At 42.7% G+C, this 276,859-nt stretch overlaps 6 protein-coding genes across 24 annotated transcripts; 3 read left to right on the forward strand and 3 right to left on the reverse strand.

The window, feature by feature from the left end:
• Positions 1–9,139: 9,139 nt before the first annotated feature.
• On the reverse strand, positions 9,140–23,094 carry LOC131506813 (serine protease 52-like). The gene is made up of 5 exons (XM_058720819.1): positions 22,321–23,094; positions 15,411–15,606; positions 14,353–14,606; positions 12,885–13,027; positions 9,140–9,466 (listed from the first exon to the last, which is right to left on the reverse strand). Exons 1-5 carry the CDS (start codon positions 22,400–22,402, stop codon positions 9,194–9,196), a joined length of 948 nt encoding a protein of 315 aa, XP_058576802.1. The 5' UTR covers positions 22,403–23,094; the 3' UTR covers positions 9,140–9,193.
• A 1,976-nt stretch (positions 23,095–25,070) lies between these two features.
• PRSS51 (serine protease 51) lies at positions 25,071–85,077 on the reverse strand. 11 transcript variants are annotated; one of them, XR_009259152.1, is made up of 8 exons: positions 84,953–85,074; positions 65,329–65,533; positions 56,196–56,388; positions 55,306–55,565; positions 54,177–54,319; positions 26,620–26,666; positions 25,977–26,098; positions 25,079–25,870 (listed from the first exon to the last, which is right to left on the reverse strand). XR_009259152.1 is itself a non-coding variant. In XM_058720810.1 (6 exons), the coding sequence occupies exons 2-6, from the start codon at positions 65,510–65,512 to the stop codon at positions 53,701–53,703; spliced, it is 1,077 nt and encodes a 358-aa protein (XP_058576793.1). In that variant the 5' UTR covers positions 65,513–65,531; positions 84,953–85,074; the 3' UTR covers positions 53,695–53,700. The 11 variants fall into 11 exon arrangements, 7 of the variants coding, with proteins under 7 accessions (XP_058576793.1, XP_058576795.1, XP_058576792.1 ...); XR_009259151.1 differs by having other exon boundaries at positions 25,080–25,870; positions 26,565–26,666; positions 84,953–85,073; XR_009259155.1 differs by lacking the exon at positions 54,177–54,319 and having other exon boundaries at positions 25,071–25,870; positions 84,953–85,077.
• On the forward strand, positions 82,900–100,074 carry PRSS55 (serine protease 55). 3 transcript variants are annotated; one of them, XM_058720816.1, is made up of 5 exons: positions 82,900–83,041; positions 87,122–87,314; positions 88,623–88,873; positions 90,273–90,415; positions 99,725–100,074. In XM_058720816.1, the coding sequence occupies exons 1-5, from the start codon at positions 82,963–82,965 to the stop codon at positions 100,025–100,027; spliced, it is 969 nt and encodes a 322-aa protein (XP_058576799.1). In that variant the 5' UTR covers positions 82,900–82,962; the 3' UTR covers positions 100,028–100,074. The 3 variants fall into 3 exon arrangements, with proteins under 3 accessions (XP_058576799.1, XP_058576801.1, XP_058576800.1); XM_058720818.1 differs by having other exon boundaries at positions 83,024–83,136; XM_058720817.1 differs by lacking the exon at positions 82,900–83,041 and adding an exon at positions 85,191–85,353.
• A 29,783-nt stretch (positions 100,075–129,857) lies between these two features.
• On the forward strand, positions 129,858–170,568 carry LOC131507970 (uncharacterized). Its single transcript, XM_058723303.1, has 4 exons — positions 129,858–130,144; positions 130,923–131,102; positions 131,588–131,720; positions 170,246–170,568. The coding sequence occupies exons 1-4, from the start codon at positions 130,016–130,018 to the stop codon at positions 170,566–170,568; spliced, it is 765 nt and encodes a 254-aa protein (XP_058579286.1). The 5' UTR covers positions 129,858–130,015.
• Positions 170,569–184,185: 13,617 nt separating this feature from the next.
• Positions 184,186–232,925, reverse strand: RP1L1 (RP1 like 1). Of its 5 annotated transcripts, none has more exons than XM_058720825.1 (5): positions 232,825–232,915; positions 200,546–200,661; positions 197,200–197,827; positions 191,396–191,537; positions 184,186–189,851 (listed from the first exon to the last, which is right to left on the reverse strand). In XM_058720825.1, exons 3-5 carry the CDS (start codon positions 197,806–197,808, stop codon positions 184,696–184,698), a joined length of 5,907 nt encoding a protein of 1,968 aa, XP_058576808.1. In that variant the 5' UTR covers positions 197,809–197,827; positions 200,546–200,661; positions 232,825–232,915; the 3' UTR covers positions 184,186–184,695. The 5 variants fall into 5 exon arrangements, with proteins under 5 accessions (XP_058576808.1, XP_058576807.1, XP_058576805.1 ...); XM_058720824.1 differs by lacking the exon at positions 232,825–232,915 and adding an exon at positions 232,595–232,813; XM_058720822.1 differs by lacking the exon at positions 200,546–200,661 and having other exon boundaries at positions 232,825–232,925.
• A 15,244-nt stretch (positions 232,926–248,169) lies between these two features.
• C3H8orf74 (chromosome 3 C8orf74 homolog) lies at positions 248,170–275,340 on the forward strand. 3 transcript variants are annotated; one of them, XM_058720827.1, is made up of 4 exons: positions 248,170–248,273; positions 249,803–249,995; positions 272,039–272,442; positions 274,969–275,340. In XM_058720827.1, exons 1-4 carry the CDS (start codon positions 248,226–248,228, stop codon positions 275,200–275,202), a joined length of 879 nt encoding a protein of 292 aa, XP_058576810.1. In that variant the 5' UTR covers positions 248,170–248,225; the 3' UTR covers positions 275,203–275,340. The 3 variants fall into 3 exon arrangements, with proteins under 3 accessions (XP_058576810.1, XP_058576811.1, XP_058576812.1); XM_058720828.1 differs by lacking the exon at positions 248,170–248,273 and adding an exon at positions 248,442–248,538; XM_058720829.1 differs by lacking the exon at positions 248,170–248,273 and having other exon boundaries at positions 249,911–249,995; positions 272,022–272,442.
• The last annotated feature ends 1,519 nt before the right edge of the window (positions 275,341–276,859 follow it).

Here is a 276,859-nt window from a genome sequence, read left to right on the forward strand (position 1 = left end):
CAGCATATGGCTTTGCTCCAATTGGAAAAGGCAGAAGTCAAGGCCAGCATTCAGGTGGAAAGGGTATGTCAGCTTGGAATATGTTATGCTTTTTAAGATAGCTTTGAGGTGGTTCAGAGGACCAATCCAGAATATGCTGATGTTTTTAATTTCACTGGAGGAAAATGCACAAGAACTTTCTAGAAAGGCAGAGATAGAAGGGTCCTTCTTTCCTCTGGCAGATGAGGCAACTTCATACTTGAGTAAAAACAGAAGGCAGGTACAGAGGCTGGAGTAGGTGAGAGTAGGTGAGTATTCCATGGAGTTCAAGAAAAAGTGATTGATGCAAAACTAGAGGAGAAACTAATTTTCTCAGGAAGGAAAGCTGGAAGAGCTTTCATGTAGAACTGAGGGCCTAGACTCTGCCCTCAAGTCATACGTGAGGTTTCTCCTTTTAGGCATGCAAGCTTGCCCCAAAGTTATCACCAAACTCAGCAGAACGAGTATGTGTTGGACACACAGAGGGACACTAGAAGTGCACGTGTACAGAGGGAAGACCAGGAAGGACACAGCTAGAAGATGGTCATGGAGAAGCCAGGGAGAGGGGCCTTACAAGAAACTAAACCTGCCAACACCTTGATCTTGGACTTCCAGCCACCAGAATTGTGAGAAAATAAATTTCTGTTGGGTAAGCGACCCTGTCTGTGGTATTTTGTTATGGTGGCCCTAGATAACTAGTAAAATCCCTAATAATTTTCAGATATGAGAAGACATAACCCTTCTCCTTTGTTTTCATGTCTTTGCAATTGCTCTTTCTGCCTTAGATACATCCCTTGTCCATCTGGGAAACTGTGTATCTTTTGTGTCTTCTGTGAATCTCTAGTGGACCATATTAGGGAATTAGTTGTCCTCTGTGCACTCAAAGCACCTTAAACAATACATTTTTGGAACATTCATCAAGGTGAGTTAAAAATACTTATTTACATCAGTATTTCCCTGATTAAACTATACACTTCTTGAAAATAGAGATCATCTTTAATTGAAATTCAAATGCACAGAAATATAATAATCAAAATCCTTTGTTCATAAGCATGTTTTGCTGGTTCATGTATGCTTTTAAAAAATAGGTGCTTTTTAATTTTAAATAATTCGATAAGCAATATTAACCTTGCTATATATTGAATGTTTGCATCCCTCAAAAATTCATATATTGAAACCTAATCCCCAGTGTGATGGTTTTGGAGGCGAGGCCTTTGGGAAGTGATTAGGTCATTAAGATGGAGCCCTCACGAATGGGATTAGCGTCTTCATAAGAGACCACAGAGAGCTTTTCCACCCCTTCCATCATGTGAGGACACATCAAGAAGACGGCTACCTATGAACCAGTAAGCAGGGTCTCACTGGACACGAAATCTGCCAGCAGATTTATCTTGCACTTCCCAGCCTCCAGAACTGTGAGCAATAAATGTTGGTTGTTAAAGCCACCCAATCTATGGTATTTCTATTAAAGCAGCCTGAACTAATTATGACAAATCTATTACCTAAGCCCAAACTAGAATGTAATATCTAACTGCATCATCATTATCATCACCATCTTCAACCCCCACCCCCTGATAAACATCATCCTGGTTCCTATATTCATGATTCCCTTACCCTTGATATCTTCTTAATATGATTTAGTTACCACACACACACATGTGTAAATATATATGTGTGTGTATATATATATATATATATATAGTAATTATCTATATCTTGATATCTTTTTAATACATAGTATATATCTTTTTAATATATAGTATATATTAATATATAGTAATTACCTATATCTTGATACCTTTTAATATGATTTAGTTACCACACACACGTAAATATATATATATATATATATATATATATATATATATATATACACATATATATAGTAATTATCTATATCTATCCATCTGTCTTATATTCTGAACAAAAAGATGTATCTAGTGTATGTACTGTGTGTGTGTGTAGTGATATAATTACTACACACACATACACACTACATATATCTATATATCTATATCTATCTATCTGTCTATCTATAGAGAGAAGGAATATATGCCTATTTAGATGTGCTTATAATAAAATGAGTATTATGCTGTATGTATTTTTTGATATATATTATTATAATCCATTTTACATTCCAAAAATTCATCTATATAGTTGCATATAGCTGATTATCATGTAATTGTGTGAACATGCATCAATTTATTCATCTAGTACTCAATTATTGGACTTTTGTTTTTGTTTAGATTTGTGCTAATCTGAATTGTCCTATACACTTTATTGTATATGTTGTCAACATGTAAATGTTTACATGTGTGTAAGTTTCTGCAATGCCTCTCACCCTCCAGATGGCCACATTCTAATTCTCAGAAACTGTGTATACATTAGGTTACACAGCAAAGTGGAATTAAGTTTGTAGATGGAATTAAGGTTGCTAATCAGCTGACCTTGAGATGAGATTATTTGGATTAACTAAGTGGGGCCACTGTCATCCTAAGGGTCTTTATTAGTGGAAGTTCGAGGCAGAAGAGAGAACCAGAGAGATGACAGCTTGAGAGATGACAGCCCATTGTTTCTGACTTTGAGGATGGAGGAAGGGAGCCATGAGCCAAGGGTACAGAAGGCTTCTAGAAGCTGGAAAAAGCTATTTAACTGTCAGGGGCATTATGTAGGAACACATAAATTTTGTGGATGATGTTGACACTATATGTGTGGAAAAATATGTGCTGGCTCAGAAATGAAGACTTTGATCTCTGGAGGTATTATTACAAAGAGGGGGAGCCTCCTGAAAATCATGAACATGAATATCTACCACAACTTGGCAGAATTCAATCCCAGAGTCAGGTCCTCTTGCAAAAGAAAGCAATGGCATTCCCAAATATGACTGTTCAAGGTTCCAGCTCCTTTTCTCCACCCTTCACAAGCAAAGGAATGACTAAATAGAGAACATAAATTATTAATACCCACCCCTGTAGGTAAGGAGGAAAGATCATAATAGTTATTAAGAAAAATAAGTAGGCAAAGATATCCCATATTTTTTTTGTTTTAAGACTGAAAGGCTGATCTGGCTAGAACTAACCTGAATTCAAAGATAAACAACAAAACAAAAACACAGAAACAACAACAAAATAACATGAGTAAAATATAGCATTATAGCTAGCTAGATGATAGATTGAATGGTGGATGGAATGGATATAGATATAAATATGTGTAAAACATGAAACAACAAATAAAACAAAAATTTGTGTTGGATGTGCTCTAGGAAATAGAAAATGTACCTTTATTTTATCATCTTTACTCAAAGAAATTAAAGTTGACACTATAATACATGAGTTCAAAAAAGAAAAAGAAAAGGAAACCATTAGAGATATACAAAGTGAGAGAATAGAATAGAAATGATGAAATTAAAACCAAACTAAAATCAGCAAAACAAAAAACTAGTATCTTATGAATGAAAGTGAGGGCTAATACAAGGTAAGCATGTAGATGCAGATGAATTCATTGAGAAAACAGGATGAACCCTCTCAAAATATGGAGAATTTACATCTTGCATATGAATAATCAGTATACCTGAAGTAATGCAAAGGAAAAAAATGGAACTGAAAAAAATTTCAAATCTATAATAAAAGAAATGAAAACAATGACTGACATGACTGCTTTATTTAATGCAGGCCCCTTTTAAATACAGGTTTTATTCTTTCTCATTGCCATATGGCCTTTTGTAGCAACGTGGATGGAACTGGAGAGTGTGATGCTAAGTGAAATAAGCCATACAGAGAAAAACAGATACCATATGGTTTCACTCTTATGTGGATCCTGAGAAACGTAACAGAAACCCATGGGGGAGGGGAAGGGAAAAAAAAAAAAAAAGAGGTTAGAGTGGGAGAGAGCCAAAGCATAAGAGACTGTTAAAAACTGAGAACAAACTGAGGGTTGATGGGGGGTGGGAGGGAGGGCAGGGTGGGTGATGGGTATTGAGGAGGGCACCTTTTGGGATGAGCACTGGGTGTTGTATGGAAACCAATTTGACAGTAAATTTCATATATTAAAAAATAAATAAATAAATAAATAAATAAATAAATAAATAAATAAATATAAAAATAAATACAGGTTTTAATGAACCAACCAAGCTAACTATTACAGCCACTTCCAGCTGTTAAGACTAGTTTATTGAATCCAGAATTTGTGGTGAGTTAACAATATTGAAAAATTTGGTCCAATCTCGTGCTTCATCCATTCCTTCCTGTTTTAGCACCCTTAGATTTTATTTCAACAGTATTTTGCAGGTTTATTCTGATACGTTAGCAAAATTCCACCACCCTTTTGTTGTTTAATGTCCCCCCAGATCCAATGTTTGTACTATTTCTTGTGGGATACTATGAAACTAAACTGTATTTAGAAACCTGGAGTTCGGAGGCACCTGAGTAGCTCAGTTAGTTGAGTGTCCGACTTTGGCTCAGGTCATGATCTCGGTTCTTGAGTTTGATTCCCACATTGGGCTTGCTGCTGTCAGCGCAGAGCCTGCTTTGGATCCTCTGTTCCCCTCTCTCTAACCCTCCCCCACTTGTGCTCTCTCTCTCTCCCTCTCAAAAAATAAACATTAAAAAAAAAAAAAAACCTGGAGTTTGTGAGTGTTGGTGGGTTGAGCCTTGAGGCAAATTCGCATTCCTTGTAAGGAAACTGCCTCATGTGAGGTCCTTATAGTTCTTTCAATCTGGAAAGGGTTTTTCTGCTGGCAAGTGAGACTCAGTGGGGTACGTGAGGTCAAAGTACTCAGATACTGTATTAATCAGCCTTTTTATTGAACACTCACACACTGAACCATAATCTTTCTGTCCCAATCACCTCAGAGCCAGACATCAGGAAATTAAAGGCAATCCCTACACCCCAGAGCTTGTTGAAATCATCCAAATTAGCCAATCCCAAACCTGCTTAGCTCACTTAGCCTGCTTCTCTCATTCCTTCTGGCAAAAGCCCCAATAAAGTCTCTTGCCCACATTCTCCCTTTGTTCCTTCTGCATCTTCACCAGTCTTGTTGTTTCCCCGTGTGATCCCCCCTCTTCTTCCAAACTGTAACAAACTATCTTTTCAGTGACAGTCTTTCTGTTGACTTCCATATGTGAATAATGATGCTAATACCTCCATTTAAAAATAGATGCATGTAGGGGCACCTGGGTGGCTCAGTCAGTTAAGCATCCAACTTCGGCTCAGATTATGATCTCACCTTAATGAGTTCAAGCCCCACGTCAGGCTCTGTGCTGACATCTCAGAGCCTAGAGCCTGCTTTGGATTCTCTGTCTCCCTCTCCCTCTGCCCCTCTCTCACTCATGCTGTCTCTTCCTCTCAAAAATAAATAAACATTAAAAAAAATTTTAAATAAAATAAAAATAGATGCATGTAAAAACACCCAAATATTCCCCATTTCAAATTTTCAGGTTTCCCCTCTTTCCCCAGTCCTACCTTTTATATGAGAGACCTATAGAGGCTATAAATTCAATTTATACTGTATGTATGCAACCAATGGTACATTATGTATTATGTACCATTAGATTGGGGGTCTAAATTTTGACTACACTGGCTCTGCAGTTACAAGAGGGAAGATACTTTTTGAATAGCAGACATAGATACTCTCTGGTTGTTTGACCACGGCTTAAGCCAAAAACCTAAAACCCTGAGTTTACTAATTTCTTTAAGCTTTATTCTAAGCAGTTAGCCTCCCTCTCCGCCCCTCCCACCTCACAGCCTACCCCGTAGTCCTTGTGTTTCTCATTCTATTATAATGGTCAATTGCAACAACCATTTGATCTTCCAAAAGCTTGCTTTCAATAGTTACTTCATTCTAAGGTACTATAGGTGATAATTAACTTAGAACATGCTACAGACTACCTGTATCCCATTTTCAAGTGGTAATAAAGCTATCAAGATCAGATATCAAATAAAATCCAAATTAGACATCTAATCCTTCTACTACTCAGGAGAGCAAAACACAAAACAGAAAAATTTCATAAATGGACCCACACTTATATTTTATGGTCAGCTGATTTAGACCAAGACACTAAAGCTGTTCAACTGGGGGGAAGGAAGAGCTTTTCAACTTAACTGGCTATATATATGGAAGAAATTCATCTTGATCCATATCACATCACACATGGAAATTATTTCAAGATGGATCACAGACCTAAACATTAAAGCTAAATAAATAAATCTAAATAAATAAGAAATAAAATTATATATCTCTAAAAAGGGCACATACTCAGTATAAAAGCAACTCCAATAACTCAATAATAAAAAGACAATCCAAATTAAAAATGGGAAAAATACTTTAATAGGCATTTCGCAAAAAGAGTTACACAAATGGTTAGTAAGCATATGAAAACATTTTCAACCCCACTAGGGGGAAATGAGATACCACTTCACACCCACAGAATAGAGAAATTAAAAAGACTGATAATACCAAATGTTGGCAAAGATGTGGAGCCACTAGAATTCTCATCTGTTGCTTGGATTGCAGGGTGGACAGTATTAAAATAACTGTGATATTTACCTGGTAATTTCTCATAAAGTTAAATATACACCTATTCTATGACCCAGAAATTTTACATCTTGTTTACCCAACAGAAATGAAAACATATACACAGAAATATTTGTTACAAGACCCTTGTAGTAGTATTTTCTTTATAATAGCCCCTAATTATAAGCAACTCATGTGTCCATCAAAATGGAATGCATAAATAAATTGCAGTACGGAACACTACAGTAATAAGGGGAGAGCTACAGATACATGCAACAACATAAATGAACCTCAAAAATATGTTAAAGTAAGGAAAACAGGCACAAAAAAGTATATAACATGGTGTTCCATTTTTTAAAAAGTTCTATGACAGGAAAAACTAATACACACTGAAAGAACTGAAAGAAACCAGAATGGTGTTTGATCCTGGTGGAAGGGAAAGAGGGTGGGAGTAAGTTGGGATTGGTAGGGGAAGGCCTTGGAGTGGTCTTTCTACGGTGGTGGAAATGCTCTATACCTTTATAGGGGTGTGGATTACATGGCTATAAGCATTATTAAAAACTCATCAAACTATAAAGTTAAGGTCAGGGGCGCCTGGGTGGCTCAGTCGGTTAAGCGTCCGACTTCGGCTCAGGTCATGATCTCGCGGTCCGTGAGTTCGAGCCCCGCGTCGGGCTCTGTGCTGACCACTCAGAGCCTGGAGCCTGCTTCCGATTCTGTGTCTCCCTCTCTGTCTGCCCCTCCCCCGTTCATGCTCTGTCTCTGTCCCAAAAATAAATAAATGTTAAAAAAAAATTTTTTTTTTTTTTAAAGTTAAGGTCAGGGCATGTCTCTCTATGTAAATTATACCTCAGTTTGAAGAAAAAAATTACTAGTTTGAACTCTTATTTCTTCCTTACGGAATTGGCAAAAATTGGAAAGTTTGACAACCTGCTTTGCAATGGAGGCTAAGCAGCCCCCTTCCCGCACACACTCCCTTTCATAGGATCCTGGCTGAGAGGCCAGGCTGTTTCAACTTCTCTGTCAGCCGCTGCCCTGAGCTGAGGGCACAACACTGTGACCTCTCAGTCTCTCCTAGCCTCTACCTTCTGAACTTGAAGGCCAAATTGCTGTTACTTCTTTCACGAAAAAGAGGAAATTATTTGTAAACCTACCTTTCTCAGGAGCAGTAACCCATCTACTTGTAGTCGTATTTCCCTGCTTACCAACAGCCAAAAGTTTGGGGTAACACTGCAGTTTTGGCAAAACAGCTGAATATCGATTCTCTCTGCCCTCATCCACTGAAATGCTTCTTCACCCCCCTCTCTCTAGATTCAGATGGTGGCCAAGCTGTCCTGTTCTCATGCAGCCAATGAAAGTCAGCAGAGAGAAACTTTTTTCATACTTTCTTTTCTTCCCTTTCAGAATGCATATGCAGAAAATATTTCTCCTTTTTGTTTTATTTTGTTGTTATTCATAGCTCAAGGAATTCTACTTAAGGCAAACTCATATAAAAACACCCATCTTTTTGAGTATATTTTTCCCTTTCTCTTCAAAAATGTGCTGAGTTGCCTTAGAAAAGAATGCTACTTATTATGTCTTGCTTGGTTGGAAAAATTATGCTCATGACTGATTGCTAGAAGTATGGTCCGCCCACTCTTCCAGATGGTACAAAATGTCATCTTGGACTAAGTCAAACTTTCAGACAACTGTTTACTAGAATGGTAATTCCTTTGGTTCTGTGCTACCCCAGTATATTTATCATTCCCCCCCCCCCCGCCCTTTTTTGCGCTTCAGGTTGAGTTTCTAATGTTTGCATTCAAAAGTGTCTTGACTACTACAACTCATTTAGCTATGTGTATCTTTACCACCGCTCTTTAGGACATTTCTACTTCAATGATTTCCTGATCCTCAATCATAGCATTGTTGCACATGATCTCTGAGAGCTCAAAGCAGTATTTACTGAGGCTCTGGACCAGGTGGTAGGTATGGAGGTGACAGGATCTTTCTGAAGACCAAATCTGTAGATCTCAGGGATTAGCTACAAATGAAAGGAGAGAAAAGAGTTGGAATGTTCCTTATTTCTAGAGCAAAAAAAAAAAAATGGGGAGCTGTCTATTCCTTTTGGAAAATGAAAGAATCTGTGGAAGGATACCTGTTTGTAGGAGAGAGAAGAATAGAATTTATGTTTCAGAGACCCTTGGCATGCCCCTTTCCATGCAAAGGTGCTGCATCCAAACTTCTGAAGAGGCCTCAAGCTGAAATTGGTAAACTGCCTCCAAGTTCCAGGGGAATAATAGGCCATGTAGTAGATCCCAGGTACACTGTAAGCACTCCTATAGGTATATGACTATTTCAGGAACAACTAATAGTATGAGAACCCTCTGGACCCCACCCTTGACCTTACTCCACAAACTGAGGACACTTGTTTTTTTTTAATTTTTTTTATTTTAGGGTTATGTATTTATTTGGAAAGAGAGAGAGAGAGCATGAGTGGGGTAGAGGCAGAGAGAGGGAAGACAGAGAATCCCAAGCAGGTTCCATGCTATCAGCACAGAGCCCAATGCAGGGCTCAAACTCACAAAATGTGAGATCATGACCTGAGCCAAAATCAAGAGTCAGACGCTTAAGAAACTGAGCCACCCAAGTGCCCTGAGGATACTTGGTTTTGAGGCAATACAGTGTTTAATCATGGGGTAGTAGAAGTATCACAAAATACAGTAACAAGATGGCCCAAGGTGAGAGAAGCAAACTGTACCCGGAGTCTGGCTCATGCACATAGGGCTTTCCTGACATCGCGGTCTCTGTGTCAATCCATGACAGATAATTAGACACCTTCGTGTACACTCCAGGCAGTTTCTTCCGGCCACAGCCCACTCCCCAGCTGACAATGCCTAGTTGGTACCATATGCTTTGGTGGTTGTTTTTCTGGCAAACCAGAGGACTCCCACTGTCACCCTATGAGAGAAAAGTTGTTTGGGAGTGGAAGGGACAGTAGCGAATAACTTCTATAGCCTATTGAGGTGTGGGCAACTGGCATAAGGCAAAAAGCAATTATGGTCTTTTGACAAGGGAACAGTTTACACTATCCAGCCACATGACTATGCTTCCCAGCTGCATGACTGTCAAAGTTGCAAACAATTTGATCAAAAGCAATGGTAATGAATGACAATTTTATTTACAAAAATCAGTATCCATCATCATCATTATCATCTAGTCATATGGGTTCATTTTGATGTACCAAGAACTGGTTTTCTAATCCATTTTGCCTCTAAGCACTTTTGTTGTTTTTCAGAATTCTTCTTTACTTTACATCTATTTTCAGCCAACCCATTTTGGTTTTTCTGTATTGTTCATAATAGCAAAAAGTAAAAAACAAACACAAAAGTCTATTGTGCCTCATAATAGATCATTGGTTGAAGACAGCAGGCAAGCAAACTGATATATATAAAACACATATGATATAAAATGTGGTTCAAAGCATTACATTTTAAACAATTTACAAATTTTAAAATGTCACAAAAAAGATTGCCAAATAAGCACAAGTAAGGGGAACAGACATCATTGACATGAAACTTGAAGAATACATAATCTTTCAATGCCTTCAAATCTTTGGGCCCATTTTTTAAATTTAAACTTTTATTGTTTAAATATAGTTGACATACAATGTCATATTAGTTTCAGGTGCACACCATAGTGATTCGATGATTATATGTGTTACACAATGCCGTGATAAGTGTAGTTACCCTCTGTCACCATTTAACGTTATTGCAGCACTATTCACTATATTCCCTATGCTATACTTTCCATCTCTGTGACTTATTAAATTCTACTGAAAATTATGTATCTTCATCTAAAAAATTAGAAATCTCAGGTATGGAAGAAGAACATGAAGAATAGTCATAATTATACAAATAAATAAATTTATATATAAACACACACGTATGATTGTGTATAAAAAGAATATTTCAGGAGGTGCCTGGGTGGCTGAGTCAGTTAAACATCCAACTTTGGCTCAGATCATGTTTCATGGTTCATGAGTTCAAGCCTTGTGTCAGGCTCTGTGCTGACAGCTCAGAGTGTAGCTCCTACTTTGGATTCTGTGTCTCCCTCTCTCTCTGTCCCTTCCCACTTGCACTCTCCCTCTCTCTCTCTCTTTCTCTAAAAAATAAATTAACATTGAAACATATAAAAAATAATATTTCAGGAAAGAAGGCAACACTGTAAAAATGGTTTCTCTGGAGAGTACACAGGAGAACAAGTTTAAGATGTAAACTTCCTCTTCACTGTACTTCCAATTTGTACAATTCCAAATGAGTTAAATAAACATTTCTCATTCCAGCCATACAGAGGCAACCCCTTAGTCAAATATAATTTTCCACATCCTTGAATATGCAAATATGAATACATCATTATTGTTTTACAGAAGTAGGTTTGGGTGGTACATATTGTTTCACAGCTTACAAAGATTTATTTTTGAAAATGTTAAGTGACACCCCAAATGTTGAAAAGAAGCACCATTCAACAATATGCCAAAAGTCCAAATCCAAAACAAAACAAAAAACGATATGGGTTTATTTGATTTTTTAAACCAGATTGTTATCATGAACAAATTGCTGTGCCCATCAACTTACTTTGAACCAAACTGTTCTTTACCAAATTCCTTGAAGTCATTGCTAAGTCCCATGACCTATCGCTAAAATAAAGAATTATAATCCCTTCTGTGGATATGAGGGGATCTATGTGAAAGATGTCAGGCAGAACAGCAATACAGTTAAGATTGTAAATTTCTGGAGCCAAACAGATCTTGGTTGAAACTCCAGGGAGAAAATTTAGCTGAGGGAATGTGAAAATTTTCTTCAGCATTTTAAGGCTCAGTTTTTATGCTGGTGATAATAGCTATCTTTCCTGCAATACAGCTGTATGTATGCGAGGAAATGACAGCTGTGAAGCCCTGTGCACCATGATATATGGCAACCCTGTACTCAATGGTAGCTCCTTGCATTTCTGTGGCCATTGAACCAGCCAAATCTGTGCATGACCAGGCTGGGCTGCTAGATTTGGTGTCCTGTTTCCACTGGAACCCAAAAGATGGCTTCAATCTCAGAAGATAGTGTGCCTTCATTAGAATTCTGAGTCTGACATTTAACTTGTTCCTGTGTCCTCTGCAAGGCTGTCAGCTTCCTGATCCTCAGTTTCCCCATCTGAAATAGGCCTGCCTCCTAGGGCTAGTTTGCAACCCTTTCGTGTATTTGTGGAAGTGGTTAATGTGCTACTAAGCACTGAACATGCATAAGAGATGGTGATGGAGAGGGTGCCTGGGTAGTTCAGTAGGTTAAGTGTCCAACTTCGGCTCAGGTGATGACTTTGGCTCAGGTGATGACTTCGGCTCAGGTCATGATCTCACGGTTCATGGGTTCGAGCCCCGCATCGGGCTCTGTGCTGACAGCTTGGAGCCTGGCTGGACCTTGCTTTGGATTTTGTGTCTCCCTCTTGCTACACTCCTCCCCCACTCACACTGTGTCTCTCTCTCTCTCAAAAATAAAGATTAAAAAAATTTAAAGAGATGGTGATGAAGAAAATTATATTTATAACATTTAGTATGACCATCTTCTGCTCTGCATCATTTTAAGTGCTTTTGTGCATTGACTCACTTAAGTTTCACACTAGTCCTAAAAGGTAGAAACTCTTAATATTCCATTTTGCAGATGAATAAATCTGAAAAAGCACAGGCACAGAGGGAAGTCACAAGCAATAAGTAGAGGAGCTGAGAGGGGGGAACTAGGGGACCCTCCACCCCTAATCACTATCCCACAGAGTCTCCCTTTGGTTACAGAGCATCTGTACAGGGCTGAATAGCATCCCTCCCAAATTTATGTCCATATGGAACGTCAGAATGTGAGCTTATTTGGAAATAGGGCTTTTGCAAATGTAATTAGTTAAATTAAGACGAAGTTCTACTGGATTATGGTGGGTCCTAATCCGACAACTGAAATCCTTATAAGAAAACAAGAGATACACATACAAGGGAGAAGTCCATGTGAAGATGGGGGTAGTAACTGGAATGATGCACCTGCAAGCTAAGGAATGCCCCTGATTGCCGGAAACTACCAGAAGCAAGAAGAGGCAAAGAAGTATCCTTCCCTAGAGCCTCCAGGGGGAATATGACTCTACCAATGCCTTGATTTTGGAACTCCAGCTTCCAAAACTGTGAGACAGTATATTTCTATTGTTTGAATCCACCCTGTTTGTGGTAATTTGTTATGGTAGCTTTAGGAAACTCATCCAGAAGAGGAAGAGGGGAGCCAATTATCCTGAAAATATTGGCCAGCCCTCTGTAGCGACCCTTCTCCAAGCAAGGGACAAGCTCCATTACCTGGCAGGCGTCCTTCCCACCTTGAGGGCTCCCAGCACACAGCATGTTCCTGGTGAGTATAGGCACCTTATGGGAGCATGTTTCCCATTTGACCAGCTTGATGTTGACTTTTTGCAGCTGTGAAGTCATATCTTGCATAGGAACTGACACAAAGAAGAAGCAGATGGGGAAAGGACCCTGAGCTCAAAGTGGTCCCTTTGGGTTGAGGTCAAACAGCCACCCACCATCATGTCTTTTCAGCTCAATGGCAAAGGAGCTACTGTGTGACCCAGAGAACTACCCAGATATGGAATTAGTGAGGAGAGAATTGAGAGGCATTCAGGAGACTCTCAAGCCTATCTTCTCTGAATCTAGAGCTCCTCACAGCTGGGTCTTTATTGGGTCTCAGACTGAGTGCACTCTTCTGCAGAAAGTGCCAACTCCAGGTACAGTCCTAAAAAGGTATTTCATTTAAATCCATAAGCACGTAAAGAGGACCCATTATGAAAAATTCTGTCCAGGGGTCTATGGATCATAAAGATGGATTTGAATCATGTCAGGGCCTTCAACATGGAAGAGATGATGAACCTAACACCTAGAATGTTCACACCCTGAAGATGAGGACATTTCCCTTTTTGTATATTGCTGAATTCCCAGAGCCTAGAACACTGCCTGGGTCATAGAAGAGGTTCAATGAATATGTGCTGAATAAAGCATGAAGAACTCTAAGAAGGTGGCCTTTTTTGAATTTCATGGAAAGCTTCCAAGGGTAATTCCCAATGAGGAATTCTAAAACAGCTCCAAGCTTTTGGACCATGTGGGAATCAGTGTACTGCCATCTGTGTGCCTACTTAGAAGAATGGCACTAAGATTTTTCTTCTGTTCTTTTGATTTTGGACACATTTACCAAGAATAATGACAAAAGGGCACCATTTTATGAGTTGGCAGGGCAAAGTGGTGGGAGTAGGTTACAGATTAACTCTATAAGAACAAATTTATATTCAGTTTATCCCCTTCTTCTTGGCCTGGATCTGTGGTTTTCAAATATTTGGGCCAGCAAGCACTTTTCATAGGGGAGCAGAACTGACACCATCAACCAGAACAGAGTTGCTCTGCTGACATTAGTGTGGACTTCTTGCAGCCTAGTCAATTTTGCCACCCCTTTGCCCATTAACATGTTCCTCAAAATTCTCCCAAGTCATCCTTGGATTCTGAACACTTCTCCCTGGGTTATTACTGAGGCCCTGTTTAGGGTTTGTGGTCTATAATATGGACATAAAACTTGGTATAGGAGCCCAGGAAGGCCAAGGAAAGATGATTCACATGTTGACGGAGGAGAAGGTTCATCATGGGTTCTTAAATGAGAAACTGAAGTTTCCAAATCCACCAGACAGACTTCCCAGAGCTAGAAGAGCCTCCAGAGTTTTCTTTCTCATTGCCTACATCAACAGAGTGCCACCTCCCATTGGGTTGGGCTATAGTAACTCACTGGTAATGCCCCATCCAGTCACCCAGCAGTTTCTCCATTTCTGTATGTCATTAACCTCTGACAGGCAGATGGGTACTTCCTTGACACCCAATTTAAATGGAGATTTGAGTAAGAGCAAAGCAATGTCATTATCCAAGAACCAGCTGTCAAAATAAGGGTGAATAATTGACTTGTCCACTTTCATCCTTGTCAAGTTCTTGGTATCAATGTTTCTTTCACCATGTATAATCTCCAAGCCAGATTTTATCTCAAAACAAAAGAAGGAGAAAAAAAGGTAAGTTATGGAAGGGCAAAAAAAGGTGAGGCTTAAAAGAAAATAATTCCACCAATGCAAGGCTGTGATCCTGAGAGCTGGAGGGGTGGAGGCAGCCGGAGCCATGTACTTGGGCCCTGACCAGGCAAAAGAAGACTGACTTGAGCTCCATTCTTGCACTGTTGCCAACCAGCTTTTGACTTGATGGCTTCTTGGGCAACTTCACTTGTAGATTTTATTAACAAATATCTGGAAGTCATACTATGCACAAGTAATTGAGGAACTTGATCTTTATTTGCAAGAAGGGGTAAACTAGCTATTGACAAACATCTGGGAAATTTATCAAACATATTGATGTATAGACTTAAGGTAAGACAGCGTCTCAGGAGCTTCTGTCATGCAAACAGGCCTGGGGCCCTGCCCTTGGGGACCAATCCTTTCTAGGATTCTCTGACTCTGTGGTTATTGTTAGCCTACTTTCTCCCAAGTGGCATAAAATGCTTAGGAAAGTACTTTCCAGAGTTTTGGATCAGAACAACGTGCACTTGACAAGATGCTAGGAAGTCCAAGGAACATCTGTTCTGCCATTTGAGTCTCACACAATAAAGTGTAGAATATCCTAGGAGGAAATCAGTGTCTATCCCACCTGAAAAGTGTGATATTCAACCACACAGGCATATATTTAGCCTCCTGGTATTTTGTTCTGTAACTGACAAACCTGGATGGAGGTTCCAGGAGAATAATGAGCATGTAAGGACAAGTATTCTACAACATTGGTTAAAAAAAATCTGTTGGCAATACTTACTTATTTCTGTTTATGAAGCAATGGGCTGCAGTTAAAATCCACCACTCGCTGAGGATTGATCCTCCACAAAGATGTCTCCCTTGGTAAAGAATCCTCACCTGCCATGGAAAATCTATTATGTCTGCAGATACGCCACCTGTGATTTCCAAAATTTCTGACTTCTCAGGTTTGGTACTTGTTCTTTGGCCACATGTCCCTAAAAGCAGAAAGAAGGAAGAGGGACAAGAGATCTAGGGCCCGTCAAAGTTGGTTGGTTTGGAAGAAATGTGAGTACAATGGCCCCTTCTTCTTGCCTCCCCAACACACAGTTAGCAATGGCTTAGCCAAGTTAACATCAGATGGGAGAGTCATCAAACAAAAATTATGTCTCTTATGCCTACCAAAGGCATTGCAATTATAATAATGTGCTTATGGGAAGCAATGGCTGTTTCCTTCATTGTAGCGTTGATTTTTGGAAGGGTCTCCCTCTGAGGGCTTGTGAGGAGGGAGACACAATCACAGACCTTGGGCCTGAATCTTGCTATTGCATCTCAGTAACGAAGCCCAGACAGAAACATTCGTTTATTCAAACTTAGGCCTCAGCATCCTCTGAAAAATAGGGCATTGGTGTGGTATCTTGGCATAGACCATAAAATCCTTCTCCTCAGCTCTAGACTCATATTTTCATGGCTTCTATACCTCGATGACATGGACACCAGAAATTCTACAGGCAAAGGGAAACTGATTAGCCCTTCCCTTCCTAACTGATTGCTCTCCTGCATTTCTTACTGTGATTAGTGGCACCATTTTCACGTGCTTTTAATTCTAAGGATTCCAACTGAACCTAGAAAGGAATAAAAATTTTGGCATTTCCTATGTGATAGGATTGTTTTGACATCATTTGGTGTTTTTCAAATGTCATTTGAGTAATGAGAAAAGTAAATATAAAATCTAAACTGTTGAGCACTTACTATTTGCCAGGCACCATTCTATTTTGCCTGAAACAATTTAATTTAACACGAACTCCATGAGATAACTGAAATTATTCTTGCCCCATTTTAAAGGTGAGACAATAAAGGCAAGTGTAAGGGTTAGCACATCTGGCCAAGACCCAACAGCTAATATATAACTGAGCTAAGATTTGAACCGAGGCACTCTGGCTCCAAAGTCTGTTTTCATTACTATTAGGCAAACTGCCTTCAAAGTATTAACCATGCTTATGCATGGGAGAAAAGACAGTGACATTCAAAAATTTCCCCAGACAAGTATAATATGAAAGGTTATTCACATTATGAATTTAAAACCATCTCCACACCACACATCACTACCATCCATATGTTACCATCACCAAACATCACCATAACCATACAACCCTGCCACAATACAACCCTGCCACCATACAACCCCACCACTACATATCCCCATCACATGTCCCCACATCACAGGTCACCACACCACACAACCCCACCACCACACAACCTGGCCATCACACAGCATACCATACAACCCCACCACCACATGTCCCCTGTCCCTCTCTTCATACTGCTCATTACCACTACATTTTACCACAACCAGTGCACATCACCACTGTTGCCAATCACCACCACTGCCACTGCTTATCTCTGCCTTTGGGTTCCTCTCCTCCAACTTTCCTGGCCCTTCAGCTCCCCAGAAGAGCCCTGCTCCTTCCTATCTCAGGCTTTTCTCAATGCCTCTGCCAGAAAGACAGGCTACTCTCTCATCTGTCTTGCTCCTCTTTGCCTATTTAATTCCTGTGTGTCCCTCACATTTTAACTCAGTTATAATGTCCTTTTAGAAATCTTTCTTGCCTTTCAAGATTACATAAACTACCCTCAGTATAGCTTTCTTTTCTGACACTCTCCCTTCCACACAGAACACTAACAACAGAAATAAAACATTTGTGAAACTTTCATCTAGATCTAAAGCCTAATTATCTATTCTTCTTGCTCGCAGCTTTCATGGTATGTCTATATTTCAACAAAACCTATGCTCAATTATTCAAGAATATTATTTGGCTAAAATAATGGTATGTAGTTTGATGATTGCTAAGGTGAACATCAAACAGGTTGAGACACTATTTCTAAAGCATTGATCTTCAATTCTGTATGCACCTGCAAGGGAAGCTTTCTGGAGTACATGGAGAGAAGGTTTTACCTGGAGAGCTAAGTCTGATTGGTGGACAATAACTACCAATCTGCAGTACTCTATGTAAAACAAGTCTAAAGGTGCAGCTAAGCTCAATGGAAAAGAGGTCTATGACCTATCAATAGTTTTTGCTGAAGGTCTGAGAGCGTTGGATTGGCAGTAGGATACCAAACCAGGCTAGCATTAATAGATACCTTTAAAATTTATGGCTCGGAGCCTGGAGCCTGTTTCCGATTCTGTGTCTCCCTCTCTCTCTGCCCCTCCCCCGTTCATGCTCTGTCTCTCTCTGTCCCAAAAATAAATAAAAAACATTGAAAAAAAAAATTTTAAAAGGGGCGCCTGGGTGGCGCAGTCGGTTAAGCGTCCGACTTCAGCCAGGTCACGATCTCGCGGTCTGTGAGTTCGAGCCCCGCGTCAGGCTCTGGGCTGGTGGCTCGGAGCCTGGAGCCTGTTTCCGATTCTGTGTCTCCCTCTCTCTCTGCCCCTCCCCCGTTCATGCTCTGTCTCTCTCTGTCCCAAAAATAAATAAAAAACATTGAAAAAAAATTTTAAATTTAAATGGGCAAAAAATCATCTTAAACTTGGGGGAGAAAGTGCACAAAAATGCATGGCGTGAAACTGAGAAAGAACCAATATTAAAGATTACAGAATTGAGATTGAAAATTATCTGGCTAGGGGCGCCTGGGTGGCTCAGTCGGTTAAGCGTCCGACTTCGGCTCAGGTCATGATCTCACGGTCCGTGGGTTCGAGCCCCGCGTCGGGCTCTGTGCTGACAGCTCAGAGCCTGGAGCCTGTTTCAGATTCTGTGTCTCCCTCTCTCTGACCCTCCCCCGTTCATGCTCTCTCTCTGTCTCAAAAATAAATAAACGTAAAAAAAAAAAAAAAAAAAAAAAAAAAAAAAAAAAAAGAAAATTATCTGGCTAGATCTGAATACTGGACATGAACCATCAATATCAAACTCAATGAAGAATAGATATAAAGAAAGTATTACAAACCCAAATAGAAAAAGAATAGATCCAAATCTCTAGATTGTGAAGGGAGACTTGGCTTGGAAGTTTTCATAAGAACATATCAACCATAAGATGCTGACAACATGATACAACTGCTAAGCTCTGTATCTCATAGATGATAGCATTTGGATGGTTGTTAGTCTGGGGCCACAAGGTGCAAGAATGACATTAACAAATGGAGTATATACAGAGGTGTGTGGCCAACATATTGAGAAGCCTTAGAAGGAACATAAAAAGAAAGAAGACTCAGATGGGCCTTCAGACTCTTGCAGGGTTTTCTTAAAGATGAGGCATTAGACTTGTTCAGATGCAGCATCAGTGGGTGGAAACAACAGGGTGGTTTAAAAAATCTTACAGAAGTAGAAAAATTCCTCCATATTGTTATATTCTACTTTGTTGGTAATTATGCAGATTTGAGGCTGACAAGGACCATCTGAGACCTGTGGATGTGAAATTCAGGAGAGCCCCTGGGAGCCCAATTGCATATTCTTTGTATTGGATATTTGTAAATTCTTTAATATAAAAATGAACTTTGTGGAATTTCTCTATAGTGAAACAGGCTACCTGTAGACTGTACTTGTTGTGATGAGCACTGAGTGTTGTATGGAAATGTTGAATTACTATATTTTTTGTACACCTGAAACTAATATTACATTGTATGTTAAGTAACTGGAATTTAAATAAAAACTTAAAAAAATAAAATGAGAAGATTCAATAAAATTATCTCTAGGATTCTTTCCAGTTCTAAAACACTGTACTTTTATAGTTCAAAATGGTGACAGGGAAATACTTTTACTTGAATTACATTAGGTAAAAATGTCATTTTTACTTAAATTCTTCTAAACCATACATTTTAGCCATCTTATTCTTAATTTTTCCTTAATATATTATTTCAGTTACATTTTAAATGCTTTATTGATATTGATGTCAGGCTGACATTGGTCATGCAAACTGAAATATCAGTGTAATTACATGATAAGTCTCAGGCAAATGCAGAAATTTTCCCATATTTTCATATGCTAATGGCTCAACTTTGTTGAAAATTACCTAGAATTCAGACTGACTTGGAAAATAGGAGACCTGTGGTTGTGAATTTTAGGAAAGTCCCTGGGATCCCAAGTAATTGATATTTTTTGTTGTTGATAAAGAACTAAATGAATTTTGGGGTCTGTCAGCACCACAGAGCAAAATTCCTGGTGGGGGTGTTCAGAAATATATCCTTGCAAGTCCCACCTGAATGAAATCACTTTAGATCCTAGATTTTTCCCACATGACTGGTTGATCCAGACCCAGAGATGTGACCAAACAGACTAAGATAAGAAAGTTTCATTTTAGCTTTTTACTCCAGTGTTTTCTCTCTGCCTGTACTATCAGGGTATCTCAAAAATAGTCTTTCTCCCTAAAGATTCCATTGATATGTTGTTGACTATGAGAGAAAGAGAATTACTGGAGAGACAGAACTCGTCAGCATAAAGCACTGTGTTCTTAGCATGAAAAGTTCCTGGCTCTGTCCAAGCTGGCAGACCACCTGGTGCAGAGGGATGGAGGTAGGGTTTTGGAGTCAGAAGTTCTGAGCTGGCTTCATTGTTTGCTGGCTGTGTGACTTACAGCTACTGATTTAACATCTCTAAGCTTCAATGTTCTCATCTTTAATACAAAGGTAAGTATTAACATAGCCTGCTGCTGTGTTAATGTAACATTTCATGTAACATTGATTTAGAGGGATGGCATTTGGCGTCATTCCACTCTGGGTCAAGGAGAAAGAGTTCTGAATTTTGCCCAAGATGCTTAATCAAATCTGGGGTCACCTCTTTTGCTGAATCCTCCTGTCCTTCCAAAACCCAAGGCTTAATCTTCAAACCACTTATCTTTTTTTGCACTTTAGCTAGAGTATCTTCTCCCAGCCATAACTTCAAATATCATCTTTATCCAGAATATCTCACATTTGACCCCTCAGACCTCTCCACTGAGCCCTCAACTCTTTTAACCAACTGTCCTACTCAATGTCTCATAAGAATATCTAAGAGACATCTTAAACTTGATGTGGCCCAAACTGAAATACTGACTTACCTCACCCCTGTCCAAATCTGCTTTCCCATAAGCCATCCACAGTTCAGTAAAAAGTACCTATATGCATCCATTTGCTTAGATGAGAATATCATCTAGCAGCTATCCTTGACCTCTTCTCTGTCTTCTGACATCCAATGCATCAGCCAGTCCATTCAGGACTACCAAAAGATATCCAGAAACCAATCATTTCCCTTCATGCCTGCCACTATAAACCAATCCAGGCCATCATCCCCTCATGCTCACTAACCCAAGGCCTGCCCCTGCACACTCTATCCTCTGCAGCAGACAGTGTCTCTTCCTTAAGTACCTCTCATTTCTAACTTTCCTGTATAGACTCTCTGATGACTTCCCATTGTAACCAGAATAAAATCCAAAGTCCTTACTCTGCCTTTATGAGGCTTAGCATGATCTGGGCCCCACCAACCCCTCTGAACCCATCTCTCTTCAGTGCCCCCTTCCCATTCACTTTGCCCCAGTTACACGGGTCTGTGTGCCTTCAAAACATACCGAGTTCATTCACTGCACAGGGCCTTTGCACTTACTGTTACATCTGCTTGGAAATATGTCTCCTTCTCATCAGATGGGTCTTGACCCAAATCTTATCATCTCAGGAAGGCTTTCTGTGACCACTAGAACAATCTCAACAACCACCAGAGGCCTTCCATCATATAAGCCTATTTTCATGCTTCATACCATTTAGCAGGAACTAAAATTAACTTACTTATTTACTCATTTTATATGTTTAATATGTCCTTCTCCACACTACATAGTAAAACTGCAAGAAGGAAGGAAACAAGTATGTCATTCTCTGTTATAAACTGAGCTCCTGGGGACACCTGGGTGGCTCAGGCAGTTAAGTGTCCAACTTCGGCTCAGGTCATGATCTCACTGTCTGTGAGTTCAAGCCCCATGTCAGGCTCTGTGCTGACAGCTCGGAGCCTGGAGCCTGTTTCAGATTCTGTGTCTCCCTCTCTCTTCCCCTTCCCCACTCATGCTCTCTCTCTCTCTGTCAAAAATAAACATTAAAAAAATTAAACTGAACTCCTAAAACAACTCCTGGCACATGGTAGAGGTTTAATGTTTGTCAGCCAACAACTGAACAGAACACAAGTCTCCAGAAATTCTGAGGACCCAGAGAGATGAATCCATAGTAGCTATTAATACACTGCCTTTGCTATAGTTATATCATGGTACTGTTTTGCATTAGGCAAGTTAGGCTCCACATGATGCTTTAGAATGCTTTCAAAGAGAAAGCAACCTGACTTGTGGTCTTAAAGGTGCAGGATTTGGCTAGCTGGTATCTCCAGCTTGATGGCTGGTTACCCCTCTCAAAGGGTTTTCTTACATTAACCATTCACTATGGAAAACTCTGGGACCTAATGTAGACATAAAATATGCACACGCGTGCGCGCACACACACACACACTCACCAGGCTCCTCCACATGTAACTTTAAAGTTGAAGGTGTTCTGGGAGCAATGATCTGAAAGTCTGGTCCAGGTGCCCCCTGCACCTAAGGGGCTTATTAAAAGTGCAGTTCCCTGGATCCCACCCAGAATTGTGGAACCAGCATCCTAGAACTTGACCTTTCGAACAAGTTGCCCAGGTGATTCTCTTGCCCCTACCCCCACCAAAGTGTAAGGGTCCTGGTGAGGCACAGACACAAGAACACCATGAGAAACCTACATGCTGGGGAGCTGTGTGCCCGGGGAAGCAGCAGGTTGACCAGCAGCAGAAGTACTGCTCTTCCATCCCTCCATCCTGTCATCAGCACTGGTCTTTACTCAAGCCAATGGAAAGCCTTCAAGTGATACTGTGCCAATTCAGTTCAGAGGGATTGAGTCTGGGCTTTGCTCTGTGTGCCTGCTATCTGACAGCCCAACCTGACCATTGAGGTCACAATTGAGCACCAGGTAGAACAGTCATGGTCCAGACAAGGCAACCAAGTGGCATCATGCATCCAGGACCTGATGATTTCTGTGAGTCACTTCTCTGGGATGTGGAGGTCAGTGTGGAACTGGGGGCCAGAGGCAGGATAGTGGGAGAACTTCACACCAGTTGGGCTCCTGCAAGTTGAGGCATCTCAGATTCTCTCAGATCCACTAATGCATCAGGACAGGAGAGCTAAAGGCACTCCCCAGGAGAAAGGATTCAAGGCTTCTGGTCCAAACAGCCCAGATGATACAGCAGAGCAACGATAACTAAAGGACTCCTAAAGAAGAGAGCTCACATTACCAGTGGGACCTTAGGGGAGCTACTGAACTTTGAGCCTCAGATTACTCCTCTGAAAAATGGAGATAATAATGCATTGTTATATTGTTGGGAGGATTAATGAGATAATGTGTGTATCCTGGCACTGGGCTTGGCAAACACCAAGCCCATGGTTTTAATTCTCTACTAATTTCATCTCTACTAATGTCATCTCTACTAATTGCATCTCTACTGGCTTCCAGCAAAGGGAGGAACATTAACCAGCAGAGTCTATAAGCAAGACATGCATAAAGTACAGATCCATGCATAGATCAGCTGCAGGGTGGTTTTTGTTGATGCAGTCTATTCATTTGTTCAGTAGGTTAGCTAGCACTTTATGGGACACGTTCCACATGCCAGGTTTAGAGGATGATGCAAAAATGCACATTATTTGTTCTGTCTCGTAGAAGCACATGCCCAACTGGGAGAGACCTGTGACCAAAGACAACAACACAGTGGAGTTAAGTGTATCACCGTGAGCTATGGAGGGGCACCCAACCCAGTCTGGGAGGAGCATGTGTATGTGGTGGGCGGGAGAAAGAGGTTATTAGGGAAGATTCTCTAGACGAAATAGGCTCTGTCTGGGCCAAGTCAATCTACAAAGAGAAACGATTTTAGAGAAGGGCAGAGAGGCATTTGTTATGGATAGAATGGTGTCCTTCAAAAATTCTTCTTTTGAAGTCCTAAACCTTAGTACCTCAGATTGTGCCTTTATTTGGAAATAGGGTCTTGCAGATACACTTAGTTAAGATGATGTCTTCCTGGAGCAGGGTTGGCCCCTAATGCAATATGACTGGTGTCCTTATGAAAAGGAAAAATTTGGATACAGAGAGAGAGAGAGAGAGAGAGAGAGAGAGAGAGAGAGGAAGGGAGGGAGGGAGGGAGAATGCCACATGAAGATTGGATTTAGACTGCCACAATTCAAGGAACTACTGCCTCCAAGGGAGTATGGCCTCCTGATACCCTGATTTTGGACTTCTGGCCTCTAGAGCTCCAGAACAATTTCTGTTGTTCTAAACCACCCAGTTTGTGGTACTTTTTTATGGCAGTCCTAGGAAAGTAATGATGGCATTCTACATGGGCAGAAAACATTTGCAAACATATGAAGGTGTGTGGGACCTATAGGAACTTTTAAGTCAAAACATATATAATTGCTGTTTTTCTAGCTCCAAAATATTGGCAATTTCAAAAGGTCCAAACTAAAATATTGAGTTGGAATAATGTACAAGTTTAAGCAGGAGACAGAGGTTAATTTATTGAACAAAGCTCAAATCTGAATCAACAGCCACTGAATAATTCTCATGAGTGATCACCATGGATGTGACAGGTATGTGGGGGACAGCATTATTCCTAAAGACCTGCAAGGCAGCGATAGAGATAAACATTTTCCAAAATTCTATACATAATGGATTTTCATTTCAGGGGAAGTGACTATGGGGACTGTTCTTTTCCTAGCTGTTTTGAGGCTTTAAAATTTATCTTTAAAACTCTTGGAAATATCCTGTCAGAATAAGCAAAAGGCAGATGAAATATTAAGAAGTTAGTTCATGTTATTGTGTATAGACTTTTCACACAACAAGCATTTCCGATACTTCTCATAGCTGTAAGCAAAGCATCAGAATTCACCCACTTAGCTCATATTTTTCTATGCCAAGAAGGGGGCTGAAATGGGGAAGCTTCCTCATTGCTGTGCTTTGGAAAACAGCGTGAAGTTGAGTTTCACTAAGGCTGTAAATGCATACTTTGGGGGCACTGGAAAGCATGTGTTCATATGAGGTGCAAGAGAGCAGAGATAAAGAATTTCCAGTGTCACTCACAATCCTGCCTAGCTTAACCACAATGCTTCCATGGCTGGCCCCAGAGTCCAGAATGGGAAACACAGCATATGCATTATCTTCATTCGGACCCTAAAGAACCCCCAAATCTCCCAGCACATCAATGAATGAATTCACACTTTTATCAAAACACCTTTGTATGAAGACATGCGTCCACACTAAAATCTCACAATGTTTATAGTGACTTTATTCATAATTGCTAAAAACTGGTAACAACCTACATGGTCCATCATTGGGTGAATGGATAAACAGTGGTACATCCAGACAAAAGCACTACTCATCAACCATGGCGGAACAAATATAGATACATGCAGCAACACGAATCTCAAATACATTATGCTAAGTGGAAAAGCAACTGCATTCGGTATGATGCCATTTAGATGGCATTCTAAAAAGACAAACAACAGGCACAAAGAATACATCAGTTGTTGCCAGGAGCTGAGGTTTGGGGAAGAGGATGGGTTCCCAGGAGCACGGGGAACATTTGGGGGGCGGGTAGGAAGTTTCTATGTCTGCATTGTGGTAATGATTACACAGACATTTGTATTTGTCAGGATTCTTAATTTAAAAATTTTTTTAGTGTTTATTTATTTTGAGAGAGAGACAGGGTGAAAGTAGGGTAGGGACAGAGAGAGAGGGAGACACTGAATCTGAAGCAGGCTCCAAGCTCTGAGCTGTCAGCATGTCAGATCATGACCTGAGCCGAAGTCTGATGTTTAACTGACTGAGCCACCCAGGCACCCAGGATTCTTCATTTTTTTTAAGTTTTATTTCTTTATTTTGTGAGAGAAAGAGAGAGAGAGAGTCTGGGAAGGGCAGAGAGGGAGAGAATCTCAAGCAGGTTCTGTGCTGTCAGTGCAGAGCCCGATGTTGGGCTCGAACTCATGAACCACGAGATCTTGACCTGAGCTGAAATCAAGAGTCGCACACTCAGCCTACTGAGCCACCTAGGTGCCCCTGTATTTGTCAGGATTCTTAATACCATACACCTTAAAAAAGTGAAATTACTAAATAAATATAAATTATACTTTTAAATCAGACTTTTAAAAATGACTTTATACTTTGTACACTTCGAAAAGCCACTGATGTGAACCACAAAAGACTTGCCCAGTTTGTTGAAAGCGTTTCTGCTGTGATCTCAAGGGCCAGCCCTGTGGGGGGAAATGATTTTTGTTAATACTGTATTAGTCTGTTCAGGCTGCCATAACAAAATGCCACAGACTGGGTGGCTTATGCAACAGAAATCTATTTTCTCACAGTTTTAGAGGCTAGAAGTCTGAGATCAAGGTGCCAGATTATTCTGTTCCTGGTGAGGGCCCTCTTCCTGGCTTGCACATGGCCAACTTCTCACAGTGTCCTCAGCTGGCATTCCTCAGTGACTGTTTATGGAGAGAGGGAGAGATTCAGAGAGAGAAAAGGGAGAGAGCAGGAGCACATATTCCAGTGTCTCTTCTCATAAAAACACTAATACTGGGGCACCTGGGGTGCTCAGTTGGTTGAGCATTGACTTTGGCTGTCATGATCTCATGGTTCATGAGCTCGAGACCTGCATCAGGCTCACTGCTGTCAGTGCAGAGCCTGCTTCATATCCTCTGCTCTCCTCCTCTCTCATACTCTCTCAAAAGCAAACATTTTAAAAAACACTAATCGTACCACATCAAGGCTCCACTCTTATTACCTCATTTAACCTTAATCAGTTCTTTACTATTACTTGTAATTACTAGCCTTACTTAGTGGGACCCATCATCAAATAACAGCCACACTGGAGGCCAGGGTTCCAGCATATAAATTCTGAGCCCATAACACAGAGCAGACAGGACTCCAGTGCCCCCAAGGCCACAGTACCCATTGGGGTTCTTGCTCAGGTACTGCTGGTGGTAATCCTCCCAGTAGTTTGTACCTCCTGGATATCAGTAGTGATCAGCCATAGCCATGCTCTGAAAGAACCTGTAGAGAGAAAGACACCATGAGGACCGGATGCCAGGCAGAGAGGGTCCCAAGGAGGGATGGGAGGCTGGGCTGTGAGGGAGGCAGGCACATGTGGCTTGGGGTGTGCAGTGGGTCCTTGCAAGCCTGTAACCTGTGGCTTCCCAGCTGGGTTATTCTGGGCACGCTCTCACTGGCCTGTGCCTCAGGTGACTGGGGTTTGAAATCTGGTTTCCTGACTCTAATTTGTGCACTCTACCCATCCCACCACTGCTGCCCCTGGTACATGCTAGGAGCCCTGGTTTGGAACCTGTGGGTCTATGTGAAAGGGACCCCAGTGCTTCTCAGAGTAAACAGCAGGGACATGGGGCTCTCTGGCTGCCTTGGGAAGAATGGGCATCCCTGAGGGCGGTAAAGCAGGGCTGCGGTTGGAGGGGATGAAAGGGCAGGGGCAGGATGAGGCGGGGAGGGCTACAGCCCAACTCAGTGCTGTCCCCTCTGCTGCCAGTTCTGAACAGGCCCCCTGCCCACTCACAACTGGAAGGAGGAACACTGACTCGCTGTGGTTCTAGGGAGCATGGACTCTGTCAGGATGCCTTGGAGAGCACAGGCTTATGTGGGTCTCCAGACCCAGGAACCTGGGAGTGAGGTCAGGGGAGGACATGGCCTGAGGGCCTGTGTCGGCTCGTCACCATCCTCTGTGACCTACTTTAAGGCCTGGTGGCATCTGCTGCCAGGGGAAGAAACAGACACATAAACACAAGTGGGGGAGGAGAGCAGAGCTATTTGGGGCAGGAGACAGATTAAGAAATAGACATTGTTCCCCATGGATCTTAGCCTGTTTCCTTTCCCTTTTGGATTTCAGCTGTGCCCTGATTCTTTCTTGTTACAGGCTTCTTGGAGCATCTGGGCACAAGGTTAAAGAGACTCGACCCTGTTACGCTGACTCCCATTTTGGACAAAGGTGCACGGTGGGTCCTCAGACTTGTTTTTCCACGAGGAAAACTGCCTGTTTGCTGATAGCTCATTGGTATTTTGGAGGTTAAGTCCTTACATCTGTCAAAAAGGGTGGGTGAAGTCTTTGTGTTCTGCATCATTCCACTGCCAGACTTTCCACTGAGCATTGTAATAACTTTCTGAATTTCCTTCCAGCCCTCTGTTGGCTCTAAAACCACAGGCCAGCTATTAAGGGAGATAATCCTGAGCATATCAGTTAGGAAGAGTCCTAGAAGGAAACAGAACTCCACTCAGAAGGTTCAAATGAAGGTACTTAGTGTAGGAACTAAGAAAGAGTTATGGGCATCTTAAAGGACCCACATGTAGAAGGCGTTCAAGAGACAGGTAACAGCAGTGAGTCACAGGGGCAAGGAGAGAAGGTATACTTACTGGAATCCAGTGAGAACAGCAGGTGTGGAGGAGGGGCACAGAGCAGGAACTGAGTCAAGGAGGGTCTCTGCCACTGGCAACACAATATCTCAATGGGAAGGGAGAGGGAGGAAATACCCCTAACCCTCTCACTTCCTGCCAGTATCTCCCATTGCTGAGGGCAAGCCAAGTGACTTTTACTATCCCAAGTGACTCAGTGCCTAGAAATCAGCCTACCAGGACCCAGGGAAGGACAGTCATTAGATCTGCAGTAGGGAAATGGGGTACAAATGGAAAATAACTATACAGAGTCATCTAGTGCTTTATCCCAGAAAGCAGAATCGAAAGCTATAAGGGCATTCTTATTTTAGGGCTCATAAAGATATCAAGCTGCTCATTAAGCTTTTTCATGTATAATATACTGTGCTCAGGACTTTGCCAGTGTTATATTATCTCATTGAACACTCATAGCAATTGTCTAAGGGAATTACTCTTCTTGCTTTCCACATTCAGTAGAGGATATGCCAGATATTGCATATTGATATTTAGCATCATCTCTGCCTTTCTAAACTCTCCCAAAAATTATAGAGGCTGAAACCTTGGGGTTACATGTCTGAGAACTCCAGCAGCTTTCAAATTTGGATCCTTAGCCAAATTTCAGGAGGCAGAAAACAGGGAGAAACCATAATTTTCTCATAGCAGCTGCGTACAGGCATGCAGATTTTAGCAGACGATAGTTGTGAGGTTTTTGCCATCATCTTTGGGTATCCTCCTGAAAATTGTCACTCTAATGCTGAAGAGAATAGTAAGATCATTGATTTGGGGGAACAGTAATTTCCCATGATTTTTGAAGTTTGCTAAGCTCTGGAAAGCAAGCAACTGTTTTTCCTAATGTTTGCACTCAAGCCCTTTTAATTGTTCTATAAACATCTATGTCTATGTCCTAAATCCCTTTCTGCTTGAGATAGTCTTTTCTGTTTTCCTCATAGAATCTTGACAGATGCAGCATTTGGTACTCGAAGTGGTTCCAGGAAGTTCAGCTACAAAGATGGAAATCCAAGATGCATTGTCAAGGCCTGGTTTGATTTGAATGCAATAATGACCTCGTCACTAGCAGAAAATGGGATTCAGGAAGTCCATGGTATGCAATGTCAGAACAGTTTCTCAAGTCATTACTTGTCATTCCTGGAATCAGTTACCTATTCAAAGAGACCAAGTGAATTTTGTGATAGAATGCTCTGGTGGAAGAGAGAAGTGCAAGGGTTAGTGTAATGGAATCCAATGGATGGCTTACAGAAAAAAAAAAATTGCCCTAAAAGAATCTCTTATCTATTGTATCAAAAATATGATCCAGAGTAAGTCCTGTAGGTGGCAGAATTACAATACAACTTGAATTCACAACTTTTTTAGATGCTCATGTGAAAAGTGATTAATTGGTAAAGAAGATGACCACAAAATTTGCCATGGGATATTTGGATGCATAAAGATAAATCAGTGTACTTTAAAACCCCAAATCCCACTGAGCATGCCTTTCTATCAGAGGCAGCACCTCCACGCCCTTCTGGGAAGGCCTTTTGAAGCTGGTAATGACTTAGCTGAAATAATTCTTTGTCCATGTAATGCTGATTCTCTACAACCCACTCCTACCACTTTTGATCAGAACCAAAAGTAGAATCATCCCAGTAGACTTTACAGGGGATAAGTTCAAATCTGACCCAGAACATAGTATGCACTAAAAGAACTATGGGCTCCTGGGTGGCTCAGTCGGTGGTGACTTCAGTTCAGGACATGGTCTCATGGTTCATGAGTTCAAGCCCCACGTCAGGTTCTGTGCTAACAGTTCAGAACCTGGAGCCTGTTTCTGTCTCCCTCTCTCTCTGCCAATCCCCTGCTCACATTCTGTCTCTCTCTCTCAAAATATTAAAAAAAAAACTGCAACATTCTGCTAATGTATATCTGTAGAAACCTGAGGATTATATGTGAGAATGGATTCTAAAGAGATTAGGAGAGGGATAAAGTAAAATGTGATTGGATCAAATTTACCAGTCTAGATGAACTTGAGAGAAATTCTATATTCAAATGAGTTAGCTGAAGCAGCTGGAATGGCTCTGGCTGTTTGGTTGGAAAACTAAAACCTTGGACAAATAATGGCCTGTATGAAGTGGATAATCCTTTGCAGAATATAAAAGAAAAAAATTGAAAGCCTTGGATAGGAATATCAGAATGGATTTATTAAGTGTGACCTGATTAGCCATCCTCTAACTCTATCCCTTATATGAGTCCTGAGGATTCTGTGTTTAATTAGGCATTGAAAAATAATTCCCATGAGAAGCATCAGCATCTTCATAATACCTTGTTGTGACCATCATCTGCAGGCTGAAGATGCTGTGACACATGAACCATCTGGGGAAGATTGACTACACTTGGCCCCTTCTTCTGTGGAATAGGCAGTGATTTTTTATCATAGTAATAGAAATTTATTTTTGTATTTGGATGTACCCACCTTGACCACATATTTCTGCCACCCCATCACACATGACTTACTAAATGCTTAGTTATTCAGCATATGGTTTTCCATTTGGCATAACTTCTGACCAACTGGTTATAATGCAACAGAAGCGATGCCTGTGAGATTCACTGATCTTAACATGAATCCCACCACCCAGAAGCAGCATGCCTGCCAGAGCAGCAGAATGGCTTACTGAAGTTTCCACAAGTGAGCCTGCTGAGATCTAACAACGTATGAGGTTGGAGTGCTCTTTTACAAGGTATAGTATATATTAAAAACTAGTTTCAACAGATTACACCAGTTCTCCTATGGCTAGAAAACACAAGTGTGTAAATCAAAGGATAAAAATGGGCCTGACTCCAATCACTAGCCACCTAATGATCCATTCAAAAAATGTACTTTGTTTCACACAACGTTGAGCTTTGAAGGCTTAGAAACCTTAGTTCTCAAAGGAGGAGTGCTTCTGCTTCCAGGGGACACAGTGGATCTATTGACCTGTGAATTGAGACTGCTACCTGGCTGTGTGGGGCTCTCCATGTCATTGAACCAAGAGACAAACAAAGAAAGAGTTAATGTGTAGACTGAAATGATCGACCCCGACTATCAAGAGAAGAACTTTATTGCAAGTAGAGTTTAGACAAGGAGGAGTCTGTGAAATCCTTCAGAGATGCTCTTAGAATTTCATTATCCAAAAGGAGAAATGGAAAACTATAGCAACTCAATACCGGCAAAACCACCAAGAGCTCAGAAATGAAAATTTGGGTTACACCACCAAGCAAAGAACTACTATCAGCTGAGCTTCATTCAAGTTGGATGAAGGAATTCACACATACTGGCTATGGCCCAGGTTGTATACTCAAGAACTGTAGTAGCTGCCTAGATTTTCATATTTGTATATGCCTATTTCCCTTTTTTCGTTCCTTTTCCAGGTGTTGGTGATCATTAAATTTATTATTTAGTCTTTAGAAACAAGATTGGGATGGCCAAGGAGGTGCACCATTCAGATCTGCTTTGAGAGAAAGTGGTGCAGGGAGTGTAGTTGATAACAGCTCTCAGCTGCTACTCCTTTGAATCCATCATGGCAGTCAGGATGAGAACACCCTTCTTTTGGGCTGCACCCAGGCAATGGCTGAGAGTGACATGCAGAGGATACTAGATCAGGTCCATTACTACTACTCAATGTGGCAATCTTTGCTCAAGATCTCCCATCAATTTTATCAAGACTTTCTCAAACCTGCAAGGGGGTTTGAAGACATCCTGCCTACTGTCACTTCCTCGCTTTTTATTCTTCCTAGGTACTTTCCCCAATAAATCCCTTTCACATATAATTCTGCATTAGCATCTGCTTCTTGGCAGATCCAAAGTGACACAAAGACATAAGTGGGAATTTCTAAAGGAGAAATGATTATCACCCAGAGATGGATGACGTGATTTATGAGATTTTGCTTCCCACTTTGGGGAAAAGGATCAGATTGCTTTTGTTTATATGAAGCATATTTGTATTATGCTTAGCAAAAGACTGCTATTGTTTTTATTCTTATTTTCTAGAATTTTTAACATAGTAGAAGGTTGCATGTGTATGCTGAGAAACCAAAGTGGTGTGGGTTTACTAGATATAGTGTCTAGTAGCATTTGAAATTCAGTTCCCTAAAGCCTAAATCTCCATTTTTCTGTGTCATGAGATCTGGAAGCCTATGAATTGCTATTCCCGGCTCCCTTGCACTGACAGTTTCGATGTGATTCAAGGTCCAATGAGGTATACTTGCTAATACTTGAGATGCAGAAGGAAGGCAGTTGCAGTGGCAGCTGAAACTGGACTCCAGTAGAGTCTAGTTTTTACCGTGGCCTAACTCTTCATTCCCTCCTTGTCTTTAGCCTCAGAGCTACAAGACAGCTGGGCAGGTGAAAGAGGAAGCTGTTTTCTGCTTCTTCCCAATTACTGGCTGCAGCACCAGCCTCTTGGTCTCAGGTCAGAGCCACAAAGATGTGGCCTGAAAAGTAGCAAGAGACCCATGACTTCTTTTAAAATTTTTTTCCAACGTTTTTTATTTATTTTTGGGACAGAGAGAGACAGACAGAGCATGAACGGGGGAGGGGCAGAGAGAGAGGGAGACACAGAATCGGAAACAGGCTCCAGGCTCTGAGCCATCAGCCCAGAGCCCGACGCGGGGCTCGAACTCACGGACCGCGAGATCGTGACCGGGCTGAAGTTGGACGCTTAACCGACTGCGCCACCCAGGCGCCCCAAGAGACCCATGACTTCTGCTTATAAAATCATGGGATGATTGGAGAAACAACCCCATAACTAAACCTGCTTTCGTAGTGAGTTTCTATCTGCTACCTTTACCCCACACTGTTTTATTCTCTTATCCTTATTTTCTGTTTAACCATCTCTCATAAGTACTAGTTTTACCATTCCATATGCATTTTGCTTTCAAAATGAGAAGAGATTATAAACACTTCAAATGTCCTTCTTTTCTCCTTTTCATTTACTTTTATAAATTATGGTAAGGTATTTAAGACAAAAATGGGACAAATAATAATAAAATAAACATCATGTATACTTCACACTTCAAGAACAAAAACACTGTGAACCCACTTGAAGGTCTCCGTGGGTCTCTCCATCTCCTCCAGTCATAGTAAATGGCCTGAACTGTGTATTTATATTTCCCTTGAATTTATAATCTTTCTATATCTGAATATATACTAAGCAATTGTCATGTCTTGCATATTTCAAAAACGTATAGAAAGGGTTATCATAGTTAGTATATTCTGCACCTTGCTTTTGCCTGTGATTGTGAACTATGTTGATCAGTTTAACTCTAGTTCCTGTATGTTATCACCTAAATGGTATTCTGTTGTATGGCTATACTAAAACTTAGTTATTTGTGCCTCTGATGATGAGCATTTATGTTTTTCTCTAATTTTTTATTACACACTGTGATGCTGTAGATATACCTACATAAATACCTTCTAAGTTTTAAATTATATGTTTTTAAATATTAAAAAATATTAGTGAAGATCTATTAATGATAAACCATTTTTAAAATCTGTTTTACATTAATGATTTTGGTTGTCAACAATTTAAATACTTTTTGGTGTCAACAATTTAAATATGGTGGTTATTTTCTCTCAGCACATTGGTGATTCCATTATCTTTAGGCTTCCATTGTTGCTGTTGAGAAGTCTACCGATTTGCTGTATTTTTATAAGTACATTTTCTCTTGTCTGTGCTGATTTTAAGATTTTCTCTCTCTCTGTTATTTTGCCATTTCACTAAAATGTGTTTGTCTATAAATTCTGCTGCAGGTTTGAGCTTTCCTGAATTGGTGGATTAATTTCTTTCATCAATTACAGAAAATTCTTGGTCATTTGATTCATCAACTATTTCCCTTTCTCCATCTTTTCTATTCTCTCCTTCTGAAAACTTCAGTAGCCATATGTTAGAGCCTTTCAATTTACCCTCCTTGTTTTGTAACTTTTTTCTCACATTTCTCATGTGTTGTTTTGTTTTTTTAGCATTCCACATAATTTCTTTAGATCCATCTACTGGTTTACTGATTCTATTTCTTTTTTCTTTTTACTTTTTTTAAAGTCTGTTTATTTTAAGAGAACGAGCGAGACAGCACAAGTGGGGAAGTGGGGAAGGAGGAGAGAGAGAATCCCAAGCAGGTTCCGCACCACCAGTGCAGAGCCCAGTGTAGGGCTTGACCTCTCAAACCATGAGATCATGACCTGAGCCAAAGTCAGATGCTTAACCAATAAGGTGCCCCAACTGATTCTACTTATTTCCATAAATTCTATTTGATTCTTTTTTGATTTTGCCTGGCCATTTTTTGTAGTATTTTGTTTGTAGTCTCAAGTTTTCAGTTCCTTCCTTTTTGTAATGTAATTATTTATATTCATTATCTAATAACTTAAATATCTGAAGGCTTTAGGTATACAATCTTCTGTTTTTCCTGCTCTTTCTCATGGTGGCTTGTTTCCTACATGAGTTCAGCAACTTTGCATTTTGAACTCATGACTGGCTAAACTTAATCTGTGGGCATCTGTAAGGAACTCTGATTAGAGCTGCCAGTTTAGGGGGAAAAAACAAGATACCTAGTTAAGTTTGATTTTCAGATAAACAACTAATACTTTTGTGTGTATTTCTCAGATATGTCATGCTGCATACTGAAACATTTTTTCATGGTTTATCTGAAATTCAAATTTAACTTTGTGACATGCATCTTATCTGGCAGCCCTACCTATGCTGAACATACAAGTCTCTAGAGGAGAGTCGTTCTTCTTTCTGAGAGATTTCCTGGGATACACACAACTGGGACCACTTTAATTTTTCACTTTGGTATTTTCTGGGCTACGTACAAAGTTAACTTGGAGCTGTAACACACTTATGAGGATAGGGTCATGTTTACCATTTCTCTGATAACCCTTCCCCATCTGTTACTGAAGCTAAAACAAAGAACAATCTTTTGCCAGAGGAGTCTTTTTGTTTTCCTAGCCTACACTTTCCCTGAGCTTATAAGTGTCCATTCTTTAAGTGTCCCTGTAAGTGTCCTTTCTTTGCAAATGGTTCTCAGTTCATACAACTTACCTTCCAAAAGCTCAAGTCTTTATCCCCCACAGGACCATTAAAATTCAAGAGTCTAGATTTATGCAACCTGTTCATATAATGTAATTCTCTAGACCTCTTGTTGGCCTTTAATTCTGGATAACAACTCTGGACTCCTTCTGTTTTGTGTTTGACTTCCTAAACTTTTCCTTACTTTCTTATGGGATCGGTATGCACTTTGAAGGATGTTTGTTGAATTTTAGCCTTCATTTTTAGATGTTTGCTAAAAAGAAATTTTTTCAAATTTTCTTGTAGCCCTTATCACCTCAAAAATGTTTCTTTTTTATTTCCTTTAACAAATGTGAGAAAGATGCCAAAAAATGAAATTGATCTGAGAGTCAGGAAACATGAATTTTAGTCCTGCATTTACTAATGATGTTTAACAAAACTTTGCCTTTGTTTTTGAGACAGAGACAGAGCACAAGTGGGGGAGGGGCAGAAATAGAGAGAATGAGACTCAGAATCCAAACCAGGCTCCAGGCTCTGAGCTGTCAGCACAGGCTCTGAGCTGTCAGCACAGAGCCTGACGCAGGACTTGAACTCACAAGCTGTGAGATCATGACCTGAGCCACAGTTGGATGCTTAACTGACTGAGCCACCCAGGCACCACAAGCCTTGCCTTCTTTGGAGCTCAGTTTCCTTAAATGTAAAAGGAAGGTTAGGATTGATTTCCATCAGTGTTTTTCAAATGGTGATTCACATTTCACATCCTATTATTGAGTCATGGTATCAATTTAGTGGGGGGTAACTAGCATATAGGAAAGATATGTAACATTTCATGAAACTTTAGCTTCAGGTGTGTGTGTGTGTGTGTGTGTGTGCACGCGTGTGTGTGCACACATACACGCATGTGTGTGTTCTAGGCCACGATACTCCATACTGTGGGTTACTCAGGATACCATCATAGGCATTGATTCCCTGTATTGATTAGAATCTCCACTGCAGTGAATACTCTCTAGTGCGCATTTATGTGAAGCACAAAGGTTTCTCCTCAGGTCCATCCACCTCCTTTTTAGACCTAGACCTTTTTAGACCTAGACCTTTTTACCTTAGGTATTTCAATCTTGCCTTTTCCAAGCCCTTGACCAGCAAGCTAAGCTGTTCACCACTGCCCAAGAGGCCTTACTTAACACTATCTATTTCTCCATACAAAGGAGATGACCAAGTGTACTATTCAAAGCTCTGCCCACAGGGTTATTTCCCCTCCTTGTCACGTCAAGGCCAGCCCTGAGCAGGTCTGTATTGCAGCCTAAGTCCATCTTCAGGGCCCTCTGTGGAATGAGGACTGAGGGTTTTTCCTCTGTCATCATCTGGCATAGGGCTTCTTATTAAGTCAATATATAAGTTGAGAGAGCAGTTTTGTTGCAACAGAGGTAGGTGACATAAAGACACAGTAACCTGTTCATGTTACTTAGACTTATTTGAGCTCAATCCTGAAGTTTCATCAGAAGATGGAGTGTTTCTGGTCTGCCAAACCATGTGAATTGGTAGGTTATGATAGGCAGTTCTTGTCTCATACTTACTTGGTGTCCAAGGCTGGTGCTCACTCTCTACTAGGACTCCGTAGCACAGCAGGAATTGTTTTACAAATTCTCTGCTGCAAGAGGCAAATTGCTTCAGATCCATAACAGTCTACAATTCTCCTGTTCTGGCTTGACAGAGACTCCCTACAATGTCCATATCTACCGTAGTAACATGAGCACACACAGATACTAGACTGGGGTAGGGAACTTATAGTGGAAAAGTATTAGAATACATACAATCCCCTGAACCCTCATTACTTTAGGCTGGACACAGTAAATAGTATGGTTAGTGTTCCAGGAGAGAGGAGTTCCATGACCATAATTATCTACATTTTTACAGAATGGGGGAAAGCAAGGAACATCTCTGGGATTATGTAACATTGGAAGCTTCATGGGTTGAAAAATGACCTTGTTTGAAAAGAGGAGTTTTAGGAGTTTAGTAGCCCATTAAAGAGTTAGCTACTTCCTCATTGAGCTAACTCAGACCTGCTAACCCAGGTCTCTGTTGAGCTCCCCAAAACAGGAAGAAAATGAGCCTTCAGGGCCATTCAAAATTGGATCCAGGGCCATTGGATCTATTGGCCATATGACCAAAGTGACTGGTCAGTTTGTACTGCATCTTGAACTCAATGCAATATCTTCCTTTGCTTTGAGCCCCACAATCAACTGAAAACCTTTTGAGGCACTGATAAATGGGTTGGATCATTATTTTCAACTATATTATATGCTATCTACAAAGTCTAAGGAGGACCCACCAACTGCTGGTGATAGGAGCAGTGATAGGAGGTGTACAGTGCAATAGGTTGTCCCTTCTCTTAGAGTGGATTCCCCGAGGATGTCCAGATCATTGGACCCCTAAAAGCTTTACCAATCTATCAGGCCACTGAATCTTTATCTTTCATCCTCTGGAGTGATATGTGTCATCTGGGCATTCAAAGTACTTTCTACTTCCTATTTCCTAGGTCTGATAAGCAAGATGACATCAATATAGTAGGTTAATGTGATACTTTATTTGTGACAGAGAGCAAGACAATTAACATGGTCTTGGGCCAAGACAGTGGATGTGAGCTACTATACTTCTGGACCTGGAGTCAATGCAAACCAATTTTAATCTTCCTTCTCAGAGGAAATGGCAAAGAAGGCATTTTCCAGATCAATAACTGCATACTATGTACAATGTAATAACGATGCCACATGACGCATAACAGCTCAATTGGAGCTGCCAATTGATAAAATGTATGGCAGTACATCATTGTCTGCCATGATTCATCTGGATTTCTGCAGAGACCATATCTGTGAACTGAAAGGCACTGTTATTGGCAATTCCACCTAGGATGCAGTACTACTTCTCGTTAACTACCGTAGTGGACATTGTGATGTGATGCTCAAATTCCCCCTTCAAGAATCTCTTTGACTTATTTCCTCGACTGTCAAGTCTCTTTGGGAATTGCTGTGGCTGAACAGAGCCTCTTCACCCAAGGTCATGATTATTTTCCAAAGGAACCCCACATTGAATGACTGATCAATGCAGGGCATATACAATTCCAGCTTCCTCACCTGGAAAACTGTGGAAGGTGATCCCAGCTTCAGAGGACCTCATGGAGTTGCTGAAGCCTTCACTGAAATTGTATTACAGCCCAAGTTTTCCTTTATCTGTTCCTGCTTCCTTCCTTCTGCTGGTGTTTATCTTGAATGCACTCCCTAATAAATCTCTTGCATAGTCTCATAGTCTGTGTCCTAGGGAGCCCAAACTATGGCAACTATCTTGATCAATAGGGGTATTATCAGGTTTTTTTTAAACTATAAATAAAGGTTCCAGAGAATGAATAGAAGGATTCTGCTGGCTATTAAGTATAACCACTTTTGTTTGCACCCAGAAACCAGGAAAATGAATCTATTGGTTGGGGTCCATAAATCTGTTATACCCACTTTGACTCAGACTTGGCCAGGACTATAACAGGGAGGCCATAATGACATTTTGGGTCCCTAGTAACAGTATCATCTCCGATGACTTATCCAACAGTCTTTGAAAGATCTGAGTATTCTTCTTTCCCCCAGAGTATTCACTTTCCCCCTGGTAAGTGAAAAAGGTATTGACACAGGAAGGGATGAAGGACAGGGCCAATAATTCAGTCTGACACAACAAGCATGAGAGTGTATAAAAGAACTAAGGGTAGGAGGGAAATTATTTTATACTGAGTGGGCAGGGAGGTTCTCTCTGAAGAAGTGAAGTTTGAAATGAGACCTGGCTAATAAGTAGGAGTTAGCATAGGGAAGACTGGTGTAAAGAATGCTTCAGGCAAAGGACAAGCTTGTGGAAAGGCTCTGGAGGAGAAAAAGAACATAGCCCATTAAAAGAATGAAAAGATCAGTGTGGTCAAGCCTGGTAAACGAAATGGAGACAGCAGTGGAGATATGGGATTTGTGGGCTACACCAGGAATATTCAGAGTTACTGTCAAAAAGTTTGAGTTAAAAAAAGGTTTAGGATATCATAAGCCTTTGAGAAATGTGTATAAAATAAAACATTTGGGCAAATGTCTGTTATCCAATTTATTTATTTATTTATTTATTTTTTAATATATGAAATTTACTGTCAAATTGGTTTCCATACAACACCCAGTGCTCATCCCAAAAGGTGCCCTCCTCAATACCCATCACCCACCCTGCCCTCCCTCCCACCCCCCATCAACCCTCAGTTTGTTCTCAGTTTTTAACAGTCTCTTATGCTTTGGCTCTCTCCCACTCTAACCTCTTTTTTTTTTTTTTTCCCTTCCCCTCCCCCATGGGTTTCTGTTACGTTTCTCAGGATCCACATAAGAGTGAAACCATATGGTATCTGTCTTTCTCTGTATGGCTTATTTCACTTAGCATCACACTCTCCAGTTCCATCCACGTTGCTACAAAAGGCCATATTTCATTTTTTCTCATTGCCACGTAGTATTCCATTGTGTATATAAACCACAATTTCTTTATCCATTCATCAGTTGATGGACATTTAGGCTCTTTCCATAATTTGGCTATTGTTGAGAGTGCTGCTATAAACATTGGGGTACAAGTGCCCCTATGCATCAGTACTCCTGTATCCCTTGGATAAATCCAATTTAAATAAAGATCCATTACTTCAACTTAAGAGCTCCCCTATTTAATGACATAATAAAGTATGAATAAGCCTCTCTTAGAGAAGCTACAGCTTCTACAAAACCCTAATATTTCCTTTTGGGTCATCTTCTTAAATATCATTCCCCAAATAATGTCCATTTTCATATTCCACCTATCCTGAAAGCAACACATACTTCAGGAAAGTCTCTCTCCTTCCTGGCCTTTAATACATGATACCTGTGCCTCTCTTAGTATACAGAAGACTTCATACTGCAAAATGATTTATTCACATACATGTAGCACAACCATTCTTACATGAGATTTAGAACTGTCTACTTATCTCCCATTACAAAAGAAGATTTAAAGTTACCCAGGAGTAAACCCTGAGCACAGTCTGAAGTTCTTTCCAGAAAATATCCCCACCCTCATCCCATCAAATGCCATAGATAAGGAAAGTAAAGTTTTTCCAGAAAGTACCTTCACCCCCATCCTATCAATGATGAGGGTGGGCATAGATGAGGAAAGACTGAAGCAAAGAAGCTAAGAAGAAAGTATGTTCATCCCTACATTTTGACTCCATTAAAGCAATAAACAGATTGTTCTCAAATATCAGCTACTGTGAATACTGCTAAATGATAGCGCATGATTTTGTATTTTTGTCTCTTTAAAAGATAACTATTTAAAGAGAATTAGAAACCATTCTGTCTCTCTCTCTCTCTCCCTCCCTCTCTGGTTTATAACATAAATAAGCAAATTGTATGACAACAATAGTATAGGGGTTAAAGGTGAGGGGAAGAAGTGTACTATTATAAGGATTTTTATACTAAATATGAATTGTTATATTATATAACAGTAGTCTGCCATAAGTTAAAGATGGATACTGTAAGCCAGGGTAGCAAATTTTTCTTTAAAGAGCAGATAGTAAATAGTTTAGACTTGTGGGCCATATAGTACTTACCACAAATGCCCCACTTTCACTGTTTTAGCTTGAAAGGAGCCATATGCAATGTAAATGAATGGGTGTGGATGCCTTCCAGTAATAGTTGATTTACAGAAACAGACCCACAGGCCATAGTTTGCCAACTCCTACTATAAACATTAAATCAGTCACTAAAATAAAATTTTAAAAAAAGAGTTCTAGCTAGTGATCAAAGAAAGATAATACAATGGGATCATAATAAATACTTAATTAACTCAAAAGAAGCATTTTAAAAAGGACAAAGAAAGGAAAAACAAATTGTGCAAATAGAAAACACATAGCAAGATGCTAGACTTAAACCAATCATATCATTATTCACATTAAATATAAATGGTTTAAATACATCAATTAAAATGTAAATGTGGCCAAATTTGGGTAAAACAGTGACACCCAACTATATCCTGTTTACAATTAAGTCACTTCAAATATAAAGACAGAAAATGATTAAAAGTAAAAGAATGGGAAAAGTTATACCATTCTAAAACTAGTCAAAATACAGATAGAGTGGCTATATTACTATTAGAGAAAGTAGATTTTAGAGCAAAGAATTTAGCCAGAGTAAAAGTTATTTCATAATTAAAAAGTGACCAATTAAGAGGGAATAACAGTCATAAACCCTGTGCATCTAACAACTTTAAGAGACCCAAGACAAAAACTGATAGAATTGCAAGAAGAAATAGAAAATTTTAGTCACAGATTGCAATACTCCTGTCTCAATAATTGGTAAATTATGTAGACAGAAGAAAAATTTCTATATGAAAGGCATTAACTATATGATCAACCAACTTGGTCAGTTGGCCAGTGACAAAATACATTTTCCCCCCAATCACCCCAGAGCATTTGTCAACATAGACTATATTCTGGATTATAAAAATAGTATCAATGAATTTTAAATAATTGAAGTTATACAAAATGTATGTGCTATGACCACAGTGGAATTAAATTAGAAATCAATAACACAATAATATCTGGAAAATAGCCCAATACTTAGAAACCACATAACACACTTCTACATAACTCACAAGTCAAAGAATAAACCAAAAGAAAAAATAGAATGCATTTTGAACTGACTGAAAATGAAACTACAACATACTAAAATTTGGGGAAACATGCTAAAACATTATTTAGGGGAAACCTATAGTACTAAATCTTTATATTAGAGAGTGACAAAAGTCTCAAACCAGTGAACTCAGCTTCCAATTTATAAAATTAGAAATAAGCAAGTGAAAATCCATAAAAGTAAAAACTAGTAAATAATAAATATGATATCAAAAATGAAATAGAAAAATAGTAGAGAAAATGAGTAAACCAAAGCCTGATTCTGTGAGATCAATAAAATTGATATACCTATAGTCAGACTGATCAGGAAAAAAGAGAGAGAGACAGATGGCACAAATCACCAACATCTTATGTTAAAAGGACATATGTTAAAAGGAAAATAAAGGTCATACAGATATTTAAAAGATAACATTATGAAAACACTTTATGCCAAGAAATTTGACAACTTAGATGGAAATAGACAAATTCTTTGAAAAATACAAATTACCAAACTGCCAAAACTCACTCAAGAATAAATATATAATCTGAATAGCTCTATATCTATTAAAGAAATGAAATTTGTGCTTAAAAATCTTACAACAAAGAAACTGCCAAGTCCAGATGACCCCACTGGTGAAGTCTACAAAACATTTATGGAAGAAATAATACCAATTCAATACAAACTCTACTAGAAAGTTGAAAAGGGGGGATTATTTCCCAACTCGTTCTATATGAGGGTCAGCACTACCCTGGTATCAAAATTAGACAATTACAAGAAAACTTCAGATCAATATCCCTCACCAGCATAGATGTAAAAATCTTAAGCAAGATTTTAGTTAATTGAATCCAACAATATATAAAAAGGAAAATAAACACAGTCAATTGGAGTTTAGCCTAGGAATGCAAAGTTAGTTTAACATTCAAATTCAACCTTTGAAACTACACAACTCTGATTAAAGAAATCAAAGAAACATAAAATATATAAGATGAAGAGATATCCCCTATATGTGGATAGCAAGATTCAATAGTGTCAAAATTTCAGTTCTTCCCAACTTAATCTATAGATTCAACACAATTCAAATCAAAATCCAAGGAAGTTCTTTTGTAAATATTGACAATCTGTTTCTAAAATTTAATTGGAAAGGCAATACACAAAGTTGAAAAATGGAGACTACTGGACTTAAGACTTACTGCAAAGCTACAGTAATCAGCACAGTGTAGTATTGACAGAAGAGTAGACAAATAGACCAATGGAACAGAAATAGATCTGTGCAAATACAGTCAACTAGTATTGAAAAAGGAGCAAACAGAATTTAATGAAGAAAAGAGAGTCTTTTCAACAAATGTTGCTGGAAACACTGGACATTCAAAAAATACAAAAATATCAAAAATACCAAAAAACTGAATCTAGACACAGACTTTATGCCTCTCACAAAAATTATCTCAAAATGGATCATAAGCATCAATGTAAAATGCAAAATTTTAACATTCTTAGAAGATAAAATATAAGAAATCCTAGGTGACCTTGGGTTCAGTGATTACATTTAAGGTACACCAAAAGCATGATCTGTGAGAAAAAATATTGATTAAAATGGACTTGAGTAAGATTAAAAACTAATGCAAAAGACACTGTTAAGAGAATGAAACAACTCACAGCCTGGGGGAGGGAAAGTAGACATCTTTGCAAAACAAACATCTGATAAAAGACAGATAGCCAAAATATACAAAGTACACTTAAAACTCAACAATAATAGGAGGAGCCAAGATGGCAGAACAGCTTGGAAGTTTTTTGTGTGTCTTCTGTACATTAAATAGAGCCAGACCAACATTAAACCATCCTGCATACCTAGAACACTGATTGGAGGATTACACAACAATCTGTGCAACCTGAACCACAGAATTCAGCAGGTACATGGCGCAGAGAGGTGAATTTGGGGAGAGAGAAGCCGGGGCAGGCAAGGAGCCACTTTTGTGGGTGGAGAGGAGGGAGACCAGGGGAAGAATACAGAAAAAGCACCCCTACCCAAAAGCAGCTGGAGAGAAAGTAGAAAATTCAAAACAGCCACAGGGACTAAACTAAAAAGGGAGAAAGGAGAAAGAGAGGGTTGAAATTCCATTAAGATTATAAACAAAGGGAGCACAAAGGCTGCAACTCCACAGCTCAAAATCTGGCGGTGCTCTGGTGGGAAGGGTGAATCCCCAGGAACAGAGTGGGGTCTGGGAGTTTCTCGGGCCACACAGGGAAAAGCGGTTCCACTGCTGGAAGGACATTTGGTAGAGACTGTTGAAGCTACCTGGTCCCAGCAGACCCCAGAGAACATCCAGACTGGTGCTGGAACAAAGTCATTAAGGGTGAAGCCTGGTGTCAGATGTGTGTTGTGATTTCCCATAATCCCTGAAACGCTGCTGCTACACTGTCTCATGAACTTCTTCCAGGGCAGGCTGGCACCTGGCCACAGTCTCAGGGCACTTGCAGCAGCAAGGTCCCGCAAGCTTTCCTGGGTGCAGCCAACACTTGGCCATTGTTCATTTGGCCATTGCTCGGTGAGACCCTCCCACAGAGGGGTAGAACAGGTCAAAGCCACAGTCCTTTGGAAGTAAGGGGCCAGGGAAGGCAGCCGCATATGAGACAAAACTCAAGAGAGAAGTATTGCCTGGGGCTTGGTCATGGAGAGTGTAAAAGGGGGGAGTGGAAGAGAGCTAAAGACAGAGGAAAGGTACGCGATTGCTATCCAGAACAGACTGGGTACATGGGTGACATCATTTTCACCACTCCCACACATGCGCATATGCACCTGTGAGCCTCACAACAATCCACCCCAGTAGGCTAGCAGTGCCATCTAGTAAAGAACAAAGCCGTTGCACTGAGCCCTGCCCAACTGGGCCAACCTCGCTCTTCATGAAGACAAGTCTCACCACCTACTTAGTTTACGGACTATAAAGCACTTCATAGTCTGACTTCAAGGGGAAAACGAAGGAATTTCAGTCCTATTTCAATCTGTTAGCAGGCCCATCTATTCGATTTTCTTTTTTTTTCTCTTTTTCACTTCTTTTCTTGAATACACAGAATAAAAATTCATTTTTATTTTAAATAAATAATTTTATTTATTTATTTATTTACTAAATAAATTCAGTAAATAAATTTTACTTTAGTAAAATTTTAGTAAATTTTAGTAAACTTTAGTAAATTTTACTTTAGTAAAAAAATTTTACTAAATTTATTTATTTATTTATTTATTTATTTACAATTTTTTTACTGTATTTTTTACTTTTGTGTAAATTTTTTCAAATTCTATTTTACGTCCATCATTTTATTTTAGTCTACTACAGTGTATTCACTTTTCAAATTTTCAAACGATTTCCTTTTTTTCTTTTTTCTTTTTCTTTTTTTCTCTTTTTAGTTTCTTTTCTTTTTCTTGAATATAGAAAAAGAAAAAATTCATTTTTATTTTCAATTTCTATTAAAAATATTTTTCTTTAATTTTTTGATACTATATTCTTTACTTTTGTGTAAATTTTTTCAAATTCTATTTTACTCCCGTCATCTCATTTTAGTATACTTCAGTGTACATTGTTTTCAAAGTCTCAAACGATTTCCTTTTTTTTCATCCACTCCCTTTTTTTCTCTAATCTGTCAAGCCACTTTCAACACCCACACCAAAACACATGTAGGATCTAGCATCATTTATTCAATTTGTGTGTGTGTGTTTAATTTTTTAATTTTAATATTTTTCTAATTTAAATTTTTTTATTTTAATTTTTCTACCTCATTAATTCCTTTTCTCTGTACAAAATGGCAAAATGAAGGAATTCACCCCAAAAGAAAGAGCATGAAGAAACGACAGCCAGAGATTTAACCAACATAGATACAAGCAAGATGTCTGAACCAGAATTTAGAATCACAAGAATAGGACTACTAGCTGGAGTTGAAAATAGATTAGAATCGCTTTCTGCAGAGATAAAAGAAGTAAAAAATAGCCAGAATGAAGTTAAAAATGCTATAACTGGGGCGCCTGGGGGGCTCAGTCGGTTAGACATCCGACTTCGGCCCAGGTCACGATCTCACGGTCCGTGGGTTCGATCCCTGCATTGGGCTCTGGGCTGATGGCTCAGAGCCTGGAGTCTGCTTCTGATTCTGTGTCTCCCTCTCTCTTTGCCCTCCCCCCCGTTCATGCTCTGTCTCTCTCTGTCTCAAAAATAAATAAACGTTAAAAAAAAATTTTTTTAAATGCTATAACTGAGCTGCAAACACGGATGGATGCTGTGGTGGCAAGGATGGCTGAGGCAGAACAGAGAATCAGCCATAGGACAAACTTATAGAGAATAATGAAGCAGAAAAAAAGAGGGAGATTAAGGCAAAAGAGCACGATTTAAGAATTAAAGAAATCAGTTCCTCATTAAAAAGGAACAACATCAGAATCAGAGGGGTCCCAGAAGAGGAAGAGACAGAAATAGGCGTAGAAGGTTATGTGAGCAAATCGTAGCGGGAAATGTTCCTAACCTGGGGAAAGACACAAACATCAAAATCCAGGAAGCATAAAGGACCCCCATTAGATTCAACAAAACCCAACCATCAACAAGGCATATCATAGTCAAATTCACAAAATACTCAGGCAAGGAGAGAATCATGAAAGCAAAAAGGGAAAAAAAGTCCCTAACCTACAAGGGAAGACAGATCAGGTTTGCAGCAGACCTATCCACAGAAACTTGGCAGGCCAGAAAGGAGTGGCAGGAGTGTGCTGAATCAGAAAAATATGCAGCCAAGAATTCTTTATCCAGCAAGGATGTCATTCAAAATAGAAGGAGAGATAAAAAGTTTCCCAGACGAACAAAAATTAAAGGAGTTTGTGACCACTAAACCATCCCAACAAGAAATTTTAAGGGGGACTCTCTAAGGGGAGAAAAGATGAAAAAAAGATATATGTATATAGAAATACATACATACATACATACCAAAAGAAACAAAGATTAGAAAGGACCAGATAACACCACCAAATATTCCAACTCTACAAGCATAATACTGGCAATAAGTTCATATCTTTCAGTACTCACTCTGAACATCAGTGGACTCAATGCTCCACTCAAAAGACATAGGGTAACACAATGGATAATAAACAAGACCCATCTATATGCTGTTTACAAGACACCCACTTTAGACCTAACGACACCTTCAGATCAAAAATAAGGGGACGGAAAACCATCTACCATGCTAATGGTCAACAAAAGAAAGCCAGAGTAGCCATCCTTATATCAGACAATCTAGACTTTAAAATAATGACTGTATCAAGAGATGCAGAAAGGCATTATATGATAATCAAGGGGTATAGCCACCAAGAAGACCTAACAATTGTAAACATTTATGCACCAAATGTGAAAGCACCCAAATATATAATAAATCAACTAGTCACAAACATAAAGAAACTCATCGATAGTAACACCATAATAGTAGGAGACTTCAACACCCCACTCACAGCAATGGACAGATCATCTAATCAAAAAATCAACAAGGAAACAATGGCTTGGAATGACACACTGGACCAGATGGACTTACAGATATATTCAGAATATTTCACCCTAAGGCAGCAGCAGAATATACATTCTTCTCCAGTGAACACAGGATGTTCTCCAGAATAGACCATATACTGAGACACAAAACAGCCCTAAGTAAGTACAAGAAGATCAAGGTCATACCATGCATATTTTCAGACCACAACACTATGAAACTCGAAATAAACCACAAGAAAAAATTTGGAGAGGTAAAAAATACTTGGAGACTGAAGAACATCCTATTAAAGAATGAATGGGGTAACCAAGCAGTTAAAGAGGAAATTAAAAAGTATATGGAAACCAATGAAAATGATAACACAGCCAAAACCTCTGGGACACAGCAAAGGTGGGCATAAGAGGAAAGTATATAGCAATCTAGGCCTTCCTAAAGAAGGAAGAAAGATCTCAGATACACAACCTAACCTTATGCCTTAAGGAGGTAGAAAAAGAACAGCAAATAAAACCCAAACCAGGAGAAGACAGGAAACAATAAAGATTAGAGCAGAAATTAATGCTATTGAAACAAACGAAAAAAAAAAAAATGTAGACCAGATCAATGAAACCAGAAGCTGGTCCTTTGAAAGAATTAACAAAGTTGATAAACCACTAGCCAGTTTGATCAAAAAGAAAAAAGAAAGTACCAACAAAAATAAAATCAAGAATGAAAGAGGAAAGATCACAACCAACACAGCAGAAATAAAAACAATAATAAGAGAATGTTATGAGCAATTATATGCCAGCAAAATGGGCAATCTGGAAGAAACAAAAATTCCTAGATACATATACACTACCAAAACTGAAACAGGAAGAAATAGAAAATTTGAACAGACCCATAACCAGTAAGGAAATTGAATTCATAATCAAAAATCTGCCAAACAACAAGAGTCCAGGGCCAGATGGCTTTCCAGGGGAATTCTACCTAACATTTAAGGAAGAGGTAACACCTATTCTCTTGAAGCTGTTCCAGAAAATAGAAATGGAAGGAAAACTTCCAAACTATTTCTATGAAGCCAGCACATTACCTTGGCTCCAAAACCAGACAGAGATTCCACTACAAAGGAGAACTATAGACCAATTTCCTTAATGAACATGGATGCAAAAATCCTCAACAAGATACTAGCCAACCAGATCCAACAATACATTAAAAAAATTATTCACCACAACCAAGCAGGATTTATACCTGGGATGCAGATCTGGTTCAATAGCTGCAAAACAATTAACGTGATTCATCACATCAATAATAGAAAGGACAAGAACCATATGATCCTCTCCAAAGATTCAGAGAAAGCATTTGACAAAATAAAGCATTGTTTCTTGATAAAGACCCTCAAGAAAGTAGGGGTAGAAGGAGCATACCTCGAGATCAGAAAAGCCATATATGAATGACCCAATGAGAATATCATCCTCAATGGGGAAAAACTGAGAGCTTTCCCCCTAAGGTCAGGAACAAGACAGGGATGTCTACCCTCACCACTGTTATTCAACATAGTATTGGAAGTTTTAGCCTCTGCAACCAGACAACACAAAGAAATAAAAGGCATCCAAATTGGCCAGGAGGAGGTCAAACTTTCACTCTTCGCAGATGACATGATACTCTATATGGAAAACCCAAAAGATGCCACCAAAAAACTGCTAGAATTGATTCATGAATTCAGCAAAGTTGCAGGATATAAAATTAATGCACAGAAATCGGTTGCATTCCTATACACCAACAATGAAGCGACAGAAAGAGAAATCAAGGAATCGATCCCAGTTACAGTTGCACAAGAAAATCATAAAATACCTAGGAATAAATCTAACCAAAGAGGTGAAAAATCTATACACTGAAAACTATAGAAAGCTTATGAAAGAAACTGAAGAAGACACAAAAAAAATGGAAAAAGATTCCATGCTCCTGGATAGGAAGAACAAATATTGTTTAAATGTTGGTACTACCCAAAGCAATCTATGTATTCAATGCCATCCCTATCAAAATAACACAAGCATTCTTCACAGAGCTAGAACAAATAATCTTAAAACTGGTATGGAACCAGAAAAGACCCCAAATAACCAAAGCAATCTTGAAAAAGAAAACGAAAGCGGGAGGCATCACAATCCCAGACATCAAGCTATACTACAAAGCTGTAATCATCAAGACAGTATGGTACTGGCACAAGAACAGACACTCAGATCAATGGAACAGAATAGAAAACCCAGGAATGAACCCATAAACGTATGGACAACTAATCTTTGACAAAGCAGGAAAGAATATCCAATGGAATAAAGACAGTCTCTTCAGCAAGTGGTGCTGGGGAAACTGGACAGCAACACGCAGAAGAATGAACCTGGACCATTTTCTTACACCATACACAAGAATAAACTCAAAATGGATGAAAGACCTCAATGTAAGACAGGAAGCCATCAAAATCCTCAAGGAGAAAGCAGGCAAAAACCTCTTTGATCTTGCCCTCAGCAACTTCTTACTCAATACGTGTCCGGAAGCAAGGGAAACAAAAGCAAAAATGAACTGCTGGGACCTCACCAAAATAAAAAGCTTCTGCACAGTGAAGGAAACAATCAGCAAAACTAAAAGGCAACCGACAGAATGGGAGAAGATATTTGCAAACGACATATCAAATAATGGGTCTGTATCCAAAATCTATAAAGATCTTATCAAACTCAACACCCAAAAAACAAATAATCCAGTGAAGAAATGGACAAAAGACATGAATAGACACTTCTCCAAGGAAGACATCCAGATGGCCAACCAACACATGAAAAAATGCTCAACATCACTCATCATCAGGGAAATACAAATCAAAACCACCATGAGATATCACCTTACACCTGTCAGAATGGCTAACATTAAGAACTCAAGCAGCAACAGATGTTGGGGAGGATGCGGAGAAAGAGGATCTCTTTTGCATTGTTGGTGGGAATGCAAGCTGGTGCAGCCAGTCTGGAAAACAGTATGGAGGTTCCTCAAAAAAACTAAAAATAGAACTACCCTACCACCAGCAATTGCACTCCTAGGCATTTATCCACGGGATACAAGTGTGCTGTTTTGAAGGGGCACATGCACCCCCCTGTTTATAGCAGCACTATCAACAATAGCCAAAGTATGGAAAGAGCCCAAATGTCCATCGATGTATGAATGGATAAAGAAGATGTGATATATATATATACAATGGAGTATTACTTGGCAATCAAAAAGAATGAAATCTTGCCATTTGCAACTATGTGGATGGAACTGGAGGGTATTATGCTAAGTGAAATTAGTCAGAGAAAGACAAATATCATATGACTTCACTCATATGAGGACTTTAAGAGACAAAACAGATGAACATAAGGGAAGGGAAACAAAAATAATATAAAAATAGGGAGGGGGACAAAACAGAAGAGATTTATAAATATGGAGAACAAACTGAGGGTCACGGGAGGGGTTGTAGGAGGCGGATGGGCTAAATGGGTAAGGGGCACTAAGGAATCTACTCCTGAAATCATTGTTGCTCTATATGCTAACTAATTTGGATGTAAATTTTAAAAAATTAAAAATAAAATAAAATAAATGTTTTTGAAGAATTGAGGTGCCTGGGTGGCTCAATAAATTGAGCATCTGACTCTTGACTTCTGCTCAGGTGATAGTCCCAGGATCATGGGATTGAGCCCTGTGTTGGGCTCTGCACTGAGCATGGAACCTGCTTGCTTAAGACTCTCTCTCTCTCTCTCTCTCTCTCTCTCTCTCTCTCTCTCTCTCCCTCCTTCCCTCCCTCCCTCTCTCTCTCTCTCTCTCTCTCTGTCTCTCTTCCCCTCTCCCCTTCCCACGCATACTCTCTCTCTAAAATAAAAAATAATAATAAAAATAAAATAAAAACAAAAATTTCAAAAGAATGACTCAGAGAACTTCTTAATGAATATGCCCTGAACCTTACCCCTAGAGCTCCTAATTTTGTAAACCTGAGATAAAGTCCAGGAATCTGCATTTTTACCAGACATCCAGGTTAATTCTAGTGGGTATCTGAAACACTGTCCTAATATATAAGCAGCAAAATTAAGAGTAACCTCATAGATGCAAACCCCAAGGACCTTCCAGGGAAAGCATAATAGCCTGAGAAGACTAGAAACAGAACAGGGAAGTATCTCTCAATGGCATGACAGAGAAGATCTCACAAGTCCTTCCATCTGTAGGATAAATGGCATCAAGAAGTGTGGTGTTTTAGTATTATAAGAGCATTTCAGATTCCTTCTTTTTTATCATTTAATATTTGGTGTGAGTTACATTTTGTTGAACTGCAAAGAGAACTAGCCTATATTATGTTTTTCTCAGCAGCTCTAAGAGATGACACTTTATCAATGTGATGATTTCATCTGTCAACTTGGGTACCTTATAGTATCTAGTTGTTTGGTAAAGCACAAGTCTAGATGTTGATGTGGAGGTTTTTGGTTTTTTAAAGATATGATTAACATTGAAATCAGTAGACTTTGAGTAAAACAGATTACCTTACATAATGTGGATGGGACTCATCTAATCAGTTAAGAGAAAATACTTAGGTCCCCTGAGGAGAAAGGAATTATTCCTCCAGACTTTCCTCAGACTCCTGACTACAGCATCAATCTTTCCCTGGGCCTCCAGTCTTCTGGTCTCCCATACAGAGTTCAGACTTACCAGCCCCCATAATTGCATGTGCCAATTTCTATTCTATTCTATTCTATTCTATTCTATTCTATTCTATTCTATTCTATTCTATTCTATTCTTTTCTATTCTATTCTATTCTATTCTATTCTATTCTATTCTATTCTATTCACTTATTTGAGAGAGAGAGAGAGAGAGAGAACGAGCAGGGGAGAGGGGCAGGGGAGGAGGAAGAGAGGAGAGAGTCAGAGAGAGAGAGACAGACAGAGTGAGATAGAGAATCTTAAGTAGGCTCCACATGTAGCACAGAGCCTGATGTGGGCTCAATCCCACTACACTGGGATACTGACCTGAGCTATAATCAAGGGATGGATGCCCAACCAACTGAGCCAAACAGGTGTCCCCCAATATCTTTCTTTTTCTTTAATGTTTATTTATTTTTTAGAGAGAGAGAGGCAGAGTGCGAGGGGGAAGGGGCAGAGAGAGAGGGAGACACAGACTCTGTGCTGACAGAGCCTGAAGCGGGGCTTGAAATCACAAGTGGTACCCAGGGCTCGAACTCACATGCCTGAGATCATGACCTGAGCCGAAGTCACATGCTTAACCAACTGAGCCACCCAGGCGCTCTCCCCCCACCCAATTTCTTAAATAAAACTCTAGTTTTCTCCCTCCCCTGCCCTACACACAATTTTTTTCTATTTTTCTGGAGAACTCTTAGTAAAATAATAATATCCCATGAAACTAATCACTATGAGACCCTTTAAAATATTCATAAATTTGGATGTGGCCATATGATTGTGACTCATACACATTTGAACACATGAACTTTACATCATTTACATCCTTATACCTTTCCAGTGCCTGATACACGTTCAGTATTCACAAGGTATCTGAATGAACTAATGTGTTTCTCTTTATGGACTCCAGTGGGACTGCATGTGGTTGATTGTCTTCTTTGCATCTGCTAATTCTGATCATGTCTATGCCAGGTAGACTTAACCAAGGAAGGACCTAGAAAAGACCCTATTACTCGTCCCTGATTTCACTTTATAGCCCTGATCTTTAAACATTGTCTCACAATTTTCTAAAAACAAATTCTTATACTTTGTATTATAATCTGGCCACACAAGCTATTCTGTTTTCTCTGAATTTCTTGCCTTGAATTTTTATCCTTTCTCATTTTATGAGTAATGACTTTGGCTACTCAAGAGTGGCCCTTATTCAGTTATCCATGTCTATGGAAAGGGATGATTTTGCTGATTCCTCCAAGCCACTTCATTATGCTAACTTTTTATTTGGATATATTAAGGGGAGGGAAAGAAAGGTGTGGTCTTTAAGTCCCAAGTCATAATCATCCCACTTTCAACTCCAAACAGGACAAGAAACCCCTGAACATTACCATAGACCTTCCTTCATAAATGGCCCAGTAGATGAAAGCATTTGTACCTCAGATGGGGAGCTCTCTGTGTTGGGGGTCTATGTAAAGCACTGAGCTGACAGAATTAAAGCTGGTCATTAGCTAGGTTATATTGTGTTCCATAAGAGAAGTAAAAGAAGTTACTTAACAACACAAAATGTTGGGGTGATGAAAGACCTCTTTTTAGTGTTGTATTTTGTCTTTATTCATTAGATATGTGATATTTGGGAGAGCTGAATGTCTAACTTCCAGGGTCTAGCATAGAAGCTAACTCATAGTCTATGCTCCATTGATGCTTATGTAAAGATGGGAGGGAAGAAAGGAGGAGGAGAAGTGAGGGTGGGTCTAAAGCTTAGTGATTTGATTTATCACCAGTAAATATGGTCACAAGCAACATTTGAGAACCCAAACCCAACAGTAAGGGATACTGTGGAACATGAGGCAGGGAGCTTCTCCAGGCTCCTGAGATGGTGTAGGCTTTTCTCTCCTTTTCTGTCTCTTCCTGGATCCATGGAATAAATTGAGCCACAGACACAAACATACCAGGCCTCCCCCTGAAGCCAGATCTTATGCCCCAACTGAAGACACCCACTTGGAAGAGCCTCTGGGTTCCATGGATAGTACAGACCATAGGTGCCCCACTGTCTCCCTGAGAATGAGAGAATGAACAAAGTACAGTCTGCAAGGAATCAACAGTAGCTCTAGCAAGAGGGCAGGATAAGAGGGTCCTAGTGGCATGGGTTAGGGGCTTCACTCCTGGGCTTTCTCCTGAGAACCTAGAAAGTGGAGGGGCATATGGAGGATGGGGCTGAGGCAGGGGCCAAGTACCTGGCAATTGCCTTTGGTGCCTGGTTCCTTCCAAGCACAAACCATGTTCCTGGAGAGCTGATCTACCCTCTTGCTGCATTCTCTCCAGCTAATCTGCAGCACTCTCATCTTCTGCAGGTACATGTTTAAGTTGTCATGTTGGTCTGGGAAATGAGGAAGCTAGTGTGAGAATGAGTGCCAAATCAACCACTGAAGGTGACAAGCCTACGAATGATCAGGGTTGAAGTCATGGAATGATGCAAACACTTAGCAAATCACAATGTAGAAAGGCCTTAAAGGTGACCTAATGGAATGCTCCACTCAATCCAATAAGTGAATTCTTCATTTATGCTTATATTTATTCCTTTTGGGAAACTCATTTCCTCTGGAACAGCCTACTAACCCCCCTAGCACCAGCTCCTGCCATAAAAACATAGGATGAGTTTTCTCCATGCCCCCCCATCTCCCCACAGCCATGTTTGGTCCTTGTGCAGAGATTCAGAATAGCCCAGTTTCTTAGTGTTGTCCAATGTCTCTGCCAGGCCAGTGGAGGAACCAGGAAAATGACACACCTGTAAGAGCCAACTTGTGGAAGGTAAACAACTAATTCTAGAGGAACTTCTGGTATTCCCCCCATCCTACTCCCACCCTCCCAGAGTTTCTCCCTGTTTGGCCAGCCTTGTGACCTGGGAAAGGAGTGGAGTCATTGATGACAAAGATTGGTTGGGGAATCACTGGCTCAGTTATCTCAGGATGATGGTCAACATGGACTTCATCAAATGATAAACATATGGGGAAGTTCACATTGTAAAATAGTCCATGGAGGAAGAATCCAAACTGGTTTTCTAAAGGCCTCTGGGCTCCAAAAAATGATAACTCTCATGTTTTGAGATTCTTCTATATGCCAGGCTTTCATTAGGGACCTTACAAGTACAATTGTATCTAATTTAATCCACATAATGGATGTGAGGGTGACATTGCTGTCATTATACAGATGAGAAAAGGTAAAGGTGAGTAAGGTGAAGGAGCTAGCTAGCTCAAGATCGCAAAGTTAGAGTAGTGAGGCCAAAATCTTCCAGAGCAACATGCTTTCTAGCCCAGGGAAACCTAAATGTAAGCTTTCTATGGATTTTTAAGGGAAGGCGCATACCATATTCATAAGCTGTCACCCACTCTGCCATCCAACATCTGTCCCAGATCCTTTCCTTCTTCTGCAGGCAGATGGGCATTTTGAAGTTAGTGAATTTTACTGGTGTGGCAAGCAGGAGCAGGGAGAGATCACTGTCAAGGTGGGGTGGTTTATAATCTTTGTGAATAATTATCTTCTGCACTTGCTTTCTCTCCAAGCGGACGTCGCTGAATATTCTGGTTCCCATGACCACAGTAACATTTCCCAATGCTATTTCTAACCTAAAAAATGAATATAATAACTCCAAATTATAATAATAATTACACTGTATTTCACACTTGTAGACAAATTTATCAACAGTACAATTTACAACTGAATACTGAAAAATCCAAAGCAGTGGATGTGCAGTGGCCTAGAGAGTGGCTAGAGACAAGAGTGGCAGGAGTCAGCAGCCCAGACTCTGAGCTAGTGAATAATCAGCCCAGGGAAATTTCCTGGCTCAAGGAAATGGAATGAATAGATAGATAATAGAATGTGAATTCCTTGACAACAAAGAGTTTGACTGTCTTGTTTACCACTATATCACCAACACTTGGAATAGCACAATGGTAGGTGTTCATGTGTGTGTGTACAATGAACAAATACAGTGTATTGTCTACACATGTGGCAGGCAGAAGGGAAGACTTGTACTTATTTTCCATTACTGGGTGCATAGCTACAACTAGAAGTCAACCTTTGGATATGTCTCACTTAGAAGGAGAAAGTGGGTGTAGAGAAGATACTTTCTGGTACAAAGCCAATGGGAACAAACTGAGTTCATAAGCCTTGTGCACTAACCCGTTAAGCTACCCGGCCCAGACAAAAGGTAGAGAAGATTTGATGTAAATTAAGACAACGCTTCAGAAACTTACAGGGTTCTTGGGAAGCAATGTGCAGCTGTCAAAACCCACCACTGATGTATGATTGAGCCTCCACAGAGGTGTTTCCGTGAGATCTGGATACTCACTTGCCATGGGAACTCACCTTCCTGGACTTCAAACAATTCATGGAATCGTAACAATGATGAGTTTGAAAAGGCAGGTCGGTGGCCACATTGAACTTTGTCTGAGAGAGAAATGGAAGAGCCATTTGTACATAATGAGCACTGAGAAATCCTTTCTATCTAATATTCCCAGCATCTTCCTAGCTTAGACTAGTGCTAAAGTTGAGTGAAATAAGTGAGCAGGCACAGAGGGGACAGGTCTCAGAAAACACTAACAAAACACACCTCCAATGTCTGTCCCTCACATTCAAAAATAGCCGTGAGACCTGGAGAAGTCAGGGTGGAGATTCATTAGAGCTGTTAAGGGGTTGAGGTGACAATATGAAATGGCTAAAGATACGCAGGATCCATTCAGGAGATTGCAACCATGCAGAATTGGAAAAAGAAGAGTTAATATCAAGAATTTTAAACTATGACAGAGGAATAACTACAAAGGGCCAAGAGGACTCCAAGAATACCATAAAGTTAGGGGAGAGTGAAAGGACTCAACTTGGCAGGGGAGCTCCTCCCCAAGGTTGGGGCTCAGAAATCACTAGAGAATGTGTGTTTGCAGCCCAAGGGAAAATAGAAGTTTTTAAGTCCCTATTGCTATTAAAGCAGGAAACACCCCTCTGAAGTACAGCTGGAGTGAGGCTGGAACGTCCCTTCTAGTAACAAGTAGACAAGAGCAGGTGGGAACTTAGATGTCAAGAGACTGTTCATCAGCCAGGGGTGTCAATGTCTATGTTGGAATTGCTGCTGTGAGGGGGTGTAGGAGATTGGAAGGATTGGGGGAGCTGATCAAAGAAAAAGATATGACCACAAGGTGGCAGTAGCACACACATGCTTTATTTGAACAGTTTTGCATGCAGTAGAAGCCCATTAACAGCCTGAGACCATCCAGAGGCTAAGGTATGAGAGCTACCATCCAGAAGGGGAGGAGAACAAGGGAACTCCCAGGTGAAAGAGATCAGAGAAGGAGCTTAACATCTAGGTAATATTGCTCAGCGGCACAAATGGGAGTCTCTGAGTCAGAGAGCAATGAAGGGCAGCAGTGGTGTGGGGTGTTTATAATCACAGGCTTTATCATATCTGTGACTAGCAGATATTGGATGCAGTTTCATGGGGTATGCAAGACAGGCAGGCTCTAAACATCTAAACTGCTTAGTTATGTTGAAAATAAATGCATGTGTAAAAAATTAAGTTTGGGACCAGCAGGCTTTGAGCTAATGGGTATCAGCTTGATATGAAGAAATAAACAATCTATGGTCTAGTAGACAAAAGCTATTTTGGGGGCCATTGATATAACAGCAGATCACTAAACAGGGGACAGGGTCAAGCTTATAGAAGGACTCATGGCAGGAGCCAAGCACTATTGGATGTCCTCTCCCTCCAACAGTCATATTGTAGGAGCAAGGAAAAGCAAACAGAAGCATGCCAGACAGAACCAGGAAAAATCGCCTTCCTTCTGCAGTATCTTTCTAGTACTTTCTACTGAGGATAATTTTTGTTTTACAGGTTAATTAAGATATAACTGACATATAACAGTGTGTAAGTTTAAGATGAACAGTGTGCTGATTTGATACATTTATATATTGCAAAATGATTACCACCATAGCGTTAACATCTCCACCACGTCCCATTATTACCATTTCTTTTTTGTAGTCAGAACATTTAAGAACTCCCCTCTCAGCAACTTCCAAGTATATAATACAGTATTATTAACTATAATCACCATGTTATACATTATGTCCCCAGAATTTATTCATCTTCTAACTGGAAATATGTATCCTTTGACCAACCTTTCCCCATTTCTCTCACCCTAGGCCACTGGTAACTACAATTCTACTCTGTTTCTATGAGCTTGTTTTTTCCAGATTCCATATATAAGTGAGATCATAAAGTATTTGCCCTCCTCTATCTGAATTATTTCACTCAGCATAATGCCTCAGGGTCCATTCATATTGTTGCAAATGGCAGTATTTCCTTATTTCTCATGCCTGAATAATTATCCATTCATCCATTGAAAGACACTTAAGTTGTTTCCATAATTTAGATATTGTGAATAATGCTGAAATGAACATCAAAATACAGACATCTCTTTGAGATCCTGTTTTAATTTCCTTTGGATATATACCCAGAAGTGGGATTGCTGGATCATACAGCACCTCTATTTACAATTTTTAAAGAAAACTCCATTCTGTTTTCCATAGTGGCTGCATTAATTTACATTCCTTCCAACAGTGCACAAGGGTTCCCTTTTTTCTACATCCTTGCGAATACTTGTTATCTCTTGTCTTTTTGATAAAAGCTATTCTAGCAGGTGTGAGGTGATATCTAATTGTGGTTTTGATTTGCATTCTCCTGATGATTAGTAATGTCAATGTATCTATTCATGTTTCATGTGTCTAGTTAACCATTTGTATGTCTTCTTTGGGAAAATGTCTGTTCAGTCCCTCTCTCCATTTTTTAAACAAAAAAATTTGGCTATTAAATTATATATTTATATTCTTTATATATTTTGGATATTAAGCCCTTACTGGGTATTTGATTTGCAAACATTTTCTCCCATTCAGTAGGTTGTCTTTTAGTTTGTTGACTTTTTCTTTTGCTGAAGCATTTTAGTTTGCTATAGTTCCTCTTATTAATGTTTCCTTTTATTGCTTGTGTTTTGAGGGTCACAACCAAAAAATTTTTGTGAAGACCAACGTCACAGAACTTTTCCCCTTTGTTTTCTTATAAGAGTTTTATTGATGTTTAAGTCTTTAATCCATTTCAAGGGAATTTTGGTGTGTGGTATAAGGTATTCATTCATGTAATCATCTAGTTTTCCCAGAACCATTTATTTAAGAGACTGTTTTTCCCCACTGAGTATTCTTGGCTCCGTGTCAAATATTAGTTGACTATGTATGTGAGAGTTTATTTTTGGGCTGTCATTTTTTTCCCACTGGTCTTTTTGTCTGATTTTATTCACTATAGCTTTGTGTGATGTCTCCAAGTTTATTCTTTCTCAGAATTGCTTTAGCTATTCAGGGTCTTTGGTGATTCCATACAAATTTTAAGATTTTTCCTATTTCTGAGAAAAATGTTGGAATTTTGATAGAGATTACATTGCTTCCATAGATGATTTTGAGTAGTATGGAAATTTTAACAATATTAATTCTGATCCATAAAAATGGGCTATTTTTCCATTTGTTTGTGTCTTCAATTTTTTTCATCAAAGCCATAGTTTTCAGCATAGAGATAATTCACCTTTTTGGTTAAATATATTCCTATTTTTGATGCTACTGTGAATGGGATTATTTTATTTCATTCTCAGATATATTATTGTTTGTCTATGGAAATGCAACTGATTTCTGTGTGTTGATCTTGTATCCTGAAAGTTTACTGAATTCATTGATTGTTTTTTTGGTGGAATATATGTATTTTCTATATATAAGACTACATCATCTGCAAACAAGACAATTTTACTTTTTCCTTTTTAGTTTGCAAGCCTTTTGTTTTATTTTATTGCCTGATTTTTCTGGCTAGAACTTCCAGTGCCTTGTTGAGTAAGTGAGAATGGGTACCTTTGTCTTGTTCCTGGTCTTAAGAGGAAAAGCTTTCAATTTTTCTCCATACTCCATTGAGTATAATATTAGCAGTGGGTTTGTCATATATGGCCTTTATCATGTGGAAGAATGTTCCTTCCATACCCAATATGTTGAGCATTTGTATAATGAAATGATCATGTGTTTTGTCAAATGCTATTTCTGCATCTATTGAGATTTTTATCTTTCATTCAATTAATGTGGTGCATCACATGTATTGATTTGTGAACCTTGCTTTCATCCCAGGGATAAGTACCACTTGATCATGGTGTATCCTTTTAATGTGGTATTGATTTTGGTTTGCTAATATTTTGTTGAAAATTTGTATATCTAAATTCATTAGGGATATTGGTCAGAAGTTTTTTTTTTCTCTTATATCATCCTTATCTGGCTTTGGTATTAGAATACACTGGCCTTGTGAAATCAGTTTGGGAATATAATGAAATAATACAACTAGAGTTTTAAATAATTTTTTTCAGATGAAATTTAACTGAGGTAAAAATGGCCCTCATAAATTAAATAAAAAGTATTATGTCCCTGTGTCTAGTGAGTTCAGCTGATGTAACTTAAGCAAAGCCATGTCCCATACTTGAGGACCTTGTTGGGTGCTTATTCCCCAATAAGTACCTCTGAAAGTCACTTCTTGTTTTTCATGTTAGTTGTAGAGGCCACCAAATACATGACCTAAATATGTGTGTAAAATTCATACTTAAATTTGTAATTTTATGCTAAAACTTTATATTATTAAGATTCTAGATTCTATTGTGTGTTAATAACCACTGGGAATGGATTAAAATTATCTAAAAATTCCTTACAGAGTTGTTGAAACATCTAAATGTGATTCAATGTAAAATTCAAACTAAAGTATTTTCATCAAAACATGTCAGTATGCTTTATAAGTTCTTATTGAAATCCAGAAAATATTTAAAAAATAGAAACCTACTACTCTCGTATTAAAGTTTTTTTTTAATTTTATTTTTTATTTCGTATGGAAGTTTTAACAGTCAACTGTTTTAAGATGTATGTTCTGTTAATTCCAAATATTATTTAGGTTACATTTTATGGTATTCTTAATTGGCTTTTAAATATTAGCTTACTAAGGGTGCTTGGGTGGCTCAGTTGGTTAAATGTCTGACTCTTGATTTTAACCCAGGTCATGATCCCAGGGTCATGGGATCGAGCCCTACGTCAGGCTGTGCACTGAACGTGGAGTCTGCTTAAGATTCTCTCTCTCTCTCTCTCTCTCTCTCTCTCTCTCTCTCTCTCTCCCTCCTTTGAGAGGGAGACACAGAATCTGAAGCAGTCTCCAAGACCTGAGCTGTCAGCACAGAATCTAACATGGGGCTCGAACTCAGGAGCCACAATATCATGACCTGAGCCAAAGATCATGACTGAGCCACCCAGGTGCCCTGATACATTGCATTTCCATTTTTATTTGTTTTGAGATTTTAAATTTTCTCTTTTGATTTCTTCTTTAACCCATTGGTTGTTCAGAAGTGCACTGTTTAGTTTCCACATATTTGTAGATTTTCCATCTTTCCTTTTCTTCATTTCTAACTTCATTCCATTGTGGTCAGAAAAGGTAGTTGATATTATTTCAATGTTCTTAAAACTTCTAAGATTTTTTTTGTGTTTTATCATATAATCTATGCTATAGAAGGTCCCCTGTGCACTCCGGAAAAATATGTGTTCTGCTGATGTTTGATAAAACATTCTATATATGTCTATTAAGTTTATTTGTTCTGGATTATGATTCACTTCCAATGTTTTCTTTTGATTTTGTCTGGGTGTCCTATCCATTGTTGACAGTAGGATGTTAAATTCTCCTATTGTTAATTACATGTCTATTTCTCTCTTTGTATCCATTAGCATTTGTTTAATATATTCCAGTGCTGCAATGGTGGGTGCATGTATATTTACTATTGCTATATTTCTTGATGTATTGACTTTTTATTTTTATTTATTTTTATTTCTTTATTCTTCTTTTTTCTTAATTAAATATAATTCATTGTCAAATTGGTTTCCATACAGCACCCAGTGCTCATCCCAACAAGTGCCCTCCTTAATGCCCATCACACACTTTCCCCTCTCCCCCACTCCCATCAACCCTCAGTTTGTTCTCAGTATTTAAGAGTCTCTTATGGTTTGCCTCCCTCCCTCTCTGTAACTTTTTCCCCCTTCCCCTCCCCCATGGTCTCTGTTAAGTTTCTCAAGATTCATATACGAGTGAAAACATATGGTATCTGTCTTTCTCTGCCTGACTTATAATTTTTAATCATTATATAATACCCTTCTTTATCTCTTGTTATCTCTTTTGGCCTAAGGTATATTTTGTCTAATGCAAGTATGGCTACCTTCACTTTTCTTTTGTTTTCCACTTGCATGAAATCTCTTTTTCCATCCCTTTACTTTGAGTCTAGGTGTGTCTTTAGAGATAAAATGAGTTTCCTGTAGGCAGCATATAGTTAAGTCTTCTTTTTTTTTTAAATCCATCCAGACATTCTGTGCCTTTCCATTAATTAATTTAATTCATTTCATATTTAGAGTGACTGTTGACATGTAAAGACATACTACTGCCATCATATCATTTGCCTTTTGGTTGTTTTGTATCTCCATTGTATCTTTTCCCCTGTTTCTGTCTATCTTTGTAAAGTGGTGGTGGTTTTCCCTGGGGATTTGGTCAGTCTCCCCTTTTTTTATGTTTTGTGGCTCTACTCTAGGTTTTTAGTTTGTGGTTACTATGTGGCTTACATAAAACACTTCATATAAAAAATGTTGATAGCACCTAATCTTCATTTGGCTATAAAAGTTCTACCTTCTTACCCCTTTAATTTTATATTTTTAATGTCACAATTTACCTTTTCTTATTCTGTGAATTCATTGAGAAATTATAGTAGCTATAGTTATTTTTAATGCTCTTTTCCTTTAGCCTTTATGATATAATTAACACTGCATTCTAATATAGAGTGCCAGTTTCCTAATTCTGACTGTTTGTTTTTCACCTTTGCTAGAGTATTGTATACTTTCATTTGCTTTTATGTCACTGATTAGCATTTTTGGTTTTTTCATTTCATCCTGGAGGACTCTTTTCAGCATTTCTTACAAGACAGATCTAGTGATGGTGTACTCTCTCAGCTTTTGTTTGTCTGACAAAGGCTTTATTTCTCTTTCATATCTGAGGGATACCTTGCTGGATAAAGTATTCCTGGCTGGCAAGTTTTATCTTTCAACACTTTGAACATGTTGTTCCACTCTCTCCTGGCCTGTAGATTTTCTGCTGAGAAATCTGAAGATAGATGAATGAGGGTTCCTTTGTAGGTTACTTTCTTTTAAAAAAAAATCTTGAACTCTACCTTGTTTGTACATAAAATTTGAAACTAAATGGGTTGCATATCTAAATGTAAAATATGAATAATAAGCTTCTAGAAAATAACATAGGAAAATATCTTTATCAACTTGGGATGAGGAAAACGTTAATTTAAGACAAAATCATATAAATGCTGGAATAATGGCAGCTAACAAATTTTCAGTATTTACAAGGTGCCTGGCACTGTCCTCAGAACTTTATGCATATTTAACCCTCACAGTAACCTTAATATTACCATTTTACAGATGGAGAAATGAATACAAAGATATTTAGTAATTCATTCTGAGATGACATAGCAAGTATGTGGAGGAAATGTAATTAGTTGCAGACAATCTAACTTCAGAGCTCACATTATTCTACAGGTCTGATTGTGTTTATAATCTGGGATGAGAAGATCTTTCTAGCACATCAAATAAAAGCTAAGAACCATAAGTAAAAATATTGATGAACTTTTACATAAATTTAAAACTTTTAAATTTTGTCCAAAATAGAGTTTGAAGAGTGTTGAAGAATTAGGAGAAAATGTTTTGCAGCACACATAAGAGACATAGGGCTAATGTCATTAAATTTTTTTTTTTTAAAGTTCCTACAAACCAGTTTACAACACCCATTCAAGTAGGAAAAATGAGAAAACTATAGGAACCGGTAATTCTCAAAAGAATAAATCAAAAATGTTACAAATAAGGAAAATGTTACAAATACAATGTTTACAAATGTAAAGGGTGGTCTTGTGACCAGATACATTTCAGAAATACCAGATTAAATAAAATTGTTCTATTTTCTTTACAGTGAGATTTCTCATAACTTTTACTTTGTGAGTATCCACTGTGACTCTACAGAAAAAGTAATGAAGAGAACATTTCTAAATCTTGTCTAACCATAAGCTTCTAATAGGACAAGGGGTCTACAGAACATACTTGAAAATGCTGCATTCGTTCACTTGTTCTTATAATAGTCCTATAACTTTTCCCACTTTATGAGATTACATAATCTAATATGGGTTGTCTAAATTAATAAGGTCTTTATTCCACTTATTCCACTTATTCCATAGTGGTCCCAGCACTATGCTGGGCTCAGAAAGGTGCTTAATACATTTACAAAGAGGGGAGTGGGGACTGGAGAAGCAGAGGCAATTGCTAATGTTACTCCAAGTCTCCTATATTTCCAGATCCTGGGGGATCATTTTAAATGGCATTATTCACTCAGCCCAAAATATCTACTTTGATTAATCAGTTGTGATCTCCTCACTTCCTGAGCCATTTGCTCTAACTCAACCTTCCCTCAGAATTCTACATTAACTCTACAGGAACCAGGTAAGAGGTTGCAGGCCTCTCTCCATCCTCTGCTCTGTTAGCCTGGCACAGACCTGACTCTTCTTGCGCATGCCCCTTGAGTGCCATGAGCAGTGGAATTAGAAGCTGGAGCATCTTCTTTTCATTCCAGTCCAGAATTGCTCAACCTATGCCTCTAGCCAAAGCTGATAAAGTGCCAGCTGCAACTGTTTCAGTTGGGGCCATCACAAATACATGGCCAAGCTGGTCCTGGGTGACATCATAGTAAGCCTGGGGTTAGAGAGGAAACAGGGGATGCAGGAAAGCCTGGCTTAATGAATCTGTGTGACCAATCCTTCCCTGTATTCCCTGTGCAGTGGGGAATAAAGAGATACCATGTTAGGCAAACTTTAATCTGCACACTCCCTTCCCACTTTTGGCTCTGAGCCTCTTGAGGAGCCACGTAGTCTACCATTTGCTTTGACATCAAAACTTCCTTAGGTAAGTTTTCATATGTTTTATCTCAAAGCCCGCTCTGACTTTTTAGAATATTTAACTGTCTTGTGACATTAATGGGGAGAGTGGTGGAGTGAAAGTATGTCATATAGTCACATATGCATGAAAAGATTACTCTGAGTATAACACAGAGATTGTTTTAGAGAGGATGAAACTAGAAAAGAGAATAAAATTTAAGAAGGGTTCCAGAAATGCAGATGAAAGATGGTGGTGGCCTAAAATAGAAAAGAGGGTGGGTGTATTAGCATGCCAAAGTTACCATAACAAAATATCACATACTGGGTGGCTTAAACAGCAGAAATTTCTCAGTTCTGGAGGCTGGGAAGTCCCAGGTCAAGTTTGTCAGCAGGATTGGTTTCCTTCTGAGGGCGATAATGGAAGAATCTGTTCCAGGCATCTCCCCTTGGTGTGCAGATGGCCACCCTCTTGCTGCCTCTTCACATGGTCTTCTCTCTGTGGACATGTCCTCCTGGTATCTCTCCCTCTTTTTGAAAAAAATTTATTTTAATTCCAGTGTAGTTAACATACAGTGTTAGATTAGTTTCAGGTGTACTATATAGCAATTCAACACTTTTAGACATGATCCAGTGCTCATCACAAGTACACTCCTTAATCCCCATCACCTCTTTCAACTATCCCCCACCTATGTCCCCACTGGTAACCATCTTCCTCTGTTTATAAGAACACAAGTCATATTGGATTAGACCTAATTTTAACTTAATCATCTCTTTAAAAACCTTACCTCCAAATATGGTTACATTCTGAGGTGCTGGGGGCTGGGACGTCAACATACAAATTTTAAGAGGGACACAGTTCAGCCTGTAACAGTGGAGTTACCAAGAAACAGATGCAATTGAGAGATACTAAAGAGGTTGAATATAAAAGTAATGTGATCGATGAGCTATACAGGATGAACAGGCAGGTACAAGTACAGATTTGAAAATTAGGGGTAGAAGTGTCAGTTGGAAAGTCATCCATTTATTGAAATCACCGGAATGAATGAGATTGTCCACTCAGAAGGTGTGGAGAGAAATGCAAAGAGGGCCTAGGTCTGAGCCTGGAAGAACTGCCCACATTTACCATCATACAGAGGAAGCAGAGCTGGAAAAGGAGACTGGCAATTGTCCGAAGTACTATAGGAAAATAAGAAGAGGGTGTTTACTGTGCAAAATAGGACTAGAATGTTCCAAAGAGGAGCAATGCCTCCTGATTAAAGATAACCCTTCCACGTGTCCTCTGAACCTCGCCATCCTCCCACATCCTTAGGAATCTGATATTATCAACTATATACTCCCTTCCTTGTCCTCATGCTCCTTTTCTCTTCCACATCTTTCTCATCCCCATTGAAATGTGTTCAAGTCATTTCCACCTTAAAACCTTCTAAATAAACTACAGTCTCAAAATGCTCTCCCTCTACTCTGACTTACTCTATAGCTACCACACTATCTCTTCCCAGGTACAACAGTCTTTGTAAAGAATTTAAAGAATGACTATATGAGAGGTTAAATAAGGAAGTGCCAACTGCCTAAAGTAGCTGTTGTCTACAAGTAAAATAAGAACTCCTATTTTCCTTTATTCTCACAACAGTTCTGATAACAGATGTATGGGTTTTTCCACATCAAGCACTTCTCCAGTTTTTAGTGGATATTGAATGGGTGTTCTACAGTTGAACTCAATTCTGACAACTAACTACCTGGAGTTAGTGCAGACCCCACAGGTTAAGGGCCAGTCCCACAACACTGCATCCACTTCAGATGCCAATCACAAATCTAGGTTGTCACTTACACTTCTGACTGACCCTCTATATATAAATCAGGAGTTCCTACGACCCCCCACCTCAGTTTCAATAATTTGCTAGAATAGCTCACAGAACTCAGTAAAGTGCTTTACTCACTATTACTAATTTATTATAAAGAATACAACTCAGGAATAACTGAATGGAAAAGATACATAGAACAAGGTATGGGAAGGGACATGGAGTTTTCAGGCCCTCTCTAGGTATGCCCCTGTTCCAGCACCATCATATGTTCACCAACCCAGATGTTCTCTGAGCTCCTTCAGTTAAGGTTTTTATGTAGGCATGATTGACTAAATCACTGGCCACTGGTGATTAATTCAATCTCCAGCTCTGGGGCTGTAAGTTCTAACCTTCTAATCAGGAGATCTTCTAATCAGGAGATCAGTTCTCTATCCTAAGGGGTTTTTCAAGTCACCATATTAACATAAACTCAGGTGTGGTTGAAAAAGGCTTGTTATGGATAAAAAAAGAGACACTCCTTTCTTCTTTATCACCCGAGAGCTACTTTAGGGGCCACGACGAGAACCACATATTAAAACAAAGATGTTTCTATTGTTCTTAGACTTAATAAATTACAAAGATTTTAAGGGTTCTGGCCAGGGACCCAGATGAAGACCACAACATATATTTCTTATGATATTACAAGATTACAACAATATTCCTCAGTTACCTACAAGAATCCCCAGTTACCTACAAGTCTCCCTAGCTACCTAGAAGGCTTTCCAATTATGTACAAGTCTTGCTCCCTCATTCCTTAAGGTCTCTTCTGTCACCTTGTCAGTTAGACCTCCCCAAACACTCTGTTAAAAACACCTGCTACCTTCCCAATCTGCACTCCCTATACTCTTTCCCTGCTTTATTTTCCTATAGTACTTATGATCATCTGATAGAGTCTATATCTTCAGGATTTATTTAATTTCTTTCTCTTCCACTAGACTATAACCTTAGTGAGGGCAAGGGCTTCTCATTTTGTATTTCCTCCTACATCCCTAGTTGTTAGAGAATTGCTTGGTACATATTAGACAATAAATAGTTGGAATGAATGAATGAATGAATGCCCTGAGAACAAAGGCTGGCCTCCCACTCAAGGTAGTTTGACATGGGAATGGTGTGCTTTTCCCTGATGAGTTGTATTATCTTGAACAAGTCAAAGTTTTTTTTCTCTCTCCTCATGGGTTTTTCCAGAGGATGAGCCAAAATAATGTGAAAATTAACTATGGTTATATGTCTAAAAGCACAATGTGGAGTAGTAATGGACTTGGAGCTGGGAAGAACTGGGTTTGGATCCTGGCATATTTAGAGTAATTAGTCAGCATTATTCAGGTAAACAGAACCAATAGGCTATTATATATCAAACATGTAATGATTTATTATTATAAGGAATTGGCTCATGCAATCATGTAGGATAAGAAGTCCCATTATCTGCCATCTGCAAACTGGAGACCCAAGAAAGCCATTGATGTAGTATGAAGCCAGAGAGCCAGAAGGCCAATGGTGTAGTTCTAGTCCAAGTCCAAATGCCTGAGAAACAAGAAAAATGGTGATGTAAGTTCTACTCCAACTCTAAAAGCCTGAGATCCAGAGGGTTAATTGTGTAAGTCGGAGGGCCGAAGGCTGATGTCACAGCTCACATAATCAAGCAGAGAGAAAAATTTCCCCTCTTCCACCTTTTTGTTCTATTCAGGCCTTCAAGTGATTGGAAAATGTCTGCCCACATTGGGAAGGGCCATCTTCTTTATTCTATGGACAAATTCAAATGCTAATCTCATCTGAAAACACCCTCACAGACACACTCAGAAATAATGTTTAACTAAATATCTGGGCACTCCATGATCCAATCAAGTTAACACATAAAATTAACCCCTAGATCCAGTAACTTGTGATCTGGTCTGGTTCCTTAACTTGTCCTAGGTTGCTTTCTTCACTGTGAAATGAGGAAAGGAGATAACTTGGTCTAGTTTACAGAGTTGTTCTCCAGATTAAATGTGATGGGAAATGCAAAACCTTGACATGCAGGAAGCCATCAGAACCAGCCAGTGCCTTATCCTTCCACAACGCCAGGTACCTCACTCAGAATCCAAGAGGGTTAGATGTAAAGATGACCTCAGAGACTGTATACCTAGGACAATGATCATGATCTTCCCCTGACCAAAAATGCAAAGTTGGTGATTAACTTGTAAACTGGACTCCAGAACACTACTGCATCATCACAGCAAGTATCTTTGGGATGCATTACAATGCAGTTGTGGACTGCATGTGTGTATCCCCCTCCAAATTCATTTGTTGAGACCTAACTCCAATGTGACAGGATTTGGAAGTGGGCCTTTGAAAGATAATTAGGTCATGAGGGTGGAGTCCTCATGAATTGGATTAGTGTCCTTATAAGAGACAGGGAGAGATCTCTCACTTGCCATGTGATGACCCACTGAAAAGGCAGCTGTTTGAAAACCATGAAGAGAGCCCTAAGAACCAACCATACTGGCACCCTGAGTTTGGATTTCCAACTTCCAGAACTATGAGATATAAATATCTGTTGATTAAGTCACTCAGTCTAGGGCACATGTAGGCCTTGAATAACATGGATTTTTAACTGCACAAGTCCACTTACACATATTTTTTCCAATAAATTCTGTGGAAAAATTTTTGGAGATTTGCAAAAATTTGGAAAAACAGACAAATTGCATAGCCTAGAAATATCAAAAAAATTTAAAATTTTGGTGTGCCACAAATGCACAAAATACATGTATATACTAGATTATTTTCTCATTTACTGCTATAAAATACACACATATTTCTTAAAAAAGGTTAAAATTTGTCAAAGCATAGGCACACAAAAATTATAGACCATACATGGAACAATTCACAGTCAAATAAGAAATAAAAAGTAAACATAAAAATGCAGTATTAAATCATAACTGCATAAAATTAACCATACTGTATACTGTACTACTGTAATAATTTCATAACCATCTCCCATTGCTATTGCAGTGAGCTCCAGTGTTGGGAGTATCCACTTAAAATGCTGTGATGCCAAGCTGTTGTCTTTCCAGTAAACTGTATATTGCAGTAAAAAGTGATCTCTCATGGTTCTTGTGTATTTTTCATTATGTTTAGTGCAATACTGTAAACCTTGAGTAACACTATACACCCATATGAAGTGTTACTAGTGATACTGATAGTGATCCCAAGAAGCAGAAAAAAAGTCATGACATTACAAGAAAAAGTTTCTTTCAAATGTATCATACGCTGACATGTGCAGCTGTGGTTGCCCGCCATTTCCAAGATAAATGAATCCAGCATAAGGACGTTTGTAACAAAAAGAAAAGGAAATCCATGAAGACATCACTGCAGCTATGCCAGCAGGTGCAAAAACCTTGAACTTTTGCAAAGTGCCTTTTTACCTCATATTAAAAATGCAGCTTTCATATGGGTGCAAGATTACTATAAGAAAGGCATGCCTCTAGCCTCTAATATGATTTCAGGAAAAGCAATGTCATTATATAACAACAAAGCAAAAGGAAGGCGAAGGATCTAAACTGGTGAATTTAATGCCAACAAAGGATAGTTTGATAATTTTAAAAAGAGGTTTAGATTAAAAAATGTCAAGATAACAGGAGAGCAGCTTCTGCTGACCAAGAAGCAGCAGATTAGTTCCTAGATGGCATTAAGAAAAGGACACCTACCAGAAGAAGCCAAGATGGCAGAACAGCATGGAAGTTTTTTGTGTGTCTCGCATCCATGTAATACAGCCAGACCAACACTAAACCATCCTGCACACCTATTGGAGGATTGGAGGATTAACACAACAATCTGCACAACCTGAACCACAGAATTCACCAGGTATGCGGTGCTGACAAGTGAACTTGGGGAGTGAGAAGCTGCGGGAAGGGAGGTGCTTCTGCGGGTGGAAAGAGGATGGAGACCAGGGGGAGAACACAGGAAAAGCACCCCTCCCCAAAAGCAGCTGGAGAGAACGTAATAAATTGGAAATAGCCTCAGGGACTAAACTAAAAAGGGAGAAAGGAGAAAGGAGAGGGTTGGAATTCCATTAAGACTGTAAACAAGGGAAGTGCAAAGGCTGCAACTCCACAGCTAGATACCTGGCAGTGCTCTGGTGGGAAGGGTGAATCACCAGGAACAGAGTGGGGTCTGGGAGGTTCTCGGGCCACATGGGGAAAAGCGGTTCCACTGCTGGATGGACATTTGGTAGAGACTATTGAAGCCACCTGGTCCCAGAAGACCCCAGAAAACGGCTACAATTGCTGGTGCTGGAAAAGGGTCGTTAAGGGTGAAGCCTGGTTCCAGCTGTGTACTGTGATTTTCCATAATCCCTGAAATGCTGCTGCTACACAATCTCTTGAACTTTTTCTGGGGCAGGATGGCACCTGACACAGTCTCGGGGCACTGGCAGCAGAAGGCTCCAGCAAGCGTTTGTGGGTACAGCCAATGTTTGGCCATTGCTCATTCAGCCATTGCTCGGTGAGACCCTTCCACAGAGGGGCGGAACGGGTCAAAGCCACAGTCTTTCAGAAGTAAGGGCCCAGGGAAGGCAGCCGCATCTGAGACAAAACTTGGGAGACAGGTATTGCCTGGGGCTTGGTCATGGAGAGTGAAAAAGGGGGGAGTGGACGAGAGCTGAAGACAGAGGATGGGTGCGCAATTGCTGATCCAGAACAGACTGGGTACATGGGTGACATCATTTTCACCACTCCCACGCATGCGCATACGCACCTGCAAGCCTCACAACAATCCACCCCAGTAGGCTAGCATCGCCATCTAGTAAAGAACAGAGCCATTGCACTGAGCCCCGCCCAACTGGGCCAACCTCGCTCTTCAAGAACACAAGTCTCACCTCCTACTTAGTTTACAGACTATAAAGCACTTCATAGTCTGTCTTCTAGGGGAAAACGAAGTAATTTCACTCCTGTTTCAATCTGTTAGCAAGTCCATCTATTCGATTTTCTTTTTTTTTCCTCTTTTTTACTTCTTTTCTTTTTCTTGAATACACAAAAAGAAAAAATTCATTTTATTTTCAATTTTTATTAAAAATATTTTTCTTTAATTTTTTTACTATATTTTTTACTTTTGTGTAAATTTTTTCCAATTCTATTTTACTTCCATCGTTTTATTTTAGTCTACTACAGTGTATTCACTTTTTCAAATTCTCAAATGATTTTTTTTTCTTTTTTTTCTCTTTTTTGTCTCTTTTCTTGAATATAGAAAAAGAAAAAATTCATTTTTATTTTCAATTTCTAGTAAAATATTTTTAATTTTTTTCTACTATATTCTTTACTTTTGTGTAATTTTTTTCAAATTCTATTTTACGTCCATCATTTTATTTTAGTCTACTTCAGTGTATTCACCTTTTCAAATTTTCAAAAAATCGCCTTTTTATTTTTTCTTTTTTTCCTCTTTTTTGTTTCTCTTCCTTTTCTTGAATATAGAAACAAAAAATTCATTTTATTCTCAATTTCTGATAAAAATATTTTTCTTTAATTTTTTGATACTATATTCTTTATTTTTGTGTAAATTTTTTCAAATTCTACTTTACTCCCATCATCTCATTTTAGTATACTTCAGTGTATTCACTTTTTCAAAGTCTCAAACAATATCCTTTTTTCATCCCCTCCCTTTTTTTCTCTAATCTGTCAAGCCATTTTCAACACCCACACCAAAACACCTAGGATCCAGCATCATTTATTCGATTTATGTGTGTGTGTGTGTGTGTTTAATTTTTTAATTTTAATATTTTTTAATTTTAAATTTTTTATTTTAATTTTTCTACCTCATTAATACCTTTTTTCTGCTCAAAATGACAAAATGAAGGAATTCACCCCAAAAGAAAGAGCATGAAGAAACGACAGCCAGGGATTTAACCAACACAGATACAAGCATGATATCTGAACCAAAATTTAGAATCGCGAGAATAAGAATACTAGCTGGCGTTGAAAATAGGTTAGAATCCCTTTCTGCAGAGATAAAAGAAGTGAAAAATAGCCAGAATGAAATTAAAAAATGCTATAACTGAGCTGCAATCATGGATGGATGCCGCGGTGTCAAGGAAGGCTGAGGCAGAACAGAGATTCAACGATATAGAGAACAAACTTATAGAGAATAATGAAGCAGAAAAAAGAGGGAGATTAAGGCAAAAGAGCACTATTTAAGAATTAGAGAAATCAGTGACTCATTAAAAAGGGAAAACATCAGAATCATAGGGGTCCCAGAAGAGGAGGAGACAGAAATAGGCATAGAAGGCTTATGTGAGCAAATCATAGTGGGAAACTTTCCTAACCTGGGGAGAGACATAAACATTAGAATCCAGGAAGCACGGAGGACCCCCATTAGATTTATCAAAACCCGACCATCAACAAGGCATATCATAGTCAAATTCACAAAATACTCAGACAAGGAGAGAATCGTGAAAGCAACAAGGGAAAAAAGGCCCTAACCTACAAGGGAAGACAGATCAGGTTTGCAGCAGACCTATCCACAGAAACTTGGCAGGCCAGAAAGGAGTAGCAGGATATATTCAGTGTGCTGGATCAGAAAAATATGCAGCCAAGAATTCTTTATCCAGCAGGATATCATTCAAAATAGAAGGAGAGATAAAAAGTTTTCCAGACGAACAAAAATTAAAGGAGTTTGTGACCACTAAACCATCCCTACAAGAAATTTTAAGGAGGACTCTCTGAGGGGAGAAAAGATTGAAAATTATATATATATATATATATATATATATATATATATATATGCAACAAGGATTAGAAAGGACAAGAGAACACCACCAGAAACTCCAACTCTACAAGCATCATAATGGCAATAAATTCATATCTTTCAGTACTCACTCAAAACGTCAATGGACTCAATGCTCCACTCAAAAGATATAGGGTAACAGAATGGGTAAGAAAATAAGATCAAGGGGTCTATCCACCAAGAACACCTAACAATTGTAAACATTTATGTGCCAAATGTGAAAACACCCAAATATATAAATCAACTAATCACAAACATAAAGAAACTCATTGATAGTAATACCATAATAGTAGGAGACTTCAACACCCACTCACAGCAATGGACAGATCATCTAATCAAAAAATCAACAAGGAAACAATGGCTTGGAATGACACACTGGACCAGATGGACTTACAGATATATTCAGAATATTCCATCCTAGAGCAGTAGAATATATATTCTTCTCCAGTGCACCTGGAACGTTCTCCAGAATAAACCATATACTGGGACACAAAACAGCCCTAAATAAGTACAAAAAGATCGAGATCGCACCATGCATATTTTCAGACCACGACACTATGAAACTCGAAATCAACCACAAGAAAAATTTTGGAGAGGTAAAAATACTTGGAGATTGAAGAACATCCTACTAAAGAATGAATGGGGTAACCAAGCAGTTAAAGAGGAAATTAAAAAGTATATGGAAGTCAATGAGAATTATAACATCACAACCCAAAACCTTGGGGACGCAGCAAAGGCGGTCATAAGAGGAAAATATATAGCAATCCAGGCCTTCCTAAAGAAGGAAGAAAATTCTCGGACACACAACCTAACCTCACACCTTAGGGAAGTGGTAAAAGAACAGCAAATAAAACCCCAAACCAGTAGAAGACAGGAAATAATAAAGATTAGAGCAGAAATTAATGCTATCGAAACCAAAAAAAAAAACCAGTAGAACAGATCAATGAAACCAGAAGCTGGTTCTTTGAAAGAATTAACAAAATTGATAAACCACTAGCCAGTTTGATAAAAAGAGAAAGGAAAGACCAACATAAATAAAATCAAGAATGAAAGAGGAGAGATCACAACCAAAAAGCAGAAATAAAAACAATAATAAGAGAATATTATGAGCAATTATATGCCAATAAAATGGGCAATATGGAAGAAATGAACAAATTCCTAGATACATATACACTACCAAAACTGAAACAGGAAGAAATAGAAAATTTGAACAGACCCATAACCAGTAAGGAAATCGAATTCGTAATCAAAAATCTGCCAAAAAACAAGAGTCCAGGGCCAGATGGCTTTCCAGGGGAATGCTACCTAACATTTAAGGAAGAGGTAACACCTATTCTCTTGAAGCTGTTCCAAAAAATAGAAATGGAAGGAAAACTTCCAAACTCTTTCTATGATTCCAAAACCAGGCAGAGATCACACTACAAAGGAGAACTATAGACCAATTTCCCTGATGAACATGAATGCAAAAATCCTCAACAAGATATTAGCCAACCGGATCCAACAATACATTAAAAAAATTATTCACCACGACCAAGCAGGATTTATACCTGGGATACGGGGCTGGTTCAATATCTGCAAACAATTAACATGATTCATCACATCAATAAAAGAAAGGAAAAGAACCATATGATCCTCTCCAAAGATGCAGAGAAAGCATTTGACAAAATACAGCATTGTTTCTTGATAAAGACCCTCAAGAAAGTAGGGGTAGAAGGAGCATACCTCAAGATCAGAAAAGTCATATGTGAACGACCCAATGTTAATATCATCCTCAATGGGGAAAAACTAAGAGCTTTCCCCCTAAGATCAGGAACAAGACAGGGATGTCCACTCTCGCCACTGTTATTCAACATAATATTGGAAGTCTTTAGACTCTGCAGTCAGACAACACTAAGAAATAAAAAGCATCCAAATTGGCCAGGAGGAGGTCAAACTTTCACTCTTTGCAGATGACATGATACTCTATATGGAAAACCCAAAAGATACCACCAAAAAACTGCTAGAATTGATTCATGAATTCAGCAAAGTTGCAGGATATAAAATCAATGCACAGAAATCGGTTGCATTCCTATACACCAACAATAAAGCGACAGAAAGAGAAATCAAGGAATCGATCCCAGTTACAGTTGCACAAAAAACCATAAAATACCTAGGAATAAATCTAACCAAAGAGGTAAAAAATCTATACAGTGAAAACTATAGAAAGCTTATGAAAGAAACTGAAGAAGACACAAAAAAAAATGGAAAAGGATTCCATGCTCCTGGATAGGAAGAACAAATATTGTTAAAATGTTGATACTACCCAAAGCAATCTACGTATTCAATGCCATCTCTATCAAAATAACACCAGTGTTCTTCACAAAGCTAGAACAAATAATCCTAAAAATTGTATGGAACAAGAAAAGCCCCAAATAGCCAAAGCAATCTTGAAAAAGAAAACCAAAGCAGGAGGCATCACAATCCCAGACATCAAGCTATACTACAAAGCTGTAATCATCAAGACAGTATGGTACTGGCACAAGAACAGACACTCAGATCAATGGAACAGAATAGAAAACCCAGAAATGGACCCACAAACGTATGGACAACTAATCTTTGACAAAGCAGGAAAGAATATCCAATGGAATAAAGACAGTCTCTTCAGCAAGTGGTGCTGGGAAAACTGGACAGCGACATACAGAAGAATGAACCTGGACCACTTTCTTACACCATACACAAAAATAAACTCAAAATGGATGAAAGACCTCAATGTAAGACAGGAAGCCATCAAAATCCTCAAGGAGAAAGCAGGCAAAAATCTCTTTGATCTTGCCCTCAGCAACTTCTTACTCAACATGTCTCTAGAGGCAAGGGAAACAAAAGCAAAAATGAACTACTGGGATCTCATCAAAATAAAAAGCTTCTGCACAGCGAAGGAAACAATCAGCAAAACTAAAAGGCAACCGACAGAATGGGAGAAGATATTTGCAAACGACATATCAGATAACAGGTCTGTATCCAAAATCTACAAAAAACCTATAAAATTCAACACCCAAAAAACAAATAATCCAGGGAAGAAATGGGCAAAAGACATGAATAGACACTTCTCCAAAGAAGACATCCAGATAGCCAACCAACACATGAAAAAATGCTCAACATCACTCATCATCAGGCAAATACAAATCAAAATCACAATGAGATACCACCTTATACCTTCAGAATGGCTAACATGAATAACTCAGGCAACAACAGATGTTGGTGAGGATGCAGAGAAAGAGGATCTCTTTTGCATTGTTGGTGGGAAGGCAAGCTGGTGCAGCCAGTCTGGAAAACAGTATGGAGTTTCCTCAAAAAACTAAAAATAGAACTACCTTACCACCAGCAATTGCACTCCTAGGCATTTATCCACGGGATACTGGTGTGCTGTTCTGAAGGGGCACATGCACTCCCGTGTTTATAGCAGCACTATCAACAATAGCCAAAGTGTGGAAAGAGCCCAAGTGTCCATCGATGGATGTATGGATAAAGAAGATGTGGTATATATATATATATATATATATATATATATATATATATATATATTAGAGTATTACTCGGCAATCAAAAAGAATGAAATCTTGCCATTTGCAACTACGTGGATGGAACTGGAGGGTATTATGCTAAGTGAAATTAGAGAAAGACAAATATCATATGACTTCACTCATACGAGGATTTTAAGAGACAAAACAGATGAACGTAAGGGAAGGGAAACAAAAATGATATAAAAACAGGGAGGGGAACAAAACAAAAGAGACTCATAAATATGGAGAACAAACAGGGTTACGGGAGGGGTTTTGGGAGGAGGGATGGGCTAAATGGGTAAGGGGCATTAAGGAATCTACTCCTGACATCATTGTTGCACTAAATGCTAATTAATTTGGATGTAAATTTTAAAAAATAAAACATAAAATAAAAAAAAAGGACACCCACCTGAACAGATTTTTTCATGCGGATGAAATTGCCCCATTCGGGGAGTTGGGGGAGCCACAAAGGACATTTATTACTATGGAGGAAGAGCAAGCACCAGTATTTAAGGCAGGGAGGATAGGCTAGCTCTACTGTTTTATGTCAACGTTGGGTTTATAATCAGGACTGCTATTATCTATATAAGTTGCTAACCCTGAGTCTTGCAGGGAAAAGATGAACACCAGCTTCCAGTTTTTTGGTTGTATAACAAGAAGGACTAGACAACAAAAACCTTTTTTCTGGATTGGTTCCATCGATGCTTTGTTCTTGAGGACAGAAAATACCTTGCCAGTAAGGGACTGCCTTTTAAAGTTCTTTTGAGATTGGAAATGCTCCTAACCATACAGAGGCCCATGAGCTCAACACCAAAGGCCTAGAAGTGATTTTATCATCAAACACATCTGTATTTTAGCCCCTAGATCAGGAGGTCATAAGGATCTTTAAGGCTCATTACACATGGTACTCTGTGTAAATGATTATCAAAGAAAGAGAATCCTGATAGAACATGAAGGTCTGACGGAATTACACCATTGAAGATGCTATCATTGTTATAGGAAAAGCCATGAAATCCATCAAGCCTAAAACAATAAATTCCTGCTGGAGAAAACTGTCCACATGTTGTGCATGACTTTACAGGATTTACAGCACAACCAATCAAGGAAATCATGGAAGAGATTGTGGATATGGAAAAAAAAAGTGAGGCGTGAAGGGTTTTAAGATACGGGTCTTGGAGAAATTCAAGAGCTAATTGACACCACACTAGAGGAATCAACAGAAGACAACTTGATGGAGATGGGTGCTTCTGAACCAGTGCCAGATGATGAGGAAGATGTAGAAGAAGCAGAGCTAGACAATCTGGCAGAAGCATTCTTATTATTGAAGACTGCTTTTGACTCTTTTTCAACATGGACCCCTCCTAGGCACAGCCACTGAAACTAAAGCAAGTGGTGGAAAAAAAGTATTGGTACAATATAGAAACATTTTCAGAGGGGGAAAAATAGCAAAAAAGTCAGACAGAAATTATGTTGTATTTCCATAAAGTTATACCAAGTGTGCCTGTGTCTCCTGTCTCCCTTCCACCTCCTCCACCTCTCCTGCCTCTATCGCCCCCGGGGACAGCAAGACCAAACCCTCCTCCTTTTCCTCCTCAGCCTATTCAATATGAAAAACAATGAGGATGAAGACCTCTATGATGATCCACTTCCACTTAATGAATAGTAAATAATCATCATGCCATATAGTTAATAAACCTTCAGTGGTGTGTGTGTGTGTTTGTGTGTGTGTGTGTGTGTGTGTGTGAAAATCTAATAACTGTAAGGCAAAATCTGTACAAGACATTTTGTTTTGTTCATCATCATTGCCTAAGTATTCATTGTCTAGAACATTGTGTGCAATACTTGTATGGAAGTGTATAGCCTCTCCTACATAGGCATAAGGTGAGTGATATTTAATATAGATTAATCATGTGTTAACTTTGTTACTGTTTTAAAACTTTGCTTCAAAAAATTACATTTCTGTACAGTATTCCTCTCTCATAATTGGAGAAACTGCATATCATCACAGGTAAGTGGTTTTTAAAAAACTGTAACAATGTTACTAATACTGCATTATGAACATTACTATAATACTACTTGCCATAAAAAAATTTAAAACAATTCACTCATTAGTGTATAAGCAAGGCTACCATGATACAACCATATCAATTATACTAGGCTACAAAGCAATCATATTGCTGCTTCAATGCATGGATCATTATACCTTTAAAGAAATATGAATTTATTTTTCACCTTATATTTTCATTTTTGATGTCTAGTGTTAGTAATATTTATAATATTTACAATGTTTTATATCATATAAGACAGTGTTGATGTAGGCACTGACAAATAATTCATCTTGTAAACAGATGATGTAAACTTACAATATTAATAAATATAGTACTGCACTGTCAACATATATTCTCTTCCTTATGACTTTCTTAGTAAGATTTTTTTTCTCTAGCTTACTTTATTATAAGAATACAGTATATAATATACATAACATACAAAATATGTGTTAATCAACTGTTTATGTTATTGGTCAGGCTTTCAGTGGACAGGACATTATTAGTAGTTAAGTTTTTAAAGAGTCAAAGTTATATGGGGATTTTTGGCTGCAAGGCAGGTCTGTGTCCCTAACCCCGTATTGTTCAAGCGTCAACTGTATTTGTTATAGCAGCCAGAAGTGACTAAGACACATTGTGACCGTAGCCCGATCCTGTCAAACCTAATAGATAGGTCCTCTTATACCCTGTGTAGAAATAAGGAAAACTCTGAGAGGAGAAAGAACTTGCCCAAGACCCTTTATAGAAGTGGAGGAGGCAGGATTTGAAGCTAATTATGTCTGACTTCTGAAATCACTTTCTTTCTTTAATATGAAATTTATTGTCAAACTGGTTTCCATACAACACCCAGTGCTCATCCCAACAGGTGAGCTCCTCAATGCCCATCACCCACGTTCCTCTCCCTCCCACCCCCCATCAACCCTTGCAGGGCCTCTTTCCTTGGGGGTCCCCTTGCCTCCTCTCCCTCCCACCCCCCATCAACCCTTCCCGGCCTCTTTCCTTGGGGGTCCCCTTGCCTCCTCCAGGAAAGCCCATGGGTGGGTCCCCTGTGCAATCCATACTGCACAAACTGTACACACTCCAGAGCCTAAGTTGTTGGTCAACCACTGTCTCATTTCCAGAACTCCCAGGTGGAGTCATACTCTAGCCTCAGCTTCCCAGGGACTCCAGGAAGCTCTCTATCTTAGTCTTAATTGACATTTCTCAATGTGGTTCAGGATGATTCACACTGGAATCATCTGGAAGCAACTGTTAAAATGCTTAGATCTGGCTCCCCACCACTTCCCAATCCACTGGATTAGCATCTGAAGGAAGAAACATGGAAATCAACATTGGAGTTACCAGATAAAATACAGAACTCCAGATACATTAGGATTTCAGACAAACGATTTTTTTTTTAGTGCATGTATGCCCCAAACATTGCATGGGGTACATATACTAGAAATACATTCTTTACCTGAAATTCAAAATTAGGGCACCTGGGTGACTCAGATGGTTAAGCATCTGACTTCAGCTCAGGTCATGAGCTGCGGTTTGTGAGTTCGAGCTCTGCATCGGGCTCTGTGCTGACAGCTCAGAGCTTGGAGAGTGCTTCAGATTCTGTGTCTTCCTCTCTCTCTACCCCCCCCCCCGCTCATGCTCTGTCTCTCTCTGTCTTTCTCAAAAATAAACAAAAAAAACCCAATCAAACAAACAAAATTAAGTGGGCATCCCGTATTTTTATTTGATGAATCTTACAACCCTAATCTGCACTGAATGAGCTCCCCAGGCTGCACATCAAAGTCAGTGATCTATTGGCCAGGACTGAGGTAAATAAAGTTACTATGATAATGCCACCCTGGGAACCTCTGAAGCATCAACCAGGCAGTAGTCCCATAAGTAACCTATGTCACCATGTGCCATCTTTTCTCTTTGGACTTCTATAGATTCCTTATAGAGCACTGAGGTTTCTCTCCACATCTGGGCCCCCATGTTTGCCTAATTCAGGGGGAGGTATTTCAATTGTAGTCTATAGGAATGGTACCCACTGGAGATGTGGCTGTGTACAGTGGCTCTGTCCCCTCCTGTTCCCCTCCATCAGTTCAGGCATTTTGTAATCTCCTGTTATAGTGAAAAGGCTTGACAAAAGAGAAAAAATGCTGGGCAGTGAATGAGTATTTCACAAGAAACAGGGCCCAAGTCATATTAACAGGAAAGATATAGACCCAGAAGGAAATGGATCTTCCTAGAGGTGAGCTGTGCTTGTGTCCAGATATTTTTGTAGAAAATGAGCAGCAGTTTAGGGGATGTGCCCATCATCCTTGCCTCCCCACAAGTAGAGATTAGCAGTAAGGGTCCGGGTTCCTCCCCTCTACATCCACATCCCCAGAACCTGAACAAAGGGGAAAACCACCAGCATTCAGTAGTGGTGTGAGTAGCAGGGCCAGGGGAGGAAGAAAGCTGAGTCTAAAGAAAGAGCAGAGGGAAAGCAGGAGCTTCCCAGTGAGTAGGGCCCAGTGACCCGGTATGCTTTGGTACCTTTACCCATATGCAAGTAAAAGAAAAAAAAAAAAGTTAGCCCTTCATCAGGCCTCCTCTGTTTGAAGAGGCAGATTATCATAAAGAACAGATGGGGAATGCACCATCCCATGGCCACAAAACAGGCCCTGGCCCCACCCTCAGAAAGGACACCTAGATGCTGAGGAGCAGCTACCTGCAAGGGTAGGACAAGAGGAGGAGTGAGTGACTTGTCCTGGAATTTCTCCCCTCAGGAAGTAGCTGGAGCCACATTCTTGGTATAGTAAAGAGGGGCCACCACCCAAGTCACGTGATCTTATTTTGGGCTTTATAACTTTACTGGTGGACCCTATCATTCCTTTTTTTGGAAGTAAGAACACCAAGGGAGCAGGCTAGACAGAGTAGACATCATGGTCTGGAAAATGACCTGTGGTCACTTTGGGAACTGAAATTAGTAAGATTCACTTCCTAACACTGGGCCTGGCCAGTGGCCAGAAAGGCAGTACTGAGGATGGTTAGGTAAAGTCCCAAATAAGTGTGCTGAAAGTTCAGGGGGAAAATAGTAAGGTCTAAATCCCATGACTGAGGTGTTGACATAAGGAGAAGCCATGGACCAGGAATTTACACCTCAGATCTGACCTTTCCATCTTTAGAAATGGACAGGGGCATATCTGGAGATTTGGAGGCCATGCATAATCAACCCAGAAAGTGGTGGGAGCAAGGATTGTCACCGGCTGGGCTGGGCATGAGGGGACGCCAGAGCCTCTGAACCCAGCATGGGAGGGTCACACCTGCAGCTTCAGATCAGAGGCCTGAGCAGAAAACCTTAAGGGCAAATGTACTGGGTAGAGCATTAGTGCTGGGAGAGGCCTCTTGGCCTCCTGGAACTTCTGCCCAATCTATAGATCCAGCCTGGCAACCCCTTGCTGATGTCTTATACACAGATTCACAGAGAACCCTTTACATGACCAGCTTTGTGGAATAGGCATTTGAGCCTTTAAAAAGGGTGGGGGTGACAGAGACAAAAGCAAGGTGCCTACCAAGGACTCAGTGAGGGACAGGTCCTGCCCAGATCAGCAGGAAGGGAAGCTTAGACAAGAAGGCTTCAAGGATGAGGTCCTTCTGTGCAACCACCTTGAAAACAAAATGGCAGGAGGAGAAGGCTGCATGACCTGAGTTCTCAAACTCACAGACCATTGTGACATCACCAGCCAGGGACTGGCTATAATAAGGGAGGATCTGTCAGCATCATTTCCCTCAGCCCTGGCCTCCATCACCTCCTATGCCAACATCAAAGTCAAGGGCCATGCTTCTGTTATCAATTCTGCTGCTCATGTCCCAAGCCAAGGGCGTACATCTCGGTATGTGGACCCCTCTCCCAGTGGTCAGAGTAGCTCTCCCAGGTGGGGCTGGGCATGACAATTGCCCTGCTCACATCACTTTCATCCAGTCAATGGTGAGCATTAAGGGCTGAGGTACAGATCTGGTTAGCAAGTTCATTGATTAGCTAATTGGCCACTAAGAAGTTGGCCCAAAAGAGCACAACAGCAGTTCCTTCAGGTTTTCCCACAAACCCTTCCTGAAAATACTTCCCTTTTTTCTCTTCTCTTCCTCAGCCCAAATTTCAACCTGTCTGACCTTAAGTTTCAGTTTTGAAATCCTAGAATTTATCCCTGAATGAGTAATGGAGTACCTAGAAGCAAATGCCCAGAATGAGCTGAACATCAGACCTCTAAATCAGAGGAAGAAGAGTGTGGGGGTTGGGAGTATTACAGAGCTCCCATGAACTGCAGATGCAGAGCAGAAGCATAGCTAGGCACACTCACATGTGTGCAGGCGGGCAGGAGGCCAGGGTCTTCTGTTATCAGTAGGCAGTTCCCTCATGGGTTTTCTCTCCAAGGGTGGCTGAGGTTGGAAGGAAGGGTTACTTAGCTGCCTTTATGGGTCACGTAATTCTCCATGTTTAATTTACACACCCCCACAGTGGGGTCTCCACTCTCATCCCCATGCATGTGCTAGGAACTCTGAGCCTTACAAAGGTTGAAGATTTGTCCCAAGTCACACAGTGGGGAAGTGAAAGAGCTGGGATTTGCACCCATCTGACTCCAAGGCTTACATTTCCCTCTCTGCACACTACCCCATGAAATGAACACAGCCTATTCACCTGGCCTCCCTCGTTCTAGCCTGGGGTTGACTGAAATATGATTGGGGGATGGTGCATGGTGTTGGGAGAGAATCAACAGAATGCACCCTTCTGCCAGTGTGTTCAGTTGCAGCTGATTCTCACCCATTTCACCACTGTCTCCATCACAGCTTAGGGGTTTTGTGCTCTGGTATTAATCTACAAGTCCATACGATTCTACACTGGTGATATTGGTTGTTCTCAGGACAAAGATGGAGAATGGAGCCCAGCTGCCAGCCTTGTGGAGACTTTGGTACAAGAAGATAGGAGAAATTCTGACAGCTAATGTGGCTTGAGGATTTACTCTATGCCAATCACTGTTTTGGGCACTTTAACACCCATTATCTCATTTAATCTGTGCATCTGGGTTGTTTTTTTTTTTTTTAGTTTATTTATTTTGAGAGAGACAGAGACAGTACAAGCAAGGGAGGGGCAGAAAGAGGGAGAGAGAAAGAATCCCAAGACTCCACACTGTAAGCACAAAGCCCCACATGGGGCTCAAACTCACAAACTGTGAAGTCATTGCCTGAGCTGAAACTGAGTCAGATGCTTAACCGACTGAGCCACCAGGGACCCCTGTGTATCTGTTTTATAGGGTAGGTCCACTTTAGGAATGAAGAAAGGGAGTATAAGCAATGTTTTTTAGTTGCCTACAAATCATTCAATCAGTAAACAACAGAGTAACCATTTGGATCTTGGGCTGTGGGATCCCAGGGTCTACCTCTTAGCAAATGCCATATTCTGCTTTTCAGAGATGTCACACAATTGGCACCCATAGAAGTCATCCATCATTCAATCAAACCTGAAGTTCATAGTCAGTCTTAGTACTGTGACACATTTCTTCCTACATGCATAAGGCCAGCTTGTTCACATGATTGAAACCATAAGTTTGTATATGATTTTTTTATCCTGACTTTCCCCCATAACATTGTCTCATGACTCACATCATTTAAAGCTCTTCATAAGCATATTTTCATGGCTGAATGGATATGCCCTACTTAGTCATAACCTTGAGGATGTCTTCAATCTCTTGCCATTATAGAGATCACTGTAGTGAACATCTTTATACTTCTGCATTCCAGATTCTTACCTTAGGTTAAGTTCCTAGCAGTGCAGCCACTGAGTTAGAGGATCATTCACCATTGCTGAGTGTCTCCTGCCTGCCAGCTGTAGTTCCACTAGCAACAAGACCTCCATGTCTCATTCCCTAGATGCTTCTTATGTTCTGATGTCATAATCAGGCAAAGAGGGATGAATAATGTCTGACTTAACACAATGATAAAGCAATGAAGGAACATAATGCAGGGTAGGAGATAAAGAAGGGCCAGGACAGGAGGGGCTGGGAAGACCTGTCCAAAGAAGTGATTCTTGAACAAAGGCCTGAACAAAGTGAGCCATGCAACCATAGGAGAGAAGAATACTCCAAAGAATGGCACTGAGTAGTGCTAACAGAACCAAGCCTGAAGGCAGACTCTCTAGGTTCAAAACTGAGTATGGCCATGATTAGCTGTGTCACATTGGGCAAATTAAACTCTCTGTCCCTCAGCTGTCTCAACCGTAAAATGAGGATGGTAATAATAGTACCTACCTCATAGTATTGTTATGAAAATTAAGTAAATTGGTCTTTGTAGAGTGTAACTGTGTGTGACATATGGTAAGCACTCTATGTGTGTTTAGCAAATAAAAGAGAAAGTACAGATTCAAAAGTTCCACAAAGAGGGGTGCCTGGGTGGCTCAGTCGGTTGAGTGTCTGACTTCGGCTCGGGTCATAATCTCACAGTTTGTGGGTTTGAGTCCTGCATTGGGCTCTGTGCTGACAGCTTGCTCAGAGCCTGGAGACGGCTTTGGATTCTTGTCTCCTTCTGTCTGCCCCTCCCCTACTCACACTCTGTCTCTCTCTGTCTCTCAAAAATAAATAAATGTAAAAAAAAATTAAAAAACAAAGTTCTGCAAAGAGCCTTAATAGATTCCTGACAGCTGAAGTTTCTTGACACATATTGCTAAATTTTCACTCTAGCTTTTTTTTTTAAAAACAAAACAAAACAAAACAAAACAGACCACTACAGGTCACTCCAACCTACACTACAAAATCCTCAAAATGTTCATTGAGTGAAAATTTGGGAAAGTGGCATCAAGAAAGAGACAAGAGGAGAGCTTAGGCTCCTTAGAGTCAAACTCATTCCTTGTTCCAGAACACAAGGTGGAACTTCAAGTCAACAAATATAAATGGAGTATCTCCTCCTCCTGGGGCAAGGAGCTGGACACATATTCTCTCCAGAGGTGAATTCTCTTCTCTGCACAAGCAGTCACAGCCTTTGCTCTCAGCTTGCTGGGGCATGGAGCTGCTTTGCCTGGAACACAAATGTTCTAACCTACCACAGCTCAGGGCTTGCAGTAGGTCCCAGCCCTTTCTGGGCCACCTTTCTGGTTTCCTGCATGTATGTTTCCTGTGGCTGCTGAAACAAACCACCACAAACCTAGTGGTTTAAACAACATGCATGTTTCATCTTACAGTTCTGTAGGATAGAACTCCAGCACAGTTCTCACCAGGTGAAGATCAAGCTGTCACCAGGACTTTGTTCCTAATCTGAGGCTTTAGGGGAGATTTTTGCTTGCTTCAGCTTCTAGAGGTCATCTGTATTCCTTGGCTTGTGGACCCTCCATCTTCAAAGCCAACAACGTTGCATCTCTGCATGCTTTTCTTCCACAGTCACATCTCTCTCTTGCTTCCTTCCACCATGTTAAGGACCCTTGTAACTGCATTGGGCCCCCTACCATTATCCATAAATAACCACCTTATTTTAAGGTCAGCAGATTAGCAACTTTAATTCCATCTCCCAAATCCCCTTTGCCCTGGAAGGTAACATAGTCACAAGTTCCAGGGTGTGGTCCATTAAGACATGGACATCAACGGTGGCGGGGAGGGCATTATTCTGCCTACCACTCCAGGGATGGCTCTGGGCCAAGTATTTTACTCTGATTTCTCTTGGACTAGAGCAGAAATAAGCTCAGTGAGTTGACTTGCCTGAGATCACAATGCTGTAAGAGGGGACAGAGCCAACACTTCTGACCCAAGTTCCAGACTTTGTTTAACAAAATAAACCATCTGTTGGCTTACTCATCTTCCTAGAGATGCTTCACAGGGCCAGCCTCAGTTTCCTCATCTCTAGAATGGGTATAGTGATAGCTACTTATAAGCCTCTATGGAAACTGACCAAATGTTGCATCTTTTCCCTTTTTGTCTCTTTCATTCAACCAGGATGTGGTAAAAGACCCATTTTTGAGGAAGGAACTCAGTATTCCAGAATCATAGGGGGGATGGAGGCTGAGGTGGGTGAGTTCCCATGGCAGGTGAGTATTCAGGCAAGAAACGAACATTTCTGTGGTGGCGCAATCATCAACGAGTGGTGGATTGTCACTGCTGCTCACTGCTTATTTTATGAAGAGCTATCGTGAGTATCAAGAGCCCATTGCTTCTGACAATGTTCACCCCCAGGACACACCCACACTCAACAAGACTCAATTTCTTAAGGAAATCCTAGACCTGGTCAGTCTTGAATCAGACAGGAGTGACTACCACCCATGGAAGATAAGACAGTGAACCTGAGGCTGGCATCTGCTGTGCCCTCCTCATGGTCACCTAGGACTAATAACTATGGTTTCCCTGAGGTCACACACTGTCCTTTTCAGGAAAATTTGTGGTTTGGTGGAATCAAAAGGCTTGGTCCATTCACCTCTTCTAGGACATTTAAGTCCTTCTAGGAAGAAATCCTCCTAATTCTGGAAGCATGAGATCCTGGGCTGACACCCTATTTACTTATGCCTTGTGGAGTTTTCTCTGCACTCCAGGAGACTGGCTGTAAATCTAGTGTAATCATGATTCTGTTACTTGCTAAGAAACTACCTGCATTAACTTATTCATTCAGACACCAACCCTGAAAAAGGTAGATGAATAACCTCATTTTAACTCATTCAATCTTACAACAGCCCTCTGAGGCAGGTAGAATGAACAACATTATTTTACAGAGAGGGAAACAAATCCAATAAGGCTAAGTGACTCACCGAAGATACACATAGAGTAAACAGAAATAGGATTTGAATTCTGGCTCCAGAGCTTATGCTTTCTGCTATATCTGCTACACTACCCCAAGAAAGTTTGAAGATACACAGGAAGATTGACTTTTAAAAGTTAATAAAAAACAGGGGAAAGTTTCACCATGGCATAACCAAGGAAACTTGTTGCATATGCTTCCATAATATACTTAAGGTTGGTTATTGGGAAGTTTCTGGCCATTCTGCTTGGAGGGAAGTCCTTAATTATTATTGAATATTCTTTCTGCTTAACCAATGGTAGGTCTAGATTAAATTCTGTGCTGGGTCTGTTAAGTTGCTGGTAGACAAATCAATGTAATAACACCTTACCTATCTGAAGCATGTTTGATCTATGCCAAGTGGCCTTTTCTGTATCTTTGGAGTCTCCAGAGCTAAGAACTTTGTCTGTAGCATTAGGCAGGAGTATCTCATTCACATCTCTAGGACTGTGCTGGAGCAGCAATGTGGCTGTGGTCTGCCACCCTTGCTGTTTCACTTCCCTCTACCTTTTTCAAATTCTCACATCTTCTGAACAACAGCCCCAAGAGGACAAGTCCTAGTGGCCCCTAGAGCCATATGGGATTAGGTTGTTTGGGCATAGCAAATTCTTTGTACCTTGTGACTTCTCTTCTCCTCCCACCTCCCCCTGTCTGGTTCTGTGCCACCAGTCCAATGGACTTGAGTGTTGTGTTGGGAACAAATGACTTAAGAAGCCCATCCTTGGAAATAAAGAGGGTTACCAGCATAATTCTTCACAAGGACTTTCAAAGAGCCAACATGGACAATGACATCGCCTTGCTGCTGTTGGCCTCGCCCATCACTTTCAGCGGTTTGAAAGGGCCCATCTGCCTTCCCAGGAAGCTCAGCCCCTCCATGTGGCACAAATGCTGGGTGGCAGGATGGGGTCAGACCAACACTGGTACGTGACTGCTCAGCATTTCTTGAGAGTTTCTGGGGGAAAAGCCATATCATTGGCATCTGAGGATGGGACAGTAAATCAAAAGATATGGGCAGGAGCATGAAAGGAGAGAGGGCCAAGGAAGGAGGGAGGAGACAAGGACTTGGATTGGAGCAAATCCCTGCATACCTGAGGTTCATAGATGCCAAATATCAGCTCTTCCTAGTGCCAAGGAAGCATCTCCTCAAAGCCCCAAGCTGAGATGTTAGGTCCAAGCCAAACCCTGGGTGTGGTCATATTCAGCCAGCACAGAGCAGACTTGTTTGTTTGTTTAACTGAATTTAAGCTCTCCGGTTTGCCAGGGGCCCCTACACTTTTTATTCACTCACATCTCCCTTGATTCACACATTGATGTTTCTCACCTGGTTCCTATGGGCATTTAAGATGCCTGCCCTGGCCCAGACTTTTGATGGTCCTGGAGTGTTGCCCAACCATTCTTAGAAATGAATCTGTTGTTACTTGTTACATTGTTACTTGGCCAAAATAGGAGAAACTGTACCAGGGTAGAAAGGGATTATGAAAGCCTCATTGGATTATCCCCAAAGAAAATAGGTAAGGGAAGGTATGAGAACAGTACAGCATAGTCTCAGGCCTGAACAAGACTCTAGGTCCATAAGGAGCTTTGCAACCAGCTGGGGTCTGGAAGATGGTAAGTATTTCAGGAGTTTGGTAACTATAGAACAATTAGAGTAGTACTGTTTCTGGGCTCTGGGCACTACTGGAGAGTTAGAAGTGAGGAGGTTGCAGATGAGTACCTTTAAGACTAAAACTAGTCAATAAGGAGAATAATTTGGAAATCTGTGTGGTCTGGGTTAATGAGATAGACGTCCAGACAAGTTCCTGAAAGCTGGCAGTCCAAAGAGGGCCTTGGCAAATCCTCTATAAAGAATCTTAACCAACCTACCCCTCATCTGGAGGACTTGAAAGCGTTTTCACTGGGAGTGCAAACCCACTTTCAGCAGCCCTGTGTTGGGGAAGTGCCATACTCACATATTAAAAAAGTAGCAATAGGTACACATGCTGAAGAGGCAGGATTATGCTAAAAAATGATCAATAGCCAGTTCCAAGAAGTCAAGTCTGTAAGGCTGGTTGGAGTCAAGCAGAAAGCCTGCTTAGAAGCAGGAATATGATGTTGAATAAGAGGAATAATTCAAGTAGATAGAGAATTGTTTAGAAAAGCCTGGGGTGGCAGAGTGAGTGAACTGCATGGGATTACTGGAAGGAAGTGGAGAATGGAGGATGTGGTGGAAGGTGGACAAGTGGCTGGTGGGACACGGGGAGGCACAGGGTGATCTAGTTGCATTATCAGCACTGGGATGCTGTCTAATGAGTTTTCTAATGTGCCTTCTCTGTGGGCTAGATGACAAAAACTCTATGAAAACTGATCTGATGAAAGTGCCAATGATCATCATGGATTGGAAGAAATGTTCAAAGGCATTTCCGAGACTTACCAAGAATATGCTGTGTGCTGGATATGAGAATGAGAGCTTTGATGCTTGCCAGGTAATTAGGAGGTAACCCCACCCTCATCCTATAGGGTCCTGTCATCTCAGGACTGCCAATGGAGGGGTATCCTTTCCTCACTGAGAATAGACAATAAGAGTCTGGACAATGTGTAGGAATCAGGGCTCAGCCAGGGCAATGCGGGCATGGACTGTGGAGTACTTTTTGCCAGGTCTTTGGAATATTAGTGCATACCCATGATTCAGTACGCAGCAACACTGCATAAATATTTCTGCTCTTCTACAGATATACTACATAAATAGGACTCCAAGATTTTTCCATTTCTTGGACTTCTTAAAAAACAGAATTTGAGATTCAAATAAGGAACTATTGTATTTTCATTAATTTAGCAACTACTGTTGTGCACATTAAGCCCTGGGGAATCTATCCATAAATGAGATATAGTTTCTCACCTAAAGGAACCCATAATCTCCTGGGAAGGAAGCTGAGTAAACGTATAATATTTAGGATGATACATGTGGGTGTCAATGAACTAAAAGCTGATGACTTAGCTTTAATAAAATGAACACAACAATGTAAAAAGAAAAATATTTTTGATTCATGCTAGAAAAAATAGAGAAAAACTCAGAAATTAGTTTTTTTATGGCTCTAAGGATGAATGATGGGTTTTGTCTTTAAAGCTTAAGGATGCTCTCTTTGTCTTGGGAGATGCTTTCTTCATAATCACCTTGATGAGCCCACTTACTCCTACTAATTTGCTAGGCAATGGATCTGGTCACTGGTGTAAAACTATGAATGCAGATGTTAAATATTCTATGGAGTAATGAAAATCTGTCTCATGGAAGGGGAGAGTATTTATCTACAGAATTATCTATTATTGTTTAACCCTGGTAGGCTCTGAGATAGGGCCTTAGGAGGGAGTTGCTTGGATAGGGTTGAAGAAATCAAGGGAGAAGAGAATGGAGAAGGGGCTCTGAGGTAAGAAAGAATGGCCTCCAGCAGCAATGATGCCGAGTTTATTTTTTATTTTTTAAATGATTATTTATTTACTTTGAGAGAGATAGAGAGAGCAAATGGGGGAGGGGCAGACAGAGAGGGAGACAAAATCCCAAGTAGGCTCCACACTGTCAACACAGAGCCTGATACAGGGCTCAAACTCACGAATGAGATCATGACTGGAGCTGAAATCTGGAGTCAGATGCTTAACTGACTGAACCGCTCAGGTGCCCCAATGATGCCGAGTTTAGGAGTCTCCCATGTGGTGAATACTGTGAGGACCAAAAGGAGGGACAAAATCCATGTCACATTAACCTTGTGTTTTCTTCACATTCTGGACAATTTAAAACATTTTAAAACAAACAAACAAACAAACAAACAAAAAGAATTGGAACTTGTGGTTCCAGACAAGATGGAGTAGACACATTTACCCCAATCTCTCCCACTTAGTACAGCAAAAGTACTGGACATTATATTGTAAAACAAAAATAAAGACTGAAAGGTAGAGATGGACTGACTAGATATCCCAATGCTTAAGGAATGACACAACAGTGTGTTCCTTGGGTTTTCTTTTTGCCTCTTATATATCCCACACTGGATGCTAGACAAACCTGCAACCCAGAATACCAATGATCACAGATGAAACTAACAAAACAAGAAAGACTCCCTCTCTTTGGACCAGGAGACAAGCAACCTAGCAAGACAGAAACATTTTTGACAATAAATATTAAACATAGTATTCCAACAACAACAACAACAAAAAAAAAAAAAAACAGGAAAAAAACTGATAGCCCCTCTACCCCATCAACCAAGGTCAAGTGGACAACCTCGACTTCCTCCCTTCCCCTGCCCTCCACGGTGGTTACAGAGGAAGCTAAGTGGAGCTTAGCTTTAACTATCATCTAGTAGTAACAAACCACCCTCTTCCTCTCTTGATGTCAGTGGAGGCCACCTGAGGAACTTGAGCTTCCACCACACCCAGGTGTGCCACCCAGGTATAACTGGACACTGCTGCTCCTCCCCTGGCTGTGATCGCTGGTCTGCTGGGCTTCCACTCCAATCCAATGGCAAAGAGTTGCTATTTCCCTTCCTCTGCTCCCAATCTCAAAGAGCCCTGTTAAAACTGAATATTTAAATGAGAACCAGAGTGTTATAACCTAATACTCAAGGCAGGATCTGTCATCACTAGAATAGAGAGTTGGATTTAATCTATTGATAAACCTGGGATAAGGAAAATAAAGAAATAAAGAAAAATAAAGCCAAAAGTCTGAGTAAAAAATCTTTTTAAAATTGAGAACCATTAATTCCTAGAATAAGTTCAATTAAAATGTAACTCAAAGTGTATTATGCACTAAAACTATAGTTTTATAGTAAAAGTATAAACATTTTTAGAAATATAACACAGGAAATCTTTAAGACATAGAGTGACTTCAAAAACAATTCATAAAAGGAAAAACTGATAAACTGGACCTCATCAAAATTAAATATTTTTTCTCTGTGAAAGACCCTATTAAGAGTTTTACCAAATCCAAGTTCAGCTGCCCTGTCACTTGAAAGGCCATAACTCAAGAGACGAGTTTTTGATTGGGAAGAAATTTGAGCTTTATCCAGCAACCCAGGGGGAAGGTGGACTCTTGACCAAAAGCCAAGTCTAAGGTTTCTACCTGGCCCAGGGATTTTTGAAGGGTTTGAGGGTAGTTAATCAGCAAAGGGAGTGCAGTGGCTGGCAACGTTTCTTGATCATGTGCAGACTCAATGATGCCAGCTATAGATGTTATCTCAGTGCTTGGAGGTTGTGCAAGGGGGTCTGGTTCTTTTTTTGTGATGTACAGGAGTACTCCATTCTTTCTGCAAAAGAGGACCAGGTCTACAGATGCACAAAGGGAGGTTAGTAAAATCATTTGTGTGACCTAAAAAAAAACCCAAAAAAAATCATTTGCAGGACCTAAAACAACAACAACAACAACAACAACAAAACAAAAAATGCTAAAAAACCTATTAGCTAATCAGAAAGCCAAGTAGACTTCAAACAGAATTGCTGGCCTCTGTGGCCTGGGAAAGTTCTAGTCCTTTAACTCCTCAAGATCCATGGTCTGCAAATCTCAAAGAAAGTAAATTATTTCTGCTACACATCAAGGGACTTAGGTCAGCAAGTAAGGAGTATGTTAACTTGAAGCTAGTCAACCCTTATGACTGGTTGGATTGCTCTTACAAGAGGATGGAAACAAAATTACAGATTGGGAGATAATACACAACAAAGGAATTACCTAGAATATATAGAGAACTCTCAAACTCTCAAACAGTAGGAAAAAAAAATCCAATTAGAAAATGGGCAAAAGATGGGGCGCCTGGGTGGCGCAGTCGGTTAAGCGTCCGACTTCAGCCGGGTGACGATCTCGCGGTCCGTGAGTTCGAGCCCCGCGTCAGGCTCTGGGCTGATGGCTCGGAGCCTGGAGCCTGTTTCCGATTCTGTGTCTCCCTCTCTCTCTGCCCCTCCCCCATTCATGCTCTGTCTCTCTCTGTCCAAAAAAAAAAAAAAAAAAAAGTTGAAAAAAAAGAAAATGGGCAAAAGACATGAACAGACATTTCACTAAACAGGATATATAGGTGGCAAATAAGAACATGAAAAGAGGTTTAATATCATTAGCCACTAACCAAATGCAAATTAAAACTACAATGAGATATCACTACATACCTCTCAGAATGGCCAAAATAAAAAACAGTGACACCCTCAAATGCTGACAAAAATGCAGAGGAACTGGATCACTCATACAGTGATGGTGGGAATTTAAAATAGTCCAACCACTCTGGAAAACAGTTTGGCAATTTCTTTAAAAAAAAAACCGGATGCATTCCTGCCACACAACACAGCAAATGTCACTCTTAGGCACTTAGTTCAGAGAAATGAAGTCATATATTTGCATAAAAATCTGTACAGGAGTGTTTATAACATTCATAATAGCCAAAAATGGAAAACAAATGTCTTTAAAGATGTGGACTGTTAAACTGTGATACACCAATACCATGTAATACCAGTCAGTTATGACAAAAAGAAACTATCGGTACATGTAACAATGTGGATGGATCTCTCGAGACTTATACTGTGTGAAACAAGCCAATCCCTAGAGGTCCCACACTGAATGATTCCATTTACATAACATTGTAGAAATGACAAAATTATAGAAATTGAGAACAGGTTCGTGGTTGCCACGGATTAAGAAAGGGTTACAGGTTGGAGGGAAGTGGATGTAGCACAAAAAGGGCAACATGAGGGATCCCTGTGTCAATGTCAAAATCCTGGTTGTGCTAATGTACTATACTTTTGCAAGATGTTATTATTGGAGGAAACATGTAAAGATGTTATTTTTTGGAGGAAACATGGGATCTCTTTGTATTATTTCTTATAACTGCACGTAATTCTACAACTATATCAAAATTAAATAATGAAGAGAAGACAAAGCTTCCCAGTAATAGCAGTTACAGAAAGATTTTGAAACATAGCCAGGCCACAGACTCAGACAGCAACCATTTCACAGTGAAGCAGGAGGAAAAGGTCTCCAATATCAATAGAAAAGGGGAAATAACATTTAATAGATAAGATTGGAAAGGTAGAGCATTTGGAGAGAATGTGGGAAAAATCACAAAGGCTTGAAACAACTCATATGTTCAGGGAATTTCCAATATTTCAGAAGCCAAAAGTCATAAAAGGTGAGTCTGGGGAAGTGGACAGAGCAAGATCACCAAGGGAGGTGTGTGCCAGGCATGAAAGACTTGCTTTTACCCCAGGAATCCCTCCCACTGCTCACCCAAGAATATAAGAATCAGGACCCATGGGCACTCCCACCTCCTATTTCAATCTCTTTGATTCAACATTATCCCACATTCAAATGGCCAAAGCCAACTATGACAAAATTTAAAATAATCAAGTGTCATTTTTGAGGACATTTTTGGTACCCTTTGCTTCAATGGCTGGATCTACCATCTAGAGTCTAGGATTTTTGCTATAATACCTCTCCTATGAACATATACTTTAGTGAAAGCTTCTAAAATTAAGTATCTATTACCTAAGAGTGTTATAAATGAGTGTGCTGTTATCATTTTAGGCCTTGTTTTTAAAATTGTGAAGTGAGAAGCCTTGCTCTCTGTTCAGATAGCTTTCTATTGCTAACAATAAGCTGACAGTGATGCGTCAAGGAAATTTTTCTGAAAGTCTACAATATTATCATCACTTAAATAGATAAACCAGGCAGACCGTCCCCTATGGTTTAAAAATAATTGCCTTTAAAAGGAAAATCATACTTTTAAATTTAGCAAATTTCTAAAAAAACATGCCATCACATAACTCAGGGAAATGATAATTTTATAATGAAAATATTTAAATCTGTTCAAAATAATAGCAATAGATCATGCTATACTTAAAATACAAATTAAAATCAAATGTTACAGGGGTACCTGGGTGGCTCAGTAGGCTAAGCTTCTGATTTTGGCTCAGGTCATGATCTCATGGTTCATGAGTTTGAGCCCAGGATTGGCCTCTGTGCTGACAGCTCGGAGCCTGGAGCCTGCTTAGGATTTTGTGTCTCCCTCTCTCTCTGCTCCTCCCTCACTCAGGCTCTGTCTCTCTCTCTCAAAATAAATAAACATTAAAAAAATTTTAATTAAATGTTATAATTAAAAACAACTGAATTTTTTATTTATTCTTCCCAACACTTTTCCTATTTGTAATACCCTTACAAAGATTATACTATGAAAAATAAAGAGTTCAGTTAAAAAATAATTTTTAGGGGTGCCTTGGTGGGTCAGTTGGTTGAGCATATCACTCTTGATTTCGGCTCAGGTCATGATCCCTGGGTTGTGGGATCAAGCCCCACATCAGGCTCCACGTTGAATGTGGAGCCTGCTTAAGATTCTCAGTCTCTCTTTCTCTCTCCCTCTGCCCCATTCACACTCTCTCTAAAATAGTTAAACTTAAAAACTAAAAGAAATGCACTGTTTTCTTATATGTCTTGGCTCCAGCAGAAACGTTGTCTTATTCGTGTGTAAATTCTCAGTGCCTAGTGCAGCGCTTGGCACGTGAAAAATGCTCAACAAATGTTTGTCAAATAGATGAACTTTCCAAGGAAGCCAGGGACTATGTATCAGTAAGGTAGCACTAGTGGAGGGGACGTCTGAGAGAGGTCCTCAAGGAGGCTAAGAGTCTGCAGGTGGAGAGGAGATAAAGAGCTGGCAATCAGCTGGGCTGTTGGGAAGTCTGGTCATGGGATTGCCAAACTGACTTGGATTTAGACCTGAGCTACTTTTTTGTTTTTAACTACTTTATTTTTTTAGAGCAGTTTTAGGTTCAAATAGGGATTTCCCATTTACCCCCTGTCCCCACAATATGCTTAACCTCTTGTACTACCCACATCCCCACCAGTACCAGGGTACATTTGTTACAACTGATGGACCTACACTGACACTTCATTATCACCCAAAGTTCGTATTTTAAGGTTCATTTATGGTGCTGTCCATCCTCTAAGTTAGGAGAAAAGTATGATGACACACATCCATCATTATAGTATCATACAGAGTAGTTTCACTGTCCTGTGTTATCTTGAGCTCATCATGCATGACACTTTCACAGAAGTCTTATTTCACTCCACAGAATCTTTGACTTTTAGAATCACAGACTTTTCAGAGCTGGAAAGGAATATATAGAAATATTTAATCAAGACTCTGTTTCACAGATGACAAAACATGCTTATTTCAATCATCAATCATTCCCTTCACTATCTGAATGGATCCAAAGCAGTGTAATAACTTCCTAGCTCTTTTACACATATTCAATAATTTCATTTTTTCCATTACCCTGTACCATGGGCTGGGCAGTGCTCACTATCTCTGTTTAACAGATGAGAAAACAGGGATTTAGAATTTAAGTGATTTGCCTGAAGTCCAGGTGGTAATGTGGCCATGCTGGAAGTCAGGTCATCTGGTTCTACCCCAAAACAGACAGGAGTGATCACATGGTGTAATTATCTCACTGTGGTGAACTTGAGAGGCTTCTGTGGTCAGTATGTTTCTTACCAGACAGGTCCCTAGCTATCGGACCTAGTCCTTGGAAGAAAGTCCCCCTTAGTCACTTAACTATTGTTAATAAGATGACAGTGATGCAGCAGCAATCTTTGCCTTTTCTTTCCAATAGAAAGAAAGAAATTAAGTTTATGCATAAAAGGACATGTATTTATAGATGTCCCTCTTGGTCCCAGGAGTCTGTGAAGACAATCTCTATTTCCTAAATCTACAAGCAATGTTTGTAATACATAAGTGTAAAATAACAATATTAATACACTTCAAGGCACTTACTACATAGCATTTACCCTGTGCCAAGTGATCTATAGATTCTAAATTTTCATCTGCTAACAATCACGGGAAGTGGTTGGTATTATCTCCATTTGAACAATGTGGAAACTGAGGCTTAAAAGAGTTGCTTGCCCAAGGACTGTTCTCTCCATGTTGTGTAAGAAAATAGCAAATAACCAAGGCAACATATTAGTCACATTTTTTATAAATTCATCCCTTCATAAATGAAGAAAGTTATAAAAACAAAATTTATGGAAGGAGTTATTTGAGTGGAAGTCCTGTTGATCTGCTTCTTGCCCAATGACTGAAACAAAACTAGCACAAAGAAAAACACACACCCACAAAAACCAAACAAGTGTTAGAGGTAGTGTTTTGTACCGGAAAGGACAGTTTTGGTTTTGACCCACATTTACTGGGTATCCTTGAACCTTGACCTCTTTGTTAATTCTCTGTATATCCCTCTGCTTGGGGATGTGTTCTTCAGTCAACCCAAACTCCATTTGAACACATTTATTCATTATCTTCCTCTGCACTTTATCTCTGTTATCCACACCCTATGACCTTGGAACTAGTCCTCATCATTTATACCCCCAAAGTCATCCATGGTTCAGATCTTCATCATTTTCATGTCCTCTTAACTAGTCCCTCTACTTCCTGTCTGACTTCCCTCCAGTCATTGCCACACACAGTCTTCTTGTCAAATTCCTATTCATCCTTCAAACTAAGTGCTTTGAAGTCTATCCTGACAGACCTTCCCATAAACAGAATCAATTTCTTCCCCACTTTGTACTGCTTTTATATTGTGTTCATACTTCTGTCCAAACACAGTTTATCCCATTGGTTTACATTTTTCTCTCTTCCATAGAGCATAAGGTCTTGTATTCTGAAGGCCTGACAATTAGTTTTCCACAGTGAAGATTTGTTAAAAATTGATCACTTTTTGATAAATTCTGACCAATTTTTGAATTATAAAATGGGCATCAAAATACCTATCTCATGTGAGTAGTGGGGTTGATGAGAAACAAAAGTCAAGGGGATAGCTCTGTGCCTCACTTATTATGCCTGGGAAACATTAATCTTTCACCTCCACCTGTTAGAGCTTGTTATAAGATTCCATTCATTCTAGTCACCTGTTTATGACATTGGTAAAGGAAGCTATGTCTCCACTGAAGAAAAGCCTCCTGAATGATTGTAGCCACTCAGCAACTTCCATGAAAGGCAAGTAGAAAGGTGGAAAGAAAGTGTGCTTTGGGATCAGGAAGTTCTCGTTCCAACTCTGGTTGGGCTACTCTGTACCCCTGATCAAGCCTTCATTCCCACTTAAGCCTCATTTTCCATGTATCAAAATGGATAAAAGGAAGCCATATATATGTGTGGTACATGTTAGGGACCTGGTATATATTTTCTCTATATATAATCATGTGAGTCATGGACCCATGGGATTCCACACCAGAGGGGTCACACATTCAGAGAAGCCTAGTTCACTTGTACCCTGAAGACACCCACACCAGAGAATTAAAAAGGAACATCATTCTCCTTCATGGCTCTGGAAGTACATCAAAGGAGACTCAATTCATTTCCACAACTCTAATAATATTTCTTGTATCCTATTTTCATTCCTTTCTTTTATAGCCCTTCGTGGAGCTTCTGATTTGATAAGGCCTCACTCTTCTTCTTCATCTGTGTAGCATTCTCTCTGTCTTCCATCCCCTCTCACTGCATTGTGGATGCAATTATTTTTCTCATCAATTCTCTGTCCTCCTCCCTCTTCAGTGTTATCCTCTCCACTGTCTATAATTTACACCTGCAACTCCCAGAGCCAGCTTGACAGCTGCATTCTGCTCCCTTGGACCCAGGAAAGGGGTGGGCATTGGTCAACAATGGCAAGATTTCCTTTGGCATCCAGGAGCAGGGGAGACCAGTGCATTCTCTCAATTCACAAGATATGCTCTGTATCAAATGAACAGTCAAGAATTGTACTCACTATTAAACTGTGTTCTCTGTCCACAGGGTGACAGTGGGGGGCCTCTGGTGTGCACCACAAAATCTGACAAGAACTGGTACCAGGTAGGCATCATCAGCTGGGGCAGGAGTTGTGGACAGAAGAACACTCCAGGAATATACACCTTGTTAGAAAATTACAACCTCTGGATCAAGAATGTGACCGAGATAGAGGGAAGGCCCTTTAATGCTGAGGAAATTCAATCTCCTCCCAATAGGAAACGACTGAGGTCCCACACTGCAGAATTTCCAGAGACAGGCAGCCCCAGATTCTGGCTCCTGATTTCCCTTCTGTCCTATATGCTATTCTAGGTCATTTTCTACTGATAATAAAGCAGATGCTATTCCTTACAAGGAAAGTGTGTGAAAGTGTGCTACCAGCAGAGGGACTGGCTATGAGCTTAGATCTAAGGGCCAGGAATTGAGAGTGATATTAGAAAGTAGGACCAGAAAGACAGGCTGGATCACTGTTTTGGGGAGTGGGCTTTGGGTCCCCCCATTAGTCAGGATTCTTTCCATTGCAGGTGAGTTATCTAACTCAAACCATCTAAGGGCAAAAACAGTTATTTACAGATGTACATAAGAGAAAAATACCTAGAGTGGTGTTTGGCTTCAGGCATGGCTGAAACTAGGGGCTCAACAGATGTTGACAGGGACTATTTATTTATTTATAGCCATCAGAAAGAGCCTCCAAGTGGTGGCCATAATGACAACCAGTATGTCCAGTTTGCATCCTACTAACTTAACATCCCCAGTAGAAAGAGAGAAACTGTTTATCATACTTCCAGCAAAAGTCTATGGTCTAATTATTGTGACTTATAAGCCTATGGTCCATCACTATTCCAGTTACTGTGGCCAACAGTGGCACTCTCCAAGATAAGAGGCTCAAGTCACAAGTCCATTCCGGGAGCCAGCAAAGGGCCAGCCATTCAGAACTATGTTCACTGATAGTGGGTGCAGGTGGCACTCCACACAGAAATAAGGGTGATATTAACAGGAAAAGGGGACTGTGTACTGAACATGTCCTTTGATGGTGGACATTCTGGCTGGCTGGCCTCCAAGGCAACCAAATCCCAGGCTCCCAGGAGCTTGTGAAGAAATTATATGGCCAGAAATTGCTGCTTCAGGACCACTGGAAGAACAGGGTTAGAGTGGGGGAAAATAGAACTAGGAGGTGTTTTGTCTCATAATCTATTTCTAAAGAAGTATCAGCCATGCTGTAGATCATGGAAAAGGTCCAGCCTTCCATTTAAAGTTTTGAATTTCCTAAATTGCCACTGTATCTTTAGTGTGGCCCAGGGAATCCAAAGGAGACCAAAGCCAGAGGAAAGAGGCACATAGCAACACTCAGTAATTCAGTCTTAGATTGACAGCTCACAGTGTCAGATGTTGGAAGATTTAGCATAAGGCAGGACCTCATCCTCAAGAAGCTTCTTGGAAAATAGTTAAAAGTCCCACACCTGCCCCTCCCAACTGAGTGCTAGAAAGGACCTGGGCAGAGGGGGCATCTTCACAGGCTGGCAGGATCTAGAGGTGTCCTCAGAGAGACTGAAACAGCTTGAGGGAGAAGTGAAGTTTTTCCAAGCATGGAAAGAAGAGCAAATGAAGGACTAGTGTGAGATGAGCATCATTAATTTGACTCAAGAATAAACTGGAAGTGAAAATTGGTAGCAAGCTGAAAGCAAGGGGGAAAGATAGTAGACCCTTCTGTCATGCAAGAGAGCAGTTCCAAGGTAGAAAATAAAAATATGATTTTTAAAAAGAGGGTCCTAAGAAATAATTAAGGTTGCTCAAGAAAGGGATAAAAATGGGGTGCCCAGGTGGCTCAATTGGCTGTGTCTGACTCTTGATTTCAGCTCAGGTCATGATCTCACTGTTTGTGAGTTTGAGCCCTGCCTCAGGCTCTGTGCTGATGGGGCAAAGCCTGCTTGGGATTCTCCCTCTCTCTCTGCGCATTCCCTGCTCTCTCTCTCTCTCTCTCTCTCTCTGAAAATAAATAAATTTAAAAAGAAAGGGGTAAAAATGAGTGTCCTTAAAGTACAGGGGGAACTTTAGTCACTCAACTGGGAAGCTTAACCATAATGAGATTAATTGGGACCTGGGGTGGCAGATACCTAATGGTGGCACTCAACTACCCAAGGCAAAGGAGAGCATGGGTACCATAATAGACAGCAGAGTCAACACAGTGATCAGAACAGGCTGACATGCACAGACCCGCAATGTTAGCTAGTTGATCATGGTGTACCTAGAAGTGAAATAGATAGGAAGCCTACTAAATTCTTACTTGTTCTGTATAAGCAGAGAAGTTCTAGGTCAAGTGAACAAAGGTCTAACTTGAATCATAAAAACAGACAGTTGTGTCTCCTTAATCAATTCTCAGACTTTAACAAGTTACAGACCCAGAACTTCTTAAATTAAAGGGAAGCTGGGTATCCTTGATGAAGGATCCTAGTATATTACCAAATATTTATACTGTTAATTTTCTCAGCCTTTCCCAAAGGGATAGACAGCTTTTTTACCAGGATAACTGTACACTGGGGAAGAGAAAATAATCAGCCCTTTGGGGGACTACTAGACACTGGCTCTGAACTGACACTGACTCCAGGAGGCCCAAACATCACTGTAGCCCTCCAGTCAGAGTAAGGGTTTATGGAGGTCATATGATCAATGGGGTTTTAGCTCAGGTTCATTTCACAGGAGGCCTAATAGGTCCCAGAATTCACCCTGTGGTTGTTTCCCCAGTTCTGGAATGCATATTTGGAATAGACATACTGAGAAGCTGGCAGAATCTCACATTGTTCCCTGATCTGTGGAGTAAGAGATATTATGATGGAAAAGACGAAGAAGCCACTAGCACTGCCTCTACCTAGGAAAATAGTAAACCAAAAGCAATACTGCATTCTTGGAGGGACTGAAGATATTAGTGCCCCATAAAAGACTTAAAGGATGCAGGGGTGGTGATTCCCACCATATCCTCATTCATCTTTTCTATCTGGCCTGAACAGAACACTGATAGATCTTTGAGAATGACAGAGGATTATTGTAAGCTTAACAAGGTGGTGACTCCATTGCAGTGACCCTACCAGATGTGCTTTAATTGCTTGATCAAATTAACACATTGCTTAGTATCTGCTATGCAGCTATTGATCTGAAAAATGCCTTTTTCTCCATCCTTATCCATAAGGTCCACCAGAAGCCGTTTGCTCTCTACTGGCAAGGCCAGAATTATACCTTCACTGCCCTGCCTCAAGGGCATATAAACTCTTTAGGCCTATGTCATAATTTAATTCATAGGGATATTGGATCATAAGATCCTTTTCTTTTCCACAAGATATCACACTAGTCCATTACATTGATGACATTGTGATAATTGGACCCAGTGAGCAAGAAGTAACAATTATTCTAGACTTACTGGTAAGACTTTTACATGCTAGAGGGTGAGGAAAAAAAATCTAACCCATTTAAAGTGCCTCCTACCTTGGTGAAATTTCTAGAGATTCAGTGGGTGGGACATGGTGAGATATCCTTTATAAGGTAAAGCATAAATTGCTGCATCTGTCCCCTCTTACAACCAAGAAAGAGGTTTAACCTAGTGGGCCTCATTGGGTTTTGGAAGCAACATATTACTCATTTGGGTGGAATGAGGAATCTGGCCTATTTACCAACTGACCTAAAAAGCTGCTGAATGAAGCCCAAAACAGGATAAGGCTCTGCAACAGATCTAGCCTGCCATAAAACTGCTCTACACTTGGGCCATATGATCCAGCAAGTCCAATGGTGCTTGAAATATCAGTGGCAGATAGGGACACTGTTGAAAGACTGTGGCAGGCCCTTAAAGGTAAATAGGTATTTAGGGTTTTGGAGCAAAGTACTGTCATCCTTTGTAGATAACTACTTTCCTTTTGAGAAGCAGGTTTTGGCCTGATACCGAGACTTGTAGATACTGAACATTTAACCATGGATCACCAAGTTAACATATGACCTGAGTTGCCCGTCATGAACTGTGTATAATCTGTCACACCAAGCCATAAAATTGGGCATGTACATATGGTAGCACTCCATAATCCAATGGACATTAGTATATATGAGATTGGACTCAAGTAGCCCTTGAAGACACAAGTTATATCGAGAAGTGCCCCAATGCCCATGGTTCACTCCAACCCAGCCACACTACCTTCTCTCTCCCAGTCTGTACCTATGGCCTCATGAGGAGTTCTCCATGATCAGTTGACCAAAGAAGGGGAAACTCACATTTGCCTAACAAGTGGTTCTGCATGATATGCAGGCACTATCTGAAAGTAGACAGCTGTAGCATTATAGCTCCTTTTTGGGATATATCTCCTTTTTGAAGGAGAGTGATGAAGAGAAATTCTCCCAGAACTTTGAGCAGTGCACCTGGTTCTTCATTTTTCTTAGAAGGATAAATGGCCACATGTGCAATTATATACTGATTCATGGCTGTGGGAAATGGTTTGGCTGGAGAGTCAGGGACTTGGAAGGAACATGGTTGAGAAAATTGGTGACAAAGAAGTCTGGAAAAGAGACATGTGGATAGACCTTTCTGAATGAGTGAAAAAGTGAGGATACTTATGTTCTATGTCAATGCTCACCAAAAGGAGACCTTGGCAGAGGAGGATTTTAACAATCCAGAGGATAGGATGACCTTTTCTGGGAATACCAGTCAGCTTCTTTCTTCAGCCACCCTTATCATCTACCAATGACTTCATGAACAAAGTGGCTGTGTTGGCAGGGATAGAGATTATACATGGGGTTAGCAACATGGACTCCCAGTCACCAAGGCCAACCTGGCTATGGTCACTGCTGAGTGCTCAACATACCAATGACAGAGACCAATAATATTCCCAATATGGCACCAGGGTGATCAGCCAGCTACTTCTCTCAGGTTGATTACATTGGACTACTTCCATCATGGATGGGGCTAGAAATAAAAGGGGCATAACTCACCTGCTAATAAAAGTTTTGCTTCCTGTCCCCACAACTTATACATAGAGATTGTAGTTATAACTGGAGGAATATTTCCACCATGAGACATAACAATGATTTCATTGAACTGGAAGTTAAGACTGACATATGGCCATTTTGGACTCCTCAAAATGGATACCTCTGAATCAACAGACAAATAAGGGTGTTACTGTGCTGGCTAGGGTAATTAATCCAGATTACCAAGGGGAAATTGGACTACTACTCCATAATGGAGGTCAGGATGAGTATGTCTGGAACCCCAGCAATCCATGAAATTAAGGTTAATGGAAAACCAAAACAACCCAATCTAGACAAGACTGCTGATGGCCCTAACCTTTCAGGAATGAAGATTTACCACCAGGTAAAGAACCATGGCCAGCTGAAGTTCTTGCTTATGGCAAAGGAACTACAGAATGGATAGTGGAAGAAGGTAGTTATAAATACCAGATATAACCATGTGACCTGTCACAGAAATAAAAACTGTAATTTTATGAGTATTTTTCCTTTATTTTGTTATGAATGTGTATGTATATATCAAACAAATATCTTTGTTTTCTTCCTTCTTCTCGTCTTATTATGTAACACAAGATGTATTTACTTTATATCATAGTATTTAAGTATAGTTAACTTTATATGGAACTTTATATGAAAGCACTTAATTACATGATATCAAGAGAAAACTAAACATCACAAAAACATTACATCCTCTTCTGGAGAAAGACTTAGTGTATTTTCTATTGTATGTAGAATAGTTGTACCATGTTAGATGGAAGTATGAACTTGTTGCCTTTATTTGGAGACTAGGTTTGACTTAAGGAGATATATGTGAGTGATAAAGGGTGGACTTCTGTTGATTAATTTTATGTGCCAATTTTGAGGATATTTTGGATAAAACTAACATTTAAATTAGTGAACTTTGAGTAAGTGGATTTCCCTCCATGATGTGGGTGAGTCTGAACAGAAAAAAAAGAAAAAGAAAAAAAGACTGACCTCCCTGATCAAAGGGAGATTCACCAGCAGACTGCCTTTGGACTTCACCTGTAGCATCAGCTGTCCTGGGTCTTGAACATGCCAACCCCACTGCAGATTTGGACTTGCCAGTCTCCAAGTCAGAGGAGCCATTTCCTTATAACTAATCTTTCTCTTTCTTTATATATGTATGCATTTCCTTTTGTTTCTGTTTCTCTAGAGAATCCTAAGGAATACAGTGAGGACTATCTTCAGTATAGTAAAGGGAGCTGCTAAGAAAATGAGGTGGAAGCAATGTTGCCATTTAACATTTAACCAACCAATGCAATGCTTCCTCCTGATACAGACACTATAAGTTTAAACATTATCCAGTCAACTGACTTGTGATTAGTTGTGCTACATGATTGTCATGTATGTCCCATCAGAATTTTGAAACCTTAGACTGTAATTCCTAAACTGTACTGAGGTGCCCCAGGGCACTACTACAAACTTGTAGGGAAACAAGTGGAAGCAGAGACATCTGTGAGACAATGAGCAGGCTACTACTATTAAGTTATTTGGACCCAACTACTTAATAAGTGCAGTCATTAGGTATTTCTTTTGGCCTAGAGGTGCTGTGAATAAAATTACTAAGACACCAAGGGCCCATGAACTGGGGAAGTTTGGGAACCTCTGATGCAGTGCTATGTGAATATTTTGTTTTAAAAGTATGAGCTCTTTTAGTAATATTGTGCACCTTGGCCATACTGGTCAAGTACATTGTTGAATGTCATTCTATTGGAATGTGTATTATCTTTTTCTCATGATTATACTGGAGCTATGGATTTTCGGGAGGAAGATCACAGAGATTAAGTGTATTTTTATCATATCATAACAAGAGGGCATACTATCAACACGATTTTTTGACTCTTGATCTTGGCTTTGATTACCTGGCTGAGGCAATGTTTGTCAGGTCTTTTTACTATAAAGTTGCTCTTTATCCCCTCCTTTCCATACTGTACTCTTTGAAAGCAGTTGCAATACATAGCCCAGTCTTAAGGAATATGGAGTTATACTCCACCTCCTATAATGTAGAGTGTATTTTTTTGGAATTCATCTACACAGGAAACCTGCCTTTTGTACCCTGTATACTATTTTATTTAGCCATTTACATATACCAATATGGACTCACTCTTTAATTTGGGTTTAATCCAAAACTTTTTTTTTTATTTTGTTGCTCAAATTATCCAGCTGTAATCACTGGGAACTCTCTGTTGGTTTCTGTGCTCCTATGACATACCTTTATCAATGTGTGTGTGTGTGTGTGTGTGTGTGTGTGAGCTGCACACTTCATCCTGGCACTGCAAGATGCTAAAAGAGAGCACAGACTTCTTTTTATTATGAACCCGTGAAATTCTTTTTGTTAAAGTTTGATTTCTGTGTCTTACAACTAGAAGAGTTCTGACTGATACAAACGGGACCAGCCTTACTCTTGCACATTATTTTAAAAATATTTTTATTTGTTTTTGATAAAATTGTATATATTTAAGGTGGACAATGTGATATTTTGACATTTGTGCACATTGTGAAATTATCACCAAAATCTAATGAACATAGCCATCACTTCCCATAGTTACCTCTTGGTGTGTGTGGTGAGAATACTTGAGATTCACTCTAAGCAAATTTCAAGGGTAAAATATATAGTTATTAACCATAGTTACCATGCTTTAATTTAGGTCTCCAGAACTTATTCATCTTGAGACTGAAAATTTGTATTCTTTAATCAATACCTCTCCTTTCTCCTGTACCCCAGCTTCTGGTAACCACCATTCTACTCTCTGTTTCTAAGAGTTTGACTTAAAAATTTTTGTTTTTAGATTTCATATGTAAGTGAGATCATGTGATATTTGCCTGTCTGGATTATTTCACTTAGCATAATGTCCTCCAAGTTCATCCATATTGTTGCAAATAGATATCTTTCCTTTTAAATGATGAATGATATTCCACTGTATACCACATTTTTTAATTCATTTATCTGTCAATCGACACTTAGGTTGTTTCCATATCTAGGCTATTGTGAAAGGTGTTGCAATGAATGTGGGAATGAAGATATCTCTTTGAAATAGTTATTTTATTTCCTTTGTGTATATATATACCCAGAAGTGGATGCTGGGTCATTTTTAATTTTTTGAGGAGCCTCCATACTATTTTCCAAAGTTATTGTACCAGTTTACATTCCTACCAACAGTGCACAGGGTTTCCTTTTCTCAACATTCTTGCCAACACTTGTTTTCTTTAGACATTTAGAGAATAGCCCTCCAACAGGTCTGAGGTGATATTTCATTGTATTTGATTTGTATTTCCCTGATGACTAGAAGACTAGTTAAGCATCTTATCATATATCTGTTGGCCAATTGTATGTCTTCCTTAGAAAGATGTCTACTCAGTTCTGCCCATTTTTAAACTGGGTTACTTTGTTTCTTGCTATTGAGTTGTATGAGTTCCTTATATATTTTGGACATTAACCTCTTATTGCATATACGGTTTGGAAATATTCTCTTCCATTCTTAGGTTGCCTTTTCATTTTGTTGATTGTTTCCTTTGCTTTGCAGAAACATTTAGTTTGATGTAGTCCCACTTGCTTAATTTTGCTTTTCCCTTAGGTGTTCTTCTAGAAGTTTTACAATATCAGTCTTATGATTAAACCTTTAATCCATTTTGAGTTGATTTTTATGTATGCTCTAAGGGTCTAATTTTATTCTTTTTATACAGATATCCAGTAATCCCAACACCATTTATTGAAAAGACTATCCTTTCCCCCATTATATATTTTTGTTACCTTTGTCTAAAATTTGTTCACCGTCTATGCATGGTTTTGTTTCTGGCTTTCTGTTCAGTTCCTTTGGGCTCTGTGTCTGTTTTTATGGAAGTGCCATACTCTTGATTATTATAACCTTGTAATATAGTTTGAAGTCAGGAATGTGATGCCTGTAGCTGTGTTCTTGTTCAAGATTGCTTTGACTATTTTCTGGTTGTTGTTTTGTTTTTTCTGGTTCCATATTAATTTTATTGTTGTTTTTCCTATTTCTGTGAAAAACTCCATTGGAATCTTGATACAGATTGCATTGAACCTATAGATCACTTTGAGTTGAACAGACATTTTGACAATATTAATTCTTCCAGTCTGCACACTTTAAACTCAAAGGGTTTTCCCATGACACTGAACTGCAGGTGCTGATAAGATAGGAAAATCCCATGTGCCATTTGAGTCTGGAAACCATGACAAACCAGCTAGGCAAGATATAGGAGCCTTCAGCACTTTAAATCTAAGCAAAGGCATCTTCAGCCCCAGGCCCTTTGCTGGCTCTGTGTTAGGCTATTGTTTGAGCATCTGGGGGAATTGAAGTTCCCATTCCACTGATTGAAGGTAAGTGGGAAGGCAGGAAGGGGAAAGGAAGGAGAAGAGATAAAATGTCAAGTTCATATTTTGATATGTTGAATTTAAGCTCTCAGTGGGACCTACAGTAGAGATGTTTAATAGGCATTTGGATATATGGTTTGGAGTTCAGGTGAGAACACAGAATAGGAGAAAATAAATTTTACAGTCACTCACATAAAAAGTCAATTGAAACCATGACAAAGAGAAGATTGTCAAATCAGTTTCATGACTCAGATCTTTTACCCAGTAACAAGTTACAAGTTTTACTGATAATTTCAAAGATACAAGTAATTGAAGGGCACAGGCAAAGCATGACAATCTGAGGATGCTTTCCAGATCTTTTCTGGCTGCCATGAGATAAGCTCTGGCCTGGATTTAACATATAAGTTCTCTAAATAATATCTGTAGGAACATTACTTACACAACAAAGAACTATTTCATTAAGAAATTTCTCCATTTTCTATTCATTTAGGTACATGATTTACATGATATTTTCCAGAGCATCATGCCTATAGATTCTAGGTTTATTTACTATAAGTAATACTAGATAGGTGCATCCTACCAAATGCATTCAGTAGAAAATATCCCACTAGAAAATATCACTCGTGTATTTTCCAAGAGGTCTGGCATTACTCTGTTTACAAGGGGACTTGACATGAGCATCCATCTTTCCCAGGGTACCCCCACAGTAAAGAGAAGATTGGATTGCAGACTCTATTGAATAGAGTGAAAGATATTGTCAAGGGAGAATATAAATGAAAATAAATAAGGGCAAGACCAGAGTCCTAGAGAAAAATTAACATTTGAAGAATGAGCAGTAGAAGAAAACCTGGTAAAGGGGACTGAGAAGTGGCCTCCAGGGCCAGGAAAGTGACAGGAGAGCCAGGAAAATGTGCTGTCCCAGCAGCTAGATGGAGGGAGTTGTCATTTCCTCCCAATGTGGATGAGAGATCAGAGAATATACGGACTAGAAAAATGCCCATTGGGCTTAATAAGGAGGTCATTCATGACCTTGGGAAAGTCAGTTTTCACGGCATGGTGGGGACAGAGCTACATTGTGGTGGATTGAGGAGTGGCTAGAAGGTGAATAACTGGAGACCGTGTTGGTGGGCAACACAAGAACCTTGATTGGTAAGGTCAGGAGAGAAACAGAGAAATAACAGAGGGAAATTTTAGATGAAAGAGTATTTTCCCCTTTGGAGAATATTTTTAAATTCTCATATGAATGTATCCATAGGTATCGGAATGGGGATAATGGATGGAACAAGAGTACAGGTGACATTTTAACAAACGGTCCCTCTGAAAAAAGAAAAAGCACTGATTTGTTGTTTATGCTGATTTCTGTTATGTAATACTACCACATTGGCTGATTTTAAAGCAACCAGGTCTCAAAATTCTTGCATATTTTTTTACAAATGACTTTCACAGGTCAGTAGGAACAAGCCCCAGCACACTGCTGGGCACAAAGGTAGTATTCAGGAGCCACTGGGGAGAGGAGTTGGTAGCCAGTGTGTCCAGAAGCTGAGGGAATTCTCACCTAGTGGCTTCTAATCTTTGGTGAAGTAAGAGCCAAGATACAGCTTTAAGAGTAAAGGGAAAGAGAGTGGGATAGGAAGTTTTAGGAGAATGGGAAGTTTTGAAATAGCTACTGCAGAGATTAGAATAGAAAATTGGCAAATGAGAGAAGAAATTCAGGTACCGTTGACCACTTAGTAGAAGTAGGAAACTGTGTGTAGGGGTGGTTCATTCCAATGAGTCTGAGTTTTTTCAGCAGGGCTCAGAAGGCCAGGTGCATGAACTTAAGTGCCTAAGTAATATCTCAAATCCCACACTAAAATAGAACACTTTACTCTCCCACCAAATGTGTTACTTCCTCCAGTCTCCTCAAGGTAGGTAAATGGCACACCATTATTCACTCAATTGCTCAAAAATCTGGGAAACATTCTTGAATGTCTCATTCCCCATGTGAAACCCATTTTCATATATTTTAGATATTTCTTCCAAAACAAATTTTCCATTTCTTTCTACCTCCACCACCAACCTAAGCTAAGCCATTATTTCTTTCCTGGATCACTCTGGCGTGTGTGTGTGTGTGTGTGTGTGTGTGTTCTGTGTTTCTACTCTCTAGCCTTTCATTTACTACATACCGGAGGAATTTTTTAACTGTCTTTATCAAGATATAATTTACATACCACACAGTTCACCTATTTAAAGTGTATACATCAGTGATTTTTAGTATATCCACACAGTTGTGCAACCATCACCACAATCCAATTTTAGAATATTTTTGTAACCTTAAAGAATCCACATGCCCAATAGCAGTCACACCACATTCCTAGCTGCCTTCCCTTTTCAGCCCTCAGCAATTACTAAATGGGATCTTTCTGTCTCTATAGGCTTTTCTATTCTGACATTTATTGTAAATGGAATCATAAAATGTGTGTTCTTTTGTGACTGTCTTCTTTCACTTAACATAATGTTTTCAAGGTTTAATGATGTTATTGCGTGTATCAGAACTTTATTCCTTTTTATTGTGGAATCATATTCCATTGTCATGATATGTTACATTTAGTTTGTTTACTCATAAATTGATGAATATTTAGGATGTTTCCACATTTTGGCTATTGCAAATAATACTACTAGAACATTCATAGACAAATTCATGTTTGGATATATTTTCATTTCTTTTGTGTATATACCAAGAGGGGAATAGCTGAGTCATATACCAAATCTATGTTTAATTTTTTGAGGAACTTCCAAACTGTTTTCCAAAGTGACTGCACCATTTTACATTGTTACCAGCAATGTATTAGAGTTCCTGTTCTCCCACATTTTCATCAACACTATTATTGCTCATCTTCTTGATCTTACATCCTAGTGTATGTAAGTGGTATCTCACTATGGTTTTGATTTTCATTTCCTTGGAGACTAAATAACATTGAGCATTTTCACATGTGCTTATTGCCCATTTAGATATCTTCTCTGGAGAAATGCCTTTTCAGATGCTTTCCTCATTTTTAAGTTGAGCTATGAATTTTTTTCTATTATTGAGATGTAAGAGTTCTTTATATATTCTACAAGTCTCTTATAAGATGCATGATTTGAAGATATTTGAAAATATTTTCTTATCTATTTTTTTCCTTTAGTCACTTTTGTGTCTAAAAAACCATTGTGTTGTATCTAAGAAATCATTGCCTAAACCCTGTTCACAGAGATTTACTCTTATTTTCTTTTTAGGAGTTTAATATGTTTAGCTCTTACATATAGATTTATAGCCTGGTTTGAGTTTATTTTTGTGTATGATATAAGGAAAGAGTCTAACTCCATTCCTTTCTGTTATCCCATCATCATTTGTTGAAACCCTATTCTTTTCCTATTGAATTGTCTTGGCACCCTTGTCAAAAATCAATTGAACTCAAATGTAAATGTTTATTTCGAGCTGTCAGTTTCATTTCATTGATCTATATATCTATCCTTAGGCCAGTACAATATTGTCCTGCTTACTATACCTTTGTAGTATGTTTTGAAATCAGCAAGTGTAAGTCTCTCAACTTTGTTCTTCCTTTACAAGATTGTTTTGGCTGTCTGAGTACCTTACATTCCCATATGACTTTAAGGATCCATTTGTTAATTTCTGCAGAAAAGGCATCTGGGATTCTGTGTGTGGGGGGGATTTATATGAAATCTGCGGTAGAGTAATGCCATCTTAACAGTATCAAGTCCTCTGCTTTATGAACATAGTATGCCTCTCAATTTATTCAGATTTTCTTTCATTTATTTCAACAATGTTTTATAGTTTTCACCAACTCTTGCACTTCTTTGTTAAACTTATTCTTGAGTATTTGATGTTTTGGTGTTATTTTAAACAGAATTCTTTTCTTTTTTTTTTAAATTGTTTTTAAGTTTATTTATTTATTTTGAGAGAGACAGAGAAAACGAGTAGTGGTGGAGCAGGGAGAGAGGGAGAGAGAGAAAGAATCCCAAGCAGGCTGCTGCACTGTCAGCACAGAGCCTGACATGGGGGTTGAACCCACAAACCCACTGTCAGCACAAAGCTCGACATGGGACTTGAACCCACAAACCGTGATATCATGATCTGAGCTGAAACCTAGAGTCAGACACTTAACCAACTGAGCCACCCAGGTGTCCCAGAATTATTTTCTTAATTTTATTTTCAGATCGTTCATTCTAGGATATAGAAATACAATTGATTTTTGTATACTGATCATATATCTTGTAAGCTTGCTAAGCTTGTTTGTTAGTTCTAATAGTGTTTAAATGGACTTCTTAGGATTTTCTATATACAAGATCATGTCATCTACCAATAGTATAGCTATTCCTTTTCCTTTCCAATCTGGGTGACTTTTATTTCCTAGATTAAAGGAATAATCTCTGAATTTCCCCAGTGAGAATATAATGGTAAAGGCATATAATGGTAAGAATGAGCATCCATGTTCTGTTCCTGATCTTAGGGAAAAAGCACCCAGTCTTTTACCATTACATATGATGTTAGCTACAGGGTTTTGTAGAGGTCTTTCATCAGATTAAGGAAGTTCCCTTCTATTTCTAATGTGTTGAGTGTTTTCATTATGAAAGGGCGTTGAATTTTGTCAAATGCTTTTCCTGTGTCTATTAAATGATTTGTTTTTGTCCTTTATTTTATTAATATAGTGCATTACACTGATTGATAGATATTAAAACAAACATGCATTCCTGGGATAAATCCCACTTGTGTATAATCTTTTTGTGTATTCTTTGATGTGTTTTTCTAGCATGTTGTTGAGGACTTTTTGTGTTTATATTTATAAAGAATTATGGCCTGTAATTTACTCTACTTGCAATATCTCTTTTTTAAATGTTTAAGTTTTAATTAATTTTAATTCAGTAAGTTAACATGCAGTATTATATTAGTTGCAAGCATACAATACAGTAATTCCAGAATTCTATATATTACTCTGTGTTCATCAAGATGAGTGTACTCTTAATCCCCATCACCTGTTTCACCCATCCCCCCCATCCACCTCCCCTCTGGTAACCATCTGTTTGTTCTTTATAGTGAAGAGTCTATTTAAGGTTTATTTCTTATTTTTCCTTTGTTTCTTAAATTCCTCATATGAATGAAATCATAATGGTATTTGTTTTTCTGTGACTTGTTTATTTTGCCTAGCATTATACTCTCAGATCCATTCATATTGTTGCAAATGGCAAGATTTCAAAATGTTTTACTTATTTTTGAGGTGGGGGGGTGGGCAGAGAGAGAGGGGACAGAGGATCCAAAGAGGATCTGAAGCAGGCTCTGGGCTTACAGCAGTGAGCCCAATGCAGGGCTAGAACTCACAACCTGTGAGGTCATGACTGGAGCCGAAGACTGATGCTCAACTGACTGAGCCACCAGGTGTACCAAGATTTCAGTCTTTTTATGGCTAAATAATATTCCATTGTGTACCTATACCACATCTTCCTTAACCATTCATCTATTGATGGACACTTGGGCTGCTTCCATAATTTGGCTATTGTAAATAATGCTGCAATAAACATAGGGGTGAATATATCCTTTCGAATTAGTGTTTTGTGTTCTACCCAGTAGTGTGATTACTGGATCATAAGGTAGTTCTATTTTTCCTTTTTTGAGGAAACCCAATACTGTTTTCCACAGTGGCTGCACCAATTTGCACTCTTACCAACAGTGTACAAGGGTTCCTTTTTCTCCACATCCTCATTAACACTTGTTCCTTATGTTTTTGATTTTAGCCATTCTGACAGGTGTGAGGTGGTATCTCATTGTGGTCCTGATTTGAATTTCTCTGGTGATGAGTGATGTTGAGCATCTTTTCATATGTCTGCTGACCACTGGATGTCTTTGGAGAATTGTCTGTTCATGTCTTCTGCCCATTTTTAATCAAATCATTTAGGGTTTTTTTTTTTTTTTTTTTTTGGTGTTGAGTTGTATAAGCTTTTTATATATATTTTGGATACTAACCCTTTATCAGGTATGTCATTTGCAAATATCTTCTCCCATTCAGTAGGTTGTCTTTTAGTTTTGTTGGTAAGTTCATTTACTGTTCAGAACCTTTTTATTTTGCTATAGTCCCAATAGTTTGTTTTTGCTTTTATTTCCTTTGCCTTGGGAGATGTATCTGGAAAAATGTTGTTATAGCCTATGTCTGAGATATTACTGCCTGTACTCTCTTCTAGGATTTTCATGTTTCAGGTAACACATTTAAGTCCTTAATCCATTTTTAGTTTGTTTTTGTATGGTGTAAGAATGTGGTCCAGTTTCATTGTTTTGCATAGAGTTGTTCAGTTTTCCCAACACCATCTGTTGAAGAGACTGTGTTTTTCCCATTGCATATTCTTGCCTCCTTTGTTGAAGATTAATTGACCACATAATCATGGTTTTATTTGTGAGTTTTCTGTCCTGTTTCATTGATGTGTCTATTTTTGTGGCAGTATCATACTGTTTTGATTATTACAGCTTTGTAGTATAACTTGAAATCTGGAATTGTGATACCTCCAGTTTTGTTTTTCTTTTTCAAGATTGCTTTAGCTATTCAAGTTCTTTTGCAGTTCCATGTAAATTTTTGTATTGTTTGTTCTAGTTCTGTGAAAAATGCTGTTCATATTTAGATACAGATTGCATTATATCTGTGGATTGCTTTGGATAGCATGGACATTTTAACAATATTTGTTCTTCCAATCCATGAGCATGGAATGTCTTTCCTTTTCTTTGGGTCATCTGTAATTTCTTTCATCAATGTTTTATAGTTTTCAGAGTACAGGTCTTTTACCCCCTTTGTTAAGTTTATTTCTAGGTATCTTATTATTTTGCTGAATTTGTAAATTGGATTGTTTTCTTAATTTCTGTTTCTGCTGCTTCATTATATGGATATTTAAGTGCCACGAATTTCTGTACATTGATTTTATATACTGCAACATTACTGAGTTCATTTGTCAGTTCCATTAGATTTTTTGGTGGAGTGTTTATGGTTTTCTGTATATAGTATCATGTCATCTGCAAATAATGAAAGTTTTACTTCTTCCTTACCAGTGTGTATGCCTTTTATTTCCTTTTCCTTTTCCTTCTGGCTAGGACTTCTATACTGAAGAAAAGTTGTGAGAGTGGACATCCTTGTGTTGCTCCTGACCTTAGGGGAAAAGCTTTGTTTTTCCCCATTGAGTATGATGTTAGCTGTGGGTTTTTCATATATAGTCTTTGTTACATTGAAGAATGCTCCCTACAAACCCACTGTGTTGAGGATTTTTATCATGAATTGATGTACTTTGTCAAATGCTTTTTATTCATCTATTGAAATTATTACACGGTTTTTATCCTTTCTCTTATTGATGTCATGTATCACATTGATTTGCAAATATTGAACTGCCCTTGTATCCCAGTAATAAATTTCATTTGATTGTGGTGAATAATTTTTTAATTGTATTGTTGGATTCAGTTTGCTAATATTTTGTTGAAGATTTTTGCATACATGTTCATCAGAGTTATTGGCCTATAGTTCTCTTGTTTTGTAGTGCCTTTATCTGGTTTTGAAATTAGGGTGATGCTGGCCTCACAGAATGAATACAGAGGTTTTCCTTCCTCTTCTAGTTTTTGGAATAGTTAGAAAAGAATAGATATTAACTCTTCTTTAAATGTTTGGTAGAATTTGCTTGTGAAGACCTCTGGTCCTGGAGTTTTGCCTGTTGGGAATTTTTTTATTACATATTCAATTCCATTGCTGATAATTGGTCTATTCAAGTTTTCTATATCTTCCTGACTCAGTTTTGGGAGGTTATATGTTTCTAGGAATTTATCCATTTCTTCTAGGTTGTCCAATTTGTTGGGATATACTTTTTCATGATATTCTTTTATAATCCTTTGTATTACTGTGGTGTTGGCTGTTGTTTTTCTTTTTTCCCATTTATGATTTTGTTTATTTGAATCTCTCTCTCTCTTTTGATGAGTCCGGCTAAAATTTTATCCATTTTGCTCATCTTTAAAGAATCATCTCTTGGTTTCAATGATCTGTTTTATTTGTTTTTTTTAGTTTCTATTTCATTTATTTCTTCTCCAATCTTTACTATTTCCTTCCTTATGCTTGTTTTGGGTTTTGTTTTTTATTCTTTTCTAGCTCTCTTAGGTGTAAGGTTAGGTTGTTTATTTGAAAATTTTCTTGCTTCTTGAGGTAGACCTGTATTGCTATAAACTTTCCTCTTAGAACTGCTTTTGCTGCATTCCAAAGATTTTGGATCTTTCTGTTTTCATTTTCATTAGCCTCCATGTAAATTTCAATTTCCTTTTTGATTTCTTGGTTGACCTATTCATTTTTTAGTAGCATGTTATTTAACCTTCATGTATTTGTGCTCTTTCCATACTTTTTTCTGTTTTTGCTATCTTTTCTAGTTTGGGCATCAGGGTAACACTGGCCTAATAGAATGAATTAGAGAGATTCTAAATTTTGGAAGAATTTGTGAATAATTAATCTGGATTTTAAAAAATGTTTGATGGAATTTACCAGTGAAGCCATCTGAGCCTGCTCTTTTCTTTGTGGAAATTTTTAAGATTTCTCTTTCAATCTTTTACTTGTGATAGGTCTGTTCAGATTATGTGTGTCTTCTTGTGTAAGTTTTGGTAGTTTGTGTCTTTCTAGTAATTTCTCAATTTCATCTAAGTTATGTAATTTTTTGGAATATTGTTGTTTATAAGATTCTTTTATATTTCATTTTATTCCTATAAGGATAATAGTGATGTCTTATCTTTCCTTTTTGATTTTAAAATTTGAGTCTTCTCCCTTTTTCCTTGGACAATCTTGCTAAAGTCCTGTCATTTTTGTTGATCTTTTCAAAGAATGGCTTTCCCTATTTTTTTCCATTCTCTGTTTCATTCATTTTCATCTGCTATTTATTATTTCTTTTTCTTTTCTTTCTCTGGTTTTAGTTTGCTCCACTTTTCACGGTTTCTTAAGGGAAAAAGTTAGACAACCGATTTGAGATCTTACTTCATTATTAATATACATAGTATTTAAAGTTATAAATTTCCCTGTAAGTACGCCTTAGTTTCATCTCATATGTCTGTCTTAGAGAGCGTTTCTTGTAGAAACTGTAGGGAAAACTGTGTATTCTGCTATTATTGGGTGGAGTATTCAATAAATGGTTGTGAGATCTAATTGGTTTATAGTGTTGCTAAAGTCTTCTATATCTTCATCAATTTTCTATTTGTTCTAGCTACTATTTAATATGAGATATTTAATTCTTCAACTTATATTGTTAAATTGTTCTAATTTTTTTCCTTTTAATTCTGTCATTTTCACTTCAAGTATTTTGTTTTCATTTTTGAAAGATAGTTGCTGGATATAAGACTCTTGGTTAGCAATTTTTTCTGCCACTTTTAACATATCATCCCACTGTCTTCTGACCTGTGTTGTTTTTGACAATAAGTTATTAATTTTGGTGAGTTTTCCTTGTGTGTGATGAGTTATTTTTCTCTTGCTGCTTTCAAGGCTTTCTCTCTGCCTTTGACTTTCAGTGTTTTAACTGTGATGTGTCTGGGTGTGGCTGGTAATTTTAAACTATTAATTTTTGAATACTTTTTCTTTTTATTTTTCTCTGTCCTTTCCTTCTGATACTGGTGCCCTTAATGGAATTTCACATTTCTCTGAGACCCTGTTTATTTTCCTTCATTATTTCTTTCTGTTTTTTCAGATTTTATACTCTCTATCAACCTATTTTGAAGTTATCTATTATTTCTTCTGCCAGCTCAAATCTATTGTTGAGCCCTTCTAGTGAATTTCCTATTTTGGTTGTTTTACTTTTCAACTCTAAAATTTCCATTTGATTCTTTTAAAACATTTCTATTTTGTTATTGATATGTTGTATTTGCTGTTATATTGTCTTAATGCCTTCCTTAATTATTTAGACATGATTTCTTTTGGCTTTTTGGACATATTTATAATAGCTACTTTGAAATCTTTACCAGATAAGCCTGACATCTGGGCCCTCTCACAGGTAGTTTCTATTGCTTGTTTTGTTTTTGTGTATGTATAATACTTGCTTATTTCTTTGACAATTTTTTTGTTTAAAATTGGCCATTTTAGACAATATGTTATATCAACTTTAGGTACTGATCCCAGGGCTTACTTTTGTTTGCTTGTCTGCTTGTTTCTTATTGACTTGGTTGGACTACTTCAGTGAAGTCTGTTTCCCCCATAGTGTAAAGCCTCTGATGTCCCTGCTCAAAGGATGTGGACTTAACCATGAGCATAGTCTGCCTGGAGCCTCTGTTAGTATCACACTCAGCTATTAGCCTCCATGAACTGCTAACTGGTTACTCTATTGTTTTTTGACAACACTCTAGGATATAAAATGTTCCACAGTCTCATTCAACAAAAGTAGATCCCTTTTGCAGAGGTGGAATGTTGCTAGTGTTTGAACTGCTCTGACTCCAAGAAGGCTCTTCCTTGCTGTTTCTTTTTCTGGTTCTGTCAAACTTCTGGTCTGTACCCTGGTTCACTTGTTGCTATGAGTACCATGTAATTATAGCCTCCTTAATTGTTTACAGCCAAGATATCCATTGTTTTAAATGATGTTCTTAGGCAAGAACTTCCCTAAATTCTGTTCCAAATAAGTCAGTCCTATCAGGCAGAACTGTTCTTAACACCTGCCCCTCTCTGGACAGAACCTCTGTGCCACACTGTAAGGTAGTGAGGGGTGGTGACAGTGGCTTGCTTCTCCAAGAGTGACACCCCTGCTCTATAAGCAGGATTCTGGGTGGAGATAGTAGTCTCTGGTTCCTTGGCTTCCCCCTCCCAGAATGGAAAATTTGCCCTACAAATGATCTGGGGTGGGTTCCAGTGTTCTCAGCCTACTGCACCTAGAGTAGAGATTCCACCCTGAGTGAGGACTGGGTGGGAGAAGAGACACCAGTCCTCTCAGAACATCTAGCCAGAATAGTTCCTGCAATGTAGGGATCATAGAATTGGAGATGCCAGTGGCCTGCCTTCCCAGTGTGAAACCATAGCCCTAGACTGGGAGCTAAATAGAGGGAGCCCCAACTTCCTGGCTGCATATTCTGGAAGTAGAATTCCTGTCACACTGAAGGTGTGAAGGAAATATAAGTAGGTCATGGTTCAAAGGTCACAGACTCTCAGTGTTCTTAGCAATATTTAGTATATTTCCTTGAGTAACTTTCTCCATTTATGGTATTCCTTTAGGACCATTTTGTGCAAATTTTAAGTAGTTGGATTTTAAAGCATAATTTTTAGTAGTTGTATTGTTGTTTTGCTCATGGAGAAGGTTTGTCATACTTTTCATGCTACAATTCTGAAAGTCTCAGAGTGATATTTTTTAATGTAAATCAGACTATGTCAGTCCCAAATTCAAAACTTTCTGATGATTTCCAAATATGCTTAGCATATAGTCCAAACTTCTTTCCATCAATGTCTATCTCTGCTCTGCCTGGTCTGAATCAGCTTACACCTCTATTCCAACTCACCCACACTACTCCAACCACATTGTTTTCTTTCCACCCCTTGAACACAGTCAGCTTTTTCCTACATCTTGGTTTTTTAAGACATTTGGCCCTTAGAATGTTCTCCTTCCACCTCTCTGCCTGCCTTGCATCACTGGATACTTCTCACCCTTCAGTTGTGATATGTCACCTATTAAAGGAAATGTCTCTAACTGTCCTATCTAACTTGGTCCCCTTGTTACTCTTCAGTTAAATATCCTCTTATGGTTATCGTAGTATTGCACTTACTTATTGATTATCACCTTCACTAGACTGTAAACTTCAGTGAAGGCCCATGAGGGCATAAACCATGTTGGGTTTTTTTCACCACTGAACACTCAGAGCCCATCCTGGCACTTAATAGAACAGGTACTCAATAGATATTTGTTAATTAAATGACTAAATAAAAGAAAAAAGAAGAGAGAGATGGGAAAAGTAGGAGGAAGGAGTGACAAAGAAAAAGGAAGAAGGAAGGAAGGAAGGAAGGAAGGAAGGAAGGAAGGAAGAAGAAGGAAAGGAGAGGAGACAGTTGAACTGGTCCAGAGTTGGATTTTTGCTGACAAGTAAGATGTAAAGACAGTGGTACAATTGAATTATGGATATGGATAATAGTGCAATGGGGAAGATTTGCTGTGAGAGACAAACTGACCAAAGGCTCTGAGAAGTAAGAGGATAGTCAGTCTGCCTTAGGTTTCAAGGATCAAGGAAATCTTTCTGGTGAGGAGGTAACATTTGAACAAGATCTTGAAGACCAGCATCAAAGACTGAGCTGAGCTTCTGTGACTGGATTAACTTATAGAATTGTCCAACATATACAGGAATTGAAAAAGCAGTGAGTAAACACACAACATTTATTCTTTGTTGTAAAGAAAGTCTGGAGATAGGCAGTTTATGGTGGATATGTCCCCTAAAATCCAGATTCTTTCTTTCTCCCTGTACCATTTTCTTGACTATAGGAAACCAGGTATCTCAATTTGTTTGGCTTGTGTGACACAGGGCTCTGAGAACCTCTTCTATGTATTCCTCCCTCCTTCAGCACATAAGCTGATATCTGTGTCAGAAACCCAAGGCTAGTTCTAACTGGGGTTACTTAAGCATTTTCCTTTTCTATGCCTCAGTTTACCTGAATTAATTTTCAATCTTATGAGTTCAATATTCAATGCTTCATGAGTGGAGTTTCTCAATTAGCTCCAGAATATCTGTCATTATAATGAAAACAAAACGAAACAAAACCACAAAACCTAAGCAGCGCAATCCATATGGATTGAAGCATATGTCATGGTGTGCAGTGGGTACTCAGCTGTCCCATCTTCCTTTATGATGAGCCAGCTGTACTGCTCAGTACCAAATCTGTCTCCATTTTGTTTGTTACCTGCAGAATTAAGGTCAACATAAATCTCAGAGGTATTCTTCATTGATTCAGGATTTGAATACTTGTTGATAAAATGTTAAAGGCCCATTGTCCAATTGGGGTACTTTCCAAACAATTTTTTTTCTATGATTCTCAACCTAATGGGGACTTTGCACATACCTCACCCCCACCACCACCCACTGCTGCCCCTGCCTTCAGGAAACACTTGGCAATATCTGGAGACCATTTTAGTTGTCACGACTGGGAACTGGAGTTGGGATACTACTGGCATCTATCTAGGGATGCTGCAACACACAAGACAAGCCCTACAACAAAGACTTATAGGGTCCCCAATATCCATAGTGCAAAGGTTGAGAAACCCTACTGTAGATTTTCATTCTCTTAAGTGGTCAACAGATTGGTGGTGTGGCTCTTCAAAGTCAGGTAGGTGCTGTCGGTGCTGGAATTCAGAGTCCTGGCTCTTGATATCCAGGCCAGCCCTTGTTCTAAGGAACCCCTCCCCCTGCACCCCAGCCTTTTCTCTCTTTACACTGTCTCTTATCTTTTGGACTGTCCCCAGTAACAGCCTCCAGCCCTCACATTTCCTTCCTCCCAGCCATATGTCTCTGCCCTTGTCCAGTCTCTATTGCTGCTCACAGCACAGTTGTGACCATTTGGCCCCCCAGGAAAATGCACTCTGCTGCCAGGCATCACAAATGATTCGGACTAGGGTTGGCACCTTTCTGGTCGCAGAGATTCCATTACACGCAAGGGAAATAACTCCTTTTGAAACAACGTGGTATAATTTTGAACCCAGACAGCATTTGTAGTTAGGGAGCGAGGAAAGACAGAGTGAGAAGTGGAGTGAAGTAGCCTGGGGAGGTAGCAGAGGTCAAGGGAGAGAGACGAAAGCAGAGAGCCTTCACAGAAGAGTTGGAGATGGGATGGATAGGGAGTGGAGGGGAGGAAGTGGCCATGTTTTCCACCATCTCCTGCCATCCATCATCCTTTCTTGGCGGGGAAATCAGTATTCCTCTCTCTTGTTCTCTCCCCAAACATTCTGAATTTAGAAAAGAAAGAGCAAAACCCTGACAAATGCATCTGCTCCTGCCCGCACACAGATGTCACTGCCTCTTCCCGGCTGCCCAGTGTCGGTGTCACTGGCCTGGGCACTCTGCCACCTCCGCTGGCAGTGCCCACCCGGGGCACAGATGTAGCCAATGAAATGAACTGTTAATTTGCCACTCGATATCATCTGGTTTCCTAAGAAGCAGATTCACAGCAATTTCTTCCAGGAAGAGTATTTTAGACTCAAAACTCCGTTGGTATTTTCCCCCTGACAACTTGTTTGGAAAAATGATTGTGAAAACTTTCATTTTTCCTGTTTAAAATCACCTTCTCACCCATCTCTGTTGCCCTTGTAGGTAGCAGGGCAGAGATGACCATTTCCTCCCTTCAAATGAGGAAACTGAGGCTCAGAGAAAAGAAGGTATTCACTCAGAGTGAAGTGCTAAGAATCAGGATTATTGAGGGACAGCCATACTTAAGCCCTGAAAACACCCCCATGAGCCTCAGTTTCCTAAGTCTTAATTCAGCCTCTCACTTGCCACTGAAATCAGGAATGTCTCAGATTTCATCCCCTCCAATCACTGGATTGGGTGGCTCTGAACAGACTAAGAAATACCACGCAACCCTTTTTGTTAATAACAGATAATATTTGCATAGTGTTTCCTATATGCCAAAAACACTTCTAAATACTTTTATATGTTTTTCAATAGCCGTCAGTCCTCAGTAGGTATTATTGTTATGCCTTGTTTACAGATTGAAGAAACCAAGCTGAAAAAGGTAGAGTGACTTGCCCAACGTCATGTAGGTAAGAGGTGGTAGAGCTAGTATTCACACGCAGACAGTCTGATCTAAATGGAGGCAGATTTAACTACGGGGTCACACAGCTTCTGGACACTGTTCAAGGTGAGGACTCTGCCCTGGGTTCAGGTACCATTCTCAGGCGTATGTTTAAACTTTGTGTCCTCCTTGGTAAAAGGGATCTTTAGAAAAACTCTAAAAGCCTCTTACAGAGTAAAAATTCATGACTTTACATTTGAAAATAATGTTGAGGCAGAACCTCAGCTCTTTATTGGGTGGGAAGCCATTTCCTCGATTCCTGGAAGAGCAATGGGAGATGGAGGAGACTTCTCATTCCTTTCTAGACTGTGGCTCTTCCACCAGGAACATAGAAGCCATCAGTCAATAAACTATTCAGTTAACACACATTTATTAAGCATCTATAGTGTCCCTAGGTATGAGCACATCACCATGATTAAGGTAAGCATTGGTGAATGCCTTCTTGCAGCTTGTATTGGTAGGGAAAGCCAACATTGGACAGGCAATAAAAGAGTGGCAAATCTCACTGAAGGGAAGTCCAGTGTTCTATGGCAAATTTAACCAATTCTAGGGTTAAGGAAGACAAACCTGAAAGATGAAGAGTAAGACAAGTTCCCAAGGTAATAACCTGTCTTCCCCCTGACTGTAATTCACACGTGGTGTTCTTCAGACCAATGAACTTACTGTGTGCTAACATATTCCAATTCCTATAGCACTCCAAAAAGAAGTCTTTGTGTTTTAAGATATTTGTTTGCAGTCTGCCATCATGTGTCTGAGCATCGTTAACAATGGGAATTGTTTGCTAGGTTTTTTGGGGTAATAAGCAAATGTGTGGAAAGCAAGAGGACAAAATGATCTACATAACAAAAGGCATGTGGTCACATGGAGAAGAAAAGATGGAGTTGGGGGGCAGAGACAAACTGCTTAATGCTTTCTTTAGAAATAACTGGTTCCCCCACACTTATTCCCCAGGCAATATATATAACACCTGACTATAGGCTTTTTTACAATAACGTACAATCAACATTCAATGAGAACACATGAAGCGCCAACATTTCCCCAAAAAAGAGACAGACAAGATCCCTGCCCTGATTCAAGAGCTACTCACCATCCACCATTGAAGCTTTTTGTAACCTGAAAAAAAAGGGGCTGCCTTGAGGCCAACCTCAGCATACTGTTGCATTCAGAATTCTGGAGTGCATCCAAAATTTTGAGGTGCATCAGAGGTCTTTACTGGAAATTGTCTTGAAAGGGAGATGAAGAAGAGAGAACACTATATGCACACATTAAAACTTGCAACGGATCCTCTGGTATCAGCTGTCTCTTCCACAAATACATATTTCACAAAAACTGCTCAAATTAATCTCTCCTCCTCTTCAAGTCCTTGGACTGTTTGGTCTTTCTCCTCATTTCTGCCTCTCCTCTGTTGGCAAACTTCCTTTCCTACCCTCTTCTTCTCCTCCTCTGGTATCTAGAAGCCCTTTCTTATGCATATCACTTTAAATCTTTCATTTTGTTCAAATCTGCTTGTGCACACATCTCCCTGGCCAACATCACAAAAGTCAAATACAACAATTTGAGCTCTCATCAGGCCTCCATGTTTCCCCTTCTTCCTCTCTCTGCCTGGAGGTAATCACTCCCTCATTCTTCAGCCCTTGGTCTCTTGTTCTTTTCATGTCCTCTACAGACTTGATCTGCATTTCATGTAACAGAGTCCACCAGATCTCCCTTGATGATTTCACCAAATCTCTTCCCTTGGCTATAGTTTCTCTGGATAGTTGGTAGGGACAGTATGAATCTCATTTGTCCATATTCTGCTGAAGTTTTCCACTTATCTTTATCATCATCTCCTAAAATTCAATAGACCTGAAATTATGCACACTGTCCTACTCACAAAAAGTATTCCACCTTCACTGGGCCTATTTCTGCCACTGGCACCAGCCTCATCATCCTTTTCCAGGCCTGGAAACTTAAAGCTTATGTTCTTCACCTGGGTCCATGACTAGGCCTCAGTCACATGGATGACCTTATAGAGAGTTGTAAAGCTCCTTGAAATTGTACACGATCGAAAAACTGACGATCAAGTGTTGGGACTGGGAGAAAATACTTGCAACATGTACGTCAAACAAAAGACTTTTATCCAAAATATATAATGAATTCTTGCAACCAAATTAGCCAGTTTAAAAATGGGAAGAGATTTAACAGACACTTGACAAAAGAAGATTTACAAATAATCAATAGGCACATGAAAAGATGTTCAACTTGATTAGTCATAAGGGAAGTACAAATTAAAACCAGACTGAGATACTACTATGCATCTTCCAGACAGTTACAATTTAAGACCAGCAGTACTGAGTGTTGACAAGGGTGTAGAGCAACTGGAATTCTCAACAAATATGATGGAATTGTAAAATGGTACAACCCGCTAAAAAAACAGTTGGTAATTTCTTAAATTGTTTAACATATACCTACCTTATGATCCAGCCATTCAAATCCTATGTATTTATCCAAGAGAAATAAAAGCACATGTTCACACAGACTTTCCATATGAATGTTTAGCAATATTCGTAATAGTAAATGTTAGAAACAACCCAAATTTTATCAACCAAATTTATCATCAACTATTGAACAGATAAAATGTTGTGGTATATCCATATAATGCAATAAAAAAGATTGATGCACACAGCAAGATGGATAAATCTCAAAATCATTATGCTGAGTGACAAAAGACAGGCAAAAAAATGTACGTACCATGTGATTCTATTTATGTAAAATTCTAGAAAATGCGACCATCTTAAGTGACAGAAAGCAGATCATTGGTTGCCTGGAGCCTAGAGGTTAAGGGGAAAGAGGATTTTGGAGGGGCATAAGACAACTTTTGGAAGAGATGGAAATGATCAGTACACTTAACCCTTGAATAACATGGGTTTGAACTATGCGGGTCCACTTATATGAGGATTTTGTACAGTATATAATTGTAAATGTATTTTGTCTTCCTTACAATTTTTTAATAACATTTTCCTTTCTTTAGCTTATTTTTATGGTGAGAATACAATATATAATACATATAACGTGTGTTAATCAACTGTTTATGTTATCGATAAATCTTCCAACATTAGACTACTAGTAGTTAAGTTTTGGAAGAGTCAAAGTTATACACAGATTTTCAACTGCTTGGTACATCTAACCCCTGTATTGTTCAGGAATCAACTGTATTTTGGTTGAGATGATAGCTTCACAGGTGAATGCATATGTTATAATTCACCACAATATACACTTCAGATATGTGCAGCTGTTATATTAAATTAAACCTTAATAGATGTGTAAGAAAATTTGAGTGTTGGATGTCAGTGCTTCTTCTGGGTCTAGGTTGAGAAACTGCTTTCAATATGCTGTGAGAATTTATTTAGAAATATGGCCTTAAGGGTTGATTGGGTGGCTCAGTTGGTTGAGCATCCAACTTCAGCTCAGGTCATGATCTCGCGGTTCATGGGTTTGAGCCTTGCATAGGGCTCTGTGCTGACAGTGCAGAGGCTGGAGCCTGCTTTGGATTCTGTGCCTCCCTCTCTCTCTGCCCCTTAGCTTACACTCTGTCTCTCTCTCTCTCTCAAAATTAAATAAATATTAAAAAAATTTTTAAGAAGTATGGCCTTGATTTTCTCGTTTTAAAATGGACATCGTGGCGGTTCCCAAGAGATGTTGGAGTCATAGAATGAAAGAATGGGAAGGGCTTTTGAAATGATTTTTTTTTTCATTTTACAAATGAGAAACCTGAAACCCAAAGAGAGAAGTGACTTGGCCAAGGTCAACCAATCACTTCATGGCAAAGTCAGGATTTTAAACTTTGATGACCTGATTCCGTGACTGGTCTGCAAGCCCCAGGAGGACACTGTGGCTCCAGGAAGATCAACTGTGGTCTTGAGCTAAGGGGCCACACAGTTGGTGCTCAGTACCGAGAACCTCACAGTGAATGCAAGTCACAGCCCTCCTCCCCAGGTGCTTGAACCGCTGCCTGCCACCTTGCAGTAACTGGGACTGAGAGTCATGAAGTTGACCATGTGCTATGCAGAGTCTGCAATGAGCAGGAAGGACCATGGCCTGGACCCACACTTCTTAGACCATCTGTGGGAGAAGAACAAGGGCTTTTTAAAAAATTTTAAATTGCTAACTTATTGCAAACCAATATTGTCATAAAACATAATAAAATTGAATTACTAGAAAAATGAACTAAAAAACAAACATATAAAATGCAAGCCCAAACTTTCATTATTAGATTCCACCCACACAAAGTCACTCTGTTAAATTATTATAAAGGCTTCTAAGCATTTACTCCCCATTTCTGTGCTTATCTCTTCATGGACCAGGAAAAGTAGTTTGCAGACCAGCAAGGGTCCATGTTTCACCTTTGAAAGGAATTTTTCTAAAAGAGCCAAACTTTAATCACCAAGAAATAGAGGGGCCCAGGCTGCGAAGCCTAGGGTTTTTGAAGTATAGGAAGATCACATCAGAATGTGGACAGGATTGGAAGGAAGCCTTCGGTGTGACTGATGAGTCATCATTTGAATTGAGACTGTACAGACTCATGTATTATTCATTGTCTTGAGCAATAAAAACTCACAAAATTCCTAAGTGCCCCTAGGCCCCAGAATAGCTTAATTAGGCACTATTGCTCTGCAATGCAAAGTGCCTGTTTAATTCTGAGTTCTGCATTTTTACATCAGAACAGGCCCAATAAGAGGCATTTTCTATCTTTGGTTCTTGGCTCATTTCTCTCTGCTTGCGTATGTGAATGGGCTGCCCCTCCTTGCGGAGCAACTTTCCAAAGCACTGTCCCCAGATCACCCAGGGGCTCAGATGCTGTGTGAGCAGCTGCTGGCACAGATGTGGAGAGCAGAGCCAGACCTCAGTGTGACCCACCCCAGGGGAGCTGGCAGGCCTGGGCTCCTTTGTCCTGAGTTGGCCTTGGGAATAGTAGTGGGCAGTGGACCTGCGCTATTGGGTCAGGTCCAGAATCACACTGGCCAAGGTTTAGGGCTTATCCCCAAGAACATGAGCATCTAAGCTCCACATTCCTTGCCTATAAAATGGGAAGAATTGTCACATGGACTGCATAAGGCCAATACCAGGGTATAATGATGCAGATGAAGTGATGCACAAAGCCTGGCACACAGTTAACACTCAGTAGAACCAAACCCCCATCACAGGGCAAGCTGAATGATAAGATCTCAGATTGGAGTGGGTCCTTACTGAGTTTCCTCTCCTCCCCTCACTCCATCCCTGGCCTGGACTTGGGTCCCCTTGAAGTTCTTTATATCAACCCCAGCAAGCAGTTATTCCACTTGAATGCCACAAATGACAGGGAACTCACCACTTACAGGCAGCTCTTGTCAGCTTTACACAGCTTTGAACAAAGTCCCATGCTGAACTACATCAGCCTCCCTGTAGCTCTTTAACACAAGCACTGGGTGCAGCTCCTTGGGGACTTTGCAGCTTCTACAGGGGCAGCTCCTAGTAGCTCATGTGGACAGTGTGTGTGTGCCTGAAGACGATGCTTCTGGCTTCACAGAGTCTTGACCTCACTAAGTTGCACATCCCACATCTCCTGTTTATAGTTTTACAATCTGAACTATTCTGTCACTCACCTGGGAACAAATCCCCATGTGAGATAGCCTCCCAAAGTGAGACCCATACCTATCCTGCTCTTCTGGGATTCTCTTTCTAGACCCCAAAAGTGAACTTCATAGGCATTCTTCCCGAGCCCTGGAATGTGCAACACCTGACTTGGTGCCCTCGGCTTCCTTGTTTTTCTGTTCCTGACCCCACTACCAACCCTCCCTTAAATCCTGGGACCTCCTTGTCTTTCTCTTCCTTCTTATTGACTCCCAATTAGCAGGCATCATCCACACTCAGAGGACACACTCATGACTAAAGTCCTAAGCTACTATCTTCCCTTTCACAAAGAACTATTTGGTCATGAAGCCATGATGTGTGATGGAGTACCTATTGTGTCCTCAATTCAGGGACAGGACAGCCACAGTCTCAGAGCTGCAGGAGACCAGTGAGGAGGACACACACAAGGAAAGGTGCCTGGCCAGGGATGGTGGAGCCAAAGCCACGCAATGAGGATATCTTCAAGGAAAGGTGATAATCAGAGCCTGGAGGGGGAAACAGGCTGTCCATGCAGCAGGATGAGTGATGTGGGAAGTCAGAGTCCAAGTGAAGTGTCCCTGTGAAGGGGGGCTGGCAATGAAGAACATTCTACAAAATAAGTGGACTACAATCTTCAGAAGTATCAATGTCATGAAAATCAAGGAAAAAATGGAGGTATTGTCCCAGACTGAATACGACTAAATAGAAGTGACAACCTAAGGCAGCACATCATTATGAACGGGTCTTTTTGCTTTGAAAGATCTTATTGAACCAATTGGTGAAATGTCAACGAGGTCAGAAGATTACAATGATAGCAATGTGTCGATGCCAATCCCCTGGTGCTGATAGTTGTGTTGTACTTATAGAGGCAAATGTCCTTGTTTGTGGAAACACACTTATCTCAAATGTGATCAGGAAGGAAAAGGTTTTGTTATATAACTGTACTTCCTATGTTTTTGTAAGTTTATAACTGCTTGAAAATATTTTAAAACAGAGAATTTTAGAGACAGTGCTGAATTCCAGATTACCTGATCCTACTCTTTATTTATGATGTGGATACTAAGTTGCAGAGAGGTTAAGTGACTTGACCAAGGTCATACAGTTAGCTGGTATTGGAGCTGGGACCCAAACCTTCCTTTTAAATCTTACTGATAGGTCTAGTCCAAGCCCCTCACTTTATAGGTTAAGAAACTGAGGTCCAGGGTCACAAAGAGGTTTGCTCCAAAATAAGCTGAACAAATTTCAGGTGCCAGTTAATTGGAAAAAATTTGGAGAGCTCCTTAGGTCTCTAAAATTAAATTCTGAGTGCTTGCCTCCTCTGTGCATGTGCACAGAAAGTTCTAGATGTTGGCCCTAAGGCTTTCCTCTTAGAAGGAAAGTACTCTGTTACTCAGGATGTTAATTTGTTGGCAGGCAAAGTGGTCGTAGTTCACAACAGCTGATTTTCCTGCAGGGGTCTCTTGGGTTTGTGGGGTTTTCCACCCTTTCAGCCACTGGCAGCCTGGGATCTTGTCCTGCCACAAGCCAGTATCAGACAACCAGCCACAATTCTGAACAGGCAGGAAGATATCCAAAAACTCTCCAAGGAGTGCACAGACCTGTGGAGAAAGAAGGTGATATTTGTCTGATGGAGGTGAGTACCAGGGGTGGAATATTATGGGCTGAATTGCGTGCCCTCAAATTCATATGTTGAAAGGCCTCAGAATGTGACTATATTTGGATATAGGGCCTTTAAAGAGGAAATTAAGGTCAAATGAAGTCACTAGGGTGGGCCCCAGTCTAATATAACTGGTGTCTTTATAAAAGAAATTAAGACATGAACACACACAGAGGAAAGACCAGGTGAGGACACAGGGAGAAGGTGGCTGTCTGCAAGCCAAGGAGAGAGGCCTCAGGAGAAACCAACTCTGTGGACACCTTGATCTCAGACTTCGAACCTCCATAACTATGAGAAAATAAATTTCTGTTGTTTAAGCTTCCCAGTCTCAGGTACTTTGTTACAATAGCATATTAATACAGCAGAGGCAAGGAAAGCTAGAGAATCAGCTTTTCTACAGATCACAGGCCCTTTGTACAGATCCCCTCTGTCCAAATTGTGATGTCACATTTTCCCAACAGCCTCATCTCAGGGACAGTCTCTCCATTTGGATGCTAATCAAGAAAAACAGGGAACAGATGTTCAGTCTGGAGTCAGAAGTCCCAGCACATCAACTCAGGAGCTGTGTGATCTTGGGCAAGTCATTTAACCTTAGTGAGCCTTAAGTTCCTTATATAAAAATAAGATTCGTGGGGCGCCTGGGTGGCTCAGTCGGTTAAGCGCCGACTTCAGCTCAGGTCACGATCTTGCGGTCTGTGAGTTCGAGCCCCGCATCGGGCTCTGGGCTGATGGCTCAGAGCCTGGAGCCTGCTTCCGGTTCTGTGTCTCCCTCTCTCTCTGCCCCTCCCCGTTCATGCTCTGTCTCTCTCTGTCTCAAAAATAAATAAACGTTAAAAAAAAATTAAAAAAAAAATAAGATTCGTAATTCCTATTTTTAATCTTTCATAGATTGTTGAGAAGATCAAGGGTAGAAACTATAAAACAGATTATAAATGTGAAGGATTATTATGAATGATAATAACATGATCATATTCATAATAAATATTTATTTATTGAGCTTCAGTTTCAGCTAGAAAATGCAAACATAATATCCTCCAGAATTTGCAATCCAGGAGAAAATATGAGATTAGATACTTAATGCTATGTAAAGATAGCACATAATGGAATACAGTTCACAGACCTGAAGTCAAGTGTTCAAAGAAAGCAAAATCATGGACTAGTGTGTATTTGGTACTGTGTATTCATTCATCAAACATTTAATGGGAGCCTTTGTGTGTCAGTTCTGTTCTAGCCACAGGGATAGAAACTTGAATAAGATGTACACCCTCAGAAAGCCTACATTCTAGTAGGGTAGACAGATGCAATAAACAAACAGATGTTATCAAAAATTACAGGATGTGATGGCACAGTGTAGGAAAGGAAAGAAGGTAGAGAGGAGTGGGGAGGAAGATGGGGTTCCTTCACAGCAGTTATTAGGGAGGACTTCACTGAGAGCTCAGACCTAGAGGAGGTGAGGGACAGAGCCAGGCTACTACATGGGAAAAGAGCGTTATTGATGCTGCTAGGTATCTTTACAAGATAGAGCTTCACAGAGTTTGCAGAATGATTGGAGTCCTATTATGTTGTTGGAGAGGGCTTTGGAGGTGGGGCAACCCAGCCAACAAGGATTCTCTGGATTGGCCAGGATGGGATGCAATTCCTAGATATTGCCACCAGGTGGTAGGATAGCTTCAGACAAAAGGTCTACCAGGTGTCAAGGAAGAAAGTTCTTTCTCCAAATGAGTGCTTGGACAGGCCCCAACGTATCCCAGAAGCAAGAGAGCCACAGATACAGCTTTAAAGGGTGAAAGGGAATAAGAGCTTTCTTGCCTCACATATAGTTGGAGTTTTCTGGGATTCATTGGATTCTCCCACTCTCCCAATGGCTACCATGAAGCTCTGGGCCCACAGCAGTCATAGCTAACACATTTTTGAGACAGCCTGGCCCCATGAGGTTTTGCTCAATACTGGGAGCTGGTGAGTGGCTTCCCTCACTCTATGGCTGGGTCATTTGGGGGCCTTCCTGTCCCTATGCCTTAGAGATAAGAATCTCACTCTAAGCTTACCCAGTGCTAATCTATGAAGCCTGGGGTTTCTCCTCCTGAGATCCAATGCTGGAAGCAGAAACCCTCATCTGGTAGCAGAGTCTAACCCTGCAGCCTGAGCTTGCTCACGATGCTCTAGTGTTAGACTTGGATCTGCAGGAAAAACAGGCCATGCCCTACTGTTCCCTCCACACAGCTGTCCTGGTCATATGTTCATTCAAATTATGGGGTGGCTGGGTTGCTCAGTCAGTTAAGCGTCTGACTCTTGATTTCAGCTCAGGTCATGATTCCAGGGTCATGGGATCAAACCCTAGCAGGCTCTGGCACTGAGCATGGAGCCTGCGTGGGTTTTTTTTTTCCTCTCTCTCTCTCTTTCCCTCTGTCCCTATCCTTTGCTCTCTCTCTCTCTCTCTCTCATAGAATAATAATAATAACAACAACAACAAACATATTTTATGAAACATCAACATGGGCCAGACAGTGTGCTGGGGACCTTGGGGCCCATGAGACAGTCATTAAACAAACCATTGATGGTCCCTGAGTGGGTACAACCTGGGGGCTGAATCCAGCGCACTGCTTGTTTCTATAAATAAAGTTTTATTGGAAGACAGCCTTGTCCATTTGTTTACATATTGTCCGTAGCTGCTTTGTGCTATAAAGGCAGAGTTGAATAGCTGTAACAGAGAGCACATGGCCAACAAATCTGAAAGTATTTACTATCTGGCTCTTAAGAGAACATGTTTGCTGATTGCTGGTCTGGAGGAAGAGACAGGGAAGTAAACAGATGATTGCATCACTATAACAGTGCTATGATTGAGGTGAGCAGGTAAGAGATGAAGCCAGGCAGGAGCATGGAGGAGGGTCCAGGGGTGGTTATACCCTTTAGGGTCTCAAAAATTCCCTGAAGCAGCCATGGGGAGCCATTGAAAGTCTTGAGCAGGAGTGACATGATCACCTCCCGAAACTAGTGCATGGAAAGTGGAGGAAGACAGCAGCAGAGCAAGGGGGCCCAGTGAGAGACTGTTGTGATGGTCCAGAAGGGAGAAGAGAAGAACCTGAATGGATCAGGAGCTGTGGACATGGAGAAGGCAATGCTGGAAAGATCTTGAAGGCTGGGTAACAACATCTCTTTGGGAAGGAGAGAAAACGAGAGTGAGGCCTGAGTCAATGTCTAGCTTTCATCCCAGCACTCTGAGGTCACACAGGAGCTCACCAAGCCCTGCCAAATTCAACAGTGGATGTGACCATGTGGATAATCAAAAGAAGCCCCTCGTTCAAAGATGGGGAAATGAAGTCTACAGTTAGACCTCCAGTTGGTTAGTGGCTATGTTAGAAATGCCAAGCAGGGGCATCCTGAAGTCAGTGTCAGTGCTCTGCTCTCCCTTTCTGGCTGCTTCTCTCCACCTGATGGAGTACTCAGTATCTTCCAAGAGTCTCCTAACCAGTGACAAAAGCATAGGCCTGTCAGGATGCTCTATGGGACCAGGGTTTGTGTGAACTCAAGGAGTCTTGAAAACCCAGCACATTCCAGTTTAAGGCATGTGATAAAAGGGAGAGAAAGCAGAAAAGAAGTAGCCTGTTTCCCCCAGAGTGCCCACAGTGACACAGTGGAGATAACAGGTGGACTCTGTTATCCACAAGACTTCCACAAGTATGAGGGGCTTCTGAAGCCTCAGGTTTTCTTTAAAATTCAGGTGATTTTTGCATTCTGTTCCATAATATATCTTTTGTGTTTTGACATAGAATAAATTTTTAAATTACTTGTTAAAAAACACTGGTGTTCTAAGAAGATGTTTCAGAAGAATGTTCAGATTTATTGTGTAGCTCTAGGTATCCCTGGCTTAACCATGTAAAGGAGGCTCATTTTGAAAAAAGACTGGATCCAGGGTGTGACAATGAGAATGTGGCTGCAGCCCTGAGGAACAAGGCCCCAGAAGAGAGAGGGCCCAGCTCTTTGTGTTGATACAACAGCAAGATGGGTGACCAGGCTCAAAGCTTCATGACAGCAGGTACACACTCCTTCACCCCTGGGTCCCTTGAGACCCCTGATACAGAGCCTTTACACATTGCAAACACACCTCAGATCGGTGAGGAAAAAGATAGAATTCTCAGGGCCATGAAGCAGCTGAAGCATGGCCAGGCATTCCTTTCCTCTGTGATTTCTCTAAACTGCAATTTTCTTGCCTACAAGATGAAAGTAATGACCCCACCCTGTTTAACTGTCAGCCTACTTGCAATGAGGTAGAGCAAAAGCAAGCACCTGATAAACTACAAGGTATTTTAGATATGCAAAGGATCATCATTATCCCATAGAGATTCACTCTAGTAAAATCCTAACATAAAGCTGTAAGTGGAGGCTGAGAAACCCAAGCTCCTAAAATGCAAGACTGAGATGTTGTGAAGTCAATGAATGCTTGGGTGCACCTCAGATCCATGGCACTGTGCGGTCTGTTTCAGCCCAGGCTCTGGTTTGACACCACTGGTGGCAGATATCTACTCTGGCTTAAACATCAACAATGGTTTGGGGTCCTGGGACTTTTGGTGGGAAACTCAAGACAGATGCAGATTCCAGGACTCCTAATTCATACCATTTTGTTAGCCCTTTCGGAGAAAGCTGAAGTGCAGGAACCCATCCTCTGCCTCCTCATTTTGTAAATCAGGATTACCTGTGGTTTGCCCATGCAGCTCTTCCTTCTCCTCTCAGCCTGCCCCTCCATGAGAATAGTTGACTTTGTTATATCCAAATTCCTGTTACCCTAGGCTATGTTTTCTTGGGCTCTTAGTGTATTAACCTATTCTGAAGAAGCAACTTTCCATTAAATACCTGTGTCTACCACATGGTTTACTTCCCAGAGGACATGATATGTTTATATTTATTGTGTGTGTGTGTGTATGTGTGTGTGTTTGTGTGTGTGTGTGTCTGTGTGTGCTTGCATTCATGTGTACACATAGGTACACACAGGTGCACATATTTGCATGGGGGTGTAGGGAAAGCTTGAGGGAAAGGTATTTTCTCAGTTATCCTGTCTTCTTTGACATTCAGTTGGCTCTCAATGAATCAGCTACTTCCACTAAGAGTTTTTCCTACCCCATCAGCCCAAATGGACCCCGCCTCCCTCCAGGACTGCTTGGAAATTCCCTACTGCTGTCACCTTCCCTTATTGTCTTCTTATTTCAGAGAAGGTTAAGAAGACCCTGAAAGTGGTGGGCTTTGAGAACCTAATCTAATCTCCCCTTCCTTCTAGGAGGGCAGTGGAAGGATATCCTTTAAAAGCAGTCTGTGCTCAACAAGCAGTAAAGGTCATGCTTCATAACTCAAGGTCAAAAGGCACAGGAAGCAATTCTGCACACAAGACTTCTTACTGATCTCTTTCTTATTTGCTTTCTTTCCTCATAAGACAATGACTTTGTGAGACAAAAATACCTTTGTCATTAAAATGCACTCATTCATCCATCCATTCATTCACACCTTCATTGTGTTATTGGATCTAACTAGTGTTGAGTGCCTTTCTCTGTGCTGGGAAACCAAGTGACAGGATGTCCATGATTACCATCTTGGGGGAACTCAACATCTGGTGGGAGAGGCAGAATTACTGGCAGCATCACAAGTCAATGGATGCAGTAATAGAAGCACCAAATCTAAGGCATGAACTAAGGGCAATGTGTCCCAGGACTGAGGCTAAGGTCTCCTGTGATTGTGCTTGCCTTGCTTGTTCAAGACTCAGGAACTGCACAGAGGGCCTTCACTTCCTTATCCTGGTAATGCTGACCAAGGCACAAACAAGAGGGGCTGAAGAGAACTGCCAAGAATGATTGCAGTGTCTCTTCATCCTGCACTGGCCCAGAGGCTCTCAGTGACCAGATAGAAGATCCTACCCCATCCTTTCAGGAAGCAAACAAACAGTTGCATATTGCTTTGTCCTGGTCAAGTCCCCAACTATCCTCACTATAAAGCATTCCAGATTCCCTTTTCATTCAATGTGTTTGTTTGATAGGTACCAGCAAATAACTTCCAGGAGCAGAACCTTTGCAAAATCCCTGCTTTCAAATGTTCTTACCCAGAGGGACAGTTAAATGACAGAACCACTGCACTGGGTAATTGGGTAATGGAGCAACCAAGTGGTGGAGCACTGGAGAAAATGGCTGAAGGTTACCGGGAAAAAAAGGTCGTTCTCCTGCCTTGCCTCAGTAAGCCTTAATGTGAGTTGTGCAAAAGAGAGTATCTTCTTGTGTTAGAAGAAAATATATTAGAAACTCCTGAAGAAGCTCCCTAGTACGAAGGTTAGGGACTATTTAATTTAAACCAGAGACCTCATTTCTAACTTACTAATGCCCTAAAGTTGGAACTTTTGAGAAATCCCTTTCTTTGAAAGAGTGAAATCATGAGAGTGTTAATAATGGCAAAGCCAGTGATGACTGGAGGGGCTCCAGGGAACATCTTCCTACTATAATCTACCAAATATTGGCTTGAAAAAGCAAAGCTGTTTTCCCACTTTACAAGAACTGAATCCAGGAAGCTAGCAAACAAGGGCCTTTTGGATCCCATGCCTTTCATCTGCAAATTTTGTGCTTTTCTTTTTCTTCTATGTGAGCTATTTTTCAGGCAGAAAACACATTCCTTAGGCACAGTCTCAAGTTGAAAATCTTCAAGAACTTCTGTCCAAATGAATGGAAAAATCAAGTAAAGCCTCTCCATTTTGATAATGTTTGTACTTTGTGGTAAAAGTAGCCTAAAAGTGTAAAAATGAGGTCGTTTTTCGTGCCTAATCATGAAATTTCACACAATTACCAAGAAAAGGAACATGTTGCACTGATAAGGAGAATTAGGTCTCTTCAACATTGTGACTCTATTGGTTTTGGTCCACTCCAAAAGAGGGGTCCAGGAACCTGTTTTGATGAACCTTTGGATAGTGATTAATGTAATAAAGATATTTGTTGAACACAGATTATATGTACTCTTAAATACCATGTGTGCTATAAAATCTCTTTGAAAGTTCCATATGACCCTACTATTGATCTCCATTTGACAGATGAGGAAAATAAGACAATAGGTCTCATAACGTGTCCAAGGGCACACAGGAGCAAGTTGAACTTGATGCTCCTAGGCCATACCCATGAGGTTGCTGAGAACCACCTAGGAAAATGCAAGCCCTACAGAGCTGACCAGTCTTTGGTTCAGAATTGCATGTGGTCTCCCACCTCAGGGAACGGGGCTCTAAGAACTCCTTCTGCCCTTGTTTCATGGTCTTTGTTCCTGTGGCATCCCCTCAGCCTCCAGATCCTCCAACTGAGATGCACACATTCAAAAAAAGATTAATATGTATCACTGCATCATGCAGAAAAGAAACCAACAATTATTTTTTTAAAAAGGATCTAAGAGAGAGACAAGTGCTAATTATAATCCCTTTCACTCTAAATGTTCACCCCTGCCTACACTGCCCATTTTATTTGTCCTTCAGAACCTCCATTTTGTCTTTCACCCATTTAACAGATGTCTACTGAGCAAGCTTCCACAGGCTAGGTGTTGGGGAATTAGTGAGAAAAAAGCAGCAGCCATTACTCTGTGCAGCTTGTATGGGTGTGGGGGAGAGAGTCATCTTAAAATGGTTGCAGCTGCGATCAATGTGATGCTGGAGAGAGAACCGATGACAGGGAGGAGAAAAGATGAGGATCTGCCCTGTAGGATATCCTGGAAGCCTTCCTGCGTGAGTGACATTGAAACTGAGATAGAAGGGAATGAGTCAGAGAACACTGAAGGAAAGAGCAATGTGCGCAAATGGCTCAGCAAGAGGGAACATGATGAACATGGCGAGTCCTGGAGTCTGAAAGAGGTCAGATGGCCCTGGAGAAAGAACTTAAGGATGTGCATGGTTCTGGCCAGGCTTGACAGCTGGGCAGAGGCAGAGCAGGCAGGACCAAGAAGGCATAGTCAGTTTTGCTCTCCTCTTATGAGCCAGAGGAAGCCACTGATGGGGTTAAGCAGAGGGTGTTGTGATGGAATTTTTATTTCGGGGGAGGCCAGTATGGCTATAGCAGGAGGGGGTGGTGTCAGGAGTAGAGTAAGGTAGATGCCTGTGGGTTAGCCAGCTGCTGTGATGTGGACTGAGGAGAGGCTGATTGCTTGGAGGGGTGTCAGTGGCATAGGGGGAAGTGGGAGGAGAACACTCTAGGTGAGGGAGTGAGGTTGATAGGCTCAGGAGATAGTCTGGAAGCCAAATTGATGGGACTTGATGATGGGCTGGACAAGGGTTGAGGGGTAAGGAAGTAATCTAGAGTTCGGGATAGAGAAGGATGCAATTCTGTGATACAGGGAAGAAAGAGAGTGAGCTAGACTGCCTCTGACTTTCCTTGAAAGAGACAGAATGCACACTTAATCTGGTGCAAATTTACCTGGCCAGCCTGCTTCCCCATTGGCAAGCACAGCCAGCTGTTAGCAGACTCTAATGCCTTTCTATTTTGAGTGACTTCAGGAGGGTTTTAGAGAAACAAATCTACGCATCCAGGAAAGGCCCTGGCCACTGCTGAGGTGTTTACTGACTAGATTCCATCCATGGGTCCTCAATCTATTTCCATGATGTTCAGCATCTTCTTGCTCCCTGCCAACCCACCACCCACAACCAGGTACATGCAATAAAGTAATATATGCAACATAAAGGCAGATACTAGGAGCAGAGAAGCTTACATTTTTGGAAAATTCCTGGACTCTTATCAAATTCTTTTGAAATCTATCAAAAATCCCATGCCTCCACGTTCTCTCAGGGTTGAAAGGAAAGATAACAATGTACAGAATCCAAGCTGGGTGATTGGCCCCCCCTGTAGGTTGCTGTGGGAATTCCTGGTTGAGATTTAAAATGTCAGAATTTTGAGGCCATTTGTCCCAGTGAACCCATACCTGGTCTCACCTGTGTCCACAGGCCCTGACACTTCCCAAGACCTCCAGAGCTGCAAGCCATATTCTAGGGTCCCAGCCAGGATTAAGAAATTAGGTCTCAGCTAACTTCAAGTTCCAGAACCTCCTGTTCATAGAGACCTGCCACAAGGTCAGTGTAATTCTCTGACTCCTCAGAGAGAAATCTTACTGGGTCCATCTCCTCCCTTTTCCCACCCATCTCCAAGAACTTCTTCCTAAAGACTAGAGGAATTCAGGCCTGTGGCCTAATAGAAGGCACAGAATCTGATCCAAAACAAAAAAACAAAACAAAAAAAAACCCAACAACTTCTGTCCTGACCCAGGGAAGTCCCAACAAAATCTTGTTAGGACAACCTCTGCACATCAACCACTCTGAACACCACAGTTACTCACTGGAGCCTCTGAATCCAAGGTCAAAGTTCCCACAGCCAGAAGCTTGGCCCCTGCTAGGTGCCCAGGCCCAAAGGAGTCTCATCCCAGCTGTGGTCAGGCCACACCTGCAGCTGGCACAGCAGACCCCACAGCCTACCTGAACCTGGAGAAACTTGAGAAAGGGCCCCTAAGAGCAAGTGACTGCTGCCCACCCCAGCTCTAGGAGGAAACAAATGCTGGAATTTCTCTAGTGCTGGAGCACCCCACCCCCACACAGACCCCCATCTCTTAGCTTGTGAACCACCTCCTGTTTTAATCATCTCCTCTTCACTCTGTTGGGGAAGGAGGGTTTCCCACCCCAGAGTTATGGGGAAAGCCTTACATAACAACTGACACTGAACTGATGAGATTGACATAGACTCACAACCCCAGGGAAGAAGGAGACCCCCCCCACACCCACAGTGGCCACACTGACCAGAAACAGCATCAACAATCAGGGGCTGTGGGAGGCAGACTTTGTATCAACAAGAGGGTTGTGTGATCCCTGGTTCTCGAAGGAGGATGGGATTGTGTTGTTCAAGCGGAATACCATTGACTGGCTGGCTTATACAAGAAATTTATTTTCTTATAGTTCTGGAGGCTAGAAGTCCAAGATCAGTATGGTTGGTCTCTGGTGAGACCTTTCTTCCTAACTTGTAGATGGCCACCTTTTTGCTGTGTCCTCACATGTCCTTTCCTCTCTGCACACATACCTCTGGTATCTCTTCCTCTTTTCATGAAGACATCAATCCTGCTGGGTTAAGACCCCATCCTAATGACTTCATTTAACCTTAATTACCTCCTTAAACTTCCTGTTTCCAAATGCAGTCACAGTGAGGGTTAGGGCTCCGACATATGAATTTGGGGGCAGGTGGGAGGACAAATTCAATCCATAACAGGAGCACATAACACTGAGCCTCAGTTTTAGGCCTTATACCACACCTTTAGAGCCAATAAAGCAGCTTAACATCTGGTAGCACTCCCCCAATTGCTCATAATGAGAAAGAGTTCCAGAACCAAGAGTCACCATTTACTGAAGAACTTGGCCCCATGGTCACCAATGGAAGCAGGTCAGGTTGGCCTCCCCAGCCCATAATCTTGGTTACCAGTGGAGGCCCAGACCTGCCAGCTTGATGAGTTCTTTAGGGCCTGATTCAAAATGTAATCTGCACCTGAATTCCACCTGAAATACTGACAGCTCTGACATGATTGTAGAGAAGGGGTCATTTGTTTAGCTTAAATCCCAAGCTGGGAAATGAAGTCTTATGGCCAGGCAAGGCCATTATTAAGGAACTCATAATGCCCTCATCTTTTCAGAGCCCCATCTGTCTCTGCCTGGAGTGAACCACTGCACTGGCCTCATAGATAGCACCAACTGGTAGCACCAACTATTTCCCTAGTTCCTATCCCACCCCATGTGCAGGCCTAATCCTAACACTGGGCTCCTTCTTGTGCTCTTTGTTCTGCTGTAAGGGGTGGATCAGCCCCTGCACCTCCCAAGCTTCATCTTGAAGCCAATGAGCAATTGCTGGGTTCCATCTATAGTATGCAGTGCCCTGCATAGTACTGGGCACTTTCAAGAACCTGGCCTTATATACCCCTCCCAACAATTCTGCAAGCACATAGTATCATCATCCTTATGTGGTCAAGAGAGTAATGGCTCCAAAAGATATCAGGTCCTTATCCTGAATCCTGTGAATGTAATCTTAGTTGGAAAATGAGTCTTTTCACATATGAATAAGGTAAGGATCCTGAGGTGGGAAGATTGCCCTGGATTATCAGAGTGGCCCCTACATGCAATCTTAAGTGTCTTTACAGGAGGAGGTAGGGGAATACGTGACAAACACAGAAGAGAAGGGGATATGAAGACAGACCAGAGAGAGATTTAGAAGATACTGGCCTTGAAGATTAGAGCCATAAACCACATACCCAGGAATGCCAGCCGCACCAGAAGCTGGAAGAGGCAAGGAACAGATTTTGTCCTAGAACTTCCAGAGAGAGCACAGCTCTTCTGACACCTTGACTTCAGCACAGTGATACCGATTTAATTTGATATATATATATATATAATATATATATATATATATATATATATATATATATAATATATATACACACACCTCCCACTCCCCTTCACCTATTTTGCCCATCCCCCCACCACCCTCCCCTCTGGCAAACATCAGTTTATTCTCTGTATTTATGAGTCCGTTTCTGTTTTTCTCTTATTTGTTTGTTTATTCATTTGTTCCAGTGAAACAGGTTTCAGATGCCGGTCTACAAAACTGTGAGAGAACAAATTTCCATTGTTTAAAGCCACCCAGATGTGGTCATTTGTTACAGCAGCCACAGGAAACTCACATAGCCATTTAACAGATACTTCCAAGTGCTGACCTCTTGTAATCACCATCCCATTTACAGTTACTTATCCCCATTAATATCCAATCATTATCCTCATTTACAGATTGGGAGACAAGGATCCAAATGATCCCCAGACATTGCAGTTGGTTCTTCTCTTCAACTACTCTCCAGTGGGGCCTCCATATCCTTCTAGTACACTCTCCTAATTCCAGCTGCCTGCCTGGGATTTTAGTTGGATGGTCCTCTTGTTTTCTGGCCTTTTTCTGATTACCTGGAGCTATTCCACTCCATGCCCCTCTGGCTTACCCTTGGGAATATCTGGGTACAGGAACTCTCTTCCCAGACTGACTTGGCCCTTGGCTATAAGCTTCCTCTGTTATGCCACATGCTGGCCATACACAGAGCCAGAAGGTTGGGACCAGCAGAGAGGCCAGCATGAAATGACTTTTAGGTTTCACATGGAGCAGTCCTGTGGTACAGAACAGTTCCTACTGATCCTATGTCCCAGGGGTCAGGTGTCTGCTCCCATAGAGTGCTACACACCCCCATCAGTGCAGAGTCCCAGGTTACCCTTGGAAGGCCTGGGCTCTCTGCTCTTCCAGTGGGGGAAGTGTAAGACTCACAGCCTCTTGGAGTGCAATGTGTGTGTACTAGAGAGACAACAATTTCTTGGCTGCAGCTCTTGAACCTGAAGCCCCCAGTAGGGTATCAATGCTTTGCTCACTACAGAAACACTTGGCAAGGGGATGGATGTCAGAGACACCATGCAGGAGGCCTGTGAGTGTGACAATTGTATCCTGGGCCAGGCCTTTGCTGTTCTGGGGAGGGAGGAAAGGGATGATTTTCAGAGGAAAGAATACATTGATAACTCATTGATTTATAATAAAAAATTGTTCCAGGTTGTTCCACGGGTTGTTCCTCAAGATTATTTAAGCCAATCTTCAAATTTTATAGATGAGGAAACCAAGACAAACAGAGGGAAAAAGTCATGAAATTTAGGGGAGGAAGCTCATATTGGGAGTCAAATTCTTAGGTTACCAAACCCAATGTTCTGATTCTTGCATGCACAGATTTCTCCAAGGAGATCTTTAGCTAGTTTATCCAGAAGCCTGTATCTTTAATCAACCCATTTAGACTGGAACTAGAGAAGCCATCAATACCCACCTTCCCCAATTTCCCATCTGTTCCATTTCAGAAGCCCCATCTTCTGGAGAAGTCCCAAGTGTCCTACCAATTCTTGTGTTACCCTCAGACCATAAGATTCTTTAAGAGATATGTTCAAGTTCAAGGCCATTAAAGACTTTGGACCATTCAGGTGAGGTCTCCAAATTTCACCAAGACCTGCCTGAAGACTTGCCTATACTTTCAAGAGGAAAATAAGGAATGCTGCTCAGGTCAGCCTCTGCACTCTCACCCATGAGATCAGGCTCCTGGGAGTTCATACTCTTTTTTAACTCTGCAGATCAACTGGGAAGAGCCTGCCTTGACAATCTTTTCTCTCCTTCCCCAGCTTTTTGCATGCCTGGCTGCTATTCATTTTTTAGTGTCATCTAGGACGTCACCTCCCTTTGGAACCCTGTATAGTCTACCAAGACTGGTTGGGTGCATTTGTGCCAAGCCTCCATAACTGGGCATACCTCTAATGTGGCTTCTAGCACCCTAATTGTAACTGCTTATAAATTTGTTTGTGTTCACTACCCGATTATCCTTGTTTAGGACTACTATCCTTTCTTCAGCACGCCACTCCTGGTAGGCATGCAATAAAAGCATGGATGAACAAATGAATGGGTGCATGAATGAAGTATTGTTGCTTAAGGCACAGTGAAGGGTACTTGAAGAAGGTGCTCCCCAGGTCCAGCTAGGCAGGTGAAGAAGCAAGTCTCCTCACTGGAAGAATTTCATGCTGTGCTTTCATCAGTGGCAAAACCAAGGAGAAGAGTCATATGTCCTAGTGATTAACTGCAAAGAAAGTTTCCCAATACACTGGCAAAGAACTGAAACTAAAACCCAGGAACTAAAAACTTGAAGTACCTTCAAGTCTCCTGGCATTCCACAGTGGAAATATAGATTGATAGTTCCACTATAATTGGGTAATTTTAATGGAGAAAAGAGAGCCCAGAGCCAAGAAGGCCTTTCCCTAACTCCGACATCTGTACTGGGAGCATATATTCATCACCTAAGAGGACTTTGGAGGACAATAAAGACATGAGATCCCCGTTAAGTGAACCCCAGAATTAGTGGGATGGCTTGGGACATGGACTCCTGGTCTGCCTGCTCCTGAAGAGTTTTGGATTCCTGTGAATCCAAGGGCCTAAACACAGAAGGACAAATGGGGATATACAGGTCTGGGAGTAAGCAGTGCCATTCCCAAATGTACTGATGCAATCCTCTGGAACAGATCAGCAACTCATAATTGTGCAGCAGATGCCTTGCATGAAATAAGATTCCGTTAACCACATGAAATCTGTGAAATGTTCATCTGCAGTATGCAAATCCATTGTCATGCAGCATTTTTCTCAGCCAGTAGGTGGCAGATGTTCGTGGTTTCTGGGACTTCCTAGGAGACTGGGGCTTACCAGGAAGGGAAGATTCTGGTTCAGATTGGGAATCAGGCCTCATGCTGTCTGAGCTGTTAAGTCTAGAAGCTCTTCAGCTGAGGAAGCCTCTGCAGCTACCCCGGAGCTGTCCCTTCTTTCACAGATTCTCTATGTTCAACAGTTGTGACATTTACACTCCTTTTCTGGTTCTTCCTTAGTTGACCTCCCCTCTAAGCCAAACTTTCTGTCTAATCCTTGTCCCATAGTCCCCAAGACCCCAGGGGGAAGAAGAAGTCTCCTCCTCCAAAGTACACGGGATGCCTCCCTGTTGCTTTTAGGTCACTTGTCCCAAATCCCAAAAAAATCTCCTAAATGACATTTTGTCTTCCTTTACCTATCTCTTGCCCCTGACCTGCCCACCTGAGGCAGTCTTCACATGAGCCTGGCCTTTCCTGAGGTCCAGAGTCAGCCATCCCTTTTCCAACAGATCTTGTCGTTGGCATCAGAAAACATTTCCCAAAGAGTGTTCCAAGGGTCTCATGAAATGCTCTGTGTTCAAATGGGTTTGGGATATTCCTCTGACTACATCTCCAACCTGGGGCTACATGGTGCATGTTAGCACAGTAAAGGCTCTAGAGAGTCCTATACAAAGGCTACTGTTCAACTGGGAGGAACCGGGCTTCCCTAGATATCCCAGGCCCGGCAAGGTGTCAAACTCAGCTATATCTGAGTCTTGGCAGAGCAGGTCGTGATAGTCCATGGATGGAAGCCTGGGAGGAGCTGATACAAGACTGCCCCACATCCCTTGTTGCAGTCATCCCTCCTCTTTTGTATCCATGTTTTCCTTCCAGTGTGTGGGACAGGGCTCTCTAGGAGATGACATCCTTTGCTTGTTCTTCTTTTCACCATCATAATAAGAAATAAACAAACAGTGGATTTTTATATTAGTTGGGTCTTGACCTTGTCTTAATGTGTCTGCTTGACAAGCATCTGACTCAATGGTAGAGATGAAGCCCAGAATGTTTCATTTTTTATCGTTATTTTAATTTCTTATTTTGGAAACAATTATGGATTCACAGAAAGTGGCAAAGCAATGTTCAGGAGGTCCTGTGTACCCTTCACCCAGTACTCTCCAGTGATAACATCATTTAACTACAGGACAATATCAAATCTAATATGTTGACATTGGTATAATCCACAGAACTTCTTCAGATTTCACCAGCTTTACATGCATACGTGTGTGTGTGTGTGTGTGTGTGGTTCAGTGCAATCTCACCCCACGTGTAGATCTGTGTGACCGCCACCATCAAGATACAGAGCCATTCCCTCCCTGGGAGGCTGTCATGTGCCATCCCTTTACAGACTCACCTATCACTGCTGTTCCTTCCCCTGGCAACCATGCATCTGTTCTCCATCTCTATAGTTTGGATATTTCAAGAATGATACAAATGGAATGAAGCAGTGTATTGACATTGGCTTTTGATGGTTAGAGAGGGAGGGAGCCAAAACATAAGAGACTCCTAAAAACTGAGAACAAACTGAGGGTTTATGGGGGGTGGGAGGGAGGGGTGGGTGGGTGACGGGTATTGAGGAGGGCACCTGTTGGGATGAGCACTGGGTGTTGTATGGAAACCAATTTGACAATAAATTTTATAATAAAAAAAAGATTGGCTTTTGAGATTGGCTTCTTTTACTCAGCATGATTCCTTTGAGGCCCTCCAAGTTGCTGCCTGTGTTGATAACTCACTGTGTCACTGACCAGTATCCCATGGTGTGGACGTACCACAGTTTGTTTATCCATTTGTCCATCAAAGGTCATCTGAGTCATTTCCAGTTTGGGGCTATGATGGATACAGCTACTAGGAGCATTCATTTGCATGTTTTTGTTTTCATTTCTCTGGAATAAATGTCCAGGGGGAGTGCAATTCCTGGGTCACATGATGATTCCATGTTCAATTCTATAAGAAACAACTACCAAACTCTTTTCCAGAGTGGCTGTCTAATATTTGGTTTTTCCTCTCATATGACTGTACTGTGCAGCCAGGGCTAAGAATCATGGCTCTGGAAGGAAACTGAGGCATTCCCAGGAGCCACAGGCACTTCAGCTAGTGGAGTTGAGGTCTCACACTCCAGTTTTTCAAAGATAATTCCTGGGAAAACTTCCAAATTTTTCCCTGAGGACAAACATGGGCTGTTTCCTTCTTAATTATTTATGTATGTCCTCTCAAATAGGAGCTCAAGAGAACGGGAGTGTCCACATGACATCTATACAAACTTCAGTATGTGGTAGAAAGCCAGCCTAAGTTCTTCTGATTGGGGAATTAGGTTGAACTTAGCAGCTGGGAGCTATTGTTCCTTTGACTCCTGCCACCATCTCATGGTGGCTAGAAGTTTTCTAAAAAATGGAGCTCTTCTGTCATAGCTGAGCCTCTCAGCACCCTGAGCCCCACCCTGGAGCTCTTGTAGATAATTAAAATCAAGGAAGTTTCTCTCCCAAGTGGTGTGACTTCTCTGGGCTCCCTTGGGTGCTCTGGGATAAATCTACCACAGACAGATAAATCTGTCTCAGCCACAGGGAGCACGCAGGGTGGCATTTGCAGTAGGATGTTGGCAGGGCTTCTCTGGACCCAAGCATGGAACCAAGGAGTGACTGAGTCACAGACCCCATGACACTTCCAGATGTCCCTGCAGATAGAGCTCTTGGCCCTGCATCCCTCCACATGCCCTTCAACCAGTCATCAAGCACTTACCTTGTGTGTGGTCTTTGCCCAGGGTCTCAGGTACACTGTGCAGAGGCCCTCACAGGTACAGCTCAAAGGCTGGGTCTATCTGGCATGAAAAATCTGGTGACCATGTCCCAGCATCTTACTCTCCTGGCCTCACAAAGCCCTAAAACTTCCCCTCACAAAGTCTCCCCACAAAAGCCACTGCTATCCCCATTCCTATGTCAACTCCCTGTCTGCTCCTTCAGAGAGTTCTCCAGTCTCGCCTGCTGGCATCACTGCCCCTCCACACTCTAGAGCCCAAGCCTGGGGCTAGCCAAAGGCCAAACAAAAAAAAAAAGGGAAACAAAAGCAAACAAAAGAATTCCCCTGACCCCCCAATAAACACACACACAAAAGAGCAGGCTTGTGGGAAGAGGAAGCTTGCACCAGCATCTACCCTGAGGGGGGGCCTGGGGCTCCCCTCATTGTTCTCCCTCCCCAGGCCTTGTGATGACAATCCCAGCCCCAGACAGGTTGCAGCCCCCCTGCCCCACAGCCAGCACCCCTCCTCTTTTCCCACCTTGGGCCCCCTGAGAAAGACGCCTTGAAGCAGATGTCATAGCCCCAGGAGTGGTTCCCACAGGAGGAGGAAGTAAGAGCTCACAAAAGCCTGGGCCTTTCCCTGAGGAAGTAGCAGTGGCTTTTCAGTGACAGACTCTTACAAGGATGAGGGACAGGGCAGGCTGGGGGCCCAGGGGACCAGGGCCAGGAGAGGAGCTGGCTCTTGGAGGAAAGGAGGGCATTGTGAGCCCTTGTTTACGGTGCCTGGCGGGGGGCCCTGACCTTGCTGCTTGTCAACAGACCCGCAGCTCCCCCCACCCCACATCTTCAGTATTGTTGTGGAGGCAGCCCATTCATAATTTTATTTGGGGGCGGTTGTTTTTGCCTCCAGCCCCTCCCCCCAACTGGCTCACTTTCAGCATTGTAACCCGGATAAAAAGGCAAGATATCCTTCCCCTTTCCTGGAGCCCGCTTCCTATCCTGACCTTGTTGGCTGGGGACTCTGTTAACCCTTAGGAGAGCAGGAGAAGGGGGCTCTCCTGCAACAACGGGCCTCCCAAGCAGGCCTGGCACCCCCACCCCATCACCCCACTATTGTTGGAGACATAAACACATGGTTCCAGGAAAGGCCAGGGAGAGAAGCAGTTTGGGATCACGCATTTAGACACTGAAGTGCCAGAATGCTGGGACATGAGGATGGGATATTAGGGACTGGGGCTATCCTGAAAAAGGGCTGACATGTCACCCATCACAGAAGTCATGAGGAGAGCACACACACTTTCAAAGGAACACTGACCAAACATGGCAATGCAGGAAGGGGCTGCAAACTAAGAAAGACCTGGAAGTTGTGTCAAGGGCAGGGCAATTGAGTGGATATGGGACTTCCAGCCTGGAGAAGACTAGGGGGCCATATCAGGGTTCTCTGGCATATTAGGGGCTGTCACAAAGCAGAGGGGAGAGTTTACTCTAAGTAAGGAAAGGGCAGAATTTGGGTTAGGGAGGGAACTACTGGAGGTCTACTTTCTGTGAATAAAGGACACTCCCCAATATTGGAAGTGAGCCCTGGGAAAGCAGTGAACCTCATCACTAAAAGCACAGCCTAGGCCAGGGAAAGACAGAGGGTGCTGTGTTGAGACCAGGCATCATGGGGCCAAGAAGCAGAGGCTCACCCTGTACATGGGCCATACGGGGAGCACAGGGCACAGGGCACACAGGGAGCTCAGGGCCACACGGGGAGCACAGGGCAGAGTCAGTACCCAAAGTGAGGGCTCTGGACTCCTGGAGCAGAGCTCTGCCTCACACATGTTCAGACTGAGGCTGGCTGCCCTTGTGAGGTGCAAGCCTGCAGATGAAAGAGAGTCTCAAGGGAGCTTAGGGCTCCTTCCATACTAACATCTGTAGCTTCAATGACTCTTTGGCTTCACCCTTTTACTCTGCTTGCTCTTCCTTCCTAACACCCTGCACATTTATATCCATTCTTCTCTGACCTGGTCACTCATCCTTCATACCTTCTCTCCTTGCATCTTGGCACCAGCTCAGAAAATGCACAGGCTTTGGACTCACAGCCCACTTGTTCCACCTTCCACCTGCCAACACTCACACCCTCCAACCCCCTGTCTGAAAGGCTCTAAGAATTTCTTACCTCTGTGCTCTGTGACAATACAACCCCCTTTTGCAATGTATTATTTCTCCTGACTGAGATTGTGTCCCTGGTGCTCCTGAGCAGTTTCTGACATTTAGGTCTCAACTCTGCAGTTGAAGAGGAAGTTTTCAGAAGATAGAGCCTCACTTCCAATCATGCATTTGGGGGCTGTGACAGGACACAAGAAAGACAATGGCCCTACCTTTATGAAGTCCACAGATCAACAGCATCCTCTGTGCTCCCCATAGAAGCCTGCACAGTGCTGAGCACACACCTCAACAGCCTTGTTCCTCACATGATGGAGTGCACATCCTGAGTCGTCCGTGCATTCTGGGGTGTACTGATCTGCTTGGGCAGCCATAACAAAGTACCACTGTGGGGCTTAAACAACAGACATTTATTTCCTCACAGTTCTGGAGGCTGGACATCTGAGGGTCAGCAGGGTTGGGTTTTTCTGAGACCTCTCTCCTTACAGGTGGCCGGGTTCACTCTGGGTCCCCACATGGTCTCCTTTCTGTGTGAGTCTGTCCTGCGTGTGTCCTGATCTCCTCTTCTTATAAGGACACCAGTCATCTTGGATTAGGGCCCGTCCACATGGCCTTATCTTAATTTAATCACCTCTTGAAATGCCCTATTTCCACATATTGTCACATTCCGAGGTGTTGGGACTTAGGACTTCAACATACAAATTTTCGGGAAACACAGCTCAGCCCATAACAGTGGGATTTGGAGTGCCTTTTTCTTTAAGATCATCTCCAGGAGCTCACTGTTTCTGTGAATAGTCAAGTGGCAAGAGAAATAGAACAATAAATAGAAAGAAAGGACAGTGGGATCTGAAATTGAAGAACAGAACCCTCAGAGAAGCATGTCTCACCACCTCAGCTGTCTCTTCAAGCATATAGCCCATTGGTATCATGGGAGCCCACATTGGCATGTGGGAGCCATCCACAGACTCTCGGTTAAGGTCTCTTAAGGTCTCTTAACATTCATGTAAGTCAGTAAGGCCTGGGTGCAAGGATAATGATATTTGTGACTGTGATAGAAACAGGCTGAATGGAGGTCAGGGCCACTTTTGGGAAATGGATAGTACATTGAGAAAAGTAGCCTAGCTGGTGGCAGGGAGGGACATATGGGGTTGGTACATTTAGGGATTAATGATACCCAGAAAGTCTGTTAATTCTGACCCATAGAGGCCACACAAACCATAGGGTAAGCAAGATTTCCCATGAATGCCCAATGGCTGATGGGGAGCCAGCCTCTCCCCCAAAACCCTTGCCATGGGTGTGCATGTATATGCCCACATATGTGTTTGTGTGTGAATGTGTGTTTGTGTGTGCATGTGTGTGTGCATACATGTGTGTGCACATATATGCGTGTGTGTGTGTATGTGTGTGTGTGTGTGTGTGTGTGCCTTTGTGTACTATGAGTGGCCAAGTGCCCTGGATGAGGTGAGGAAGGGACTTGGGCCCAGCCAGAATTGGGAGGTTGTAATTCGGGACACAGGAGTCTTTGACACTGAGTGGCCATGGCACACCAAGTACCTAGTTTTACCCAGGAACAGGTAAGGGCACCCAACTCCCCACATTCCATTCTCTCAAAGGTTTCCTCTGGCTCCTTGTTGGCCTGTTTGATTTTCTCCAGGAAGCCCCTGTTTTACAGTGACCGAGACCATCTGTATTTGAAAGAAGGACTGCATTCTGCTCAGGCTCAACATGAGGGATTCTGAGAAGCCCTTACACACAGCACATTGCTCTAGAGCTCAAAGACTCACTCTTATGAGTTCCTTCATGTGATTTTCACAATGGTACTGAAAGTGGACTACAAAATCATCCCCATTTTGCAGCTGGGCTGGGGAGATGTTGGTTTAGGACTTGGGAGCCAGGGGAACCCAGGCTAGGATCCTGCTCAGTCACTTAGGACATGTGACTTAGGACAAAGCCAAATTTCCTGAAATTCAAAGTAGGGATATTAATACTCACTGGAGAACTTTTGTGGTGGTTGATGAGTTAAAGCATACAAAACATAAAGCACAACTCATAGTAGGTAGAGTAACCCCTCCTCTCCTCCTTTCCCCATCAAAGGTGGCACAGGGCTGGCTCAGGGTCACTGAGAACACAGCTGGACTTGACTCAGCAGCATGTATTTTCCACTGTCCCTCTGTCTGTCCTTAGAAATCTCTTTGCCCAGCTGTCCCACCTCAAGGCTGCTTCCTTTCTGATCTTCCAAAGGCTGAGAAGTTGGGTTGACCAGCATATTGTTTCCAACTTTTCTTCACTTCCAGTGATCCCCAAACTGATAAAATCCCAGATCAGAACTAAGAGGACAAGACAGTGTAACTTGGATCCATTTCAGAACCCATGGTGGGCCAAGGGTCTCTCAGCCTCATAGAACTTCACCTCCCCAGGGGTGGGCCAAACAGTGGCTCAGAGGCCATGAATGGCCCACCACCCTGTTTCGCCCTCATCTTTATCTCTGTATGTGGGTCCCTCACATATTCACATATTCACAGATGCATTCACATACTGCTCACTGAGCCCCTACATGGGTAAGCAGCAAGGTCCTGGCACACAGCAGAGAACAAGCCTCACGGCCTCCCAGGCTCCCTGGAGCTAACAGTCCATGTGGTTCCCCACCCAGCCACAAGCAATTAAGTGAGAGGAAAACGATGAAGAACAGCAGCAAAGGTCAAGTCACCCCAGCGCTTCCCTGAATGGAGGGAGGAAACCCAGCAGCCCTATATATGTCATTCCCATAGCACTTCTCCAATTCTGGACTCAGGATCAAAAAGCAATTGAGTCAGGATGTAGACTAACTCCCACTCAATGCAGGGCCTCTGTCCAACCAAGAAATAACAAGGAGAGAAGTCATGGATAGCGGGCCCTGGGAGTCAGGGTCAGTGAGACCCCAAAGAAGAAGACATGATTTGCCCTTGGCAAATCCATGTCCCATGTGCGAGGTACGGTATGATAAAGAATGTCTCCTTGACCAAACTTTAGACAGGTCCTCTGAGCCCTTTTTTCAAGTAGCCCTCATCCTTGTTCATTCTTTCAGAGTCCAGTTTTTGTTAAGAGTCCTTGTAAGTCAGTTTAGAAATAATCCTGTATCCTTGGTATCTGATGACCCTCAATATCTGATCAATTCCTTCATTCCCCTCACCCCACTCCAGGTGAAATCTGAGTACCCTGACCTGCCTTCTGCAAGAGTCTTCTTAGGTCTTTTTAGCAATAATCCCCTACCTTGATGTCTCCTCTTAGTAATTTCCATCTACTTATGCCACAGACTGCTCCTTGGCTATTAATCCCCACTTGTTCCAATTGTATTTGGAGCTGAGCCCCATCTCTGTCATCTCAATAATCTTGACACCTATCATGGTAGTCCTGAATAAAGTCTTTCTTACCATTTTAACAAGTGTAAGAATAATTTTTCTTAGTTACTTAGTTAGTTAGTTAGAAGTATGGAGGGAGAGAGAGAGAGAGAGAGAGAGAGAGAGAGAGAGAGAATCTTAAGCAGGCTCCAATGCCCATGCCCAGCATGGAGCCCAATACAGGGCTTGATCTCATGACCATGAGATCATGACCTGAACCAAAATCAAGAGTCGGATGCTTAACCGACTGATAATTTTTCCTTTAACAGGAAATATTAAAAGCAAGCAAACAGATATCTGCTTTTTTCAGGTTTTATGTATATGAGTTTTACAAGCTGCCTAGCTGACCAACTACAGAATAATCGTGAGGATTATTGGCAATACACAGAATTGTGATCAGATGGAAGATTCCAGGCTATTGGATTTATCTTTCATAGAGAAGAACCTAGGGACATGGCCAGAAGTGTCAGCAGCTCCAGGCACCATCCCTAGAGCCAGTCCCCTGGTGGAGTGGGGCCACCATTTATTGGTGACTGCTGAAGCCAGAGCCTGAGCTCATGGCCACCCTCTGACAGTCTCCCATCATTATGTGGTGCTAGCCAAGTGACTTTTGGAACCTGTGATATCTATAGTTCTGGCTGCCTCTTGCATGGGGAGGAGCAACCACCTAAAGTCTGGTCTTTTCTTCTCTAAACAGAGATTCCCCTCCATGGGCCACGTCCAAGAGGAATGTACACTATTTGTATTCACAACACCTGATTCTAAAAGAATCCTAGATACCTGGCTCACTTTCTCACGAGGCAGTTGGGACTCAAACCATTGGGTAAAATCCCTCACCCACCACCAACCAGTGTGGGCACAGCTGGGGTTTGAATCTAGAACTAGAGATAAGAAGACATTCCTTTCTAGTTAGTGGGATCCCACATGATCCATGCCAAGTGAGTCTGAACAGATTTCAGTTATTTTTCACCCTTGAAGTTGGGAGAAAACTACCTTCTAAAGTTTTCTTTGTGGGAGGAGGAAAAAATAAGAACCTGTAATTCAGCAGGGAATACAATTTTAAAAATAAGCCTTTGGGCCAGTGTATTTAATGCCCGCCCCTTGGGGATCTTCAGCCCATAACTCAGGAGCACAATGGCTTTTCTTGTTATGAATGAGTGTGAAGTGCCAGCAGAGGAAATAGGAAGCCCCCAATGTAGTCTGAATGGACCTGTGAACAGGGATAATAAAAGTTGTCCTGGATTTCCGTTACCACCAGGTGTTTCCGCTGGGGGCTTCTATTCATTCAGGCTTTGGGATGGCCACGGTGCCAAATCTTCCAGGCTGACCCCAGCCCCTTGTCCATGCCCCTGACCTCACCACAATCACTAGGGCCCACCCAGGCCTGGACTCCTGGGACTTCTTGATGAGCATGTTCTCACTTCTGGGGCACCAACACTGGGATTTATTCTAGAGTAAAGGTGAGGGGTGAGAAAGAAGAAGGGGCACCAAATTACAGCCCCCAGACATTTTGATAAAAGAAGCTCATGAGAGGGAATGCAGGTGCACATGGAGACAGGTGATCATGAGCTATGGGTGACAGAGACACAGTGAGGGACTTGGGCCAGGAGCCAGGAGGGCCCCAGCAATGGCGAGGACTGGGGTTAGATGCTGAGAAGGACACCCATCTGTAAGGAAGGGCTAAAAGAGGTACACATCAGAACAGCTGGAGGCAGGCCCTGGAAGCCTGCCCTGAAGTCTAACCCTAACTTACCCTGTGACCTTGAGCATATCACTGCCTCACTGAGCCTGTTCCTTAGTTCCCAAACAAGAAGATTGGAACATGCTGCTCATCTAGTGCTACCTTCTGTGATCTGACATCAGACTGTGAGACAGAAATGCTTCCAATTGAAAGGGAAAAGCAGGCTCCAGTCTCAAATACCCACATGAACTAGATAAGAGTGCAGATGAGTGAGGTCAGCCTGGTGCAAGAAGAGGGACTTGGGAGGGTGGGCTGAAGTCACTTGCCTGTCACATATTCCAACAGGATACAGGCCACAGAACCTGCCCCCTGCCAGATGAGAGACCCTGTCAAGGCAGCCTTCTTATCTCCAAATGCTGAGGAAGCCATTGGGATGGGCAATGCTGCCCTTTAACCATTTTAATTAAACATATTCATAGATATGCTGCCATGGCAGGGGGTGGGGACCTTGTCATTCTAAAGTGGAGAGAAATATTTATTCTGTTGGGGTAGAGAATATATGATAAATGACTTAGCTTTTTACATGGAAGATGGTTTACAACACACACCAGCTGGGTGAATGAGAGCTCTTGGATCAACCATAACCCTGACCCCATCACAAGTATGAAGAAGGCCCACCTCCTCCAGAAAGCCTGTCATGGTTTCCCAATCCTGGAGGACACTGTCTGGAACCCATGGATAGGTGACTACATGGTCACTGGAACATATTAACTGGGATTGTTCCTCTCTGGCAATATCACTATGACAGGTGGAAGAACTTCCAACTGGGAACCCCAAATCCTACCATTTCTAGTCTTTCTTCATTCCATCTTCAGGGCAGGTGGGTGAGCCAAACAATAAACATGTACTAAGAACCCGGGAACCTCGGTGGCTCAGTCGGTTGAGCATCCGACTTAAGCTCAGGTCACAATCTCATGGTTCTTGAGTCCACACCTCGCATTGGGCTCTCTGCTGTCAGCACAGAGCCTGCATCAGATCCTCTGTCCCCTTCTCTCTCTGCCTCTCCCCTGCTTGTGTCCTCTCTCTCTCTCTCTCTCTCTCTCTCTCTCTCTGCCTCTCTCTCAAAAATAAATAAACATCAAAAAACATTTACTAAGAACCTACTTGGGCGAGAGCAGCCCTCTGGTTGCCATTGTTTGGAGAGCAAGTTCTGACTATGGACAGTCCAGGTGTTTGACTGATATCTTTATTAGTCGCCTAAGGCCTTTGGTAATTAGTAATTAAAGTATGCATCATGACATCCAAGATAATGTATATCTTCAGTTCCTCAGGCAAGATGATGGTGATAGTGGTGATGTTGATGGTACATAGATAAACAGCTTCAGACTAAATACTCAACTATATACATTTTGTATCCCAGTTTGCACTTTTGGGTCTAGTAACTAAATGATGCAAGAAGGGTGTATATTATAATACAAGTAAGAGCATTGAGGCTCATCAATGTCAGAGATCTTGTAACTAGTAAGTGGCAGAGAAAATCTTGTTTTCTCAGCTGAGAAAGCCAGGTCTGCAAAGCACTGTCTGCCACAATGGCATCACCCAGAAGATGCTGAGTAGGCTGAATATTGCTGTCCACACTGGGGAAACACCCCTGGGACTAGATGACTTTAGTTTTTCTTACAGCAGACATGAGAACCCTGGTCCTGCTCCAACTCCTAGGGAAGCCAAGTGGACCCACAGCTTCAGCTGGACCTTGAAAAATGGTGATATCCATCCTTTAGTCTGTACACACATGCTGGGCACAGGACTGCCAGGCACAGAGCGGATGAGAGGTGTGGGTAGTAAAATGATCACCAAGCTAGAATCCAGAAATCTACATTAAATTACAAGGCATTCACCTGCTAGCTGTGTGATCTTAGGTAAGCACCTTCCCCTCTGACCTTCAGTGTCCTTATCTACAAAATGAGGGAATTAAATTAGATGCTCTTTTGTAAATCCCCTGTTGTATTATTGAACAATTCTACAATGGCTCCCATGCCCTTTGGGACCCACTAGCACCTTCCAGAAGCCCACCCAATGGAGGCTGCTAGGAATCCATAACTTTACCTGGAAGAAGAGAAAATTGAGAGCAGGAAGCAGGTGCTTCTCTGAGTGGAGGTTTTTTTCCATTTGCTCTAGCCATCCAAATCCCAGCCACCCTTCAGGTCAAGACTCAGGTGTGAAACAGCAAACGCAGCAGCCACTGCCTGTCTTTTCCCATCCCCACGTCCCTGCTGGCCCCAGCTCTCCCTCCTACTTCCAGGGCACCCCCTCTCTGAACCTACTACTAAACCATATCACTTGCAGTTTTGCAATTTCCAAACTGAGCTCAGACTCTCACTTTCCAGAAATCCCCACATGCAGAAAGTTTCACCCCTCCAGGCTCCCCTTGGCCTAGAACTTTCCACCCTACTTTGGGCCTAGCTATGTTGGTCATGGATTTATTTATGATGCTCATGCTTCTTGGAAGGGTGCAGGAATGGAGGTGGGGGAAACTGGAGGGTTAGGATCGCCATGGGTTCATGCAGATTTTAAAGTTTTGCACCTGGTCTCTGACTTGGCTCACAGTTGCTGCCAGGTCTGGGAGGTGGCTGAACCAGCAACATAGCAACCATGCCCAGGGCTAAAAATCCAGCTATGGAATCCCCTTGGAAGGAGGGCAAGAATATGACCACCAGCAAGACCACCATTTACATGCCTTTGGGGCAGGAGGCAGCAGGCAAACAGAAGAAATGCAAAGTTTCAGTCATTTCAGGCTGCTATAACAAATTACTACAGATCTAGTGGCTTAAACACTAAAATTTATTTCTCACCGATATGGAAGCTGGAAAGTCCAAGATCAAGGTGTCGGCAGATCTCATGTCTGGTGAGAGACTGCTTCCTGGTTTTCAGATGGCCTCTTCTTACTGTGTGCTCACACGGTGGAGAACAGAGAGAGGAAGCCAGCTCTCTTGTGTCTCTTCTTATAAGGGCACAAATCCTATCATGAGGACTCCACTCTCATGACTTCATCACCTCCTAAAGGCGCCATTTCTTTTCTTCTTTTAATTTTTTTTGTTTTTACTTATTTTTTGAGAGATAAAGACAGAGCTATGAGCGGGGAAGGAGCAGAGAGAGGGAGACACAAAATCTGAAGCAGGCTCCAGGCTCTGAGCTGTCAGCATAGAGCCCGACATGGGACTCGAACTCACAGACCATGAGATCATGACCTGAGCTGAAGTCAGACACTTAACTTACTAAGCCACCCGGGTGCCCTAAGGCCCCACTTCTAATAGCATCCCATTGGAGGTTAGAATGTTAGCATATGAATTTGGTGGGGGGACATGAGGAGGCAAATAATGGTACAGTTATGGAAGAGTGCTCTCCTGGCTCCTGCCAAGGCAGAGGATAGAGTCAGTAGAGACAGACCCCTTCATTCCTCTCTCTTTTTTTCTCTACCTTGTTCATATTCTCCATAACGGTTATCAAGTTATCACCACCTGAAAGGATCTTGTGTATTACATCTTCACTGTTTCACTTTCTGCTTTTTCTCATGAGACAGAAAGTTCCTTGAGAGTAGTCCCTTGGTTGTCACGTCTGCTGCTGTGTTTTCAGAGCCCAGAAGGGTACCAGTTGGTACTCAGTAAATGAGTTAGTGAACAAAGAAATAAACCCTTGTTATCATTAGCATTATCCCCAAATTATAGTTAAAGGAAATGGAGGTCCAGGGAGGTTAAATTACTTGCTCATGACACACAGCTAATAAAAGAGGTGAGAACCCACCCTAGGTCTTAGAAATTTCTAGTTGGTTAACAGTCTCATACATCATATGAATTGTTTCATTGTCCCTGAAAGCAGTCACAAGCCCAAGTCAGATGTCTAGAGGCTTTCTCAGCTCTCAAGTCCAGAAGAGTCAAGGAGGTTGCAATACCTTTAAGGCTTGATATATACCACTGATGCCATACATTTTAGTTGGGGGAGCACCGCCATGTTTTTCCCTCTACTTAGGAGTCTAGTTCAGTAAATATTTTTTGAGGTTACCACACATATGTGGTATCAGATAGATGTTATTCAACTGAGCCCAGCTGTGGTTGACTTACTGACCCTTCCTGAGAGTTAGCACCCTAGGGCAGGTTCCGAGTCTCTATCATTCCTCAACCACCATGGTTTCCAGAACAGGCTCAGTGTGGAATTGTGTGTGTGGAATTGAACCAAATTATCTTCATCCTTTATTGGTGCCCTTCTTGTCTAGTAGGCTCCTTATGCAGGGGATCCCAGCCTGAGCCCGTTTCCTTGACAACAAAGTTCCCACTTTCTTGCAGGCCTTAGGCACAGTTAACACCTGCTCTAAGAAAGGTGTAGAGAGAAGACTCCCTTTCTCCAGGAGTCTTTTCCTTTGCTTCCCAAGAAGTAGAGGCTAGAGATCGGCTGCTGGTGTCCAGTCAAGGCCCTAACTTTTACATGTCAAGCCTGAGAGCACACTTGGTGAAATTTCCCAGCTGAGGGAATGTTCCCTTCTCCACCAGCCTCCTCCAGCCTACTCCATATCTCCAAGCACCAGAGCCTCCGTCCCTGGGCCCACACAAACTCATCTTTACCTACTGCTCCACATGAGATCTTTCCCCAGAATTCTCTGTTCTCTAAATGGGCACTGCACCTGCCCTCACCTTTTGCATCCTTCCTCTACTCCATTAAACAGTGGGAACCACATTCAAGCCATACGAAGGTCATAGTTACTGATAAGCATCCAGTCAGAGCTCCTGCCTGGAGGGTTTCCATCTCATCCTCCATCCACGGGGGCTGAACTGCCCCAGTTCCCCAGTGGGACAGTTATCAGACCTGGGCTTTAACCCAGCTCTGCCATGTTCAATGGCCAGTGGCTGGAACTCTTTGAGCTCCAATTATGCCAACTGTAGCACAGAAGTAAACACACTTCACACAGTTGTTATAAAAACTAGTGGGAAAAATGCCTAGCTTAGGTGGGTTTTCTAAACACCATCTCCTTAAGAAAGTGGAATAATAATACCTAACTTAGGGGAGTGGTGAGGATTAAATGAAGTGCCATATTTAAAGTTAGCAGAGTGTACCATACATAGTTGTGTCTCAATAAATGGCAGCTAATGTCATCAATATTGTGGTCTCTAACAAACGGACTGCCTTAACACCCAATCTGGGCTTGACCTTATTTGCATCTTGTGCTTCCTGACTTCCAGCAGAACCTGTAAAGCTTTGGCACCTCATTCTTGGCAGTGCATTAAGTATGTTATCCCATGTGTTCCTCCCAGGAAGATAGGATTCAGTAGAAAGATCCTTGATTTTGGAGTCTGACAGGCCTGGCTTGAAATCTGTATTTCACCACTCACTGGCTGTGTAAACTTGGGCAATTAATTTAATTCTACTGATCTCCTATTTCCTCTTTTTCAAAATAGGATCATTAGGAAAGGCTTTGCAAAGAAGCCATCATTTGAAATGTGCCTGGAAGGACAGGTAAGATTTGGAGAAATGGAGGGGAAGGGAGAGCCCATGATGGGACAGATGCAGATGAGTGGGGGAGACAGAGGGAGGGGGACAACAACTCTGTGTCACAGGGCACAGGGGAGCCAAATCATGAAGGCCTTGACTATCAGGCAGGCGGGACTTTACTCTGTAGGCAAAGAGGAACCACGGAAGCTTTGCAGGACAATGAGGCCACCTGCACTGCATCTCTTGGCCTGTGTTAGAAGTGAGCTCATGCTACTGGTTTCTGGGAATATGGAGATCCCACTTGTAGCACCTGCAATGGGGGATCCATTCTTGGCAGAATGAGTAAGGACCCCAGGCTTGTCTCATGTTCTTTCATGTCTCTCTACAAGTATGTGTAGTTTGGACACATGCTTGCTAACTGGGATTTTGTTCTCATTACTCCTACCATGTGGATGATGCCCAGAAAAGTAGAGGAAGGGATACGAAGTCACCAAAAGTTGTACCCCTGAGAATATGCAAAGAGTGACTACGAGGAGTGAGTGAGTGGAGTCTCTAGTCCAGGTGGAGATATGCGATTTGGCCATTCTGAAAGGTGGGTACCAAAGCTCATGAGAGAAGAAGAAGGCCAGGCCAGAGGTCTGGCTGAGCTGGAAGAACTGAGAGCTTCCTTGAGCCAATACCAGGATGGGCCAAAAACCATGGAATCAGGCCACATGTTGTGCTAGAAAGAGCACCAAACCTAGAGTCCAACAATTCGGAGTTCAGCTTCTGTTTCAGCCATTGATTAGCTATGGAATCAGCATGCAAAGTGAAGTCTTTATGAGCTTTAACTTGCTGCTCTACATAGCAACATTGCCCTCTCAGGGCTGTTATGAGAAGCACATGAACACACCTAGGTGGTTGCCATAGGAGGCACTGGATTTAAACGCTTGATATGAACAACACAGAAGAAAACATAGGCCAGTTGTAAAACTGGAATCTGATGTCTCTGATTAGCAAAATCAAGGAGCAGCACACACATGTGGTGTCCAGGCCCTGTCCCATCCAGGAACCCTACAAAGAAAGAATAGGACTGTGACACCCAGTTCTACAGCAGAAGCTACTTGCTCTGTCTTCCAAGTCACAGAGCTGATTGTGGCTAATAAAAGATCAGAAGCTAGGGTCCAGCAAATGACCTGCTTGGATGGGAGGGAGACATGGACAGAAGTGCTTCTTTTTCCTCTGGTCCCTTGCTCAGGGACAACATCTTTATTATTCTATATAGTTGAAGGTAGCTGGCTTCTCCACCATGGAGAAAAGTGGACTATAGTGGGTCATGTCAATTCACCTTGTTTGGGAATGGAAACAGCACAGATTTTTATTTTAGGACTCTTAAGGACTTTAAATTATTAGGACCACAGATTTCAGTCTGAACCCACAGCAGTTGAGCAATGGTATCTAATATAGGTTCAAAAGTTACCAATTGTAATGAACATAAGCAAACAAATAAACGTTCATTCCTGCATCATTGAATACTATGTTGTGTTTAAGCAGAAGTTTTGTGGATTCAGGGCCAGAGAGATTTGGTGGAACAAGCACTGGGCTTAGAGTCAAAGGGCCTGAAAGGATCCTGAGTACAGGACTCACCACTGGGTCCTTGATTGTAGGGAAGCTACTTAGCCTGTGGGCATTCACTTTTCTCATTTGTAAATGGAATAATGGGATACTTTATGCACAGGGAAGTTGTCCAGTTGAATGGGATGTAGACGTGAATGTACTTTATATACCTTGAAGTGCTATAGAAGTGGGAAATGTTTGCTTGGTGGGTTCTAGAATTGATTTACTTGGCCTGAAGATTCTCTTGCTCAAAGTGGTCATCCATTGGCCTTGGCTGTCATCTTCCCACTCTCCCTGGGTGTAGGGAAGGCAGAGCTGCCTGGAATGATGTGCAGTAGTAGGTCAGAGGCTTCTCCACCCTGGTCAGGTCTTGCTCTTAGGGATTGGAGAGAGTGCCCAGGGAGCCTGGCTCCCCTCCTTCCCACTTAGAGGCAGATAGTGCCAGGTGAATGCAAGATTCCTGAGCAGGAGGACCCTCGGTCAGGCCTTCCCAGCTCTTGAAAAGCCCTGTGGATCACAGGGCATCTACTACCATGGTGGTCTCTATGGGATGAGGCAGTGAGGTGTGGTGGGAAGGATAGACTTAGGAAGTTGAGCTTCTCACTCCTGCATTTCAACTCTTCTGCAGTCTGGGTGAGTCACACCCTCCCTCTGAGCTATGTTTTTGTCTTGGAATGATCTCTAAGATCTTCGCCATCTCTGAAAAGTAAATTCCTGTCCTTCAAAACTGTAAATGTATTGCAATGCCTTTGCTCTTAGATCTTGGAGTTTGTTGATCACTTTTTATCCTCCCCTCTGTCCCACTGACATTTCCAAAAGTCCGCATCGTCAAAAGTTAGCCTTCTTTGTACCTTCTGACACTAGAATGTCTCATCCAGGCCCTGACAGTACTTCATACCACCCTCCAACCTCCCGGGGCCTGTCTTTCCTGCCCTCTCTTCCCAGATAAAGAAATTCAGGGGCGCCTGGGTGGCGCAGTCGGTTAAGCGTCCGACTTCAGCCAGGTCACGATCTCGCGGTCTGTGAGTTCGAGCCCCGCGTCAGGCTCTGGGCTGATGGCTCGGAGCCTGGAGCCTGTTTCCGATTCTGTGTCTCCCTCTCTCTCTGCCCCTCCCCCGTTCATGCTCTGTCTCTCTCTGTCCCAAAAATAAATAAAAAACGTTGAAAAAAAAATTAAAAAAAAAAAAAGAAAAGAAATTCAGGCACAGAGAAAGCCATGGGATACTCCAGTGGCCCTAGATTTCCTTCTCAGGATATGTCCTCACTGACATGGGCTCTTCTGACACAATGTCCCCACTCACAATGCACCCCAACTTTTAGATTAACCCAACGAACTTAAACAAATGATGGACACTTCCTTTCAGATAGAAACCGGGTGATAAGTGAAAGATTTCGGAGTCAGGAAGACCTTCCAAGGTCCTCCATGTCAGAACACATGGGGTCATGATCACCCAGCCTACCTAGTTGGAGGGTGATACCTAATTGTATCATGACCAGGGCAGGTTAATATGGGCATGTGTTGAGTAAGGATTGATAGAAGGCCAGGATGCCTGTGCTGATAGAGCAGTTTGGAGGGCAGAAGATAAGTCTCACTGCAAACAGTTTTGCAATTGCCCAGTGCTCAGATACTTTATAAAACAAAGCCATTTCTGCTACTTCTTCTGTAATCTAAAAGCACTGCCATCTATGTAGCCCTCAGAGGAAACAGAGCAGAGTAGTCAGAATTCATTATTAGGATGGCCTTTTATAGATGGGGAAACTGTAAAAATTTCCAGAATTCCAGGACTGGCTTGGATGAGCTTACTTTTATGAGTGGTAAGACCTGGAGTGTGACACCAATCTCAGTGCTGGCAAAGACAGGACACCTGTCCTAGCACAGTGCCCCAGGCCTCCGGAAGGTCACCCAGGGAACCAGACACACAGCTCCCAGCAAGCCACCTAAAAATAACATTGAGATCTGTACCTGCACACTCCCAGCCACCATGTGCAGGGCGGTGTGCACAAGCTGAGGGCACAATGAATGGGGATTGTTAAGCAGGAGATGGCTTGTATTCATCTGCATTGCTTGGGTCTGCGCCAGCCCCTTTTCTCCAAGTAATCCCATTTTGGCTATTGTGCCCATTATGGCTGATCATTATCTTGGTTGTTTATCCAGTTGCTGTATAGATTGACTTTCTGAATGTTAGGGTTTGGCTGTTTCCATAACAGGAAGCTGCTTGCTGTCTTACTGTGTTAAGAGACTCCAGTCTACACAATAGAATCCCAGCAAAACCCTAAACACTCCATTTGCTGGGGAAACCTCATTGAATCTAGCTTATTGTTTCTTTTATAGGCTGAATCCTGTATTTACAGTCAGAGTGCTGTGTGTGTGTGTGTGTGTGTGTGTGTACGCATGCACAGGATATTCAGTATTCAGCCTGGCTTTTCACTTTCCACCTGAGCCTCAGCACAGATTAGGGTGTGAAGATTCCCCAGCGCAACTAAAGATTCCCCAGCTCAACTAAAGTTGAGGGTGTGGGGAACGCAGGCAGGACCTGTTCCTGCAGAGTTTCTCCTGCTTCTCCTCAGGTTGCCTTGTACCCAGAAGGAAGTTGGCGTTTGTGTTGTCATATCAAGACACAACCAGCAGAACAAAACACTCAAGTCTGCGTTGAACCCAGGCGCCGAGACCCCTATGGAGGAAATAGAAGGTCAAAAGGGAGACATTTGGTCCTTGTTGCTGTGTGTCACTATTATTTATTATTTTCTGAGATGGTTCCCATGCCCATGAGAGTTTTCAACAACTCCACTCTGGGCATCTGGTTAAATATAATGAATTCATTTTTTATTTGACCAGGTTCCCTCCTCTCATCTCACCTATCAAGGAGCTTAGAGAAGAAATCAGGTGGAGCACAGTTGGAAGAATCTAGATTTCCATGGAGAGCTGCCTCCTTCAGAACAGAGACTTGACACATCAGAGAATCAGGTGTATAGAGCTTGGCTGGACACTCCCTGAGAACACAGTCCTCAGCCTGCTACCTGGTGGGGTAAGCCTGCCAACTTGATGTTTTAAGGACCTTTATGAGCTTACAGTTCTTTGGGATGCAGTTCTAGATAGAAAATAAGCCTAGATCCCTTAGGGTACCTTTAAACCTTGTAGATCCCATAAATACAGATGATTTTAGCATTTTACCTGATGTAACCAGTGAAGCTAGTGAAAAAGCCTGTCAAATCATCCATAACGGTTAAGTGAGTATGCAAACTGTAAAGAGAGTAGTAAGTATCACAGATTACAGAGGCTACCTGCAGTCAAACACTGCCAGGACCCTTTCTCTGCTCATCAGTAGAGTGCAACTGGTTTACCCATAATGAGCCAGGCAGAAGCTTGAGGTAAAATGAAGTGAGATTGCTGGGTCTCAGAGGAAGCTGGCAGATAATGCAGACATCACCTAGTTCAATCCACTTCTTCACTTTATAGTAGAGAAGAGTGAGGTCAAGGAAGTCAAATACTTGAGGTCAAGTGACTAGTTAATGGCACAGTATCAGGGGAGGATGCCCTGTTCCCCAGTCCACAGTGAGGGGCAACAGAGAGAGTGATCATTCCCCTCAAAAACCCAGGTGGGAAGGGATGGCAGCCACACAACCCAGAAAGCCAAGGCACCAAGAGAATGTGGACACAGGGCTTTGTCTCAAATGATTGGGCCTGGGTTACTTTATTTCTTTTTTAATTTTTTAATGCTTATTTATTCTTGAGAGAGACAGAGAGAGAGAGAGAGAGACAGAGAGAGAGAGAGAATCTGAAGCAGGCTCCAGGCTCCAAGCTGTCAGCACAGAGCCCAGTGTGGGCTCGAACTCACGAACTGTGAGCCTAAGTCAGCTTAGATGACTGACCTGAGCTTAAGTCAGATGCTTAACCGAATGAGCCACCTAGGCTCCCTGAGCCTGGGTTACTTTAAATCACTACATATATTGTAGCTTCCAAATGTCTTTAGAAGAAAATGCAAGAGAAGGAGAAGGAGAAAGAGGAAAAGGAGGAGGAGGGGCAGGCGAGGGGAAAGAGAAGACAAAAGGAGAAGAAAACTCAAGTTTCCTGGGGAGATATTTCAAGTTACATAAAGCATGGGAGTCAATGGTTTTAGCGACTTTAAAAAAAATTTTTTTTAACATATATTCATTTTTGAGAGACAGAGAGAGACAAAGTGTGAGTAGAGGAGGGGCAGAGAGAGGGAGACACAGAATCTGAAGTAGGCTCCAGGCTCTGTGCTGACAGGCTGACAGCAGTGAGCACAATGTGGGGCTCGAACCCACAAACTGTGAGATCATGACCCGAGCTGAAGTCGGACGCCCAACCAACTGAGACACCCAGGCGCTCCTAACCACTCTTAAATAAAATTGGAGGCCCCAGTGGCAGAGGCCTCCAGTGGGGAGGGGTGGGGGGTTGGGCAGGGAGGCGGAGGAGAGAAGTGCTTTAAACTTTTGACTCTTAGAATAAGTTCTGAATTTCCAAAGCCTTCTGTTCTGCTTGCAAAGAACTGATCTGGTGAGATAGCTATAAACACTAACCAATCCATCTGATCCAAAGAGGTAGAAAAAGTGTTTGCTTGTCTGTGTGTGTGTGTGTGTGTGTGTGTGTCTACTCTTTCAAACAAATGTGAAAATGTGAATATTCTTGTATCTGGGTGCTGATAGAATTCTAAGGGCCCCATAATCAAACCTCCACTGGATGCCTGAATCTAGATCTTAATCAGAAACCTCTCTTTTAGTTGAAGGCTCTTGGTGTCCCATGCATCTAACACTATTTCCACCTTGTTCCATTCCTCTTTGGGGGTTCCTGTAGACAGAGCCTCCTGGGGAAAGCCATCACCCAGAGAGCTGTCATGAGAGCTGTTTAGCAGTAGAGGGCGGTGTTTACCTAAAATCCAAGCATGAACTTGTCCTACAAGACAAACTTCGAATTCTGATGCCTTAAGCATGGTCATCTGGTCATCTAACTGGTTCTCTTGTCTCCTCCAAACCATGTACAAACCAGCCCAACAGATGAGAAGGTCGTAAGTTCACAAAGTGCTCCCTTGTCTTACTCAGGAGCTCAGTCCTGTGGTAGCAATTCTCCTTGTCTGCCTGCACCCATTGTGTTACATTTCCTTTTGTTCTGTTCCACTGACTTTGAACCTTGTGTTCATATTGCCACAGATCGAATTACTTCCCCAAGATGCCTTCCCTCTATTATTCTCATTTAGCTAGCATTCAGTACCATGTTAACATCCTTGGGGTGGGACACAGGGTAGGGTTGGGCAGTGCAAAGTGGGCCTAATCTGAACATGGGCAGATTAAATCTAACATTGTCTGAGAGTTTGGGATAAAGCTAGATCTTGTAAACAGTAAATAAAGAGCATTTGCTTATTTACTGGGCTTACATGTCAGAAGCCTGGTTTCTGTAAAACACATATAAAAACCAGAATCACTCTTACAGGACTATGCTTATTGGGGAAAAAAAATGCCCCCAAGACATTTGGAACACTGGAAATAACCAGACATCCACAGTGTTATTCTCTAAATATTAGCCATATTTCTGTGGATAACATTAACTTTACTTGTGTTGAGATTTGGCCTTGGTATGTATAAGGTTAAGCCTTGGGGCCCCCCATTCTAGCCAAAGTGCCTTACTACAGCCATGTCCTTTGTGAAATTTGCAAATGTGAGACATATTAATCACAAATTGGTTAAGACTATTATTTTTTCCACTCTGCCTTCTCCTCTGTCATACTTGCCACGTATATACATACTTCAGATACTTCTGTGTAGTTAATCATTGCTAACCATCCAGGTATATAAATGGCTTCCAGGCAACACCCAAGGGACCCAACAGTGCCATGAGGTGAAGGTGCAAGGCCCGAAGTCTTGCTTCAGTGAGCACATGTCTCAGGGCTCCCAGCACTGAAAGTATGTACCAAGCAGAAGAGACCCAAGATTTGAAGTACACAAAGCCAGAAGCTTGTATGGATTATTTTTCTGGTTTTGTGATACTTGTTGAGTTTTTTTTTTTCTTTTAGAAATATGCTATTTGGACAAAACTATGGAGAACATAAAAAGATCTGTGATTACTGGGGGTTAAGGAATAAGGAGGGTTGAATAGGTGAAGCACAGAGGATTTTTAGGGCAGTTAAACCACTCCATATGGTTCTGTAAGAGGAGATGCATGCCACTATACATTTTTCTAGATCCACAGAATGTACAATACGAGGAGTGAACCCTAATATAAACTATGGACTTTGGGTGATTATAAGGTGTCAGTGCAGGTTCATTGATTGTAACAATGTACCTCTCTAAAGGGGATGTTGATAGTGGGGGAGGCTGTGCATGTTAGTGGGCAAGGGGTCCATTGGAAATCTCTGTACCTTTTGCTTTATTTTACTGTAAATATAAACTTGCTTTAAAAAATAAAGTCTATCTTTTAAAAAAAATAGATAATTTTTTGTGATTCATTTACTCATTCCAAATAAATATTCACTTTTGAGCTTAGATATGCATTCACAATCTTGTATTCTATTTCTTTAAGAGGCTTCCAAATTGTAGAGTCCCCTAAAAAACCTGCTGCTGCTTTGGTTATAGATAGCAAATTCTTGCAGCTGTATTAGCTCACACTTAATAACTATGTCATTTTCCACTCAGATTATAAATATCTTTTTAAAATTTTTTTCACACTTTTATTATTTACTTATTTATTTTTAATTTACATCCAAGTTAGTTAGCATATAGTGCAACAATGATTTAAGGAGTAGATTCCTTAATACCCCTTATCCATTTAGCCCATCCCCCCCTCCCATAACCCTTCCAGTAACTCTCTGTTATGGTATACCGTATTTAAGAGTCTTTTATGTTTTGTCTCCCTTCCTGTTTTTATATTTTTGCTTATGTTTATCTGTATTGTATCTTAAAGTCCTCATATGAGTGAAGTTTTTAATATTTATTTATTTTTGAAAGAGACAGAGACAGAGAGTGAGCGGGGGTGGGCGGGTGCAGAGAGAGAGGGAGACACAGAATCCAAAGCAGGCTCCAGGCTCTGAGCTGTCAGCACAGAACCCGATGTGGGGCTCAAACTCATGAACTGTGAAATCATGACCTGAGCCGAAGTCAGATGCTTAACTGACTGAGCCATGCAGGCGCTCCCAGATTATAAATACCTTGATGGTGAAAAAGTACTATTTCTTGCATTCCATACATGAAGTAAAACTATTCATTGGCTGGAGTTAATAGACCCCTCTTAGTATACTCCACTGGCTGTTATCTGTAGGAATTGTGTTACTGGCCTGTTGAGTACAGCATAGGAAATTTTGTCCTGAGATTTCTGGTCTCTCGGAAGTATCTTGAACTAAGACAGAAGAAGTATCACAGGAAGCATCTAATTATCCATGTAAATAGAAGGGAACAGAAAATTGTGAACTCCACAAGCCAGTGACTTTAGAACTGAGTTCGTGGTACAGTGAATGTGATAATGGCATCCTGCCCTGGTGAGCTAGGTCAAGAGGAGATACAAGCCCCTTCAGTGTGGTCATCCCATACTCCTGTTCTCACCGCTGTTAATGACACTGAGAGACATTACTTCACAGAATGTGGCATACTTTTTTGTTTCTAGAATTTTCCAAGTTCACTCCTTATGGGAGACAAAATTAGTGAAACTTTAGTTTGTTTTCTCCAAGTTCCTTCTTGGCTAGAGTGGGAAAAATTTTCTTCAACAATCGAGATTTTTTCAACAATCAAGATCCACAAGGGTGAATTTTTCTTCACAGGAAAGCCACAATTCAGATTCTCCCAGAGCAGATAAAGAACTGAAGATAAGCTGTAAATTTGGCTTACCTGGTAATTCTCCCAGAGACCAACTCTGAAGGAAAAATCCTGTCATATCTGCATGTGCCAGCAGAGGGCGGGACATCCCTGCAGGTGGGAACAAAGTTGGCTCACCAGCTAGGGGTCTTCCCTTGGTCCATCTCCATTACTGGGCCAGTTCTGCAGACTTCCCCTTATGCACCCACACCCCCTGATGAGGTGCCCCCACCTGAGGAGGTTGCACAGAGTCCTGGGCCTGAACATCTGGCCGGGGCTGTTCTAGGGGCCATAGACTTGGAAGATCTGTCCTGGAGATCCACCTGCAGGCTACAGGTCACCTCTGGAAAAGGTGCTCCAGAGAAAATTTAGGGAATGAGACAGATATGGGAAAACCCTCCCCCATCTTCCCAATCCTGTCTAAACTTTCCAAAGAATGCCCTACAGCATTCTAGACCCCACACTAGGGGTCTTAAGTAGCATCGCTAGATAAAATACAGGACATCCAATTCAATTTGAATTTCAAATTTGAAAAAAGAATAGTTTGGGGCACCTGGGTGGCTCAGTCAGTTAAGTGTCCGACTTCAGCTCAGGTCATGATCTCACAGTTCGTGGGTTCAAGCCGAGCATCAGGCTCTGTGCTGACAGCTCAGAGCCTGGAGCCTGCTTCAGATTCTGTATCTCCCTCTCTCTCTGCCCCTCCCCCACTCTGTCTCTCTCTTTCAAAAAAATGAATAAACGTTAAAAAAAATTTTTTTAAATAATTTGTTTAGTATAGTTATGTCCCAAATATTGCATGGGACATACTTATATTTTACAAATCATTTTTTTATCTGAAATTCAAATTGAATTGGGTGTCCTATGTTTTTACTTGCTAAATTTGTACCACCCAGCTCTCCTGAGATTCCTAGAATATTCTACACTGGTGCAGACCAAAAGTAGGAGTTTTTTCTCCTTTCCCCCAGCCCCATCTCCCCCAAAACTCTAGATAGGAGCTGCTTTATTGGTCCTGCTCTAATCTAAACCCCTCACTTCAGAAAGGGCCCAGGTACTGTGGGCAAGGTGTGCCCTTCACACTTCCATTTCCTGGGCCTCATTTGATCCTGTTAATAGAACAGGCAGGCCTGTGCTTAACAGAGTAGGAAACAGAGACACAAGGAGAGAACAAACAGGTTCTGACAGATGCAGGACATTGATACTGATGGAAAGAGGTAGAGAGACTGCATGAACCTCCTGACATCACAGCTGGGCCCAGGGTCTCCTGCCCCCTACCTCAAGCACAGAGAACCAAGATACCCATAGAGAGCACAGCACGTGCCATGTTCTCCAGCCGGCCAGGACTCTGGCAGCCCCCGCCAACAGGACACCTGGGCCCTGTCAGCCGGCCTCAGCAGCGGCCTCAGCGGCAGCCACGCTTTCCTGTGCAGCCGCTGCAGCATGTAGGATGCTGATAACGGGAACAATGCGGCAGAGGAAAAGTGGCAGGAGTGGGACAATGAGCCGGCCATGGGGACTCTCCCAGGCCAGGCGGGATCAAGGAAGGATCTGCAGGTCCCAGGGGCCCAGCTGGAGACTGCTGTGTGGTGGGGTGGTTAGGGGGGTGCCCAGTGCCCTAGGAAGGAAGACTGGGGGCAGCTGTCCCTCCTTGGGGCAGCCCTGGCATTGCTCCAACCCCCAGGAGACCCCTCTCTCTTTGTGGGTGGGCCAGGTGCAGATAAGGAATTATTAACTTCCAGACTACCCCAGGGAGAAGGGCAAGCATCATCCAGCTGGAACAAGGAGAAAGAGGCTCCCAGGATGACCACAGCTCTGATGACTAACTTACTCTCCGGCTCTCCTGCCTGTTTTATGCCCAGCAGCAGGGGCTCTTCAATACCCCCTAGCCCATGCAGAGAGGCTGGGTACACACACAGGACACCCAGGCAGACCTGCCAATAGCTCAGGAAGACCAGCCACCAGGGACAGCAGACATTTGCTGCGGGGCTGGCTGAACAAAGCAAGTTGTCTTGGTGGCTGAGTGCCTAAAGGTGCTGGCAAAGTCATCCTAAGAGTTGTTGCTGAGATGTCTCAAGTGCCACCATCACTTTGTCTATGGATCATGGCATATGTGGTAGGTATGGAGCTAATATGTATAGAATATATACTCGGATGCCCCCAGGCCAGAATTGTAGACCACAGGAGTCAGGCCCAGGAGATCAATAATGAGCTTTGAGAAATATTTGCCTCTTTCCTATACATAATCTAGACCACAGGTACTGAGGCTGTGTCATTGCTTAGTCCACCTTATACGGAAAAGGACTTATGGCAATCTGTTGGATGCAACAATATAACAGGATACAAAGAAAACAAAGGAAGGGAGGTAAAATGGAGCCAGGACTGGGGCTAAGCCCCAATGGTGCTTGTGGCCAAAGGGAGCCCTGAATGCAGCAGTCCCCATGACCTGTCACAAGTTACCTTTTGAGAGGAGCAAAAATAAAACAAAATACCAGAATACTATTTCTGATACTAAAACCAAAGACCAATTCTTGCCCAAAGTCCTCATGGAGAGAGCTCAGAGCAAAGCAATGGACACCTTCCCCTGCATGGGGAGCTTGCTTCTCAAAGCTTCTCTTGGTGTTGGGCAGGGATCAGTCAAGAAAGGCCCCACCTAAGCGGTTCAGTCAGTTGAATGTCCCACTCTTGGTTTCCACTCAGCTCATGATCTCACCCTTTGTGAGATCAAGCCCCATGATGGGCTCTGCACTGACAGTAAGGACCCTGCTGGAAATTCTCTCTCTCCCTCTCTCTCTGACCCTCCCCCACTCTTGCTCTGTCTCTCTCAAAATAAAGGAACTTAAATAAGGAAGGAAGGAAGGAAGGAAGGAAGGAAGGAAGGAAGGAAAGAAAGAAAGAAAGAAAGAAAAGAAAAGAAAAGAAAAGAAAAGAAAAGAAAAGAAAAGAAAAGAAAAGAAAAGAAAAGAAAAGAAAAGAAAAGAAAAGAAAAAAAAGAGGAAAGAAAGGCCCCAGAAAGGAGACCACTGTGGTATGGCCCGTATATCCAGCTATCTGCTGTTTCTGTTTAATTTTAAGGCAAGGGTTCAGGGGCAAATTATAGTGTATCGAGAGAAGTGGATGGGTGTTTCTCCAGTCCCCAGCCAATCCTCAACTTACCCTGTTTGTCTCGGTGGAACTCTGGTTAGGGATTGGATCACATGGAGGAGGAGGTATTCTTCTCTGGCAACACACGGGAGGGCCCTTGTATGTGTTCCTGGTTCTGTGCAGCCCTCTCTGCTAGCTGTGTGCCATGGGTGGGGCTGTCACCCTCTTGTGAAAGAGGAGATGTTTGAGAGGCCACTCTGCCCTCTCCACCCTGGAGGTCAGAAAGGCCAGCATGGCCAGATTGGGCCTGATCTAATGCAAGTTCTCCCTGGTCATGAGCAGGTGACCTGGCTTTTTCCCACCTAAGCTCAGCCCTCTCCCAGACCCTGTTCTGGCCACCACTTCAATCTGTATTTATTTATTTATTTTTTTTTTTAAATTTTTTTTTTCAACGTTTTTTATTTATTTTTGGGACAGAGAGAGACAGAGCATGAACGGGGGAGGGGCAGAGAGAGAGGGAGACACAGAACCGGAAGCAGGCTCCAGGCTCCGAGCCATCAGCCCAGAGCCTGACGCGGGGCTCGAACTCACGGATCATGAGATCGTGACCTGGCTGAAGTCGGACGCTTAACCGACTGCGCCACCCAGGCGCCCCTTCAATCTGTATTTATAGATGAAACTCATTTAACCTTAGGTGTGTCATCTGTACAGGTAAAGGATAGCAGCTTTGCTGGCAGGAGCCGGTGGACCTCTCGAGGGTCTTCACCTCTACATCACCAGGATGCTGAGAAGCCATGGACTGCACTGAGCAGAGACATGTGTATCAGGCCCCAGGTATAGACTTGGAGGTGAGTCATGGATCCCAAACACCAAGCTGCATCAGTTTAGAAAGTTTCTAGCACATTCTCCAGGTTGGAGCCAGGATACTTTTGCACATGCTCCCATCTAGTCCAGCTGGGCCAGCTGCCTGTCTCTGGTTACCTCCAGAGAGTTTGGGGGGCACACAGGGTCAGCTCCCGGCAATTCCCCCACCCACACAATCAAGGGCAGCCACTGGAGCTCCCTATTATGGACTGTTTTGTCAGCACTTGGCATGCAATCAACAGAGGTGACACCAATTACTTGTGTCACAGCTTCTGGGGAAGACGGAGATGTATGAAATCCAGCACAGGAGCCATCCATCAAGGCCTGAGAGGGGGCCGAGGGTCTGTCACCATGACAGGAAGTTGAGGGAAGCCAGAGTCTCTCAGGACAGCTGGTTGGCAAAGTGCATTCTATCATCAGAATTGACACCCCAGCAGTGGAGTGGAGCCCAGTGTGAGGCACTGGGCCTTTCAGAGCCAGGCATCTGGGCCAGAGTGCCCACCCCTCCCCCACCCGCCTGTGTTTGGTCAAGCTGGGCCCTCCCTGCCTGCTAAACCTCTGAACTTTTGACTATTTGTCCCCTGCCCTGGAATCTCCCCTACCCCAGCTCCCAAATCCTCAAGTTAAAACCCTGCTCTTTCTTCAAAGCATTGATCAAACGCAAAATCTCTTGTGAAACCTTCCCAAATTTATGCTCCTCCAGTTTGAATGTGCTTTCTCTCCCTGGGCTGATCTGCGGTAGCTTTCAAGTCTTCTCAAGACAATTTCCCACCCACCAGGGTAGTAAGTAATCTATGAAATATTTACTATGGCATGTCCACATTTATTACACCACTTCATTCTCTCAAACACTTAGTCAGCTAGGTATTGGGCCTATTTTGATACAATGGTAAACTGAGGCTCAAAGACATTGGTAACTTGCCCCAAATCACTCTGTTGGTAAGCAGAGTGTGGCAGCTGAACAATCTGTAGGTACAAAGGAAGGTACGACAGTGGGGGTCTGTGAGCAGAGGCTTCAAGGGCTACTGATGTGCCATTGGAGACCCTGAACCAGAGGGAGGCTGAGAAGGGGAAGCCAGCCTCAGGAGGGCACTGGGCTTTAAGGAATGCCTGCCAGCGGAGAGAGAAGCCAGACCATGTTTGTTGATTGTGGGGCCCAGGCTCCTTTCTGGCTGCTGGGCCCCTGCTGCACGTCACCCCTGCAGAGTCAACCTAGGATGGTACTCATAGGCTTAGGGAATGTGAGTCTGTCTTGCAAAGCATGCTGTCTTCAGGCTCTCTGAAACCCCCCACTGGCTATCACAACCCGAGGCTCTCCCCACGTGAGATCTTTTACCAGAGGATTTCTCCAGTCCTCCTGTTCATTCTTCCATATCAGTTTCCCCCACCATCAAACAGGTAAAGCAGACTTTGCCTTTCTTCTTCACTGGGTTGTTCTGAGGGTCAAAGGAAACCAGGATGTGCTTTGTAAAATGCACAGTGCCACTCACATGTGAGGTGCGGGCTGGGGGATTCCTACTATCTGCTTTGTGCAATTGCTGGGGACAGGAACAGAACTCTGAGCTATGGAGAACTTTATTGTCCTAGCCAAGGTTGGAAACATTTGAGGCTGGTGGATCCCAGGACCTAACCCAGGACTACCCAAGAGATTTTGCAGAACCACCAGCATGTGGCTCTGGGTCTGGATGGGAAATTCAGGGAGGTGACTCAGCCCCATAGTTCAGAGCTGGAAGGGACTCTAGGAATGTCGTAGATGAGGAAACAGGCCCAGAAGAGTGAAAGGGCTGACCTGAGGTCACCCAGCTCAAGAAAGGAGAGGTGAGGCTCAGACTCCTTCCCCCTTCCCCACACTGCCAGGACAGTCCCCCTTCTTCCTAGGAGGCAACAGTTAGCTAGCCCAGACTTCAGTGTAGATCTTGCATCCAAAAAACCACTTAATTGTGGCAGATTTAGGAGCTGCTCAATCCACGTGGCCTTCAAAGAATTCATGGAGAGTGGCATGTGACTATTCCCCAGTCTGTCTTTTCTAACTTCTGCTTCCCAGCTGAGGAAGCTGAGGTCAAATATAGGTGACTGGGCCAATGTCTGGCACTCAGGCCTGGGAGGAGACTCCCCTGGCTCTCTGCCTCATTGTCACCATATCCCTGTGCTGTCCCATGTCACAGGCCACTAGTCAGCTGGCCTACCTTCTTGCTTACTAATTTTCCTTCGATCCTCATTCTTGATTGGCTTGATACCATAGGTTACCCTCAAATTATAAAACACGTGTAATGCACCCAAATCTTAGAGCCCGGCCAGCTAGACTGGGAGCTCCCAGCTGTCTCCTGCAGAGCACAGGCACACCAGGGACTAGAAAGTGCAGCCATCAGCATTTTTCTTATTTAAAGTGACACTGTTGCATTAATTAATTAAACCTCCTTAGCCTCTGAGAGAGAGAGAGAGAGAGAGAGAGAGAGACCACAGTTATTCCTACTTAAAATTGTGGGTGAGGGGCAGGTAGGCAAGGTCCATCCTATCCATTAAAAGGGGAAGTGGAAGCAGAAATGTAGGGTCCCAAGAAAGGGACCTGAAAGCCTCCCCTTTGGTCATCCCTCCACAGGCCTGAATAGAACCACAATGGCTAATGGTAAATCTGCAAAGGTTTCAAGCTCCCATCCTTCCAGGCTCAGTGGGCTGTGGGGGAGGGGCTTCAGAGCTGCAGCAGAATGTACTGGAAAGGGAGGGGAAAAAAAAACAGCCTAGAAAATGCGAATCGGCTCAGGGAGCGGCATAATGGGAAGATTTCAGCGTGATGTATGGTGCTGGGGATGTTATTAATGGTTTGCTGATTTTTACCTTTAAAACCTTTGGGCAGATTATTTATTATGTCTTTGGCGTGCCTATGATCTATGGAGGGGGCACTAATCTGCGAGCACGGCCCCCCATGTCCCTGCTCCTCTACAGCTTCTAATTAGGCTGGGATGCTGCCCTCCCTGCCCGCCACCCTCTCCGCCCACATGAGCAGAGGAGGCAGCCCTGACTCTGAGGCTCAGGTTCAGGCTGTGGAGCAAACTCAGGCCTGCAAATCAGGGAACCCCGTTTCTTGGCCTGATTCTGCTTTGACTTGCTGTGTGACCTAGGGCCAAGCCAATACCTCTCTGGACTTCTGTGCTCTTATCTTTCAAACCAGGCCACTGGGCTACATGAGCTCCAGTGACACACGGGTATAGAATGCAGAGCGAAGAGGTGGTAGGTGCATGGTTCTCCTGGTCTGAAAGACTCATGCTTCTGTGACACAGAGAATAGGGAACCAGCAGTGCTTTCCAAAAGTTCACTGTTAACTGCCCCTAGAAGCCAAGTGTCTCTGGGTAAAACTGGCAGTCATCCTTTCTTGTTCTGGCTTCCCTGTTGTGGCAGGTAACCACAAGGAGGTCTTGACAAGTCCTGGCTCCCATAGCTAGGAAAGATGGCTGGGCCCTCCAAGCACATGGGTGCCCCGAGTCATTCTTCTGGTTAGGTATGGAGCCAGGACTAGAAGTTAGGTGCAGCAGGAAGGCCATCTTTATGGTCAGAGTACATGGCCTCAGGCAGAAACACCTGGAATAGAGAAGACCACAGTCCCCATGGTGGCCTGGCCCCCATGCCCCAGGAACCCAGGGGTCCTGCTCATCCTGGCTTCTCTCTGTCGTGTCACCATCTACTCCCCAGCACAACATTATCCCTCACCTCTCTTATATTCCCAGTCACTCCTTCCTGGATCTGTGGTGTGGGGCCCTGGTGGCTGGGTGGTCTTTGAGCCAGGGCCAGCCTTAAGCTGCCAGCTGGGCGGGCTCAAGCCTGGTCCTCCTTGAAGCATGAGGAGAGACTGCTTCCCATTGGCCAAAGCTCCATCCTATTTCTTTGAAAGTGCCTGAGGAGGTTCAAAATCTCCACGCCCATCCTCCTCCATTGTAATGAGTCTCTTTTGTCTTCCAGAAAAGCAGTCTCTCAGGTCATACTGGCCTGGGAGTCATCAGAGCCCCCTCCTCTCTCAGCTCCTTCTCTGCCCTATACCCACTACCCACAGAGCACCCCACACACATACCACATGACTCCCTATGGTTCTTCCTAATTGCTGTCACCCCCATCCTCCAGTCCCCTGATCCCCAGTCTCAGCTCATGGCACACTTACCCCATCCTGGCTCCAGTCCTTTCGGCCTAGAAGTACCTATCCCACCACTGCCATGAGTCAAACTAACACATGAACCTGGCCTTTTTGGTGCCATAGTTGCTCTTGAGGCCATTCCTGTTGTACCTCCCAGTTTTCTCAATTACCATCTGGGTTTTCTGCTGTTGCTGCCCCAGTGGCCACACAGAGTAGAAACATTGCTCTGTTATTCCACACTTAGATGTTAAGAGGGCAGCACTGCTAATCGATAAACCCCAGGGAGGGGCCACACAGTCAGGTGCAGGGAGGGGGCACATCAGGCGCACCAGTTTCATCTCTGCATCCTCAGCAGCTGGCACATGGCCTGGCATGAATCAGCTGCTCAACACATGTTGGGTGAAAGAACTAACAAATGTCAATCATCCTGGTGTGTAGTGTGCTCTAAAATGCTGGTGTAAGTAATGCAGGAAAATTCCATCATAATGAGTCTTTGCGATGCTGTTGTGACATCCGGTTGCAATGAACCCATTGGCAGAAAATCATAACCTCCATCTGCAAGACCAGGATGAACAAAACACCATCTACTTTCATAGTAGGGGCAAAGAAAGGAGCCCTAAGCCCAGGAGGGAATAAAGTTATTTTATCCTGTAGATGTTTTAGCTCCTTACCCCTATCCTTTAAACTCAGAACTTTTTACGGGTTTATTCAGGTATGCATTTGGGAAGTTCAGGTGTTCTTGGAAGGCTGAGGTCAAAGAGGGGAAAAAGGATAATTGCTCCTTGATCACAAAACAAAGGAGCTATAAAGCATTTTCTTTACCCCTGGGTCCCCAACATTTTCTGGAGCTGCCTGTCTTGTCAGAACCTGTCTCCCATAGGGCAAGAAAAAGTTCACCATGCTGGGGCAGAACAAAAGAGGATGTGGGGCTTAGCCTTTTCCAAGAAAATGAATCACTTTTCAAGCCTTACCTTTCCCATCATTCCATCCATTGAACCCAATGGATGAGTATCTGTCCCTGGGTTTGTCCTTTCCCGGAACGACTATGATTGATGGAGCATTGAAAGGTCACCCAGTTCATCCCTTTGCCTTGAGGCAGGGTGCTCCCAAGCCAGTCTGGAATGTTAGCAGTGATCTCATTCTTTATGGGACAGAGTGGGAAGAGTCAGAAGTCAAGAGAGGGATGTTCATCCACTCTTAGCGCCTCCCCCCCCCGCCCATGCTTCTGATGAAGCCACTGTGCTCGTGGACTTCAGTCTCCACAACTGTAAAATGCAGCAATAATAATACCTGTGGCAGTCAATGTGAGTCTACCCATCTTTGTGAGGGACTGGTCCACATGTTGCAAGACGTTCAGCATCCTAGCCCTGCACCCCAAACTTCACTAGCGCCCCCAGTCATTGTCACTAACAAAAGCATTCAGTGCTTTTCCAAGGCTGTCCACCTTTGGAAAACCATAGGTTCCTTGTTCCTTATCAGGGACAGGCCTGATGAATGGGGGTGTCAGGGAGGCTATGAGGAGGGTGAACCCTAGGGTTGGGAAACATCAGCTGGGACAAGATGAGACAACCTGGAAGGTTCAGCCCAGCAGACCAAGGCAGGACTACAACAAGGCCAGAGGTGCAGCTCAGCAGAGTGTGGCCATGCTGGCCTGCCTCCATACTGAGGTTGCAAGGAAAGATGGTGGAGCTTGAAGCCCAGCCTAGGGAATGTGAGGTAAGAGGATGCTCAGAGCATGGAGTTCAGAGCTGGACTGTGTGGAAGAGGGAGCCCATGCTTGAGAGATTCAGATTCGAGTTCAAATCACAACTCCCACATCTACCAGCCATATGTCCTTGGCAGCTCACCTCTGAACGCATTTCTTCATCCACAAAGTGGCAATACAACAGCCTTGTAGGGTCGTGGCAAGGATTAAAGGTGAGAATGTACATAAAAACCTTTTCCTTATACACATTAGGAGTGCACTAAGAGATCCCAGATTATTTGAGGAGAGGGGGAAGTTGTACCTCCAGAAGCAACGTAGACCCTCCATCAAAAGGTGCCCCAGACAGAGCTGAATTCCCAAGGCAAGGACTCAAGCCTAGCTGAAAGACAGCAGTCCAGTTACCAGAATGCAGACCTAGAGCAGACCCAATTAATCCAAGGGCTGCTTCAGTGCCTCTTCGAAAATGTCAGGGCTGTCCAGCAGCTGAGGGATTCAAGTCGCCTCCACTATGAGGCTGTATACATGACCATACTCTCTCTGTTCACTCATGCTTGACTCCAGAGACCCTGACTATTCACCATTCACCATTCACTATTCACCATTCAAACCCATATCTGACTTCTCTGTTCCTTTTCTCCTGTCATCACCTCCACCTGGAATGCCCTTCTCTTCACCTCTCTACACTACAGCTCATCCCTCAAGATCCAGAACAAGTGTCAGTGTCCTCCTGGTGCTTTTCTGGACAGCCCAGCTGGAAGGGACGCTTACTCATGTCAAGTGTCCATAATATTTTACCCACATGGGGCTCTCCTCCAACTGCACTGTGACAGCCTCTATTTTAGGGGAAGCTCCCTCACCCTTCAAATAAAAACGTTTTAGGTTGTTTTTCTTTGACCAAATAGATGACTCTGCTGAATAAAAATAACAAAATGGTGGTGAAACAACTGAAGGTTTTTATTGACAACTTTTGGTTGAGTTGGCACCACCATGCTAATTGCTTTGTTTGTTCTCTCTGAACCATCTCAACAACTCCAGGAAGGGAGTACTATTATTTCCTCAATTTTCACATGAAGGAGGTTAAGTAAATGGTGACTGATGGTGGAGGTGATATGAGAGCCCCTCAGTCCACCACTAGAGCCTATACCACTAACCACTGTGCTCTGCCATTTCTCTGGTGCTGCTCTCCTTGCAAGGAGAGTCCAGACTAGGATGTGCTGTGGTCACAATCCTGGGAAAAGCAAATAAGAAGAAAATGGCCTTCTCCCAAAGCTTTAGCAAACTATTTTAGTAAAAACGTAAGATTTTTCCAAGTTGTTGACCAAAAGGCCTTTGATCTGTGATCTGTGGCATAATTTGTGAGCAGTCAGGAACATCATTCTGGGTGATGAGAGACTCTTGCCTAGTTATAACTGGAAGCAACATGGTGCCCTGTTAGATAGGGGATGGTGGCCATGGTGAGGATAAACTTGAGTGGAGCAAGGTGAGAAATGGGGACACCCTCTTTGGAGGCAAATGGTAGTAATGGTGAGGACTGAATAACCAGGCCTGGGGAGTTTTGATAGAATAAAGAGAGAGAACTTGATAGGATTAATAGAAGAAGAGATAAATCTAGTATGGATAATGGTTGTGCCATGGGCATGGTGGGGGAGAGATAGTCTAAGATGGATGGTAGTGGTACCATGGGCACAGTGGGGGAGATGTGTGTCTAGGATGGGTGGTGATAGTACCATGAGGGTTGTAGGGGAGATGTGAGTCTAGGATGGATCGTACAGGTGTCATGGTGTGGCTGGGGAGAGAATTGTCTAGGATAGATGGATATGGTGCCAGGTCTGAGCATGTGGTGAAAGGAAAAAGCTGAGAAAGAGAGATGAGTTCTGCTCTGAATGTGTTGCTCCTGAGGAAGTTTTAAGTCTTCTCTGTGCTGGTTACCTCATTTGTGAAAAGGGGATGACAGTGTGGTCTTGCCTACTTCACAGACATGTTGGAAAGAATATACGGGGTCACATATGTCTAATATGGTAACCGACACATAATAGGCACTGAAAATGTAGCAATGCTAATGAAAATATTGATATTTTCCCAACATGAGAGTGTAACAAAGTTTCATATGCTATCTCATTTACTTCTTAACAATGCAGTGAGGAAAACATTACTTTCACAGATGTTGAAACTGAGGTGCCATCCCTGGGACTAGAGCCTATATAGGTCATAGAACTCCAAGTCCTGTGCTCCTTCCATTGTATTCTCATGATTAGAGACAGACAATGACACTTCAATGAAGTTCCAGGTCAGTGAATGCCAGGATGGCTGTCTCTCATTTGGGGAGGTCAGATTAGGAATCAGAAAGGTTGGAACATCTCTTAGGGGATGACTGGGGACCTCAAGTCACAGAAAGAGATGCATGATGTATGCGTCATGTCAACTAATAGCAACAAGTTCCAGACAACCTTGCATATCACCGTATTTAAACTAAGCTCACAATACAATCTGTTCCACTGAGGGCTCCTGGCTAGGACACCAGTGCATGTAGGTGTGTGTGTATGTATATATATTTCTAATGTAAAAACTTCAAAGAATCATCTTCACAGAAAATTTTACAACACATCAAATTTTATTAAGAATATCTCCAGCACTCAGAAGCAGAATAGATGACTACAGGTGTGAGGACACAGCCCATACCCAACATTCACTTATTTTTTATTTTTTTACTTATTTTTAAAAATTTTTTACTTTAGAGAGAGAAAGTGAGTGGGGAAGGGGCTGAGAGAGAGGGAGAGAGAATCGTAAGCAGACTCCATGCTGCCAGCACAGAGCCTGATGCAGAGCTTGATCCCATGAACCATGAGATCATGACCTGAGCCAAAATCAAGAGTTGGATGCTCAACCTACTGAGCCACCCAGGCACCCCTTTTACTTATTTTTATTTTTTATTATTTTTGTTATTAATATTTACATTTAAACAACCAGGAGGAAGTTCCATTTTAGTAATTCTGAATACACAAAATTGTCCTGTATGAGTGGAACACTAATGAAAACCAGTCAAAGAAATTCTGCCTCATCAGGCAGCTCCCCACTCAGACAGGGCCCCATCCTAGGCTTGCTGTGGAAGGATACAAAGAAAGGGCATTTTTTAAATCTCAAAAATGATGAGTAGAATGTTAAAAAAAATTGTAAAGGGCACAAGTAAATCAATTTCTCAAAAAAAAAAAAAAAAAGCTAGGATCCCAGTTGAAAACGGGTAAAAGGCATACACATAAAATTTATATGCAAATAGCTTTTTAATAAACATAGAAAACTCTTTAATCTCACTAGTAATCAAACACACCAAAAATAGTACCACATTAAAATCAGGTACCATTTTTGCTCATAAAATTAGCAAAAGAGTTCTCATCTTTTTTTTCAACGTTTTTTTTTTTTTTTTTTTTTTTTTATTTTTGGGACAGAGAGAGACAGAACATGAACGGGGGAGGGGCAGAGAGAGAGGGAGACACAGAATCGGAAACAGGCTCCAGGCTCCGAGCCATCAGCCCAGAGCCTGACGCGGGGCTCGAACTCAGGGACCGCGAGATCGTGACCTGGCCGAAGTCGGACGCTTAACCGACTGCGCCACCCAGGCGCCCCTAGAGTTCTCATCTTTAATGGCTATACCAAACACTGATGACTGAGTGGTGGGCCAGGTGAAGTTTATTAGTGCAGACCTTTAGAGAAGCAATTTGGCAGCAAGATATCAAACCCTCAAAAAAGCTGGTAGTTTTGGCTAATTCCATGCCTGGGAATCTATTCTAGAGAAATCATGCACAGTTCAGGAGGGAAAAGGTTAAGAAAAAAACATGAAACCTATCTAAATGGTCCATGCTATGGAAAGGAAATGGTGAAGTATTTTATATTTGCATAATAAATTATTTAGGCATTAAAAATAGTTTTATGAAAAAATAGTTTTATTAAGATTTTGAGATAAATACAGGAAATTCTTATACTGTTAAGTCAAAAAAAAAAAGGAGCATATAATGATGAGCTCAATTATCAAATGGCTAGGAATAAAAGGGGAAGAAGCCATATCAAAATGCTAACATGAGTCAACTCTGAGTGATGGGACTGTGGGTGACTACTTTTCTTTCTTCCTGCTCTTTTTGCATTTTCTGTATTTTTCCATTACCAATATATATATTCATGAATATATATACATACGAATTAAGGAAATACACTTGGACTTTTGGGCTGAGAACAAACTTTGTCCAATGACCCTGAATTTATTCATTTTTTCCAAGTATTCACATCTGCAGAGTCGCCAAATACATTCAAGATTAGAAAAAAGCACCTCAAAGTCAAATGAGGTGAATGCCAAGAGAGGCCAAGGAGAAAAATAACTGGAGATCAATAGGCAAAAGAATGAGAGCAAAAAACAAACACATAAACAAAATGCTCCTGGAACATTTCCAGTCAGGTCCGTCTTCTTGGACTCAAACAGGAAAATGGAAGAGTCCAGTGGCCCTCAGGTAACAGGGCAGGTCTGAGATAAGCCTTCTTCACAACGTGCATGGGATTGGCCAGGGAGGCCTTGGGAAGCTTCAGAATTTAGAACCCAGGGACAGCGTGGTATGACCATGTCCTTGGCAAGCCCTGATCGTTCTCCATGCTCTCTGTGCATCTGTAGGGGACCCAGCCACGCTCAGATTTGTAGACAAACTACTAATAAAAACAGACTTGTGACCACCTTGCAGCTGGATCTCTAGAAATCTAAGTCATCTTGGCCAAAGCCATCTGTCCTGTCCTTGGTGAGGTTTTTAGACCTCATTTCTGTGAAAGAGAGACTTTCAATTACATTCTCAGCTTCTAGGCCAGAGGCCTCACCTACCTCCTGCTCTGGAGTCCTTGGGCCCAAGGGTGCCACTTCTTGCTCAGAAGTGGAGCTTTCTGGATACATGCCTGTGACTTTTCTCTCTGGACTAGGGATTCCCTTGGACTCATCTTCGATGCTCCTCATGTCTCCATTCGAAGGCTTTTCTTCAGAGCCTTTCTGAGAGAGCTGAGAGCAATTTCCCAGAGAAAAGGTGCTGGAGGAGGCAAGACCTGCTTTCCAGCCTGACCTTTGGCAGGGGGTGTCTCCATCTGGGGTAGGGAGCATTGCTGGCTTCCCCTCTTGGTCTGGGCTGCTGTTTCCAGAAGTTTCACCTTGTTGGCCCTGTACCCAGACAGCTTGTGAGCTACCTTCTTTCTCACCTTGATCTCCTCCCACTGACTCTGGCTTCCTGTCTCCCTCTGTAGTTACAGCACCATCATTCTGTCCCTCTGGACTTTGGTCACCTTCTCCCCAGGCTTCACCTTCCAAACTGCCTTCAGCTCTAGAGCCCTTCTCTGTGTTTTCATCCTTCTCACCAAAGCCCTGCTCCTCCCTGCCCACTCCCTCAAAGACACTGCCTTGCCCGGGATCTGTTTTCTCTTCTCCATTCTGAGAAACTTCACCCTCCTCTCCCACTTGGGGGTCTCCATCCCTGCCAAGGCTCTGGCTGCTCTCATCCTCACCCCCCTCCTCTGTCCCAGGATCCTGGCCTAACCCCAGCTCCAGGCCTTCATTGTCAATAGTCCCTATCCCTGAGGCGTCCCCCTGGAGAAGCTCCATCTCTCTCTTCTCTGGGACTGTCTCTGCTGCCTCCCCATTAGCACACCCTCCTTTCTTCTTTTGCAGAATGTGCTGCAGGTCAAAGGCCTTTTTGATGGGTGCACTGGTTACCCCCTTTGTGTCTTTCGGGGATGTAGGGATCACTTTCTTTCTCATGCAGGCCTCACAGGGACAAAACTCCTCCCCCTCAGGCTCCCCAACCAGCCAGGTCCCCAGGGCTCCATGGAGGGTTGGCACATCCTCCACAGGGAAGGACAGGAGCCCCTGGCTTCGAGCCTGCTCGGAGAAAGCCGAGAGGTTGCGCAGGTCCCGGAGACGACGCCTGCGCTGCTCTGTCTGCAGGGACATCTCCCACCTGAGGGCTTCCCTCGCTGGCCCTGGCATCCTCCCCGCTGCCCGGCTCTGGATCTTGTGGAGCTCTTTCTCAGTGCTATCCTGGAGCCGCTGGCCCACATCCTGCTGTAACTCTGCCACCATTTGGTCCAGAAGGTCATTGCTCTGCAGGCTCCAGCGGGCTCGGATCTCGGCTGTAGCTCTGGCAAGGTCAGCCATGAAAGCTTTCTCCATCCTCTTTAGCAACTTGGTCACCCAGAGGATGTCAGGATCCAGGGACACTCTGCAGGCTGTAGAAGAGCTCTTCTCCCCAGGCCCCTGCAAGAACTTGGTCTGGGTTTGCTCATGGCTTGTCTCAGTTGTTTGGGGTGGCTTCTCCAAGCCAGGCTCATTGTTGGGGCCACTCTGACTTTCGCTGGCATCTGGATCCCTCCTGCTAGGGCTCCTAGGGGGCTCTGGTGGTTTCTCTCTTGTCCCTGGAGGGCAAAGTGTGGTGGAGGCAGGGTCTCCTCCTGCTTCCTCTTCCTGCACACTCTTATCTTCCTGTGCACCTTCCCCATTGTCAGAGTCAGCCTCTGACAATTCTTGTCCCATGACTCTTCCCTCTTCTGGAGATCCTTGGACACCCTCTCCTGGCAGTTCTGCTATTTCTTTTTCTTCTTCAACTTTCTCTAGTTGTACCTCCTCTTCTTGCATTGCGTTTTCAACTACTTGATCCAGGTTACTGCCCAGCACCTGCTCCCCGCTGTTTCTTTCTGCCTTGTCTTTCCTGGTGGCACAAGCCCATTCTTGGGAGTTTGAAGAGGCTGTAGAAACACTGGACTGTTGTTTTTCTGGATCCTCTTGGTTCTTGGAGGTTCTAGAATCAGGCCTCTGGGAGGGGATTTTCAAGGGCAGCTCTATCCTCTCAGGGACCAGGGCGCTGTCCATGGCACAGGGTCCACTGCCCTCCCCTGAGCCTCCGGAGCCACTGCCAACATCCACACCAGATGAGGACGTTGGTGTGAAGTCCTCAGTCATGACATGGGACCTGAGGCCTGGCAGAGCCTTGCACCAGCCAAGCTCCCAGAGGCCAGAATCCAGCTCACCTTGCCTGCAGCCACACCCTGGCCATAGGGCCTGGAAGGTGCTCAGGAGCTCCTGGTACCGAGGAGACTCTGTGAACCTCACTTTGTCAGTAGGAGACCTAAGGTCTTCATCAAAGAAGTGGAGCCCAGCAAGACAGGTGATAAGGGCCCGGGCAGAGTGGCTAAGCCTCCTGCCCACTGTACTGGACACCTCAGGCAAACTGCTGGGCCGCCCCTGCTTGGAGCCCATCAGCACCTTCATGATCTGTATGGAGGCAGAGACCTTGTGAGGAAGCACACACTGGCCCACACCACAGTCCACAGCCATTCCTTTGCCTGATCCAGTCTCCCTGGGGACTTCTGAAACTCTGCTACAAGGATGGCCCTCTCCTGACTTGGAATGAGCATCACTAATCACTGGGAGGGCACCATCTGATTCTGCTTTTTCACTGGTGACCCCTTCATGGGACAGTTGTCTGGCCAGAACTGGCTCCCCTAGACCTTCCTGGGAATGTTTGTCAGCATTGTCCTCCTTGGGGCCTTCTGGATCACCCCCCACCACAACTGTACTCTCATCCACCGTCTCACATTTCATGGGTATGGGCTCCTCCGGGATGTTGCTCAGCCATTCACGGACCACAGCATCTGGTGAGGCTCGGGGTAGGGCACCCAGCATCATTCTGCCATCTTCCTCTTGCTCCTCCAGGCTTTCCCCTCCACCAGCAACCTTCCCCTGTAACATTCTCCCAGACCTGGGACCACAGCTAGAGCTGCCCTTTCTCAAGGCTTTGACTGCTTTCCCCATGGCCCCTGACTGAGACCCCGGGGGCCGTGGGGGCCGTGCATCTAGCTTTTCCTCCTCCAGCTTTCTCCCGTCTGGCTCCCAGTCAGCACCAAGGCTACTGCTGCCTGAAGGGTGTTTCTTGACAAAAGGCCATGTCCTCGGGGGGGTGGGACAGTACCTGCTGCATACCAAGGAGACCTCAGAGGAGGGCCCCTGGCTGCCTGATGGCTGGGAGGTCTGTAGGGTCTGAGTGTTATCACTGGGGGTCTCATGGAACAGGGGTGTGCTGATTGGTGAGCAGCAGCAGTCTCGGTGGGCTCCTGGCATCCCTCCCTCAGGCTCTCCAACTGGTGGAACTAAAGGCCAGGAAGGCTTGGGAAGGTCATTCCCTGCCTTTTTGTCCAGGCCATCAGCTTGGATGCTCAAAGGGTCTGATGTGTTGGAAGGTGAGGGAGCTGGTGACCGTGCCCTGAGCTCAGAGTGACCTTCAGTCTCAGCAGAGGGAGAGTATGGGGGATAGAAATTGGAAGTACAGTCAGAATTGCTCACAGGGGTCATGAGAGCACTGCTAATCCCCTGTACATCCTGGGAATGAAGAGAGGCAGAGGAGGGAGGCCCTGCGTCCCAGGAAGCCTGGTTCCTGGCACTAGGTGAGCTTCCAGAAAGGTGTGGTGCTGGGTTATCTGGACAGGCCCTGCCTCCACTAGAAGGCCCCGGCACTTGCCTGGGAACAGCTGAGTCAAGCGGGCAGTGGATGTCCCTTCGGTTGGGGTGCCGCCTGGGGTGGTCTATCCGGGCCCCTCGGCTGTGGCTGGAAATGCTGGGAGAGGACACAGCCCTGGATCTGCCCTCCTGCTTTCTTCTGCCTGGGACTGAGGCACAGGCAGAAGGCAGAGAACAGCTTTCTGCAGTATCCGCAGAGCCAGATTGATCTGAAACCAGGGGCGATCCCATCACAGACCTACCCCTAGCCTGGGGGCACCTGGAACCCTGTCTACTTTCCTCTGCCTGTGAGTCCTTGTTCCTCAAAGATGAGGGACTCACCGTGGGAGGACTGGAGCCTTTCCTCTGAGTGGCCTTTGGCCGGGAAGTAGTCATGACACTTGTCTTGCTTAGGCAGCCCTGGTGCTGCTCACCCATTTCACTGGACTCCTCATGAGACCCAGCACTCCCTGAGGACTCACAAATAGCACCTGCCGTGCCTCCACTCTGCTGCTTCAGGCATCTATGGTGCTCTCTGTCCTGCCCTGTTCCCTGTGGACCCAGGCCTTTACTAGTCCTGCACATGCTGCCAGCTTCCCTCCCTGCTTCTCTCTGGGAGGCAGCCCCAGAGGCCGCATGTAGGTCACAGCTGTCCACGCTGCCCTCCAGAGACCTAGAGCAGCAGGAGGAGTTGGGCTCAGAGTCTTTGGGGGATCTGTCACTGGAGTCAGGGCTGACACTGTCTTTCCTGCTTCGTTTCCTTCCGGTGACTCCTTGGCTCCAGGGCCTCCTGGAATAGGAGTGTTGGGTCAACCTGGATCTCCTCTGAGAGGCCATCCCCTCTTCCTGGGCAGAGTACAGGGGGTTCATCCATATCTCATATCTAGACCCTGGCTTCCACCGGCCTCGGCCAAGGGCTTTCTCACATCCTGCCTCACAGGTCCCTAGTCCTTGTGTTCCAGGTTCCGAGGAGCCCCCAGGGTGACTCTCACACACACAGTGGAGGGGATCCACCTCCCCCAGAACAGGGACCTCTCCATTGGCTGCCGTGAGGACACTGGCCCTCCCCACCCTCCTGGACCACAGAAGTGCATCCTCGCCAAGTAGGTGGAAACGGACTTTCATCTCTACAGACAGGCTGCCATCCTCATTCATGTGGACCTTTTTCTCAACATCATCACTGGCCACCAATGGGCCAAGCTGGGTGGGTGTGTCCTGAGGATATCTTTCAGAAGCAGGGCCCATCTGGGCGTGATGGAGGGACACTGGGGGGTCACTGAGACCAGACCTCTCCGACAGCAAGGAAAACCGCCGTGGCCGACTGCCCGACCTGGACCTTGAGTGGATCACACTCTGCTTGGCCTTTGGCCCCCAGCTTCCTGGCACATAATAAAAATAAGAAAAAAGAGGAAAGACAGTGAGCTACTAGGGGGAGCTTCAGAGTAAGAGAATAAAGGCTGGCCATGAGCCTTTCATCACCTCAACACCCCTACCACCTCCCAAAACACAAAGTAAGGGCAGAAACCACTCTAGAATGAATATCCAGTCTGTAGTTTGTGAACCAACAAAGCCTAGTGAGATGAAATTGAAGTCTGAATTCAATCTCAACTCTGCCACTTCCTTACTGTGTAGTTTTTGGCAGAGCCTCTTTACTGAGTTGTAAAATAAGAATAACAGTAGGTTTGTTTTGATGATGCAAGGCAGTGCCTATAAAACTTTCTGTAGACGTTCTAGCACAAAGTAGGTTCTTGGTAGATAGCAGAGTTGGTAGGCAGAGCAGCAGTGCCCAGAGCTAATTCCTGGCCCTGCTCATGCCCACCCCCGACACAGAAAGCAAAATCAATAAGCTGCTGCACAGGTGCCTGACTGGAAACTGTAAAATGCTTTTCAATTATTAAGGGTGATTTATCATCCTAACACTCATCAAGCTTTCGGGTTGATCCATGATTTCAAGGAAAGACCTGGACACACAATAGCAAGTCCTGATAGTCAACCCTGCACCCTAGCCTTGAAAAGAGAAAGAAAGAGAAGAAAGAAGGGATACCAAGAAAGAATAAAGCCCTTAGTACTTTCTCATTTCATCTCTTGAACTAATGCATGGCAAAAGGAAAAGACTAGTGGGGGCTGAGGCTACAGCCAGCAAAAGAACAGATCTCCCCACTTGAGTCCATCTGGACGGAAGGTTTTTCCAAGCTTTCCTCTTCCATAAGCACCTAATGAGACTGAGGGCTCCTCCAAAGGGGGGTCTGTGGCTAATAGGTCTTTGTACCTCTAGCACCTGGCATGCAGCGATCACCAAAATCATTATTGTCATTTCTTAACAGATTTTCACAGTGGATATTATTTTGTTTATTCACCAAATTTGCCCATTTCTATTCCAATAATGTTGTTGAAATTTCAATCTACAGTTGTTAGTTATACTTTTAAAATCATGTGTTTTTTAAATAACAACCCTTTGACTCTGGAAATAGTAAGCTTTTTGGAGGGATATACAGTTGGATGTATAGATTGATGAATGGATGCATGATTGATGGTTATCATTAGTTTTAGGTCATTTGGCTTCCACTGTTGTCTAAAGAAGTCATGACTCTTGAAAGATGCAAATGCCGCACACCTATGGTCATGCCCACCATGGTCCTTAATAAAGTTTATTTTAGATCCTGGAAACTTAAAGTTCAAGATCTCCTAATTCCTGTTTTCTTAAATACCAGGCTCCTTTCTCCATACCCCAGTCAAATGTTCAGCCTGATTAAGGTTGATGATGATAATAAAGAGGAAAAGGCAAGAGTTACCCAAAACAACTAGCATACTCCAAAATTGGGGCCAAAAGGCAGGTTTTTAAAATTATCTGGAAGGGATATCTTCCCAGTCCTACTGAACCACTATCCAGTGAAAAATTGAAGAAACTCCAAAACTAACTCACCAGTTTTATTTCTTGAAGTCTGCCCAGATAAAGTTTCAATCCCATATCTTCTGGAATCTTCCATTGCCAGAGGTTTGAAGGACTCATAACCAGCACATACTAGCACCGAGGGGCTGTGCAGTAGACCATTCCAAGAGTCCACCTGAAGAAGGAGAGTGTTGAGTTTTAGGAAGCCTAGCTTGCAAAACCCACCTTCTTCCCGAGGAGACATAGGTACCGGAAAAATCCCCTCACACTGGACCTTTCCTGAGGTTTGCACATCTCACCCCAGAATTCTGATTCAAGGAAAGGATCCTATCCACTTGCCATAATACCTCCATAACTAGCTAGGGCCTGATGTCCTACCACTATGACCTTCCTTTCTACCTACACCCTCTCCCTCCACCTCGAATGAGGCCTGTGGTTTAGGGACTATTCTGGATGTCTCAGGTGGGAAACACTTCAAGAAATCTTTGGCCCACTTCCCTGCTTGCACTTGCACCCTCCAGAATACGTATTTTTTTAAAGCAACCAGAAGGTCCTACATCTTCCTTATGGAGATCTGATTTACTATCTCACTCTTTTCCCACACAGAGTTCTCTCCTGGGTCCTTTTTGTGCTTTCCAATATAATCTTGAACCCTTCAACCCTTCTGGAGTGGAAAAGGGCAAGGCTGTTCTCTCTACAGGTAGTCCTTCTCTTCCAGGCTTCTCCATTGGTTTTCTAGGCTCCTGCCCAGAGGCTTGTGTCATCCTTTCCCACCCACCCCAGGACATCCTGGGCTGGGTACCTATCAGGCAATATTGCATTCCAGGAAACAGGACCCTGCTTTTAGAAAAATCTCACGTGGGCCTGAGGCCCCTGCGTATGTGAGACGTTGCACTATTTATGACATTATATTGTAAGTAGCAGTGTTGGGGTATTTAGTTTCATCTTCAAAGGGCTTTATATGTTCTTTTTTATTTTCTCAAATTAGAAGGGTATGTTCATTAACAAGGAAATGGAAAAAAAAAGACCTTTTGCATCCTGTCTCCACAAATGACATTAAATTAGCTGTACATCAGATCTTTCAACCTAGTTAATTAGAAGTTTGTTTCAAACTACTGGGTACATTTCTTGGTTGATTTGGAGCTCTAGTCAATCACAAAAATACAAACATGACCCAAGTCTATCAATTTATAGATGTAGTCATGTTTCTAGGAAATCAGACTTTTCTAAGGGGAAAAAAATAATTGAGTGCTAAATGATGCTCCCATTCTGGAAAGAGGTTGAGGTTTAGGATCCACACACACAAAAGGAGAGTTATTGAAAGTGTTAATCCAGTTGAGGACCTGAAAACTGAGTTATGACCCAAGCCTGCGCTGGGGAGATACAACATCCTTTTGTTAACAGAAACTCTAATAGTTGTGCAGTAATTCTATATGAAATTACACTAATATTTTTTTCTCCAACTAACTTATGTTTGTACCTCTCCCTCTCACCCTTCCCTCTAAACTGTAGCTAATTGAAAGCAGGGACCTAGACTTATTTCTCTGTGTACTCTGCATGTAGCACATGATAGTACATAGCAATGTGCCATAATTTAAAAGTTTTCTTACATGATGACTCTTAAATCATCAATGCTGACTGTATCATTTGCCAGCCGTGCAACCATGAGCAAACTACTTAGCCTTTGTGCCCCAATTTTCTTACCCATGCAAATAAAAGAATGACATTAACCTCCTCATGAGTTTGTGCAGATGTCATGTCCTAAATTAGTCAATATCTATTTTACTCTTTCTGCTATAATTTCCAGTACTGCAGAGCATACAAATCTCCCTAGACTCCTTTGCAGCTATAATTCTAACCACGAAATAGTTTCCAACGATTAGATGCACTTGTCCAAGGTATGGAAAATGACAATGAAGCAGAGGCCATCTTTTTTTTTATTTTGATTGTTGTCACAAGAAAAAAAAGTCAAAGGTACAAAGGAGCATGTGCAGCTGAGATGGCAAAAGTCACACTCATTGTTCCAGTACCTAGTCACCAGCTTTCTGGATACCAATAGACAGTAGTGGCATATCACCTGCCTGATCCTGGACCACAGCAGTGGTGAGCTGATACTGAACTCAATTATTCTAGTGACAGCCCCCCAAAAACCCACTTGCTTGATTGTGTGAGAGGTATCTACCCAGATAGGTCAATGATGTTCTCGGAACTAGTTCCAGAAATCAAATGTATGCTCCTGCAGCTTCCCAATCTTTAAACACAAAACTCTCTGTGTATAATTTCTTCGTGCTTACGATACCTACAGAGGATTTTGTTTCCTGTACTGAATCATAGCTGATTAAAAGTGCAGTATCAGAGATTGTTACATGCAATAGACACTCAAGAATGGGAATCTAGGATTAGTTATCTGATTATCTGACCTGATTGGGTTTAAAGGCAGTGATAATCTGGTTACAATGGGACACTGGTGGCCTATGGCACAAAGTGGTAAAACAGATTCTTGAATGATCACCTCTGATAGTAGAATGTAGTGCTTACTGAGAGCAGGATTTTGACTATCCCTGGCTGCCTTGATAATGAGGGCTGAAAGGATTATACAGTAGGCTGACTTCTCTGACTTAAAGAGAATGGCAAGCTTAAGGTCTAAGCTCTCAGTTCTGGGATGGCCAGAGGACCTGGGTGCTTCTACTACTACTGTAAAAGAATCTTTTCCTCTTGTAGTCAAACATCAGATGCAGAAACTGATTCTGCTAGTTGTTGAAATACAAATGAAATGGTTATTGTATGATCCATCAAGCCACAAAGCAGGTATGTCAAAGCAGCACTCCATCATCAGGTGGTGGTGACATGTACTATATCAGGCTCCAGATGTTTGCACTGAAGGCATATGTAAATTGCATGAACCACACTCTCAGTTCACGTGCTTCTGTTGCATTGCCATCTCTCCTCCTCACACACCTACAACTTCCTGGGGAAGTTCCCTATGACCAGTTAACTGAAGATGAAAATATTTGATTCTGGCTTTCAGATGGTTTCACAGGGTATGCTGACACAAGTCAAAAATTGACCGCTGCAGCATGACAGACCCACTTAGGGGGGCATTAAGGGCAGTGGTGAAGGAAAGTATAAGGAACAATGTTGTTGATTGGCTACTTTTCATGGAAGGAGCAAGGGAAGGAGGTTCTATGGCAATTTATGGGCAGTGATTAGCAGTTCAATATGAGAATCAGGGACTTGGAAGGAGTAGGACTGGAGGCTTAGTGACAAGGAACTCTGGAGAGGAATCTGCGCCCAGAGAGTGAGAACATTTGTGTCCCATTGTATGCTCACCAGAAGGTTATAATCATGTGGACAAATGACCTGTACAATGGATATTAGTCATTATCTTCCTCCAACCACCCCAAGTTGTGCTCAATTGGCTCAAACAAAGTGGCAAAGTAAACATGAACTAGAAACATAAACTACCTTATTCATGTGGATCTGACTGCCAACTCTGCTGAGGCTCCAATCTGCCAAGAACAGAGATCCATGCTAAACTTATGCCAAAATACTTGCAATTTGCAACATACCTTGAGGTATTCAGCCAGCCATCTCTTGTGAAGATAATAACATTGAACCCACCCCTCCCCCCCATGATGGAAATGTGTACTCATTGGAAAAGACACTGATTTTGCTTATATATTTTCTTCCTTCCCAGCATCCTTCTAGTATCACCATCCTTGGACTTACTAAATACCTTACTCATCATTGCCATAATCCATGAAGATTAGTTCTATCCAAAGAACTGATTTTATAGCAAAAGAAGTGAGCCAATGCACTAACACACATTTAATTCACTGTGTAGACATATATACCATTGCCCCAAAGTAGCTATAACTTATAGAACAGTGGATCATTCTACGGGAAGCTCAGTTTGAGCACCAGCTGAAAGGTATCAATTTACGACGTTGAGGCATTGTCTTGCAGGATGTTATACGTGCTCTTGACTGGCAACCAATATACAGTATAGTGCTGTTTCTCCATAGGCAACAGATGCCTGGAAATTAAAGGTGGGAATGAGAGCAGTTCCTCTCACTGTTACACCTATGACCTAACTGAAAACATTTTGTTTCCCATTCCAACAACTTCAGGCTCTGCTAGTTTGGAAGTCTCTGAATCTAAGGGGAAATGTTCCAACCAGGAGACACAACAGTGGGTCAGTGAAGTTGAAAGTTGAGACAGTGCAGTTGAAAGTTTAAAGGATCCCTTACCTGGCCATATGGTGATTCTTGCAACAATGAACCACAAGGCAACAAGGGGTTTCTGTGTTGAATGGGATGATTGATTCTGATTATCAAGGGGAAATAGGGCTGCTGTAATGCAATAGGATTGGGGAAAAGTCATCTATTGCTCAGGGAATCCCTTGTGTGCTTTCTGTAGCTGTCATATTCAGTGGTAAAAGTTAACCCAGCAGTTCATGAAGAACCTCCAAGGGCTCAGAGTCCACAGGAAAGATACAGCACATGCTAGCAAATAGTAAATGCACCGTAATTTAGATTGTAGAAATGGTTCAGTCACTCTACCACATCCATAACCACATTAAGCTGAGGTGCTGGCAGAGGTCAGAGGGAACACAGAAAATGGACAGTAGAAGGAAACCTAATACCATCAATGGCCTTGCAGTAGATAACCTGGTTTTCTTCACAGCTTTGGTAGGTGTGAAACAATTTTCTATGTTTTGCCTTTGCCTCCATCTGGCACTTTATACAAGGTATTTTGGTGGTTGTGGACTTGATAGCTAAATCTTAACACAGAGGTTACAAGGTGGGCTTGTGCCCAGAGGATGGATGGTACAGTTCTAATGTGACCCTGATGTGACTCAGAGTTGGGGAGAAAGTGCATATGTTCTGACTGTAGGAAAGACAGTTACATTCTTAGGTGAGAACCTGTTGCTGTAGATGCTGCTTATAAATTTAAGTAGTGGCAGAGTAGTATATACAGGTGTTAAATAGTGATAGGAGTGGATTATGGGGAGACTGTGGATTAGATCAATCCACCTCCTCCCCCCATCACGCCCACCTACAGTGCACATTTATGTTCTGCAGAATCTGGAAAGGCAAAAATTACATTCACTAGCCTTCTTTAAAGTTAGGACTGTATGAAGATTGGGTTCTCCATCAATTAGATGTACTTGATCAAGTCTGGGAAAGCAAGTGAGACAGACACTATCTCTTCTTGATTCTTGTTGTTGTTGCAAAGCAAATGTGTGGGTACCAGACGGCTACAGTAGCCCAGACAGCAGTGTCTGGACTCGGCACCCCAGTTTTCCTGCATGTCAAGAATGTCAACATGCAGCTGTGGCAGTTTCCTGATCCCAGCTTTACAAACTTGGATGCCACTGCAGAGAAGTACTCTTCAATTCAATAATCACGGTAGCTTCAAGCAGGGTAGTAGCTTCCTGCAGACCAGCTCAGAGCTCATGCCTCCAATTGTTTAAAGATTTAGAAATCCCCTGATGCCCTGGATTAGATTGCTTTCTGCTAAAGGTACTTTGAGTAGTTTTCATGTTCTGCACTGAATTCTCACCGAAATAGGTGGGATTGGATAACAGAAGGAGTGGATGAGGAAATAATAAAAATGTGCAAGGCCTGGTGTCTGGCACTTACTAAGTGCTCACTAAATGGTAGCCAGAATATAAATAATAATTGCTTGTTTGACTGCATGTCTCTATTCACCTTTAATTAATAGCAGGGCAATCTGTGTTTCATTTTAAGGGATAACTTCCCCATTCCATCAAAGTATTTCGATCTGAACACCAAAGAACTTTTTAGAGGAAATATCATACCCAGACAGCCTACCTTTTCTCCACTGGTTGTATACACCTGTTTCACAGGAAAGTGCAGAAGATCTGAGGCTTTGCTGAGAAAGGCCGTCAGGTTCCTTGTATTTCTGTGACTGAGAACCACTGTCTTCTGGAACCTAGGGTCCCCATTCTTAATCAGCATGATCCTTCTTGGGGCCTTAGGACCCTTGCAGGAAGAGGATGTTCCTGGTGCCTCACCCCGGCTTTCAAATTCCCTTGACTGCTGAGCAGATAAGGTTCCCCCTTGTGGCCAGCCTGGTCCACTGGGTGTTTTGGGGGGCTTCTTATCAGAGCAGAGGTAGCAGCCACCATCTTCCAGCTGTTCCAGGGCACTGAGGCCATGCAGGCCCCGGGGCGTAGTGACAGAGCGCACCCCAAAGGAAAGAGGCATGCGCTGAGAGAGCTCATCCATCAGAGCACCGAAGCTCTTGAAAGCACGCTGGTCAACAGCCAAGCGAACCCCAGCAAACCGGGGATCCCCTCTCTTGAGGAAGGTTATCTTCTTGGCTGGTGTGATCTGGGTGACAGAGGGAGTCCGGGCCACAGAAGGCAGTAGGCACTCCCGGTGGCTCGGGGCCTGGGCATCTCTCAGGGTGCTGTTCATGGCGTGGAGGTCCAGGCAGCTGAAAGGGATCAGAGGAAGAGGAGAGTCAGAGAGCAACCTGCAAGAGTTTGAATTTCTCGCTCCTTTGTTAGAGAGGCGCCTCCTGGCCATCCCAAATTTGTTCCACTCGGCTACATAGAAGCTGGTTAACCCATTTTGACAGGAATAGTAGGAAGGCCAAAGGTTTGGCACCAGACAGATACGAATTCAAATCCCAACTCCCCACTTAATACCCAGGAGGTTAATGACATAATCTTCATCTTGATGGATCTCACCTCTAAGATGCAGCCATGTTCACTCTGCATAATGACTATAATGATTAACTGAGTTTACACATACAGAACACCTGGCATAGAGTAAGCATCAATAAATTCTTCTTCCTTTCCTTCCTCTTGTTGTTTCTCTTACCCTCTTCTACCACCTTGAACTCCTTTAATACTTTAGAGCTTGTCTCCTAAAGAGGTGAGTAAAGAGAAGACCATATAACACAGGCATAAGAACATGGGACGGGCATTCAGGAGACTTGGGTACCTTGCCTGCTCTCTCAGTGCAAGGTTTTGTGTGTAACCCTGGAGGGATTCCCAGCAATCTGGATTCACATCTTCTAGGTACCAGGTGAGCAGAATCCCTTGGTCACAAACCACTCAGAGATGGGAGGGTAGACGAGGAGACTTGTAGCCCAAAGAGGATGCCACCATGTCTTTTCTTTATTATATGGTAATGTTTGCATTAATGTAAAAAGAATGTCCCCCTCCTTGCATCCCTCCAAAGTCTTTGGAAGATGTGTAATAAACCCTATGGGAGAATACCCCAGCCCACTTCTATCGATGTGGAAGATTGGTGGCTTAGCCTAGCTTTGATAGGATCAAGCCCATTTGTCAAACTGTTCATTTCTATTCCCACCTCAGGGGAACCCCCATTGTCTTGCCCGGGACCCTTGTAAAAGCCTCCCACAGGCTCTTCCTGTCCAGATCACCCTGCTCTGTTCTGTGCACCTGCCAGTCAAGTTGTCCTAAAACCTAGTTTTTACCTAGACATTTCCTATGCTCCAAATCCTTCAATTGATTCCCCAGTGTCTGAAGAAGAAGCTTGGGCCATTTATCCCCACAATTAAAGGGCTTCTCAGGCTTGCTTCTGGCTGCCCCTTGAGCCTCAGCTCCTGTTTCTTTCCTGCAGGAATTCTCCACTCCCATCAGGCTGCCTGGCTCAGAGGCTCTCCCTGCATGGCAGCCCCTATCCTTCTGCACCCTGCCTTGGCTTACCTCCTTTGTGGAGCCTGCACCAGATCCCTAGTCCGGGGCAACCTCCGTTTTCAGTATAGCTCCCCCCGATATTTCCAATATTCTGGGCCTGTATTCCCTTCTGGCCAAGTACCCCAAGCCTGGGAGGCAAATCTGTACTGCCCAGGGCTCCAAGCCCCATGCTTGACACAGATCAGGGGCCCAGGAAATACATACCAATTAATAACACCCATATTTCACAGAACTCATAACAACGCTCAATCCTGTCAGTAAGCTGATACTTGATGAATCATGACCAAGTGAGGAGTCTTCCCTGCTTCCACGTGGTTCAGACCATAGCAGGATCCTCATAAATGTGCACACGGCAAGTAAACATGATCTTCCCTGCTACAGCCATTAATCCTACTTACGGCTCAGTGGTGCCCCCATCTCCCTTTCTTACCTTTACTCTCTATTTATCCGCATTCATCTTAGGGAAAGAACTCTTCTCTCATTTTCAAAATCTTGGAGCACAAAGAGACCTTTTAATCCACTCTCATCTCTGGTACAAACTTTGTAATTAGGTTCTTCAAACTCCTCCCTCCCAGCTAATCCCTTTAAGCTGCTTTCTTAGACCTCCCACAAACATCCCTGCAGTGGTCATAAGCTGTTAACCAGGCATGTCTTCCTGCAGGACTAACTTTTCTTCCTACTTGATTTCCATTTTCGCTTATAATAATGCACATCCTTCTTGGCCCTTACGAAGGGACTGAGAGAGGGGCAAGGAGGGTCACCGTGTCCCCCAGCATCACCATGTCCCCAAGGTCAGTGTTCTCCACTGTCACTGCATTCTTCAATGTCACCACGTCCCCCAGCATTGCCACGTTCCCCAGCATTCTGCTGCCTCCAAGGGCTTTTCTGCTTCTTGCAGCCTATTTCTGGGCAGAGAGAGCCTCTCTGGAAACCTCTGAGACAGCAACTCTGCAGTGAAAAGGGGAGCCTTCAAGCAGAACCTGGCCTGCAGCATAGGCAAAGACCCTTCTGTCACTCCTTGAAGACCCAGGCAAAAGCTTAACATTGCAACATATGCTCAAGTGGCTGACTGCCCCTTTCTTCTGGCATTCTTCTAGAAAATAACATCATTTTGAGTTAGAATTCTCAATATCCAACTGGGTTTTTGAAATAAAAAGAGAAATGGATCCTAAGTACCGAAGATCAGGCTAGCAGCAGTCACAGTTCACCATGAAGGCTCCTTCCCAGCATGAGACCAAGCACACATGAGACCAAGAAGCTGAGGGAACTTACTGGTCATTCCCTGCTGAATGTACCTGCACTCAAATAACTGGCAAGATGCTGCATATACATAAACACACACACACAGACGTACACACACATGTGCATGCACACATATACAGGCACATGTTAGAAAAAAAATTTAGGACCCAGGAGAATGAGCTGAAGGACCCAGGGTGGCCTAGATATGTGGACTATGAAAGGTGAGGGCATATATGACTCACACTGCTCCTCACAGGAAGGTGAGGCAACTGCTTGCTTTCCAGCCTCATTGATTGAAACAAACAGGTTCAACTTCATCTCTTGGCAAGTCTCTGAGAAGCATGACCTTCTCTTGCAGCTACAGGGAAGGGAGAAGCAAATCGATTTTCCTTTTCAAGGAGGCTTAATGAACTTTTGATTCATTCACCTTCAAAACAACCTGGCCATACCAGGTTATTCATTCATTCAATCACCCATTTGTTCACTCATATGTGTACCCATCAAAGATTTCTGAGCATCTAGTGGGTACCAGGGTCCATGCTGGGTCCTGGAAATATGAAGATTGCAGCGACATTTCATGAACCTTCAAAAAGTTCACATTTTAGTGTGACAAGCAAGGACATCATTAAAATGTAACATAAAAAATGTTCTGAGATATATAGATATAGATATAGATATAGATATATTATACACAGGGTGTGACCAAAAGCAGATTAAGAGGAACAGCAAATCAGGGAAGACTTCCTGACAGAGGTGACATGCAGCCTCCTGAGTTGAGACCTAAAGGACAATTTAAGGATTAACCAGAGAAGGAAGAAGTTAGGACCAGCATGACAAATAGATATGGCCTTGGTGCCAATTCTGAACAACCAGGTGGGCAGGTGGAAGGACTGGAGGAAAGGTGCCCAGGCTTCCTGTGTGTTGCAATCAGCTAGCAATGTTGCCATAGCATCAAGGCAGAGATGGGCCAGAGAAGTACCAGACACTTGCCATCCCTGCTCTGCTCAGGGCATTTAGGATGGGGGAGTATGTGCAAAGTTGCAGCAGAGGGAGAAAGCTTGGGAATTCGAGAAGAGCCTTCGAGGATGTCATCCTAATATTTTAGAAAGACCCCTCTGACAACAGTAGGGAGAATGGGGCCTGGGAGAGCAGGACGGTAATTGGTGAGTGAAGGTCAATTGCTGTGGACTGATCCCGCAGAGGCTGAGAAGGCACCAGAGGGACTGGTGACCAACAGGCGGGCTGTGGAGGGCGCTGCAAGGGAGGACGAGGTCCTGCGTGGCGCTTGGGTTTCAGGCTCAGGGACTTGGGTGGGAGGTGGCACTGTCTACTCATCCAGCGAGGTTGCAGAAGGAGGAGCAGTTTTGGAGGAAGGGGTGAGGGGCGGTGGGAAGGGTCATCTTCTGGGCGGGAACAGGTGCACCGCCCAGGAGTGCATCTGACATGGCTTTATTTAGGGAGCCGGTGGATTGAGGATAAAGCGGCACAGACACAGCTCTGGAACCAGGTACCTCAACAGCAGAACCCAAAGTCCCCCTCCGCAGAAGCTTAAGAGGCCAAAAGTGGCAAAGGCAAACTTGGGTTCCCTACGTTAGATCTAAGAACAGGTAAGTGAAGAAAAGGAGGACAGTATCCCAGTCTGGAAAAAAATAGTGGGGAAATAAGAAGCAGATGTCATTGCAGGCCAAGGTGACCAACTGTCCCAGCTTACTGGGGACATCTTGCCTAGTTTTATTTTTTTTTAATGCTTTATTTCGAGAGTGAGAGCAAACGAGCAGAGGAGGTGCAAACCCTGACCATTCAGAACCCCGTAATAAATACATCCCATGCAACATTCTGCCAACACCATCCCCTAAAAAGAGGGAAATCCCACAGGGTTTTTTTTTCTTCCCATGCTGTTCTCTCTACTTGAAATGCTTTTCATCTATATTTACCAAGTTAAATGTCATTTACCTTTTAATATTTTTTTAAGTTTATTTATTCATTGTGAGAGGGGGGACAGGCAGAGAGAGAGAGAGAGAGAGAGAGAGAGAGAGAGAGAGAGAATCCCAAGCAAGCTCCACACTGAAGAGCTTGACATGGGGTTCCAACCCACGAACCATGAGATAATGACCTGAGCCCATGCTTAACCAACAGACTTAACCAACACCCTGGGACTGTCTTGGTTTTAACATTGAACCTGCCCCCTCAAATGCTGGGACCCATTTGCCACCCTCTGTCCCCCAGCTAACCAGACAGTTGGTCACATTCAGTGTGGGGCCCGTGCGGTTTCCCAGGAGCAGGTGGCCTCTTCCTGGCACTGACCCTGTGTCAGTGAGGCCTCGATAATCTGGTCTTGCCATGAGTCGACTGGTGGAGCTGGTTGAGCCCCTGGATTCAGCAGGGCCTAAAACCAGAACCCAAACTGGAAAGCCAGATTCTTTAGTTATGTGAGCCAACAATTCTGTCCTGAGCTGAGGTTTCTGTCATTTGAAATAGAAAGGGACTTGGACCCACCAGGGAGCAGGACCAGTGAGTATCCTGCATTTTCTGGATTCCAAAGCTGGGTTTCTGAGTTCAGAAGACTCTTTGGGTGGGGAGGGTGGCCCTCAAGCCCCTCCCAGATCCTCCCACTCTACCCCCAACATGGGACAACTGCCTCATTCCTACCTGCCGGTGAGGGTTGGAGAGGGGAGAATGTAACACAGGCCCTCAGATGTGGGACAAAGGATTAATAATCAGCCGATACACATAGTTGCATATATCAGTTTGTCCTTCATTGCTTTCCTCCTGGTAAAATCATGAGGTTTCTCTCCCTAAGTGGAGGGGGAGAGGATATGACCTCCTAAACAGACGAGCAAGGAAGGACTCCAGACCTGGCCCAGAGACAGGGTGGCCTGAATCCATTTAGGTCCTCCTTACCACATGAAGCAGACTGGCCACACAATTCTAAACCTGTGTCATGGTAGAAGGAAGACAGCCTTTGCCCCAATACTTGATTAAAAGGGCATAAAAGAAGAGAGGAGCCTGACCTTTCTGGATGCAAGGAATAGTGGGGGGAAAGGGGCAGAGAGAGTAAGGGGGCAGAGCTGGAAGACAGCAAATAAGGCTTGCTTTCCAGCTTTCCACATTCAGTTCCTAGCTTGAGGTCCAGTGGGAGGAATTCTGGTGGCTGAGGGGGTGCAGCCAAGATAAGGTGAGAGACACTCAAGCAGCAGAGGGCTTCTGTCCAGCCAAGCCCCATGACCGAGCTCTAAGAGAGACCTCTTCTTGGACTCCCTACCCCACTTCCACTGGGGAAGAACCTCACCAAGGTATGCTGGGCAGAGTGTATTGGAGGGGACTCTGAGTCAGCTTTCCCAGGTGACCAAGCTGCCATGCGTATAGACAGGATCATGCAAGAGCTCAGGGCCCAGCTGCCAAGCTATGGTGGGTAGTCTTGGTGAGCACAGAGACAAGAGGGTGAACCACTTTTCTGGCCCAGCAAACCCCAGGGCCCACAGCACTAGTCAGTGCTATTGTGGGATTGGTTTGGGGCAGCAAAGGATGGGGGAGGGGTGTTAGGGGATTTCAGGAGGAAGCAGGGCAAGAAAGCAGAGGAGGCATTCCAGCTGTGTGTGGGAGGGGGAGGGAAGCAGGGAAAAACAGATTAAGGGGCAAAAGGAGAAAAAAATAGAAATCACAGGAAATGCTCAAAACGGTGACAGCCCTGGTGGATGAATTGGAAGGGAGGGCCTGCAGGGGAGGAAACAGCGTTGTCTGCAGTCCTGGAAGCAGGCTATGCCAGGGTGAGGAGCTGGAGGCAGGAGCAGGCAGCAAGAGTGATGGATTCAGGAAGAGGATAAATAGGGTGAAGTCTGCAGGCAGGGTGGAGGCTGGGCTTTGCAGGAGAAAAACTACAAGTGGCAAGGACCCCAGAACTAGATCTAAGAGGGAGTGAGCAGAAAGCAGGGAGAGCACTGTGGCCGAAGCCTTGAAGTGTTAATTGATATTACAATCAACAGCTCAAAGAAACAACAATGACGTCAGTAGTACATGTCCCAGAGAAAAGTGTTTACAGCACGTAGCCTCCAGAGAGAATAAGAGCCACCGATATTCCAGGCAGCTAAGACCTTCATAGGTTCCTCCAGGTCCACAATGGGTCCATACAGGGTGTATGGAGTCTAGAGCCATTTTCAACACCTTTCAGTTTCCCAAGGAGCAGCATTATTTTATGAGTCAAGAGGGAAGGAAGGAAGGAAGGAAGGAAGGAAGGAAGGAAGGAAGGAAGGACTCATTAGTTCCCAAAATTGTCCAGGTAATACCCTCCCCTTTCAAAATTATGGTGAAAACCATGAAGAACACCCCAGAAAAAATGAGTACATTGCCATATTCCACATGTCCAATAATTATATGCACATAATATTGCATACAATTTCAGGGGATGTGGGCCTCTGAAGCCCACCCATAGAAGCCCCCCAAAGATTCACAAAGTCCAGGTTAAAATTTTCTGATCTAGGTCTGAGGATCTAATGTAAAACATGGTGATTATAGTCGATAACATTGTATTTGTTTCATTTGTGAATTGTAATTGTATTGAAATTTGCTAAGAGAATAAAACTAAAATGTTGTCTTTCATACACAAAGAACCTTTGCCTAGTTACTGGAGATGAGAAAACTGAGGAGAGGAAGGATAATTGACAGAAACACTGTGGAGCTCTGGATTGGCCAGTATATGCTGGTGGTGGGATTTAGGAAGAAGGAAATAAATTGTGTTTGTGAATATAGATACTCTTATTCAACTTGTAGCTACAGAGAAAAGTTTTCTAAAGATAGTTCCCTTTCTGCCTGATGATAAAGGAAAGACACATTCGTGACAAGTCAGGAAAAGAGAGTTGGGATGGGAAGAACCCTGATATTGACATAGGAAGTAAAATCCTTGGAAACTGAGTTTAAAAAAATACAAACAGCATTAGAATATGTTCCTGCCCCCCACCTCCCACGCACACACTTGCTAATATTTTCTAGACAGCTTATCAACAAGGGAAGTAGGCTAATGAGATGGCCTGGATTTATAGGGCTTAAAATGCAAAGTGGAATGTGCAAAGTGGAGTTTCTGAGCTCCGAAGAAGGCAGGAGGTGCTTCTGGTTCTGTCCCTGCTGTCCCAGGCAGTGCTTGGCACATCACAGGTGCTTGACAAATATTTGCAGAATAAATGATTCTTGGGAGACCATGCAGTGGTAAGAGTACAGTCAGCAAAGAATAAGATAACAATAAAATAGTGGGCAGTATAGCCCAAGGTCAGAAAGCTTGCCTGCCCATGGGCCAGTGCATGGAAGAAACAAACAGCCAAAAAAAAGTGCGAGTCCAACAGATACCATGGGCTGGAGACAGCTGGGTGGGGGGGGGGGGGGGTGGCACAGACAGGGCAAACCCAGGCAGTTAAGAAATGAACTAAGGATGCCTGAGATCCAACAAACATATAATCTCAGGTAAAAGAGATGGAGTAAGGATCAAATTTAAAAATATCAATGGGAAGGAACTGGGCAGAAGCTGGGGAGAAGGAAGGGGGCAGGCCAAGAAGGCAGAACTAAGGGTTGAGAATGGCCAGAGCTTTCCTAGAACACTGAGGCTACTCTCAGCTGACTTAGGAAACAACTTTTAAACAAATGGTGTCATCAACAAGATGACTGTAGTATCAGAAATTGCATTTGGCTCCTAATAACAGAGACCCTCATCCCCAAATGACTTTAATTAAGGTAGCTATTTATTCTCTCACATAAAAAAAAGTCTAGGGATGGACACTCTTGAGCCAGTACAGAATGTCCCTGACAATTTCCACATTTCTGCCTTGTTACACTTACTCCTGACTTCTCTCTTCAAGTTCCCTCCTAGTTACAAGATGGCTGCTGTCGTTTGATCAGAATCCATTCAGCCCAACACTAATGGTCTGCTTGTTCAGGCTCTGTGCTCACCAAAGCCACTTGCCACAGCTTTACTACCAACCCCTGAGCTCTTGTGTCATTCTGTCCATACCCCAAGGCATACAGGTAGCTCAGAAAAGTAAACATGAGAGTGCCTACCAATCCACTCTACCCAGCCTACCTTGATGAGGCCCTACCCCAAGTGGGAGTCAGGTAGGGAGTCCAAAAGGAGATCTTCTTTAGAGCTCGGTCATGGGGCTTGGTTGGAAAAAGGCCCTTTGCTCTTGACGTGTCATTCACCTGCAGAGAGTAGAGAGCTAGGAACCAGAGCTAAGAACCCTGTCTTGCTTTGTTCCAGCTCTGCACACTTCCTCTCTTTGCCACCCATCCACATTTTAGGAAGAGGAAGGGGGAAAGTTAGAGGCACTTACCAACTGAGTTAACCCCTTAGAAAATTGACCTGAAGCTGTCGTCTAACAACTTCTGCCTACTTCCTGTTGCAGAACTTCAAGGGCCATTGTGACCTGCATGAGGGCTAGCAACGACTGTAGCAGCAGGTGGAGAAACCAGGTCTGGCAGCAATGACCGACCACTCTGGGCCATCTTTGGCTTTCAAGTGGAGAAAGAGGATGTGATATAAAGTTTGAGAGCTATAAAGGACAGATTGAGAGAAAACTTCAAGACAAGTTCTGGAGAATGAAGCATTTTGGTTTTGCTGTATGCCCATATTGTTTCCCAGGAAAATAAATGCCTGTCTACAGGGTAGCAGCATGGGTCAGAGAAAAGAGCTCTGCATTATTTGACAGGCAGCCTGCAAACATGGGCTTGGCTGCTGCCTAGCTATCTGACTGTGTGCAGATCACTTGCTACCTCTGGGTCTCACTTTCCCATCAGTAAATGACACCTCTATTCACTTCCAAATGCAAAATCCAGTGGTTCTTGAATGGCCCATTTCTGGGGGGGGGGGAAGTGCTCTCCTGAGTGTGATGGTCTTGAGCAACAAAAGGTGTGTGGAGGTGAGTGAGCCCTTTGGCAAGGTTTTCTCCTGCATGCACAACAGGAGAAGTGAACAGAAGGATGAGCCCAGAGAGAAGGAAGCTAGTCCAGGCCAGTAGCATTCTTGAATAAGATTCAAAATCCTACTGGAAATGGCAAGTCATTGGTGTCAGTGACAGTTATCTAACCCAGTAGATCAAGCATAGGCCACATAAAAAGTTCAGAAAAATCAGATATTTACTCAAAATAAGAGAAAATATTAAACATGCCAACAAAGGTCAGGCTCCCTGGATTAGAAAAAGGCCTTTTGCAGAAAATCGTAGATGTAAAAGTGGCCAAGATGATAAGCAGAAAATCACTGTTAAAAAAAAAAAACTTCAAAGCATCTCTAAGTACAATTGGGGCATAAAGAGTAAAAAACCAGAAAGAGGGGCACTCGGGTGGCTCAGTCAGTTAAGCATCTGACTCAGGCTCAGGTCATGATCTCACGGGTTCGTGATTTCAAGCCTAACATTGGGCTCTGTGCTGCCAGCAGAGATCATCTGTCTTCTGCTGTCTGTGCCTCTCCAACTTGTGCATGCACTCTCTCTTTCTCTCAAAAATAAATAAACATTTTTTTAAAAAACCCATGAAGAGATGCACATAGAAGCCACGTTCTATGATATAATGAGCTGTTACCAATGGGTCAATAGCCAGGTATTATACCAAGGGAATCAAAAGGTACAGTTCCACCACCGGCCTCAGGGAGATTATGATCCCGCTGGGGAGGTGGGAGGTGGAGGGACATGAGTGTGGCTAGCGAAGGGCTGCACTTGGATGTGCAACTGAATCACCTGGGTATTTGCTCCACCTGCTGTAATCTGGTACCACAGATTGGGCATCTCCAAGTACAGAAACTTACATTCTCACAGTTCTGAAGTCTAAGACCCAAGTGGTTGGCAGAGGTGGTTTCTCCTGAGGCCTCTCCCCTTGGCTTAAAGGTGGCCACCTTCTCCCTGGGTCCCCACATGGTGTCCCCCCTATATGCATCTGTGTCCTAATGTCCTCCTCTTTGCCAATCATATTGGATTAGGACCCACCTATATGTCTTCACTGAACTTCATTACCTCTTAGAAGACATTATCTATAATCATATTCTGAAGTACTGGGGGTTAGGATTCAACATAAGAATGTGGGGGGGGGGCACGATTCAGCCCATCAGCCCATAACCCCTAGAGAGCTTTTGAAAGTACTGATGCCCAGACTGCACCTTCAGATATCCAGAGTCTTTGGTTTGGCCTGAGATCCTAACAATTTTTTAGAATTTAAAAATGGTGTTCAATTTCTTTGGGGAACAACAACAAAAAAACTCCCCAAGTGATTCTCAGCCAGTGTTGAAAACCACTAAGCTAAAGTAACACCTGGAAAATAGTGTATGGCAATTGCAGACCAACCCAAGTGATGTTAAGTCTAGGCACAACAGAAATTCACAGGGACAAACAAACCCTGGAACTGCACCTGGCAGAAAATCACTGTTAAAAAAAATCTCCAAAGCATCTCTAAGTACAATGGGGACATAAAGAGTGAAAAACCAGGAAGAGGGGTGCTTGGGTGGCAGACAGTTGGACCAAGACTTTCCAGTGGCCCTTTGGGGGAGTGGGAAGATGTGCACTGACAGAGCAGGGTGAGCCCCACAGCAACTTTGTGGGTGAGGCCTTGTTTGAAGGAGTGAGCTTGACTCTCCAGAGTGGTGACATTGCTTGGTGACATTACTCACCCTTATTTGGGGGAGGAAGTGTTGTATATAAAGCAGCTGCACAGGCAGGAGCCATGGGGGACTTCTGAGTAGGGGCATGATGATCACCCAAGATGAACCAGCAGGATGAATTGGAGGGCCTGTGGTGAGGATATTGTCATGGCAACAGTACCTACACACACACACACACACACACACACACACACACACACCACAAAATGGGCAAGGGGCACTGTACATAATGAATATACAAGAACAGCTCAGCAAGAGTTCACAAAACCTAAAGAACCCTTAACTGTACACAATAAATCATACAGTAATCTTTTATATAGTTCAGAATAGACTTAATGGCTGTACTGTTAGAGGACAGTGGTTCTATGTATGGGGGAGGGGAGGCAGGGATTGAAGATTGGTAGCACATTTGAGGACAATGGCTCTGGAACTCTGGTAATTTCTGATTCTTGAGCTGGCAGTGGTTACATTGGTTTGCTCAGTGACAATTCAGTAAGTATAGCTGGCTAATAAATCCTGATTTATATACTTTTTTTTGTATGTATGCTATACTTCAATAAAAATCAAGTTTAATGTTAACAAATGTTTTGTGATACCCCATTGAATAAACTTACCAAATATATTTAGCCACTACCCTACGGGTAGACATTTCTTACTGTGATTATTACAGACAATACTGACATAAACACCTTTATAAACATACAAGTAAAAGAAGAAAAGTATGCTTTAAGGCAACATGTGTAAAGCTCTTTCCAGTTTACAAAGTGATTTTATATATAGGTATATATGTTTAAATGCATACATAAATATATTTAAATATACACATATATATACAATAATAGTTGTATGTATGACCTCACTGTTCCTACCATAACCTATAAGGGAGAGGGTGGGAAGCCCCACTGAACAAAGGAGAAATCCAAGGCCAGGCACAGTTCCAGGGTTTGTTTGTCCCTTGGCCTCTGGGTCACAAATGCTAGAGGCAAGGCTTTGTCAGCCTTCAAACTGCCAACACCACATCTCTCCCTCAGGGCTGCCTCAGCCCATTGACGAGGGTTGGTTGCAGGCAGAAGAGAAGCAGCCCATTCTTGATGAAGTGAAAACCAAGGGCCACAAGCCCATAAATACTGCACTGTGGGGAAGACACTGTGACCGCAAGTGTCTGGATTCAAAAACAGGAAGGGGGAAACCAGCACAGAGCAGATTTGGAATCAGTCCATGGAAGTTGAATGAATAACTCCAAATCCTGCTTTCTCAGACACTTACTGTGGCCTCTGTGAGCAGGACTGCTCATTTCCTTGAGAATGTTTTTGTCATTTTGTCATCATGCTTCACATGGTGGGAGTGGTGGGGGAGGAGCCTTCAAGAGGCCACCAGAGGACGGATCCTACTGAGGAAGAAAAGGGAGCAAAGACAGGGGACAGACCTGGCCCAAGGAGAGGGCATAGTGATGTAGGCCAGGCAGTTTCTCTTCCCACAATCCTATCGTTGTGTAATAGTCAGGGTCCTCCAGGGAAACGGAACCAACAGAATGTATGGAGAGAGATACATAAAGATTTATCTTGAGGGACTGGTGCATGAGACTTCAGAGGCTGAAGGGTCCCACTGTCCACCATCTGCAAGCCTGAGGCCCAGAAGAGCCAGAGGTATAATTCAATCTGAGTCCAAAGGCCTGAGACCCAGGGGGAACTGATGGTGTCAGTCCCAGCAGAGTCTGAAGGCCCCAGAACCAAGCATGCTGATGTCTGAGGACAAGAGAAGATGGAGGTCTTAGATCAGTTGATCAATTAGAAAGCAAATTCTCCCTTCCTCTGCCTTTTGGTCCTATTTGGACCCTCCATGGATTAGATAATGCCTACTCGTGTTTGTGAAGGTCTTCTTTATTCAGTTTACTGATTCAAATGTTAATCTCTTCTAGAAACACCCTCACAGACATACCCAGAAATCATATTTTGCTAGCTATCTGGACACCTCTTACCCCAGTCAAAGTGACATGTAAGGTTAACTATCACACACTGGTCCTAACAAATAATGTAAAACAATATGGGGCAACCCCAGTGTGCAAGAACAACAGGCAATCCCTGTCTTTCCTAGTTAGGTTCAGTGACAACTGGCTAGCACTCCACTCTACAACCCATCATCAGATACAGATGCAGACAGAACCTTCATTTCTTCTCTGGGAAATGGATAGGAGCAGTTGTTCTGTGATGTATGGATGTAGAAGAGACTGTGCAGATGCAAACCTTGAGTCTAGAACCTCCTGGGCAGCCATCCAACCCTCATAGCTGTTTCCTTCCCTGCACAGTGAAGATAAACGTATTTACCAAGTGTTTTGAGATGATGGTTGTGAAGCCCATGGCACATAGTAGGTCTCTGTTTTGGCTTAGCTTGTTGGTAAACAATCATCTCTTGGCTATACAATCTAATGTATTGATTTATGGTGTTATCTCCACCCCAGATCCAGAGGAGGTTATGATCTATCTTATCCCAATTTCCTCTCTCTTCCCTGAGCTCTTGCAGTGCTTTATCTCTTCCCCCTCGTTTTCATGCTGACTGTATCATTGACGTGTATGCATGCAGCTTATTTCTCCTACTACACTAGGAGACAGGGTGAGAGCTAGGTTACTTATTTTGGGGTCCCCAGTGCATAGCACATTGCTCAGGAAATGTTTGCTGAATGCCTGAGTACAATTGTCCCTGCTCCTTACCATGGTTTCTGTTATCCCCCATCAGCAACCATCCAAAAATAGGTGATCCTTCTTCTGACCTATTATTGTCAGAAAGTCAGTAGTAGCCTAACACATTGCCTGCATTAGTCATCTCACTTCACCTCATCGTATAGCCATCTTATCATCTCACATCATCACAAGAAGATGGGTGAGTACAGGACAATAACATATGAGAGACAGAGAGAAAGAGACCACATTCACATAACTTTTATTATAGTATATTGTTATAATTGTTCCATTTTATTAGTAGCTATTGTTGTTAATCTCTTATTGTGCCTAATTTATAAATTAAACTTTATCAAATGTATGAATGTATAGGAAAAAACAGTATATATAAGGTTTGGTATCATCCGTGGTTTAAGGCATCCACTGGGAATCTTAGAACATATCCCTTGTGAATAAGGGGGCACTACTGTAAATAGGTGAACATTCATTGGACAGAATGGTCATATGATTCTCAATCTGAGGCTGACCTGATACATGGTCAATGAGGTCGATGTTAGGATTTAAAAGCGTTTGAGGACCCTTTGATGTTCTGACACTATTTGGAGCCAGTTGTGACCTACTCTTTGAGACTGCTCAGCCAATACTCAGAGTTAAAATAAATAAAAGTTTATAATCACTCCCCCTTGGGCTAAGACTGATGTATAATGAGTGGCACCCCAGCCACTTCTCTTGCTTATCTGTTATGCTGGGCTGGCCCCCCACCAAAGCTCAGGGCCTGGAACCACTGAACCCCAGGAATCACTTTGAGAAAGAGGGTCAGCATCTGATGGTACCCACCTTCATCAGTCAGGGTTGGGAAACACAGAGCACAGTCAAAGGGTTGACTGAAAGAGTTGAGAGAAGAAACATGGGTAGAGGGTACAACAAGGGACTGTGATGTGCCTATGAGATGACAACAGTGAGAAGTCATTCTTGTCCCTGTGCCTGAGGGGTGATGGGGAAAAAGCATTGCTGGGCCAGTGAGAGGTGAATCTACAGAGCAACTACCCATTGGCCTTGAGTAAAAAAATGCAGATGTTGCCAAAGGTATCGGCCTGGCAGGGGATGGGAAAACAAATAGCCCAACCTCTCTCTTCTCACCCTCTGATCTGCTGCTGGTGCCTGCCATTGGCCAAACCCAACCAGAAGACAGAGGGTGCAGGGGTCTATGAGGCAATCCTTATAGGTCAAATGTCTAAGAATGGATCTGGAGGGGCAGACAGAGATTTAACTAACCAAATACCCCAAATGACATCTGCTTCCAGCCAAAGGAAACCCTGGACAGGGGCACTGGTAACATGTCTGAGACCTTAGTACATTTTCGCTCCAAAAACGCTCTCTACAACCCTCCTATGTGCCAGGCTCCAGAGAGTCACTGGGGAGTCATAATCCTGCCCAGAGGAGTCTACAGTCCTGGAAGAGAAACAAACAGTCATCTTTTTTATCCTTCTTGAATTTGGTATCACCTAGAGCACTGGAGGGGCTTCAAATCTCCAGATTGTGACCCAAGTTACTCCAAAATGTTCTCTAGACCTACATAGAATTCATATGAACTTCAGTAACCACTAATTCATGGTGGGTCACTGTTTACAAAACATTTTCATAGTATTGTATATAATCTTCACATTGTATCATGAGGAATGCAAGAACTAATATTCCTTTTTATACTCCCTACTTTTTTTCAAATGAGAAAACTGACAGATGTAAAGGGAATCCAATCTTCATGACTCTAGAAACCCTGCCCTCTTATTGTAAATAAGGGTGGCTAAAGGCCTAGCCAGGCTCCCAAACTCACCCTGCCTCCCAATCAGGCCTGAGGCAGCCTCAGGGCCCGGAGGTAGAGAAGACAGGGCTCAGGGGATCAGGCCAGAGCATACCACAGTTGTCTGAGCAGAAAGAGAGATGATAGGGGCATGAAATGGGGTGGAGTACTCATGCCACAGAGCACCTACAGAGGGAAGAAAGTATCTTTGGCTCCTGTCTAACACCTTAGTCACTCACTCTTGTGCAAATAGTTCAGAATACATGCTCTTCCAGTATCCAAGAAAGAGAAACCACCATGGTGGGCAAAAGCAGCAAGATTCTCAGCACATAGACCACAGGACAAGATGCACCCTACTGTACAACCTCATCTTCACTGGCAACTTCAAGATTTCTACAAGCATGTGCACTGATCCTTTGTGATTGCAATGAGTTGAGGAATATCAAATCAAAGAAAGCAGAACAGTCAAAGCATAGATGCAAGGGAGTGGGTCTGGGGAGAACTTGGTTTCCATGACTGTTCAGTTCTATCCTCAAAGTTACTGGCATTGCTCAGGTACTGCTTGCTGGAACTGAAGGTACTGCTTGCTGGAGCTGAAGGCGGCTCTGGGTTTAGCAGGGAAGCTTCCAGAAGAGTACCAAGTCCCTGGGCTCTTGCTTAACTAGGAGGTCATCCAAATAATTGAGGGACATCCCAACAGGAACTGAGTCTATAGACACAGTGGTGGCTGCTACATTTGCTACTACTATCAATGTCAATGAAGTCCCTACATAGGACCCACCTGGCCAGGGGCCCCACCCCATCTATTGGCAGAGCAAATCTACCTCCAAGAATTATGTCTCTTTTACCTATGAACTCACTAACCCCCAAATAGGATTCCTCTTCCTCAAGGGACACCAATAGGCATGGCCTCTCCAGTTTCCTTGGGACCCTCACCACCCAGAATTAGGGGTCCCACCTCCCTCAGGAATACATCCACCCAAGCCTTAGGTACTGTTGAGTCTTCTTAGTCACTTTTTCTGCCATGCATAAGTAAAAATATGTAGATTGTTTGTGAGCTTTTTGTCTTCTCTTGGCTACATTAACATGAGCTAATAATAACAAATGCACAGAACAGTTGAACTGTGGAATTGAGGGAGACAAGCAAAGGCTTGGGAGTCAGTAGACTGATTCTTCATCTTAATTCTGCTATGGACCAATATTCAGCCTTGAGGAAGTCAGTTTACTTCACTGGGTACAAGTTGGTGAGGGGATAAAAGCCCAGGTGCTTTCCAAGTGACCCTTGATCCACAGTAGCCCATGATTATTATCTCCTCCAAGAGGAGCCCCTTCTAGGCACCCAGAATACTCTCATGTTAATCTCTGGGTTTTGTTCACCCTACCATGCCTTGTTACTCCCAAACCACCCCCAGATACCCAATGCCTCATGTACTTTCTGTTTTCTCTTGGATGTCCTAGGGAACATAATTAACAAAACTCATGTTATTCTATGAGACCAAGTCATTCCTTTGTTCTGCAAATACCTATTGAATATCTATGAAATCCTTGGTGTTGTCAAGAAAGAACCCTTTTGGGACAGGGTTCTTCAATGTTCTCACTGGGTAAAGGAAAACCCTTTGATTTACACACTAAGATGTCCAAGATGAACATAGGGGAAGGGAAGGAAAAATTAGATAAAATCAGAGAGGGATACAAACAACAAGAGACTCTTAAATACAGAGAACAAACTGAGAGTTGCTGGAGGAGAGGGGGGTGGAAGGATGGGCTAAATGGGTGATGGGCATTAAGGAGGGTGCTTGTAATGAACACTGGATGTTATATGTAAGTGATAAATCACTGGGTTCTACTCCTGAAACCAATATTACATTGTATGTTAACTAACTTGTATTGAAATAAATGAAAAAATAAAATAATAAAATAAAATAAAATAAGCAACACTAAAAGCTTCCCATTTCCTCTGCTCTTCTCTTCCCTTCCCCTCCTGGCACAGAGCTATTTGTTAAGGGAGTAGTTGGTAAGGGTGATTGGGTGCCTACAGGGATCATGGAGGATTTGGGAATTTTTTGTACTGTTCCTGCAACTTTTCAGTAGGTTTGGAACTACCTCAAAATAAATATTAGTTACTTAAAAAGCATGAATAGTGAGTGGGGAGTCAGGGACAGCTGGAGGCCAATGGATGGAATGCTTGGAGGCAGCAGAAGTCCCCCCAGGTTAGGCCACTGCATTGACCTATGGACAAAGGTCCATTTGAAGAGGCCAGCACAGACTGAGAACTAGATGGGGATGGGGCTTGGGCTCATGTCCTGCTCTGCCACTAATTCCATCATTTAATCAACAACTCCCTATGGATGACCTGTCCTCTGCCAGGCACAGTGTTAAGTGCTATGTGGGCATGGAGGAGTTGCTTCATCCTTCTGGGCCTCAGTTTTCTCATCTGTAAAATGGGTTATTTGGACTAAGTGATGCTTTTGGGTCCTTCCAGTTCTCACCCTTTCTGAGTCTGTAACAAGAACTCTAGGATGCCTTGTGTCAGGGCCTTGAAGAGGGGCACTGGGAGCATTTGGGGTAGGTTAAGTCTACCAGTATGAAGATGGCAACACTAGGCAAAGGGAAGAGAAGCAGGTTTGCAGTCAACCAGAACCCCTCAAAGTCCCAGTGCTACTCTTTAGAAGCTGTAAAGCCTTGAATTTGGACTAATGAATTAACCTATCTGAGCCTGGTCACTGCTCCTATGTAATAGGGAGACATCAACACCTGTCCTGCACAGTCAAAGCCTCTCTTCTTCCCCTTCCCCCTCGAACTGCATCTCAGGGCCCCACCAGCCCCAAGGAGCCTGCTTCATAATGACCTCCTTGGATGACAGGCACTGAGGCAACAGGAAGGACTGTTGTTTTAACTGCTCTGGGTTTCCTCCTTTTGTCTCTGGCATTATAAACAAGCCTATTCCCCAAAGCCACATCTGATAATCCAGCTGCAGGAGGTCAGCGGTCAAGCAATCAGAAATGCTTTTAGCTGGGATTAGGTAATTCAGAGCTGGACCTGATGCCCGCAGCAGGTCAGAACTAACCTATCCTCGCTGTCACTCAGGCTGCCTGGGCATAGATGCCCTTTGGGAAGTTGACTGCCGTCCAGACAGAGTGGGAGTGTCCAGGGCAAGGCTCAGCCTGTCCACACAGCTCCCCTGAAACAGCTCCAAGCCTGAGGACCTTGGGCCATGACAAAATGTTCCTGTTAGGGGAGGCTCTTTGTGGCATACAAAGCACTTTCACCCACTCTCAGTTATCCTTGGAAAACATTTAGAGTGAAAGATCAGGGGCCCAGAGAGGAGAGGGATCTGCTTAGGGTCCAAGGAGCAGGTAAGGAGAAAACAGTTTGAGTCTGGACTCAAACTGAATGCTCACACAGTTAGAGGCATCAGTTCACGTTCCCCAACCATCTGGGCTCATCACAGCATCTGGTGAGTTACTGTGCCCCCTTTCACAGTCCGAGGAGAGCACAGTATTTCCTTCCGTATTCATCTACTATATTGAAATCAAGCTAGTTAGGTGATAGATTCAATGAGGTGAAAAATTTACTGTGTGTGATGTTATGCAGGAACCAGAAGACTTTTCTGGGTCTTTTTGGTATTAAATAGAAGAATAAATATATCAGTAAAAAATATAGTTCAAAGAACTCCCCCTTAGTCAGTTGACCCACTTAAGAATATACTAGATGCTCTATAGATAATGTGCTCAGTTGAACTTTCCTGCAAAGAAAGAGTTAATGTAGATGTTATTTGTGGTAACTTATCTCCCATATAGGCACTTATTTCCCTAAGTTGGTTGAGACAGGAGGGCAAAGAGACGGGGGGAAATAGGAAGAGAGAGAGGAAAAATGGGTTCGTTTCAAGATCAAAAGATGCTAAGAGATCCAAAAGGAAATACAAACTCTGGGGGTGGGGGGATTTTCAGGACTCTGTATCCTCCTGATAAGGAACGAATTCTTAGGATGGCTCCACCCTCCTGTCTGCAGCCCCAGGGCCAGGTCCCCTCTCCAGCAAGAGCAGGCAATGGCACCCACTCCTGGAGCTGGTGACCAGAGGCCAGAGCAGACACAGACCTGGGGAATAATATCCCCTAAGTCCACAACAGGAAAGAACAATTGGACAACACCTGCTTTGTAATATTTCATTAGTTTCAGGTATGGCTTATGTCAATTACACATGTGAACACAAAAATACTGGCTAAATTTAGCTATTCAAATTAAACACACATTCAAACAAATTTACACTTATTTGTAGGCATTAGTGACTCTCACTGAAATCTAACCAAACAGTAAAACAGTTTGGTTCATCTTCATGATAAAAGTTTAAACAGAAGCGTTGAGATAGGAACTTCCCGTGGATGCTGCAACTTAAGCAGAAATTTAAGACAGTTTCACATGGAAATAAAAAATTGAAGGAAGAAATGAAATAATTCCTTCCCTTGATTTTTTTTCAAAATATTAGATAAAAGTTTCTACTCAAATCATTTGAGAGTGGGAATTATTGAGATTAGAGCTGAGGCAAATAAATGCCATCACCAGACAGAAGGACACAGATTAAACCCATTAGCTACTCAACAGATTAATGGAGGAGCTCCAGCAGGGCAGCTGGGGCCAGGTGTTCTTGCTGCTGCTTTCTGACAGAGCAAGCAACACATTAGCTCTGCTGAAGGCCCTTCACTCACCCTCAGTTCTTCTCCTTGTAACCCCATCAGCAGCAGGAGAGAAAGAGAAACAGGACATATAGACATTGTATTATCCACGATTCAGGTAATATGATTCTAAGTGTGTCAACCTGACCTACCTGTTTCTCTTTGCTTCCTGATGATGTTTTCAATTTATTTAACAAACCATGCTATTTGAGCATCTTATTATGAGCCTTTCAGTTTCATGACAGTAGAGAAAACGTGGCCAAACTGTACTTAGACTACCAAGGCATCAAGGTATCCACCCCATAACAAATCAAATCTAAGAAATGAATGAAAATAAACTTAGAATATATATATATATATATATATATATATGCACACATATATACATACATATATGTGTGTGTATACATATATACATATATATACATATATATATATATATTTTTTTTTTTTTTTTTTTTTTTTAAAGGGGATGCCTGGGTGGCTTAGTTGGTTAAGTGTCTGATTCTTGATTTCGGGTCAGGTCATGATCTCACAGTTTGTGAGATAGAGCCCCACATCAGGCTCTGTGCTGACATTGCAAAGCCTGCTTGGGATTCTCCCTCTCTCTCTCTCTTGCCCCCGCCTCCCTCAAAATAAATAAATAAACTTTTAAAAGTATTAAAAGATGAATGACAGTTAATTTGGTAAAGATAGATGAAAAGCATTTCAAGTAGAAGGAACAGCATGGGCAAAAAAAAAAAAAAAAAAATCCCTGTGGCATTTCCCTCTTTTTAAAGGATGGTGTTGGTAGAACGTTGTATGGCATATATTTATTACAGGGTTCTAAATCCTGAATAGTCAGTGTTGGTTGTTGTTGTTTGTCTTTTGATTCTACTTTAATCTACTTAAAAACAAAACAAAAAATAAAGCTCCCTTGGAATGACACCAGTCGTAGGAAAGAAACTACGGAAACTGGAAGATTTTGGAGTGAGGTTGACAGGCTGGTCCAGGAAAGCTGCATGATTTGAACTGCTCAACCTTGTTCCTTTCACTTCAGAAATGGTACTCTTTTAACAGTGAAGTCTCATATATCTCAAATAGTTGGAAAATGAGCCATTTTGCATAAGTCAACTTTCCAAGCAACAAAAGTTTTACTTCTGTGTAACACCAAGATTTTTTTCTATGCTCTAAATCACTAAAATTTTTAAAAAGAATTTATAAGAGACAAGAAAAAGACTGTTGCAATATTAACTATAAAATAAAATACAACATTTTTCATATGATATGGAGCAGATGCAATGCCATGGCTCAACAAATCCTATGTCATATTCCTCCTTCCTGAGTATATGACCACACTTTGTCCTTTGCAGCAGGTGGCCTATGTGACCAGCTCTTTCCAATGAAATGTGAACAGATATGGAGGCCTCAAGTTGGAACAGTAGAGTCAATTAAAACAGCTTGGACCCCTTAGTCACCACTTAAATGACAATAGCCCCAGAGGGTTGCCTGTGTAGGTGAGAAATAAACCTCCATTGGACTAAGCCACTGAGATTTGGGAGTTATTTATCAATGCAGCCTAACCTAGCCTATCCACACTAATGCATGACATAAAAAGGAGAACAACAAAAATAAAAATATTTTTAAATTACATGGAAAGAAAGTACTCCAAATTTTTCTAATTTTTCTTAGATGATGGTACCTACAGGTAATTAAAAAAAAAAACCGGCTTTATATATTTTCAATATTCTATCATGTAATACATTATTTTTAGTGGAAAAAAATTAACTTTATTTTAAAAGCCCCAAAAGTTATTGGTGAAGGGATAGACACATAGGTGAATGGAATAGAATAGAGAATTCTAAAATAGACCCACACAAAGATCTCCAACTAGTTTTTGACAAAAATGCAAAATGAGAAAGAATAGTTTTTTCAGTAAACAGTCCCAGAGCAATTGGGCATTTGAAAGGAAGGAAGGAAGGAAGGAAGGAAGGAAGGAAGGAAGGAAGGAAGGAAATTAATCTCAACTTAACCCTCATGTCTTATACAAAAATTAACTCAAAATCACAGACTTTAATGTAAAATATAAAATAATAAAGCTTTTAGAAAAAATAGAAGGAAATCTTTAGGATCTAGGTAAAAGTTCTTAGACTCAAACACATGATCCAGAAAAAGAAAAATTGATTAAATTTAACTTTATCAAAATCTAAAACTTCAGTTCTGCAAAAGACCTCATTAAGTAGATGAAAAGACAAACTACAGAATGGGAGAAAATACTTGCAAACTACATGTCCAACAAAGAATTGTTATCTAGAATATATAAAGAAACCTCAAGACTCATAAGGGAACAAAGAATCTGATTAGAAATTGGGTAAAAGACATGAGCAGATACTTCACCAAAGAGGAAATATGTATTGCAAATGAGCATGTGAAAAGATGTTCAACACCATTAGCCATGAGAAATCTTTACCTACCTATCAGAATGACTAAAATTTTATATTTCCACATTGCTGATGGGAATGTAAAATATTGCGGCCACTTTGGAAAACAGTTTGGCAGCTACTTATAAAACTAAACAAGCAGCTACCATAAGACCCGGGAATTGCACTCTTGGGCATTTATTCCAGGGAAATGAAAACATAGGTTCACACAAAAGCCTTTACATAAGTGTTCATAGCAGCTTTATTTGTAATAGCCAGAGGCTGGAAACAACTCAGATGTCCTTCAATGAATGAATGCTTAAACAGACTGGTGGTACATCTATCCCATAGAATACTACTCAAGCAATGAAAAGGAAACAAACCATTATTGATGCACACCACAAATTGTGAGGCAAAATGTTGCATATTCTGACTCCATTCATCTTCCTTTCTTGAAATGGCAAAATTATAGAAATGGAGAACAGAGGAATGGTTGCCAGAGTTAAGGAGGAAAGTGGGTGTGGCTATAAGAAGGCAAAATGAAGGATCTTTGTGGTGCAGGATATGTCTACATCTTGACTATATTAATGTCAATATCTTGGCTGTGATAGTGTACTATAGTCTGATGAGATGTTACCATTGGGGAAAATTGAGTAAAGACTATAGATCTCTCTGTATTATTTCTTACACCTGCATATAAAACTACAATTACCTCAAAATAAAAGACTTAATTTTTTGCAGAGTTTTTAAAAGTCCCAAGAGGGAGAGTGATCAAAATTTTCACCATATGTGGCAAAGACTGTTAATACCCATTCTCCCTTTCTTCTTACTCACAAAATCCTAAATATTAGAGGCTGCAATATATCTAATTAATAAAATGACATTTCCTAAATTCTTTTTTCAGGTGGGGATGACCAATGAGGGTTTTTTTTAATGTTTATTTATTTTTGAGAGAGAAAGAATGTGAACAGGGGAGGGTCAGAGAGAGGGAAACACAGAATTTGAAGCAGGCTCCAGGCTCTGAGCTGTCAGCACAGAGCCCAACATGGGGCTCGTGAGATCATGACCTGAGCCAGTCAGAAGCTTAACTGACTGAGCCACCCAGGCACCCCAGGATGACCAATGAGTTTTATGCAGAAGTCATTTGGAGGAGTTTCTAGGAAACCTCTCTCAAGGGTGCTAAGACATTTTCCCCCTCACTCCCTTCTCCTTCCAGATGCCTGGAACATGTACACAATGACTACAGGCACCATTTTGTCATCGTGATGGAATCTAATACTAAAGATAAGAGATAGAAGGAGCCTACATGCCAATGGCCACGGAACTACCATACCAGCCCTGGACTGCCTCTGAGTTTTTCAATTAAGCCACTGAAACTTGATTTTCCATCATTTGCAGTCAAATATATATGTGCTACCGAAGTGAGCATACCTGCAGTCAAATGTAATCTTACTTGGTGCACCATACAATTTACCACATCTCTCAGTGCCTCACCTCCCCCTGTCCAGTCCCAAACATTCCCATCCCCACACAGAGGAATGGTGACTTGGCTTGGGGCTTAGTTGTGCTTAAGGAGCAAGAGGAAGTCTGCAGAATTGAAAAACCAGAGATGGCTTTGATTCATTTACGTTAGAAAACTCTCAAGAAACTTAAGAAAAACAAAACTAATCGGGTAGTTAAAAGTAAGAGAAAAATGGAGAGTAGTACTGGCTAAAATCAAGAGAGAAAAAATTTGGAGGGAAAACTAGAAAAAATCAGGAGGGAGGGGAAGATAGGTGAAGATCTGTTGGATATTTTGCTATGAAATGACCCCTTGGGGTTCTTAGGGAGGTTTTAGTAAATAATTGGCTTTGGAAAAAAATTTTTTTAAACATCAGAATGAGTTTCTCTGATTCTACCAGTATGCTGCAAAATGCCAACAGGCAGCTCAAGTATATTTTGGTTATAAAAGAATTGTCTATGTGCCCAGGGTCCCCTAAATTAAATGCTTAGTAACTTAAGGGAAAGATAAGAAGAATGCAGGGTGCTCTTAGGAAGCACAAGCAGGAGAACATCTACTCTAGCCAAACCATGATCAACTTTTAAAAATTACAAAAATATTTTTGAAGAGGAATGTCACAGACATTCTATTTCTCTCTCTTTTTTAATGCAGAGCTTCAAGCAAGACACAGTGAAGCTGATGGTTACATGGGTGCAGTTAAATTTTGGTTCTTTTCCCCACTTACTAGTTATTTATGTAATTTTGGCTAAATTAACTAGTAGCCCAAGCCCCAGTTTCCTCATCTGAAAAAAATAAATAAAAATTACCCCAAGTTCTACATGAAAGCATAAGTTTGAAAATGCCTGGCACCCTGTAGGTGCTGGATGTTAGTTCTTCCACTCTTCTGATGGTTCCTAATCTGGCTTCTGCCATAGGATGATGGGTAGTCTGCTATGGGCTCCCCAAAGACCCGAGGATCAGTGATGAGAGACACATTCTTGGCTTCTCAGAAAGGAAGGGAAAGCATTTAGATTAGTGTCTTGGGCAGAGGGGAACAGTGTCTTTCCATCTGTCTCTTTTGCCAGGTAATAAGGTAACAAAGAGTCTGGAAAAAGCTGGAATGTGATCCAGTAATCCCTGCACAAGGAAAGAGAAGATCCTGGTTCAGCCAAGAAGCTAATGTGAGTGCTGGAAAAACACTCCTTTCTCGCCTGGGGGCTTGCTGGCTACTTCTCACCTGGGCAGGTGGTGGTAGGTGACAAAGCACCCAGCTCCCAAAACATGTTGATGGAGTCATGGAAATTCAGAGAATGGAAGCAACTGGTATGTTACAAGAAACTGATTTACAAAACCAGAGCAATAAAACTCTATAGAGTCTGTCATTCTGGCAAATGTGGCCAAGAATGGGTGGGAGGAGATTGGGAGATGATCAGAAAGGGTAGCAGAAACTTCCAGCATCTGTCAACAAGGGGGCATGTTGCCAGGGCATATTTGGGATGTGAGAAGGTCATGTGGGGTCCTGAGAGCATCCAGCCCAATTCTGCCCTCTGGGAAAGCTTATGCTCTGCTCCTTGACCTTCTTCTCCAAGAAGACCCAAGGTCTATTGAAGGTCTAGGAAACTGGACTGCTCAGAACTTGGACCAGGTGACTGAGATGCTGTCTCACTGGGGTAATGAGGACTCAGAGATTTCACACCATATCTCTGGACTTCTGATTTCTTCTCCAAAAAATGAGGAGGCTGGACAAGTTGGCCCTTAAAGACGTTGTCCATCCTGAGAGTCTATGACTCTACAAGAAGCCAGTGGCTCTCCTGAATTGTAGCTTCCAAAGAAAAGCAGCCCATAGCAGACCATCCCTGTGCCACCCTCTGCTCTTTGAAAGGCACACAAGGCCACACAGGTCTGATTCACCCCTGCTCTCAACTAAACAGAAAAATGTAACAACTAAGAGTTGACTGGGTCAAGGTGAGCTAATAGCATCTATAAACAAAGACCACCTCTCCCTCTCTAGCTTCTGGCTGGTTCATTCACCAGTCTGGGCCTCAGCCTTTTCATCCTTTTTCATTAATAAAATAAAAACAAAATCCCTTCCTATTTTGTAGGCTTGCCCTGAGGATGCCATGAAGCTGGTGAGTAGTGGGAGCTCTGGCAATGCCGTAGCTGTAGTTCTCAAACCTGGTTACATGTAATAATCTACCTAGAACCCGACCTCAGAGATCTCTACCAAACTGGCACTTTTCTAGTGGTTCCTGTGGGACTCTAACATATAGCCAGGAATTAGAACCACTTCTCTCCAACTCTGAGTAAATACATGTTATTGCTAATAAAAGATGAAAAAGTCAGCTGAGTAGTTATTTAGCTTATACAACACTAACAACCCATTTGACTGATTTTTATATTAATGACCATTTATTTTAACATTGGATCTCTTGGATTTCTTTTTTTTTTTCATTTTTTTAATGTTTGTTTATTTTTCAGAGAGGGAGAGAGAGAGTAAGAGAGTGCAAGCAAGGGAGGGACAGAGAGAGAAGGAGACACACAATCTGAAGCAGGCTCCAGGCTCTGAGCTGTCAGCACAGAGCCTGACATGGGGCTCAAACCCACAAACTGGGAGATCATGACCTGAGCCCAAGTCAGACACTTAATCAACTGAGCCACCCAAGCACCCCTGGATCTCTTAGATTTCTATAATGTCTTAAATTATTGTGGGAATGAAGAAATACACAAATAGAAGAAATAAAATCTTAGATTAATTTCTGTAAAGATCTTCTCCAAACCAGTGGTTCCCAAACCTCAGTCTTCAACACCAAATCATCCAAACCACCAGAGGTTTTGGTTGAAGTCCCAGATTTTCCAAACATCACTTCCTAGAACTGAATCCAAACCTTTGAGGGTGGGAATTGGTATGAGCCATCATTCTAGGTGATTCTGAAGCACAGCCAGGTTAGAGAATCATTGCTAACACATTCGGGGATGGGCACATCCTGCCAGGAAAGAGAGCCTCCAGGAAGGGAAGCAGTCATGTGCCCTTGAGCCTTCAGCCTCTGCTGACTGGGTCTCCACGTTCCCAACTATAAAACTATGGGCTCTGGAAGTACTCAGAAACATAACCCACAGGCTGTTTCCCACTGTTCGAAGGAGTGCAACTCCCATGTCACTACCAGGCCAGGTGGAGGACACATTCATTATTGGTCACCAGTGCAAGATTCCATACTGTGAACCCAAAAGGCAACTGCTGATGTGGGCTTTCTCCTCCTTCCAGCTTGCATTTTGTCTCACTCATAAAGCCTGGATTCCTTCAATACCCTGTTGGCCACCCTGCCCCATCTTCATTCTGTCATTCAGCAGATACGGACTACACCCCAGGCTGGACATTGAGGTCACCCCAGAGAGCATGACAGGAGACATCCTGCACCTCAGAGCTTAGAGCCTTATCTGGAGACAGGAGAGAACCAGGCTGGGTCAGGAGAAGCAGAGGGTGCATCAGACTCAGCAATGTCACTGGGAGAGCCTGCTGTAATGAGGATCTCATAACACTAGCACCTGTTTACGTTACACTTTCCCTGACAGTCTGATCCCCACACAACATGTGGGACCCACCACTATCATCTCCATTTTGTGGTGGGAAAATGGAGAAGTTTAAATACATAAAGAGATTTAAATACATAGAGACAGGCAGAAGCTGTGAAGGGAAGCTGAGGTTTGAATCCAGAAGCATGGACACCAGTACTGGTTTTCCGAATGGCTAAGTATCTTACCTGTGTGTGCTGTGTAAAGATATTGTCTTTCATTTATTAACCTAGTAAGGATTTTGCATACCTTACTAGGAGCCTTGGGAGCATGGACCCAGAGAAGAAGCGATGCAGGCTCTAGAATTTCCAAGGAATCCCGAGTCCCCAGTATGCACTCCGGGTGGGGCACATCCCCTGGTGTCTCTGGACTCCTCATCCCCTAGGAAGGAGTGTCAATGGAGATGGGCCAGGGCCAGCCCCTCTAATGTCCAGGGCTCAAGGTGGAGCCTCTGTTACCTGCATCTACAGGTGGCAGGTGTGGACAGAGCCTTGGACGTAGACAGGAAGTTGGAGTTCTAAACCAGCTCAGCTACTTACCAGCTATGTGGCTAGGCAAGTGACTTAACTGCTCAATGCCTTACATACAAAACAAGGAGACATGCTTTCCTCAGAAAGTGCTAGGAAGGTTGCAATGAAAATTTAAAAATGGGTGTTGAAGCCTATTATGGTATGTATGCTCTTAGGCACTTTGCACCTATTCTTCTCAAATGACAGCCCTCAGTGGTTAGCCCCCTTAGGTACTGCTTCAGCAGAAGGCAGCTTGGCCCTGGGCTACATTTCTTGCAAGGTAGTGTACCTCCAATGATGCATCTGTGCAAGCCCAGCCATAAAGTCCTGGTCATCTTGTCCCTAGTCAAGGAAGCAATCAAGAGCTGTCTACTTTCAGAACTCCCTGCAAAATTGGTTGAGTCTCCACCAAGACTCCATGGCAACCCACTTCTGCCTCTGCCAGTCCTATTTCTTCCCTCTAAGGGCACCTCCTAATAAACCTCAGTACCCTAACCTGCCTCTCAGATTCTGCTTCCCAATGAACCCAATCTGTGACAGCTGAGAGCATATTTTCATTGTTGTTGCTGCTATCAGTTTTTTTTTCAATTGTGATAAAGTACATATAACATAAAAGGTACCGTCTTAACCATTTTAAGTGTATAGTTCCATAGCATAAAGTATATTCATATTGTTGAGTGGTCATCACCACCATCCACTCACAGATCTCTTCATCTTGCAAAACCGAAATTCTGTCCCCATTAAATACTAACTCCCCATTCCCCCTCTCCCTAGCCCCTGGAAACCACCTCTCTACCATTTCTGATAGAACCACATTTTTTGTCTCTGTGAATTTGATTCCTCTAGGAATCTAATATAAGTGAATTCATACAGTATTTGTCTTTTTTATGGGTGGCTTATTTCACTTAGCACAACATCCTCAAGTTCATCCATGTTGTAGCAGGTGTCATAATATCCTTGTATGTATATGTATACCGCATTTTCTTTATGCACTCATCCATTGATAGATACTTGAGTTGCTTCCATCTTTTGGGTATAGTGGATGCTGCTGCTTTAAACATGAGTGTACAAAAAGCTGTTCAAGACTCTGCTTTCAATTATTTGGGGTATGTACCCAGAGGTGGAATTGCTGGATCGTATGTTGATATTATGTTTAATTTTTTGAGTGACCGCCATGCTGTTTTCCATAGTGGCTGCACCATTTTGCATTCCCACCAACAGTGCACAAGAATTCCAGTTTCTCCACATCCTCACCAACCCTTGTCATTAATTGCTTTTCAATGTAGGCTTCCAGGCCTCCTCCTAGAGGAGCCATGTTTTTTAAATGCCTTGGGCAGTTTCACAACAAATAGATTTGAGAACCACAGTTCTGAAATCTAGTAGCCACACCATCCTGCTCCTGCATGGATCTGATACACATCTCCAAAATTTTAAAACAAATCACAAAGAATGGTGTAACAGGCATGGACCCTGATGTCCAAAGCCCTGGGTTCTTTGTCTTATTTGAAGTGACCTCCATGTCTTTGCCAGTAAAATGAGACCCTCAAAGCGGAAAAGCAATAAGGTCCATCTGACTCTTGTGCTAGAGCTCCAGGTAGGATCTCATTTAGAGAAATCATTTTTGCTGAGCATGGACAGACACTACACACACAGGGTAACTGGACACAATCTTCCACCTTCTCAGTGTTTATCTTCCTCAACTCTGCACATATCTCCCCTAGAGACACCCCTGGGGATCTCAACCTCACAGCTTTCCTATGTCACTTACTAAGGGTTAAGTGGGGAGCTTCAGGAGCAAGAGCATCCACCCCATGGTCAGAAGGAGCCAGGACAGTGAAGGCTGTGGCCAACCACTCCCATCCAGGATTTGTTTCCCTTCAGAGCTGTTAGCCATCCCTGAGCCTAGATAAGAGTCTGTTCCTTAAAACAGAAACCTGTTGAGGTTGGGGGGGGGGCTTCCCTTCCCTCAGAAAACCCTTGGATTCACTACTCCAATGGGTTGACAAAGCTCTTACAGAGGAAGAAGAATGAGATTTTAAAATTCCACAGACATGACTGTCTTAGAATGCTAGCAAAATCTATTCCACTATGAAAGCCTTCACTTTCCCCAAACCTGCTTGCTGACCAAACTACTTTAATTGTGGCAGTTAGAGTATCTTTCTTAAGCACTTAGGTGTCTGTCAGGCACATGCTCTAAGTACTGGCACTATGCTAGATTCAGGAGGAAACACCACACACAGTAGTAACGCTGCAGTGCTGATTTGTGAATTCTCAGAGTCAAGCACTTTGCCTGGGAAAGACTCTGTGGCCACTGAGTCTGTCCTTCTAGATCAGTAACCTCCCTGCTGGGAAAGGGGGATGGATTGCTCCCCTGACTCCCGGAGAGCTCCATTTCTCTTATGAAGGATGGCAAATACCTGTTTAAACTTCTTTTTGATATTCTGGTGAGGGGCCTTCCTAGCTGTGCCCCAGGTACAGGAAAATCTCATAACGTTGTGGGGAGGTGTGCAAGTAAAGCCTTATGGACATGACTCTGATTGGAAAGGGACATTGCTGGTCACCTCCTCTTTCACACTTGCTGACTTTCTCACTTGCTGACAGAGGCTTGATTGGGTGACCACATGTTTCATGAATCTCTTCCAGCCACAGAGGTTGAATATTTGACTAGACTAAACTAATCATGTAATTCCATTTCCCTTGTCAAAGGACATGTGATAACACCCTGGCCAATAAGAGGCTTCTAAAAAGGTTTTTTTTAATACATTACAAAGAATACAAGTCAGAGATTCGTCTCTTCATGCTTTTGATTGTTGTATGTGGATGTGAGTTTTGGCACTTCTACAGCCACCATGTGACCACGAGGAGAAAGCCAAAAGAATTCTAGAGTCTTAACTTGGTCAAGCCATTGAATTAATCAACCATGAAATCACTCTGCCTCTGGGCAACAAAATCCTTAACTTAAAAACACTTTTAGCTGGGAATTCCGTTTCTTGTAGCCAAAAGCATCCTAACACAACAGTGGCCCAACATGGAGCTTTGACCAAAGGATCCAACAGGACACAAGGCAGCATCAGCAGGGTATTAACTACAAACCTGCATTATCCACATGTAGAATAATGAGCTACCGCATGACCTGGCACATAAAATAAACTCACTGAGCACCTTGTCATATTATGGATGAGGAATCTGAGGCTTAGGGAAGTTATAAGAACCAAATTCCGTAGTTCTTTATATTTCATAAGTTGCTTTTATATTGGTCATCTCACTTAATCATTATAAAAATTACTATTATTATCTTCATTTTATAAGTGAGTAAGCTAAAGCTGATGTGGAATATTAAACTATTAATAGTTACATTGTGTTTTATAGTTTCATGCAGTTCTTTGCTCATCATAATTTCTCTAATTATTACCTTTAAATCGAATCTGTAAGGTAGAGGTTTGTAAATAAAGAAACGGGCTCAGAAGGGTCAACTTGGCCAAGCTCCGCTAAGATCCAAAGCTGTTCTTCCTACATCAGTGACTCTCACAGTGCAGGACCCTGGACCCACAGAGTCAGCATCACCAGTGAATGTCTTAGAAATGCAAATTATCAGGTTCCACCCAGACTCACTGTATCAGAAACTCTGGGATGGAGCTCAGCAATCTGTCTTTGTTTACTAAGACCTCTAGATGATTTTGGTGCACACTTATATTTGAGAAGTGTTTGCTTTGTACTACAGCTGTCTCTTCAGTGACCTGTCCAAAGTTATCCTTCAGGTTAGCCAGAGGTCTTGGTCAAGGGCCAAGTGTTCTTTCTAATACAAAAAGTCAAGTCTAAACTGAAAAAAGAATATGGACTCCAACCATAAAGATAAAAGCTAAGATCACAGTTGATCTCAGACTATAAAATCATGAAGCATATGCTATACTATAAGTAAAATATTGCCCTTCAACCTTGAAGAAAATTATTTTAGGATCAATAAGCAAAGATGATACTGTTGTATACTGTATACATCACATGATCGACTCATAGAACTTAAAACCCCAACTAGTGGGATGGCCAAGATCCAACCAAAGGAACTGAAGACTGCAGAAACTGATCCTTAATGAGCTGGTGAGGGGAAGGCAGACTATAATATCAATCACCTACTATGCACCAGACATTTGACAAATGTGATGTTGTCTCATCTCAAACAATCCCTCTTAGATATCACCCTGCCATGTAAAGTACCTGAGACTCAGGAACTTAACTAGCTTGCCCAAGGTTCACCCAGCTAATGAGGAGTGAAATCATTGTTCAGATAAAAGCCTAGTTTCCTCCAAACTCTGAAATATTTTGGCTATTTCACTTTATTGTTGATTATGCTGCATCTGGGAGAAAAGCTTTCAAAGCAGCCCACATTGAGCACCAATGTCCTATCTGCAGCTGAGAGATTGGCTAGGTCTTCAGTTAGGACCCACTTACCCCTCTTTGCTTCTGAATCCACCCTACTCTGTACTCTATGCAGGTGGTCAGGGAGCATCACGCTCATTTTTATAACCCTCAAATTGCCTAGCACAGGGCTCAGAACAGAACAGGTGCCCTTAAGTGTTTACTGAAAACATTCTCAGATATTGCTGTTGAGGCACAGCCCTGAGCTTCTGGAGATGATGGTATTGGAAGGAACAATATCTTCCCAGCATGTCTACTATGCCTCAGGCCACTGCTGGACAAATGAACCCTTGGTCTGAGCAACAATGAAAAAAATCTTTCTGTTCCTGTGTGGTTGGATTGTATCAGCCCAGCACCTCCTGCAAGCCACAGGGTGGTTGCTCAAGAGATATTGTTGACAGATTGATTTACCGACTAATTTATACGACATACTTATCCAATGACATAGGTATCTTGGAGGGAGTTCAGAGGAAAATAACCAAGATGATTAAAGGATTGGAAAATGTGCTTTACAGGGAAAGGTTATGGGGACTGGGGTTATTTAACTTGGAGCTGAGAAAGCTGCTGAACACTGCATGCATAGGCTATTGCACTGGAAAGAAGATATGGCTCCTTGACTCCATCCTGCTAGCTTTCCACCTAGAACACCAAAGCCCAGAGAGCAGGGGTACCATGCAGTCAGCAGGTCTAGGTGTTGTGACCACTAGTCCAGTGGTCTCTCAGCAAAACCAGGTCCCCTGCATACACATGCATGCATACACACACATGCACACACACACACACACACACACACACACAAACACATACACATGCACAAACACACAAAGTGTGTCACATACACACGCATTACAGGCATGCACACACACAGACACGCACATATAGACATGCATACCCACACACATATACACAGACATACGTTTAAGCACGTTGGTGCTGAAAATGGCAACCAGCTCTCCTATTTTCCCCAGCTTAGATAAGGAAAGCAGACCTGTCTGAGACCACCATAATAAGAGGATTTCTGGATGATGTTTACATATCTAAGAGCATAAACAAAGAATAATGCAGGTTATACTTCTCTAGAAATTTCCCAGAGCAGAGGATATTCTCACTGTCTGAGGTGTACTTCTGGGCTGTGGGAAGGAACCAGATGCCCTCCCGGGCCTCCTTCATGGTTACACTGCCAGAAGGCAGTGGTTCATGCCCCCTTGCCTATCACTATGGAGTGGACCTCCTTCTCCAAGTAGAGGATGAGTCTGCAGTGGGGTGGAGCCCAATGGGAAGACGCAGAACTGAAGCACAGAGATAATTAGTGTCAGTCATGCTGGACTTGGCTGAGAGTCTGCCCTCACTGGCTGTGTGCCCTCTGCAAATCACCCAGTTACCCCAAGTCTCAGTCTCTTTGTCATTAAACCTGGGACAGGAGGATGGCATTTGCCTCAACCAGGGATGACTAAAAAGAGCAACAAGGAGGAAAGAGGTTTGAGGCAGACCTGGGTTTGACTTAGTGGTGCTTCCACAATTTAACATCTCCATGCCCCATTTTCTTCTGTAGGAATGGGTGCAACGATGCTAACCCTGAAGCCAGTAGAGGAAATTCAATAATGTAATTCCTAGGGACTCCTGACCCTTTTTCCTGCCAATCTCTATATTCACCCTGGCTCTTTATAGCCTTCTCTTGAAGTCTTGACCCTCTGAGAAGCAAACATGGCCCCTGAACCACCCCAACGTGGGCCATCCTCACCCTGTAGGAGTGGAGGGGCAGCTCCCCTCCACCCTAAGAGATTGAGGAGGGTCCTCAGGAGGGATTTCTCCCTCTCTGGCTCCAGTGACTGCATTGTTCACCCCCTCGGTGCAGGTGGGAGAACCAGACAGGCTATATAATATTAACATTCTGTAAATTAACGAGCAGGAACCTGAATCTTAGCAGCACCGTGTTTAAACATGACCTACCACCAAACAGCCCAGCAAGCTGGGGGAAGAGAACCAATCTTGCATCACCACATGCATCCTGCTCAAGACGTCCCTCCCAGAGTCTCAGGCTGAAACACCTCCCTCTTGGCTGTGACTTCCCAGAGCCAAAATACTCTACCCCTGGGGAGGCTGACCCTAAGAGACACAGACCTACTGAGACTCAAAAAGACTCACCATCCTCTGCAGAGCAAAAGAGCATGGCCAGCTCCTCTGAGCCCTCTGAGACCCCAGGGAAGTGGCCAGTGGAGGAAAGTCAGACCACTGTGGATGCTTGCCCCTCTCTCTGAAGCTGATTCAGCCTCCCCGGGGCCACAGGACTAGTGGTCTTCTTCTGGACAGCCCTTGCGGCTGCTCTCCTTGGCTTAAGAGCCCAGAGCCCCAGCCCCACAGAGCAGGTGACCTACCTCCTCTGCTTAAGCAGACAGTCCTTTTGCATGAAAGCCAGACACCCAGCAGCTCTCCTCAGAACAAAACTGGATTATGACAAACTGAGAGAGGATTAGTGGAGGACACCATCTGCAGAGAGAATAGTTTAGTGGGTTACACAGATTGTTCCTGGCCCTCTGCCCAAGGCTGCACTCTTCAAGACTGTTAAACACAGCCCCCATGGGCTTTCAGGGAAGCCCTCCCAGCACCAGGGGCTCCCACCTGATTCCAGCTGCTTGGGTAGGCCATGAGCAGCCTGTGCTGACAGGGGGTGCTCCATGGAAACACAAGTACTGAGTTGGAAACACCAGGGGAGAAATGGTTAGCTGATTCCCATCTCCCTGAATAAATCAGAAAAGGAAATATGATGTCATTGCAAGAGATAGGAATTCGGCATATGAAGTCCTAAAAGAACCATCTGACAAGTACACATATCCATCAGCTGTTTTCTGTACCCATGCTGAATAACCAGTTTCCCCCTTGTAAGACCCTACTTACTCATTTTAGACTGAAGTGGTCATTTTGGCTTTATGTTGACAACACTTCTGGTGAAATTTTGAAGCCTGGAATTATCAAATCCTCTCTCTCTCTCTCTCTCTCTCTCTCTCTCTCTCTCTCTCTCCCTCCCTCCCTCCCTCCCTCTCTCTGAGGGCAGGAAACTATTCTTTCTTAGAAAATTCATGTTTAGGTTCAGGGTTGCTTAGAGGCAGGAATGAACTATGTAACTTGAAACTTGGTGGTTTCCTCAATGGAATTTAATGAGGTTAAAGAGTCACCTGCAGAAACAACTGGAACTGATAATGAATTGCCATCAAGAAACAAAGACTTAGCCAATGTGTGTTCAATATAAATATGACTGATCAGTTCTACAGATGAAATCACTCAAGGCTTGCTTCTGGCTGACAGATACAGGGTTTAGTCCAATTAGATGTGCACAGATGTGTGTTACAGAGTGGAGATCACTCTGTATTTGAAATATAGGTGTATTAGTCAAGATCCTCAAGTGAAATACAACCAATAGAATATTTAGAGATATAGATATGTAGAAATAGGTTATGGGGGATTGGCCTATGCAATTATGGAGGCTAAAAAGTCCCACATCTGCAAGCTGGAGAGCCAGAAGGACTGGTGATGTAGTTCTTTTTTTTTTTAATATGAAATTTATTGTCAAATTGGTTTCCATACAACATCCAGTATTCATCCCAGCAGGTGCCCTCCTCAATACCCATCACCCAGCCCTCCCCTCCCTAATCCCAGCCAGAAGGCCTGAAAACCATCTGATGATGCAAGTCCCAGCCTGCATCCAAAGACCCAAGAACCAGGAGAAATGATGTCCAAGGTCAGGAGAAGATGGATGTTTCAGCTTATACAGAGAGAAAAAAATCACCTTCCCTCCACTTTTTTCTTCTGTTGGGGCCCTCAGAGGATTGTATGGTGCACACTCACATTGGGGAGGACAATCTGCTTTACTGAATCTACCGATTTGAATATGAATCTCTTTCAGAATCACCTTCAAGACAAGTCCAGAAATGATGTTTTAGCAGCTATCTGGGCATCTCTTAGCCCAGTCAAGTTGATACATAAAGTTAATAGTCACACTGGGCTTGCCCAGGTAATTTTAATAAGAACAAATATTGTCAAATACAATAGTCATTGGCTGAAATCCAGATTTTTTTATGCCAACTGTAGAACATAAGAAGCACAAACACATTTCAGAAGGTATGTATTGGTTCATTGAGTACCCGAAAAGTGTACAACATTCATTGATATTCAGTAAATGCCAATTCATCTACCCTATGAAGTAGATATTATTATCATACCAATTTTTGAATGGAGAAACTGAGTCCTGGAAAACTTAGCTTTCCAAAAGACATTTGGCTGGCATGTGGTGGGGTCAGAATTTGGATCCAGGTTGCTTGGCATCAGCCTCCATGTGTCTACCACTACACTTTACTTTTTGTGGGGAGAACAGCATAGGCCCAGAGAAGGAATTATTTTATTAAAGGAATAAGAAAGAGAATGAAGTGTCAAGAAGGGAATGAGAAGAGTTAAAGAGCAAGAGCGTGCAGAAAACCAAGAAAAGAATGTTTCAAGTATGGAGGAATCCAGCCAAAGGCTGTTGAGACATCAAGGAAGAAAAGGTGGGGAAATGAATGGCCCTAGTTGCTGGCAGTGCAGAGAGGCTTGGTGGCTTCACAAGAGCTACTTTAGTAGACAGGTGAGAGCAGAAGATAGACTGTATGTAAGAGCATGGTAGGCAAATAGAGGCAATTATTGGGAAGTTTGCAGTGAAAGGTAGGAAAGAGAGAAGATGGTAACCAGAGGAGATGGCCTGTGTGTGCCTGAAAACAGAAGAGATAAGCCAGTGCAGGGGGACACGGAGAATGCAGGAGAGAGGAGACAATGAGCGGAGAGTGGGGGGAGGGGGGTCACAGCTCATTATGGGACTTGGGACTGGCATGTAAATTCAGCCATTCAGACACAGAGTAAAAACTTCAGCAGGTTTCCACATCACCCAGACAAGGAAACCTGTAGCCTCTGGACAGTCATCACTCCCAAGAGTCTTGTCTCTATGATTTCCAGCGACCCAGTAAAATATGGGACTCTCTAGTCAACCTATCTTTCACCTTTGGCATTGTTCATACCACTCTGTGTTTCCTTTTGCATTTATTCTTTCTTTCACTGCTTTGTCTGTGCTGGTGCTTGCATTGTGTCTTCTGAAATCTACATCATCAACCTTTTCATGGAACATTGCCTCTGCTTCCTTGCTGTAACTGAAGCCCAACCCTCCTAATCTCACCACTTCCTCTGCAGCCCTTGAGGGAATGCTGTGTCACCTCTCACACCTTCCTAGGAATGGAACTGGCTTTCCACAAAAACTGCTATTCCACCATTTCTCACTGTCATACAAAGTCCCTTCTCCCTTTGAAGGGCTTGCCATTAGGCTTAGCTACTACCCACCACTCCTCATTACTATCATCTCATGGACTCACTCTGTCTTCCTCAGTCCTGGGGAATTTGGCACCCAATGATGCAGAATCTCCCTTTCTGCTTCATTCCAGCCAACATTCTCTGAGATCTAGATGTCTCTGTCACACCCAGCCCACAAGCTGGCTTCAAATGCCCTTGACTCAATACTCTATGTCTATACCCCACATCACCAGCTCACTCCCATGTCCATTCCCAAGGTCTTCTCTCCCAGACATGCTTGGTTCTGGAAACCTCAACTCTAAGATGTCAGTCTCAGGCCATGGCCTTCTATCTCTGGCTCTCTTCCTCTCTTCCCCCTACTACAAGTGTACTCCATGCTCAGCAGAACTTAGTCGCTCTCCTCAGATTCCTTTGCCCCCTTCCTACCTCTGGATCACTTTGTACCCAGCCCAGTGCCCATGGTACATTCTTTCATCCACTGTCTTGCTGATCCAACCATCTCCTTCTTCTTTTCCACCCTCAGGGGTTGGAAGCTCAGCTGAACTTCGTCACTCTCCTCAGATTCCTTTGCCTCCTTCCTATCTCTGGATCACTTTGTACCCAGCCTAGTGCCCATGGGACATTTTTTCAGCCACTGTCTTGCTGATCAATCCAGCCATCTCCTTCTTCTTTTCCACCCTCAGGGTTTGGAAGCTTCTGGAGGAATTCACTCATTCCAGTGGATTGAAATTTCTGCCAACTCCTGGTATCAACATTATCTGGGCATCCAGTGCTAATCCTCAGTGCTTCTATATTTCTCTGGTCAGGTCCAGTCCTCACTCTATCTACTCCAAACCATCACCAATTTTTCCAGGTCACTGCCTCAACAGACTTCTGACCAAGATAATAGGAGCTGGGCTTTTTGTCCATAGGATTAAAATCATTCCTCTGCTACTTGTCCCTCTCTAGGCGTTGACCTCTTTTTACTCCCTCTTCTCCAAGAAAGACCCTCAGGAAAGCTTTAGACCTGGACCAATATGCATTCGCCAAGTGTGGTAAAGTCTTTGATTGAATTATGTTTTCCATAGCTTGGGTTTAGGGGATATAAGGCTATCCTTGTATCTATCACTGTCCTACTCTCTACAGCTATTCTTCCAAACCTCTGCTTTCTCCACCTGCCCAAACCCCATTAATGCCCCCTCACCCTTAGCAACATCATCATCTGTGCCCTACTATTGTAAAGTAAAAATCAGAATGTGGTCACTTTGTTCTCAAATAAGCAGTTAAACAAGTTCCAACCCCATCCCACATAGATAGGAAACTCAGTACCCTTCGCCATGTCTCTGAAGGGATTCGGGGGACTAGAACTTTCATCTTCATGCACCAGAATCTCATTTACTGCTGCCAAATTCCCACTCACTGAGTAGCTTTTGATCTGTTACTTTTCTCTGTCCTACATTGATCTTAATTTCTTCATAACCAGATCATTGTGCATACTAGATGTCTGTGAGGTAGGGGGTAAAGATGAGCAGTTCAGATTATGTCACAGCCCAATGAGGAAGGACAATTTAAAGTGACTCTGGTACATCCCTGTATGCCAAAAGGGATGTATGCCTTGGTCCTCACCCCTTCCCGCCAGTGAGGACTTTTCATAGTGGCCCCTCCTCTTGGACACTAGCTTCCTCCATTGTTCCCTCTTTCAAATTCCTCCTTGGAACTCCCCAGATTCCTCACCTCTTCTACCCCTAAGGCTTTGCTATTTCTTTTTCCCCAACAAATGTTTTATTATCCTCAGGCAAAAAGGCTTTGTTGTTGGGGCAGGTGAGATCAGTTGCTTACCTAACTGCCATGTCTGCTTTCTTCACTGCCAATAGGACCCTACTTTTTGAGGCTGAATATTGAATGTCCTGTCCACTTCTTATGCAAAGCCATTTATGTGGCCTTCTGCCTTCTGCTCCAGTATTCCCCAAGAGCTATCTTGGCACAACCAAAGAAGCCAATTAAGTTATTCTAAAAAATTTCTTCCCAAGATGATCTCTCCCCTGGCCCTAAAGCTAACTTCCACATCTGTCTCTCCCACATTGAAGTTAGGGTCCTGTTGTATAATGGCCCTTCTCAACTTTCTATCATGACCCCACACCTCTACCTGTTCTTTGTTTCATCATCCACCCACTTCTCTTGACCTAGAGGGAGAAGTGGTCCCCAACCTGGCTAATCTACCAGACTCCATCCTCTTTCTCTGCCTTGACCCTCAGTCCCCAGTTAGTCCTGCTCTGTCTCCACAAAGTCATTTTTTTCAGGCATCCATCCCTGTCTGGACTGGGTGTCCCTCCTCTCCTCCTGAGTGCTCTGCCCTTATCTTCAAACAGCACTATTGTGATTGGTCTGCTCCTCTCCTAGACTGGAGACTCTGTGAGGACAAGGCCTGTGTGTTCATTCATTCAGTTAATATGTGTGAAGTTTCTGCTCTATGTTAGATGCTGTTCTAGGGACATGGTCCCTACAGTGAGCAGAGCAAAGATCCTGCTCTCATAGACATTCATTCTAGTGAGGGGAACTAAAACACATAGCAAATAAATACATGACAGGTGGTAATAAGTGCTGTGAAACAAAATAAAGCAGGATGAGGATACAAAGAGTGAGAAGAAGGGACTGCCTTTTTAAGGACATGGTCAGGGAAAGCATCTCTGAGGATGTGACATTTGGTTGAGTTCTGAGTGAAAAGAACTAGTCAGTGGGAGAAGAGCTTTCTGGACAGAGGCAAGAAAATGTTCAAAATCCCCAAGAATGAGCTTGCCCCAAAGCCAGTGCAAGGAACAGGGGACACATCATAGGAGATTTTATGAATATATCTGTATCTCACACCTGCAGTGGAATGGCTTCTCTCACATGCTTCATAAACACTTTTTTGAGTGAATGAATGATTGCTTAGAAACATGCTGAGGCTTACTGTGTATGTCTCCTACTTTCAGGGGTCCTTGCCCAGGGAAACTAAGGGTTCCCACCCATCTAACAGGTTGCACGCTCACAAAGCCTAAATTTACCTTCTGACAAGTGTCCCCTATAGGGTAAACCTTTGGCTTACATGATAATTTGTCCTTAATGGAGCTCCTTTTATGTTAATGAGCAGACTTCCTGCCCCCACTCCCCAGGCCCAAAAAAGTTTCCCAAGATGACTGATGACCGTTCCCTTCTCAGGGCCCTGACAGGAAGTAGGACTTGCAATGCACATTGGTGACCAGGGGAGATATCCTGCAACCTAAACTCCCCCACTTCCTGGTTCTGGCAAATCGCTTTATTTCTGTGAACAAGAAACCCCCATTGCCTGGTCCATCTCATGACCTGATTTGACCCAACTTGGGCCTCAGAAATTAGTTTCTATAGCAGTTAGAGACTGAATGTCAATACACATAACTCTAAACCCAAATACCAGTGGCTTAAGAAGTGGGTGTTTTTTTCTCTCATGTCACAAGTCCGGAGTCCAGTAGTCAGTGGCTGGTGCAGAAGCCTTAGCTGTCATCAGGGACCCCAAGATGGGATACTCACTCCTGTGCTTGTAACAGGACTGCTAGTGCTCCTGTGATCATCTCTGCATTCCCAATCGGAAGAAAGAAAGGGATAATGGGCAAATGGGCTTTCCAAAGCCCAGAAAACCTACCCAGGGACTATGTCACATAACCATTCCAATCTGCAAGGGAGGCAGGGAAATGTTTTTCGGTTGTGTACATTGCCCCTCTGGGAAAATTGAGGTCCCATTGGTAAGACTAGGGGAGAATAAATCTTGGATAGACGACAAAGAGTCTCTCTCAGAATCAACCCTCTTGAGCTACCCATCATCCATGAATATCCTTTTTCATATTCATATTCATGCCCACTAAGAGTGATGCTTTCTTTCTGTTATGTCTAAATGTGGTCCCTGTAGCCCAAAGGTCTAAAAACTAAAAGTCAAAGATTCTACCTCAGCATCCCCCATATGCAATGACAGAAAAGGAAGATAACTGTCTTTAAAACTCCCATTAAGGAAAGAGAATGATGGGAAACTCATTGCAGTCATTGGTCCATAACAATTCTGGAATATTCTAAACAGAACACAGAATAAGCATGGACTGTTGGTCTTGGCCATGGACTGTATTCCTGGCCAGTTGCTTCACCCACTGGGAGAATTTCTCTTAAGCATTTTCCTCACTGTTTCCCCTCTAGGAGGTTTTTCTTCATCCATTACTCCCCTTGCTCCATCTCAGAATGGTCTTTGGAAGAATGACTTTCCTTAGAAATTCACAGCTTTTAAAGCTCACTTCCTATTTGCTTTGGTTTGGAGGTGCAGGAATCATTTTTGTTTAAGAATCTTGGGATGTTGCAGGTCAGGTTAGGCTTTTGATGGTAATATTGTTCTCTCAAAACTTAACTGACTTTGGTTCTAATTGGCTCCAGCCAATTCCATATGCAAACAACCACACAGAACCAAAGATCCTATCTAGACTTAATTTTTAGGGCTGCTTGCCTTTTTCTGTTGGCTTCTATGTAATCCCTTAGCCCATAAAATATGACTACTGACCTGAGGTAACTTCTAACAATAAGCTTCAATCAGAAGGTTTAATCCTAATTTTATTAGGAGATCAATACTTTTGCCTGATGGGATAGCAGTCCAGTCTTATCTTACTGTGGCTGTCATTCTCAAGTCATTATTTATAAATTGTTTAGTTTGAAGTATAGAAAGAGTTGGGTTTTTTGATCCTGTAAGACTCCAAATTACAGTGATCTCTTTGGACACCCATGTGGATAGCAGGCCAAAAGGTGGAAGCAACCCAATGTCCATCAGTGGATGAATGGACAAACAAAATATAGTCTATCCATACAATGGAATATTATCCTGCCTTAAAAAGGAAGGAAATTCTGACACAAGCTACAACATGGATGAACTCTGAGGACATTATTCTAATGAAATAAACTCATCACAAAAGGACAAGTGATTCTAATAATATGAGGTGCCTAGAGTAGTCAAATTCATAGACAATTAAGATAGTGGTTGTCAGGAGCTTTGGGGAGAAGAGAATGGGGAGCTATTGTTTGCTGGGTACAGAGTTTCCGTTTGGGAAGATGAAAAAGTTCTGGAGATGGATGGTGCTGATGGCTGCATGACAATCTGGGTGTACTTAATGTCACTGAACTGTATACTTGAAAATTATTAAAATGGTAAATCTTATGTGCATTTGCCATAATTTTTAAAAAATCATCTTTAATAAATTATAAGCAAAAAAATTGTAATGTTCTCAGCATAGATTGTAGACTGTAGGTGAAGGGTATATCTCTAAGATGTATTTTCATCCATCTCTGCTTGCAGACTTCCCTACTCCAGTCTGAATTTCTCTCTCTTTCTCTCTGTATTTTGCTGTCAGAAGTCTGTTTTTTTCTTACCATATTCCCTGATGCTACAGCTTTGTTTGGCATATGACATACATTCCAAGGTACAGTAGGTGACAGTTTAAAATGTCTTCAAATGCATCATGAGGTTACTAGTTTTTATTCTGTAATATCTGATATATTAATATCTCTCTACCTACTTTCTTCATTCAGTTACTTTCAAATATTAGGTTGTCAGTCCCACTCCTGGTACCTGTCTGCCTCAGGTAGGAATTGGTAGAATTGTGTGGTAGAAGCCACCAAATTATGGCGGTTTAAACAGAAATGGGCTTGTTTTCGTTGTCTAACGAACAGTCTAGAAGTAGGGAACTGATGATGTTGGTTTGGTGTGTAAAGGTTAAGACCTCTCTGATTTGAATAGCCTTTTTCTTAGGGTCCAAGATGCTTCTGAGATCTCAGCCATGTCATCTATCTTCTTGGCAGGAAGAGCAAATGATAAAGAGAGACAAAATGTGTGTTCCAGAAGTGCCTGGGTGGCTCAGTCAGTTAAGTGTCCGACTCCTGATTTCAGCTCAGATCATGATCTCACAGTTCATAAGTTCAAGCCCTGCACTGGGCTCTGTGCTGACAGCATGGAGCCTGCTTGAGATTCTCTCTCTCTCATTCTCTGCATTTTTTCTCTCTCTTCTTTCTCTCTCAAAATAAGTAAATGAATTTACAAAATGTGTGTGTCAGGTGGATATGCTCCTCTTAAAACACTTCCCTGATATACCAGCTAGGAACTGCTACTTATATTTTATTGGGGACAAACTTTATCAAACAGCCAGCCCTCTCCAAACACGAGAATTCTGTTAGTAATGCAAAGGAGGAAGGTAAATGTTGGAGAACAACGAGAATTCTCTGTATCTCTACTGACGAAATTCAAGTTCTCTTGAAACCACAAGCCAGCATCTCATAGCCAATCTGTCAACTGTCCTATTAGACTGCTTTCACCTTACTTTGGTCATTCTTAGTAGGTAGAATAAAGTTTTTAGAAAATTTTATTTTTATGTATTTTCTTTCAATGTACCTATGCTATATATATGTAAATAAAAGTTATGTGTGCCATGTAAGTTCCTTTAGGGAACCAGTCAAGATTCTACAGAAAAACAGAACCAAGAGGAGAGATAGATAGATGATGATTTTAGATAGATAGTTGATAAATGATGGTGATAGATAGTAGATTTATAGATTGATAAATTGATAAATGATTGACGGATGATGGTAGATGATAGATAGATAGATAGATAGATAGATAAATATTAAGAAATTTATTTTAAGAAATTGGCTTATATGATTATGGTATGTTAGTATATTAGTCCAAAATCTATAGGACAGGATGGCATTCTAGAAACTTAGGTAGGAGTTGGTGCTGCAGTCTTAAAGCAAAATTTCTTCTTTTTCAGGAAGTTTCAGTTTTTTTCTTGAGACCTTCAGTTGATTAGAAGAGGTCCAGCAACAATATCAAGAGTAGTCACCTTTACCTAAAGTCAACTAATTACAGCTGTCAATCACACTTGGAAAATACCTTAGCAACACCTAGATTAGTGTTTGATTAAATAATTGGGTACTATAGTCCTGTCAAGTTGGCACATAAAACTGACCATCATAGACAGGTAACACAACGTAGATGAAATGGCACTATTATTGGGTCAGAGCCTTGGGTTCCAGTCTGAACTCTGATATCTAGTGATGTTCCCTTTGCTCTGGGCCTCATTCCATTAACTGGAAATTTAAGGGCATGGACAAGAATACCTTTGTGTTCCCTTCCAGATGTAATATTTTTAAATATTAAATATTTTAAATATTCTGATTTTAATTTAAATATTAAATATTTTAATTTTAATATTTGATATGTTAAAATATGACTTTACTGTGTATTTTTTTGTACTTCTAGGATCCACAGTAATGTCTTAGTATGATGATGAAGGTGATAAAAACAATGTTGATCAACATTATAGAATATGAAGATTCCTCCCCCCAAAATTAAAAATAGAACTACCATGTATGATCCAGAAATTTCACTTCTGGGTATGTACCCAAAATAAATAAAACAGGATATCAAAGAGATATCTGCCCCTCCATGTTTATTGCAGCATTATTCACAATAACCAAGATATAGAAACAACCTAAGTGTCTACTGATGAGTGAATGGATAAAGAACACACAATGTGTGTGTGTGTGTGTGTGTGTGTGTGTGTGTGTAATGAAATATTATTCAGCCATAAGAAAGAAGGAAATCCTGCTGTTTGTGACAACATGGATAAAACTGGAAGGTATTATGCTAAGTGAAAAAAGCCAGACACAGAAAGACAGTTATTGCCTGGTCTCACTATATGTGAAATCTAAAAAAAAAAAAAAAAAAAAAAAAAAAAAAAAAAGTCAAACTCATAGAAACAGAGAGTTTAGGGGCGCCTGGGTGGCGCAGTCGGTTAAGCGTCCGACTTCAGCCAGGTCACGATCTCGCGATCCGTGAGTTCGAGCCCGGCGTCAGGCTCTGGGCTGATGGCTCGGAGCCTGGAGCCTGTTTCCGATTCTGTGTCTCCCTCTCTCTCTGCCCCTCCCCCGTTCATGCTCTGTCTCTCTCTGTCCCAAAAATACATAAAAAACGTTGAAAAAAAAAAAAAAGAAACAGAGAGTTTAAAAGTGGTTGCTGGGGCTGGGGTTGAGGAAACAGAAATAGGGAGAAATTGGTAAAAGGGCACAAACTTCCAGTTATACGATGAATAAGGTCTGAGGATCTAATGTTGTAACATGGTAACTACTACAAAAAAAGTTGGTGATAAAGGATGAAAAGAAAAAGTAATGCCCAGATCTGCCCTGAATCACTCAAACATAGCCAAAATCTCCAGGTTATAGTGTATATCATAGCCTTCTGAAGGAAGCAGTTATGTAAACTCTACTTGAACACTAACTGGAGTCTGTGAACCTAAACATCCAGGTCTTATCTAGAAAATTACTGAATCCAGCAATCTGCAATGGCTGTTAGTATGGCCAACTGTTAAGGTCAGGGTTTCAACACTAGTTTTGTGATCCTGTACAAGATATTTAATCTCTCTAAGCCTCAGTTTCCTCATATGTGAAATGAGAATGACCATTATTATATCTATCCTATGGAATTATTGCAAGGATTAAAAAGAGATAGTTAAAGCTCCTGGAATATAACTCTATTTACTAACTGAAAGTACTCTTCAGCATTCCTTGGTAAGTACATGAAATTGTTTTGTTTTTTTGTTGTTTTTATGACCAAACAGGCCTGTAAGATAGATGAGCTGAGATACACACATTCATTCCACAAACAGTAAATAGGAAAAGGCACATCAAGTACCATTAAGTTCAAGAGTGCTGGACTCTGTGGCTTTTGTATGGATCTCATGGGAGATCTGAGGAAAGTCCATGTTTAACTAAAGAACATTGGGTGTGGCCAAAATGAGCCACGTTCATAGGTAGGTCCATAACCTGTTTCTCTCCTGTCAATATCACCTCATGATGCTTTCAATTATTCAACTAACAAACACTTACTGAGTACTAGCCACATCCAGGCCCTACACAAGGCATCAGGGCCCCAAAGAGGAAGAAGGCATTGTCCATGTCTTTGTGGGACATGCAAGCTATAGGGAGAGGCCCTCAATAAACAGGTGAAATGTCCTGTCATTATGATAAAGATAGTCACATTCATTCAACAAGCCTACTATGGCTTGGAGAACAGGGAATAAAATAGTCATCAATAAAATGAAATACTCTCATGACTTACAATCTAGGGGGAAACAGTCATTAAAACAAATCATTCAAATGGTTAAGTGAACACTTACAATGTGCAAAGTGCTGCTGGTGATGCATTTAGTGCCATAGACCATGTCACAAGGGCTCAGGAAAGCTTTCTCCGGTCAAGAGATGATTAAGCTGAGACATGAGGAACCAGAATGGTGGAGGCAGAATGAGGGAGGAGAGAGTGTTCTAGGAGAGAAGACAGTGTATGCAAAGTTCTGGAGGGAGGACAGAGGAGGACTGGAAAAGTGTGGATGGGTAAGGCCCGGAGGCAGTGGGTATAGCCACCAGGATGGACTGGACAAGAAAGAAGAATCCAGATCATTACAGTGCCTTTTAAGCCTCATGAAGTCTTTGGGGCTTACTCTGTGAGCAACAATTGTATTGCAAGTTTGAAGCAAGAAACTGACATAGTTCAACTTTATGTGTGTTATATATTTGTGTGTAGCCAAGGGAAGATACAATTTACATAAAATAAAATTCAGAGATCTTAAGTGAGGATACATGCTGGAGTAACCAACCCTCAAAACAAGATGCAGGACATTATGATCACTTTAGCAAGTTCCCTCTTGCCAACGTCCATCCCATAATCAGACTTGTTTTGTATGTTTATTTACTCTGGCAATAGTGTAGAGAATGGGTGATGGGGGTGGGGGCAAAAACTGATGAGGGATATACTTGGGTAGTAGCAATGGGGATTGAAGCGAAGGAACTCAATAAATAGAAGAAAACGTTGGTAGATGTTTGGGAATGTCTGGGAAGGAACAGGGGAGGGGCAGTCAGGAATGACCCACAAGTTGCTGGCTGGAGTAGTTGGAGGGACGCCTAACCACCCTGGGGAAGAAGGATCTGGAAGACTTTCCAGAAGAGCTAATGTGCAGGCTGAGTTTTGCAAAATCAATGAGAGCCAGGTGAGGGGAGTGAAAAGTGCATTTTAGGAAGGGGGTGGCAAAGGACAATCTCAGGGAAGATCCTGGGAACGAATACAGATGGTAGCACCTGGATCTAGCCTCACCTTAAATATACCCTAAGACATTTTACTTCTGGTCAACAATAAAATCTCACTTGGTCTAAGCTAGTTTGAGCTTCTGATGTAACAGAGACTTGTGGCTATGAGGAGAAAATTGAGAGGGATGGAAAAGGAGATGAGAGCAGCCTCTAGGTCCAGGGTGTTGAGCCCCAGATCAATGCCACTTAGGAGAGAAGTCAAGAAAGAACACCTGAGTTTCCAGGCACAGTGACTGACCTGTAGGACCTACCCCAGGACTGTGGGCAAGGACAGCTCCCACCCAGTGGGTCTAGACTCGGAGACTCACCCCCTCAAACCACTGTGTCAGGATCCACTCCCCCTGGCAAAACACCCCATGAAAATCCTGAGCCCCCAAGGACCCCAAAAACCTAGCAAAACTCCCCAGTCATCCATTGTATGGGAGAAGACTGAGCACTTTAACATTCCCCAGGCTGGGGGTAGAGGTGAGAGGACACATCCATTGCATAAATTTGGAAATCATTTGCAATGGATGGACATTGAAGTCATGTGGCTAGAAAAAAAAAATCCCTCAAGAATATGTGACCTGTGACCATTGAGGACATTATGCTGAGTGAAAGAAACCAATCACGAAAGGGCAAATACCGTATGATTCTGCTTATATGAGATGTCTAACATATTCACCCTCATAAAGCCAGCATGTAGAACAGTGATTGCCAGCGACTGGAAGAAAAGGAACACAGAGAGGTGCTCATCAATGGGCATAATGTTTCAGTTACATGGGATGGATAGGTTCTAGAGACTTGCTGGACGATGGATTGCCTGTAGTTAACAAGACTGTGCTGTGCACCTAAAAATGTATTGAAGGTAGATCTCATGTTAAGTGTTACCATAATAGAGCTTTTAAAAAGAACATGTAGTTTAAAAAGAGAAGAGGGTAAGGATCGAACAATGGATGACACCAACATGTCAGGGACAAATAGAGGAAGAGAAGTCTTCACAGAAGGCAGAGAGTGAATGCATGGAGAGAGAGGTCATTCAGGAGAAAGCAGCTTGTGAGAAACCAAGAAACATCAGCCAAGGATGACAAGGATGGAAAGGGATCCATAATGCAGCAACCACATGTTGCAAAATGACACCCTCTGTGAGATTAACAAGAGTGTGAAGGTTGCCAGAAAGAGAATGGGTAAGTTGGAATGAGGAGCCCGAGGCCCTCGTGGGAAGGAAGGGCACCCCCTCCCCATTCCTTTAACCCTAGTAATTTGCAGGAGTGGAACAAAGTGCCGTAACCAAGCTTTTCCTCATGGCGGGAAAGACAGCAAGGGGCCCTGAAGTAATATGACCATGAGGGTAACGAACGTGGTACAGAACAGAACTAGCTTGATGGAGTCACTGGGCTGATGGTAATAATACTTTGAATAGTTGAAGTGGTAGATGCTAGACGCTTGGGCTCTCTTACTTCTTCCCTGACTCAGGGAAAAGCTATAACCTGGGAGCTGTCACTCCTGGCCAGGAACTCTCTTGGTAGGCCCTAACGCAAAGAGACAAGGAGACCTGGGAAGGTACCAATGGAGGTGGGTGCAGGATCAGACAGTTCAGCCACCAACCTAAGCCAGCATCCAAGGTTTTCTTCATGGAGGCTCCTGGGCAAGGAGTCATGGCTTACAGTCAAGGAGGCAGGGAAAGCAGGACTCACCCTTGTCAGTGGGCACCAGGGCTTCCAGGACGCAGAGGGCAAAGCTAGCCAGGAGAAGACTCGATCCCTACTAATCTCGGCATGAGGATGCTTGGGCACCGTGCTAGGGGACACCCCCACAGAGCTGTTTCCTGCACCCCAAAGCAAAGTCAGGATACAGGGAACAGGAAGTCACAGATGATACAGGCCAGTGAAGAAGTGGGATGAAACTAGACCTTGGTGGGAATAAAGTCCAAAAGTACATGAAGACAGTAAATGGAGGTCAGTCTTTTCATGGAGATAAATCCTTGACCTTGAAAGGAAGGAGAGAAGTGGGGCTTGGGTTAGAAGGATATGTAAGATGGGGGCATTCGTGAGTGTTTATAGGAAAGCCTGAGAAAGCTCATCTCTGTGAAGGAGAGGTGGGACAAAGGAAAGGGACCAAGGCCCCTGAAGCAGGTGTTGGGGGATGAGACCCAGAACCCAGTTGGAGAGGAGGGGCCAGCAGAAAAGAAACCTGGAAGAAACCACCTCAAAGCAGACCCTATGACCTCACAAAGCTGGCACACTCATCCCCAGGGTTCCAGAAAATCTGAATCAGTACTGGCTAAGTCTCCTAGCAACTGGATGCAGGGAGCATGGCACTCTTAACACCCCAGGGAGTAAAAAAAGTCTTCCAATTTCAGGTGAAGAGAAAACCCAACTTTTAAAAAGGAGTTTGCTCGGTGATGTAAGAGTGAGGTGTGTGTGTAAAGTGGCCCCTCAACAGTGCTTCTTCAGATAGACACCTTGGACATGACTCCTTGCCCAGGAGGCCCACAATGGGGAGGGGGGGGGGGTGCTAGCTGGAATGCCAGACCAAAAGCTTACCAGCCCTTGGACCTTGGAGGCTGTTTTCCCAACCTATAGGGACAGAGCCTGCCTGAAGGGAAGGAAGATATGGCCATAAAGGTACTGTGCCTGCTTCCACTCTGAGGAGGGCCAGGAAGGCCCTAGGGGCTGATCACCATGGGATGCTACCTCTTATCAGTCAGCCTCAGGGCCCTGTGAACCCTTTGGGCTTATATGCCAATGTGTGTAGGGAATGTGTGTGGTTGTGGGGGTGGGGGAAGGGGGCTGTTGCTTTAAGGCAGGGAGGGGGCAGATTTCATCAATTTCCTAGACCCAACTCTATGGTGACTGGTGTGAGTAAGGAGGGGCCTGGACCTTCCAGAATAGGGCTTTCCACAGAGGGGTGTCAGGGCACTGTTACAGAGCTCAGGCAAGAGGAGTCATGCAACTATGTGCACAGGTTAGCTTCTGACCTTCAGCCATGAGCTGATGGGCAGGCACCAGGCAAAACTTTCCTGGTGGGGCCTCCCTCCCCGCCCTGGGACATGTGCTTTCACTGGCTGCTCTACATCTCCCAACCAGCTGACACCAACCTGGGGATCTGTGAGCGCTGCAAGGAATGGCTGCCTGGGTCAGGTGGTGAGAGAGGAATCCCTGGGCTCTGGACCTTCCCCTGAGAGCAGTTTCCCCACAAATTCCCACCCCCCCCCCAGCCAGGAACCTCCCTCACCCCAAGGGACCAACGTTCCCATGTTCAGTGGCTCTCCACTTCATGCCGCACCTTTTCTTACTCCCTCCTTTAATGACACTTGCTTCTCCTACATCTGTTGATAACCTATAAGAATCTTTCTGGAAAGGCTAAACTCTCAAGTGAAATGGGATCTTTTGGCTAGTTCCCTGATCAGGTTTCCCTGCCTGACCTGCTAGAGTGCTCAAATTTTCACCAAGTAATGCATATTCTTTCTTTTAAAACATAGGCTCACCAAGCCTCCTTGTAGTCATTTACACTTTAGTATGAATTTCGTTATCAGATCAATACCTCTGGGGCAGTTAGTTGAGAGTGGACTCACAGGGAAGTCAACTTTTGTTTTAGAGAAAAGAAGGAGGAGCCATAATTCAGGACTTGAAGCCTGCTGAAGCTGCAATGACTAGCATGAGAACTCTGAGAGGAAGGAGCAGTGCTAGAAAGAACAGCGCATTCCCAGAAAGGGGAGGGAGAGCTGTCCAAAACTGAAAGCATGATTCTCCCCAGGCATACTCACATTTCTGGTCACTCTTCAGGACAATGCAGAGCCCTGTGAGGACCCCAGTGGTGATTTTCTCAGTGAGGATGGCATCTTGATTCCTCAGTCTCACTCTCCATCCTTCATATCATGCCCTGCAGAAACCAGAAGGTAGGGAGCACCTACGGAGACTGTTGAACTGGGAAGAGTTTGATGAAGTGAGAGACTCCCACAGAAGCATTCTGCTGGATACCCTCTATGAAAGCATCATCTTTGCCGTGGGCAAAGGTTTTCCATGGGTGGAAGTGGCCAAGGTGGTCAAGTTCACGGAAGAGCTGCTCAAGGAAACCAAAGGTATGGGGCATCCAGAGCAGGGGTCAGCGAGGCTTGCAGGGGAATGCAGGGCACAGGACCCCCCTGCAGTCCACAGCCTCAGGAACCCTGTGAGGAGCTGGAAGTCCCTTTCTTTCTTTCTCTGGCATTTAGCATCCTCCCATGCTCATAAACAAACTTCCTGTCTAGGCTTTCTGGAAATTGAAGCAAACTGAGCGTCCATGCTGAGTCTTTATATTTATCTCCCTGGCTGAAAATTTCGCACAACTTCAAGCTGTTCACACAGCAGCCAGGATGTTTGTCTCTTGGTCAGTCAGTCATTTATGCTTAAATATGAATTTCCTTGTCTGATCAGTACCTCTGAGGCAGTTAGCTGAGAGTAGGCTCCCAGTGGAATCAGATTTTATTTTAGTGAAAAGAGGAGGGGCCAAGATTCATAATTTTTGTTTTGTTTTCACTTAACAGAAATCAAACGTGTCACTCTACTGGTTCACTGACCCCCTCCCCCCCCACTGCATTCCTGAAAGACCATAATTGTTCCAAGTATCAGGTTTTGGTCTACTGAATGTCTTGGAGGAATCCTTTACAGGCAGCAGCTTGCTGGCAGGGATGAGGGGAAAAGCAGTAAAGTGAGTTTATAGAGGGAGCATCTCTCCCACCTCTGCCCTGTGCTGGGCTTCATGAGAAGAGGAAGAATATCTCTCCCTGTGACTCCCTGGCACGAGGGAATGTGATCACACCCATCCTCATCTTGGGCTGTGAGATGCAGATTCATTCCTTAAGCAAATATTTGGAGCAGCCCCTCTTTGGCCAACATCATAGTAATACTCAGACAGGAATAATCAATAAGTACCACAACCAGTAGGTAGATGCTTGATGGGAAATGGGACATTTACATACTCCCTCCCAACATTCTTACTGATCACAAAGGGGAAAAGACTACTTCTATGTGAGTGAGCCTGACAGACACCTCCTTCATGAAACGATCCAAGTAGACATCATCAGTAAAGGGACACACTAAGAATCACATTCTACCTGGTAGAATGCAAAAGAAGAACCCAGCATCCTTCTGTGATGGTTCTAGCAAAGACTCAGAACCTGATCTAATCACGAGAAAGCATTAAATTAGCATCACTGAACAAAGTCCCTCTCCTGTGAGCTTCAAAAACATTAAGGTCCTGAGAGCCAAAGTAAGGCAGAGGAGCTGGTTTAAACTGAAAGCCACCTAGGAGATGTGGCCACTAAACGTGACATGTGGCCTCAGTTTGGGTCCTTTTGCTATGAAGGGATATAAGGGACTACTGGAAAAACTTGGATGAGGTCTGGAGGTTAAACAGTAGTGGTGTGTCAAGGGAGATCTCCCGATTCTGATGGCTGTGGTTATGAATGCCCTATGTTAGGTAATTTACATGAAAGCATTCTGAGATGATGGGGCATTTTGTGGGCCACTGATTGTTTAAGTACTTGGAAAAAATGTCTTTGTACTATTTTTTTCCAGTTTTACTGAGATACAATTGACATATAATATTGTATGAGTTTAAGGTGTATCGCATACTGATTTGATATACGTATATATTGCAAAGTGATTACCGAAGTAAGTTTAGTTAATATCCATCACCTCACATAGTTACAATTTTTTTGTGTGATGTAAATTTTTAAGATCCACTCTCTTATCAGCTTTTAAACATACAACATGATATCGTTAGCTGTAATCACCATGCTGTGCATTAATTCCCTGGGACTTATTTCTCTTATGACCAGAAGTTTGTACTATTTGACCACCTTAATCCATTTTGCCCCCCCCCCCCACCTCTGGGAACCACCACCTGTCTGTCTCATTTCCATGAGTTTAGTTTTCTTTTTTTAATTCCACATGTGAGATCATATAGTGTCTGTCTTTATGCCTTTAAGGTTTATCCATGCTGTTGCAAAACGTAGGGTTTCCTTCGTTTTTATGGCCAAAAAATATCATATTTTCTTTATCCATTCATCTCTTGATGGACCATAGGTTGTGTACATGGCTTGGCTTGGCTACTGTGAATAATGCTGGAGTGAACATGTAGGTACAGGTACCTCTTCAAGAGAGCAGTTTCATTTCCTTTGCATATATACCCAGAAGTGGAATTGCTGGATCGTATGTTGTAGTTCTATTTTTAATTTTTTGAAGAATCTCCGTACTATTTCCACAGTGGCTACACCAGTTTACATTCCCACTAAACAGTGCATGAGGGGTCCCTCTTCTCCACATTCTCTCCAACACTTGTTATTTATTGTCTTTTTGATACTAGCTATTCTAACAGGTGTGAGGTGATATCTCATTGTGGTTTTGACTTTCATTTCCTTAATGATTAGTGATAGCCTGTTTTCATGGATCTGTTAAGCATTTGAATATCTTCTCTGAGAAAATGTCTATTTAGATCCATTGCCCATTTTTATTAGATTATTGGGAGTCTTGCTATTGAATTGTTTGAGTTCCTTATATTAACACCTTATCAGAAATGTGCTTTGCAAATATGTTCTCATATCTCATAGTATGCCTTTTAATTTTCTACAAAATTTCTTTTTCTGGGCAGAAGCCTTTTACTTTGATGTAGCTCTACTTATTTACTTTTGCTTTTATTGCTTGTGCTTTAGGTATTATTCCAAAAAATCATGGTCAAGACCTATGTCAAGGAGGTTTCCCCCTGTTTTCTTGTAGGAATTTTATGGTTCCAGTTGTGCTGTTTTTTAGTACACTATTTCTTAGAGCAAAATGGAACAGAAGGTACAGAGATTTCCCACAGAAACCTTGTCTCCCCTACCCCTCCGCCCGCCCAACACACACAGCCTCCCTCACTATCAACATCCCTCCAAGAGTGGTACATTTGTTACAACTCATGAATCTACATTGGCACATCATTATCATCCAAAGTTCCCAGTTTACATGAGGATTCATTCTTGGTTTTGTGCATTCTATGGGTTTTTTTTTAATTTTTTAAAATGTTTATTTATTTTTGAGACAGAGAGAGACAGAGCATGAACGGGGGAGGGTCAGAGAGAGGGAGACACAGAATCTGAAACAGGCTCCAGGCTCCGAGCTGTCAGCACAGAGCCCGAAGCGGGGCTTGAACTCACGGACCTCGAGATCGTGACCTGACCTGAAGTCGGACGCTTAACCGACTGAGCCACCCAGGAGCCCCAACCAGTTCTTCTTTTATGGGCCATGTCTTTGTGTTGTATCTAAAAAGTAGTCACCAAACCCAAGGTCATCTAGGTTTTTTTATGTTATCTTCTAGAAGTTTAATAGTATTGCATTTTAGATTTGGATCTGTGATCCATTTTGAGTCAATTATTGTGAAGAGTATGAGGTCTGTATCTAGACTCCATTTGTTGGCATGTGGATGCCCCGTTGTTCCAGCACATTTGTTGAAAAGATTATCTTGGCTCCATTGTGTTGTCTTTGCTCCCCTGTCAAAGATCAGTTGCCTATATTTGTGTGGGTCTATTTCTGGGCTCTCTCTTCTGCCTGCCCCATTGATCTCTTTGTCTTTTCTTTTGCCAATACCACATAGCCCTGATGATGAACTCTTTTTGAAACGTTTCTGTGATTCTTTATTTTGAAAATTTTTAAGCATAATATTTTCTTTAACATGTGGCACATTTGAAATTCTCTGGACTTCTGACCAAGGTCTCCAACAGCTGCCAAGCAAATAGGACACATGATGCTTTGTCCCTTGTGCATCAGGTCCCCATCCCTTATGTGCCCAGAGCTCATCCACCAGTCTAGTCAGCAGTGCCTCAATGTCCTTCCCTAAGCTCACCACTTTTCACCAGCTCCTTGTCTGCCACCCTTTCTAACCCACCTCCGTCTCTTGACCAGCCCACTGCTTTCAAATCTTATACCTCTGCAGCCCTTCACTGAACTGCCCAGTGATTTTTTTTTCAGGCACAAATAAAATCCCATCACTCCTCTGCTTCAAGCCATTTAGTGGCTGCCACTGAATCGCACATCTTATGTGCATGTGGATCAGCCTCTTTTTATTTTTTATGCTGCCCATGTGCCCTTTTACTTCTCTCCTCCAAACCAGTGATCCCTGTCTGAAGGCTTGAACCAGACATGGCATTGCTCCTGGGCTGGCTTCAGAGATTCTTGGGAAACTTCATCTCCCACCAGCCACCCCCTAACCCCCACCCCTGGGCCCTTCCTGGAATCCCTCTGGGTCCCACTCCCTGCTGCTCACAGCAATACACAGGTACCAGAGTTCATCCCCTTCGGCTGAGCTCTGCAGTGGCTTGTGGCCAGAACAAACACTGACGAGTGGGAAGAAGAATGTCTGCCCCAAGCAGGTGGGAACTCGGGCTCTTTCAAGTTTCCATCAGAGCCTTCCACAGGCTGAGCCCGTGAAAAACAGTCAATGACAATGCAGACCCAACTTCACACTGAGGAGATTAGAACACCCTGGAGCTTTCATCATATCTGGTTAGTGCATGCAGCCAATGCAGCCTATATATGCCTTGTGGACTCCTAAAACCTTGCAGTTGGAAGGGCACTCAATTCCCTCTACTGTAGGGAGACCCTCAACCAGCCAGCAAGGTTCTTCCAGCCTCCGCAGACACCCTGCAAGCAACAGGGTGCTCCCTCTTTCCAAGGCCACTCATGCTTTTGTAAAACCATACCAATTATTTGAAGGTCTTATTTATATCTAGCTACATCTGCCTTCTGCGCCTTTTACTAGAATGTTCAAAGTCTGTCCCCTGGACCCAGAATGCAAGTCCTGCAGATATTTAATCCGCTTTATCTAATGTGACTATCAACTCCCAGTTGCTTTTATCACTTTTTTTTTTTTACTTCTTGTAATATTTATTTTATTTTTGAGAGAGACAGAGCACAAGTGAGGAAGGGACGGGGGTGGGGGTGGGGGGGGACACAGGATCTGAAGCAGACTCTAGGCTCTAAGCTATCAGCACAGAGCCTGATGCGGGGCTTGAACTCATGAACCAGGAGATCATGACCTGGTCCAAAGTCAGTGCTTTACCAACTGAGCTACCCAGGCAGCCCAATTTTATCATTTTAATGTGACATCATTTCCACAGGCCCTTTCCTCCTACCTTCCCATCACTGCTCTCTTTCTTGCTGTCCTTCTCTGGGCATACTTGTGATTGTCAATATTGTTCTTAAAATGTCATCCAAATACAAATACAAAACAACCTGAAAATTGGTCAGTGAATTGGTCGGGGATTTTATCACCTCCTCTGTCCTGGTGATGATGCTCCTGTTTATATAGTATATAGGTGCACTTACTTTATCAACATCAAAGTCACACTGATTTATATTGGGCAGGCAGTTCCACATGTGAATGATTTTTCCCATCCTGCCCTTGTGCAATGGCAGTTTTGAGTGAACTTGCAGGACTTTACAATTATCTCCATGGATTCCATCTTGTCAGTGTTGGCCCATCTTTCTTTCTTCCTAACAACTTTTAAATCTTGGTCTTGGGCTCTCCACCTTACAAGTTCTTTCTCTTACCTTTAAATCATCTCAAAATTTAAGAAACATGGTTGGTACAAACACTGAGTGGGAACAAGCACTTAGGTGGGCTCCTCATGCCTGAAATGGGACTCACTGAAGATAGAATCCATCAGGAGGTTCAGCACTCAAAGCAAACATTCCAGTCCTCGTTCAGTCCCTTACTGGATGTGTGGTCCTCGTCAAGTCGCATTGCCTTTGAGCCTCTGGTTACATATCTAGAAAGTGGAAAAAGCGAGAGCACCCACTTGCTAGGGTTGTTTTAAGGATTAAATGAGGTTACATACATAAAGCCCATAGCATGGCATTTGGTGCCGCGTAAGTACTCAGTAAGAGTCAGCTATTGTTGACTCTTAGGAGGGGACCACAGGGACAAAGACCCAAGGCTTGAGAGAACAGGATGTGATTCAGAGATGGCATGATCAGATGTGGCTGCATGTACTTTATGCAGCATCCACGATGGATCAGCCTCCAGATGTACAAAAGCAGCATCAGCTCCTGTCAAGGGCAGCAGAGAAACCCAGCTGCCAGCACTGCCTGGCAGACCCTGTGACCTGGGGAGTGGGCAGGACAATGGACTGAAAGCAAGAGGGCTGGCACTTCAGCCAGAGGCAGGCCCCGGAGGTAAACTGGCAGGCTTGTCCGGGAAGTGGGGACACAGGGAAAAAGGCAGACAAGACTGTTCCCAGCTCGGCTCCCAGGTAACTGACTTATTGTGAGAGCTGACTCGAGAGCAACACCAGGCTGGCTATGGGTTTGCAGGGAGTAGACAACGGTGTGCAGTGGAAGCACCCAGGGGTACAGAGCCACACTAGAACCAGGCCTCCTGAGCTAGGTCCTGTTCACCTTGGGCCCCTCATGGTGCCATTCAGGATGGTGGCTGTTGCACCTGAAGATTGTCGGGTTGGCCCAGATAGCATCTCCATGGCAGCCATGCCCACACTGCTTCCCGGAAATCCAGCCCAGGGACACTAGCGAGAGCATGAACAAGTTCATCAATACCCCCAAAACAGGGGATAGAATTTCATCTGAAGCCTCCTTACTCCCGGGGATTTTCTTCTTCAGTCTGTAGTCAACCCCAGTATCAGGCTGGACTGGTCCTCAACATTGCTGGGGCCCTGCTACAAGACTTGGTTCTGCCATTTCCTCACTGTGTGACTTTGTGAGAGTCCCTTAACCTCTCTGTGCTTCAGATCACTCATCTGTAAAATGAGGACAAAAATGGCACCAACTTCATGGGATCTTTGCGAGAATTAGATGAGTCTATTTATGTAAATCACTTGGATCAGTGACTGCTACATAGGAAGCCCTGTGAACGTGCAGTGGGTTGACCACTAATATAATACCCATTCCTCGGGGGTTTTAGGCACTCCCATGGGTTCAGCTGTCCTTCCAGAAATGTAGGTCTTACACCTGCAGCAGGAGACAGCCATTCGGTCCTGTTCATTGAGGGTGCCTGGTTTGTTCCTCTTGACTTTGCTCCCAAAACCCCTGCCTTTGCTTACTTAGTTCTGTTCCCATTCTACCCAATTCCTAACCCAATCTTGATCTTCTCTTTCTCTCCTATCTGGTGTTATCTGAGCCACACTACCCAGGTTTGGACCATATTCTCTAAGGAGTTGGCCCACTTTGCTCCTTCAGGTGCCTACCAGCTCTGGGTAAACTCCTCTCCTAACCTTGGATCCAACCCCAGTAGGGGCCAAATGAATAAGTGTCCAGCTGAACAAAGAGGCACCTGACATCAGTCCCACTTGCTGGAGGGTGTTTCCAAATCCTTTCTCAACTTAACCTGCCCCTCCCCAGGCCCTGTCCACCCATGCTGTCCATTACCTCTGAGATGCCCCCTACATTGATCTCTGAGATCAGCCCAGGGCCTTCTCACACTCTCACACCCTATCCCATCCCCTCACCCTCCAGGTACCCAGACTTTGCCACCCAGAGCCATCCTTAGAACTTCCCACGTCAGGCCCACTCCCAGCCATGGCCACACCTTCCCAATGCCCTCAACACTTTATACCTGGATGTCTGCGGCTACATCTCTCTGGGCACCCACATGCCTGCAAGCACCCTCTTGCTTGTGGTGGCCACCTTGTACATCCTTCTCAAACGCTGTTTATATCAAGGCGTCCTCCTTCCTACTCTATTCAGATCTAAACTCTTCCCCCAAAGAGCTATAGTTAGACAGCAAGGAAGGCTAGACCCTGGGGAGGCTGGATCTCCTGGAGAGGGGTCTATGCCCACTTCACTTTTCTCCCTCTATTAATACCCCCATGCCAAACACAGTATATGGCACACAGTGGGTGCTAAATGAAGAAAATGAATGAATGAATGAATGAATTAATTAATTAATAGATATTTGATGACCATGGAGATGATATGCCTGTATGCAGAGAGGAGTTTAGGGTGCTTGACTCATCCAGGGTGACCTCATTGAGTTGCATGTCCAGGTGATATTAGAGGCTGCACGGTGGGGTGATTAGCACCAAACTCTGCAGTCAGAAGATCTGGGTTCAAATCCTACCTTTACCACTTACTAATGTGTTACTATACCTCTCTACACCTTCATTTCCTTGGCTCTAGAATGAGTGGCATAATAGTTCTAACTCATAGAGCAGTTGGGAGGATTAAACGAGACAAGGCCTGCAAAATGTATAGCACAGTAACATGCACACAGTGAGTGCTCAACAAGTGTTAGCCCCCATGTGCCCATCACACATGGAAGGGAGGTGAGATGAATAGAAAGTGCTGGAAATCCAGGGCTAGAAGCTGCTACATGCTGCCCCTCGGAGAACTCACTGTCTGTGCCATTTATTGTCTTCCCCTCACCTTGCAGGCAGGATTGCAGATGCATTCAAATCATGGGCCAACAGAATGGAGGTCCAGAGAACCTCAAACCTGGCCCCTAATGGAGACACCCAGCATCCATGACCTGCCCTTGGACACATATGTGAGGAAGCGCCACTGCCCAACAGCATAGGGGAGAAGGCATCTGTTCACTGCCCTTGTTAGGGGACCTAGACAGCAAGGGGCAGGAAGAGCTGGTAAGACAGCAAGTCAGTTCCTCATAGGTCATGGGATGCAGGATGCAGACAGCAGGGTCCTACTGACCAGCCAACTTACGTGCAAGCTGATTTCCACAGTGGATTGTCACTCTTCTTGGAAGGGAGATTCTCCAGGGATTTGTTTATTTGTTTGTTTTTTGTTAATATGGGGCTAAGGATGGTTGAGTTCTGTTTGCATACTAGATAACAAAGCTGGTGGACAGTATTTAAGGAGGGTCATGTTTGTACAACAATGATTAGAGCTTTGACAGGCCAGCTGCCAGCTGGGCTTATTTCCTGGTCCAATCAGTCCTCAGTACCAGGAGGGAAAGAGAGGCCCTTTATTCAAAAGCATAAGCTGATTCTGCCCTGGCAAATGGCTCACCAGGATGTTCTGGTCTCAATTCCAAGCTAGAAGTGAGAGTCTTGTGAACTGCACCTCCTTTGCCAGCATCCAGGAAGCCCTGGGAAGATCCTATCCTTCTGTCTCTGTAGGGCCTGGGAGGAAGTCACCAGGCACAACACAGAGGAACAGAAGGCTGCCAACTCTGTCTTGGTGGGAAGAAATCGCAGGAAGTGGACAGATTTTGCACACCCTGTTGAGTGTCTGGAGAGAGGTGTTGGGACATATGGGAACCCTGAGGTCTCCCACTTTGCATACAGGAGTGGCAGAGATTTAGGGTGCCCAGAAGGCCCTGCACATCCTATCTCTGACTCACATGTAGCAGCAGGTGAGGGGTTAGAGGGGAACAGCCTCTGTGGCAACTGTCATCAGCAGTGCCTGGCAGGCCCTGGTCTTCTCTCTGATACTTTACCTAGACTTCTGGGCTAGAAGTACCTCTTTCCTTCTGTCCTGGCCCTCATATCCTGAAGCCATGAGGAAGTGGGCTTTGATGGCCAGTTGGTAGAGGTATGAGGTGGCCAGGCAAGTGGGTCATAGCACTGTATCTGTAGTTCCATCCATGGCCACTCCTGATTCTCCAGAAAATGTCATCTGGGAAGCCATAACATGGAAGGCAACCACCCCACCTTCCCCCAGCAGCCTGGGGCTGGCAGGACGCATTACTTGCCTAAGGTCATCTGTGTGAGTTCTTCCTACCAGAATACTCATGGCCATGCCCAGGGTCTACTCCACCAGCCCCCAAGTACCGCATCCCATGTGGGAGAGCCTCCAGCAATTCAGGACCAGCCCAAAGAGAAAATGCACCTTCACTCTTCTTGGAAGTTAACTTCCTTGGGGCAGCCTGACTTCAATGCCTCTCCCACTAGACTCTAAGGAGGGGCCTTTGGCGGCAACTTCCTTGCTGATGGAGAATGGAAGCTGCCACAGAAGCCACTGGTTGAAATCCTGAGAGAGCATTTTGTGGGGGCAAATGGGAAACTGCCATTTCAGAGATACCTCCCTGAGCGTATCAGTCTGTGAGGACCATCATAACAAAATACCACAGATGGGGCACTTGCAACAACAAACATTTTTGTTCTCACATTTCTGGAGGCTGGGAGTCCAAGATCAAGGTGTCAACAGGGTTGGTTTCTTCTGAGGCTTCCCTCCTTGGCAGATGGCCATCTTCTCATTGTGTCCTCACATGGCCTTTCCTGTGTGTATGTATGTGTCCTAACCTCTTTTTGTAAAGATACCAGTCATAATGAATTAGGGCCACCCACATGACCTCGTTTAATCTTAATTATTTCTTTAAAGACCCTATTTCCAAGAGCAGTCCCGTTAGGAGGCACGGAGTGTTTGGATTTGAACATATGAATTGTGTGGGATGCTGTGCTAATTCACCCCATAACGCTAAGTAAGGTCAAAGCTCTCCAGGTGAGACTGTGCCAGCTAGTAAGCCAGAAATCAAGACTATGAAATAGAAACCTCCCCCAACCTTCCCTGGAGGAGCATACATCCTGTAGAGGGAGGAACAGTGAGGACTTTATGATCCTGGCATTTTTGCATGTAGCATTTATAATCCTCACCATGACCTTGCATCATACCCATTATTTTAATGATGAATTGAGGCCCAGAGAGGTTAAGTAACTTGCCCTAAGTCACACCCCCAGTAAATGGATTTGAACCCAGGTCTGTCTGACAGCAGAGCACATGCCCTGCCATGTGACCCTTCTATCTTGACTAAAGGGATCTGTACACAGAGCACATGAGGGTCTGAGAAGCATGAAGCCTGGGAAAGCACCCTGCGATGAGAAGAATGAGGCTGCCTGCATGCAGGAAGAGGGAGACACCTGGAAGAACCAGGTGTGGAACACCTGGGGGTGGGGTTCCTAAGTGGGTCACCTGGAGTTACAGCATGTACCTGGGATCCTGACCCTCAACAGGATGGCTCCAATGTGGTGGGTGGCACAGGCCCAGCTGCAAAGAGGAGCCATGCCCTTTGGGTAATGTGTTCTGGCCTGGATGTGCCACCTGTGTGCAGGTGGGTGGTTCTGGTGCCTTAAACCCAACCTCTGGCCCTTTGGAGTGACCTCATGCTCTACCTCTAACTTCCCATGTCCTTCTTCAGTCAGCTGGACATACTGGTCAGTCTCAGAGCCCCCAACATTAGAGGGGACACGGTACAGATACAATATAGTCTATTTTTAGTCTAAGTCCCCGAGACAGTGGGATTCCTTGGTTGTTTTCAACTCAAGGATGATGACAACAGGATAATGATAAAGATCAAAAGTCAGGACTCCCTTCACTAAACTTGAGACAGCTGCAGAGCTTGGCCACGAGGTACCCACAGTGCCTCAAATATGGCTATGGAGGACCGTCAGCTCCATGGAAATAACCATAACATCTGAGAATCAAAAAGAAACCCAAGATCTCACCTGATCCAAGCCCCACTACCTCCACCACAAGAAACACATTATTCGAGAATCCTCTTACCAGCCAAATGCCTCCTAACTCCTCAAGCTAGACTGCTCTGCTAATAAAGCTTTTGCTTCTAGAAAGTTCTGCTGCTGAACTGAAACCTGTCTCTTTGAGACTTCCATCTGAAGACTTCTGTTCTGCCTTCTGAACCTTCCTCCCTGAATCAGCCTAATCCACTGCACTCAGTCAGCCATCCTCCAGCAAACATTTACAGGGCACTGTGCTAGGGGGTGAAGAAGATGGGACATCCACTCAGCAGTCCCTACGTGCTGAGCTCTCCTCATGAATCATCTCCTTTAAAGTCCACAGCAACTGTAGGTGGATTTAGCAATGATGCAGCTGAGGTTCAGAGAGGTTAGGTAACTTGCAAATTATCACACAGTATAAGGGCAGAACCAGCATTAACCTTGAGACCTTCTGGCCCCAGATCTGTTGTTCCTGCCAAAGCTCTGTAGCATTAAGCGTGCCAACTTCTTAAACAAACTCTTAACTGTAGAGAACAAACTAGTGGTTACCAGTGGGGAAGTGGGAAGGGGGATGGGTGAAATAGGTGATGGGGATTAAAGAGTGCATTTGTTGTGATGAGCACATGGTGTTGTATGGAAGTGTTGAATCACTATATTGTACTCCCAAAACTAATATAGTACTGTATGTTAACTAATTGGAATTAAAATTAAAACTTAAAAAAATAAAAAATAAAAACACTTCCTTTTCAATGAAAACAAAAAAAGGAATTCCAGGGGCTCCTGGGTGGCTCAGTTGGTTAAGCATCTGACTTCAACTCATATCATGATCTCACAGTCTGTGGGTTCGAGCCCCAGGTCAGGCTCTGTGCTGACAGCTCAGAGCCTGGAACCTGCTTCACATTCTATATCTCCCCCTCTTTTTCCCTCCCCCATTCACACTCTGTCTCTTACTCAAATATAAATAAACATTAAAAAATGTTTTAAAGTAAAAATATCATGCAAACTTCTTGAGGAATGGAAGTGAGGAACAGTCAGGGGTGCATTTACTAAACAGACAAGGTCAGGGGACCATTTTAAGCAATGAGAAGAGCTTCGGCCAAAGTTCATGACAATCTAAAATAGATGGCCCTGTGTTTGCCATTTTTGAGTCCCAGGACTTTGAATAGCAAGGAAATCTTTAAAAGATCAACATAATCTTTCCAGTCCTACTGTTGGAGTAGATTTTTTTCTTTAAGGTGACTCTTGGTTTATCTTAAAAACAAAAACAAAATACCATGGGCAGGAAAATAGTAGGGAGACTCCTCAAAAAGTTAGACATAGAACTGCCATATGACTAACTCCACTTCTTTGTATAAAGAACTGAAAACAGGGACTTGAACAGATATCTGCACACCTGTGCTCACAGAAGCATTGTTCACAATAGCTGAAAGGCAGAAGCAACCCATCTGTATGGGCTACTTGTCCATCAACAGATGAATGGACAAACAAAATGTGATCTATGCATAAAATGAAATATTTCTCAGCCTGGTGAAGGAAGGAAATTCTGACACGGATGAACCTTGAGGACATTACCCTAAGTGAAATAAGCCAGCCACAAAAAACCAAGTACCTTATGATTCCACTTATGTGTGGTTACCTAGAGCAGTCAAGTTCATAGAGGCAGAGAGGGGTCTCAGTTTCCCATCTCTAATATGAAAGGACTAGACTAGCTCAATAGTTGCTCAAATATGCTCCTTGGTCCAAAAGACCATTTACCTCAAATAAATTTGAGAAATATTGCAGATGCTCAACCCCTTTGGGCCATTTGCTGAGCCCACTAGCATATTAAGGGCCTTGTTTCATATCTTTTGATCCAACATATCTTCAAGGTCTCTGGCTTTGAAGTACTGGTTTCTATGTAATACCTATTGCAAAACATTCTTTGGAAAACTGTGTCTAAAAGGATTGGGGGCCCCTTCCAGTGTCCATCTCTAAGGGTCTACAAAGACAGCCCAAAGCTGCTTGGGACTAGATGGCTGTGCCAGGCAGCGGCTTGAATTCTGGCGTCCCCACTCCACCAGCTGTGTGTCCTTAATCAAATCCCTTGAGTCCTTGAGCCTCAGTTTCTCTCATGAGTAAAGTGCCTATACCCCTGCCTCACAGAGCTAGGAGGGATTGGGTGGAACGAGATGACCCAGGGCATGCGGCACCCAGTGGGAGCTCCCTCAACAAGAGTCCTCCACTGCCTCAAGGAAAGCACGTGAGCTGTCACTGTTATTGGCACCTTGGTGTAAATGAGTTTGGCAGAACCTTACCATGAGCAGAAAGATGGGCAGGGGGCAGCTTTCAGGATGCAGGAGGGGGGTGGAGATGAAGGTTCTGTGCTTTCATCTGCTTTCCACCATCCCAGGTCAACCCTGGTAGGTGCACAGAAAGGTAAGCAAGCCAGGCTGCAGCCTGACTTGGTTCCTCCCCTTTGAGCCAAGGCGGGGGCAACCAAACTGGTTTGTCAGGGGGCACTGGTGGCACCTGGATCCTCCCCCTCACACCCACCCAGAAGGAACAATGCCTCTTCACCGTTCCCAACCCTTCCAGGACATGGCACATCTCCCTTGCTGTCATCCAGCCCCAGATCCCGAACATGAGGGGCAGCAGGAGGCAGGCGCCCAGAGTGCTTGGTCCAAGCCCAGTGCCTTTTTGCCCTGATTCTGAAGCATCTGGTATTGTCATCCCACCCCCTGCTCTTCCCCTCCTCATTGCTCTCCTCCTCTCCCATGCCTGGGTCCCCATGCAGGTGCTGGCCTCCAGGGGCTTGGGGACTGTCTTCAGGAAGTTCCCAGCAGCCAATGCAAATGAAAGCCACTCCCTGTTATTGAAGAGCAACTTGCACGTACAGATCTGTCCCCCGGCAGCCAGAGGCTTCTCTCTGAGACTTAATCCTTGGCTTTCTGAGTCATCGGAACTTCTCTACCTGCGGCAAATAGAGAATGGTCTGAGGGCCAAGAAAGTGTGTCTCATGAGCCAGCTTAGGATGATCTTTGCTGAAAACCAGAGCTGGCCAAGGAGTCTTGGGGCTGGAAGTTAGAATCCAGCCCAGGGACTCCTTCCCCAGTGACCCTGTATGAGGTCCACTCTTGCATTTTATGACCTGGAGGCTAAGGCCATAGCTCATACCCATAACTGGGCACCTGCCAGGATGACAGGCAGCTGGGAGCACTTGCCAACATTTGCTGAGGTCACTCAGCACAACTGGGCCCTCAGACTTCTTGATTCAAACCTGGCCTCTATGCATGGCTGCCCAGGGGCTGAATAGAGAAAACCATGGCCTTGACAAATGAGGCAGTTGTGGCCACCCACATCTGGAGGATGCAGGTGATCCCAGCCCCGTCCACTCATAAGCCAGGCTGGAGGAGGGACGGCATTTTCCAGTATGTTTGTTCGGCTCCGCAGAGCCCAGAGAAGAGGCAATGATTCACCTCACAAATTTCACACAGTCGCCTCCACACCAACCTGGAGTCCAGCTTTGATTATCAGAAACCAACCCTGGTCCCCCAGTCTCTGAGATTCCTTTACTGATTATTTTTGCCATCACACACCACCACCATCCCTTAAAAATGCCCATCTGAGCTCTCCCTTCTCGGCTTAAGACCTCTGAGTGGCTCTGCAGCTCTTGGCCACTGTTCTTAATTTTCCTTTCAGAAATCTGATGATTCTTTCTATGCACACACCCCACCCCCAGGGGAAAAAAGTGCATGTGAAATTCTGGATACAATTTCAGAAGATGCCAGTTGGTCCTGAAGCCCAACACTGGGGTCCATGAATCCTCTTTAAAGAGCCTGGTTTCTGTTTTGAAGTCCAGCTCTTTCATGTGACATATACGAGTTTGCCCTTTGCAAACTGATGATGCCAAGCCCTTCTGTTACCCTGGGGGAGTCCCCCAGACTCCAGCTTTTCTTCCCAGAAACTCTGAACCATGTGGATCAAGCACATGCCCACACTGTACCCTATTTGCTTCCAGCCTTTATTCTGCAGGCTCTCCACCTTGGAGGGCCCTTCCTTACCATCTTCTGCCAAACTCCTCATTCTTCCTTTGGGCTCCAAAGGAGCCCAAACCTTCCCTGGCTCCTGGTCCCCCCACATCCTGAGTCAGGATGCCTTCCCCATGAGAGCACCTACCCCATCTCCTCGTACTTTCACTTCTTCCTCTCTGCACCTCGGTGCCCAGTTTTATCCTAAACATGGGTACTTGCTTGCATGCTGCTTTTAGAGGAATTTTCAACTCTTGTTATGTCATTATGTAATGTATTTGAGCACCTTAAAAACAACAACAACAACAACAACAACAACAACAGAGACTTGTACATTCTGTGTCATTTTTAACCAACCCTCTCCAAAAGCAAAAGAGAAAAGAACAAAATGCCCACAGGATCCCAGCAGCACAAAGCTCACATCTGTGCAGGAAGGGACCTGGCAACCATGTGACAGGTGAGAGGGTCCTGAGACAGGTGTCTTGTGTAAAGGTCACTCAGCAGAACAGAGCATCTGGGGGCTTTGGTTTCATCCTTTTGCCAGTTGGGCATTTCATAACTCCATGGCCCCCATGTGTCGACATCTGAGTTCTTTCGGCTCAATCTGGCTCATAACTGAGGAGCAACAATTCCCAAGCCAATCTCACCCTGGAATCAGCACTTCCTTCTTTTGAGATGGGGGGTGCTCTGTATTTTTAGAAAGATCCAGGTGATTGTGGAACACAGGGCTTCCACTGGCCCTGGGCTCCTCCCCACTATTCAGTAATGAAAGGGTCTTCAGGATCAGCCACCTAGCCAGATATTTCCCAGCACAAGAGAGAAGTCAAGGAATGCCTAGGTCGCTGTCCTGGTGGCTGCAGAGTATCTGTGACACAAGTGAGAAGCAAAGCAGAAAATGGGGAGAATGCATTTCACACCCTACCATGCAAAAGCAGCATCTCTTTTCTTGCCATTATTGCCTCCCCTAGAAGTTGTTTTATTTGTTTCCTGAATTTGTGTGTGTGTGAAATACCCCCTCCTTGCTTTACTGAGGTATAGCTGACAAATAAAAACATTGAAAAATAGGGGCACCTGAGTGGCTCAGTCAATTGAGCATCCAACACTTGATTTCAGCTCAGGTCATGATCTCATGTTTCATGGGCTCAAGCCCCGCATCAGGATCTGCTCCATGCTCGGTGTGGAGCCTGCTTGGGATTCTGTCTCTCCCTCTGCCTCTCCACTCCTTCCTCTCTCTCTCTCTCTCCCTCTCTGTCAAAATAAACATTTTTTTAATATTGAAAAAATATTTAATGTGTACAAACATGATGTTTTGATATACATTGTGAAATGATTACTACAATCAGGCTAATTAACATAATCATCACCTGACATAGTTACCACTTTTATTTGTAGTGAGAACATTTAAGATCTACTCTCTTAGCTAATTTCAAATATGCAAAACAGTATTGCTAGCTCTAAGCACTATCTAAGTAGATCCCCAGAACTTATTCATCCTGCATAACTGGAACTCTATATACCTTGATCAACATCTCCCCATTTCTCCCTCCCCCCAGCCCTTGGCAACCATCATTCTACTCTATGCTTCTGAGTTCCACTTTTTTTAGATTTCACATATAAGTGGGATGATGCAGTATTTGTCTCTCTGTGTGTTGCTTATTTCAATTAGCACAATGTCCTCCAGGCCCATCCATGTCATTGCAAATGACAGGATTTACTTCTTTTTTCAATTTATTTAAATTCTAGTTAGTTAACATATAGTGCAATATTGATTTCAGGAGTAGAATTTAGTGATTCATCACTCATGTACAACACCCAGTGCTCATCCCAACAAGTGCCCTCCTTTTTTAGGGCTGAATAATATTCTAGATAGATGATAGATTAGATAGATAGATAGATAGATAGATAGATATTCTGTCTACATATCCTATATAGAGAGAGATTATATAGATCATAGAATAGAATTATATGTATATTCTATGATCTATATATCTCACAATTCTTTAACTATTCATCCATCAGCACACTTAGGTTGCTTCCATATCTTTGCTGCTGTAAATAATGCTGCCTTGAATATGGGAGAACAGATTCCTCTTAAAGATCTTTAATTCATTTCTTTGGGGTATATATTGAGAAGTGGAATTGCTGGATCATACAGAGGAGGCATTCTAGACATTTTTCCTTAATAACCTACTCCTTAATGACCTACTATCTAGTTTTAATATCATAAATATTTTGTATATCTGATTTTGTGTTGTATGTATGTCTGCTTTATACACATATAAAGCTTACTCTTTGTATGTAATGCAGGGTTAAAGATGACTAAAGAAAAATTTTAAGTTAAAGTCAAAATTAAAAAGCTATCAACATCTAATTTAATGTTACAACTGTAACTTCTAAGTAATTTTAATATAATTTATTCACTTATGTAAATTGTAATTGTCAAATTACACATGCAAAGAAGCAATTTATGTAGATGCACAACGATAATAGCAATGCAATCAAATCTTAAAATGTCATTCAAAACTGCCATTTCTTTGACAAAAAATTTACAAAATTAATTTTTTTAACTATTTTCAGTAAGCTTAACTTTCAACTTTTCCTTCATACATTAAATATTTGGAGGATGGGCTGGGGGTAGGGTGGTCTGGGAGGTGTCTGTGAGAAGGTGGCATCCTGGGAGTGAAGAATACGTCGTCAGCCAGGAATGCCATCCGAGCCTAAGGCCTGGCACAAGGGAATACAGGGTATGGTGGAAAAATAAGGGAAGGCCAGTGTGCCAGGCAGAAGCAGAAGGAGAAGAGGAAAGGAGGGTTTTATGCAGAGGAAGACCAAGATCTGACTCATGTTGCAAAAGGGTCATTGTTTTAACATCACTCTTAGGCTGAAGACCAAATTCCTCCCATAGGGTCTTAGGAGGTCCTGCACCACTGGGCTACTGTCCACCACCCAACCTTTTCTAGAACCAGGGAATCTCTCACCAGCTGCCTTCTAGCCTGCCAGCCCCTCACCCCCAGTCTTTTGGTTTCTCAAATGGGCCATGCTTTCTCCAACTGCAGGCACATGATGTTGCCCTTGCCTAATTCATTCTCTCCTACCTCTCTTTGCCCAGTAACTCCTCTGACACTGTTCATCTCAGATTCTTCATCACCCTCTCAGAGAACTGCTCTTTGACTTCCCTAACCAAGTCACTTCTTCTTATTCCGTGCCCGCCCAGACTGCAGAACCCTGAACAGAGTTATACTCTGTGTGTTTTCTCCCTAGCCCTTCACTGCCTCCCTGGAACCTGGAACAGGTCTTAACACATGAAAAGTCCCTAATACTTGTTGGATGTATAAATGAATAACTCTGTCACTGCACTTAATATCAGAATTTGCTCATTTACTCACTAGCTACCCATTGGCTCCAACTGTGCACAAAGCCTTGTGCTGGGGACTGAGCATAAAAAGGGAATGTCATCTTTTTGTCACCTCTTCTACAAACTTGAATCTCTCTGAGGGCAGGGGTCATGTCAGAGGTGAATGTGCCACCTGTATCATATTCCATTGGTGGTCCCACCACTCTTTTTATGTAAGCATCTGGGAGTTATGCAGGTCGCTACCACACTCCACATCGGACCATCAGTCCTGCCACTCAAATCTGCCCACACCTGCTGACCTGGCATTCTCAGGCCACAACAATCCCATCTGGACCAGACAATGCAATGCACCAACACCACATGACCATCAATGTTATTTAGCTCAAGGCAAGCATGGCCATGTGTACAATCTTCCTACAATGCTAGGCAGACTCTGCACTTCCTACAATGCAATACTTCTGAATGCAGCATTCAAGGCCCTCCCATCTGTCTTCTGCCTACCTTTCCACACAACACTTGCCATTTTCTGCTTCCATTTTTATATGCCAAAAATAACAAACCCAGGCTTGTTCCCCACCCATGCCATATAGTTTCTTGCCCCAATGCTTTCACCCAGACTGTACCCAGAAAGTGCCTCCCTCACCATCTTTACTGGCTCAGTCCTCCCACTAAGCCTCTGAGATGTAGCTCATGCATTATCTCCTCCAGGGGAATCCCTATCCTCAACTGAACCTTCCTCTCCACCTGTTTCTGTTTCTCTTTACACACATATCGTAACATTTACTTGTTTGTCTTTCCTGTGAGCACTTTAGAAACAAAGAATGTGTCTTATTTGTCACAGTATTGCCATAATATTGACTTAGCATAGTTCCTAGTAATTAATAGACACTCAGTAACAATTGACAAATTAATCTTGAGTGGATGGATGGGTGGGTGGGTAGGAGGACGAATGGGAGGGTGGATGGGCAGATGGATGGGAAATGGATGGGTGCATGGATGGGTGAATGGGTGAATAGATGGATGGATGAATGGATAAATGGGTGGATAGGTGGGTGAATGAGTGGATGGATGGATGGATGGATGGATAGATGGATGGATGAATGGAGGAATGAGTGGATGGATGGGTGGATCAATGGGTGGATAGATGGGTGGATGATGGATGGAAGAGTGGATACATGCATGCAATGCATGGAGGGTGAATGGATGCATGCATGAATTCATGGATAGATGCATGATGGGTGAATTTATAGGTGGATGAATAGATGGAGAAATGGAAAGAAGGAAAGATATATGTGGCCAGGAGAGACTTTTCTCACAGGGCAGAAACAAACTCTTCTTTCCCTACACTGTTTATTGATCACTACCTTGTAGCAGACTCTGTATCAGGCACTTGGACAAGTCATCCCATTTGATCCTCATAAAAATCCTATCAACTAAATATTATTATCCCTCATTTTACATCTGTGGGAATGAAGGCCCAATGTCACAACTAAAATGGGACAGAACTGTCTCAGGCCTCCAAATCCAGTGCCCTCCCTCTACACCATCCTGAAACAGAAGCACTCTCTTGGACCTCTGAGCCTGATGATTTGCCTTGAAAGAAGGGGAAAACACAGCCTACCAACCTCCTGTTCTGCACATTGGAGAGGCCTTTCTTCATCCCTTGCCCAGAAGACTGAAGTCTAAATCCAAGTGACACTCCCAAGCACATTCTAAATGAGGCTAAAAGTGGAGTAGTGCTCCATCTACTAATGTTTTTATAAGACAGTGATAACTTACCATCTCAGCACTCCGGGAAGATTTGAGGGTAATATTCCCATACAGAGCCAAGAGTGAGAAGCCAAAATGAGCATACAATGTTCATTGTGGGGGTGGGGTGTGGAGGACTTTACAAGCAACTACAAGGGCAAGACTGAGACAGCTCCTCCTAAAGGAGAAAGGAGCCCTCTGGCTAGGAAGGTAAGAGACTTCACTAGGGCCCTACGGGAGCCTCACATAGGAGAAACGAGGAGGGGAATCTACAGACAGGTTGGGCCTCCACTCCAGGAGGAAAGCCAGGTTCCCTGCATGCAATACTTAATCTCTCCCTTCAGTAGATAAAACTGAATCCCCCAAATCATGTGACTTGGTGGTCAACTGGCCCAAGCTCCTATTCTACAGAGGTAGACACTGAGTCAGGAAGCAAGAGACACTTGATTGAATTTACAGTGCACTTCAGGGATGGCATCTGTGTGAGGACCCAGGTCTCCTTATGCTAAGGCATGTTCTTTCTCTGTTCCTTGTTTCTTGCCCCTCTCTCTGCCCAAAGTCTGTTCATCAAGGCATACCAATCATTCAGTCATGACCCTTTACTGAACCTCCCCCTGTGTTAAGACCCAATCACATGCTGGGAAGAGTCCTTCCTCCTTGATCATACTACCGTGAGCTTTTGATAAAATTGTGAGCAAAAGGAGTGTATGGGAGAGGGTGAGAGAAGATGGTTTGCTCAGGAGCATTGCCCATGGTGTAACCCCAGAGCTGATCTTTGTTTGCATGATAGAAGCAATATTTGCCTAAATCTGTGACACACATCTCCAAGATAACAGTTGCCTGGACATCTGTCTCTCCAGCCATCTCATAGTCTACTCTTATCAGAATCCCTTTTTTTACACCCTCATTTCCTTTCCAAAGGGTTTCGAGTGGAAACAACATAAAGAACAGCTGAAGTAAACCTTCAAAATAAGAGTTAAAGGTCAAAATATTGGTAAGGGGTGAGATAATCATATTAAAAATGAGATAAAGGTAAGTTACTACTTAAATTTGGCTTTGAACTTCCTAGAAGCCAAGGTCAAAGGAGAAATATGATATACTCCATAGCCTTTTTTAAAGATTTTTTAAAATATTAATTCATTTTTGAGAGACAGAGCATGAGCAGAGGAGGGGAAGAGAAAGGGGGGAACAGAGGATCTGAAGCAGGCCCTGTGCAGACAGCAGTGAGCCTGATGAGGGGCTTGAACCCATGAACCATGAGATCATGATCTGAGTTGAAGTCAGACTCTCAACCAACTAAGCCACCCAGGTGCCTCTACTCCATAATTTTTAAGAACTGATAAATGGTAATATAGAATAACTAGTAGGACATGGGCTCTGGGGTCATGGGTGTCATGGATGGGTGGGTGGGTAGGGGAATGAATGGGAGGATGGATGGGCAGACAGATAGGAAATGGATGGGTGCATGGATGGGTGGATGGGTGGATGGGTGCCTAGGTTCAGAACCTATGTTGATCACCTATCAATGCAGCTTTACCTCAGTTCACATTCAATTCTCAGCCCCTCTGTCCCCACAGGCTGCTCCATCACTGAGGCGGTGACGATCCTAGGGAACAAACTCAGAGATTACCAGGGGCAGTTCAATACCACCCACCTGCTGGCCCTCTGTGACTACTTCCACAACACCTTCATCCGCCACTACAAACTCTACCAGTATGTCCTGGGCCAGGAGCAGGAAGTCAACCTGACTGTCAACCACCTGGAAGTATGTGCACCGCCCCAGCCCCTCCCGCTGGCCAAGGGCATGGACAAGGACATCTGGCAGCTTGAGCAGCAGATGGCGGAGCTCCGTATGGCTGAGGTGCAGAAACGCACCAATGTACTGCTCCTGAAGGAGGCGCTGCACCTGGAGCAGGAGCATAAGCTACAGAAAACGTTCTCTGAGGTGTCTGAGCAGCCCAGCCGGGTTCTAAAGAGGGAGGTAAGGTTGGACCCATGAAGTGGGAGGATGCTCACCTACCATATACAAATGCGCATTCCTACCAAGAGCACATCAAAGCTGGAGTCAGACTCACAGACAGGACTCCATGGTCTGCACACATGGGACGGGGCAGAAGGGGACAGTCACTAAGCTTTGGCCACAGGCTTTGCATGCACGTTTCACAAAACATCTCTGTGAGGTATAATTCTTGTCCCCATGTTAGTAATGAGACAACTGAGGCTCAGAGAATTTAATCCACTTGCCCAAAGTCACCAAGCTAGCAAGTAGAATTGTTTACATTTGGACTGAGGCCTGGTGTATCCCAATGTCTAATGAAGAGCCCAGGATCTGAACCACCACAGATGGTCTCAGTGCCCTTCATCTACTTGCAGAGCTGGCATCCATTGAGGCCTGGGGGTGGGGGAAGATGACGAAGGAAGGTCCACTGGGGACAGCCCAATGTGGGTGATATGCTGAGGTAGGCAAAGGGGTGGGGCTAGTGGTCCAGGGGGAACCTAGAAGAGTCTGGCATGGATAGAAGAAATCGGGCTGCCCTCTTGACCAGTCTTAAGGCCACAGAGGCTCGAGGAGCCAGAGTCTCAATGACCAGCTCTTTACTAAATGGTGACTATCTTGGCCCCAGGGCAATCAACTTCTTAAGGCCCTGGGAGAGTACAAATTTATTTTTTAACTAAACATAGGCACTAATATCATCACTGTTGCATTATCTTTGAACACAGAGACAAGTATTGCATACATGTACACATGAGGGCGTATGTTGGTATATGCTGGGGTGGGGGTGGAGAGTCACAGGGCCTGTGTGTTTCAAAGTCAGCCGAAGAGTGAACAGCCCTGTGAATTATAACATGGGGAAAATCTCTAAAAAGCAATTAACACAATAGAATAAATGATACTCTTCTAAGGTTAAGTCAAGTCTCCCAGAGAAATAGCACATTGGGCTGCCAGGTAATCTTAGTGCAGCAAGATGTGCAGCAAAGAAAGACCCAACAGAACCTAGACAACAGGGACTCCTGGGTGGCTCAGGTAGTTGAGTGTCCATTTGACTCTTGATTTCAGCTTGGATCATGATCCCAGGGTCATGGGATCGAGCCCTGCGTATGGCTCCGTGCTGAGCATGTAGCCTGCTTAAGATTCTCTCTCTCTGCCACTCTCTCTCTCTCTCTCTCCCTCCCTCCCTCCCTCTGCCCTTCCCTTGCTTGTGATTTCTATCAAAAAATATTTTTAAAGAAAAAAAGAACCTAAGCAATAGCCTGTCTCCTCTGGGGGACCCTGCTCTAGAACATGTGGACAAGGCGATGGATGGGAGGTGTTGCCTTCCCTCCCACTCTTGCTGTCCTTCCCTGCCCCTCCCAGGTCCTCTTCCAGCCCCCATTACTTTGCTGCTGGTCCCTGCCTGGTGGAGCTCATGGACTAGAGTCCCTTCCACTGTGTGCCCCTGGTTGTGTGCCATAGGTGGGGACACTCAACACCATAGGATAAACACAGTACATCCTCTTGGAGCACAGTCCTCCCCAAGGACTTAGGGGAAGAACATTATTTTAATATAAAACTACCAAGGAGATATTCTGGGTCAAATATAAGATTTTACACTAGGTTTTAGTTAAAATAAGAGATCTCAAAGAAATGTCTTCTAGGCATCAGCTACTCTAAGTACGTCCCCTGACACCCTGAAGACAAGCACAAACTCTCCTCTGCTGTTTGGCTCCTCAAGCAGGAAATTTGGAGACACACAGTTACATGGTCCATGTCTCCAGGATTCCATGGTGCCATAATCCTGACTGAGATGACAAACAGGGTCTCATTTTAACATGGAAGATGGTGACTGAGTTTCCATTGTTTCCATGGCTGGCTGGCTGGAGGACATTCCCACTCTCTGAGCAACTTGCACTGTCCCTTCTGACAGTGCTGCTACTAGGCTGCTACTAGAACTTTGAGATGTAAAAATGACATGAGGGCAGGAGGGGAAGGAAGGGGGATGATATCCAAATGGAAAGTTCGCTGACCAGAAGATAGGAGAAGATGGGACTAGCCTATGGGCCCAGAACAATGTCAGTAGTCAATGACACAGTCCAACAGGGTTGTTGCCACAGTAGGCCTGATGGGAGAAGGAAAGAAACAGTCACTGGAATCCAAAAAGAGAGCTGTAGGAGAGGGCTGTGGGTTAGGAGGCTGTAGGCAGAGGGTTAGAGTCATGGCCAATCTACAGTGGATCCTGAAGGAGGTGAGAGACTTCATTCTCTTCCCAGGCTCAGATCTCCTGCCAGTAACTCCCATTGGCTGAACTCAACTTAAAGCCATAAGTCAAGGTAGCTGGTTGAGGCAGCCCTTATAAGTTAGCCTCTCAGAGCACAGAGTAGGGGTGAGAAGGGTGACCAAGAGATCTGGTGGGGGAAATGTAAGGTTTAGAACACATAAAAAGGAGTGGATGTGTTCAGAATTGGATATCTGCAGATAGCCTCAGTCTCCCCAGAGTTCTGATCACCAGCCATGTTCTATTTCTTCCAGGAGTTAGAAAAGCTCATTGATGAGGTCATTCACATTCAGACTGAATGCCTGAAGGAGCTGCTGCAATATGAGATACAGATAACTTTTGATATTTTGGACCTGAAACTTCAGAAGACTTTGAACCTCAATGCTCCTATCCCTTCCCCCCTCTCTATCACTGGCCAGCCAGGCCAAGATGAATCTCTTAAGTTCTACAAAACAAACAAAGGAAAGAAAGCAAAAGCAAAGAAGTAGAGAGCTCCTGGTGTCCACTGACTAAAGACTATGACTGAGGAAAAGCCATTGACAATTATGAAAGTATTATGTGATGTGCTCAGCACCCAGTAGATCAGAGCTTTCTAGTGATTAAAATAAATAAAATGGCAGTCATCATATCTCCTCTCTCTTATTTCTGGAAACCACCTTCTACCCCCTGAAAATCCAACCCAAGTGAATTTTCCCTGCATCTTGGAAGAAAGCTGTCTTTCTCTGCTAAGCACAGAGTTTATGCTCAGACAGGCAAACATCACTTGTTTACTAAGGCTGAGCTTAGACACTAAAGACAGAACTACCACCAGTGGGTTTAAATGGATAAGGGTGAGGGTGACACCAGACACCAGGAAAGACTTCCAGCTAACAAAGTGGTTCTCTGGCTAGTGTGGGAACAGGTCCTGGGATTCTGTTTCCTTTCTGCAATTTGTACAATAGGATTGACCTCCTGCAGCCTGTTAATTCATGTGCTGGTCTTCCTGCTAGAAGTCCTAGAGCTGCCTAGAGCCTCTAGAAAACTCTTCCTTTTGTGAGGACCTACATTGCTTAGACTGAGGCAGGGGAACCAGTGCTGCCCAAGAGGCCAGAAACCTGGTTGGGAGTACAGCTCTGCCTCTGGTCTGCTGTGTCACCTTGCCCATGTCCCTTCTGTCTCTGGACCTCAGCTCTCTATCTGTGTCAGGCGAAGGCATTGCTGGCTGGTGTCTAAAATCTCTCTCTCATTCTAACCCTGGGAGGTCCCATCTCCCCTAGAAGAGAGATGAAGCAAGGTTGGCTATACTCATTTTTCAAGGAGCTCAAGGTTCAAAGAAGTCAAGTACCTATCTCAAAGTCACACAAGATGCAATGAGAGAATCACGACTAGAACTCGGGTACCTGGACTCTTATTTCTGTGCTGCTTCCCCTACAGCCTCATGCCTCATCCACACAGTGGCACAAATCCTGTAGTAGTCAGCTTATCACAGCTGTGTAACTGACAGGGGACTATGGCCCCCAGGATTAAGACAGAAGAGACATTACCACTCACTGATTCTTCCCAGGCCAGCGGTCTGCTCTCCCACCTCTGTGGTCTGCCCCATTTATTTGCTGATGATGGGATGGGCCACAGTGGATCACACCCATCATCTCACCATTGCCACTGCTGCCTTCTGGGTCTTGCCATCCAAAGTGTGCCTGGCTCCATGTGTTTCCATGCAGTCAGCCTGCTCTTGGAGGTCAAGCTGGATTCAGGTAGAGAGAGGGAGCCCCAGAGCAGGCATGTCACTGGCCTGGAGAACCTTCTGAGAGAAGTCCAGGAGACAGGTGTGCCCCAGCTGAGAAGGCGCCTCACAAGGAGCACTGCCCCACTCTTTTCCATCTTATGTTGAGGCCACTGGGAGTGTGCCTTATATCAGAAATACAGTAAGCTTTCCCAGACCTCTTTGGACAGAGGAAGGAGGTTCCAGGTTCTTCTTAAATTTCCATCCCTTCATTCACTCACTTATTCATGTATTCATATTTCACATTTTTTTTAAACATCCACATCTACTATGTGACTGAAACCACTATGACCTAGAGGGAAATATGAGAACTGCCATCTTATCCTGCCCAGGCCTGACCAGAATTGCAAAACACTCCTGCAGCCTGTGTGGATGAGATGTGT

This window comes from Neofelis nebulosa, chromosome 3 (genome assembly GCF_028018385.1).
Source record: "Neofelis nebulosa isolate mNeoNeb1 chromosome 3, mNeoNeb1.pri, whole genome shotgun sequence".
Classification (NCBI taxonomy): domain Eukaryota; kingdom Metazoa; phylum Chordata; class Mammalia; order Carnivora; family Felidae; genus Neofelis; species Neofelis nebulosa.

Coding starts and splice junctions, on each gene's coding strand:
- PRSS51 (XM_058720810.1), bottom strand. CDS start 65,512: ATGTCCACAGAGAGAAGACCATGTGAAGAGGCAGCAAGAGGGTGGCCA. Junction 55,566..56,195: donor CATTGCTTCCCAAGAACCCT/GTAAGTTTCTGA, acceptor TTCATTTTTTAG/GTTAGAAATAGCATTGGGAA. Junction 53,998..54,176: donor GCACCAAAGGCAATTGCCAG/GTACTTGGCCCC, acceptor TCTCATTCTCAG/GGAGACAGTGGGGCACCTAT.
- RP1L1 (XM_058720822.1), bottom strand. CDS start 232,856: ATGCAAAAGGACTGTCTGCTTAAGCAGAGGAG. Junction 191,538..197,199: donor ATACAACCAGTGGAGAAAAG/GTAGGCTGTCTG, acceptor CTCCTTCTTCAG/GTGGACTCTTGGAATGGTCT. Junction 189,852..191,395: donor GACTTCAAGAAATAAAACTG/GTGAGTTAGTTT, acceptor ATTATGTGCCAG/GAAGCTGGGGGCCAAAGGCC.
- LOC131506813 (XM_058720819.1), bottom strand. CDS start 22,402: ATGACAGGATGGAGGGATGGAAGAGCAGTACTTCTGCTGCTGGTCAAC. Junction 15,607..22,320: donor GGCACACAGCTCCCCAGCAT/GTAGGTTTCTCA, acceptor TTCTGCTTTTAG/GGACATGTGGCCAAAGAACA. Junction 9,467..12,884: donor GTGGGAAGGACGCCTGCCAG/GTAATGGAGCTT, acceptor TTTCTCTCATAG/GGTGACAGTGGGAGTCCTCT.
- PRSS55 (XM_058720816.1), top strand. CDS start 82,963: ATGCCAACATCAAAGTCAAGGGCCATGCTTCTGTTATCAATTCTGCTG. Junction 87,315..88,622: donor TTATTTTATGAAGAGCTATC/GTGAGTATCAAG, acceptor CTGTGCCACCAG/TCCAATGGACTTGAGTGTTG. Junction 88,874..90,272: donor ATGGGGTCAGACCAACACTG/GTACGTGACTGC, acceptor TCTGTGGGCTAG/ATGACAAAAACTCTATGAAA.
- C3H8orf74 (XM_058720827.1), top strand. CDS start 248,226: ATGGCACTCTTAACACCCCAGGGAGTAAAAAAAGTCTTCCAATTTCAG. Junction 248,274..249,802: donor AAAAAGTCTTCCAATTTCAG/GTGAAGAGAAAA, acceptor CATGCCCTGCAG/AAACCAGAAGGTAGGGAGCA. Junction 249,996..272,038: donor GCTGCTCAAGGAAACCAAAG/GTATGGGGCATC, acceptor CTGTCCCCACAG/GCTGCTCCATCACTGAGGCG.
- LOC131507970 (XM_058723303.1), top strand. CDS start 130,016: ATGTGGGAAGTCAGAGTCCAAGTGAAGTGTCCCTGTGAAGGGGGGCTG. Junction 130,145..130,922: donor AAATCAAGGAAAAAATGGAG/GTATTGTCCCAG, acceptor ATTTTCCTGCAG/GGGTCTCTTGGGTTTGTGGG. Junction 131,721..170,245: donor GGGCAAGTCATTTAACCTTA/GTGAGCCTTAAG, acceptor TAATTCTCCCAG/AGACCAACTCTGAAGGAAAA.